This window comes from Streptopelia decaocto (assembly GCF_964273445.1).
Source record: "Streptopelia decaocto genome assembly, chromosome: 2".
NCBI lineage: Eukaryota > Metazoa > Chordata > Aves > Columbiformes > Columbidae > Streptopelia > Streptopelia decaocto.
The window spans coordinates 9,505,341-9,792,262 of record NC_138655.1 but is presented as its reverse complement, the minus strand read 5'-3'; the positions used below and the strand labels follow the sequence as shown (position 1 = coordinate 9,792,262).

Genomic DNA, 286,922 nt, shown 5'->3' with positions numbered 1-286,922 from the left:
GGAGGAGAAGGAAGTGGGCAGGAGGTGCTGCAGGCCTGGAGCAGGGATCCCCTGCAGCCCACCACAGCACTGAGGGAAGCCAGGGAAGGGACAGTCCTGCTCTGTCCTTAGATGCAGCTGGGATGTGGCCAGGACATTAATCTGGGCTGAAGAGACCAGAAATCTGAGTTGTCTCCACCCTTTTAAAATCCATCAGTAGGAGAGAGAATGGTTCAAACTGTTGGAAAATAGCAAACAGCCCTTTTCACATTCACTTTGAGAAGTTTCCTCATGAATACCCTTCATACAGGCACTCTTTCATCAGAGCATATTCCTCCAAATTCCCTCCATTCCCGTGGCTAGCAGGGTGTTTCATTTTTCTATGCCAGATCTTAATCCAGAAGATAACAAATAAATGTTGAAAAAAGCTGGGTCTAGAACACTGTGGAGTTCCTCCTGCCCACAGCTTCTGGTGGGATTTCAGAGCACTGGGTGATCTTACTCCATGTTTTCAAGGCTCAGACCACCAGAGGTTTCTGTCCCATGTTTTGGAATTAAACGGGAAATTGTCTGAAGGCCAGAAGACATGGAGGCATTTCTAAGCTAAGAAACGATCCGATAAACTTCACTGGTGCTTTTGGAAATTACTCCATCAGGACCTTTCAACCTTACGTCACATGTTTTATTAATGGATGTGCATTTCAGAAGCTGCTGTTTCTCCTCAGTATATTCCTAATGCGCTTTCCACTGCACTTCCTCTAGTTCTCAAACTCATTTTGCTTTTTGGGCATCATGGGCAGAAGAATATTCCATTAAGGGCTGGCAACTTGGAGCACTCCCAGGGTGGCATCGCTCTTGCCCACGCCTGGCATGTTGCTTAGCAACACCGAGGAACATTTATTGCACATCCTGCTATTTATGTTTCATGCTTCACATGTTGACTTTCTCTCCTGCCTCCAAGTTTCTCTGACGGAATTGCTGTACGTTAGATGCCACAATAGTGATGGACAAACACAAGCCTCAGTTCTGCCCCTGCAGACTAATCAGGCAAATGATTTCACCTGCTGTGACAAGCCTGTCAGCACTTCCTGCTTATTGTTATGGGAAGTAGCAGCACCTGATTAACATCAAAGATATGCTCATTGTTAAAGAAATGTTATATTCACAGATACAGGAATTACAATAAAGATGCGCCCAACCTTTGAAGCTGATAATGATTCACCCAGAGTGTTTTTTAACACAGTAAGGCATTTTGTACAAGGTCCTGCTTTCATTGTCTTGTTGACATACTCTAAAAGATCTCCTTGCCTTTCTGTGTCCCTCCGTTTCACTGGTATGGCTATAACTCCATACTGGTATTCCCCCCATGCATTTCTTTCAAAGAGCACAGCTGACTGGGGAAAACTGGGAATGACTGGGCAGCAGGAGACACAAGTGGCTAAAGGTGACCAAGAACACCAACTTCTGACCAGGGGTTTCTAATATTCTTTGCTCTGCTTGCTTTTCTATGTCTAGAGTGTCCACCAACAGAAAGCCCAGACTAGGACTGTAGTGTGCTATGCTACAGTGCAGCAGGTGCAGTACACATTAAAACAATAAGGATTTTCTGTCTGAGGAGCTTCACATGTTAAATATGTGACTCTGTTTACAATTGTTTAGAGAGGAGATCAATATAGGTCCAGCACAGAAACTTACCGTGCTGCCACCAAATGAACATTTTTCAGAGAGGAAGGAGAAAGAAAATTCTCATTTATATCCATCTGAATTTCTTCACAGTGAATTAAAATGTCTAGCAAAGAGCAAAAAGATACTTATATTGAATATAAATAAGATATGGAAACTTAGTGAAAAATATCAATGATTGTTGTGTGAAATGCAGTGAGCTAGATTCACAGAGGTGCATGAAAACCTCTTTATGGTCTCATTTCATTGAGCATCTCTCAGATTTCACTTCCAGATTTGGGGCTTCAGGCTGATTTTAAAGAACTATTTCTGGAAGCAGGCAAGCTACATTCTGGGAACCAATCCTCGTAATTGAACATGAAAAATAAACGATGACCGTATACCTGATTAACTATTTCCATTTTCTTTATACAGTTGACTGGAAAGATGAGAAAGAGCATCTTATGAAAAATTTCACATGAATTTAAGATAGCTATCTGTAGAATAAATATACAATATTGGACACTGTGACTTTAACACAACAAATCAATTTGAACCTTGATGTAAGTAGAAATTATTTCTGTGTGTAGTCAAATATCACATTTTGGGGGAAGAATAGAATATGTTGTAGAAGAAGAAATAAACATATTAGTTTAGAAGAGGGATATTAAGTACAGTTTGAAATATAGAAAATTTCAGATTAAGATCATATAAATTACACTTCTATAAAAATAGGTCAGTTTCTGCCATTACAAAATAAATGAAAGCACAACAATGGCAGAAAATCTATCATGAGATTCAGGCAGCTCAATTTCTCACAGTGTTAAGTGCTGTGCATCAGAGTATATGCACACAAATTACTTCAGATTTTCCACAGAAATTGCAGTGAAATCTGACATTTTGTCAATGCTTCTTTCTCAGTTTTCAAGGCACATCTAACTGAAATAACTTCAGGGTGCAGAGAGACTTTTTAGTTGTTTGGGTGATGTCTTGAAAGAATCAACACAGATTTCATAGAACTGTTTGGGTCAGAAGAGACTTTAAAGATTCCAAACCCCCTGCAATGTGCAGGGACACCTTCCACTAGACCAGGTCGCTCAAAGCCCCATCCAGCCTGGCCTTGAACACTCCAAGGGATGGGGCATCCACAGCTTCTCTGGGCAGCCTGTTCCAGTGACTCACCTTTGTGGTGAAGAATTTCTTCTTTATATCTGATCTAAATCTCCCCTCTTTCACTTTAAAGCCGTCCGCCCTTGTCCTATTACTAAAGGCCCTTGTAAAAAGTCCTTCTCCAGCTTTCTTGTAGGTCACCTTTTGGTACTAGAAGACTGTTATGAAGTTTCCTCAGAGCTTTCTCATCTCCAGGCTGAACAACCCCAACTCTCTCAGCCTGTCCTCACAGCAGAGCTGTTCCACCCCTCTGATCATTTTTGTGGCCTCCTCTGGACTCACTCCAACAGGTCCATGTCCTTCATAAATGCACCACTCCAGGTAGGGTCTTACCAGAGCAGAGTAGAGGGGTGGAATCACCTCCCTCGACCTGCTGGTCATGCTTCTTTTGATCCAGCTCAGGATACGGTTGGCTTTATGGGCTGCAAGTGCACATTGCCAGCTCATGTTGAGCTTCTCATCAAACAACACACCCAGGTCGTTCTCCTTATGGCTGCTCTCAGTCCATTCTCTGCCCATATTTGAAAGCTAACAATGGATCACCAAGAAAAAAATAAGTGCAAGGGAGAAATTGCCATGTGTATCTAACTGTTCATTACTGAATACTGTGAGCCATACAGCAAGCCTCCTCAACAAAAATCTAAGCTAACAGTAACATCCTACTCAAGATACAAAATAAATGTGGGGAAAACAATGTGGGTGTATGTATCAGTTAACATCAGTGTTTTTCCTTCTGCCAGCGTGTGCAGGTAGGAATGAGTGGGCCACGGAGGACAATTGTGTTCAAAACCCATTTGTTTGGGGAAAATGGCAGCTCTCTCACTCTCTTGCAAAGTGAAGAGGTGAGGATCAACACCAAGTGGTGCAACACTGGCTTGTGAGAAAGGCAAAACTCCCTTTTGATAGCAGCAGCCCCATGAGTGATGGTGGCTCTCACCCTCCTGCTCTGTTTTGTCAGTGTAGTACTTACTGGTGGGATGGGGAGACCCAAGTGGCTGTTTGAGCCAGACCATCTCCTGAGTCAGAGAATGTGTCCAGCAGCTCCCCACTGAGACACAGTTGGCTTTGTGCAAGACTCATGGCAAAGCCTTACTGGAACCTCAGGATGAGCAATCCATGTGCTAAAATGTACTGTCAAGCAGGTTGCATAGTTCCCTGCCCAGTTACAAGAGGGGCTACCTGACTAGTCAAACTTTTTCAGACTACTACCTCATTTGGAAATTAAAGTCTTTGCTCTCAGTTGCCTTGAGTATTAGTCTTGAAATCACAGTCATCATTCATACCACACAGGGAACAGGGATATATTCCAGCCTTTTTACTTTAACAACTGAGCCAGAAGGTTCATAAATGATCATGAAGTAACAGCCATGCACCAGCTGTTAGCAGGAGCATCTCTTATCAAGAAAAGATGGTAAGAACAGAAGGACTTATTCCCAATTCCTGGTAGGAGCTAGTGAGCATGAAAAGCTCAGCCCCTGATCTGTCTGCCCAAAGCCACCACATCATCTTTCGGGACAGAAGCCTTCCAAGGCCAAAGGCATTCAAAGACAGATAATCCATAGGATTCAAACTTCAAATACATCTTAGGCTGCTGGAGCCTATCATTGATGGCAAAAATCATGTGCAAGTTGGTGCAAGGATTTTAAGTCAAGTGGTGACCACTGGTAATCAGAAAATGTGGGTCAAGGTGGTACAAGCCTTCAGGAAATATGTTCCTTCAGGTCTCCCAGCCAAATATTTTAAAGAAGCTGAGAAACACCTGAGAATGCAGAAACATTCTTTCATTCAGAAGACTGCAGAAAGTGGAGATTGTTTTTAAGATAGACTCACTGCATCTTTTTTTTTGTTGTTTTGTTTTGCAGGAGAATTCCAAATATCTGCTGACACCCTCAGGCAGAAAGGCAAATGTTCTTTTAGTTTAAAAAGAGTGTGCTTCTCTCTCTCTAAAAACAAACCCCAAACCTCATCCAAAGGTTGTTTTCTCATTTTACCCAACTCAGTTGCAAAAGCATCCAAAAGTAGCTCATGTGTAATGTCCTATGCTCAGGGCTGTGGATAATAGGCCACAGTTCCTGTTCCAAGCAGCCTCTAACAGAAGTCTGAAGTATGATTTATTTGCTTCTTTATACTTGGTTATCCAGAGTGTTATATCTCCCTACAACTTCTCTCACTAGACACTAAATACTCTCAAGGTGGTAAGAGCTCAGGAGGCTTGGAACATGCTTTGGGAATTACTGAAAGCCAGAGTCCCATCCTCAGCTTCCTGCTACTCAAATCATTCTTCCTTAAGTGCCAGTTCTCTGTGATTAGGTGACAATTTAAGCACAAGTTTCTTCATTTGCAAAATAAAAAGAAAAAAAAAAAGGAAAGAGAAGCTATTTTTTCCAGTCTCATTATCTTAAATTAGTTTCCTCCTTCTTGGGTGAGAAATTTTGCACTTCTGAGGCTTGTTTGAACCTTCAGCATCCTCATTTCCATGTTCTTCACTGCTAAAGGGAAACAACGGGGACACTGGTCAGTTCTGATACAGGTTTCCTGTGCCATGACATATTATGGAGGAGGTGATTTTCCAGATAAGGAAACTACCTGTTACCACACATCAAAAAGCTTTCAGTTTTGCTGTGATCCTGTGTGCAACAGGCATTCATCCAGCAATCCAGATGTACTGGAACTAGGGTCATACCCTTTCAGGTTACCACCACTGAAAACAATTTGAAAAGGTCTTTTTAATTAAAATGTAACACAGAGTCACCATTTTTTTCTCTTCCCATTTAAAATACGTCCCTTAACACTCACTCTGGCCTGGAATTTTACTGCAAGGGTAGCACCTTTCTCAGAGCAGTAAGTGCCAGGTTGCCATGTGCAAATATCTACCATTGCCTTGCGAATGACATAATGCCATACAGAAAATGCAGATTTCAATGGCAAAGGGCACGCAGGAGGTGATAAGAATGTTGTTACAAGACAGCAGGAACAAAACCATTTTTTTTTCTTCTGGAAGAGATAGGATTACGTAGGAGGCAAGAAAAAGTGAGCTCAGGAGGATCAAGGCAGGGCTTCTGCAGTGGCGCTAAGCCAGTGTAGGCGAGATAGGACCAGCCAGAGGGGAATTACAGTGCAGCAATGAAGAATGGAGTATGAACGCGTTCCTCCAGATTGAAAACTTGCAATCAGTCGATACTGCTTGGTCTCCACATCTCCTCCTTCAGGTTTCCATAGGTTCTTCGTGGGTTTTTGTTGTTTGTTTGTTTTCAAAGTAACAATTAGATTTTAACAGACGCCCTTTCATGACCAATCTCCTCCCTTCTTGCCCACACAAACCCTCCTCTTCTCCATCTGTAACAAACAACCCAGAGAGAAGTCACAACAGGCATCCATGTCCAGTCTTGGCACCTTGGCCTGGTACATCAGGGGACACAGGAAAACAATACAAAGCAGAAGGAGAAACCTCAGATGTTTGGGGCAATTTTTCACAGGTGATTTGCTTGATGGAGTTACTCACCTGGGGTTAGTCCATGGCACTTTCTCATGGCACACTGCCTGTTAGGGGAGAGGTACTTCGAACTAACTCAGTTACCAGAACTAGTGTAGCTGCTTCATGTGTTACCTGTTATCTCTGAGACAGATTTATCCTAAATGCGTGAGCCAGGACCTCTCCACTGAGCTGAGATTTGCATCAAGTCCTTTGTCAGGAGAGCAGCTACAACGAAGATGATTGAGACTTCATCTGAACATAAGAAATTAGAAGCACTTTGCAAGGAAGAAAATCTGAATACGTGAATGGGCAGAGGGGTACAACTATGAGGACCAGGATGATGGGCATCATTAAATATCTGCATGAAGTCCAAATGCAATCTCAGTCGATTTTCCCCATTGCCAGTGAAGCATTCAAACAAGATATCAAGGACATTACGTCTCTGCAGCTATGACTGATGTGAGCCATTCGGCTTGATGGTAAGCATTTTCTTGAACTGAACAGATAGAACTGATGGCAACTATTGGAGGAGGAAACAAGACTGAAAGATTAAGTCCAAGCTACAATTAGAGGCACCTTTTGGTATTGGTCTGAAGAAACCTGCAGTGGTACAAAAATCAGGGTATTCTTCTGCAGTCTGTAGTCAAATATGGGATCAGTGGGAAAAGAAAAATATGGGGACATTGTCAGGAGAAGCCCTAAGGGAAGGTGCAAGAGTGCAAAGAATTGCTTGACAACATCCAAGAAATAAAAGAACTAAAAAAGACTAGTATGTTCACTTGGAGGGCTCATTTGCACAGTGAATTTCTTTTTAAAACTTGTGCTCCTTTGCTCCTTTTAGCCAAGTGTGTCTCTGACTCTCTTTAGTTCAGGGGGGAGGCTGGGGGGAGGAATCTAGCAGAGAAAGAGAAAAGAAAAACCAAAGCTGAAAAGTCGAACCAAACTCCAAAATTCAAGTTGAAAGGTTAATGAATGCAAATAGCTCGACTGGGGTGCTGCATATTGAAAACTAGCAATCATGTTGAACAAGGGAATAATCAAGAAAGGACAAAAGAGAAACACACTGGGCCATGCTAGAGGCACAATTAAACTCGCTGATGTAATTCCAATGCTTTTTCATGGAGATACATCCAGGACAAATGTGGTCCATATTTGGAAAATATGATTTGCTACCTTTTTCTAATGAAAACATTTCTGCTGTTCTCATTTTTGTATAAACAGCTGTTTATACAAATATTGCTGGTTTTATATAGCCAGTTTTAATCCATTAGCTTCCCTCCAAGTACTCCTAAAGCCAAAGGTGAAAACAGCAATGCTCTACAAAGTACCACCCCTAATTACTGCATATTTCAAGGGCTAAGGGTGTGAATGGAAACAGGGCAAACCAGCAGCATTCAAGGGCTGATTCATGAATGGACACCAGTAGAAGTGAGCGCCTATGAACCAACATTATAAATGAGTACAGGAAAAAACACTGAGAAGCTCAGTGTATTTGAACAGCTTGGTCAGCAGGTCTGTGTACAACCGTTCTGCATCACAAAGGGAGAACTTTCCAGCAGAAGTTTTGAATTTATGCTAAGCATGGCAACCAGCTACGCTGTACCTGACTGTAAGTACCTGGCAGTGGCTTCCTGTGAGGCACACAGGCTGCAATCAGTTTCTAAGTTTCATTTGTTCTAACCTGTGAAATCATAAATTGAATGGGCTGACAGAGGTGTGTGTGGAAGTTGTAGCCTTCCCCATTAACATCACCTGGGGCACATGTGCTGCACCACATTATGGAAAAGACACACGCTGTGGAGCTAAGCCCTTCTGCTTTCCACCTCCTCCTTAAAATTCTTTGGATGCTTCCAGCCTGATAAATTGCCTCTGTACTTCTCTTAGACATGGGCACTATGACATTAAGGAATGTGAAGGTAAATAGTACAACTCCATCACTGAATGGTTTGATTAAAGAAGGGTAAATTTCTCATGAACAGTTATATGGCATCCCAGAAATCTTTCTTTTCGCTGCTTCTTTCATTCAATTTCTCCACCGGTGTCAAAAAGCCCCTAAAAACTAAAAAAAAAAAAAAAAAACCCACACTGACCTTCTGATATAACTGGAGATGCCTGATCCTAAATACAGTAAGATCTTTTTTTTTCTTTGCCCCATAAAGTCTGGTTGCTCCTTATCTGTGGATTATGTTCTGTCATGGGAGAAGCAGCTTTAAACAGTTTTCGAACAGAAGGAAGATTCTAAGGTGAATATTTTTCATCTGAAACAACCTGGAGCCCAGTAGAGTTGTTTGGTCTGAAGGAGATGAGATAGGATGTGTTCTGGTGCAAGAGACAATTGGAGATCTTATTAAAGCTTCTGAGAGACAAAGACTGCCAGGGCTCATGTGTCTTGTAAGAAGTCTGGGTTTCATCAGACTATGTGCTGTGGACCTGCCATAATCCAGAAAATGAGACTTTGGTTTCTCTTTGTTTTCTAATTGAAGTGTCTCTAGGAAAATCTGCCCCCTAAAAAGAAGCCACCTGGTAAAGAAGAAAGCAGTATCTAACCAAAAGGTCAATGTAAAATTTCTTATTTCAGGCAATAGAAAATACCAGATAAAAAAATGCATCTTACTCCTTCAGAGCTCAATACTAGTGAGGTTTTTTTTTTAATCTACCCTGTAATGACAGTTCTGACCTTGGGCACTGGCTTAGGTCTCAGTACCATAAGATTTACAATACATGAGGATACCAAATAGTGATACAAGAGAAAGAAAAGTGAAGAAACATGTAACTTGTTGGTTTTGTTTGTTTGTTTTTACTGGAAAAAAAAAAAAAAAAAGAGGCAGGACAGGTATCTGATGGGTCTGCATGAGTTAAAAAACTGCAAGTAAAAGGGAAGACAAAGAACACCTTCAGAGCTCAGGATGTGCTTTGCAGCAAGGGTTCGCCCTGGGATTTTCTTTCTAAGAGAGAGACAAATAAAACAAAGAGAAACAAGCTCTAATCTGAGGCTGGTAAACAGACCCATAAATGTCCACATTGCTTCTGAAGCAACGTGGCTGAGGCAAAAAATATAGAGATCATTGAAAACAGATTAGAGGTTGCCCTAAGGGAAGCGGAGTGCAAAGGCTGGACAAACCTTGATGGGATGAGGGACCTTTACTCATTCCCAGGACTATACAGTTTCCTTCTAATAAGCCATTAAGTTACACTGGTGAAATTATGTGGTTTCAAGGTCTGAAAGGGGCTATTAGTCTTTTCTCAGTAAACCCAGTAGTAAGTAGATAGAATTGCACCTGCCTGAAACAAAGTGTTACTTAACACATTACACAGAGCAACTTTAAAGAGTTTACTCTTTAAAATGGGGAGAATATGGTAGAATCACGGTCCATAGGAGCAAGGAAAAGAGCACAATGTGCAAAGTCTCCAAGAGTAAACAGCAAAACAAGCATTTTTAAATTTTTTTTTTAGTTTATTCTTATATAACTGCCACACCAGGAAAACAAACCTGAAAATGAATCAGCAGTATTATATCCCAGCATCAGCAATCTACCTTCTTAGCAAGGGAGTGCTGCAGGAAGAAGGTTCTCCTTTCTCCCATCTAGTTAAGAAGTGTGTCTGTTTTCCTTTCTTTTATACAGCACATACTGCTCTCTGTCCTCAGCAGGAGGAAAATAAAAAAGCCTCCAATGAAGTCAGAATTTAATTCTCTGATAAGAAATTGAAATAACAGAGACTTAAGAGGCTGGGGATGCCTGTGTGGAGAAAAGGTCTGTTAAATGCTAACCTAACAATTTAAAAGAGTCTTTTTAATGTAAGTTCTGGCAAGAAGCTTTGTTAGATGATTTTCTCTTACTTTAGACACAGCACTTACCTAAGCAGAATCTGGTCAGAAGCTGCAGCCTGCATCTAAATACACAGCCTTGTGTCAAACCAGACGTGCAGGAAGAAGAGATGAGCAGACACAGAGACTCAGTTCCATCTCGGCATTTTGAGATGATTTATTTTGTTCAAAATGGGCTTTCAGCAGCAGATGCAGTTAGTGTGAACATTGCACTGGGTCTACGTGCATGAGCAGGACATGGCTCAGGCTGCAGCACTGGTGGCAGCAACGTGAAGAATTGTGTGAGTGGGAACAGCAGGTGGGGAGCTGTGCACAGCTGACAATTTGCTGTGGATCTGCCTCCTTTTGTCCAGTGCTATCTCTAGTGCTGCAATTACCACCCTGCTTTCCTACTCTGAGTCTGCCAATTCTTCTCACATCTTCCTTCCCTAAAGCAAATCTCAGTTTATACTCCTGATCTCCAAAGGTCTCCAGTTACTTCTGCCCTACCTGTCCTTATCATTTAGCAACTAGGTTGACTCCTTCCTTTGTTTTTTAGGTGGCTGTATTGTTGATTTTAATCCTCCTCCCTACCCCAAGTTCCTTTCTACCACCTGTTTCATGTGAGATAAACATAATTTTAAAAATTTTTAAGCCTGTCAACTTCTCTGCACCTCATCCTTTCCTCAAAACCCACTTTGGCTTAAAGCAGCAGCTGCCATGAGAAACCAGCTGAACTGCTGGTGCATTGGCACCCAACCTGTTAGCTGGGAATCAAGAGTAAAACAAATTCATATTAATGCTTGCCATTACTCTTGTTACCCCAGACCTTCCCACTACTGGTTATTCATTTTCTTCTCCTGTTGTAATTTCCCTGAAAACTGAGGCAAGTTCTTGGTGCCTGGAGCTAAAGTCCACTGTGCAGTGGGATGACACCTGGACACTACTCACTCTACATGGCAGGCAAGGAAGAGAAGGGATTTTTAGAGAATCATACAATAATTTTGGTTGGAAAAGACCTTTAAGATCATCAAGTCCAACTGTTAAACCTAAGTTACATTTAGGGCTGTTAATGGAAAGTTGTGGACTGTGGCACTGACAAACAGTTCCTACCTGTCATATCCCATCAGTCTACAGGCGAGAGGATGGCAGCCTTTATCCCACCAGGTATCACAGAATTTTTAAGAGATGGTTATATCAACATATTAGCGTATTTGTAGCCCAGCCATGTGGAGGTGGTGTTTGTTGTTCGCCTCACAGCCTGATCCTCCACAGCCTCTCTCTTGAAAACAAAAGGCAGCTTATTCAGTTTTCCCATATAAGAAGCCCTTCTTTGAAGACATGAAAAGAGGCTTTCACAGCTGTTAAAAAAGGCAATGCTGGGACATTTAATATACCTTCCTTCTAAATTATCTCTGAGTTGCAGATGGGCTAGAGTATTTGTAAAAGATTATGATGTGTTGCATCTGCCTGGGAAACCATGATTTTGTAGGTTCTTTGTAAACTGTACTTTAAAATATCAAAGACCTCACATTTGCTGCTCTTACTGCTCCCACAACCTCAGCTTGCTAGTTCTTAATCTTCCCCGTAGCTACCACCCACCTCCCTGCCTGCTGGTCTCAAACCAGTCTTTATTAATAACGGCAGAGGATAAGCAGAGCCTGTGGAGGCAGAGGCTGAATGAGATCATTCCTGTGGCACTTTAGCGGTGTGTCTGTCTCAGATTGAGGGGAAGAAATAGCTCTGTGGATGGTCTGCAATAACCCACTCCTGCCAAGCTCACCCTTTGGTACCTGATACACGTGGGCTGTGGGTCTGCAGGGCACAGACCAAGCCCTACGTGCCAGTCTGAGGCAGGGGAACGTGTGACAGTGTGTCTCTGAAATGCAGCCAGCAAGAGCAATTGCTGCCTTTCTCAGGGGCATAAATGACCACACTGAGAGTTTCTCCTCACCAGTGCTGTTTGGTTGCCCACCCTGGCTATAAGCACCATGTGGGTCTATCAGAAATGATCACATCATTTACCAAGAGGAGATATCCGATATGGTGTCCCTCACACGGTTCCCATCACTCCTCTGCCTCTTCTCTGCTCATTTCAAGCAGTGATGGAGAGGAGGAACCAGGAGACATGAGATGAAGGAGAGCTGTGGAAATGGCCATTCCCTGGAGATAAGGGAAGCAGAGGGTTTGGGGAAACTGGGACGTTTGTGCTTCTGTAAGGCTGAGGTCAGGAGATGGCCTCACAAAGGTGACCAAGGGAAGAGTTAGGGTCGGAAATGGGTGATATTTAGAAATTTTGTACTGTGGTGCTGTTTGATTGAGGAATAATTCCCAACTTTGTTGATGAACACACAGATCCTTCTCATTTCTGTCCAGAGTGCCCACCCAAGCTGGAGTGCACGGTCCTGTCTATCGGAGCAGACGCCTCTTTGGGCGGTTGTCAGATAGGAAGGGGAGAAGCCACATTTCTGCCAGGCAATGAGACAGTAGCAGTGTAAAGATCTCCAAGCTCCATACAACAGCCTGAATGTCTTGTAATTTTTGGTTTTAAGGGGTTTTTTTGGGTTTTTGTTTGGGTTTTTTCCCCCTGTTTTTTGTTTGTTGGTTTGGTTTGGGCTTTTTGTGTGTTTGTGTTTGTTTTGTTTTTGGTTTTGTGTGTGGTGTTTTTTTTTTTAGGTTTGGGGTTTTTTTTTGAGATTTCCAATGTAATCTTTATATGTCTCAATTTTCCATATTTAAGCAGGAATAATAATTTCTTCTTTCCTTCCTTCCTTATGAAGATCAACTTGTTAAAGTCTGAGTTGCTGGGGTCTAAAGTACTACAGCCATATAGATATTAAAGACCAGATAGACACAGATCAATCATATGTGTTTGGGCTAAAACAGATTTTACTTTGCCTTTCAGCTGTCAGTGATGCCATTGACTACAGGTGCATTAAGAATCTTTAGAAAAATCTTACTTGTCTCTGCACTACCAAATTTTGTCCCATGATTTTTCCACCATCTCAGAAGCTGAGTGGTGGTAAAAGAAAGGAAGATAGCAAAGAGCTGGGTTTCACTGGAGATACAAGTTTGGAGCCTCAGGGAAGTTTTAGAAGCAGGATAGCATCTGTAATACTGTTGTTAGAAAGGTCCATCTTTACTGCCCAACACTAACTACTAACCTCTATATCAATGCCAGCATCTGCCTCAGCAACAGCCACCCAGTCTATGTTTTCAGGCTCTAGAACAGGCAGTAGGCAGTAACAGGTTTCCTGTCTTTCCTGCCAGTGCTAGTGTTTCAAATATTTGTGCTGTTCTTCATGCAGATTTAATATCACACATTGTGGTAGTATTTTTGCTAATGGAATAAAAAGCTGCATGAGTCAGAAACCTCCTCTGCAAGGACCTTGAATAACTGCAATAAGATGCAACTCTTGCATGTGAGAGAATTTTCCTTTCTAACAAAGGGTGCAAACTGCATCATCTTGTTAATGCAAGTAATGACTCACGAGAGCAATCTCACTAATGTGGAGAGCTCATGGAAGTGTATTTGTTCATATTTTACTTGTTCTGTTCCACACTGTTTGGGAGTTGTTATCGTCTAGCTCTTCAGAATTACATGTCTCAAACTGAAGCTCTAACACAGCTTTTACCTGTGCAAGTCTCAGATCAATCTGTTTTTGTTATAATTTTACTGGGGACTTTCTAGAAGTCCAGCTGGTAGGAGATTCAAAGACAACCCATAGGCCACTGCTCACCAAACCCATTGGCAAGGGTGTGCTCTGACTCCCCTTCTTTGCCCCAACACCTACCTCTTACAATAAAAAAAGTTCATTTTGTGGCAGCTGATAAATTTCACTGTGGATATTCTGTGATTGCTGCCCAGAGGAAACTGTCATGCCATAATTTCAGCATCTGCAGAACTGGTCATTAGATGTTTAATTTACAAATAATGTTGTTGGCTATCAAGGTCTAGATAACCTTTAAAGGAAGAGTGTCCACAACAGAATAACTGGAATTTGAAAACTGGATAGCATGTTTATTTTTTTTTTTAGATGTATTTGAAAATACAGCTTAGCATGTGCTAAATTAATGATCACAGGCATGAATCAGATGGTTGGTACAGGAAAAAGAATCCACGCGCCATGTGCCTGTTTCTGCTTTGATGTGTTGGTAATTAGTTTAAATATATCTGTTACATCTGTTGATTTTTGGTTCTACTTTTGAGTAATAAGCCAATCTGTATCATTATTTAAAAAATAATTTAGCTCCATACTGCACCAAAATGTATTATAATACTGTAAATAAACCAAAATGAAGATAGGCCAGGTCCCAGGGACTGTAATGACATAAATGAATAGGGACAGATAACTCATTTTAACACATACACGAAATATTATTTAAGCTGGCAACCTGCTGGTTTTCTTCATTATATTATAAGCAACCTTTCAGATTATGTAACAGCTGTAAATATAGCATTGAAACAACTCATGGTTAAGAGGGGATTGACGGAAGCACTGTCTTTCTTAATTATTCAGCTATGAAACTTAGAGAGGCTTTGTTGATCCAGCAGCAGCAGACTTCTGCCCTCCAGTGTAATTTTCACTTGTGCTGAGCACCCAGTAAAAATGAAGGATGGTTTGAGAAAAGGTGAATTTATCTCCTCCTCCATGATAAACATCATTTGTTATTCTTTGTCATATCTGATTGCTTTTTTGTTCATAAACACTGAGCTAAGCTTTGCGTCAGAACCTGGTTGCCCATAGAGACCTTAGATCTGCAGCATTGTCCCTATTTAGGGCAATGCTCAAGCACCTGCTATTGTGTAATCACACACACAGGTGTTTTCCTGAGCTGGAAATAGCTAAATATGTCCATACCCAGGTGACCTTTTTTATTTTCCTGCCAAATCAGCTTTGAAAATATTCCCTTCCATTCTATTCTAGCAGAGAACTGTGTTTCTACCGTACTAAAACACTCCATGGGCTCAGGCAAATTTCAGATTGGTTTTAGCTAAATCCTTCAGGTTCTAACACAGGATAAAGTTTTCCACTCACTCTGTGCATCTCACCTATTAGTAGAGCTGCACCAGAAACTGAAAGCATGGTAAAGAGTCTAACCAGGACCATACCAAGCCATTGTTCTGTGATGCGACTGTCAGGGATTTACAAGCTGAGTGTTGGACTTGCTGTTTAAACCCTCATTGTATCAAAACCCACTACCTAAGAGGATTGTCTTCCCCTGCATGTCCTCCTGCCAGAGGTGAGATCCTCAGGAGCACGGATACTGGCTCCTATGGAAGGAGTCAAAGAGGACATAGCCCTCCTTTGGGGACGGATGGGCATCGGAAACCAGGTGTGTCTCCGACAGTTCAGATATTTTGCCTTTTAACAGCAAATTATGCTTCTTCATTGTTTTTCTCAGGGAGTCAAAATTGGTGGAGTGTTCATGACAAGGATCATTTAAGTGGAGCACAAGCTCAACACCTTAGGGTTGCACCACAAATTATATGTCTGCCCTTAGGTTACTGAACTGTAGGATGTATTTTAAAAGTATAGCAAAATGATGGCTGACCTCAGTAGTCTGTAATCTGTAAAATCAAAATGGATTCAAAAAGTTTCATTTTAGATATTGAAGAACTGTATCAATTCATGTGAAAATAAAGCCAAGCTTTTTCCAAGGAATGGAGAAGGGGAGAAGCTAGAGAAATGTAATCAGAACATAGAGCAGTAGTGAGAATCGGATATGTTTAAGAATAATCTTTAGGTTGTCATATCACTGAGGATTGCTGCAGAACTGATCTCATGTAACTGAGTGGAAATGCCAGCTTTCCTGAAATAGTCTTTAAAAAATGTTTGTTTTGAAAAATCCATTTTCTGACAGGAAGGGAAGGAAGTGGAACAGAAGTGAAGTTTCACCTTAAACCTTTGAACACAGCTATACTTTACGAATCGAGTCTAAATATAACAAATCCGCAGACCATATGAGCATGGGTGAATAAAATATATCTTTTTTACCTTCACAATAATAGACTAGACTTTTTGGTAAGTATGCTCATAAGTGTTGTTTCTAGAAGTATTGAAAATTTCATGAGAGTTTGATACTAGAGGGATTCATATATCTATTAACATTTCAGGGGCCAAAACTATTTATTTTACCAATAGATATTTGATATTCTTGTCTTGTCTGGCTTAAATGAAATATTTTCCTCCAGTGTTTAAGAATGTCAATGGGGGGAAGAACTGTTTGGTTTGGGGTTTTCTTTTTTTTTTGTGGAAGGAAGCTTTTTCTAACTTTTATAAATGTAGGACAAAACCAGCAAGCAATCCAATTTACTGCAATCTCAGCTGCATACTCTCATATCATCAGATTCACAGAAAAATAAATGAAATTCTGGCTGCTGGATTTATCTTTCCTACAGATTTGAATAATTTAACAAAGATTCTCAGGATGCAGTTATGTTGTATGGATTTCATGTAATTTTCAAAAGTTCACAGTGTGGAAGTACCTTATTTGATGGGGAGATGGATCATTAGCTCATTAGTCAAGAATGGGTCTAGAATACTTTGACCCTTGGTAAAATTGCCTTGTCACTGCTGGGTGTCTTCAAGATGGATCTCACTGTGTTATTCTCTCAGCTATGGCATCACTGCCTCTCACCGCTTCATGAAAGCAGAAACAATCTACCTAAAATATTCTCCTCTGACAAAGTTTTAATTTTGCTGCTATGTAAATAATGCATGTACGCAGGCACTAGTGCTGCTGCCATTAACTGCAAATAAACCTGGAGCTTTTGGCTCTGAAAGTAGAAATCCACACAATTAGAGTAAAAACAGCAATTTTGTCACGTACTTTTAAATAACAGGCTGCTATAGTTCCTGTTTCTCGCCATAGGGAGGGCAAATCTGCATGTATTAAACACTGTTTATGAAGCTGAATATGGAGGTGCTAGCAGACAATGCAGAGTCCTGATTTGATCAGTTTTTTAAGGGTAAGAATCAAGCGTGGCATGAAGACAGGCTGGACGTAGCTTTGCTTGCAAGCACATCTACCTCACTGCTGATTACTCTGGCTGTGCTACAGTCATTAACTACCAGAGCTTTGTTATTCAAAACAAAACAGACTAGAAGTAGCAATTGCAAATGAAATAATTAAAGTCATCTCTGTTCTGCTGCATGTTAAGAGGTTAATTGCTCTACTTACACTTACCAAAAGCCTGTATCTTTTGTGTGTGTGAAGTAGTGAAAGCTTGCTTAAATACTGCAAATGTGCCTCAAATGATTCAGCCAGAGAGGCTTTACATGCTGCAGAGGGGAAAGCAAAAAAAAGATGCTTTTTTCTCAAGTCTCAAAGTGTTGAAAACTCGATTTCAGGGAAAGGCTGTCTTGAAATGCCTGAGAAACAACCCATTGCATTGATATTCTGTCAGAGCCTTCGGCTGCTGAAGATACAGAGGTAAAACAAATAAATCCCTTCGCTAAGAGCAAGCCAACGTCAATACTGTACAGTGTCTGCAAGGTTAACTCCATGCTCTCTACGGACAGGTCTGTTTATAGCTGCTGTGTTCAAACCCAAAGCCCGCTGCCAGTTCCCAGGTGCTGCCCGCAGTTACTACCACTCTGCAAACAACATAACAAATTGCACCAAGCATTCATCAAAGGAAGACCTGTATTCTTCAGGGTTAACTCCAGAGAGGAGGAAAGCGATGTCAGCATGGAGGCAAACATTAGAACAGACACTGGAGGAGCTTAGAAGATTACCTGGGCTCTGGGAGGGGAAGAGTTCAGAAGTCACGCTGCTTTTCCTATCACTCTTCTCTTTCCAAACAATCCCTATTTCTCGAGTCGACGTTCATGTTTTCTGTACCTTTCATTGTATTCTTCTGTGCTTAAACAAGAAGAATCCCTTATGGTAACTTTTTAGGATCTTAGAAGGGTGTGTTATGACAGGACAAGGGGTGATGGTTTTAAACTAGAAGAGGGGAGATTCAGGTTCGACATGAGGAAGAAATTTTTTACAATGAGGGTGGTGAAACACTGGCCCAGGTTGCCCAGAGAGGTGGTGGATGCCCCATCCCTGGAGACATCCCAGGCCAGGCTGGATGGGGCTCTGAGCAACCTGATCTGGGTGAAGATGTCCCTGCTCATTGTGGGGGGTTGGACTGGATGAGCTTTGAAGGTCCCTTCCAACCCAAACTGTTCTATGATCCTATGATCTTTCTACCCGCTTCTTTCCCTTTCAAGGGGCAAAACTGAAGTGAGTGCTGCTCAAGGATGAGTGAATCCCCTATCATGTTCTGGATAACTTTATCTACGCATAGATATGTTCACTTAGTGAACATACAGATTAAAATGTCTTCAGCTCTTTAGCTGACCAAACACTCACTCATTACATTCCCCATCACCCTGGAGGAGGCTGAGTGATGTTCTCATCCTTCCAAGAGAAGGGAACAGTACAATAGGGTTTAGGGTTTAGGCATCTGATCCTCCAACTAGGACATCAATAAGAAGGTTATGGCAATCAGCCTTAATCCCTGAACCCTCCTGAGCACATTTCAAATCAAGGAGAGAATAAATGATTCAGGCAGAGAGCAGATGTTTAGGCTGTGGCTGCTTAGTTTGAAAGAGAGAAAGATGTTTTCCTCTGTTGATGTTGATAAGGTTGTTTCGTTCTTTTATTTGAGAGAAAATAAAATCTGTTTTGAAATGCTGTCCCATCTTACGGTGGAACTCAGTGGTCTGCTCAAGAGTAGTCACAACCAGACAAGGGCAACACGCTAACTGGGTAGCACAAAATGGGCAAAAGTACCAGCCTCTGATGTATGGAAAAACTCACTGTACACCTTGCCAGTCTTCTCATCTCATTAAATTAAGCTAAATTAAATCAAATCACCTCTGAGGTCTAGATGGCAGAAAAGTGTCTATGCTTTAAATTCTCCATGAAGTGTGGATGAATCTGCCTTTGCAGCTCAGTTTCATTGATGTGTGAGCTAGTATTCATGTCAGGTTTTCTTTTAAGGATACTTGAATGACTCTATTTTTAGACTCTACTGTGATCTTACTTCATCAGATATTGCATGCATAATGCATCATCTGCAACAAAAATTTTAATCATAGCGCAAATGAGCCAAAAGCTGCTACAAGAAATCGAAGTCCAAATTGCTTTGTTTGGGGACCTGAGTAAATGGATTCTGCTTTTTAATTACTAAATTCGGAGAGGATCTATGAGGGATGCTCCCCAGATATGTAGCTGATTGGGGAATGTGTGTTGTAAGGCCCCTCAGGTTCAGTCCCAACCATAAAACATTATATTTCAAACTGAAAGCATCTTTTACATTTATAGCTTTTGTTTAAGAGAAATCCAGACCAGAGCTTAGGTCTGTCATTTAAATAATTAAGATAAAGTACAGCTCCTGGCTGATGTCAGAAAACCACTTGCTGATCATTCATAAATTCCAAACCAAGGAAGAAAAACCTGCGAAGTAATTTCAGTGCAGTCCCTCATGACCAGCAAGCAAACCCTTCACAAGCACAGGAGGCTCAAATTCTTCCAGTTTCATTTCCAGTGGCAAGAGTAATTACCTGGGGCTGTGTCCTGTTATTAATGCGTTAAGGAAATAGAATCAAAATCAGACACCTTATGGAACAGCAAAGAGCACTGAAAATGAATTAACAGACCTGTTTCTTAGCTGGGAAGCCTTTTTACTCATTGTTGCTGGTTTTGTTACAGACATTTCATTTAATCTAGCTTTAAAAAGCAGGTCAAATATGTTATTTGTGGGGGTGGATTGCGGGGGTGAGGGGGGCAGGGAGCATATTCCTTTTCCTTGTGGGTTACATGGGTATAGCAGCACCAGCCGTGGCAGCCAGAAGATGTCTGCTCCTTTTGTCACCCTCTCCGGGCAGCAGACGTGGGAGCAGCTCCTGACGTGCCCTGTGCAGGGACACTCCTGGGTTTGAAAGGAAGCCCCCAAGGGACTGGGTGTCTCTTGCTGCCTAAATAGCTGCTCTAGGTTGGACGAGCCAGATCAGCAGCTGGACCTCTCCATTTTAATGGGGCAAATGTCAAGTAAAAGTATCATTTCATCTGAGGGCCGTAACTATGACAGCAGGAATATCTTTTCCTGACCTCAGAGACTCTTCTTCACAAAGTGTTTTATCTTTCACAAGGAGAAGCTTCCCCTTCCACAACCTCTGCAATCTGGAAGACTTTTGTGTTCCTCTTGTTCACAGATCCATCACATTTTATCTTCGAGTTATCTCTTTCTTTTGATGAGGCCTTTTATTTCTCTTTCCCCGGGGTTATCCATCTCTGCTTCCACAGTATTTAATTGAGCTGCTGAATATTCATTATTAGTCCCTAGAGTCACATAAAGATCTCCAGAGCATGATAAAACTCTCTTTGGGTGTGTTTTCCTTAGATTAGAACCAAAGAACTAAATGGAACTGGGAGATGCAATACCTCCCATTAGTTTAAAAATAATTAGAGAGGCTTATCCTTTCATAGGGGAAGGAAGAGGAGAGGAGAGGAGAGGAGAGAGGAGGAGAGGAGAGGAGAGGAGAGGAGAGGAGAGGAGAGGAGAGGAGAGGAGAGGAGAGGAGAGGAGAGGAGAGGAGAGGAGAGGAGAGGAGAGGAGAGGAGAGGAGAGGAGAGGAGAGGAGAGGAGAGGAGAGGAGAAGGAAGAGGAAGAAAGGAGTCAGGCAGTTAGTGAGAAAGGGAAAGCAGACTGCTTCAGTCATCATGATGTGAAATCCCTTCTGTCCTGACACCATGGTGTTTCCTAAGGATATTGCATCACTGCTTGGTAATGATGTCATAACACACAGATTTTCAGGGCAGAAGCGGTGAAAGCAACTAACTTCTTAGTCAGCCAAGTACACCTGTTGGAAACAAGCCCTGCTCTGCAAGTAGAGGAGTATTTGCCCAGGCCCTTCCCCTCATTACAGGCCATCTATTACAGGATAATCCCATCAAGGATCTGTGCAGTCAGCCGGTGTGTTACATGTGCTTCAGTTCTGTTAAATGCACCAGGAGGGTTTGCAAACAGTTTCCTACATTTGGATACACCAAGTCCCATGGTGAACCTTCGCACTTACAAGCGCAGCCATGCAGCATTTCCATGCTGAGAGGCACTGACGGGATGTATCCCCATGATCATCCCTCTCTGTACGTACCCAAAGTGATTCCCAGCACTGGACACACTGCCAGTAAAAATAAAATAATATAAAATAAAATGAAACAAATTGAGTGGTGTTATAAAAGTCATACTAATTGCAAAGCAGTGCTTTACAGATGATGACCTGTCTGTATGACATTTCATCTGCTGCCTTGGGGAGTTTTCAGAAACAATATATTTTAATGAGTCACTGTAATGACTTAAAATCAAGTCAGAAAAAGATACTTTCTGTAACAGGATACTTTTAACTGGGAATGTGAGATGTTATTCAGAAAATATCAAATCTCTGTTGTTCATGTAGTGATTTTTTACAAACCAAGTGCAAAAGTTTTCCTTGGTAACTGCTGTGTTAATGGAAAATGCAAACCCTGACCCCCAAAAATCATTGTTATTCTTATATTTTGAATTACAAAGGGAAATGATTTTCACTCAGATTCTTTACCACATATGTTTAGAAACCTTCTTTTGAAACAAACAAAATTTAAATTACCAAATGTCGAGATCAAGTGTCCTGAAAAGTGACAGTGCCCATGGGCTGGTGCTGCTTCATTTCTTCATCATCAGTTATGCTGTGCCTGCTCTCAATATGAATCTCATGGCAGAATGAATGTCATGAATTTAATGAGGTTATTACAAAATGATTTTTTTCAAGTTCTACAATTTCTACAAGCTAAGCATATGTACTGCTGAGCTTTAGAAAGACTGTAAGAGGAAAAAACAGGCTGGCAGGAAAAGATGTACAAAAGAGCAATGTAATGGACCACTAGAAGGACTGAGGAGAAGGAAACGAAATTATATAACCACTGACCTTACTGTGAGACATCCCAGTAATCAATTACTGACACTAGGGAATGTGTTTTTTTACAATAGGAACCTTCTCCAGGCTGAGGTAGGAGAGGTAGTTATTAAGCAGGAGTGGGCTTTCCTAAATAAAAAGTCAGATAAAAAATTCATGTATAATAGTTTACATGTTCTGAGGCACCTTTTGGATGCGACCCCAAGGAAAGAAGCCTCTTGGCTTAAGAAAACAAAAACAAAATGCATAAAACTGTATGATACAAAAATCCATTATGACTATCCTACTATTTGTTCACCCTTTCACCTCTAATTTTGCTGGCTAAAGCTGGAGGTGCACAGACCCAGACATTTAGCCAGTCCGTAAGGAAACAAAGCACAGAATTTCCCAAAATGGCCATAATTTTCTCTTTCTGTATTAAAGCAGGTATCACTATTTGGTGACATTAAAGCCAACTTGGAAAACATCCCGTTTTTTTGCTTTTTAAAAAATTTTCATTATAAACATTTTGCACAGAGAAGACGACACATGTTACAGAAGGAAGCAAGGAAAGCACTTGAGTTAGTTGTGCACAAAGTGGCTGGGAAGGGGAACAGGAGGCAGGATTCCTTCCAAACCCATTGGGAAACCACTGTGCACTCTGAAGCATTTACCAGTATTTCCGCATTGATGTCAGTGAACTTATTTTAATGAAAAACTGGATCAGCCTGGTCTTTATTTCCAAATAATCCATGTTAAATTTAAGCTAGTAGACCAAAAGACTATTGATTCAAAAGAAAAAAAAATTGAAACGTGCAGGGAAAATTAAACATTTTATGAAGTATCTCTCTGATTCTTTTTAAGAAGTAATTTAACAGCAGAATGTTTTTTGAACCTATGCATTCATAGTCACAAAAGACCATTATGAAAAGTATACAAGGTGTTACAGAAGCAAACAATAAAAGCACAAAACACACAAGCCCTGAGACTTATGAACTGGAATTGCTCACAGCCATCTAGTCGCTGAATGAGTTATAATTAACTTCATTTTTCACCCACGTGAAAATAAATCAAGGATATGCTGAACTATTATAAATAACTAGTTAGGTCCCTTCCAATCCCTAACATTCTGTGATTCTGTGAACATATTCTGGAAATGTACAGTAAGTGTTTAACTACTGCTATGAACACGTAAATAAAAAAGGAATCAGGAAAGACACAGATCCTCACAAGCACTTTGGTCAGAGAAAGGTGGTTCTGTCATTTTGTCTGGTCTTGCTGGACCTGGTGAATATTTATTTGATAATGACAAATACCCGAATGTGCAGCACTCAGTGCTGGTGGTTCAGAAGGTGGCACTGTGGAGCTGAATCAGACCTTCCCTGGAGGGCTGAGGAAAAAGAGCCATCTGCAATAGTGATAACAAGTTTTACGGATTTTCTGAACCATAAAATACAGTGCATCATGTCTGCTGTGAAGAAGGTATGGAAAATTTTGGAAAAGGCATAGACACTCAAGCTCTAGTGAGTTCCCATCACTAAAAGCCATGCAATTGCTCATCTCTAAGCTAAGTGTAGAAGTGTAAGTCCCAGCATCCCAGGCATGTTCCAGTTTGGATAATTAAATTCTGAGTAGCTAAAACCCCTCTCCTGGTTGAGTGGACATCACCCGCCTGCCATGCGTTTCTTGGCCTCTTTTAGCACACTTGCTTTCCAGGTTTCGTGTTGTTTGCATCTCTTTGTTTTGAATTTCTTTCCCCACGCATGTGTTAGATTGAGTCTTTTTCCATGCTGAGTTTCATTTTGTTATTTTCGGCTCAGCTTTGAATGAGTTAGATTATGCTCACGCTGCAGAGCATTGCCAATCTTGTCATACCATCTGTTTCAAAAATTAGAAAAGAAGTCGAGTCCCTTAATGGGATGAAATAACTGTACTTTGCTCTGGGAGTTTTCTTCATGGGTTATGTTTTTTGTTCACTTGTTCAGAGTTCCATCCTTTATGGCCCAGTAATTTCAATACCATGATATTCTCTGCCATTATGCCTCCCTGAAAGCTTCATTTTGCCTGAGACTGCTGACACTATACAATTTATTTTGCACTTCTAAACACAAAAGTCTTTACAGGTTTTCTAAATACTCAAACGCTAATGAAGAACAGCATTTTTTATGAGATGATAACTAGGTGGCTCTTCTGCTGAAATTTAAGGCCACTTAGATTTCTATGTATTCTCCTAAAACAATGAAGGGAAATAATTTTAGTATTCCCCTTCAAAAACGCTTGTGATTTTTACATAAACTGAATTTTGTTCAGGTTATTTTGTGTATCCAATTGCTTCTACATTCAGCAAACTAGATCTGGAGGATATCCGAAGAGTCAGTGAGCCTGTGCTCATCTACCCCCATGGCAAACAGACTAAAAGCATTTGACACTGTCCAACACAACATCCTTGTCTCTAAATTGGAGAGACATGGATTTGACTCATGGACCACTTGGTGAACAAGGGATTGGCTGATCAGTGCCTTGATGTCCAAATGCAGACCAGTGGTGAGTGAAGCTCCTCAGGGGTCAGTATTTGGACCAGTGTTCTTCAGCATCTTTGCTGGCAACATGGACAGTGGGATCTCATGTACCCTCAGCAAGTTTGCAAGTTTGCTGATGCCACCAAGCTGTGTTGTGCGGTCAACGCAGTGGAGGGAAGGGATGCCATCCAGAAGGACCTTAATGAGCTTGAAAGGTGGGCCTGCATGAACCTTGTGAAGTTCAACAAGGCCAAGTGCAAGGTCCTGCACATGGATCAGGGCAATCCCAAGCACAAATAGAGGCTGGGTGGAGAATGGATTGAGAGCAGCCTTGAGGAGAAGGATTTGGGGGCACTGGTTGATAAGAAGCTCAGCGTGAGGTGGTAACGTGTGCTTGCAGCCCAGAAAGCCAACCATGTCCTTGGCTGCATCAGAAGAAGTGTGGCCAGCAGGCCTCTGCTTTTGTGAGATCCCCAGCTATATTACTGTGTACAGCCCTGGGGCTGCCAACAAAAGAATGATGTGAACCTTTTGGAGAAAGTCCAGAGGAGGCCACAAAGATGATGAGAAGGCTGGAGCATCTCTCCTATGAGGACAGGCTGAGAGAGTTGGGGTTGTTCAGCCTGGAGACAAGAAGGTTCTGGGGAGACCTTACAGCAGCCTTCCAGTACCTAAAGGTGACCTACAAGAAAGCTGGAGAGGGATTTTTTACAAGGGCATGTAGTGATAGGACACAGGGTGATGGTTTAAAGTGGAAGAGGCGAGATTTTGATTACTTATAAGGAAGAAATTTTTTACCATGAGGCACTGGAACAGGCAGCCCAGAGAAACTGTGGATGTCCGATCGCTGGGAGTGTTCAAGACCAGGTTGGATGTGGCTTTGAGCAACCTGGTCTAGTGGAAGGTGCCCCTGCCCATGGCAGGATGTTGGAACTATTTGATCTTTAAAGATGATTGTTAAAGTCTCTTCCAAGCCGAACCGTTCAATGATCTTCGGCACTCTAAGCCTTTTTCCTTCAACTGACTTTTGTCTTCTGCTGGGAAAATTGAAAGATGGCTGCAATTTAAGTGTAGAAACGCATACTAGAGCAGAAATGGAGAATACCTAGAACTGGGTGAGCAGTAGGGGTCTGTTCTGTCTCTCAAGAGCACATCAGCTCTTGGTCTTCAGCTGCCCCCCAACACCCAGAGTGCACATTGCCTGAGCACATCACCTTTGCACAGCCCTGTGGTTCTCTGTTCTCTGGAGCTGGAAAGCAGAGGAAAAGTCATTCAGACCATTCTTACTTCCATCCCACACCTTTGCTTTATGCAAACAAAATGAACATTATAGTTGAAGTTATGGTTAAAGTGTGGATCCATTTTAAATCAATCAAGTGAACTTACAGAAGTGAAAATAGCACGTTCTTTTGGTATCATCTTCCTTTGCAAATCACTGTTCTTGTATTTGTTCCAATGGATAAGATGGGGAAAAAAACAAGATCAGAAAATAATCATGTCTATTAGGAAGGATTAGATTACTGTTTCAATTCAACAAACAGTTTTTCAGATTAGATCATTTTTAATAAAATGCTCGTTCTTCCTTCAGCTAATCTCATCTCCTAAGCCCTGCAGTCCTCTCTTCTTTCATAGAGAAATTTCATGTTTCTGTGGGAGTTTTGATTGCATAAGGGCTGCACATGTTCGCAAGATTCTAGTTACTTCTATTTTTTTTTTTTTTGCATTCCTCTTTGAGATTAATTATTTATGTGCACTTTTTAGAAACTTTCAAGTTTGGCGTTACTTATTTAACGCATCTGTTCTTCTCCGGATCCCTTTGATACTGCGTTGTTATGCAGCTCAATTCAGTGCATAATGAAGCTACATTTTTCCATTCTAATTAGCTGTCAGAGTTTTTAATAGCCTACAAAATAAAAATGACAAAGTGATTCATTTTTTTGAGACAGTGACCAAAAGTTTGGTACATATACTCTAAACTACTGTTTATCTCTAAAGCATAAATCAGCCTGTGGCACTTTATGATGTTATCTGCACAAGATGGTAATGTGATGGACAACATGCTAAGAATTTTGAATTGCTGCAGTGTCATATGTTTCGTTAACAGAATAAAATTATGATTATACCATAGATTTCATGCTGACTGAAAGCATGTATTTACCTTTTCCCCATGGCAGGCTCTGTACTGACAGTAAATATCCTTTTATTCCGTTCCTGAAATGAAAGTCAGCATAGAATTCAGTACTCCAAAATATCTGTTGCCACTAGGACTTTCTGGGCAAAATAACGTTGTTATGAGGATCTAGTCAGATAACATGTTGAATTAGCTCAAGCATTGAGTTCTCAAATCTCTGAGCTCATGTTTCTTTGTGAAACAAATGACCCATACACTAATCAGTTTTCTTCTTAATCTGCACATTTTGGATTATTTATAGATACTGCCTCATATTGTGTTTTCCTTTTTTTTTTCCAAGACAGCTAAGCAATTTGAAAGTGTATGAGACCAGCAAATTGCCTCAAAATACCTACTTATGCCAGCCAGTCTGTGATATACTTGTTAACCTTTGCTGCTTAAAGAGAACTAGTCCTTGACAAAATTACATAAAAATATACAAGAGCTAGAAAATATTCTCACATAATCTCTGTAAATTTCTGAATGTTTTCAGGCCTTTTAGGTTATTTACATTTGTAGGTGCCTGGATTACTATGGATCCATGCTGACTTCTTCGTTTTTACTTTTTAGATACTAACAGACTTTAATGGTTCTCTAACAAAGGCTCCTACTTACTGAAAAGTGGTTTTGCTCCTTTAATATCTATTGAGGAACAGTCCAGTCCAAACCAAGGACTTATATACCAAAGTAGTGAAATTCAACAAAAAAAAATCATATAAAAATAAAGTGGGCTAAGATCAAATTACTTTATCAGGGTAACTGAATTATATAAAAAACACAGTTCCACACAAGGCTGCTACCCATATTACTTTTTTGTTGGTAGCAGATCAAATTTAAGAGATTCCTATCCCTGCTACATCCCCCTCCTTGTTTAAGTGGGTTCCCACCTCTCAATAGAGGAACTGACTCAGTTGCTCAATCCCAGCTTCATTTAAAATGCTGTGCAGGTTTTGGCTGGGATAGGACTACAGCTCCTATGATGCTTGTTTTGGATTTGTGGCCACAACCGTGTTGATAACCCAGGGACATTTTAGTTTCTGCTGAGCAGCGCTTGCACAGCGTCAAGGACTTTTCTGCTTCCCACCCACCCCACCAGTGGCTCTGGGGTGCACAAGAAGCTGGGAGGGGACACGGCTGGGACAGCGGACCCCAGCTGTCCAAAGAGACATCCCAGAACATATGGTCTCGTGCTCAGAAATAAAAGCTGTGGGGAAAAGGGAGGGATGTTCAGAGTGATGGCATTTGTCTTCCCAGGTAACCACTACGCATGAACGGAGCCTGGCTGTCGAGGAGATGGCTGAACACCCACCTGCTGATGAGAATTAATGAATGAATTCCTCGTTTTGCTTCGCTTGTGTGTGTGGCTTTTGCTTTACCTATTAAACTGTCTTTACCTCAACTCATGAGCTTTCTCACTTTTACTCTTCTGATTCTCTCCCCCATCCCACTGGTGGGGAGAGAGCGAGCGGTTGTGTGGGGCTTAGTTGCTGGCCAGAGTTAAACCACCACAGGTGTCCTGGCATATCTGGAGAACCCCTGGGAGGTTGACGTGCAGAGGTCTCCAGCTGGCATTTTGCACGAAGTGGACATGTCTAACCTGAGGGTTTTAAATGCAAACACTTTACAGGACTTGTGCGGGCAGACTGACTCTGCAGTCTTCAGGGACAACAGAATAACTGGACTTTTACAGATCCAACATGCTGTGTTACTTGTTCCCATTTACCAGGGGGCAGGGAGGAGGAAGGAGAGGAAGCCTAAAACAATCACATTGCAGAAAGCAATCCCATCAAGAGGTGGTGCTGTATGTTCATTTTACAGTTAATTCTCCCTGATGCTCAGTGATGGTTAGGAAAGGGGTGGGAAGCAAGTGCTCTCCACCTACAACACAGTTGTTACAGCCAAACCATTGACTTCTCTCCAAGAGCATTACAATACTGTTTGCTCCGCTGTTGTCAGAACAATTCATATCCACTCTCACAAGGAGATTTGTGCAGTAAAAAGCGTGCATCAGCTGATTTTCAATTGTACTTCACATCAGTTGTGGTTATAAATTCAAGGTGACCTCTGAAAGCTTGAGGAATTACCAGGTGTGGAACTTGCCAAGAAGAAACTAAGGAAGAAGATTCTTCTTTCACCCCAGTTTTTCTCAATCAGATACAAAGAAACAAGATAAACTTGCCAACAGTGTATGAAATTAAACTGAATGGACTGCAGATCCCCTACAGAAAGAAGCTGATTTAACTTGTAGCTGATTCAGTTTCACATGAACTGTTTTCAGATCAGATTAATCATCAAAGGACATGAATATAACATTTTTTGTCTGTGCCTACTTTAAGATTAGTGTCTACTCAGGACATTTACAGATGTGATTCTGATTTCATTAGTATACTATTTCATAAAGTACTTTAATTGGTTTATTAAAGTATTCCATTGAGGGTGAAGTGAAGCAACGTGCATTACAGGGTGTAATTTGTGCTACAAACTATGTTTCCTGCAGTTTGTAATTTAGTTTCACAACACATGCTGTTTCTGGAAAAGTGGGTTGTTTCGTTTTATTAAGCTTGTCTGCACTGCTGTAATTAATATGTGAAGTCTTCTAGATATCAAGATTAAAGTTCAGGACCAAATTCCAAGATGCAAAATCTCTTCAGTCGTGTGCTGGGCTGCCAGACGCCCGCCCAGCCGCTCTCTCACTCCCCATCCTCTTGAGGGGAACTGAATTCAGGTTGCAAAGGGAACATACCAATTCAGAAAATGAGAATTCAACCGAAATGAGGAGGAGAGGACCTTCAAGAACTACAATTTTACATTAAATACAAAACTAGAAATAATGTAAGGTAAAATTAGAGTGTGGTGAAAAGCAGGCTGTGCACCAAGTACTGTGACTTTGGGCAACACGTGGTATTTTATTTGTGTGGCAAAGACCTGACTACTAGATTTTAGAAATAAAGTTGCACATAAGACGCTAAGTCTCTGATTGCCACACAAAAAAGCTTCAAATGAGACACAAACGTAACCTTACATCTCAAACATCTGAAGGAAATAACAACAATCACCGAATCACGGAATGTCAGGGATTGGAAGGGACCTCGAAAGATCATCCATGCAATCCCCCTGCTGGAGCAGGAACACCCAGATGAGGTTACACAGGAAGGTGTCCAGGCAGGTTTTGAATGTCTCCAGAGAAGGAGACTCCACAACCTCCCTGGGCAGCCTGTTCCAGTGTCTGTCACCCTCACTGAGAAGAAGTTTATTCTCAAATTTAAGTGGAACCTCCTGTGTTCCAGTTTCAACCCATTACCCCTTGTCTTACCATTGTTTGTCACCGAGAAGAGCCTGGCTCCATCCTCCTGACACTCACCCTTTATATATTTGTAAACATATGAGATCACCCCTCAGTCTCCTCTTCTCCAAACTAAAGAGATCCAGCTCCCTCAGTCTTTCCTCATAAGGGAGATACTTCACTCCCTTAATCATCTTGGTTGCCCTGCGCTGGACTCTCTCCAGCAGTTCCCTGTCCTTCTGGAACTGAGGAGCCCAGAACTGGACACAATATTTCAGATGTGAAAAAATCCAATTCTTCTTACTGCTGCTTAATTCTTATGATGGTTAAGCCAGCACCATGGTTTGGGAGAAGCAGGAGGAGAAGCAGAACAGATTAAAACATGTTTAGTGCTTGGATTACTGATACTATGTGTGCTGCAACAGGCCAAGGCAGCAAGCGGGAGGATGGCCAGTTTGCAATATTATCAGAACATCTGTTCCAGTACAAGTGCTTTGCACCAGTGGAAGTGAATGTTCTTCATAGAGGATGGAACCATTATTGATCCCATTTCAAATATGGGGACCAGGAGAACAGATGAAGTGTCTTGTAGGGCAAGGGTAGAGTCCAAGTCCTGAGTCCCTGCTCATGAAGAATGCATTTATTTATGACAAGAGTAGTTCACACAAACTGTATTTTTCAGCCAGCCAACACATTTGACAGGAAAGGTAAATCTGCAACAAAATGTTCAGATATGAACTTTATTCCCTGCAGATACATTTATTAATCAGAACTGGAGAATGTATAAAAATGTTTCTGCAATTTGACTGCTTAAGATACATCATGTATCACAGGAGCTAGGCACCAATGTCTCAGCGTATCCCTAGAGATCCTGAAATTAATAGCTATATTTATAACTGAATTATATTCTGAATCTAAGCAATGGCAAGGGACGTTGTGTGTGAACTGAACCACATTGTTATTCTAGTGAGATACTGTCTCGCCAAAGGAAGAACAGAAGTGGGTCAGCCCTGGCAAAAGCAGAATCTATGGCAGGGAGGGAGCTCGTGTTATCCCGTAATTGTTTTTGAAATTTCAGGTTTTTTTCCTTGTGGACAAAAACCACCAGTGATTCATGCTGTGAAATTGAAGTATTCAAAGACCAGCAACTCTTTCTTGCTTTTTGTCTCCCAGTTCTACATCCACCTCAAAACTTGTAGGCACCGTCTCCTGTCTGTCCCTTCCTGCACTTCCCTACTCCACCAAATAGTTGTCCCTGGAGGGTGTAAGAAGAACCGTGGAGAATGGCCTTACTGACTCCCCAGTGCCTGAAACCTGCTGATGGAGATGAAGAAAGGCTTTTGCAGGATCAGTAGGAGTGGATGATAAAAGAATGGTGCTAATGTCCTCTTCATCATTTATGCTCCTCTCACCCCAGCTCCATCTTACTTGGGCTCTCTCCAGAGACAGAAGTTGTCAGTGTAAGGGAATCTTCTTTAATGCTAGAACATCTCACATAATATTGAACTTAGAGTTTAGGGTACTGTACATAAGGAATCATGTACCACTTACCATCTATATTAAAAAGCCCTCTTCATCTCAGCAGATGTGACAATGAGTCTAAACCAATTTATTTTATAAACACACAGCTGGTTTGCACATCCTTCACCATGCTGAATCAGCTTGAACCTTAAGGGGACTTCACATGTTAGGGGAAAAGCTGTGTAATAGGTGGCCTTTTTGAGCTGTTCATCATTTTGAATTTGAAGGGACAATATAGCAGCTTGGGTGACATCAGTAACTGCCCTCAATTCTTTCCTCACTAGTTGACAGCCACTGAGGAATTCAACCACCACATCATCTAAATAGTGTGACTGTTCAGCTGAGATCCTCATCTCCTGATCTGTCAGCTGTTCTTCGTCAGCAAGGCATGGGCTGGGAATGTGAGTAGGTGACTTTCCAGACAGCCATCACAAGTGGGGACATAGCTGGGAGGAGATGCTGCGGCTGAGATAACAACGAGAAAGCAGCACTGAGAAATTACTCCTAGTCCTGAAGTTCTCCACCAACCTTTACCTTGTCTCCTGGCCCCTACCTTGTCTCTGCCTTAACTTCACCCAGTTTAGTTACTGATGTCAAGGTAATCTATTCTCAGAATTATAGAAAAGACTTTTTCAAGCTATTCTGATCTGAAATTTTATCTGTTAAGCATTTCAAAGATGAGGAGAGTTTTGGGCAAATATTCTTCAAGCTCAAGTCAGATATGCGGTCACATATATCCATTGCTAATGAGTGCTATGGGAGAATAGAAGCAACCTCAGATGAAGAAACCACAAAAACCCCACCACATCACTTCCACTTGCTTTGGAGAGCCATTTTGAAACTCCCCAACACAAGCCCGAGAGGCTGAAGGCGAGAGGCTGATGGACTCTGTTAAGGAAGTTTCAGACCCCTTCAGTTTCTCAGTCTCCTTTGCGAAGTAAAATTAAGGATGAAGCCAAGATAATTGCCAAACAACAGTTTTTGTTTTGTTTTTCTTAATTTCAACTTGCTTCAAATACAGGTTACTATCTCACATTATTTTGACTTCTAAGCAAAGTTGCTTCTTGTTCCTATACAGAGTTCCTGGGAAAAACTGTTCCTTCATTTATGTTTATTAGTCCTTTCACTTTAAGAAGTTTGCAGGAGAGTAAAAAGATGATCTGTTGCAAGCCAAGTGGAAAGGTGTAATTTTACGGACCACTTCTCTCTGGAGTGGGACTGATGAGGTTGGAAGTAGCAAGTCTCTTGTTCAGGTACAGCACCAGAGCTGAGAGTGAAGAGGGGTTTACACAAGCCTCTGACTCTAGAAAGGTCAAATAAGGAGACAAAGTCCTTCAGGATGGTTTTGATTATGCGACAGCAATGCTTTCTACCTACGCTTTGAAAGAGTGCACAAGAATATGCGGAATGCTGAAGTATCTTTGAAGCCAACAGGTAGATGCAACATGAAAGCGACTGAGTAATCACATCAGAACTTTGTGATCAATGACAAACATCTGTCTAAAGATAGTAGGAGATGATGCAGGACAGGTTAGTGTTCTGCTTTCTATACAATGCAAAAAAAATGTATAGTTTGTCTTTGATCTTGCCATTAAGCATTTTATTGTTAATATAATAAAAACGTGTTTCACACAGTTGCCTTTCACTTAACAATCAGGTACGCAAGCAGGAGTTATAAACTAAGGATTTTTCTCCCTGCATTTTTTATAAATAGGGAGCAATGCCAAGAGAGAAATGCCGAAGCCATGGAAGGATGATGCCCAAGCCCAGAACCTGCCTGTGTGGGGTCGGACTGTACTTAGATTCCCTGACAGAAGTCAGATCAGACATCCAAAGCTATGAATTCTTTGAACACTATCCAAAATGAGCTCCTGCATTTGCAGGCAACAGCACTGCCAGTGTAAATCATACTGAAAATGGCTTAAACTGTAAATGAGATATTAATAGATCTGGTGGGTTATGCAGAACAACTATGAGCAGGAACGACCAACAGCTTGATCCTATGCCTGCGAAGGCTAAACCTGGACTGATTTATTTGCAAGTGTATCTATAGTTGGAAGACTTCTGAAGACAGAAAATTATCAAAACAGGTCAGAAATACATCATGGCACAGTATGTTTTGGTTGTAGCCATGAGTTTCTCTCCAGTACAGATATTTATAGTTGGGGTTTGTTTAAAATGACTGATTTTTTATAAAACGTCCATAATTTTAATATTAGGCATAAGTGAGAAACGTTTTGTTTCACCTATTTTCTCCTTTTACACTAGAATATGGAACACAAGATCCATTGACCATAACATGAAAGGCCAGCTGAGTGCAAGACAGAACTTCCATTCTGTCAAGTCTTACCCCTGTCAGATCAGCTTTTCAGTTTTCAAAAACCATCAGGAGATAGCACTCTCATCCACAATTAGTCATGTTGAAGTGACATATCATGGAATTATTTTCCAGTTGCGAAGTGAATGTCATCACCGTTTCTGGAGAAGATATCCTGACACACAGAAAATGGAAGGAAGGAAGGAATAAGGGAGGGAAAGAGGTGAACCTGACAGATCTGTCTATGGAACTGATTTGAAGTTCTGAAGATTTGATTAATATTTGTAAAAAGAAAACAAATGAAAAATCAGAGGCATCTCACTTTGGCTTTATCATGTACAATCACCCCTTGAGTGATTATGTGATAGAGTCCCACTCCCGTACCTTGATGCCACAGAAACATTTTAAACAGGCCTTTCCATAACATTATGAAAGATTTTAATAAGGTCCTGAGAAGGAACCTTTAGCTCTGGATGACCTGCATTTTTCTTCACAGACTTCTGCCACATCATATGTTTGGTATTAATTAAAGTCTATTTTGTCTTGGAACCAGACATTTTACCAATGCATACAAAACATTGCGTATCTATAGTAAAAAAATAGCACACAGTAATAAATTTCCCAGTTAGACACCACTTTCATCAGCCAATTCTATCCAGTTATCAGAATAATAAAACCATTTTAGTGGAAGGAAATAGAACACTGCCATTAGAGTAAGCCAGTTATCCTTCCATAAATTGAAGGTAAGAAGACTACACAAGATATACTACTTCTAGGAGTCCTTTGAGATACAAGCAGAGACTTTCACTTATTCAGTTCCTTTCTTCTAAACATATAAAGTCTATACTGCATTCAAAACCCATTCATGTGACAAACAAGGAATGGTGCTTCCAGTTGCTACACCTATTTGCTTTCTCTTCATTTATCAGCAGGCTGTAAACAATACTTCATAAATAAAGCAATGAGATGTTTGTCTTTTTCTGTTCTTCACGCAAAAACACTACAAAAGACTCAGATCTACTGCCTTTTACTCACTGACCAATTTACAATTTAAGTAACTTTATAACCATGTGCGAGGCACCCCAGGAATGACTGGAAGGCAAGTAAATAGGAAGAGATTCTTGCAGAGTCTATATTTGTAAAATCTGTCCAGCTGCTCTGGATAAAAGGCGTTAAATGTGCTACTCACAATTTATGCACGAGTACGACCAATATTGTGTAGTATTTTTGCACCTTTTTTTGTGGTTTGTGAATGAACGGCCATGAATAAAATGCATCATTTCCTCTTGGAAAACTCAACAAGAAACAGAAATTGGCAAACCTAAGGCCTGTGCTTAGTCCTGTTCACATTTGCATGATAGCAATTTGTGAATGAAATCATTGTTCTGCTAAAGTCAAAGGAATATCTTTCAGCAGGATCATTATTTCTTCTTATATAGAGTCTTAGATTGTGGAAAGAGCATCTCCAACACTACAATTTAAAAAATTAGCTGCTGTTATTGCTGCAGGAGTTGGGAACGGGGTTTGAGGATCAGGCACAGCAATTCCTTTCATCAATGACTTTTTGCTGGGAAAAAGGACTCACATTATTATTTTAACTCCACTAGAATTTGTGTTTGTTTGTTCTATTGTATTCAATACTACAAGGATTTTAATTCAGAAGATTAAGAAGACACACAAGATCTCTTGCTTCAGAAACTTTGAAGTGGAAACCAGTTCAAGTATTGAAAAACAAAGCTTTCAGTCCTCAGAAACAGCAACTTGTTATTCCTGAAATAAAAGTGATTTCTTCTTCAGGCTATTAAAAAAAAAAAAATCTCTTTCATGCTTTCTTTAGAAGGACATTCATAAAGCCAGCAGAAAATAGAAGCAATTGGAATACATAAGCAATTTAGAGATGCTTGTTTAATCTCAGTAATTACCTATTCAGTAGAGACAAGATTGAGTAGAAAGGGCTATAGATATTTTTCTATTTAAAACTTTAACGAGTTTCCTCAAATGTGCTAAACACAGTATAAATGTCATATTTGCTCTTCTCTCAAAATCGTACCAAGATAATTCCAACCAAAACGTTTCTATGATTCCATAAAGGATGGAATATGGTCAAGCAACATAATATTTTCTGCATAGCAATCATGGTAGATGAACAACTCTGAGCTAAATTTTGTTCATTCACATGTATACAATCTTGCTTACTTCAGTGAACTCCCATACGGCCCAGTGACATCAGAAATCAACCCTGTCAGTGATTTTCTGAATAGCATTTCTTGAAGTGGTTTTAGAAGTCAGCAATGACAAAAAGCTGCATTTTAACACTGTATTCTCTTAAGATTTTCTCTGTGTTTCAGGTTTTTTTAGTCAGATGACATACTACTTAAATACATACTCAGTCTTTCACTCTGTCATTGGGCATTCTGATTACCTTGGAACAGTCAGATGAATTTAAGAATCCCACTTGATCCCAGAGAACAGCGATGAGTTTTAGGGGATTAAGAAGTGACAGGACACTTGAACTTGGTTGCACAAGTTCTAGATCATTTTGGGCAAGATCAATAAATTCCAGAGCCTAAAGAAAAAGAGTACAAATGACAGCATCAAACTACCTCACTGACAGCAGTAACCTACATTTGGAAATGCTGGCCTTACTGGCTGCCACCTTTTGATCAGATTTGGTCCTAAGGAATTTTTTTTGCAGTGTGATACCTCATGTGAATCCTTAACGAAGGACATAAAGCTTAAAGAATCGGAAAGGAAAGGAAAGGAAAGGAAAGGAAAGGAAAGGAAAGGAAAGGAAAGGAAAGGAAAGGAAAGGAAAGGAAAGGAAAGGAAAGGAAAGGAAAGGAAAGGAAAGGAAAGGAAAGGAAAGGAAAGGAAAGGAAAGGAAAGGAAAGGAAAGGAAAGGAAAGGAAAGGAAAGGAAAGGAAAGGGGTTTAGGAGCTGGCTGTGAGGCAAGCAGATGAATTTGGGTGGGCTTTTGGTGAGGGATACTGAGCGATGCCAGCACAGCTCTGGAGAATATTGAGATAGAGAAGGGCACAGGGTCTTTGCCTCCACTTACCCTACCCCTCTCCCACCATCACCCACACTCAGTCTCCCTCCTCTTGCTTTAGTTCCCCCAGACTATGGGACTCCCCACTTCTCCCATAACCCACAAACTCAATCTTACCCTTAGCAACTACTTTTTTTAGTATTTTTCCAGGAAAGAAGCAACAACATCCACTTCTCTCCACCCATGTTGCTGTGCAGGGATTAAGAAAGGAAAAGATGGACTTTAGACCTAGAAGTCAGGATTGGAATGGCAAACCACTGGAGATACTGGGAGTGGGGGGGTATGAGCAGTGACCGCTTCTGTAGGGGCTGCTTTGTGTAGCAATAGCAATTCCCTTCTAAACAAACACTCCAGGAAAACAAAACCAACCAATCAACCAAACAAAACCCAACAACCAAACAAAACCCAACAAACAGGTTTTCTGCATTGCAAACTCTATATCTCAATCCTTAATCTCTCTGTGCCTCAGTTCAAATGAGGTAAAGTGTCTTACCTACTCATCCCAAAAAGGTGCTCTTTAAAGCAAATTAACATGTTACATTTTTTGAGAAACTCAGATAAGTATCGAGGAGCACTAAGGCAAAAGTCCACAAGGAAATTAAGTTTCAAAAGTAAAATCTGAAGAGGTAACAAATGCTCCGCCGGGACACACATTGAAAGGTGATGAGCAAACAAATTAGAGAATAGTTCCTAATTTGGTAAACACTAATTGGTATGTACCTAAACGTGGCAGAAGTCCAAGTGGAAGCAAATGCAGATGATCAGGGATCTGCAGTGCAAAACTGTGCTTGAATCTGACGGAGCAAATTAAGTAGGCACACGCCATCTTCTGGCATTTCTTAAACAGAGCTCGCTGATCTATTTATGTATTTCCCACATTGAATATTTTCAGAAAAAATGCAAATCTGATATACATTACAAATAATTATGACTGGAAAAAATACATTTTAAAAAAAAGTCGGAACTATATTATTACATTCACAATGAAATCTACCAGGGGTTTTGCTCCATACAGCATTATTTCAGAATCGACCTAAAAAGGCAGAAAGGGTTAAAACCTTATAAACTAGCTGAACAAAAGGTTCTGGACTTCCCTGTAGTCGGGGCAGATTTTTTGTTTTTTAAGAAATGAAAGTATGTGAGTTGAACCAAGTCATTTGTTAGCTTCCTCTAACGCCAGTATTTCCAGTTAACCAGCATTTCTCACAGAGATCGGCAACAGCAGAGGGGCGGTGGGATTCCTGTGCCTTGCAGTCTGCTCCCAGAACAGGAGAGAGATGCTGCGGTGAGCACAGATGATCCTCTGTGTTTCAGCCAAGAGTGATTCCCAGGCTCCCATCTCCTAATGCGGCTCCACGTTTCACCAAGTCAACTCCTCCTCACAGTCCGGTCTCCTCCTTGCATCCCACTCTTCAGGGTTTTATCCCAGTCTGGGTCTTCTTCCCAAACCTGCACCATTTCCCGTAACAGGGTAAAGAAAACTGAGAAATGTTTTGGGATAGAAAGTGATGAATCTCCTAATTAGTTTTCCTCTTAGATTTAAAACAGTTAATATTTTACCTCCCTACCATTTCCTATTACAATGTAACAGCTTCTCATATTGTAATTTTATGCCCATTTTCCCTAAACATATTCCTGCTTAAGTTTTTGTTTATTTTCTGTATTTGCTTGGAAGTATTTTTAACATCCTGGAACAGTAGGCCAATTGGCATTAAGTCAGCACAACAATTCATTTCAGATTAATCCTGCCAGTTCATACAAGCTGAGAATCTGGCCCACTGTGATAGGAAATTAAGCCCTTTTTTTTTGCTCAGCAGAGGCTCTCACCCACAGGTCCTTTAGAAACTTATTTGGTTATTTTAATAGATGTGATATGTCTTTCTACAGAAGTTATTAAAGGGAAAAACATAAATAATTGTTTTTGCTGTTATCAGTGGAACTAGTGAAGCCTGATTTCCCATGGCTTTGCATCCCATGTACCTGTACCTCCAGTGTAGTAATCCTAACTCCTCTCTTATTTTCATCATGACACTTTTAGGAGCCCCTCCACATTCTCTCACTGCCACCTGGGAGGAAAGAAGAACACGCCAGGCCTGGCTCAGTGTTGGATCTGTGCTGACTTGTTGGCCATATCTGTAGCTTGTGTGCACAACACGCCTGAGCGGCATAAAAAACTGTTGAGTTCATGTGATGCTTTTTTCTCTCCATGAGGTCACTAATTCAGTTTACTTTTGCCTCATCTTCTACAGATTTTCACCAGAACCATTTTACCTGTGAGACTTGTATTTGTGCTCATCTGTGGCTGAAATTGGCTGTTGGCTCCCAAGTTATTATGGACTGACCAGTCTGATTGCAAGAGTCTTAGAAACCAAGGAAGAAGAAACAAAAATAAATTGCAGGGAACATAACACACATTATTTGTTATCAGTATTTTAAATGATACAGAATAAATATCCTTTGCAGGAAAACAGGAGCACAAGCTTTCTTTTATACATGGTTTTAATTGATTCTCAAAACAAACAAACAAAAAAAGCCCCAAGCAGCTAGCTGAGATTGAAAATGGAAGAGAATTTAGATGCTATTTTTGGATGTTATGGTAATCAACAATTTTGACATTATTTTCCTATTACACAGCAGAGGGAAGAGAATGCTTCAAATGAAGAGATAGAGAATACGCTGAGGTCCATCAGCAGCTCAGTGGAATGGGTTGGGAACTTGACTAATTCATAATGCCCCTGATTTGGAGGATGAAAACCTGTGGTATGATCAGTCAGGACCCATATATGTAGCCATCTCCCTTTTCAGGTAACACTTTGGGAAATCTGAGTTTCACAGATGGTATTTGAGACATCACACTGCCACCCACTCTGTATTGGTGGAAGTTCTGCACTTCCTTCCCCTTCTGACCCCAGCAGGACAAGTAAGCTAAATTTTAATAACACAGATCTCATTTAATGTGGTATTAGGAACACATTTACTTCATAGAAACACTACCAACTCTACAGATAAAATCTATCAAAATTGCTCCAGCCTGCCGGAAAAATTAAAACCGTAGACACTCCTGGTACCAGAGGAAAGGATGAAAAGTATGTAATCCAATGAAATAAGAAGGTCTCCTTCTCTGTTTGAATAAACTTCTTGTAAAGTCTCTTTAACTTTAGAACAATTAATGACTTAAAAATAAACCATCTGTGAAACATGAACTATTATTTGTCTTCAAATACACACATCTGTGCATATATATATCATACAAAAACGTTTTTTAACACGAGGATTCTGTAATATTAACATAGAATTATATTAACACAGAATAATACAATTGTTTTGTTGGAAAAGACCTTTAAGATCATCGTGTCCAACCATTAACCTAATACTGCCAACTCCATCACTAAAACATGTCCCTAAGAACCTCATCTATGTGCCTTTTCAACACCTCCAGTGATGGTGATTCAACCAGTTCCCTGGGCAGCCTGTTCCAACACCTGACAATCCTTTCTGAGAAGAAATTTTTCATAATATCCAATCTCAACCTCCCCGGTGCAACTTGAGGCCGTTTCCTCTCATCCTATCACTTGCTACTTGGAGGAAGAGACCAACCCCCTCCGTGCTACAACCTCCTTTCAGGTAGTTGTAGACAGTGATAAGGTCTCCCCTCAGCCTCCTTTTCTCCAGGCTAAATAGCCCCAGCTCCCTCAGCTGCTCCTCATCAGACTTGTGCTCCAGACCCCTCACCAGCTTCCCTGCCATTCTCTGAACTCTCTCCAGCACCTCAATGTCTTTCCTGTAGTGAGGGGCCCAAAAATAAACACAGGATTCAAGGTGGGGTCTCACCAGTGCCAAGTACAGGGGGACAATCACTGCCCTGTTCCTGCTGGCCACACTATTCCTGATGCAAACCAGGATGCTGTTGGCCTTTTTGGCCACCTGGGCACACTGCTGGCTCATGTTCAGCTGCTGTCAATCAACACCCCCAGGTCCTTTTCCCCCAGGCACTTTCCAGCCACTCTTCCCCAAACCTGTAGCACTGCCTGGGGTTGTTGTGGCCCAAGTGTAGTACCCGGCACTTGGCCTTGTTAAACCTCATACAATTGGACTCAGCCCAATGATCCAGCTGGTCCAGATCCCTCTGAATGGCCATCCTACCCTTCAGCAGATCAACACTCCCACCCAACTTCGTGTCATCTGCAAACATACCGAGGGTGCACTCAATCCCCTCATCCAGACCATTGATAAAGAGATTAAAGAGAACTGGCACCAATACTGAGCCCTGGGGACACCACTCGTGACCAGCCGCCAACTGGATTTTGCTCCGTTCACTACAACTCTTTGGGCCCAGCCATCCCACCAGGTTTTTACCCAGTGAAGATCATGCCTGTCCAAGCCATGAGCTGCCAGTTTCTCCAGCAGAATGCTTTAATTTTGATGTGGAATTTATTTTCCAAGTATATATGGCCATATTTTAGAAAAGTATTTGGGGATTTTGGATGCAATTTTATGATTCTTGCTCTGAGACATCTGCAAGACATGAACTTTTCTGACAGTGTCTGCTCAGCACTTTCTGAGAATTTCTAAAAACAAATGTAATCATTCAAATCTATTTTTGCTGTCCCCTGACAGCTGTCTTCCTAGTGAGTACAGCTGTCACTGACAACTCTCATTTGAGAAGAGATTGGGGGGAAAAAATCTAACAGGAACCAATAGTTTGAGGGGCTGAACTGGCGTGAGCTCTCTGCTCGGCTTTCAGACCATCACTTTGCATCCATGGTGCCTCCTGCCAAAATGAGCGATGATGGGGTAAACACCTGAACGCAGGACCATAAGGCTCTTTGCAGTCTAACTATGCTTGGTAGAAACATCTTCCATCACTACCTACATTGGGATGTTCATAAAATATTGCAATTAGCACCCATTTAGATAATCAAGCACATACACCTGAGGTTGGAAAAACATACCACCAAATAAGGATTGACAAAACTATGATTTTATTGGCAACTGATAAAGATAAAAGTTACACAATGAAATGCCCATGAATGGTTTTCTTTACTGCTGGCTGAGCAAGCCACGGAGTTACTGTTATCAAAAGTGCTGTTTTCTCACTATTCAAACCCAAAAACTCCCTGCAGAGAGCTCATACCCTTAGGTTAACTATTCCTGTTACCATTTCCAGCCTCTAATAGCATTTCAAACTAAAGTACTTTCTGTCACTTGCTGCGGACACTGAACATTTAATTGTACTTTTATGTGTATTAGTAACCTAATTAGAAAACATAGAATTGCTACTGCCAAATTACTAATGTAACTCACATTTTATTACTGGCCAAAACCCAGGACTTTTCTATCATACACTTTACATATTTCTAGAGTAAAAGCTCTAAAAGCTGTGCTTTTGCATGATTTTCAGTTAAAAAAACCAAACCAAAACAAAAAAGCAAACAAAAACAAAGAAGCACACCCTCCCCCCCAAAAAAAGACACTTTGGCTGCAAATTAGCCATGCAGCAATTTCATATGTGTGTAATTAAACTTTTTCTTAATCTTACTGGGTAGTTTGATTGCCACCCTAGATGTGGCTAAAGGATCAGGTCCATCTTTCCTTGACAGTAAATGAAAAATTGGTGTTGGACAGAAAGGTGGCTGGATACTCTACTGATGTCCTCACTAAATGGAAAATCTTTGTGTTCTACAATTAAATTTGCTACCCATTACATAATATACAAAGAATCGCAGAGATCAACACATACATATTCATAGAGTACAGCTGTCTGCTCTGTTTGGAAATTGAATTAGGAAAACAGTTGTTTTAAACAACAGCACTACAATTATGCTAAGGGCTTTACTGACTTTTATCGAATATTAGATACCACATGGTTTATGTAACAATGTCATAAAAGGGCCTGCTTTAAAATGTATCAGCTCTCTTCAAACAAACCTCAATCCCAACACTATTTATTTTATGATTTGAGCTTTGTAAGTCTACTTCATATTCATAAATGTTTGTAATGCAATAAAAATGGAGGAAAACATTTTAAAAACCCACAGAGAATAAAATATATTTATCACAGACACAGGAGCTGTAACATGGGACAACAGAAACTTCAATTTTAAATTGTTTTAGTGTTTCTTAAACCTGAATAAATATAGAGTAATCAGGACACATTACTCAGACTATTGTGTTTCAGTATTTGAGCAGTGCCTGAAAGAACACCAGCCTGGCTTGCTGCTTGTCTCATTCACACGACTAGTAGGAACCCGTGACTGCACTATTTGCTCACATTTTCCTGAAACCATACGGCACGACAAGCACGTTGGAGCTTGCACTCCTTTACACACAGCTAATAGAAAAATGAGACAAATAGCTTGAATGCATCACTTCAATAAAGGGAGCAGGCTGCCTAGGGCTGATCAACAGAAGAATGATCTGAACTTGAAGCTGCATCTGACATGATGTGTTGACACCCTAATATATTTGTATTTTTGGATTACGAAAAATTTATTAAAACTTTCTCCTACATTTCCAAGTACTAAAAGGGCTATTATCACCAGCTATAATTGAAAGACAAAGGGCAAACGTAGCTACATGGAATATCTCAGTACTGACCGTTGTTGGCTTAAACAATAATAAACTGCAGTCTATTCCTAACAGGTTACACTTTACAGGCAGTGATTCAATACCTATTTCTATGGAATGATAACAAAAATTTGGCAAAAAGACCCCTTAACACTGTTTTGAAAGTGTTAAAAAGCAGGCACTTGTATTGCAGTGTGCCGGACACTCAGAGGACTGTTACTCTAATTGAGCATGCACGTGATTTACATGTCTTGGTATTTATTACATTTACCTATTGCATATTCATTTGTTTCTACCATTTAGTTAACAAATTATTTACATAATCCCTGCTGTAAGTCCATCTTTGGTATTCCAGAGTCTTCATTAAGGGTCTCCAGTGGTCCACAGTGTCTTCCCAGCCTGGTGCCCCTCTGGTGTCAGATCCTTGATCTAATTTTTTGAGTATGCACATTGTCATTTTGTGCTACTACTCAGCAAAAGTCGTATAGCTCATTCTTCATTTAGTGTAACATTCCATTTTCCCAGCTTGCAAGCCAAGAGGACATCCCACTTTGCCTTATGTCCAGTGTCTATACAGCTATTGTATCACAGTTAGAGCCACTGAATCCAGTTCTGGGTTCCCCAGTTCGAAGAGGATAAGGAATTACTGGAGGGAGTCCAGCGGCGGGCTACGAAGATGATGAGGGCCCTAGAGCACCTTTCTTATGAAGAGACACTGAGAGAGCTGGGTCTGTTCAGCATGGAAAAAAAGAAGCTGAGAGGGGATCTCATCAGTGTTTATAAATATCTCCAGGGTGGGTGTCAAGAGGATGGGACCATACCCTTTTCAGTGGTGCCCAATGACAGGATGAGGGGCAACAGGCACAGACTGAAGCACAGGAGGTTCCACCAGAATATGAGGAGAAAATTCTTTACTTTGAGGTGCCAGAGCCCTGGAGCAGGCTGCCCAGAGAGGTTGTGGAGTCTCCTTCTCTGGAGACATTCAAACCCACCTGGACACCTTCCTGTGTGATCTGCTCTGGTGAACCTGCTTTAGCAGGTGGGTTGGACTGGATGATCTCCAGAGGTCCCTTCCAACCCCAACCATTTTGCAGTTCTGTGATTGTTTCTCTATTAGGTTTCTGTTACATTATGCCTAGTCCTCCTACATTATGCCCAGGGAATTCTAAAATATTTTTGTTCCTCTTATCAAGAGGGTAGACTGTTGACTTTTTATTATTATTTTCATTATTTTTGGCCCAAAGAGTTCATAAGATGTATTTTGGAAATCATATAAACAAATAAGAAGGACTTCAGTTTATTCTTTTAGCTCCCCCAGTTGCACCCACATGTGATAGTCTTGCCAGTTTTCCCAAATGAACATGTTTTCAATACTGCTGAAAACTGCAAGACATCTCACCTCCCCAGTTTCACAGTTTCAGGGATTATTTTCAAGGAACACAAGTCAAGAACACTGATCCTGCTTCTACTGTTGGTGAAAGAAAGGAAGAGATTCAAAAAGCATAAGGAAATTAAATGCTACTTTTTCACCATACATTTCACCATTTCACCACTGACCTGAAGTCAGTGAAATATATAGACTCAAACATGGAGAATATTTTTGACTCATCCACCTGAGAGCTGAACTGGCATGTGTTCCTTCAGAAGGAACTATCTACAACAGAGAACAAACTTTTCAGATTTCCCGTTTCCTGTCTAGAAAATCAGGCTTCACATACATCAGCTTTTGAAGCTGCTAATATTATTTTGAGGAGAACAGATTAAGAGATTACGCTGCCTTGGATCAGCAGCTGTTTCACGTGATTTCCATTTGGTTTTTTGTAATGTCTGTACACTGTTGAATGCTGGTCTGTCAAGCCACGGAGCACCGTGTGTCCAGCCTGGCCCTTCCTTCAGTCCCTGAGTAACCGCAGCACAACCACAGCTCCTCCCCTGCTGTCCAGTTCTGACTAATAATGGCTTAAACGGAAACGGGCCAAAAATCTCCTGCCATCACTCTGGTTTAGGGTACAACTTTGACTTAGTGTTGTTTAAACAAGGAAACGTCCTCTCCCTCTCAGCCATGCTTCAGAGGGCACCGCCTCTCCACACACACCTCACCCACCAGGAACATGAAAGGTGTAGCGGCAACATGGCCAAATCTCCCTGAGAAGGAGGGTGGTCAGTAGGTCACAGAGGTTCTCTTTTCCCTCTACTCTGCCCTGGTGAGACCACACCTGGAATATTGTGTCCAGTTCTGGGCCCCTCAGTTCCAGAAGGACAGGGAGAGATTCCAGCGCAGGGCAACAAAGATGCTGAAGGGAGTGGAGCATCTCCCGTGTGAGGAAAGGCTGAGGGAGCTGGGGCTCTTTAGCTTGGAGGAGACTGAGGGGTGGCCTCATTAATGCTTATAAATTTATAAAGGGTGAGTGTCATGAGGGTGAAGCCAGGCTCTTCTTGGTGACAACCAATGATAAGACAAGCAGCAATGGATATAAACTGGAACACAGGAGGTTTCATTTAGTATTTGAGAAAAAGCTTCTTCATAATGAGGGTGATGAAGCAATGGACCAAACTGCCCAGGGAGGTTGTGGAGTCTCCTTCTCTGGAGACATTCAAAACCCGCCTGGACGCCTTCCTGTGTAACCTCATCTGGGTGTTCATGCTCTGGTGGGGGGATTGGAGTAGATGATCTTTCGAGGTCCCTTCTAATTCATAACATTCTGTGATTCTGTGAAAGAGACTCCCCTTCAGAGCTTCAGCTCATCCGGGCAAGGCCAGTGTGCCCGGGACTCTCCACCACAAGCTCCCCGGCCCTGTCATGGCCTCCACGCCCCGAAGCAGAAAGGCGCTGGGCATGTGATGAGATGGCGGGGGCGGGGCCTGTGAAATGGGGCGGGGCCTGTGAAATGGGGCGGGGCCTGTGAAATGGGGCGGGGCCTGTAGAATGGGGCGGGGCCGCGCCGGCCTTGGCCCCCTGCCTGCGGGCGCCGGCGAGCCTGCGCCGCAAAGGATGCCGGGAGTTGTGTCCGCCCGCGGAGCTGCCCCGCCCCGCTCCGCGCTGCCTGGGCCGCCCTTTGCCCCAGGGCCGAGTCGTGCCCGGGGTGCTAGTTCTGCCGCCGTGAGCCCTTGTCGCTGCTTGTGTGTGGGAAGGGATGGGCGGAGAGCGGACGCGGCGCAGCTCCTCACAGAACTACAGCTCCCGGCGTGCATTGCGCCCGCCAAAAAATTAATGGGGGGGTAGGGGGAAAATGGCGGCTGCTAAAGCGAGTCGGAGCGGTGGCTGAGGTGAGTGTGGGGCAGCCAGGCAGCGCTCTCTTGGCTTTCGCAGCCGTCCCCTTTTCCCGTTCTCCCGCCCCCTTCCCCGCTCTCGGCGGTCGGGAGCGCTGCGGGAGCGGCGGGAGGCGCGGGCCGGCCCGCGGCAGCGGGAGCGCTCCGGGGGGCGGGAGAAGGAGCCGCGGGACGCGGGCTCAGCCCGGCGCCCTGTACCCTGTCAGCACGGTTCCCGCACAAAAGCTCTCCCGGGGCGCTGCAGTAGCGAGCGGGACCCCCCTGCCTTTCCCAGGAGAGGGTGGGTGGTGCAGAGGCCTTTCTTGAGGCGATAAGTCAGAGCCCGGTTGTCCGTGTGTCGTCAGACATCCGTGTGGCAGCAGTGTGGGAGCAGCGAAGCACGGGGGACTGTGGCTTTGGGGTTGCCCTGAGCTGTTTTTCTTCCAATAGACCATAACACAGCGAAGTATTGCAAATTAAAAAAAAAAAAAAAAAAAAAGTTCTTCACGGTGAGGGTGACAGAACACTGGAACAGGCTGCCCAGGGGCTTGTGGAGTCTCCTCTGCAGACATTCAAACCCGCCTGGACACCTTCCTGTGTAACCTCATCTGGGTGTTCCTGCTCCGGCTGGGAGATTGGACTGAATGATCTTTCGAGGTCCCTCCCAATCCCTGACATTCTGTGATTCTATGAAAATATTAACCAAACAACATTCAAACTTACAACAAAAGGCTGCTCTGTGAGCTTCATCTTTTACTTGGAAGTTAATTGTGCGGCGCAGAGCCATACTTTAGATAATTGAGGTGTAGGTTCACAAATGCTATTACTGAGAACTAATTATAATAAAACTTCTCCTTCATTAAGCTTAATATGTCCAGGGAGGTGTCCCATGGTACTTTGAGATACTGGGAGGAAAAGATCCTGGTGTGGACTGAGAGATCTCTGTGCTCTGTTGGAGAACTTGTAGAAGAGCCTGTAACTTAGAACCAGAGTTTCAATTCCTACATCAAAATCAGTTTTGCTAGCCTCGATTTTGTACTTTGTAAAGCTACGTCAGATGTTTGCTGAGCAGTTTGAGTAGGTAAGCTAAAACAAGGGTAACAGCCAAGGCTTTGGAAAGATACAGGTGATATTCTACTTCCTGAAGCCTTTGTAGTGCATTCAAAATAATTAGAAATCTTTCTAATCCACCTCAGTGCGTGGATGCTTTTAAACATGTGGTAAAATTTCCTTGAGAAATTTATGGTTTGGAGTTGATTCTTGATTGTAGTGCTTTGATATATGTGAAGTCTTATGCACGAGTTTTGTTTAAGCCTTTTGATAACACTTTTAATATTTGTCTAAAAATGCATCTAGAATGGGATTAATTTCTGATTAAGGACAAAACTCAAAAAAATAGGAATCAGAATATAGTTTGTAATTAAACAACTGTTTTAAAATTAGAGATTCGAGTTTGGCATCCTGTTAATGAAAATATTTGCTGTTAATGATGAACAGTAACTTCTCTACTTCTGCAGGGGAAAAGAATAAACAAACTTTATATAACATGCAAGTGGAAGGAGATATTAGAATACTAATCAGACTTGGAAATTCAAGTGTAAAGAAAAGGGATTGCACTTCTAATTATGAAATCTAAATTGTAAAATGTGCAGGTTATGAACAGCTTTGTTTGGTATCAGTGACATTTAACTGCCAAGCCAGACTCTGTAATGAAGTAATTCTTGTAAAATTACTCTGTTATTTTAAACCAACTTTAAATATATTTGATTTTGAAGATATTAGATTTCTTTTTTTAAGTAAAAACAAATATTTTTTTTCTATAGGGAATAGAACAAAAACTATTTGATGAATTTTAACCCACCACTGGAAACTTGTGTACCTATACATAGGAACATTGCTTTTAATTTTACCAGTGAAATGGACACTGACTTGAACTAGCCTTTGAGGTGGTTGGAAGGGTTGCTAAGGAATACTTATCTAATGTGCAAGGTTTTCTTGTCCTAAGACCATCTGCTCAAGGCTGAATTCTTTGAGGTGAGGCAGGACAAATGTCCTTTGAGATGTGCCTGTTGAGCTGAGCTCTCCTGGATGACAGAACCGGTTATCCTCTCTAATATAGCCAGGCTCATTCAAACTACAATCAGATACTTTCACAGAATTGCACCGTGCTTTGTAAATCCATCTTGTATTACATGTTTTTAGATTCTGGGAATTGTAGCTGGAGCCTGTCTATATTTAGGAATGACCATATGACTTATTAATCTTGCATTGCACTGCCCATTTGCCTGCTTTCAGATCTAAAGACATTGATGAATTTTTCAAATAAGAAATATGAGTGGGGGAATCAGGTGAAGTACAAACTTCATGTGCAGTGTATTTTTAATTTTTCAGCTCATGCCAACCCAGCCTGGGTTGCCTGATTGTCAGGGATGCTTAAACCTGAACTATTTGTTGGCTTAATTTGGAGGAATGGATAGACGCCCAGCTGGCAATTTCATTTTGAATACTCAAAATCAAATTCACAATTTATAGTGTTACATAAAAGGATGACATAATGATGGATTTATTAAAAGAAAATACAAAACCTTAGGTATGCTAACATCTGTTTATGTTTAGCATTAGGATATATACCTGTATTTCCATTTTGTATCTTTTTTAGAGTTCTGTTTTAAGACAGGAAGGAAAAAGATGTCTGGTGTTCTGTTTGGCTTTCAGCGCCATTTATGGAATCTTGTGATAATAAAAAGTAGTTTCTGCTTGTAAACTAGCCTTTAGTTCCAGATCCTAGGTTATTTAAAGTAATGACAAAAACATATGTAAGCATGTAACTGGAAAGAACGTGATCGGAACCAGTAAGTAGAACAAAGTGTATATTTATTCCTGTGTTAGCGCTGCTTGAATTTGATAGAACAATAAATTGACCTTGGATTTCCTTATCCTAAACAAATTATGTGTAATCTCCTTAAAACTAAACTGAAAGCTTTTCTTAAGAAAAATGACCCTTATGGGTCATACAAGTGTTGATCTGCCTTTTAAGGTACATCCACTAGCATCATACTTTGATGATAATTGTGTTTAGAATTACTATTATATCCTTAGGAAAACAAAGTAACTTTTAGTCCCCCCGCAGAAGAGTAGACATGATTCTGATTTCCCTCTTTAAAATCCAGGAGTCAGTTGCTTTGGTGTAGGAGACGTTGTATAGGTACATAGTATCCATAACTTGCTTTTGGTGATCTGTCAAATATCACAAAATGACGTCCAGTATGTTAAACAGTAAGTGTTAGACCATTTAGAGAAACTAAATGATATCTCATGGTTTGCCATATCCCTTTTTCTAATTGTAGCCGAGTTCTACTTCATCAAATTTGGGATTTTTTTTTTTGTCCCCTCTCTTGATACGTAAAATTTAATTCAGTGACAAACAACAGCAGGCTCATGGTGGGAAGCTTCTTATTTTATTTTAGTTCTGTTCTACTGGAACAGTTATCAGCATCTGTGCACTGAACTTTGCCCTAGGCCCAATGAGGCTGTGATTGAACACTTTATAGGGAGGAAATTGTGTGGTCTGTTCTGCATGTAGAAGCCAGGCTACCTTAATATTAAATTTTTAGTCTTGTTACAGATCATAACATGATTAGAAAGCCAGTGAACTACTTAAAAAATCTTCAGTTTGAACACTTGTCTTAGTTGCTTATACCACTCTTCTAGTAATTTCTGCATTGATATCTTTTAAAGTTAGTTTACTTTACTAGCAGAAACAGTGATAATGTTCTAGAAAAATCTCTTGTGTTCCTGATAGCTAGTGGTGGTCAGTAAAATGCTCTGAGTCTCTGGCACTTCCTTGAACATCTTATCAGGCTCTTTGCACTTTTATGTTCTAATATGTGATTAGTAGATTGAGAGAGGTTCTCCTTCCCCTCTACTCCGCCCTGGTGAGACCACATCTGGCGTATTGTGTCCAGTTCTGGGCCCCTCAGTTCTAGAAGGACAGGGAACTGCTGGAGAGGGTCCAGCGTAGGGCAACCAAGATGCTGAAGGGAGTGGGGCATCTCCCTTATGAAGAAAGGCTGGGGGAGCTGGGTCTCTTTAGTTTGGAGAAGAGGAGACTGAGGGGTGACCTTATTAATGTCTATAAGTATATAAAGGTTGAATGTCATGATGATGGAGCCAGGCTCTTCTTGGTGACAACCAATGATAGGACAAGGGGTAATGGGATCAAGCTGGAACACAAGAGGTTCCACTTAAATTTGAGAAGAAACTTCTTCTCAGTGAGGGTGACAGACACTGGAACAGGCTGCCCAGGGAGGTTGTGGAGTCTCCTTCTCTGGAGACATTCAAAACCCACCTGGACACGTTCCTGTGTGACCTCATCTAGGCGTTCCTGCTCCAGCAGGGGGATTGGACTGGATGATCTTCACAGTATCACAGTATGTTTGGGATTGGAAGGGACCTCAAAAGATCATCTGAGGTCCCTTCCAATCCCAAACATACTGTGTAATATGTGAGTAAATCTGTCTTCTGTAATCTCTCAGGTAAATTCTTAACTTCACTCTAATTTAGAGATTTCACTTTTCCATGAACATCACAATCCACAGCACATTTTTCCTTTTATGAAATTATGCTACTTCTAACTCTGTCCTTGGAGAGGGACATACAGCCTTCTAATAGGATATGATATTTTAAATAAATTAATTTGAAGCACTATTTTTAATCAGGGTTGCTATCAGCAAATTTGTACCTTTGATTGAAATACATGTGCAATGAGAATAAAGTTTATTTTTAGCAACTCTGAGCATTGCTTTAGTGTATGATCATTAAAACATATTTTGTGAACAAATAAAAGATTTATTCTCACTTTATCAGTGTCTGGGATTATAGTTGTTAGTGTTGATATATAAACAGCTATTAGCTGGATTTTTTAAAATTAATTTTTAAAATTTTGTCTATGAAAACAGTAACAGTCTCTTACCTGAGGGGTTTTTTTATTATTTCTGAAAAGGTACATTTGCAGGGACGTTGCATTTGGCAGTTAATAAAACCCAGATGCCATGGTTTAATATAGAAAAATCTTCAAATGATTTGCATTTTAATACTAATTAATTTAACAGTAGATTGGGCTATTTTATCCCCAAAATAGATTGTTGTAACATCAGTTAATTGTATGAAAATACATAAATGCATCAAAAATCCTTTGAGTATCTATTGTTTGTTGTAGTTTGCTCTCTGATCTAAAACTATATTTTTTGATTCTTGGAGAAAAACGTCCTAGAAAGTACCCCACACAGATTTTTCAGCATCATTTTTCTTTGGATAGAATAGAAACCTTTCACAGGCATTTTAATAGAGATCTGCTGTGATTTGCATTAGAAGTGGAAGTATCACGTACGGCTGTACAACATTCAAAACCTCATCCCAGTAAATATAAAGCGAAATGTTTATTCAGGCATCAAATACAAGAACAGAATGACTAAATTTCAAGAACTGGCAAAACCTACATGTAGTCTGGTCAGATAAAATATCTGTGTTTCTGTGGTAACAGCCTCTTACGATGTTGGAGCTGAAGAAAGTGACTTTGGCTCTTTCTGCGTTAATTTCTATGTATATTTGGACATAAGTTATCTAAAGCTTTTGTTTTGACTTGATTTTTTTCTTTTCTTTATAGCTTATTTTGTTTTTGCAAAATTGAAGACTGATCCCTGATTAAAAATGCCTGGCAGTAAGTATTGTTACTTTAAGTACGTTAAGATGGTATTTAGGGGTGTTTACTACTACAATATTGTCTTTGGGGGTTAAAAATTCTACCAAAATTTAAATGGAAAAAAAAAAAAGCATGATACTTACTGTCATTTTTAAGATATTTAAGATCTCAATATTATCCAGCCTCTGCCTTTGTAAACTTCTGTATATTTCTCAAAGAAATGTAGCTTGGGCTCTGCCTTTTCCTTTTCAATAAGAAGTTCGCAGTTTGACATTGATGAATTTTGTGATCTTAGGTATGCACTGAAACAGCTGTATTCAGAAAATAAAAAGATATTCTGATATAGCTATAATCCCATCTTTGGAAAATTACAAATATTGTTTATAGACGATAGTATTACTGTTTAAGATATAAACTGATAAGACCTAAAATTTTAACATTCTAAGGTAAATGAGATTTTTGAGGCAGTTGTTTCTAAGAAATTATTATTTACCTTGAAGAGTAGCAGATTTCTCTAACACAAAGACTCAAGTTATGAAATTTATTATAATAGTGTTAATTCCAACTATTTTTTTTTTACATTGGTATATTTAGAAAAATTCTGGATGGTCTCTAATAAAATTACTAGCAACAGTCTTTGGCTAAAGCAGACTTCATAAAGTTACAGTACCAATCATATTGAGTGCTCTTTCGTTATAGGTTTGTAATGAGTTCCACAAATGTTTAATTTTGTGAGGAAACGTTTGAGCATTTCTTGTAAGCTTTGACTACTGGGTACTTAAAAAGGTCTTACAGTAATTCTAGGTTTTGTGTTACATGATCACACTTCTACAAATGGCTGTTCTGTAACTGTGAAAATACAGAACTACGCAGCCATTTATTTCCTTTCTGTGTATATATTAGATGACTTTTTAAAGTGTATGATGGGAAGGTAACCTAACAGATGTGTGTATATTGCAATTGTAACAAAATAACAGTACTTTCTTAACATTTTCCTTCCAAAAATTGTGGTGATGAGGAAGTATGGTTAGATTTTAATGCAAGCAAGCATCATTTTGTGTCTAGTTTTACTCTTTATCGATGTGCATAGGGAGAGTGTTCAAGACTTCAGTTTTGTTGCATGTGATGGGGAAAGCATCTGCCTGATAATTTAGGCTTCTTTACAGACTCCACAGGATTCCTTTCAGACCATATTGATGAAACAGGTTGCTACTATTTAGTGTTATTTTGAAAGGTTAAAGTGTTTGTCCTTGAAATCGGAAAAGCTCAGTTGTTTTTAAAGGCTGGGATTTTTTTTCACATGGAGTTCTCTCATCCCACACATCAAGTGCATTAAACATCTTTTGGAATAAAATGTGGAAAAGGCTGTTAGTGTGAAATTTTTTCCAAAAATGTTTTCTGTCATGAATTCTTTGTAAACAAAGTGGAATAATAGTATCCAGTTAAAAGGGAAGTTTGGTGGAGTTCTTGGGTCATATTGACCAGTTTCCTCTTCCCATGTTGTCCTGCTTGCTTTCTTGAGTCTCTGTATTGGTTCCTGGTAATATTTTTCTCTGTACAGTAGTTAGACAATGTCTAGGTCTAAAAGTGGTGGTTTGAAAGGTCGGGAGAGGCCAAGATACTAGTATTTTGGAAAGACTGGGCAAGGAGACTTCGTGAATCTTTCTAGGGACTTCAGCTGTTCCCAGAGACACTTTGGAAGTCTGTCTTGAAGTTATTGTAGGTTGAAATGTTCACAGGACAATATACTCCTTGAATATTAGCTGTCCAAAAAAATAGGCATATGTGGTCAGAACTGGAATGTGTTGTGGAGATGGAGAGAAATGAACACAGACAGTTAACTAAAGGTCATGTTCTTCTAATTTAACCGTATCTCAGTCATGTCTGCTGGTTTCTGCAGTAGTTATTACATATTAGATTATGAAATTTTTTGTTGATGTTACTCTTTAGTGATCCCATTTAAGAATATGGGGATATGGTGCTGCGTTGTTTCCTTAATGAAATCATGTTAAGGATTTAGTCTGAGTACAGTAATAGCGCAAAAATAGAAAAAAATCACTTTGCTCACCAAAGCTTAAGATGTTAAGCACTTAGTTTTTGGCATGGCAAAATATCCAGTCTGTAGCATGGTGTCTTCATCTGGAGTTGAAATGTGAGCTCTGAAATGTTGGGAAAGCAAATGTGTTTTCTCACTGCTATTATTATATGGTAGGACTAGATGGATTTGAGCCACAGCTATTTTATTAACTGATTTAGCTGTACATTATGACAAGGAAGCTGTGGATTAAAAGATTGATTAGTCCTTTTATTTAAAAACAAACCCAAAGAATTTGTAACCAGATAGCCTTTGCAGTACAGGCAGTATATGTTTTTCATTTGTCACAAGTGTGCTGTCAGTTTCCCTATTCAATAATTTGTTATCTGTTACGGAACATGGGTGGTTTTGATAGGTCTTTTGTTGGCTGCATTTGGATTGAAATGTTACAAATGCTTCTGTTAAGGAAAAAAGCATAGCTAAATCTTATATCAAAACATTTGTTTAAGACACTTTTCTCTTTGGACATTATGTTCCAGATATTCACACTTAATCAGATGCTTCAAACATAGTTTTGTAGATAATGAGGTTCTTCAGAAACAGCTAATCTACTTACTGGCTATATTCCCTGACTTCAATTTAATATTTAACTTAGAGGCGTATCTTATACTAAAATGAAATTACTTGGACTAAAAAATTATGTCTGATGCAGGTGAGAATTTGACAAATATAAGTCTCCCACATTTTTCCTTTGAGTTACTTCTGTGAAACTCGGTACCATGAACATCCCCTATGACCTTCTGTCAAATATTTGCCAGTTAGAAAGAGACCATTGATCTAAGAGATGCATATATCAGTTATTTGGAAAATCTTCCATGATTTGGAAGACTTGTGACTGTTTTGGTAACTTCAGGCTGTGTCTCCAAGTGTGCTCAATGCACTGATTGCTTCTCATTAAACTACAGAACATTTTGTTCCCTTAGCTTTCCAGACACTATGTAGGTTTTTGCCAGTTGTCTTTGCAGAGACGAGTCTGCAGTTGGTGTGTACTGGTGGCTTCTCTAGTTTGTGTGAGATGAAAATAAACAGAAGGTAGAACAACTGAATAGGAATTGTCTTTGTTCCTGGATGTTGCTGCTTCCAGTTCAGTTGCTTCATGGTCCTTAAGCAAACAATCCATCCCTCCTCCCCAATCCAAAAAGAAAGAAAAAAAACCCAAACCAACCAAAACCACCCCACACTTTTAAAATTAAAATTTTCTTTTGGAATAGAGCTTCCTTGCCAAGTGTAGGAAGGCAAACAGCATTTGAAATGGAATTTGGAATGAGTGAATTCTTAGCTGGTATTTAATGTTCTTAACACATTTTAAGAAGCAGATAATCTCCTCCTTTTGGGTTTCTTCCCTCACAACAATTTTAGGAAATTCGTTTATTTGTCTTTTGCAATTCAATTTTTTTGTTCTCTATATAATAAGTAATTAATAGCAAGATTGTTAATGAGAAAGGATGATTTATTTCACTCCGAAATACAGTTTGAAAATACCGATGGTGGCTGGAGATGTATTATCAAATCTATCTACGTAAATATTTCATGGGCTACGCTTTCTCATGTTTATGATGAAAATTAAGCCATAGTTCAAATTAATAACTTTCTCCACTCTTTCTATCTAACATACTTTTTTTCCCCCCATGTGGAGTACGTTTCTCATGTACCCTTGATACTTTAAAACCCTAAATGGGGCCTTGCACTTAATGAAGCTTTTTTTCATAATCACTTTAATTTCTTTTATATGCAGTAGAAATCCTATTAGTTTTCCGACAGTATTGTTGACTGCATAGAATAGTTTTAAAATACATGCATTATAATCTATACAATTTTAATATTTTGGCTGTTACAGAAGAGGTACATGAGGGATTATCTCAAATAATTATCTGTTGCTTCATTCTAGTACCTTAGAGGATGAGAGATGCAGGAGCCCTATATCAAATCCATCTCTGAACTACTGACCTAACCAACACAGCAACTTGAAAAACAGCTGCCAGGGGAATTTCATGGTTTGGGTTGCCTTTGGCAGTTTGCCGTTTGCTAGACTTAGACCAATAAAGGAAAATAATTGTATTTCACAATACCTGTAACTATTGTAAAACTGTGGTCACAAAATGTATAATGGATTATTTACATAATAATATACAATAAATGCTTTCAATGTGCAAACACTTAGACACAGTTTTATTTCATATGATTTTCAGGTGATTTTCTTTTCTAAATTGAAAAAGTAGGAACTTGTCTCAGTATATCCTTTTAATAAACAAAGAAAAACAGAAACGTGTAGCTGGAAAGCTGCAGCTCCTTGTACATCTGTTTGTTTCACTGGTGATACCATAAACAACTTTGTGTGCCGGTGGGGTGGTTTCTTCAGTATTCTCCAATGAATCTCCGTGGATTTCTTTAAGACTTGTTAATTTTGAGCCAGTGTTTCGTTGTTTCCTGTTAGCTATTCTCTCTATGCACACATCATTCTAACTGCATTTGAGAAAGTTAATATTTAGGAGCAGTTCCATAGAAAGTGAAAATCACTCATATTAACACATTGCAAATCACGTCTGGTTATATCGTTGACATAATTCCTCCTTACATTCCTTCCACTTCTGTATAGCCAAGAAATGAACAGTCCTGTCAAAACCTGAAGCATTTTTTTAGCTGTTGTCATTTATGTGCACACAAACTGGGCATATAATATAGGAAATCCAGTGCTTTAGAGCGGACTTAATTCTGTCCATATCCAGGCCTTTATGTGCTTTTAAACTACACATGGACAGTTTACTGGATGTTAAAATGTAGCTTAACAGTTTTTTCAGGTTTTATTAAAATATGGCTATCATTGTTATTTACAGAAATCGCTTTGCAACTGGTTTTCCTATCAGTCGATTAACCTTCACGTGCAGCATTGTTTGCTATTGATTTCTCAGTCATGGGACGAAAGGGTAAGAAGGCTCCTGCTGGTTATGCATGCAAGTCTCCTATTTTTTTATGCATGACAACAAAGAAAAATTGATTTTTTTGAAAGGGGGATAAGTTTTTCATTATGTGATTAAAGACGTGTCTCTGTGGAAAGAGCAGGGTAAATGACGTTTGAAAATATGTTGGCCCTGACCTGACATGGTATGTGGACTTTCTTTCCCATCATTGACCACTGGCATCCCCAGTGGCTCTCTGGAGAATCAGGTACCTTGTGAGTTGCTGAAGATGGGAGTTGTGGTAGATGACTCTTGGCTTTCAAAGAGTGCCATTACGTTTATAGAAAGTTACATCATTCAGGATTAATCATCGTGCAGTTGACAGTCCTGAGGCAAGGCGTGCCATCCAGGGGGACCTGGACAGGCTTGAGAAATGGAGCCATGTGAAGCTCATGAGGTTCAACAAGGCCAAGCACAAGGTCCTGCACCTGTTCAGGGCAACCCCCAGTATCCACACAGGCTGGGGGATGAAGGGATTGAGAGCAACCTTGCAGAGAAGGACTTGGGGGTATTGGTGGATGAAAAGCTGGACATGAGCCGGCAATGTGCACTCACAGCCCAGAAGGCAAATCATATCTTAGGCTGCATCAAAAGGAGCGTGGCCAGCAGGTCAAGGGAGGTGATTCTGCCCTTCTGCCCTGCTTTGGTGAGACCCTACCTGGAGTCCTGCGTTCAGCTCTGGGGTCCTAAGCACAGGAAAGACATGGACCTGTTGGAGAGGGGCCAGACAAGGCCACAGAAATGATCAGAGGACTGGAACAGCTCTGCTGAGAGAGTTGGGGTTGTTCAACCTGGAGAAGAGAAGGCTCTGTGGAGACCTTATGTCCAGCTCTTCAGTACTTAAAAGGGGGACAGACTTTTTAGCAAGGTCTGTTGCGATAGGTCAAGGGGAGATGAGGCTAGACATGACAAATTTTTTACAGTGAGGGCGGTGAAACACTGGCCCAGGTTGCCCAGAGAGGTGGTAGATACCCCATCCCTGGAGACATTCAAGGCCAGGCTGGATGGGGCTCTGAGCAACCTGATCTGGGTGAAGATGTCCCTGCTCATGGCAAGTGGTTGGACTACATGATGTCTGAAGGTCCCTTCCAACCTAATCTATTCTAAATCTATTCAATTATTCTCATTCATGCAGGAATTAGGTGGGAATGAGTAGAAAGCTGGGGTAAGTACATGAATGAGGCTCTTCCTTATGTACGAACTTGTAGATTTCCGCTAATGATCATGTCCAAAGGTGAAGAGTTCCGGATTTTGCTGTTTTGAAAGTGCTTAGCTGAACAGTCCAAGTTCTGCTTGATTCTGTGTTCTAGAATTCATGTCTATGAAGTATCCTAGCAAATTCTGTTTGTAGCTGATGCAGTCAAGGGAATGACTCTTACTGGTCACCCAGCTGGTTCAAAGAATACAAGCCTTTTGGTACCTGTGTAGTCAGTGTTTTCTGATGTAAGGGACATGTCCTAATTGTTTACATTTAGTAAAGTTAAAGTAATTATAGAATCCTTGTCTTGCACAGGTGTATTTAAGAACCCTAATACTAGCAAGTGATTTGTAAATTAGGAAAATTCTTAATTTGCCTAAGTACAAAATATAAAAAACAAATTAATTGAATCTATTTATGGTGTACTTGGAGTTTTTTTCAACATAAGTTTAAATCAATAAATGTATTTGTGAAGTGTGAATATTGCAGTAAATGTGTTTGTGTAGAATGAATATTGCAGTAGTCTGACTTGCATGCTGTTAATTCAGAGCAAGGAGGTTTCATTGTAGTTAAAGAACTGTCTAGCTTTGAATAATTTACATGTGCAAATAACCAAACTCACAGAATGGACACTACTGAAATACTGATACTTTGTGTTTAAGAACTTTAGCTTCTTTCAAATATTGAATTGTTTTTCTAACTAGAAACATGGCAGTAGGAATTAATCTTTTGTAAAGATATGCAAAATCCCCAACAATTGTGTGAAGAAAGGTAAATATTTGATTTCAATTTCAACATTTTTTAGTTGCTTTTAAATTCAGTAGCTCTTAAAAAATTATATATATATTTATACTGTGTAAAGTCTGGGTAGAATTTTAGACCCCAAGATTTTTAAAAACAGTTGCCGCCTGCATAACTCAGGCTTCCTTTTCTTGTCCAACTTGGGATCTGTTAAAGGTGTCAGTCCTTTCCATTTTCAAGAAGAGCACAATTGGGATTTTAAATTGTACTTGGGCATGTTACAGTATTTTATCAATTAAGGTCTGTACTTTGACTCCAAATGGGCACCCAGAATCTTTTAATTGTGACTTGAGAATGGTTACTCATTCCTTAGTAAGAGGAGTAAGGAATTGCAGCCGAACACTTGGCTATATCACTATATTAAATCAGTGCAGCTTCCTGATGCTTTTGTAAAACTGTATGTATGGAAACATGTGAAGAGAAATCCTCACAGATACTTTATTGTCGCCTTCTGTGGTTCTAACAAGTGCAGAATGATTTATGTGATTAAAACAGATTTTATTAAACTAGAACATAACTTCTTAATGATTAGAAAAGGAATCTAAGATGCTGACACCCTACTGTTGAACATCTTAGGTAATAACATATAAGTAGTTATTATAATTGATCTGTGTCTGCTATGATTCAGCCAGCAGAGTTCTCTTGAAGTAAATGCAGTGCAAGCTGGATCTAAGATTTTTTTTCTATATACGTGTGGGGTTTTTTTGAGTTTGTGATCTGTTGGCAATAGTTTAGACAGGAGCTTGGGGTTCTTCAGAACTGCCAGAACATTACTTTTGCAAATTAAATCTGATGTTGGACTTGCAGCATGGTGAGCAGAGCTAGTTGTGGGGAAGAATGCTTTGATTGCTGTAGAAATGAATATATCTGTGCCCACGGATGTCCTGTCTGGTTTCTACAGAAAGCTGAGACACCTTAGCCTTGCTGATTAACAACATGTGTATATATAACTGCTTCTTTGTGTGTTAATATAAAGCTGTCTCCTAGACTGACCATCTTGTGGACTGAACAGGTTAGTTGGGTGGGAAACAGGCTGGTGGTAGCAAAGGGATTTGGCTGTAGGTACTGGAGATGCACAGAAGAGCAGTTGGCTGCATATGTGGTCCTGGTGTACTCTGTGGCTCATTGGAAATCACAGGAGGGGGGAAACTACTTTTCAATTAGCTGGGATATGTGGTTCTAGATAGACATATGTTCTACCCTCAAATCTCAGTGTTTCAGAGAGGAGAATTCAAAACCTTGTAATGATTCAGAGCCTTGTAACAGCTGCTTTTCATTATTCTGGGAAACCTGAATGCAAACTGGACCACTTTTTAGAACTAATGGGAAAGATAACTACAATAATATTTTATAATACAGATTAACCTAGAAGGAGTCTTTTTAACTGTAACTTTGTCTTTGAGAAAAAACTTCTTCTCAGTAAGGGTGACAGACACTGGAACAGGCTGCCCAGGGAGGTTGTGGAGTCTCCTTCTCTGGAGACATTCAAAACCCGCCTGGACATGTTCCTGTGTGACCTCACCTAGGCGTTCCTGCTCCAGCAGGGGGATTGGACTAGATGATCTTTTGAGGTCCCTTCCAATCCCAAACATACTGTGATACTGTGATGTCTATGCTTAAAACTATTAGTATTGAAAAGCTGCATGAACTTCTGTAGTGCAAAGCTGCTGTTCTATGAGGACAGGACAAACCAGGTAAAGCTGTCTGCAGAGAAAAGAAGGTCTTTGAAATGGAGTGTATTGGCAGCTCTGAAGGCCTGTTTTTGGTAATAAGAGATTTTTTGAACATCTTTGATTCCAAATTATTTTTGTGTTCTTCTGTACGTATCTTCTTATGTCCAGATTGCAGTATCCCACAGTACTTTCTGGGAAAATCAAATGGGTCAATATAGACACAAACAAGGTACTTAATTGAACATTGGTGAGACTCGAACAAGAATTTGAGTTCTTAAACTTGTATATCTTCTGTGACTGTTTTTTGAAGTAAAATTACAACATTTTTGTTTAGCATTTTATTTTTCGATAGTGTCGATACAATTCAAACACTTTGTTACTGAACACAAACAGATGTTTTATCATGTTTTGAGCCATGTGTATGTGCCTCAGAAGGATTGCTGCTCTCAGTTTTCTTAATGTAGATACCACAGCATGATCTAGATTCACAGTTTTCAGCCATTCTCTTTCGTAAGTTGCTTTCTGTTTATGGGGGGCAGCAAAGAGGGATCAAATTTATGTAATGTGGTATTGAACTACTTGTATACAGAAAGTTTTGTTTTTAAGTAGGAAATGTTTTTCAGAATTTGTGTATATGTACTGAATTCTATAGCTGAGTGTGTTCAAATGAGGGTAAAACTTGTGTTTGAAGCTCTGACCATGCTTATGTTGGCATTTGGGTGTTTTAATAGAAAAAAAGATACGTAGATCAACGTATCTTACATGTCTATATACAGTTCTGTGGTTTACTCTGAACTAGTTAAAATCTAGTTCCCTGAGCTAAACCTTCCCACTGCATTAGCTTTGAGGCTTCCAGAAAGAAGACCTGTGAACCTCTGCATCTTCAACTTCAGGACTTTTAAACATGATGCACATGCTGTTTTCGCTCACAGGAAGCTTCTCATGCCTTTATGGTGCAGTTCAAGTGACAATGTGGTACCTACTGCCTGATCTACTTCAGCTCTGTGCATTTGGGCAACGTGTGCTGCAAGGCACCATTAGGCAGGCGTGGAGAATTTAATCCTCCCAGCATAGATACTGCCGTCACAGCATACCTATGATAAAGTGACTGAACTGTTCTGAGCATCCTTTCCTCTGATGAAAAGATGGGCAATAGTGTAAGATTCTGGGAGTTCTTACCACTGCAGCTGTGTTCCTCCTGGATTGGATCAAGAAAACAAACTGCATTGTCTTAAGAAAACGGGAGAAGTAGCAGTAATGAGGAAACTTCTTTGTGCTTCTCTACATTCAGATTTTTCAATGCACAAAGTTTCAGGTGTTTATCACCCTGAGAAGACTTGCAGCCTTGGGCACTTACTGACCAGTTCTCATTGGTTTGAAGTGAGCTTGTCTTCTATAGGGCAGGTGATGGTCAAAGTTTAGCAGTGCCATCCTTAAGCTCTCTTCAAATAGTGCAAATGTGTAATATTGACTAAGTCTTCTTGACCTTCCAAAAGTAGGGAGTGTTTGATGCTGTTCTATCTGTTGCTTGGTGTAGGGAAGCCACAACTTCAAAACCAGAAGAGGCCGCTATGTAATACAGATTTCAGTTGACCAGCAAGGTCTGTTTCTAGACATTTTGGCAACTTTCCCATGTATCAGGAGTGTTTCCAGTTTCTTGACTCTGACCTTGGAATCAAGATATCTGCTGAAAGGCTGAACTGTTCATAATGCTTGAGTGACCATTTGTGTTTCAAAGAAATGATGAGTAATCCATATGTGCTACTGCCATAAGCCTGAGACTTTAAATGTGCCATTAATTTTAACATTACCACATTTACAGTGGGAACTTGTGTAATTTGCAATATCACTGTGAGATGGTTGGCTTTGCTTTAGCAAAATATCAATATACCATGTCCTAATGCTCTGCCTAGAGTTGTATCCAGACTCATTGTCCCAGGTTCCTGTTGATTCTCTCTTCCTCCTCTCCCCTCTCATCCTTCAAAATAAGCACATATACAAGGGGTGTTGCTTTAAAGGCAATGGCTTAATCCACTTGAGAGCCTGTAGTGAAACAGAAGTGAGTGACAAGTGTTAATACAGCAAAATAACTTCCTTCCTTGCTGGGCAAGAGGGCCGTGTCCAGTCATCTGTGAGGAAATGCAGTGGGAAGTGGAGCATGGAAAATCTAGTTTAGAACTTTTAAAACTGGAACTGGATGTGAGGGGAGTGGAGCTAGGACTGGGAAGAAAAGGTATGACCAGCTTGAATATCCAGGAGGGATTCTGTAGCCTGAGCTGGAGTAAGCTTAGAATCACAGAATTATTGTGGTTGGTGTAGACCTTTAAGTTTGAGTCCAACTGTTAACCTAGCACTGGCACTAAACCATGTCCCTAAGAACCTCATGTATGCGTCTTTTAAACACCTCCAGGGAGGATGACTCCGCCACTTCTCTGAGCAGCCTGTTCCAATGCCTGACAGCCCTTTCTGTAAAGAAATTTTTCCTGATATCCAATCTGAACCTCCCCTGGTGCAACTTGAGCAACTTGAACCAAGGATATTGCTGCTCAGGATGGGGAAAAGCTCCCGCTGCTGTGACAGCTGAACCCACACACTTTCCAATGTAAAACAGAGGGACTGTCCCCATTTTTCAGTGGGGAAGCTGAGGCATGGGGTCACCCTCAGCTCAATCAAGAAGTTTGTCCTTAAACCCATAGCTAAGCCCTACAAGCCCTTGGTCCTTCACCTCCTGGACTGAGCCCCATCCCCAGTGACTTCCCACTTGATGGCAATAACCTTATTGAGCTATTTAGCCAAGTATATATATATTTTTACCTGTATCTGACCCACCTGCTGATCAGAAGTATGGTTTGAAGACTCCAGAGGGAGACAGTGACCCTTTTGGAATAATTTTGCCCCGGCACCCCTCAAGAACTGCTTGTTACCGACCTCTGGCCACACTGGAGATCGATCAAGTGTTGCTGCTTGTCCTGTTACCTTCTACAGTGTGTGTCTTCTCCTTCAAGCACAGTGTCCATCTCAATCCTGAGGTGCTGCAGCATCTTCTGTGGGATGGTCGTCCATGTTATATGCTGCTCCCTGCAGCTGTGAAGTGTTCAAGGATGCAGTATTCTGAAAATTGCTCATTTGGCTTAGAGGATAGGTTAGGGTCAAGGGAAAGCCAGATTTTGAACAGGATTGTCTGGTACTGGGAGCTTATTTCTGTGCCAGGATCATCATCCCTGTGCTGGGGAGACTCCCTTCACTTGGACCTGCCAGGCGTTTGGACCACGAGAGACGGATCAAAGTATTTGTGTTGGGTAGTGAGACTAGAAGGGTGCTGCTGTGATAATGTCAATCCTCCTCTTTTTTTTTATTCTGAATTAAATAGTCAGTAGGAGATATCCTTCCGGCTTAGTGTCTTATTGGATGAGGCCTTTAAGTGTGGTGGGTATTTTGTCCGTCATGAATCTGCTGTACGTTCTGCTACTTGTCTGGGTGGAGGAATAATGCCAGTTCATGTGCTCCAGAGGTTACATGAAACACCATGAGCCTCTTTTTCTCTTAATTTCTCCTTCAGTCCAGTGAGTTGCTTATGTCCCCATTTTTCACTGATTTGCACAACACCCTTATATTTGTTTAGAAATAGGAGTATCATGACACAAACCCTCTTTTAATTTTCTCTACTGGCTTTATCACCTAGAACTTGTTTCCTGGCTGTGAACACAACATTGAGATCAGGAACGAAAGTTGGACTTTACCGAATTTTTTTACCGTGAGCAGGTCATCAGTGCCTGCTGTGATAGAGAGGGGTCAAGGAGATCTATGCTGATGTGTCTTTTCAGGTGTCTTCTGAAGTTGGAGTGACAACATTCTGGTTTTGTATTGCTTTAGTGATGAGAAGTAAATGACCTTGTTACAGCCACCTTAATAGAGAAAAGACAAGTAAGGGCAAGAACTAAGAAACAAAATTCATAATAAGCCGTAGAGCTTCTTTCACTGGAACCAGATTAATTTTAGAAATTCTTAATGCGGTATTAAAAATAGAGAGTGCTGGTACCATCTCAGAGTCGGAAAGGAGGAGGTGGTGTTGAAAGGAACAGAAATGAGCAAGTAAAACAAAGTTACTGTGTGAGAACAACAAAGGTGGGAGAAAGAAGAGACAGTATGGAAACAGTGCAGGGGTGGGACTGGTGAAAAAGGATGCAACCGGAGACTGCATGTAATAGAAAACTTCCTTTTAATGGATTAGGAGTCTTTAAACGGCACCATCCCAACGATATTATCTTCCCTGGGGATTTGTTTTAATTGCTAATGCTTCTGAAAAGAATACTTCATTGAAGAAGCTTAGTGGTAAGCCTTATTTGACTAGGTTGTGTGTGTTTTATTTTGTTTTGTTTTTTTCTACTTCTTACTAGTAGCTTGACATGCATTGTCATTTCTAGTTTTCACAAAAAGCTTATATTCAAATTATTTTTGCATGCCTTTTGCTGTAGCGTGCTCTGCATCTCTCTATGTTGATTCCAGTGTAGAACACACCTTGAAGTTGTATTGTGTCACAACTACTTTATAATTAGCTTTACAGCTTTACTATAAGAATGAATTCTATGAAGAAAGTTGTTCATTTTTTATTTGTTTCGAGTTAACTGAGCAACAAAATATTAAAAAAAAATAAATGTAAAACTACCAAACCTGTGTAGTGGATGGAATTTTCCACGTTGGCTGTTACTGGGATTTTGCTCTCGTGGTTGACATCAAGATGAAGACAGTGTTCTCAAGACAGAAATTTCATCTCTGTGTTGGATATTTTCTTTGCTGCCAGAAACCAGCTGCATAGGAGTCAAAAATAGCCCTGGGGTGAGAGGTGGAGGAGAAGGGGGGTGTCTGGGGGATGGGGCTTCATCCCGTGGAAGTGATGAGTCCTCTGCTCCCTCGGGGAGTGTGTTACAGGGACATTGCAGTGGCTGATGAGAGTGTCCCTACAGCACTTGTTCTTTTTATAGCAGGTTGAAGAATATTTTTAATTAACTCCCTGGCCAGAATAATTGTCTTGTTCCAAAATATTTGATTTTTTTTTTTTCTTTTAATAGTGCAAAGGGAATGTCCTTGAAAATAGTTGTAGTTCTGAATTAAAGGCATCATCTTGATATTAACAGTTCAAAACTAACCAGGTATAGTTAATGTAGTGGTTGAATTGTTATTTTTTGCACTTTTCTCTGGATATTTGAAACAAATTTACTTCTGTTTATATTTCTTAGCTATAGGAAAAAAAGTAAAATGAAAGTTTAATATATAGAAGTGAAGTACTTAATTTTTACATAGTTATATTTAAGTACATTGAATAACCAAATGTAATTTTAATATTCCTCCATTTCTTGATAGCAAAGCACTCATTAGTCATCTGTAAATTCAAACTTACGTTAATTATACTATTTTTTCACAGAACAAGGGTTTTTTTAATGCATCTTGGAAGATACACAATAAAGATGTGGATGTCTATATCCAAGCTTGGGACATTATGAAAACATTCTGATTTTTTGCTTCCAGTCATAGAAATAATAACCTGCATGTTCTGAGGAGGTTGAAGGAATGAAACGGGCTCCGTGCAGTTTCATTCGATGAGCTGCGAATGACACACTGACGATGTATCTTTTAATTCTTTTTTTCTCGTGCCTGGCCTTGTTAACAGAATTTGATCCTGAAGTTTTTCACGTGTCTGGTGGCTTTCTGTAGATGTCACAGAGCTAATCAGATAAGCTGACAGTATCGCAGAGCCCTCCCGGGGAGGAACTGCTGCTGTGCTAGTTTGAGAGAGGGAATATCTGGAAAAGGAGAGAGGACCAGGGCGTGAAATCACAACCAGGATGAGGCAGTATGTCCAGGTTCCAACTGTTGAGCAAGAAAAAGCCTATGATTATAATTCTCCTTTTGAGCCAAGACCGTGTATGTGTTTGGGTAGGTGAAATTACCGTTTGCTGATAACGTGGACTGTTCCTTCTTCCTGCTATTGTGTAGAATGAATGTGCATAAAAAGAAGTTCCAGCTGGGAGATACGTGCAGATTTAACATGTAAAATGCAGGTTACGGGATTCCTTTGGCAGAAGAGAACCTCCATGTTTAAACTTGGAAAATCCCACTATTGTTTAAGTAAATAATAAGTATTGTTTAAACCTTTTATGTTGACTATCATGTAACAGTGTGAACTTCTCTGTAGCTACCACTTTAACCTTCATATTTACTTGTATAAAGTGACATAAAGACGCCTTCAAGGGGGAGACCATTAAACTGCAAATTTTGCCTGACATTAAAAGGAAATTGTCACAGGATTTTTTGGCGATAAACCTGCAGAAAGTAGAACAGGTTCTTTTTACCTGGCTTAGTGACTGCATTCTGTAGACCTACAAAACAGCTTAGTTGTGTGAAAAGAATCTGTTTATTTGGTTCAGCTTCTCTCTGGGTTAAATTTGTATCCAAGAAGTAGAGAATCCATTTTCAATTGCTCAGCTTCTCTCCATCTTTTAAAACATTCATTTTTTTTCTGGTCTATGTAGTGAAATGTTCCTAGATTTAATTTTATTTTTTAAGTTAAATATTTTTAATGTATGTTAAGGCTTGATTTATTTTGTATTCATACGTTTTATTTTAAACTCTGTTCCTATGTTTTTATTAATCTTTCCTGGCTATATCAAAACACCAAGCAATGATAAATAATATTCCTACAGAGTGTGTCTTATGACTGTTAATTGTTTTGCTTTTTGCTTTTGGTTTTCTTTTTTTCCCTGTGTTCTTTATCACTTATTTTTTTCCTGATAGTGTTATGCTTGAATTTCTTTACTCAAAATATCTTTGGAGGCTTAATAGATTAGCTTTCTAATACTTGCATGTTCTTTTTAATTTAGAAAATTCTTTTAATGACATTAAAATAAATGCTGCTTTTAGGTTTGTATTTTGATGATAGGAAACTGTTTGAAAAAATATTCTTTTTTTTTTTTTTTTTTAATTGAAACCATGCTATAATTAAATATATAACAATGTAAATATTCAACTGAAAATCAAGATGGGAAGAATAGAAAAATCTTCAAATCTTATGTAATACCCTTATTATTAGGCTGTTTTTGTAATGCAAAAATTCAGTGTGCCATAAATTTGAAGAGGAGCATTTGAGCACTATTGAGTTTCCATTTACTGGAAGCGTCTGGTGAGGCTGTCAGAATGAGCTGCTGCAGTTATCTGATATTTCATCCTTCTCAAAGGAGTGACTGTATCCAGGCTTTATGTTCAATTTATGTAATTACCACAATTCTGAAACACTGTTTGAAAACTGAAATTGGAGTTCTTTGCAAGGATTTTCTCTCCTCTCACTTAAAGAGGGAGAAGTAACTCTGGAAGTGGTTTTAGTTGCCTCTGTCTTGCCCACAGTATTCTACAGTATTTTCTACAGATAACTCTAGTGAAATATTTACTATAGTTATTGTAAGAATATTTTGTTGTCAGTAATCAAACATACAGTTTACTCTTGACCGATGTTACTGGTCTAAAAGGTAGAAAATCAAGTAAGAAAACACAAGTACCAAGAGTGTTGAGCCGGATGCGGAGCTGCACACTTAACTCAAGGGACTTTAACAATATTAGATCTTGTCACTTGAATTTCTGAATACTGAATTATATACTGGGCTCTAATGAGGTACTTCTTCCTTATTAAGATTTTACTGACATTTAAAATGTCACACAACATTGCTGTCAATAGATTATATTTGTGCAACTATCTGAATTGCATCTGGTTTAATTCTAGTAGGATTTAACCGCTTCTGAAACCTGCATTTTCCAGTGGCATATAAAATAACTTTGATTTTAGCTACTTAGGACCTGCAGCTTTCATTGGTTAGACTTCTGTGAGTAGGAGATGTCAACAGAAGGAGTCAAATAAAGAACTTAAAAGTAGTAACAAATATTCTCAATATGTCAGTTGTTTATTCCTTGCATGTTTTTTGCTTTTGTATTTATGTATTGAAGTTGTAACTGTTCGTCTTAGTGGCGATATATGACTCTATGATCGATGAATTGAGTCAGAAGATTACTGAGGAGAACTTAGAGTTAAAATGTGCTTTTAAAATCATAGATAAATCTGTATTAATTGTTTAAATAAATTGCAAGAGTTAAATTGTCAGACTATGAGCACAATTCATTTTATTTGTCCAAAAGACAAGTAGTATCTGAAAACAGGTGGAATAGAGGGACAGTGTCCAATCAGGAAAAGTCTTGTAATAAAAACAAGGGGAAAACAGCAGGGGAAGTCATTGTGAATCTCCCAGATGTTCTGTTAAATATGGGTAAAAACAACTAAGCTTACTTGATACCTTAATAAATACAAATCCTGATGTGTTTGTCTAATACTTCTTCACATCTTGAAGCAATTGCAGATAAATTGCAATCATCAAAATTACTAGATATCCTTTATTCTTTTCCCTGTTATGGCTCGCAGTAAAAGTTTTTGCAGCTTTTACTATTTTTAGCAAAGTGATTTATGATTTCTTTGGAGTACATATATGGACACCTTTCATAAGGTATTTTTAAGATATTTAGCTGCTCTGAATGCTGTAGGTACTGAGATTTGAAAGACCAGACAGCCACTGAACTGCATGCGTACTGGCTGGGTTATTATTCAGTATATTATTTCCAGCTTAGTGACATCAGAGCTGCTTTAATGTTTATGGGAGGCCTGACCAGTGACGTAGTTTGATAATACATTGACTAAAACATTTAAAACCTTATGTGTCAAAACATTTAAATGCCTTGGGAATAAATCTGCACTGATAAAACAATTGGACAGATCATTGGAAACATTTTTTAACTTTTTTTTTTTCCTGAGATTTTATTTCAAGTAAACTGGAATGATTCCAAAGTTCTAGTAGTTCTGAATACTAGAAAAACAGCAACATGAACCAACAAACCACACACATACACAAAAGAACCCCAAACAAGACAAACACGACTATACTTTGCAGTTGTCTGTCTTCTTAGAGAAGGCAGTATGATATTTGAAATCAATATAATTACAGGTTACATGTATTGATCTGATTATCTTCATATGAATACAGTATTACTAATAGAGTGGAAATGAGATCAAAAAAATACCTTTCTTCACTTTGTGACTGTCTTTTGTCCAATGCCCAGTAAAATGGTGGGATAATGCAGGAAGAGCTTGTTTTGTTTATTGTTCTTTATATTGCTTTACATGGGTGCCTGAAAACAGAAGATTTCATAGTTGACTTTTTGTAGAAGAGCGAATGTAATGTGTGTTTAGATATGTTTTGAAATGATCATTCAGAATGAAGATAAAACAGCAAATGAAGTAGCCTTTGGTTTAATATTATTAAATTTTGAAATTTCTTGATATTTTCTGCACGTTTTAAATATGACCGCATGACAGGGGCGTTTCTAGTACCCAAGACGTTTGCATATTTTCTAATGTATTACCTTATAATAGTAGTTTTCCTTATTTGACTTCTCAGTCATTTTCTGTTACCTTAATTTTGCTTTATTGCTGATAGTAAGAAGCATCTGAATTCACCGTATCTTTTTCCTCTTTGCTTGTCAGCCAGTCACTTCAAATGAAAATACTGTAGTTCCTAAAACTGAATTCCAATTCTGTCGGGTGAATCTCTCCGCAGGAGTTTGCTGTTGCTGTGCTGCTTTGCGACCTCGCTACAAGCGTCTGGTAGACAACATATTTCCTGAAGATCCAAAAGTAAGTGATGACTTTAAAATTTTAAGGGATTGGCATTTGAAAATATTTGGTTAAATAACTAATGCTATAGGCATTAAAAAAAAATCTTTTCTATTTTCACACTTTACAGTAAATTCTGCTTAACATTTCATGGCTTTCATAGAGATTAGCAGAATATTTTAGCTGGAAAGGGACTTCTACAGATCATCTAGTCTAATTAGCTTTTCAAAGCAGGGCTGTGCATACTGAAGAGTAAAATTAATATGTTCAGAGAAATAGAGATTTAATTAAACAGGGTATTCTGCAGCAGAGGTAGCACTTCATAACTACTTAGAATGACAAAAACTTGTTTCGTTATGGTTGCAGGTGTGAACATTTTCTCTTTTTCTACAAGATTTTAATTTTCTAACTCTTGATGTATTGACTGTGTAAGTTTTTATAGTTCTGGTAGACTGTTGTGATTCAAAAGGAATTTTTGTTGTTATTTTTTAATTTCTCTGGTTATTCATATAGATTTTCTTTTCACTGGAACAGCCTTGGCTCTTACTCTCTGTGAAAAGAAATAACTTCTGTGTTACCTTTCAGTAACACCTACATCTCTGCATAATGATGTGACGGTTCAGACTGATCAAGAGCTTGTGTTTCTGCTGCTGTATTTTTTTAAATGCTTTAACAAATTTTATTGCCTTGTATCACAGTAGAAGTAAGCAGAACAGTCTGTATTTGTATAATGTTTGGCTTATATCTTACAAAGTACGTGGGCTTTTCTTTAAAATGTGTTGTTATTGAGTGCTGGTTACTATATAATTGTATGTTACTGGCTTGAAAGGAAATGTTTTCTGTGTATCTAGTGTGCTGAAAGCATGGGACAATATGGTTTTATAGATTTATTTGTTTTAATTTAATTTAATTTAATTTGTTTGAATCAGGCAGAATTGCTACAGTTGTAGTTTTAAGCTTTGATCTCAGTAGCTTTGAGCTGACCGCTCCTTAGGCTCTGCTTTTGTTATTATTCATTGGCTCAGTGTGGGACACAAGCCAGTCCATGGCGTTTCACTTTTTTAAAGTAGGAGAGGACTTGCTTGATAAAATGCATTCATTATTAATGAGTGTGTTAAAAGCTTCAAAGTCATTTATTTGAAAAAGATAATGTTTTTGTGAACATCTAGAAAAAAAAAAAAAACAACCAACACAAAAATCAAAATCAACAACAACAGAAAGCCAAACCAGCAAACAAAAGACAAAAAGCTTTATCCTTCTTACCTGATAGTTATAACTATAACCTCATCTGAGGAGATCCACATCACAGTTCACATTGGAACTAATATGTTGATCTTTGATCTTATTTCTAACAATTAGCCTATGTGTACCCTGTATGTCAGTCTTGTCCGAGGTGTGCCACCGAAGAAATAAGATATTCAAACTGCACTTAAAAATATTGAAAGTGCAATCTTGTTTGTATATAGTGTCAAAATTATGCATCATATATATTTTTTTGGAGGAAAGGGAAAAAAAATACATTGTATTAGCAGGGGAAGAAGTGTGGTTTAGAATTGGTGACATATCTCACTAAATACCTTCTTTTGGAATACCTTTTTTCCCCCCACCCCACGCCCCACCCCCAAGAAAAGAAACAGATGGGAAGATAGTTGCTTCATTTCTTTAAAAAATATTTTACTTAATTTTTTGTTGCTGATTTTTGCAGCTGAGCTAATGACAGTTTTGCTCAAAAGTGTTTGTTGTATTTTTTTTTTCACTAGTTTATTCCCATCTGTATGGCTCCCGTCTTCAAATGTTGAATAGACAAAAGGAGAAAAGCTTCAAAAGCATTATACTTCCTGTGAACTTTTTATTTTGTGTGTCTGTTTTTAGGATGGGCTTGTTAAAGCTGATATGGAGAAGCTGACTTTCTATGCGGTTTCTGCACCAGAAAAGCTGGATCGAATTGGTGCTTACCTGGCAGAGAGACTGAGCAGAGATGTTGTCAGACATCGTTATGGGTAAGGAAATAAGTCACAGCATTAAAAATAGATGCCAACATGTAGTGGCGTTTTGTCTTGTTTGTTCTGATCAAGTTTAGGAGGCAAGACAGACCCAGTCCCTCTGTGGCAAGTTAACTTTGGCTGCAGGTGCCCACCCAAGCTGCTCTCTCGCTCATTAAAAGCTCAAGGGTGAAGATAAGGAGAGGGAGATCACTCAGCAGTTACCATCATGGGCAAAAAAGACTCATGTTGGGGAAGATTAATTTATTGCCGATTAATGGCAGAGTAAGATAGGGAGAAATAAAAACAAAGCTAAAATCACCATCCCTCCAGCCGCTCTTCTTCCTAGGTTCAACTTCACTTCTGACTCCTCAACCTCCCACGGTGAGCAGTAGATGGGGAATGGTGGATATGGTCAGCTCGTAACATCTTCTACCTGTTGTAGCATGGAGGGTGTTAGTCTCTTCTCCCAAGTAGCAAGTGATAGGACAAGAGGAAATGGCCTCAAGTTGTACCAGGGGAGGTTTAGGTTGGATATTAGGAAAATATTCTTCATGGAAAGGGTTGTCAGGCATTGGAACAGGCTGCCCAGGGAAGTGGTTGAATCACCATCCCTGGAGGTGTTTAAAAGAAGTTTAGACGAGGTTCTTAGAGACATGGTTTAGTGATAGGTTAGGTTATGGTTGGACTCGATGATCCTGAGGGTCTCTTCCAACTGAAATGATTCTGTGATTCCATGATCTTGTCTCTGCTGCTCCTTCCTCCACACACTCTTCCCCTGCTCCAGCATTGGGTGCCTCCCACGGGAGACAGCCCTTCGAGAATTGCTTCGGCATGGGTGCTTTCCACAGGGTGCAGTCCTTCGGGAACACACTGCTGCAGCATGGGTTCCGCCCAGATCACAGGTCCCACCAGCAGTTCTGCTCCTGTGTGGGCTCCTCTCCACATGACCACAGCTCTTGCCAGGAACCTGCTATAGCAGGGCCTTTCCACGGGCTGTAGGTTCCTTCAGGGCACATCCACCTGCTCCAGCATTAGGTCCTGCGTGGGCTGCAGTGTGGGTTTCTGCTCCCCTGAGGTCCTTCATGGGCGCTACCAGTGTCAGTGAGAGGCTCAGCTTTGGGAAGTGGTGGGTCCATCTTGGAGCTGGCTGGGGATGGCTCTATCTGACATGGGGGCAGCTCCTGGGGTCTTCTCACTGCAGCCACCTCGGCAGCCCCCTTGCTACCAAAACCTTGCCATGTAAACCCAATATACCTTTCAGTGTCATTCAGGGTGTTGGGAAGAGGGGATATCTTTCTTTTTAGCCCTTTTGACTAAATTGTATTTGAATGGGAACTTTAAAACTCTGTCACACTCTGAGTGCTGTTTGAGCTAGAAATTTTAAAGAAAGTCAAATTAAAGAACGAAAAGATTTTAAAGAATAGGGAAATGGAATAGGAAAATATTGAGTCTAAGAAATGGCAGAAGTTGGAAAAGAAAGGCAGCATCCATCACAGGCCATCATTTTTGGCCTTCATGGCGTCAAAAGCTATTTTTATAACTTTATAGAATGAGTAAATGGCCATTTTTGAGGGTAATTAATTTTGGTCACTGCTTTCTTTACTCTTTTCATTTACTTAGCATGTTATCAGACTGTGCAGGAGCATGAGTAAGTTGCTGTCTTTCTGTACTGGGATTTAGGTAGACAGAGGATCAGTAGACTAGAAAGCTGGGATTTATAATTGAAAATAAAATGTGCTAGGAAAGAAAATTGAACTGTATTCACTCTTACCAAGTATTAGGACATCCTTTCTAAAAACGCTCAATTCCATGTACTGCCCCTCCCCCCAAAAAGAAAAAATATGAATGTAGGAAATAGCAATAACTTCCATTTTTAGGCAATGGGGAATATGTGCCTTCCGTTCCTTCTTTTCTAATTTTTGTAGTAATAAGAACTTAAATGGAACTAGTTGAGGTAATGATAAGTGTAGTACATGTTTATGTGAGTCTCTGTAATTAATTTACAGGTATGTTTTGATTGCCATGGAGGCATTGGACCAGCTTCTAATGGCTTGCCATTCTCAAAGCATAAAACCGTTTGTGGAAAGTTTCCTTCACATGGTGGCCAAGCTTCTGGAATCAGGCGAACCAAAGCTGCAAGTTCTTGGAACTAATTCTGTGAGTAAGCTCAGATGCTAAATCGAATCAGAATAAGTCTTTGCTTATTTGCAGTGGGAAAGTAGTTTCAGAAGTCACAAAGTATCTTCTGCTTCACATGAATTGAGAAGATCCTGGATGTGGCAGGGCACATAGCATTTGGGCCCAACCACAGAACAGATACCAGCTGGAGGCAGAAAAACTGTTTCCTTTCAGTCTCTGAAATTCTTTTGATGGCTGGGCTCATTGCCTGCAGAAATAACTTTCTCCGGAAGGAACAGGAAAGCTGTTCTTGGGTTCATATTTGGAATCTTTAAACAGACCTCTGGGAGCCATGGTATAGGTAAAACACTGGTTTCTTTCTCTCCAGCAATGAGAGCGGTGGTGTGAGGAGGAGGAAATAACATCCTGCTCCACAGCACCGACACTACACTGAAAGATTCCTGTGAGCTGAAAAGCAGCCAGGAGACAACAGCTTGAAGTATGACAACATCACCATCTTATTAACTTCAGTGTTTCAGGATTCAGATCCAGACTTGAAGGATATAACTAAAAGTGTCAAAATGGAAATTTAGAGATCTCCAAAAATGTTGGAGATCTAGTTTTCCAAGTAGAGTGATGGCTGCAAACAGTATTATAGCTTTGTCATACTTACCTTCTAACCATTGTTTTTCCCAGCTGGTACAATAGGAATGTCATAAATTCCAGGTTTGAGATATGGACTGTTTTCACTTAGAGCGGTTGCTTTTACGTGTAATTTTAAGAGTAATGCTTGTGTACATTGCCGTTGCTAGCAGGGTGGGGGATGTTTGTGGATTCTGTCAAACTGCTGCTTTCCTTCGGGCATGATTCCCAGTTGATGGAATTAAATGGAGTTGCAGTTCAGGGAGATGAGAGGGTGAAGCAGTGTGATGCTACTGTGGAGTAGAATTTCTTATTATGGTGGAATGTAGAATTCTTCCTCTCATGTAGGGAAGGAGTGTCCCCTTGTGCCCCAAACTAACAGGGCAGCTTTACTGAGGACAATGAGAGGCAAATATATCAATATATCTATTTATTTATTTTAATATCTTTGAGCCAGAACACCCTGCTTCTTTTGATTAGTTTTTATAATAATGCCAGGGTGAGACCTCTTAGGGAAATAGTTTTCCAGTTATTTAGAATCCTTCGTGCCCAACAGTTAGTGCCAGCTTCTACTTTCATGTACATCACTTCCAAATGAATGTTATTGAACAGAACTCATTTGATGTCCCTGTCAGTTCCTAATGAAGTCTTTCATGAGCAAAGCAGATTAATGGACTTCCTAAATTAAGAGATAATTTGTGTTTGTCTGTTGTAAAACTCAGTAACCAAAATGATAATTTTTTGTAAATAACATGTCAGATTCTGTGAGGAGAGTGAATCTATATGGCTGTTCAACAGTATTCCAAAGGCTAATTTTAGCCTAATTATGCTGATTTCCCTCGCTGCCTCCTATAGTCAGTGAAGACAAAATAAAGGTCTTTTTGTGTTAACTCAAGACGAACAAAGTGTATTGGCACTGACAGCTTGGCTGTAGGACACTGACCTACTGTGTTCTTCAATATATCTTGTTAGATGGAGAGAGTTTACTATCATGTTTAAGCCTCTCTTAGTATTTCTTCTCCTTCTGAAGGAAATAATAAACAAACAAAGAACCCAAAAAGAGTTAAGATGGTAGAGTGACTGAATAATGTTTCATGTGCTGTAATTATTCTGATGGTACCACTTTGGAGCAGGAACTAGTATTGTCTGTAAAAGAAGCATAAATTGTATATGAAGTGAATGTCTTTAAACTGGCAAAAATCAGGCAGCTTTTGGAAACGTTTCCATTGTATTTTTAGGTTAAACTCAATTTCAGGCCAATACAAATGTACAGTCTGCTTGCGCTTAAATGGAGTCTGGCTGTGGCTATAAGTAGATCTTGATTATTTTGCATCCAGAGCTGACTTTCAAAGCTTCGCTGGGATACAAAGGCAGCGATGTCTTTCTTGTAAGATTCAACTGTCTCACTTGAGTTGTAGGATTTTTTTCAGCCTCACAAGCAAATTTTGCTTCATCTGTGGGGACTCTTTTTCTCGGAAGTCAGGGTTTCAAATGAAACAAATCTGTGTACTGAATGACTCAGACTACTTTAAAGTCTTGGAAGGATCTGGAAGCTCCCACCGTCATCCAGGGCTTGTTTTTTTTCCCCCTGACTTCCAAATATCTGGTTTTGGATGCAGAACTTATTCAACTTGGTGTTCTATATCTTAAAAAAACCTAAAAGTTTCATTCAGTTGTTTGTCTTAAATTCTTTTTCTGAAGTTAAATTTCACTTTTTTAAGTAGATTTACTGCTAGAAAGCAAATGTTAAATATTGTTGTTTCAGTTAAATCATTGTTTTTCGTTTATATACGGTTATGTCTGATATTCAGGTTACATATAGTTAATTCTTAGGACTTTTTATATGTTCTATTTGTAAGTTATGTTAGCTTACTTCCTACAGCAGCAATGTTGTTTTTTGTGGGTTTTTCTAATAACAATTGTAAGTCTACTTATATAGATGGATACTTGGAAACAGGTGAAATTCAATACTGGGTAGGTTTAATAGGTTTATATATATGTATATATATATAAAACAGATTTCAAATTGGCAATGTCTATGAAGTTCAAAGTGTTTTTTTGTATCATGGAAGGTATTTTTATTAACCACGTGCTAGGGTAGCATATGCTGGTGAGGAAACTGAAAAAATGTGGTGGGAAAAAGTGAGATTTCCTTGGCTCAAGTGTTACAGAATCTGAAGGTTGATTGTAATAAGCTTTTACTTAGAAACTTATGGCAATACTAATTTCTCTCTCTAACCATTTTGCAGAATTTCAGTAACTGAGTAACATATAAAACATCTCTACCTGTCATGTAGAAATAATTACATGTGTAGCTTAGATCCATAGTTGTTATATTACTGGGATAGAATGAATTAATTATCCTTGTTCTTCCTGTTTAGATATGAAAAGCTTTAAAATATTTGAACTTTTGGTCAAATATTTTTTGGTACAAGAGATAATTAAAAAAAAAATATTTTTAATTTTCTGACTATTTCTTTTTGGAGAGAGTCCGGAAAATTTCTTTAGTGAGCAGCTGGTCAAAAACAATAGGGTCTGTAATTTAGTACAAATTTCATCTTAAACTATGTTAACAAAACTCAGTTGAATACAAAGCATTTTAAGCTAATTTGGAATGCTGATGGGGCGAATTCTTCTTTGTATTTTGATAGTAAAATATTAGTTTTTCATCTGAAAAATAGCAGATATTTGTAGAACCCAGTATAACCACATTTTAAATTCTTTGCCACAAATGCGTCCTTTAGTTGATAGGACGCTTCATTTTAGAAGGGCAGTTTCTTCTTGGGACCAGTGAAATAATGATACTAGCAGTGACAGCCATATGTTATTTAAAAGAAGACAAGCAGTATCACAGGTGGAAAAGTGGCCAGTCACTGCCTGATGTAAGAACAAGGTTTTTATATGTGTTGGCTTATAAAAGCAGTTGGGTTTGGCACAATTGAAGTGCATGTATATGTAAAAATAGTACAAAATGTCAAGAGTGTGAAATTAAGGAATGTCAGAATTAATATTCCCAGCAGAGTGCTTGTTTATCTTGCTTGTCTGCAGCATGCTAATCTGGAAGTATCTGATGGAAGCTTATCTTTATTACAAGATGCTTTTTTCGTTCTATTACCAATACAGAATTATATGCTAATAGTGATTTTATGTACATTTAATCTCTAGGATACCTGCTCCATCTTTTTTTTCAGAGGAGTTGAAGGTATAGAGAGACAGAATTACAAAAAACCACTCTTTCTCATCTTGTCGGTTTTTAAATTATCTTCTAAATTCTATGTCTGCATCTATTAGAATTTGAGTGATGCTGAATAAATGACTTTAGGCAGTTACACAACTGCACGCATGGCGTTCAGGATGATATTTATTCAAGTAGCATGATGCAAAATAGAACATGAAACTATCCATCCCATTCCGACAAAACTCAAAATGAGAAGTTTCAGGTGACTAAATCTCCAGTTCCTACTGCTGGAACCAATCTTGTGGTTATTTACTGAGATCATTTAAATACTGTGTTTGTAAAGTTAATGTACGAAACCAGCGTTTGAAACTTTTCTATTTAGAAAAGTTGAAGTGTTTGTCCTTTTTGCATTTGGTTGGTGATATGCTTACATACATTCACACTCTTGTCATTAATGCTGTATTAGAGCAACAAGACTGGTGAAGGGACTTGAAAATTAATGGAAATACGACATTACCAGTGTAAGTTCTTTCTTGTGCCTTCTGTTTTGTACAAATATAGAAGGCGCATGTACTGGTAAAGCTTCCATAAATTACTAATTGGTAATCGCAAGCATTTACTATATCTGAATGACATGTTTACTTTAAAAAAAACTTTGTAAGTATATCCCAAGCAAGTGCTTGGGCTTTCATAAGAGTTTTGTCTTTTTTTAGGTTGAATAATTTTTATATTTGAATTATGCTTGAAAATATCTTAGATGCTGAGGAGTCTTGATTTAACAACAATAACAGCTTAAGAGCACCACTGCTAAATGAGGAGAATGCATAGGCTAAGGTGTACTGTAAAAACTTTAAATTGCTGTAATGAAATGGAATTTTATACTTTATTGAAGGACAGTGCAACTGTTACAACAGCTTTCTTGTGGCCTCAATGTTCAGTCATGTGAATGCTAATCCTGGAATATGCTTCAGAAATGCTTGATGTTCAGTGAGTGAAATTGTTGCGTTATACACATGAGGAAATAAAAATAAATTGCCCTTTCTGGACATTTTACAGCGAGTGCCATTGGGAGAAGTGTAACTCCTGGGTACTTACTTCCCTGCTACAAATCTACAAATCATGATGAAGGAGAAATGTCCAGAATAAGAGTCCCTGGCACTTTCTTGGCCTCAATTTGTCATTTATTCTTGCAAAGCCATTTCTTGGGACAATAAATCTTTCTTCTAGCAAAACAGTTATTAGGGTTATATTAAGTTTTCATGTTGGAAGATCCTGTCAATCAAATAATTTAGTAATTTAGATAATATGCTAATATGAAATGCTAGATGAGTTAATATTCTCACAGCCACTTCTATAGTGTTCAGTGTTCTTGGAACTTTTTGCTTCCATTCTTTTACATTCTTTTATGGAAGTTTGCGGAGTAAATCAGTTGTAGACTTCAACATTTGAATGTCTGGCTTTATTTTCGTTATAACCCCGGACTTTATGCTTTATTAAATTGTAAGAATAATTAGGTTCATGCCTTCCAAAAACTGTAGAAAATCTATTTCTGTTTTGTAATGAACATTTCCATGAAACAAATCAATGAGACATAAGACATGTAAAGCATTTTCCAGGGTCTCTTGGGACAGAAATTGATCATTTTTATAACTTACTATATTGGAAAAAAAAGAAAAAAGGTTTCTGATTGTGGATGGTCTTTCAAACTGTGGCAGTAGACAATAATTTTATTTAGTTTTTTTTACTGTATGTCACTTTTTTGTCACCAACTATGCAGGATACAGAAGGGCATATAAAATGGATGTCTACTACACAATTTTGTTCCATTTTCAGTAATGTCTGAGAACTTAGTTTTACAAGCTGTATCATTTTCAGATGCGCCTGTAGTGTTCAGTGGGTGAAGTGATAGTGCAGTTGAAAGGGATAAGTGTTCTCGATAAAACAGAAAAAATACTAAAAAAAAATAGAAAAAGTGGTGTTTTTTCTGAAATATGCAGTTTTCACTTTCAGCAATAAAACTACCTCAAAACATCCACAAATCAGTATGCTGTAGGTTACACTAAAGTGCTTTGGGCTTGTCTAGGTGTGAGTAATGTGCTGACAAAAGCAGATTCTGCATCTCGGAAAGTCGACAAAAAATGCCTCAGCCTGTGCTTAGCAGTTGGTGAGAAGAATTAAGAATACAGGGGTGGGAAATCACAGAATCATAGAATGTCAGGGATTGGAAGGGACCTCGAAAGATCATCGTGTCCAATCCCCCTGCTGGAGCAGGAACACCCAGATGAGGTTACACAGGAAGGCGTCCAGGCAGGTTTTGAATGTCTCCAGAGTAGGAGACTCCACAACCCCCCTGGGCAGCCTGTTCCAGTGTCTGTCACCCTCACTGAGAAGAAGTTTCTTCTCAAATTCAAGCGGAACCTCTTGTGTTCCAGTTTGAATCCATTACCCCTTGTCCTATCATTGTTTGTCACCAAGAAGAGCCTGGCTCCATCCTCGTGACGCTCACCCTTTATGTATTTATCAACATTAATAAGGTCACCCCTCAGTCTTCTCTTCTCCAAACTAAAGAGCCCCAGCTCCCTCAGCCTTTCCTCATAAGGGAGATGCTCCCCTCCCTTCATCATCTTTGTTGCCCTGTGCTGGACTCTCTCCAGCAGTTCCCTGTCCTTCTGGAACTGAGGGGCCCAGAACTGGACACAATATTCCAGGTGTGGTCTCACCAGGGCAGAGTAGAGGGGAAGGAGAACTGCTCTGGACCTACTGACCACCCCCCTTCTAATCCACCCCAGGTACCATTGCCCTTCCTGGCCACAAGGGCCCAGTGCTGGCTCATGGTCATCCTGCTGTCCACCAGGACCCCCAGGTCCCTTTCCCTTATGCTGCTTTCTAATAGGTCATTCCCCAACTTATACTGGAACCCGGGGTTGTTCCTGCCCAGATGCAAGACTCTACACTTCCCTTTGTTATATTTCATTAAATTTTTCCCCGCCCAACTCTCCAGCCTGTCCAGGTCTCTGGATGGCAGCCTCTGGCATGTCAGCCACTCCTCCCAGTTTGGTGTCATCAGCAAACTTGCTGACAGTGCACTCTAGTCCCTCATCCAAGTCATCGATGAATATATTGAATAGTACTGTTTCCCGTTCCGACCCTTGAGCGACGCCAATAGATACTAGGGATCTTAATGGGACATCGCTGCTTCTGGGCAGAACTGGCATCATGTTACACCTCTCCTGACAACCTTTTCTAATTCTTTTTTTCATCCCTACGTGGACTGTCAGTGATGGAGAATCCAAAAGTTCGTTATGCAGTATGTCAGCATTTCGGGTTTTTTTTTAATATTTAACATGAGTAGCCTTTGCTTCAGTGTAAGCCCATGATTGCTTTTCCTGTTACTATTGGACAAAGAAAACAATTTATTCTTTGCTTTTTATAGCTGTCTTCTGTACGTTGCAGAGCTATGTCTTTTAGGCAGCTCTAGACTAGATAATGTAATGTCTTTTAGTCCTTTGTAACAGGTGTTTATCTAAAGCTTTGTTCATCCATTGAATAATTGAAGGTCTGTATCAGTTAATCACCATCTTCAGCTGCGATGCTTCAACTGGATGCAGTACTTAATTGAAGGGCTTATTAGTGCCAATTAGATGGCAGAAATTTCTCCATAGGTGTCATGGGTAATTCAGATGTATCACAACATATTGTTTTCTTTTTTTCTGAGTTTATGACATCATTGTTGAATGTGCAGTTTATTATAACTCTGAGTTTCTTTTCTGCATTTTCCTGTATCTGGCTTGTATTTGTACAGCTGTATTAAAATGGTATTTTTCATTTGTTATTCCTAAATGGCTACTTTGATTTTTCAGGTCCTATTTCCAGGCATGAAGTGTGCCTAAAGCTCTGGACAGTGTTGGCACATTTGACAAGCCCACTCTGTCATCCAAGTCTGTAGTGAAACTCAAATACTACTGTATTCCAGACAGACCTCTTCAGAAGTTCACTCAGTACATTATTGTATTTTGATGTTTTACATGTTTTTCTACATTTTTTTTCTAAACCCTTTTGCATCTATCTTATAGGGAGTATTCTTTTAACAGTGGGGATTTTTTTTAGCTTCCCTTTGAGAATTTGGTGTATTTTTTTGTCAACACTATCACTGAAGTTAAGATATGACAGGTGCTGCTTCATCTGGATTCATAAAATCTATTTCCTTGTCATAGGAATAATTTAGGCTGGGTTGATGTGATTTCTTCTTGAGAAATCCGTATTGACTGTTACTTACCCTTTCGTTACTTTGTACATGTTTGCAAATTGGATTTTTTTTTTCCAGAATGTGTTTCTGTGAGCGAAGTCAACTGGGTTATAATTCCCTGACTCCTTTTTCCTTTTCTTAAAGATACAACTGGCAGAATGACTCCGAGTTTATTTCCCCTGAATTTTGATAAGTCAGAATACTACTAGTTAACCTGCTAGTGACAGTGAACTGTGTGATTGCTTGGGTTGCACTCTACAACTACCTGAAAGGAGGTTGCAGCGAGGTGCGTGTTGGTCTCTTCTCCAAAGTAATAAGTGATAGGATGAGAAGAAATGGCCTCGAGTTTCACCAGAGGTGGTTTAGATTGGGTATTAGGAAAAATTTCTTCACCAAAATGGTTGTCAGGCATTGGGACACCATCCCTGTAAGTGTTTAAAAGACGTGTAGATGAGGTTCTTAGGGATATGGTTAGTGGTGGACCGGGCAGTGTTAGGTTAATGGTTAGACTCGATGATCTTGAGGGTCTTTTCCAACCTACATGATTCTGTGATTCTGTTAAGTGTATCAGCAAGTTTGCTGATGATACAAAACTGGAAGGAGTGGCTGACACACCAGAAGGCTGCGCTGCCATCCAGTGAGATCTGGACAGGCTGGAGAGTTGGGTGGAGAGGAACCTAATGAAGTTCAACAAAGGCAAGTGTAGGGTCCTGCACCTGTGGAGGAGCAACCCCATGTACCAGTACAGGTTGGGGGTTGACCTGCTGGAAAGCAGCACGGCAGAGAAGGACCTGGGAGTCCTGGTGGACAACAGATTGACCATGAGTCAGCAATGTGCCCTGTGGCCCAGAAGGCAAATGACATCCCGGGGTGCATTAAGAAGAGGGTGACCAGCAGAGGTTATCCACCCCCTCTACTCTGCCCTGGTGAGGCCACAGCTGGAGTACTGCGTCCAGTTCTGGGCTCCCCAGTCCAAGAGAAAAAAGAAACTACTGGAGGGACTCCAGCAGAGGGCTACAAAGATCATTAGGGGACTGGAGCATCTTTGTAAGAGAGTAGAAGAGAAGGCTGAGAGGTGATCTTATGTATGCTTGTAAATATCTCAAGGGTGGGTGTCAAGCAGGTGGGACCGGTGCTGTCCAACAACAGGAAGAGAAACTTCTTTACTTTGAGGTGCCAGAGCCCTGGAACAGGCTGCCCAGAGAGGTTGTGGAGTCTCCTCTGGAGACATTCAAGCCCACTTGGACACATTCCTGTGTGATCTGCTCTGGTGAACCTGCTTTAGCAGGTGGGTTGGATTTGAATGATCTCCAGAGGTCCCGTCCAACCCCAACCATTCTGTGGTTCTGTGAATTGATGACACTCACTGTTGAAGTGTTAGATGTTTCTGTAATTCATAGGATCTTGTATTTCACACAGTTGTGCCCTTTCATAATTGAAATGAAGTTCTAGTGGAAAGGCTTTAAAAAGAAAACTCTCTAATTTAACTCTTTCATCTCTAAATATTTAAGTATTGTCAAATCTGCATTCTTTCCTAATGCAGTGTTTTATGTTACCTCATAAATGAAGCTTAGTATTTGTTATTCTGTTTTGGGAAGTTGTTATCAAAAGGGTTTTTAATGTATTTCATTTTCCAGTTTGTCAAATTTGCCAACATTGAGGAAGACACACCTTCATATCACAGACGCTATGACTTCTTTGTGTCTCGATTCAGTGCCATGTGTCATTCATGTGACCACGATCCAGAAATACAAAACGAGTAAGTGCTGTTCTGTATGTATTATAGAAGATTATCTTAACACATTAATATAGTCTGTAACGCAGCTTTTATTATGATATTTAATGGAATAGTTCATTCCATAGGAAGAAAATGATCGTCTGATGTTTTATATAGCACTGAATATTGCAAATCTTAGGTGGCTAGAACTCCTAGAATATTTAAGTGAAATTTTACCTGAATAATACCTGCTGCATTGCATTGATTCGCTCCAGAAAGGCACTACTTATTACTGTAAATGTGTGCAAGTTGCATTTGAGAAATTAATGGGGCTACTTATACAAATAAAAAGAGCAGATTTTGAATCGGCTATTTGAGAATTACTCATTAAAACTGAGTTTTCTTAGACGTCTGCAGTATGGTACTGTGTGCGAAACTGAAATGCCTTCATGAATTAGTACTTCAAATCTTTACAGTTATGTAAGCACCACAATTTTTTTTACTTCAGCTCCCCCTAGTGATATGTTCTTTATATGGATTGTCAATCACAATTTAACTCCTGAGCATTTTAGAAAACTCAAGGCTTTTCAGATAATATGGTTCACGTCTCTATTGTACTCACCCCTTCTATTTCTGTGCACTAAATTGTTCAGCCAACTATGAAAAATCCATGTGCTGAACATTTATTCAACCCTTTGGGTGTACTGCTGTTACGTTAGCTGCAATGCATACAGATTTTTCTTAAAATTTGCAGCTTTAAAAATCTGCGAACTGTATTTTCAAAAAGAATGAATACTGCATAAAGCACTTAGGAAAATAAAACGAAGAATTCCTTCCTCCTTTAGTGTCCTGGTTGCCTCCTCCTTGGCTTTTGTAATTTGCTGCCATCTTACTTGTTGCCCTGTTGCTATATGTAGGGTTCTGCAGTAAACGTTGTCCCTAAAAGGTTAGGATTAAATCCAACTCATTCCTTTGTACTTTCCCCCCTGTCCTATGCCCTTTCCCTTTAGGAAGATTATTCCCATGAATGGTTTTACAGGATGACGCCGTGAATTGTTTGGGGAGGAAATGAAGGGATGGTAAATTGTATTGAGGGAGCAAAGGGGATGGAAACTCTTTAAGCAGGTGTCACGAGTGAAGCCCGTGTGTGCACCTACCTCGGAACTTGGGCTTCTCTCAGGTGCCATATATTTACCTGGAGCTGATGGTCGCAAATTGTATTCATAAATGTTTTAATGAGCTTTTTCAGATTTTTGCCTTTTTAGGCTTGGTGAAACTAAACCAGAAATGTTAAACCGTTCACTTACTGTAAAACATTTCGTAAGGGAACAGGATATGAAGCTCAGCCCATGACTTTTAGTACTGCTTTCACTTTTATTGCCCCTTGCAAATGAGAGGTTATATTGGTCATGAGCTAGAACATGGAATGAATTAAGAGACTAGCACATCCCTGATTCATTTATCTAGTATGATCTACCACACATAAAGATACCTCAAGGTAAAATACCTCAAAGCAGTGATTGCTGTGGGAGTAAGAGAACTCTGCTAATCTTTTGCTCTTTGAATTGTCAGCCAGTGTCACCTGTGTTTCAGTTTGCAATGTTGATGTACCCTTAGGGAGGAATTCTATCCTAGTGACATAAGACTATACATGACCTTGATTTGAATGTAATCTCCGCTTTAGTATCCACCTGAGCCTTCTTCAGAGGAGTGAAACCTTTCTTGTATGTGTTGAAATTTGATGCTGCACCTTTATCAGTACTTTGACCCTCATTTTTCAATCTATCGTGCAATGGTAAGAACATGAAATTAGTGCTAGTGGCACACCAGTACATAAAAATGTAGTCTCTTTCCTCCATGTGAACCAATATTTTTACTCAGATAACCAAATGTATAGGAATGCTGTCTTTTTCCATATCATCCTGGACAGTTTGAATGTATCTCTTTAGAAAGAGACCTTTATGAACAGCAATCATTCTTGGAGCTGGCTTACCAGGTTTGCTGTAGGTACCGAGGTAATTCAACGAAACAGATGAGCTGCAGATTACAATTCTAAATGCAGATATCACAAGCAGTTGGTACCATTGATGGGGATAGGGAGTACTTCAGCTGATCCAAAGCTGGACATCCTCTGGTGAGGCCGCATCTGGAGTACTGCATCGAGTTCTGGCTTCCCAGTTTAAGGAGAATAAGGAATTACTAGAGGGAGTCCAGCGGTGGGCTACGAAGATGATCAGGGCCCTAGAGCACCTTTCTTATGAGGAGAGACTGAGAGAGCTGGGTCTGTTCAGCCTGGAGAAGAGAAGCTGAGAGGGGATCTCATCAATGTTTATAAATATCTCAAGAGGATGGCCCAGACTCCTTTCAGTGGTGCCCAACAGTAGGATGAGGGGCAATGGGTACAGGCTGAAGCATAGGAGGTTTCTTCTGAATATGAGGGTAAACTTCTTTCCCTTGAGGGTGCCAGAGCACTAGAACAGGCTTCCCAAAGAGGTCATGGAGTCTCCTCTGGAGACAGTCAAACCAACCTGGACACCTTCCTGTGTGATCTGCTCTGGTGAACCTGCTTTAGCAGGTGGGTTGGACTAGAAGATCTCCAGAGGTCCCTTCCAACCTCAACCACTCAGTGTGTTTCTGTGTGATCTGGATTTGCTGTTCACTGGCGTAGCTTGAGGTTCCACAGAACTGACTGGCTTGATTGGGAGCTTGAGCATCACCTGCACATGAAGTCAGATAATGGAGAGTTCCAGGTCTGAAACTAAATCTCACCTGGTGAGATTTCCCTTGCAGCAGGGGAGGCTGGTGCTGTTATTTAATGTATCTAGAGCCACAGTGTCAGCAAAACTTGATGACCTTAAGGGCTAATAATTAAAAAGATAACAAAAATGTTTCAGTGATGGAATTTTGGAAGCTCTGTGTCTTAAATGTTAATCTTAAATCCTTAATATTGAAAACTTAATATTGGATACTGCACTGTAGTTGCAGTACAGCAAAAGCAAGGGCTTTTCTAGCTGTTTGTGCATCCATTTTCATCCCTGTTTTGTATGTAACCCTATTAAAACTGTCTTAGAAGGTCTAGAATGGTATTGGATTCATATTGAATGCACATAGCTTTGTTCAGAAATAGCTGGAAAACAACAAGGCTACAGATTTATGTATTTACAAATGCAAATCTAAACAAATTTTAGAGTTAGTTTAGCAAGTTATGTGTTGTCCATACAAAAATTAGGATTTAAAAAATGAGGAATGTATTTTAAGAGAAATAATTCCAAATATTAGTAAAGCTTGTGCTTATTTCACTTGGTGGCTGTACCACTCTTCTACTTGTTTTCAATAGGTAAAATTCTATTGCTACCATTTATTATAATGGCTGATTTACTATTACCATGTCAAAAAATAATATTTTGCCATTCATTTCGTTGCAGAGATTCTCCTGCAAACTATTTTTCTTCACTGTGAGGGTAGCGAGGCCCTGGAACAGGTTGCCCAGACAAGCTGTGGATGCCCCATCCCTGGAAGTGTCCAAGACCAGGCTGGATGGGGCTTTGAGCAACCTGGTCTAGTGGAAGGTGTCCCTGCCCATGACAGGGGGTTGGAAGTGGATGATCTTCAACGTCTTCTTTCCAACCCAAACCATTCTATGATTTGTGATTTTTGTTTAACAAAATAATGAAAGTATCTAACAGTGAGACTGTCTTTTTTTAAAAATGATTTTTTTTTTCTTATTTTATTGCTATTGCTCAGTACATTTTGTTCTAACAGTTTTAGGATAAGAGTGGTGGTTCCTTTTGTTTCTTTTGTGCATCAGGCTTAAGTTGATAGAAATATCCTTTACTTTCCATCTTGTGAATCTTGCACAAACAAACAGCCAGACTGGGAGGAGCCGTGTTTCTCCTTTTCAGTAACTCCTTTTTTTCCTTCCTTAGGATCCGAATTGCTGGAATCAGGGGCATCCAGGGAGTGGTTCGAAAAACAGTTAATGATGAGCTTCGAGCAACCATATGGGAACCTCAGCACATGGACAAGATAGTACCATCATTGCTGTTTAACATGCACAAAATAGAAGATATTGACAGGTATTCTCATTCCTGGTCACTGGCATGTTTTTTAAGCAATCCTTGGGCTTAGGTTTTATGAGAGATACCTTTTTCTTTGCTTTTTATTGGAAATAACTACTGATGTTTACTAGCTGAGTCTTTTCAAAACTGATTGCACTGACTGCTCTTAGTATTGCTTTTATTTAAGTGTTTTGAACTCCCTACATTTCACTTATTCTAGATTCTATTGGTGTAAAAATTGCTCCAGAAATTGTATATCCAGATTTAGACTTTTTAAAAATTGCAAACTCAGTTTTGTAATGTTAGGTAGAGAGATCAACAAGTACAGCTTTGTAGGTTACTCCAGTGGTTTTGCTAGTTACATTTCTTAAAAATTGAGATTTTAATTCCTTATTTAGCTATTAGTAACAACGGTCTGTCCAGTTTGCAGCATTACTTAAGGTGAGGATTTAAAACTTCTTTGTATGTATACACTTTTCTCTTCTTTGGTTTCCAGTGGCTCCTGGGCATCCTGCCTGCCAGGTGCGCCTTCAAAGGAGATCTCTGTGATAATTGATATTGGGAAAATGCCAGTCACCTTACAGAATCACAGAATTGACTGGGTTGGAAAAGACCTCAGAGATCATCAAATCCAACCCTTGGTCCAACTCCAGTCCATTGACTAGATCATGGCACTAAGTGCCATGTCCAGTCTCAGTTTAAAAACCTCCAGGGACGGTGAGTCCAGCACCTCCCTGGGCAGCCATTCCAATGCCTGACCACTCTCTCTGGAAAGAATTTCTTTCTAATATCCAGCCTAAATTTCCCCTGGCAGAGTTTAAGCCCATGCCCGCTTTTACAGTTGAAAAGTCACTTTTTTTTTTTTTTGGACTAATTCTGTATTTGTGGCTAAACACTATGTAGGTTTAAAAAGTGTTTATTGCTAGCACTGGGAAAGTTCCGCAAAATCAACTTCAGTCACGCAAACAAGCTTAGGTGATAGTTTCAGCTCCAGCCCTTGTTGCTTCAAAACTTGCTTGGTCAGTATTCTCAGCAGCCTTCCTGTAACAACACACTTTTTGTGCTGTCACATGACACTCAGCTGACTAAATCTGTCAGGTTTCTCTTTCTTGATTTGTTGGTTTGTTGTTTTTTTCTCTCATTCCTCAGCCTTGTTTTTCTTATTTCAAACTGTCAGTACTTGTCTGTTCTCTAAAGTAAGTTTTCAGACTAAATGACTAAAATCAATAATCTACTCTTTGTATATTTACTGCATATAACCAAAGGCCCATACAGTATGTACAGAAACATCTAGATGGATTTTACATCTGAAGAGTTATCGGAATAAGAGACAAAGGTTTCTGAAAGTGCTGTTTGAACAAGGAGAGCCTTGTTAGCCTTTGCTCACTCTTAGAGGGCTTCAACGTGCAGGTGGGCCCTTTCTTTTGTTACTCTCTATCATGCCCTCAAGCATATACTTTATACAGTGAAATTAAACTAACTACTGATGGAAAAACTGACTGAAATAGGATTTGGATCAACCACTTGCAGCAGATCAGTTTATATGTACTGCACAACTCATTTTTATCATTTGTTGAGCAATGCAGTAGTGGTGGTAGCAAAACCAATCTGTTAAAAAACAACTGTTAATTAAATAGCTGAACTGGCTGCTTGACACTTTTTCTGTAGTTCACATTCAACAGAAGAAAAGACTAATGATTTTCCAAGTGGCCAGTAGGGGCCTTGTGTGATGCACATATGACAGAAAAGCTGAAAACAATACTTTTAAATTGTTGATCTGCTGGCCCTAAATAATGTTACAAAGAATTTCTCATCTTCTTTTATATGTGACTTTATATTTGTGGAGCACAAACAGAGGCATCTTGAAGAGTAGGAGTAAGAAGCATATTGTTCTGGCAGATGGAATCAAAGCATTATTTGAGAAATTCCAGAAAATAGGCCCAACTTAAGTCCGTAGAAAATAATCATTTTTGGTTAGAACTGAAGTACACATAGGTAAAGCTTACCTTAAAGAGCAGTATAACGTTTACTTCTGGAACCTTAATAGAGTAATTCAAGATTCTTCTGAGTATGTGTCAGATGAGACACTTTTTGGAGTTAAGAATTTAATATTTAAACATTTTTAAAAGATTACTGTATTTGTGGATGTTGTCACTTGTCTTTATATCTGAATGCACGTTCTAGGTATGTGACTATCAGACAAATTCGCAACTGTAACATTTGAAAATCAGATTGTATTTTTTTCTTAGTTGTACTTCACTACGGTTCTATATTACAAAATAATTGCCATACATACTTCGGAATAGAGTAAGGCATTGACTGAAAGACTCTCCCTCCCTGCTTTGAGGTTTCTAGAAAGAAATTCAGAAGTCAGTCATGTATGTCAATATATGTGCACCTCTAAAATGGGGAAGGGATGAATGCAATTGGACCTTAAAACAGTGTTTTCTTTTAGTGTGTAACATTTTTTCATGATAAGGTACCAGCCTTATTTAAGGCAGAAGGACAGTCTAACACTTGTAGACTTGACTTCAAATCCTTCAAATATATCTGTAATGTTATATACATTCTGGTTAGAATACATTAGGTTAGAATGTATTTCTTTCTCAGGGTGAGTGAATCATAGTCAAACATTCCTGTAGCTGTTCTGCTCACAAGCAGTGGTGAGTCTTAGTTCACATGTCCCATCGTGTTGGCCAGTCCTGGTTTTGTGGTGTTAAAGGAGTCTCATGCATGACATGTTGAGTTGCTCTGAGCCAGTTTAAGCCTATGATTAAATGTTTGCTGTGGAAACTGCTGTACTTCCAAATGTCCCTCCTTCCAGATCCTCGTTGCCACCTTTTCCAATAGAGATGACCCATAGGAAAGTTGGTGGAGCAGTTACAGGGACTAGTTCTTGCCCATTTCATTGCAAAACGCATTTCGTGTTTGACTTCTCTGGACTTGTGATAGGCAGTAGAGAAAGTCTGGATGCAGAGGAATAGTAGTAACCTTTTTTGGTAAGTGTTGCAGTTGGATTTGTCAGAGGTTTTCTGATTTTTGTCTAAAAACCAAGTCAACGAAACCAAATGAGTATGAGTTGTTCGTTTCTATTTAGGAACTTGAGAGGCTGCACAAAGCTTTCCTTTAAAAATAAAAAGTTAAGAGTAGTTTTATATTCATTGTCTTTCATCTGGTAATGCTGAGGAACCTAGTGAGAAACACTTAGAGGTAGGTGATGTTAGAGTTCAAAACAAAAACGTTATTGCTGCAGACAACAGGAGATAATTTTAAACATTCTGATGCAGTCTAACATTTTAGACTAGGAAGACTGGGTTGCAACTCATTCCTTTATTCTAAAATAAGACTCCAAGCAAAGCTAACAAGTTGCCTTCTGTTGGATTGCCTGTACAAACGCTTAAAAGATAACTTATTTTTACTGCATTTTAACTAGAATTCTTCCAGCCAGACTAAGTCAGTGTGCGTGTTCTGCAGCCTGATTTTTCCCACCCACCCACCTTTGTCATGCTGCTGCGTTCTGGGGAATTTGTGTCAAAACAGTGATGAGAATGACAGTCTGTGCTATGGTTCGTACCTGCTCTGTGCTGAGAGGGACGTCTGTCTGTCTGGATCAGAGTCTGGTGGTAGAGAAAAGAAAAACAGGGAAGTTGAGGGGCACAGCGCTTGGATAACGCGGCAATTTCGTGGTACTTATGGTGGATTATATACAAATTGTCATGCCTTTTAAATTTCTAATCATTGGGCATTTGTAAAACTGGTTTTCCTTACTTATATAACAGGGTGCCTGGGGCTTTTTTATTATTAAAATCTGACAGTCTAGCAGTGTTATGGTAACTCCTGAAAAACTGTTGTTACCAGAGGCAACGGGATTTTGATATTGCAACTTTTAGATTACAGTAGTCTTGAAACACTAGAAGATCTTCTGCTATCAGATATTACAACTATGATGTTATGTGTTCATTTGACTAGTGACATTTCAGCATTTGACTTTTTATAATGCTCTAAAGCTATGGTTTAATGATGCTGAAGAGCAAACATTAACTAAAGGTGATGCTCTTAGTGGATGCTTTTAAGCAGATTTCATACACAAGCTTCCATTGCAGAACTGAAAGTATGATTAATGTTTTAGTGTAGTGATTTCTGCAAACTAAAATAAATCTCCTAATGCATTTTTGCATCATGTTAATGCAGATGCATGAATCCACACTTTCTATAACATGTTTTGTGCAACAAAATACTTGCCACCTATAGGTGCAGTATTTCTTGATGGGTAATATTGCACCTTTGGGGAACTATTTTCCTTCTTTCTTCCTTCCTCAGTCTCCCCCCTCTCTGCTGCTCAATTTAAATGAAATGTTAGTAACAGCCTAATGGTGTGATGTAGAAAGCACTTCAATTCAGAAATACATTTCAAATGCCTTTAATTTGCTCTATTAATTCGGGTTACTGTGTGCTGAAAAGGAGGTGACTTTGGCCAAAGGCAAAAAAACCCCAAAGCAAACCAAACCCACAAAAACAGCCCAAAAATGAACCAAAAAAACATTACCAAGGTCTGCATCAAACATGAGGATTGGGAAAACAGTGATTTCTGGCAAGGTTCCACCTTTCACTTTTTACTGTGCAGGTGCTGATTTAGATATTTAGTTATTCCAAGGTATTTTTTTCTGTCCCTCCCATTGTGTTATCAATTTTTTTGTTGTTGTTCTTTACTATCAGTAGTACATTTCTGTGATTGAAATAACTGTAATCTTCTTGTTAAAGGATAAATTTCTCTGCAACATTTCCACGGTTTAACGCTTTTCATGGTGTACTTATCTGATTCAAAGTTTGACAGTCTGTACTTTTTCATTGTTACTGTTTTCTGAGACTGAAGAAATCAGTTGCCCTCTTTCTTTTTTGGAGTAATGCTTTTAGGGAAAGAAGATTCCTCCTTCAGCAAGGGCCACCTTTATAAATACAGTATGGGGAGATTAACATCAATACCTACATATAAAAATATATTTCCAAATCTGAAAGGTGGTGTTGTTTTTATTGTCATTGTAATTTGGTTTTGACTTTGTTGGTTTTGGGGGGGTTTGTTTGTTTGATTTTTGTGGGTTTGTTTTGTTTTGGGGGGTGTTTTGTTTTGTTTTTGCTCTCCTAGTTATTAGTAGTATACTATATGATAATTATGGGAGTCCGGTTGCCCAGTGATACAGAGGTGAAGAATACTACAAAGTGTTACATTTTAATAAGGTTATAAATTAGAGGTTTGTATGTACCAATGCAGACATTATGATCTTTTCAGCCCTTGTGGTGGATTAGCCTTGGTAAAAGCCAAATGTCCACCCAGCTGCTCTTTCACTCTTCTCTCCTTCAACAGAAGGGGGGAGAAAATCAGATGAAGCAGCTCATCAGTGGAGATGAAGCCAGGGAGATCACCCACCGGTTACTGTCACAGGAAAACAGACTCAACTTAAGGAAAATTCATTTAATTTCTTGACAATTGTCTCTCCTCACAGAGGCTCCTGCAGCCCCTGTTGCCAACACCCTGTACAATCCTCTCCATAGTGATGTTGGGAGACAGTCAGTTAGGTGACTAACTTGTACACCTCAAGTCAGAGGTACCTATGTGGATGATAACGTTCTAATTAGTTCAATCAGAATCTTTTTCAACTCACAAGCCATCTGTTTCTTGCAGAAGTATTAGAGTTTTATTTAACGCTCGCCCACACAGTAGTGGGCAGGTGAATGAGATCATTAGTCTGAACAAAGTGACTAAGATTCTGCCTAACTTTTTGCATGGCTTCACAGTATGTGTGTCAAAATGTAGGGTTTGTCAAAATGTAGGGGTCAACAAGTCAAATCAGTATTATGAGGCATACTGTTTGCCACATCCGTATTTACTAATACAGTGGTCAGTACTGAGTGAACAGATGAAGCTATATAGTGCTTCTGTACGAGAATAAAACGTTTTACTCTGAATTCTAGTTTGATGCATTTTTGAGATATGATTCTTGCCTAGATAAGAGTGTGACTCATGAACGTTGTAAATTAAGGAATCTGAATATTAATCAGTAGTAAAATCCATATATTTTTGTCTTATTTCAGCAGAATAGGCCCTCCGTCCTCTCCTACAGGAGGAGAGAAAGAGGAGAATCCTGCTCTGCTGGCTGAGACTTGTTTCAGAGAACTACTAGGACGAGCAACCTACGGAAATATGAACAATGCAGTCAGACCAGTTTTTGCGTAAGTTGAAAATTCATTGAAGGTCTTAAGACATTGTTTTTAAATTTCATCTTATGTTTATGTTACATTAAATTCCTCCTTTTCAGCCCAAAGGATTCTATTAACAGTTATTCATCTTTCTTCAAAAAATTGCCCGTCTTTTATTCTCACCTCTTTGCTGCCAGTCTGTTGAGTTGAAGATAGTTATGGAGAAATGTGTCTCACATTTTACTGATTTTAGAAGTACAATATAATGATTTGGTTGGGTTATCGCCCCAGCTGGCCTTCTGAATGTGAGACTGTTTACTCAAGATATTCACATCCCATAGATGACTCCTAGATGCAGTCAGTGAAGAGACAAGCCAAGAAAAATACAAGTAGCACAAAGGAATATTGTGCAATGATGAATGCATAAAATTAAGATTTCTATTTTCTTGCAGTTTTCTTCCAAGACCTGTTTTGATATTCTGTGAGGAATATCTTTAACAGCTCATTTAGTAGTGAATAGCAGATGTGCACACAGCATGCACGTTATGCACAAATTGCACACAGTACAAATTACAGCTGATGTATTAACTGTGAAGTCCAGCATTTGCAGTTCTCTGCATTGTGTCCCAGTTGCTTCCTTAAAAAAGAAGATGTGAAAAAAGCTACAGGCACTGAGACAATAACTTACATCTGCTTCTCTCACCTCTGCTGGTGTCTACAAAGTAGGTGTGTTATCAGGAGGAATCTTTGCAGGAAGCTCTGGACTCTGATACTGCTTTGAAACTGTGGCTTTTCCTGGTGACGAGGAGGAGCTGCTTGTTCCTTGTAGATTTTCAAGATGCCTGTTAGGGGAGTATCTTCTCTTGGACGACCTGGTTCTTCCCACAAAAGCTAAACATTCCATTCATACACTGGAAGGCTTTCAAGCTACTGAAAGCCATTTTTAAGTTACTACTGCTAAGTAAGAACAGAAATGCAAAAAGAAGTTAAGGTAGATATTCAAAACAGAAAACTTTCATAGCCCCTTGTTTTTCACCCCAAAGCATTACATGCAAAGAACTGTGCTGTTATTTTACTTCCGTGTGCACCTGTCGTATCAATCTGATAAGAGTTTAACGGTTGCAAAGTTCTGTGTTTTGTTAAAAAACTTTGATCCTTGACTACTTTTAAAATTTGTATTTCTCCAAAATACCGAAATAAAAGGAATGTTTTGGTGTTGCACAGTCTAGATGGACTGTTTGGAACTGTATTGTAGCTGCTTTCTTACCATTTCTAAGTTCCTTTTAGAGGCTTATTCGAAAACTTTTATCAGTGTGTGCCATTACTTCAGTCTTCTAAATAATTTTTGGTATCAGGAAAGTTTGCTACAAATAATTCCTAGTTCCCTAGAATAGATCTAGTGCTTGGTTTGGGAGTTGAAAAGGTGTCATACTTGCATTTCCCGTGACAGATTCAAAGCTTTATGTATTCAAAATATAATTTCCAGCTTAATTTATTTTCTTATTCAGTATGATACTGAAAAACTGCTGGAGTCTTTGTGCACCTCTGTGTGCTACATGCTGCATTTGTATGCTGAAATCAGTAGATAACGACCAGTTATTCAGAATATATTCTCTCTCCTATGAATAGAGAGTCTTTGTGGTCATCATTTCTGTGTTCCATTTTGAGGAAAAATGGCCAAATAAATTTACTTTTTTATAAATAACTGCTGTATTTTTTTATAAATAACTGCTGCTTAGTATTTTTGAAGAACAAGAAATGTGGAAAAAGCAATTTCTCATCTGCTTTTCCTAAACAAAAAGGGAGTGCTCTATCTAATCACCTTCACCGTGAATGAGCAGAACTGGTACAATGAAGGCTTGAGATAGTGGGTCCATTGCACTTGATTTGATTGAAAAACCTGACTTGATTAGAACACAGTTTTTCCTAACAGTTTTCAACAATTCCACAGCCTTAAAGAGAGCTCTGGAAATAAAAGATGAGGCCACTTTACTACAGCGCTGACACTGAAGATGCAGGTTCAGTGCGCCACTTGAAGGCTTGTGCCGTTGGAATATCAGTTAACACACTATCGCTTCCTTGCAAAATGGAGAAAATAGTGCTGCTTGCATCCTGTATCAGAGTACATTGAAAGATGGACAGATTAAAATCTGATAGTTGAAATCTGGCTCGTCTCCTGGTATGGGTTTGAATTGACCTTAATTGTCCTTGCCTTTGGCAGAAAATCTCCATGCTTATAAGTGTCTCTACATTTAGTAGTGAGAAACTCTCAGATTCTCATTTTTAATTACATCTGACAGATCAATCTGGCAAACTGCTTAATGAAAGTCGAAAATTTTATATTAATATGGTATGAAATAAAAATGCGTATTTTGCGTCAACAGTCACAAGCTATTCAGACTTAGCATGAATTTGCAATGGTGAATACATTAGGCAGATCCAGAAAGATACAGAAATCTAGTGAATATAAACAACTTCCCAAGTATAGCAAGTTACACCCTATTAATCTCACCGCATCTCCATTCTTGTGAGTTATCACGTCATCTGTGCAATGGTTTTCAATATCAAAAGACTGGTGTTTAAGATTCTTTCAGCAAACACAATGCATGATGAGATTGTTTTATATCATCCCATACATGCCTCAGTTCTGCTTTCTAATCATTAGTATCAATTTATCATTTTGTACTGTAAGAATTGCTGACCTGTGTGACAATGTGAGTGAATTCAGAGACTCTTGGGGGCTCTTACTCCATAAAGTAGTGATTTTCACCAGTGCTGCTGCTTTTAATTTGAGAAAACTAACTGTGCACGTTTATTCCATATATGCAGCAATTCTTAATGGAAGGCAGAGTTTGGCATTTGTTAATCCAGCAATAAAATGTTTTGCAATCTTATTTAGGTTTTCTTTATTAAAAGATATACAAATGGAAAATAAAATAGGCAAGATGTGACTTGATTTTAACTGAACTAAGTGCGCCAAGCTGAAAATTCCATTTACCACCTTTTACAAAAACATAACTACATTAAATCGACTACCTGCATTATGACAAATAAAATATGTCACCTACAGCAATCTATATTGTTTTCCTTAGGAGGAAGATTCCCATATATAAAATATGCCACTCCTTGAGCTATTACAGAAGACATTAACCTAAGCTGTCCTCTTCCCCCTGCTGTCTTCCCATCAGTTCAGCTACCTGAAGATTTGTATGTCTTGTTTTGAAAGGAAAGTGTAAAAACAAAAACAAAACAACTTGATCTAAGATGTAGTTGACCATAATCTGCCAGAATGAATCTTTGGGGCAGGTAAAGAGGAGCTGTCAAGGATAACAGAGAGCACATGCTACCCTGGAAGATTAAAGGATCAGTTCCAATCAGGAGAAGATAGTAGAGAGTATGATTTTGTATTCGATGAGACAAAAAGAAAATAGGTTAGCTAAAATGAGCTATCATGTACAAGAAATGATGTACTGTACTGGAATGATATTAGGGAGAAAGGAGACATGAATAAATGTATTATGAGCTGCTAAGCCTTGAAGGATTTAAAGAAGTAATTTTCTGTCTTTCTGCCCCAAGGCAGGATTAAATATACCTGGGTGTTTGGAATGTGCACAAGAAAGGCAGCTGTCCCCAACAGTTTAATATTTAGTCATGCAAATATGCTGTTATCTTGCCAAACACTTTCAAAATTCCTGAAATTCTTTCCTGTAGGGATTTCTATGAAAGGTGAGTAATGTGTCAAAATGGCAGTATGTTGGTTTAGCTCAGCAAAATGGCCTGCAAGATAATTTAGGGCGCAGGAGAGGGCAGCTTTATGCCAACTGGTTTAATCAACCTTGAAGGAGACCTTTGCACTCAGTGGGCTGGGAGCAGCTGCCCGTGAGTTAATGGAGACCTCCAGACTCCAGGCAAAGATGAAGCATCCAGTCGTCCTCTTGTGTTCAGGGTACTGACTGCTTCACCAGTATGCTTGCAAATGTGTTATTTGAAGCATATTTATATGTTTGCTACCTTGTTTGGGAAAGGGCAGACAAGTAGTGATTCTGTAGCTGAGTCCCCTATGTAGAAACACTGCCTAAATTCAGTTTATGTAAGGAAGTTGTTGTGTTGGTTGGTTGTTGGTTGGTTGGGTTTAGTTTTTTGGGATTTGGTTTTGTTTTGTTTTGGGGTTTTTTCGGTTTGTGTGTGTGGTGCGATGTTTTTCTCTTACATAAATCACTCCAATAAAAAGGCATCCCAATTAGTTGTATCAATATTTTAGATTTAAAAAGTCATTTATTTTTGTCATGTTTTTCCAGGTACCCAGGTCTTCTTTTTGGAAAATCTGATATGTGCTGTGTTCATAGCTTTCAGCATAGTGCTTTAGCACAGTTTCTAGTTTTTGCTTTAAACTTGCAAAAGTGTTTCATCAGTGGTTCCTATCCCTTTTAAATAGAAACTGATTGATTTATTTTTCTGTTTTAGTATTTCTTACAGAAAATGTTGGTCTGCTTCAGAGTGATAACGTAGTATATACACAAAGAGTAGCTCACTTTCATTTTCCATATACATTATTCATGAAACCACTGTGAAAATGAAAATGGTTCTTAGAGTCTCTATTCCGGATGTAACATTCAGTCATAATTATTTAGTAGCTCCTGATTCAAAACAAATTCTTTATCTTATTTAGAGTAGAACTTTGACAAGGTATTACACTATAACCATCCTATTTAGTGTGTCTCATTCATGTAAACGAGGATATAATGTCACAGTGGTTTTTATCCATGCACTTTGTATGGAAACAGTATATTCTTAACTGTATATCTTTGTTATAGCTGTTCCTTAAATTCCTGAAGCTAGAGGATCAGGAGTTTGTTACAGCCAAAAGAATTGTGATCACATCCTAAACTTTGAAAACAGATGCTTTTCTGAAGTTCTAGTTTTCTCACCTAGTTAATAAGTGATTGTTTAGAAGCTTTGTGTAAGGAAATAACCCCTTTGAGGTGAATCATGAAAAAAACTGTCAAGTGCCATTTATTGTATCTGTGGAATGTAATTATTTCAGATCTCTTAATTTTTGGTTACAGGCATTTAGACCATCATAGACTATGGGATCCCAATGAATTTGCTGTTTCCTGCTTCAAAATCATCATGTATTCTATACAGGTAGGATTTTCTCCAGGTTTTTTTTTTTTTCTCATGTGCATGTTTCGAGCATATGAGACAGGTTTAAATTCTCACCTCATCACAACAGCAATAGACAGTAGATGAAGTCAAAGAATCCAAAAGATCCCTTTCTATAACTTGTTAGCCTTATTCTTTAAACTTTTCAAATAATAACCTAATTGTGGTTTGTGATCAGAAGTTATCTGATTTACTTTCAATTACTGTACATTTCTAGAAGAAAAAATATATTAAGGAAATCTCAATGGAAAGCCCTTCAGGAAGCTCCAGAACAAGACAAGGATAGGCATACTGATCTAACGTTGTGCTTGATAAATAAATCTCTCTTAATTTCATCATTTCTCTGTGCCAATACATCTGTTCTGTTTCTACAACCCAAGAAAACAACTTAACATAGAGCCGTATTGTGTTAATTGATTTTTTTACTAGTGGACAACCTCTGTTGTCTGTTGTAAACACAATCTAAGTCTGATTCTTGGTTTGCGTCAAGCACAGACACCTATGTGATAAAGTCATAAAATTCCAGGTTTGTGAAAGAAAGTTGAGTTTCCTCAGCATTTATATCAGTGGCACTTTTTTGTAAGGTTTGCTGAATGAGGTACCACTTCTCACTTCCTCTGTTCTTGTTGGTGTTCCTGGATATTTTAATACTGTCAGCTTTTGTATACTGAGCTGGATGGACCTATGTGGCTTCATCTGTCATGGTAGTTTTTTTAAATCTGTATTTAATCATTAATTGATTGAACTTTAGGTGAATTTATGAATCAGATTATTTTAGAGTAGGAACATGGTCATGACTGCATATGAATGGTGCATGAGTTTATTCTTATGAAAGTCACAGATGAAGCCTTTCGTTCTGTTTGGTTTTTAATAGGCACAGTATTCCCATCATGTAATACAAGAAATTCTTGGACACCTTGATGTTCGCAAAAGGGACTCACCACGAGTTCGTGCTGGGATTATTCAGGTTCTTTTGGAAGCAGTTGCAATAGCAGCTAAAGGATCAATAGGTAAGTCTTCTTAAATTAAAGGCATCAGATCAAAGGATAGAATTGAAGGGTGGTGCTCATTTTTGCTCTGTTTTCAGGCTCAATGAAAGAATATGTTTTGAGAAAGTTTTGTATTTATTAATATTGTATCCTTTGTGCTGATAAAATGCTTGAAATATTCCTTGGTTTACTGTTACTCAAATGTAGTTACTTGGTAGTTTGACTGTTTTATAATTCTTTGCATTGAAAAAATGAGTAGATGTATTTTTAGAGCCTTGTGAAAAGGCAGAAATTTCTGTTTGCTGAGAAGTCACAAAGTCCAAGAAAACTGTGTGTGACTAAAAAGCATCAAGAGCACTGTCAGTTTGTGATACAGCTGCTGTGAGATGAATGGTAACATGGGACTCAAGAATAGAATGGCCTTTGAAAATTTTTCCCTTAGTAACTGTAAAGCAGCTGAAATAAGTTGGATTATGTCACTTAAGGTAGCGTAGTTCCTTGAAATAAGAGTAGTTACAAAGGTGCATACACACATGTGCTCTGCTGTTGTTTTAATTTGGTCTCCTGATGAAACATTATTGCTTTGCTTCATTAACTTCAGTCTGAGCCTGTCTTTTATACAAGACCCACTTACTCGCACAGATTGGTGAAGTCTTACTGTGTTACAACAAGAGTTCACTATTTGATTTAGTATATAGAACTGGATTTTAGTAGCAGATTTTGAAATAACTGAAATTCAGGTGCAAGACTTGCAGTCTAACCCATTATTGATGCTTAATTTCAGCAACCACTTATATTTTCTATGCAAAACCTGCGTGGTGGGTTGACTCCAACTGACAGCCATTTGTTCACTTCCCTTTCCCACAGGATAGGGAGAAGGTAGAAGGTGAGAAGTCTCACGGTTCAGGATAAAGACAAGTTTAATGAGTGAAACGAAAGCTGTTTGCACAAGGAAAGCAAAGGAATTTATTCAGTACCTCCTTTGACAAGCAGGTGTTTAGCCACTTCTTGGAAAGCAGGACCTCAACATGCGTAATGGTTACTTGGGAAGACAAATGCCATATGAACAAATGCCGCCCTTCCTCCTCCTTTCCTTTTATTGCTGAGCATGACATGATATGGCATGGAATATCTCTTTGGTCACTGGGTCAGCTGTCCCAGTCGGTGTTTCCCCCCAGTTTCTTGCACACTCCAGCCTGCTCTCTGTAAGGACAGAGGAGGAAAAAGGAAAAGCCTTGACGCTTGCTAGCGCTTCAGTGACAGCTGAAACACTGACGTGTTGTCAACACTATTTTAATCAGAAATCTGAAAGACAGCACCACCCGGGCTGCTAAGAAGCAAGTTAGCTCCATCCCAGCCATACCCCGTGCAAATTGATAGTAATGGATTACACATTTTTATCTGACTGCATTTCCTGATTCCAAAATAATTTCTAAAATATCAGAGAGCAGGCACATTTCAAAAGTTTGTCCTGAGGCTGCATCCTTCAGTGTATTTCACTTGTTCTTGTCAGCTTAATCTGATTTCTTCTGAAAAGGGACTGAAACGGCTTTCTTAAGGCATCTTTCCCTTGGCAGGTGCGATAATTGTTATGTGTTGTTTCCAGGCCCAACAGTTCTGGAGGTTTTTAATACCTTGTTGAAGCACTTGCGCATCAGTGTTGACTTTGAGCTGGGTGACAGACGCAGTTCAGCAGGAAGTGCCACTTTCAGCACAAGCTCCAAGGAGAGTGATGAGAGGATTGTCCAGAATGCTATTATTCAAACAATTGGTGAGTAATGATAGTAACAGAGGCTCACTTAAAATTCCTCCCCTTCTCCCCCTTCCTCAATGAGATGGTATTAAAACAGCTTGAATCAAAAAGGAATAATGGCAAGTGTAGTATATCTGATTGTACTTGTTACATGTCAGGCTTATTTTACAGATTTGACTTCTGAAAAACTGTTAATTGTTAACTGAGCAGATAGCCAAGAACCTAAATGAAAATTAAAAATGCTGGTGGAGTTATAATAGATTTGTTGGTTGTATTATTATAGGGCCTTTGAAATACAGACTTCATTCTGTACCTTTGGTACAGAACTAATATTAGTCCTTTTATGAAAATCATATTGCAAGCAATCGTATACAGTAATATGTTTTAGTCAGTACTACTTGGAAATGTGGAGAAGCCAATATTAAAAACATAGCAGCAACAATGACACCTAATGGCCAGTTGTGCTACCATGACTTAACTGAAGTACTTTTAAAACACAATTCTGAAATGTCTGTAAATGATTTAATTACAATAGCCTCTCCCCTTTTTTCAGATTTTCTCTTTATGGTAGCTATATATATTCCTGTGCATTTACAATGTGTATTCCTTTACTTAAGAATAAGGGGGAATGTAACTTAAATATCATTCACTAATCTGTACCTTTACTTGTGCCTTGAAGATTTCTGGAGCAATAGCAAATATGAAATAGATTATTTTTCCCTGTTGCAGTAAAACTCCAAATTAAGATGTTAATTCCCACCCCCAAAAAATACTCTAAAGAGCCCACAACTCAACCTTTTAAAGTAAAGCTTCATTTTATCGAAGTTACATTTATAATAGTGCACAGGAATAGAGTAGAGTGGAGTAGACCCATGGAATAGAATAGACCCATAGAATAGACTACATTAGACTAGACTAGACCCACAGGATCATCACATCTGGCTCCTGGCAGGACTGCCTAAAACTAAGCCATAGGACTTAAGACTGTCATCTAGACCTCCTTGAACTCCGATAGGCTTCGTGCTGTGAACACTTCCCTGGGGAGTCTCTTCTGGTGACCGACCACCCTCTCAGTGAAGAACCTTTTCCTATGTCCAATCTGAACTTCCCCTGATGCAGCTTCATTCCATTTCTTTGTGTCCTGTCTCTGGTCACCAGAGAGAGGAGATCAGCACCTCCCCATCTGCTTCCCCCCATGAGGAAGCTGTAGACTGTCACCCCTCAGCCATCTCTTCTTCAAGCTGAACAAGCTGAGTGACCTCACATATTCATCCTAAGTCTTGCCTTTGGGGTCTTTCACCATCTCTGTCACCTTCCTCTGTTTCATGGCTTCTTATGTTGAGGCGCCCAAAACTGCACAGGATACTTGAGGTGGGGCTGCACCAGTGTGGTGTAGAGTGGAACAATCACCTTCCAGTCAGCTGGGACCTCTTCAGACTCCCAAGACCATTGAAAAATAATTAAAGAGATCCTGTGATGACATTGGCCAGCTATTGCAGTAGCCTGGGATGAATCCCATCAGATCCCATAGAGACTTATGTGCATCCAGCTGGAGCAGCAAGTCTTGATCAAGTTCAGAGTCAGCTGGGACTTGATCACCCCCCCAGTCACATCTTCCAGCACAGGACTCTGGGGATCTCAGGGCCGATCATTGGTGTTGAAGACAGAGGTGAACAAAGCATCATATGTGTTTACTTTGTCTATCCCTACTTGTGAGGTAAATGTTCTAATCAAGCAAAGGACCAGTGTTATCACTGATCCTCCTTTTGCTGTTAACGTATATTAAAAAACCCTTTTTCTCGTCCTTCACAGTGCTGGCCATTTTGAATTCTAATTGAGGTTTGGCCACACAAATTTTCTCCCTACAGTGGCAAACAGCATCTCTGTAGTCCTTAGTTGCCTGCCTTTCCTTCCAGTGTCCATACACTTTTATTTTCTGCCTAAGTTCTAGAAGCAGGTCCCTGCTCAGCCAAGCCAGCCTTCTGCCTTGCTAGTTTGACTTCTGACGCTTTAGAAATAGCCTGCTCTAGCACTCGTAATAAATGACTCTGAAAACGTGGCCTGCATTCATGGATCCCAGTACCTTCAAAAGCAGATTCCCAGGTGACCTTACTAACTCACTCCTTCAGCAGCTGCAATGTGCTTTCCCCATTTCCAGGGCTGAAATTTAGCTGGCAGTTTTTCTTCTATTTCCAGCGATTTGAAACTCAACTCCTTTGTGGTCACTGTGACTAAGGTAGCCACCAATCACCACTTGACCCATGAGTTCTCTGTTTACAGACAACAAATGTAGGAGGGCACCTTTCCTAGCTGGCCCCTTTAGTACCTACACCAAGAAGTTATCTTCAACGTGCTTCAGAAACTTCCTGGACCTGTTTGTGTCTGCTGTATGATATTCCCAGTTCTGGGCCCCTCAGTTCAAGAAGTACAGGGAACTGCTGGAGAGAGTCCAGCGAAGGGCAATGAAGGTGATGAAGGGAGTGGAACATCTCCTTTATAAGGAAAGGCTGAGGGAGCTGGGGCTCTTCAGCTTGGAGGAGACTAAGGGGTGACCTTATTAATGTTTACAAATGTATAAAGGGTGAATGTCACGAGGATGGAGCCAGGCTCTTCTCGGTGGCAACCAATGATAAGACAAGGGGTAATGGGTGCAAACAGGAACACAAGAGGTTCCACTTAAATTTGAGAAGAAACTTCTTCACGGTGAGGGTGACAGACGCTGGAACAGGCTGCCCAGGGGTGTTGTGGAGTCTCCTTCTCTGCAGACATTCAAAACCCACCTGGACACCTTCCTGTGTAACCTCATCTAGGTGTTCCTGCTCTGGCAGGGGGATTGGACTGGATGATCTTTTGAGGTCCCTTCCAATCCCTAACATTCTGTGATTCTGTGATGTCTGGAAAGTTAGAATCAGCTGTGAAGACAAGGGCCATAGATTCCTTGAAGAACAATTCGTCGGTGTTGTCATCCTGGCTGCATGATAAGTAGTAGACTCCCACAACAGCATCCACTTTTGTTTTGCTTTTTCTGAACTGTGCCGTTGCCAGCTCCAAGCACCGTACAATCCAACCCCAGTCACAGGGCTCTTCCCACCCCTCGTGCCAGCACCGGAGCTGCTCGTCCCAGCAGCTTCTAAGTAATAGTCGCATCATGCTTCTGTAGCTCTGAGATTTCTGTTTGCAGACCAGTAATATTTAGTGGTGACTTAAGAACAGACAAAAGTAACAACACTGTGTTCGGTGAAAAACACTTCCCATTCCTCACTAGTTACAAATTAACAGATGCCACATATTTAACATTTAAAGGAGGATAAAATTAGGAAGTTTTAGGATACGAAGAAGAAAGTGGGTGTCATGAAAAGACTCTGTAAAGCCATTCAGCAGAGATGAACATGAGAGTATTATGCCCTAAAGCAAATCATAGTTCTATTCTTGGAGGTGTTTAAAAGGCATTTAGACAAGGTTCTTAGGGACGTGGCTTAGTGCTAGAGTTCAGTTATGGTTGGAATCAATGATCCTGAGGGTCCCTTCCAACTGAAATGATTCTGATTCTTCATCTGTTTTGACCTTGTAAATGTGTTCCTTGTATTTATAAGGCTCTTCTTATAATGAGAAGGAACCTTTATCTCTTTCCTTCTGTGGTTTCATTCCATTTTATTTAGGATTTTTTGGAAGCAATCTGCCAGATTACCAGAGGTCAGAGATTATGATGTTCATTATGGGAAAAGTACCTGTTTTCGGGACTTCACAGTCACTGGATACCAGTCACCTTGGGTTTGTATATACTACTTTTTAAATTTCCAATTAAAAATTTAGGTTTTAGAATCCTGATACATTAAAAAGTTTTGAAAATAAATAAGAAAGGTGAAATGCAAATTCTCTGTCATTAGGAGCTATATTAAATACCATGCAGAATCAAGGCAGTTACAGTGTCAGCAATATGAAATAAATCTCCTAAGACATTACTGATTAGAAAATCTGATTTTATTTTCTCCACATCTGTACAAATGTTTCTGAAATTATCTACTTAATAGTAGTTGATTCTGTAACTTCTTGTATGTGCTTTTGTGAATGAGGGAAGTTGAATTATGACTACATTTTTTCAAATAACTGCATAATTTATATATGTTTTTTTGTTTTTTCTTCATTCTGTACAAGCTAACTTCAGGTTAAGAAATAAACTGCAGAAACTCCAGTGAATTTCTTTTGGTTTAGATTTTGCTTATTTGTTTAGAAATAGGAAACAGCTATAGGTGGGCACACTCCTGTAATAAACCCATAATTAAAAGCTGCCATCCTCTGAAGTAATAACTTTTCCCTGTAACGTGAATAATTATGTTTAAAGGCTGATTTTCCTCAATATGGGGAAGGTCACTGAAAAGGTTGCAGCTATTTCCAGGTGTGTATGTCTGATCTCCCCTGCTAGTTTAAGTAGGAAGTCACTGTCATTCTCTTGACTTAATAATTGTTCATGTAGTATTGTGTCCCTTCAATATGGGCAGCAGTGTTCCATGGACAATAGAAATCCATCTGTGCAGGCAGTTATTGCCCATTAAGAAGGAAACATGGATCCATTTGGAGTTCTGTACTTGAAATACCAGTTGTGGGTTGGCATTTGGTTTTTATCTATACAATTTTCCTTTATGGGATTCTTCGTAAACATGGGACTGAGTAGTATGTTAGTATGATGTGCATATGTCATTCTGAATAAAGCAGACCTTCTGCCTGCTGATACAGTCTTGTGTTACTTAATTTACTCTGTGCTACACAAGACATTTGGATGACACTGCCACCTGGATGTAGCCAGAATTACAGCCTGTGAAGCTGGAAGTTTCCATGGTTATGTAGGGGCCATCTTGTGTGAAGAGGTTTTCTCTTTCCTTACACTATATGGTGAACAAAAGGGTTTGTACCTTTATTATTTTCTTGAAAGAGTCTCTTTGAATGGAGCAATTTATTCCAAGTGCACTTTTATCTTGCTAGAACAGCGCATATGTGACTATGTACCAATGGGTATTTCAGTTCTTTTAGTACCAGCAAGTGCGAAATGAGAGAGATGAAGAACAGGCTAAGTGGTGTTCCGTGTGCCTTCCTGTGATCTGAGAACTGAGGGTTCTGTCAGTTTTCTTGCTGATGTTGCAGATAACTTTTTTTTCAGTCTCAAATATTAGGGGAAGTGTCCTGGTTTCTTAAACAACTCAATCACATTTTAATTCAGAAGAAATTCTGAGTGATGCTTGTGAAAATTAAGTCAAGCATCTAGTGGTTGAGCATCTCAGATACAAAAAGAATTTTGAAAGAAACGTGAAGATTTATATCTGCTTCATGTATATATAATTCACTGTTATTTCAGTTTTATGTGCTTTGCTTTTTAAGCATTTCTATAAATGTCACTTTCAAAACCATTTTCTTATTATACCTCTGTTGGAGATATTTGCCTCTTCTTTGTGGTTCTCCAGCAACCCTTCCAAGACTGCTGTATTTGCTTGTCAAAAACACCTGTTGTTACAATGATGTTTGGAGTAGAATAATATTTTGAAGACATGCAGAGAAACTGACTTTCAACTTTTTTCCAATTGTAGAGATTTGGGAACTAGGAGGATTCAAATCATGTTACTGCGATCTTTACTTATGGTAAGCCTTCTGTGTTCAGTATATAACCATACAATGTATCACTTTATTTATAATTTTCTATGTATAAGTGTAGTATTACTACTGCGTATTATGAAATGAAACCTACCATCATATTACATAGTTCACCTATGTAATACCAGTTCAACTGGGTAAAATTGTGACAGTGTTTTCCCAATGTACACTACAAGCAGCTCAAGAAATCTTCCTCCATCTCGTAGAGCACTTCAGTGAATATCAGTTGTCACTGGATCTGCAGCTCCAAAAGGACATCAAAGAGTATGTTGAGTTGACTAGTTCTGCCGGCAATGCTGGCATCATCAAAGTGAAATCACTTTTGTCTCTTAGACCAGAAAAACTGTAATTAGTAGAACAGCTAATGTTTTTGAAACCATAGGAATGGAGGCCTACTGCCCAGCCCTTAGAGCCTCAGGCACCATCGTTCTTGCCTTTCTCGTTATTCCCAAGTTTCTGGTAAGGTATAAATAAATATTTTATCACAAATACATTTGTCAACTGTAAACATTCCAAGGTTTTTTTCTGGAAGTACATCCTCATGGTAAGAATCAGAGGTAGATAGTAAAGGAGGCTGTTGCCTGTAGAATCCTGGCCTGTTTTGTTGCAGAAGCTGAAAACTGTTCAGTGACTGAAGCATGGGAAATAGCATAAAGAATGATTTCATGACTAAAGCAGTAGAATGCCTTCCTGGAAAATGAGTTTCTATCCTGCTTTGATATGAAATTTGTATGTGGTGTCAGGCAAATCAGTTAAACCGTTCCTTGCTAGTCAGAATGTGAAATCCTAGTTTCTGGCTTGCAGAAGAGCTGAGCATTCACAGTTGCGATTTAAGGACAGCAAACATGTTAGAAAGGACCTCAGGAGGTCATTTTGCACATTGTCTTTGTTAAATATAGACTCAGCTATGCCTGAACTGTTCCTGACAGTATTCATTTTTCCATCTCAAAACTTTTTCATTGAAGTCGGTAAGAAGTGTAATTATTTGGGGCACTGCATAACCTATAAGTATGCTTTAAGGGATTTAAATTGTGCATGTGGAAGGAATTTAACATTCTTGACACTTATTTTTGTTTTGGATCCTCTTTTAGAATAGAAGTAAAATCCCATCATGGCACAAAGATGTGAAAGTGAATGTTTTGATGCTTAATGAATTCCTCAGACATTGATAAATATTGTGGAAGAAATGTGGGAAGGAATTTGTGTTCAGAGCAGAGCTTTTGCTGTGGTGTATAGAGTGTGGTCTGCACACATAATAATGAACTAGAAACTGCTGAACCCTGCCTGTTCTGTGTACTGAACTGAGCACTGCACATCATGTGTTCTTCACAAAAAATAATAGTACAAAAGAACAATTTCTGAAAATAAAAAGTCTCTTTTGGAATCATTGCCATCTTCATTTTATGCCCTGCAACTTTTCATGGCCATTTTTCCAGAAAACTTGAATTTGAATCCACTTTTCGGATGCCAAAGCGTGCCCATTAAAAATCGAGCGACATCTGCAAGTCATTCTTACAATGCAATAATGACACATTAATTTTACTTCCAATGATGCACAGGTGACTTCGGGATACAAAGCAACAACGATCACGAATGCGCTTCCTCCCCCGTTTCTGGACCCGCTGTTGTCTCCTTCCCTCATGGAAGACTCGGAGCTCAGGCAGCTGGTGTTGGAAATCCTGCATAATCTGATTGATCGGCACGACAACAGAGCAAAGCTCCGAGGGATACGGTAATTCTCTTTGTTTGCTTTGGCCTACTTTAAATTCTAGCTTAGTACCTGAATGATGAGTACTGTTGATTTTTAAATATTTTCCTAATACGGAATGTTGATGTGCTTTTCTAATAAAGGCACAGTGCTCAGTGTGATTTTTCGATGGCAAGAGTTTTACAGGTAAACCTCAGTGCATGATACCTTAACTAACCATGCCGAATATCTGCTAGTTTAACTGTGGAAGACACATTATGGTATTTTATATAGAGAAAAAAATATGTAGCGCTCATAATTCTGCTTATGGTTCTTCCTCTTCGACTGAAATTTGAATATCATTGTTAAACATGGATATAATTAAAATGGAAATTGCTTCAGGATTTGCTTGAATAGTTCATATATTTCACATCCTCTTCCTTTTAAACTTCTTTTTGCTGAAATGACGTTTTTGTTTGATTTGTAGAATAATACCAGATGTTTCCGATCTAAAGATAAAACGAGACAAAATTTCAAGGCAAGACGTAAGCTTCATGAAAAAGGTAATAGATTGAAAAAGCTAACTTTCTATTTAGAGAGAAAATAAAGTAACTGAACCAGTTGCTTTGTTTCTCTTCTACAACTGTGTTTTTGCAACAAGTTGCAAAGATCACCATCAAATGACTTGATTTCAGGTAACATTGACTTCAGTGCTCTTGATATTCAAGAGGTGGCTCCATGGGATAAAATTTTCATTTGTATCTTCAGGGAAAGCCCCCATGATTCTGAAAAGACCTACCAGTAGTTAGATGCCTATGCAGCATTTCATTTATGCTCAGTAGTAGTTTTGCATTTGTGTGGCTTTTCTGTTGTTATAATTTCAGGTAATCTTTTATTTTAAAAGTCTTGGTACAGGAAATTGTGTCTTATGTGTTAAGCGAAGATGCCAGGGAAAGTTAACTTTGAAGAAAAAATGAACCTTCTTAAAAGGTTGGTTTTACAGGACATTGTGTTCTTTGGCTTCTGAGTATGTTTGGTTCTAAAGAAAATGAGGTATTTTTTTTAGATAATGCTTAACACAGAATCACAGAATGTCAGGGATTGGAAGGGACCTCAAAAGATCGTCCAGTCCAATCACCCTGCCAGAGCAGGAACACTTATGTGGAGTGAAATTAATTCTTTATAATAAAGACCTTATTTTCTATGTGGAAAAAATGCACCTAGTTATTAGTGTGTTCTGTTATTTCTGAGTATAGTTAAACTGTGTACATATGTTTGTAAAAAAAAAAAAATGAGTGAGGTCAGCTCAAGCAGGCTTTAGCACATTTATCACTGTTATCTGCCTGAAAAAATACATTCCTTTCTCACAGCTATTCCATGCTGGTTTTTTTTTAGCTGTGAAATAAAAAATGTGTGTCTTCAGAGTGTTGACTTCAGTTAATAGTCTAATTATAAAAATCAGAAGAATTGCAGTTTAACTTGTCCAGAGGCAAAAATACTACATATATTATACTATGCAAAATAGAGTTGTGCAAGTTTCAAGTAACATTGCAAGATAGATGTCCTTACTAAGTTGGTACAGTTTCTATTCCTTGCCATACCTGTTTTGGTTAATACTGGAATAACACAAACGTAAAGAATACTCTAACTTTGGCAATTATTAGTAGTGTATCTTTGTAAAAACTGAACTAAATTTTAATTAATCAATTTAATATCCAAACTACTTTAAATCTTAGGTGAGGTGTATTTACTGATTTTGCTAGATTAACATTTTTATTGTCAAACTAAATATTTGAATTGTTAATACCGTCCTCTGAAAAAGAGAGCAGGAGAGGAAAAGAGACTCTTCTCAGGTCCAGAAGAGATCACAGACTCTTCTAAAAAAGTGTATTAACTCTGTGTAATGAAGTCATTCAGTAATTATCTATGTGATACTGTTTCAGGTGCATATCATAAACCTAATGTTACTCACCTAGAGCAGATGTGTATGTTGGCAGCCTGGTCCTCATGGATTCCTCCTGTTGTCAAAGGAGAGGGGGGAAGCACCTCCACAAGTCCATTAAGATCTGAATGACCATCTCTGCTTGGTTGACGTTAGATGGGGATCCTAAGGCAATTGTGTATCATACTTACGAATTTCAGTACCTAAAATTAGATTAAATTAAAGCATGGACACAAGACTCTCTTCATCTTAGTCCACCTTCTCAAACCCAGGAGGTTTATTTCTGTCAATTCTTTACAAGGAAATGAACTTGTGTTTCGCAGTCTTCTAGAAAGATACATGTCAAGAAGATCCAGCTAATAATTTATTTTCATATCTAGGTGCAATTCTTTATCAGTGGGATGAATAATTTCATTACTTTTATTTTCCAAATATACAGTTTCTTTAAACAACTAACCTTTACTGTGCTTCTTCCATAGAAACTTCCATGCTTTGCTAATAGCTCTGTACCTATCTTTTCTAAATATATATTTGAACAACTATGATTTTAGAAGTAATAAGAAGACTTTATAAGGTCTAATAAGGAGCAGCACCTTCATTATTTCTTAAGTGAATACATCCTGCTTGAAAAACAGATGTTAAAAATGAGTTTTCTTTCTCCTTTTAAAGCTGAACTAATATTTCCAGAGATAGAGCATCAGCCCTTTATATCTTGAAAATTAACTGTGTCAACTGATACAGACTTGTATCCTCTGCAGATTAAGGATGCTGGGGTGCACTGAGTCATGTGTTTCACACAAAACCTGCTTCTTAGTGTGCCTTTCTATGTGTTCATTTTTTTGTGTTGAAATAACAGATTTTTTTTCTCAATTTGCTTTTTAAGAAGACTTGCTTAATAAACACATTTGATGTCATCTTAAGCAGAACCCTTGACACTCCTCAGTTACTTACTTAAACAATCTTGAGAATGTTTCAGGATCTACTTTTTACTCTCTCCTTTTCATAAATGGACAATTTTCTTTTTGACTGTTTCAATAGCAAATAGATGCCAGCGTCTGACACACGGTGCAGTTCTCTGTATCATCTTCCTCCCCGTCTGTGCCTTTCTACATAAAATGGAACAGTACTATATTTATACAGAAGTTGCTATTAAAGTAGTTCACTAGTGGTCTTCTTGATTAACCGTGGACTTGTTTGTGTATGTATGTGTATACATATATATAATTTTTTTTTTTTTATTTCTCTGTCTGAAATGATCTAACATCAAAGTTGACTCTGTCTGGAGTAGGGAGTTAGACTAGAGAACCTTTAAATATCCTTTCTAACCTAAATTATTCTGTGGTTCTGATACTTGTTTTACCTCTTTTGTCTTTTATAGCATGGTCAGCAGTTGTACAGACACATCTACTTGGGCTGTAAAGAAGAAGACAATGTCCAAAAAAACTTTGAACTGCTGTTTACATCTCTGGCTCTGATCACAATTGAATTAGCCAATGAAGAAGTGGTTATTGACCTCATTCGATTAGCTATTGCTTTGCAGGTATGAGTCTGAATCGGTGTTGAGTTCATTGACTGACAATTTATATTTGTTGCTGGAGATGAGGGTGACTTTTTTTGTTTCCATATCGATTTTAAAATGGGAAATTGCACCATTCAGTCCTAATTTGATTGGTCCATTAAGGAGTGCACTTTATACATAACATTTATTAATAAGGAAGCTTCAGCTAATCAAATTTGTTACAAACTTCTACAGCATGTTCACTTCAGGAAACAGGCAGATGTGGAAATTTGTTGAAACACTCCCTAGAATCACTGATACATTCATTATCAGATTGACAAGGTAATTTTATAACCTGTAATCTTGCTTTAGTGTTCCATATAAAATATATGGACTGTCCTCACCTTGAGAGAAAGCCTTTGGTTAATTGATTGGTTCGAAATATTTTTTGAAGTGAGCTAATTAATCTTATCTTAGCGTAAAATTCTATCAGTGTGTTGCCAAGCTTTATTCCTTAACATTTCTTTTACAGGATCGAAGATCATTCATACTTATATACAGTCCTCAGTGAAACTGTGTAACTTAGTAGGTTTATCTGTGTTGAAATTTAATCATTCAAAAAGCCAGTGCTCGCATGGGCCATGGAAATTTGATGAAATTGCATCCTGTATTCCCAGTTCATTCTCTGTCATTAGCCTGATAGGGAATAACCCTAACGTGAAACCTTTGAAATGCACAATCTTAATTTGAAAATATGTCACTGAACCAAATCCTTACTTGATAAAAATGTCATGATTCTTTTTATTAGAACAAAAAATAATACAATCTAAATAAACATAGAAATGCGAATAAGCATTAAATAATTCCCTTTATGGTACTGTATCTGTGATTCACAAGAGTGATTTTTATTATTAAAATACTTTCTTCGTAAAATAAAGTTGTGATGAGCAGGTGGTAAGGAGAAGAGACTGCCAGTCATTAACCTGTACTCTTTCTGAGAAACACAAGTTTGAGTTCGGTGGATTTATTTATCTTTGTACGGGTTGAATCCTCCAAGCTCTCTAACTTCAGATCAATATATACCTGATTCAGGGGTGAGCTAAAAGACTGAGATTTTAAAATGAGAGGTATTAAATGCTAAGTAATACCAGATACTTGTCATGTGTCAGCTAGTGTTACTAATAATAATTTTGACTTCCATATATTTGGAACAGCCTCTTAACTTTTGAGATTATAATGCTGTCCTTTGTATTTCAGGACCTTGCCATCATCAACGAGGATAATCTGCCCATGTTTAATCGTTGTGGTGTCATGGCATTGGTTGCAGCATATCTGAACTTTCTGAGTCAGATGATTGCAGTTCCTGCCTTTTGTCAGCATGTCAGCAAGGTAACATGTGATTAAGTTGTTTAAGTCCTTTAGAACAACACACATTCGACTGTAAAATGGGTAAATAACTCCTATCAAATAATAACTTGTGGTGATGATCTCCTGTCTTTGTGTCCACCCACATTGCTCTTTGTCTTCAATCTCTGATGGCATTACTTGCTGACTCCTAAAATTATATACAGAATGTTCATCTCTCAAGTCATAGCATTTTTATTTTGTTTATAGTAACATGTATAATGGGCTAAATCCCCATCTGGTAGAAGACTTTACAACCTCACCGGCCTTAGTGAAACAGTACTGACATGCACGAGCCCATGAGAACCAGATTTTTAGTCTAAAGGGTGAGTGCCACAATCTCTTTCTGTGGTTAAAAGAAATTCTAAGGGCATCATTTGTGCTGAGGTAGCAGTTAGTGAAGGACTGGTAATCTGGTACAGTAGGACCTCTTTAAGCAACTTGGTCACTGGAGAAAATAACTATGGAACTACTCCATTTGTCTTGATTGTTTTTCAGGTGATTGAAACTCGAAGTCTGGAAGCATCTTATTTTCTGCCAGAAACAATTTTCAAAGACAAATGCAAGTAAGTAGGTGTAGAATGTGACTTAATGAACAGTGAAGTACTTATTTTACTATTAAAAATCACATTGAAATATGTTGCATATGGGAAAAATCATTCAGCCTTTAATAGTGTACTGGATAGGCAGAATACCACAAAGCTTTGTGTATATGCAAAAAGTCTGCTTTTCAGCCTTTTTTTATTGTAATCCAAGGGACTTACATCTGCACAATACGATGCTTGATATAAGTGCTACCACAGCAAAATGCATTTGCACTGAATCACAGAGTGGATGAGGCTGGAAGGAACCTCTGGAGTCCACCTGGTACAACCACCCTGCTCAAGCTGGGTCACGTAGAGCAAGGCTGTCTAGGACCATGTCCAGATGACTTTGGAATATCTCCAGGGATGGAGACTCCAGAACCAACCTGGGCAGCCTGTGTCAGTGCTCGGTCACCCTCACAGTACAAAAGTGTTTCCTGATGTTCAGACAGAACCTCCTGTGTTTCAATTTGCACCCATTGCTTCTGGTTCTGTCACTGGGCACCACTGACAAGGGACTGGGTCTGTTGTCTTTCTGCCCTCCCTCCCTTAAGGTAGTTGTACACATTGATAATATCTCCCTTCTTTTCTCCGTTTTGAAGCATCCCAGCTCTCTCAGTCTTTCTTCGTTCAAGAGATGTTCCAGTCCCTTAATCCACCCTAGTGGCGCTTTGTTGCACTCTTGACCATAAGTCTGTTTCTCTCCTATACTGGGTAGCCCAGCACTTGACTTAATACTCCAGGTGTGGTCCTACTAGTGCTGAGTAGAGGGTAAGGATCTCCTCCCTCCACCTGCTGGTCAGGATGCCAGTAGCCTTCCTGCCATGAGGGCACACTGCTGGCAAATGGCAAATACTGTCACTTTGCAGTTTCTTCTATTTAACAGAGACCATATCTCTCAAGATGTAGCAAAACAGGTGACAAACATATTTCAGATAACCAAGAAGTGTTAATGTCATTTAAAATATTACAGAGGTACTCAATGAACTCATTTTGGGGTGTTTATCCATTCCTGAAAAAAACTAAGCAAGTTTTATTTAATCGAATCATTACCATTGACCTTTTTTGGTTGCTTGCAGACATTGGGAAAATATTTTACTTAATGAGCAAATTTCTACTGGTAGATAGTAACTTCAAATATGTATTTTGACAGTCTTCCAAAATCCTTAGAGAAGCATGAAAAAAATTTGTTTTTCCTGACAAACAAGATTGCAGAATCATTAGGAGGCAGTGGATACAGTGTGGAAAGATTGTCAGTTCCATATGTACCCCAGGTAACAGGTAAGTGATGATTAGTTGCAAAACTACTAAGAACTAGTTATTAAGAAAGCTTTTTTTAATGTGTTGTGTACCAATGAAATGCAGTGTTAGTACTTGGCAACAAAATTTAATCGTAATATAATTTTGTTTGGTTTTGTTTTCATATTAGCTGCAGTATTACTGCTAAGAAGTTTCAACTTTGTGTCCTTTCCAGATTTATTTTTTCACTTAAATTAGGGAGGTGAGGCAGAAAAATCTCGAACCCACTTTGACTCTTTTTCATTAAGTCTTTGCTTTCAAAAAAAATACCTAAGAAGGTAGTAGTGATTATTAGTGGTTTTTCTCTATGAATTTGAGTTAGCACGTGAGGAAGGATTCTACAAGTCAGCGTACTTTATCCTTTTTAGATATTCACTGGATGAAATATATCCCATCCTGTTGCCCCATGGTCTTGTGCTGAGTTGTGTTATTTGCCTTAGTCAAATTCTCCATGAGCAGATGTTAATTTAATCAAGAATGTTATGTTTTCAGTTATTAGCTACCTATGCTAGCTCAGTGTCAAGTAACACAATGAACATATTCTTGAGGAAGATTTGTGGGAGTTTCTGCTACCCAGGATGCATGAATAGTGTGTGAATGTCTAGCTTAGTATGTGACATGCTGTGTTTTCTGCTTTTAATATATTTTCAACAGCCAATCAAGCAACTTACTGAAAAAAAATTGTTTTGAAGCATTTGTTTTACTAACCATCCGTGTTTTGTGGCTGTACGTTACCGGTTGTTATTATAACAGACTATAGGACAGCCCAGTCTGAAGCATGACTTTTATTTCTCAAAAAAGTCCCTAACAGGAAAATCTGATTCCTATGTTTTTTAGCTCACACATAGAATGACACATAATATATATGGCTAGTAAATGCCAGATCTGTCACACTTGCAGAGAAATCACACAATTCAGAGAAATCACTGCCTGCTCTCAAGTCTGGGAGGGAACGGGTTCTCCGGAACAGAGATGTGGTTTTGTCCCATGTGCTCGCAGGCAAGATAGTGAGATATTCAGAGACACAGCAGCGATGTCTGGGTTTTCTGCTGCTGGTTGTCATCTTCTAAAAAGGAAAATGTTGATATACTTGACAGATTATTTCTTCTGGCATCCAAAAAACCGGTTAGCATTATATTTTAGCATTGTCAGAAGAGGTAGGTAGCAAGCAAGGAAGTGTTATGTTTTCAGTTTTCACTGTCTTTGAGTGAATGAATGAGATGGAATGAAAAAGTTGGAAATGTATGTTAGAACATGAGATGTATTTGTACCCAGATGACCTTGCTGGGGTTTTCTTGGGTACTGTCATAAAAACGCATTCCTACACAGGTAGATGTGTAAGTTCCAACAAGTTGAAGTGGGTTTAACTGCCTCTTCAGATGATGAGAAATGGCCGAATTTGATGTTAAACCTCAGAGTATATGAGTCAGATGGGTAAGGGGTTTTTGTGTTGTAGTCTTTTGCAAAGAGCAGTAACCAAAACTGATTTCATGTCTCTTATCATGTCTGATTAGGATCTTTAATCTCTGATCTGTGAGATGTTGGGCTTCCAAAGTTTTTATTTAAAGTGAATATTTTGGAATTCTAAAACTTTTTTGTTTGACTTAAACGTTTATTTCCTTCTATTATTGAATTTCTATCATATTATAATGCTATAGTTTTTCAAAATAGAACAATAATTTTAGTAAAAGTTGGATCTGGATTTTTTTATATTGCCGTGGAAGTTATGGTTAAACCCAAAAAGCCAGTAAAGATTTTATCCTACTTATTTCTAGTATTCCTGAATATTAATGATATAATGCTTAACAATGACTCAGACATAAAATCATCATACTGTCTCTGTTTTGGTTTTTGGTACTTCCTATCAGTCTGAAAGTCATTCATATTTGCAACTTTTTGTATCCTGTTCTCTTCCTTATTTGGGGTACGAGGGAGGCTGATAATTTAAATGTATATTTGTTCATTTTTTTGTCTATACACATATATATGGTTTTGATGTAACTCTATTTTCATCAGGCAAAAAACCTCATAAATACAGACACAAGTCAAAAGGTAAAAATGAGTTGTAGATGAGCCTGCTCCCCTGCTAGCTGTGGTGTGTGTATGGGATGTGTGCAGTCCAAAAACAATTCACTTTTAGAAGGCCTTTAGACCTCTAGGCCAGAAACTGTGTTGTACTTAGTGTTTCCTTCCGCTTGTTTTTATTTAGCTCCTTGATATACCTGTAGCAATGTTAGCTGCTGCAAGGTTTGCCTGTGTGCTTACTCTTGATTTGGAGCTCTACAATACGGTAGCTTCCTGGTTTAATATCCAGAGCAGGTAGTAGGGCTATGGGTATAGTTTTTGTCATGGTACTAACTTGCTGTTGTGGTTTAACCCGAGCTAGCAATACAACCACGATAGCCACTCACTCACCCCTTCCCCCAGCCCCCCCAATAGGGGAGAGAATCAAAAGGGGAGAAACTTGGATTGAGATAAACACAGTTTAATAAAATAACAAAATACTAATACACTACTAGTAAACATATATGTAAAATAGAAATAAAAGATACTCAAGGCAATTCCTCACAACCACGCTGAGCAGCCAGTCCTAGGAAACAGCATCTGGTCCCACAGCTGATCCCAGAGAGAGAGAAAAGGGAGGAAAAAAAGGCAGAAAGGCTCAGAGGCCTCTGCAAAATGTCAAAAAGCCAAACTAAACGTCCTGCACCAAAAGCTCCCCTGGCTGCGCCCCAAAGAGAAAGCGAGGAGAAGAGCCAGAGAGATTGGAAGAGCCAAACTGGAATGTCGCAAATCCCAGCTCTCCTTAAATGATGCTAATGGGATGGAATACTCTTATTGATCAGTCTGGGTGTCTGATGCTAATGGGATGGAATACTCTTATTGATCAGTCTGGGTGTCAGACAAGCTCTGCCCCATCCATGCCCCGCTTCCTCGATGCCTCACACCTGTGGGCAGGGCAATCAGAGCGTCCTTGGTGCTCAGACCGGAGCAATTAAAAACATTAACTCTGTTCTGGGGTGTTATCTGCTTGTTCTCAAACTAGGTCCAAATAATGAGCATGCTAACTATGGAAAAGAAAGGTTTCTAACTGCACAAACAAAATTAAACTATCTTCAGTCAAACCAGCACACTTGCTCTTTGAGTGAAATTACAAGAACTTGGTAGAAAGTTGGAAGAAGCTCATGGCTGTTCACAGAACGATGATTGAGTCTCACTCATTGGCTGTTCAGGATAAAGCTGCATTAGTGGGACATATATACGTGCATACGTTCTGTGTGCATCCCACCACCTGGCTCTGGTTCCCAGTCACCCCAGTCACTGGTACCTGGGCATATGAGTCCCCAAGGCCCACAGCCCCAGTCCAGGTGCTGGTAAATGGGTCTCAGTCAATCCCCCAGGCCCCAGAGTCTTTCTCACAGTTGGTCTGGTCCTCCTGCTCTGATGCCTTTAGCCCTTTATCCCTTGCTCCTCCCCAAACCATCTCAGTCCTCTTTTTCCCCACCCTAAACACCCCATAGTAAGCCTTGTGCAATTCCAAGATGTTCTTCCCCTTCATCCCACCAGCGAGGTGACCCAGAGAACTTCTCCCATTGCTCCATGGGGTGGGTGCCACTCCCAGACCATGGGGCCAAGACTTTTGGGACACCCCTGATGTAGGGCCTGGGGCAGTGGGTATTGGGGCTTCACCACTGCCCTGGTGCCTCTGGGCTCCTTTGTGAGTGTGGAGACAGTCTTAGTATTATATAACAGAAAAAAAATTGCAATTTTCACAATTTTTTACCCGCTCAATATGTTGAAATTAGAGAAGAATGGGCATTTTTATTAGGCAAGTATAATGAGGCATCCATTATAAAAATGAATTCTATCCAAAGTAGTCCCAAAAATTTATCTCCTGGTGTTTGCACGTCAATTATAGAGAGAGCAGCAAGATGGCAGCAAAGATGTAGTTTTGTCTTGTGTTTACCCTTGAGGACTGAGATGCTTTCCTCAGACTCTGTATGCATTGCACCGTGTACCAACGAGCCATCAGGGATTAAAAATTAAGTAAATCCTTCAAAATGCCTCATCAAATGCTCAGGGACTCTGAGAACCTGGCAAATTCAGGTGTTTTTCACTAATCTTGTTCTTTCACTGCCTCTTGATCTTAAAATGACGTTTCATTTGTATGATTGCTGAAAGTTATTTCTTGGTTTTTAAAAGCTGAATATGTTCAACTCTGCTGGAATGAATTCTGTTTGTTCCTGCTCAATATTTGCACTGCAAAAGTGCTTTGCTGGAAGTGGTTTAAACAAAGGCTGCAGAAGAACCAGCATAAATTAGCTCATGGTAAAGGACTTTTACAGTCCTTATCTTAGTATCAAGTGCCTGTAGGTACTTCTAACTATGCAGTGCAAGTCAGCGAATAGTAATGGCTTGATCTTGGCTAAAGTCTAAAATGTGACATCGCAATTCATGGGTTTATAAATGAGATAATGAGAAAGTCACTCAAGTCTCCATTTGTCCAAGAATCCTCATGACACACCTGTAGAAGTATTTTTGCAGTTTTGTTTTGATCTTATGTTAATCTACTAAATGTCAAAAAAGAGAAAGGATTATTGGTGTATTGTCTCAGGGCTGCAGTCACAAAGGAAGATCCATCAACTGATGGATCATTTGATCATAATCTGCTTATGCATTAATTAAATTGCTCTGTGCCTTTTAGCATCAGCACAGCTAGTCTTGTTAAGACAACTTCTTAGACTTGCTAAAATGTTTGTAGGAAGTTAGAAATTGAGAGAATTTTCTCCTCCAAATAGATTTTTAGACTCGCTGAATATGGTACTTTCAGCAACAAGGATAAAGGAGGATTGTTGTTCATTTCCATTCAGAAATGTTTTTTTCTTCTGTCAGTCTTCCAAGAAGCCCTTTTCTGCTTCAGAGTACTTTCAGATTAAGTCCTTAATCTTTGAATTTCACAACCAAAAAAAATAAGTTTAGGGTTTTTTTAATTCCTCTGCAGCGATGTATCATAATGCGCTGTTATTTAATATGTGTTTGTGTAAGATCTCATCTCATCCTTTTCCATTCTGGGCATTCAAGGGAAAATTGGCAAGATCTGGGATGAGAGGGGGAAGGGACAATAAAAAGGTTGTTTTCCTTCATATTTAATAATTTAGAGCAGTAACTGATCATTTTTCACAAGAATCCAAATGATAAAGTAGATTATCTTGAGCTAAATAGACATATAGAAACAAATGTGCATCTGATGTCCATAAATGTGATTGATCATGTTTCAAGTGTTATAGAAAAGGTTGTTTTTCTTGTAGACGAGGACAGACTCTCCAGGAGGAAGAGCATTGTGGACACAGTATCTATTCAGGTGGATATTCTGCCTGGCAACAACACAGAGGATAAGGTATGAAAATCACAGGATATTTTAAAGCAGCATCTTCAGAGAGGGGAATGCAAAGAAGTTTTCCCAGGCAGTCTAATACCTAATTGATCTAGCAATGTTAAGTTCTTTGGGGTTTTGATTTTTTTTAACTCCTATATTTGTAGAAATAGGTTGTCAAAGACACTGGTACTGATCATGCTGTATAAAAATGTAAACTATTTTGTCAGTGTTTTACAGATAGTACTGCAGAATAGGGGGAAGCAATACATTTATATGCCAAACAAGTAATATTTAATGCATAAATATTCTAGAATATTTTCTTTGTTTTTTGAGAGATCAAATAAATGCTTCCATCTGTATCTCTGCATCATTTGAAGTATCTGAGAGTCTTGTTCATCAGTATGGGGCTGAGAGATAAGAGTCTGGAGGGAGACTGGAAGGCCAATGGCATCCTGGGGTGTGTTAGAAGGGGGGTGGTCAGTAGGTCGAGAGAGGTTCTCCTTCCCCTCTACATCTCCCTTATGAGGAAAGGCTGAGGAAGCTGGGGCTCTTTAGCTTGGAGAAGAGGAGACTGAGGGGTGACCTCATTAATGTTTACAGATATAGAAAGGGTGAGTGTCACGAGGATGGAGCCAGGCTCTTCTCGGTGACAACCAATGGTAGAATAAGGGGTAATGGGTTCAAACTGAAACACAAGAATTTCCACTTAAATTTGAGAAGAAACTTCTTCTCAGTGAGGGTGACAGACACTGGAACAGGCTGCCCAGGGGGGTTGTGGAGTCTCCTACTCTGGAGACATTCAAACCTGCCTGGACACCTTCCTGTGTAACATCATCTGGGTGTTCCTGCTCCAGCAGGGGGATTGGACTGGATGAGCTTTTGAGGTCCCTTCCAATCCCTGACATTCTGTGATTCTGTGAGACCTGCTGTCTTTGAGAGGGGCAGGTAAAGACTAGACAGGCCACTTACGCCAAGAGTTTAACACACAGTGCTTTAAAGAGCCAGGAAGGGTAAGGTAACAACAAAAAGTTCATGTGTGGGGCACAGGATCTGAGGCTAATTATCCCTCAGTAAGACTGCACTGTAATTAAAATTATCCCACATCTTTTGACACTTCATTTGAGATATTTCTTAAGCTCAGTTTCCGTTTCTACTGAACCTTTTTCATGGTTCTGCTGAAATTTCTGAGTTGGATTTCTGCAGGCTGTGCTGGGGATTAGCTGTTGAAACTGAGGTGTTTGTTCCTGCAAGTAAATCCTACGTTGAACAGCTTAAAGCACAAGCCAGCTGGAGACATGGAACAGAATGTGTGGACAAAGTCAAGCTGCATTTTAGTTAAAATTGCAATATTAAACTATTGCAAAGGGGCAAGCCTCAATTAAAAATTCACTGACCGAAGTGATTTTTGTTTTGCATCATTATTATTGTTATTATTCCATTCTGCTTTATGCTGATGATACTACAGACGATATTCTGTGTTCACTTCTTGGTATTGTGCTTTAGCAAGAATGCAGATAAACTAGATAAAGTTTGAGGAGAAAGAATAAAAAAGTGTTTGAAAAATAAACCAGATTATCACAATCCTTAACTTTCTGAAGAAAGTAAATGCTTCTAATAGGAATGTGGGTGTTTACCATTAGTATCCTTTAATTTAATGTATTGTATGTGATATGTGATTGAACATCTCTCTTGAAAGTAGAGTTGAGAGAAGTTCCCATTTCAGATTTCAAATGATTCTGCTGATGTTATGTTAAGCACAGATGTTTAGACATTTTTTGAGCAGGATATAGCAGTTGTAGATAGATCAAAATCTTCATATGGGTTCTCAGTTTAATGTGGTGCACTGTATTGGTTAATGAATTCCTATTTGTCTCTCTTAAAAACAATAATTTCACTAATGAGAAACACATGAAGCAAAGTATTCCTCTTTTATGTGCTTTACAATGTATGTTTGCAATGCAAAGAGGAAACCAATGTGATGCACCTTGATACATAAATCATGATCATCTGAAAAACTTTCATAGGATCATTTTGGTTAGAAAATACCCTTAAGGTCATCAAGTCCAACCATTAACCCAACACTGCCAAGTCCATCTCTAAACCATGTCCTTAAGCACCACATCTACATGTTTCTTCAACACCTCCAGGGATGGTGACTCCACTACCTCCCTGGCAGCCTGTTCCTTCAGTAATGGTGCTCTGTTAATTTTGCTAATTTTTCTTCCCTCATAATGTGTGGTTTTGGCCACTTGCAACATAACATGATGCACTGAATGTAGTTGAAAAGAAGGAAAAGAAGAAAAACAGTCCACAACGATGTTAAGTCTGATTCTCTTGCTACGTAGATTAGTAAGTAAAACATAATCCACAACTTCAGCACAATTCAACTGCAAGAAAAAAGAGCATAAGGCTTTATGATTGAGAGGACAAACAATTAATGGAAGCTTTAGGATTAATGAAGTATGGTATCATTTCTACACTGCCTGAAGTAGAAGAGTGTTTATCCATAAAATATCTATTATTGTATATAATAGCAATGCAATTCTTTTGTTGGCACAATCAAAGTTGTTTGTTGTGGCAAACCAGTTGGTGAATCCTGTTCAGGAAGGTGGTTTATTCCATAGTTATCTGCATTTATAAGATGAAAGCACTTGTAAAAGCAGCCAGTGCTTCTGTGATATGAATAACCAAATATAATGCTGTCTAATAGCAGCAACTGCTATGGTTGTTAATTAGAAGTCTGAAAGGCTCTCATAAACAAGTAATATTTACCCAGTACAAATGCTATAAAAGGTGTTATTTCAAAACCTGAATACTCTTTATCTCTAGGCCTATCTGCAAATATTTGACATAAAGAGAGTCTTGCTGTTCGTATTCAGAGGTAGAGAATACGATGCTAATTTAGTAAAATCTGTCAGAAAAGTATCATTTACAGCTCCGTCTCCTGAAATAACACCGTCCGAAATAACACTGTTGTAGAAAGGAAACGGCTGCTTCCTCTGGCCTTTCCATTTACAGCAGGTCAAGTCAATGCATTAAAAAACTTAAATAATTCAAAGTCTTATGAATTGAGTGAAATAACTTCTTGCTACCTTATAGATCTTTCATCTTAAGTCATATCAGACCGTTCTAAACAATTAGTGTTTATAAGGAAAAATAAGAGTACTGCCTGTTGAATTTTAGTTAGTTTTGAAGGGTTAAAGTAAGGCAGAAACTATGTTATATCTAGCTGAACACTGTTCTGCCATCTAAGCACTCTACCCTAATATTACCACTCCAGTTTCACATTAAATGTATTTATTGATATAGAAACTCTATGTCTATAAAGAATTGAAACACAAAGATCCATGAGCTGGAGCTCTTCAGAGAAATATTCCTGCATCTTCAGTGATTTTGCAGCCTCAAGCAATTCTTAATGAAGTACATCTGCAGCAGCACATGGATATTCATAGTGCTAAATGAACACATTTTCTCAGTGCATCAGACATAGCTTGTTATGAAGAGCCCTTTAGCTCCCATGTTTATAACATAAGCACCAGATTATTTGGAGCTCATACTGGTATGAAGTCAGCTTAAAGCCAGAACCATTTCACATTCTCCACAACCATCTTGTATTTTAGTATCACTTTGCTGGTAGCTCAACTAGTCTCAGGAAGCAGTTGTTATTATTCACAACAGCTGTCTATGAACCAGTACTAAGGCTTAACAGTGTAGAAACACCGCAGCATATTCCTGACCCAAAGGAGTGTTCTGCCAAACTTCAAGTCCTTTTCCAAAGCGCTGGTGCCGTAGAGCAGCTTGACCAGCATTTGGAAAGTTTTCCTTGATTTCATTTGATAAGAATTTCCTCACTAATTGGCAGTGGCTAAAAACATGAATTAGTGATCTGTTGGATGTTACAGAAACACCAGATGAAGCTATTAGAAACTGATAAGACAGAAAAAACTCTGCAGCCATTTCAGCCTTCCATATTTATCATATTCCTTATTTTTTTTAGGAGCTTGCTATATGCGAGGTTTAAGGGGTTTTGTTTCTTTTTATTTAGGTTGATAATACTGAAGAAATCACCTTTGAAGCTTTGAAGAAAGCAATTGGTAAGATTTATTACAATTGTGTTTATGCTGCATAGTTCTGGATTACTGTGGAATTGTTACAGAAAAAGGGGTTGCCAGAAGAACAATTAAAATATAACAATTGTTTCTATTCAGCTAGTAAATTTATTTAAAACTTCAGTTATTTCTAGATTTCTGAAATGGTATCTTGATAGTTTTAGGCTGTTCATTTTCTGAAGCTAATGTGACTGAATGAAAAGCATCTGGAAGTGCCTGTCATCTATTAAATTTGCCCTTACAGGCCAAGCTATAAATAATGTAGAATTTCAAATTCCATTGAGTGTTTATTTATAAAGCAACTTAAATATTTTTTATTTATTAAGATTTTTCACATCTTCAGTGCATTCAGAAAATAGATCATTGTGGGTTTAAAAAAGACTCAGTTTTTTAGTTACTGTATAGATACACATATATCTGATTTGTTTAAAAGAATGTTTTTTATGACAATTGACCCACATACAACAACTCAGAGTTATCCAGTTTCCTTATTTCATAGCATTTTAAGTAATTGCTAATTAACGCTGTTCAGTCCACCAAAATCCTGTCAAAAGCGTGGATTAGACTTTAACATTTTAAACAACAGACACTGACATTTTAAATTATAATCCAATCTGACAGTTTTACAAACCTGCCTAATAATTGAGGTACTTGAATTCATTTGATGCTGGAGAGTTCCAGCTGGTTGTAGGTTCACTCAGCTTATGGAGCTTGAATTCACTTTTCCCAAATTCTAATAGAAAATACACTGTGGTCCTCAAACCAGCTCCCTGAAATTGTATCTACATTTTGCTTTAGAAGCAATGACAGATCACGCTTTATTATGGTTGCATCACTTCAAATACAGTGCTTGTTTGCTTCTGCAATGCACATTTAAAGTTTGGTATCACTTATACTTTGTAGACAAAGACTACATTTGTCTTTTTTTTTTTTTTTTTTTTTAAGATAACAATGGACTTGAAGAACAGGAAAAAGAAAAAAGACGCCTTGTGATTGAAAAGTTCCAAAAAGCTCCATTTGAAGAAATCGCAGCACAATGTGAAACCAAAGTGAGTTTCTGGAAAATGTTACACAGCCTTGAAAATACCAGTAAAAGCATTAATGGGGATGTGGTGGCTAAAGGTGGTTTAGGTTATCATGTTGTTGCTTCTGTTACTTCTAAATAAATTCAGTTGTCTTCAGCGATTGTCTCTACTGTTATCAGTGTTGGGAAGTTTCAGTTATTTGACGTGTGCTTTTGATTGATCCTGGATGATTTGAAAAGGAGCGGAAATCCCATACGTTCTTCATCTTAATGGTTTCCTTACTGTAAAATCCAGATTCATGTTCTGTTCCTATTTCATCCTGGGATAACTGGAGCAGTATTTACCCCATTATATTTTGAATTTGAGGTGTATTTCAATTTTGTTAAACTCCTATTTCCAACAGCCAGATTTGCTATATAATTCCTTGTAGTCCAAGGCAGGCTGACTCAATCTCACACGTCTTCACGGCTCAAAATCCTTGCAGTAGGGAGAAAAGAAATCGAGATAGGAAATGCTGCCCAAATTTGCCATGTGGTGGTGTGGAAAACAGTCACTGCATGTGGCCTGGCCCAATCATTTTAGCATGGTTTGATATATAGACGTTAATAATTCAATTTTACTCTTTTTTTCCTAGGCAAACTTGCTTCATGATAGGCTCGCGCAGATACTGGAGCTCACCATTCGGTAAGGCTTTATACAAGAGAAATACGATGAATGAAAAACGAGCTTTAAAGCAACTGTGACTGCTTTCACATGGTCATGTCAAAGTGTTTGTAAACACATGTAGTAGGCAGAAAATAATTGTCTTAAGTGAAGGTTGTGGTTAAACCCTGGTAGGCATCTAGGCCCCATACAGCCACACTGTTTTGATCACAAATCCAAAACAAGGCACCACACAAGCTACTGTAGAGAAGATTAACTCTATCCCAACCAAAACCAGTACACTGAAAAATAGTAATCTTCACCTAAAACAGTCATGTTGATTTTCTTGTTACTATTTTAAATCTTTTTAGATAGTGGAGAATATTCAGAAACCATGTCACAGCATTCTTACATTATTTCTATGTATAGCAGTAGTATATGAGAATGCAACTGTTTTTCCATTGCTGTATCTGTTTGGGAAAGTAATTAGAAAATTAATAACCAAAATAGTACATGACCTTATTATAGAGTGTTGTGCAGTATGATTAGTATTTGTTGGTAATAAAATTCATTTTTGTAGTTCTGGGACATCAGTGAAGTTGATGATCGACATGATTATGTCGTTAGCATCTCAGAGATAGGGTAAAATACGGGTTATGAGAAGCGGGAGGGAAGTTTACTCTTGTACTCTTGTTTCTCAGCTATTTGTTTATGAAGCTATCAAAAAGAAAGAAGTCTATATAATTATAAATGATCTATATTGATTGTTCTTCTCACACAGTCCTCCGCCTAGCCCCTCAGGAACGATGACCATTACTGCTGGACATGCTCATTACCAATCTGTTCCAGTCTATGAGATGAAGTTTCCAGATCTTTGTGTGTATTAAGTGTCTTCTGAAATCTGCTGGACATTATTTAGAGTAGAGTACAATAGAAAGAACAAGATGAGTTTTCAAATTTTATTGTGTATTTCATCTAACCTAACTTAAAAATAGCAATGGACATGAGCCAAATCCAGATTGGTCTTGCTAAACTCATGAGACTGTCCTGAATTGGTTTTTGTTTTCTGTAGTATATTTGAAGCTATTTTTTTCATATGTTTCTTCATTTTCATATTTGAGTACGTGTAAAAGTCAGATTCAAAACTTGTCTTGCCATACAGATGAATATTTCAGTTACTTTAGGAATTTGTATTTCTCTAAATTCCTTTAATTTGAGACATCGTAACTGAAGAACCTCTTAAAGTGTTTGTTTGTTTGTCTTTTTTTCTCCTGTCCACCTCAATTATATATCTGCATAGAATGCTTTTGCCTTGCTTCATCTTAACAAGTGTAACCAGCGGAGCCTGAGCTCCCTATTTTTCATGCTGTCATAGCTTGTCAGCTTGTTTATTTTGACATATATGGAAAACAAACAATATCTTACATGTGTTCAAGTATGGTAAATGAATTAATGGACACTTGTTAATTATTTTTTTGGTGCGTCACATAACATGCTTTTTAGATGTGTACGCCCCGTATATGTCCTGTGTTTCTTGCTAAAAGTTAACTGCTTTGCATAAGAGAAGAGGAATCTCCTCTTGAAGCACTGAATTGTGCAATATTTTTTATGTCTTAAGACGTATGGTTTACAGACTGTACTTTTGAAAATGCAGTAGTATTTTACTGTCTGCTTTAGTATAAATACACAAGAGATATATTTAGTATAGCAGAAAATGAGGGCATTTTAAATCATAAATACAGAAATTACAAATATATTCTATGAGGTATATCTCGGTAGTTTATTACAGCTTTTTAATGATATTTTAGAAATTGAAAGAAAACTGGATGAAACCATGTAACGACCAAGAATTTATTACATAAGTTTTCAAGCAAAAGCATTTTTAGAGATGCATCTGTGTTTGTTTTTGTTTCATTTCTCAAACCTTTCTAGAAATAAGGAAAGTGTGGTATCTTTCATAGGTTTATGTATCTGAGTATGTAAATAAAGTAAAATTGACATAGTAAATCATTGAGCTTTTGATGATAGTTGTCAAGACCGTCTTTATGACTCACTAAATTCTACAGGCAAAAAGAAAAAGCAGCTTTCATTGATGAATAGTAAGAAGTTCCTTAATCTGGATCTGATGGACGCAGCACGAACATGAATGGATGTTCTCAAATATCTACAATAAATGTAAGACATTGAAGTGAGGCAGCAGTTCAGATAAACACTGATCAAGCCATGAACAACGTGCTCTCACTTCAGCCGGCCCCACTTTGAGTGGGAGCTCGGGTTAAATGACCTTCAGAAGTCCCAACCTAAATTAATCTTTGCATAATTCTGAGATCAGAATGGTTATCGGATCAGCTCATTTTGTCTTGAGCATTTGCAAACCCACTGTAAACCAGATTTTAATATCTGAGCTGTAATACAGTATTCCACTGAACGACTTTTAGAAGCTTGATGCGACATAACATCATGGAAAAACCAGCTACTTAAACCTATGAGATAACGTGCTGAGACTTTCAGAAAGCATTCGCAAAACTCAAAAGGTAATTGAGACCTTCTTTTCAGTTTAACAGTGCAATCACAGCTGTTAGTGGATGACGAAACAGCCCCTTATCTACAGCATTCCGTTGTGATTTTTACTGCTGCAGCGTATCAGCCTGATCAGACCACAGCCTACACATAAAATAGGACTCTAGCTTTTAGTTTTCACTTTTTGGGTTTTGTTTTTTTAAGGTAAGACATAATAGTTTTGTGGCCTATCTAAAGAGTGTAATTTTTTAAACAGTAAATCTAACCTAGGGATACAATGTGAAACACTTATCCACTCTGTCATTTTTTTAAGAATATCACTGTGCACTTTTGTACGAAAAGAAAATAAGTATGTAAGAAAAATAAGAATGTATTTTCGCTTGCACTCTTGCAGTATGGAGACCGTGCTGTAAATACAGGATTATTTCTGTTTAGAATCTGTTGCATGAATGCTGCATGAGAAAATAACTAGATTCAGCATTTCATTTTCTCTTCTGTTTATGAAGTATTTTTCTTTTATGCTAATGGTAGGTTTCCATGTTTTCACTGTTCAAATGAGCTTTGTTTGGGAAATGCAGGTGTTGTGCAGGTGTTGTGCAGGGAATGAAGAGCTTGAAACACTCCGTGTGTTCACATGGTATTTCATTTCTTCCTTTCTGGAAATTCAGGGACTCTGTAAGTTGATGATGGGTTCACTCCGGCCTTTCTTGACAGCTGGGAGATGGGAGTGAGTGTAAAATGGATTGTTTTGGTAGCTGTTATAATATGTAGCTGATGAATGAAACCAAATGAGTTAAGAATGCTGTTGTACAGTATAAAGCTGCTTCATTTCACTTACCTCTTCATGTTCTTGAGACAAGTTGCAGAACTTAAAAGCTCTATATGCATACTGGCCTTGTGTTATCTGCAACACACTGAGCACTGTCACAATGGTTAAAAATTGATATCCAGCTCTTTAAGTGTGTTCTAGCTTTTGCTTTGGGTTTTCTTTCCCATTATGTCATTTTGAAAAATTACGGCTTTTGGTAGTGGGTCACTTCGAAGTCAATTAAATCCTTGTTAATTTTGAAAGGTAGAAACAGCCTGTTTTCCAAAATCAGTGGGGCCGATTTGTCTGTTGTTCTGATGGTCATATATTCTGTACTGTACGTAATGAACCAGTTTCAATAAATGTAAGAATACACTGTGCAATCTATATTTAAGCAATAAAATAAATCAAAATTTAAAGTATTTTCTAAGGTGTCAGTTAATTTTTTGCAAATGTTACAGCACTGGAGCATTATTAAACTACTACTAGCTCGTATGAGATATATCGTAATATAAAGAGGATTATATTGTCTTTTTTTCGCTTGTTCCTCTGATCCTAATTTTAGTAGACATTACTTAAAACTTCATATATATATTTAGGAGATTTTAGAGAACAAGTGCCTTCTTTATATAATCTGTGGCTTATCACAGAATGGTTGGGGTTGGAAGGGACCTCTGGAGATCATCCAGTCCAACCCACCTGCTAAAGCAGGTTCACCAGAGCAGATCACACAGGAGTGTGTCCAGGCAGGTTTGGATGTCTCCAGAGGAGACTCCACAGCCTCTCTGGGCAGCCTGTTCCAGGGCTCTGACACCTCAAAGTAAAGAAGTTTCTCCTCATGTTCAGATGGAACCTCCTGTGCTTCAGTCTGTGCCCGTTGCCCCTCATCCCGTCGTTGGTCAACACTGAAAGGAGACTGGTCCATCCTCTTGACACCCACCCTTGAGATATTTATAAGCACTGCTAAGATCCCCTCCCAGCTTCTCTCTTCCCCATCATGAATCTCAGAACCTCCTATTACGATGTGTGGTCGTCAATCCTTTTTTTGTTGCTTGGGTTGGTTTGAGCAGGATGTCGGATACTTTGAAATAAACAGGGGAGAAAATAGTAGCTATAATTGGGAGGTTATTTTAAATCCTATCTAAAAAGAAGGTGTCACGGAGGCACCCCTAGGTTAGTTTAAGGGACAACAGGGTCCAAAACAACTTTTATTAAACCGGTGAGAAACAGGGTTTTAGCACTCCAAAAGTGACTGAAATACAGGTTCGGATATCAGTTGAGGAAAATTATTAAGGGGCAGCAACTAATACAACAGGCGGTCCACAGAGTGCATGCACGTGGCTTCACCCAAAACAATGGCAGAGCCGTCCCTGAGTCCCGGAGAAGTACACACTTGCCTGAACACGGTGTGGGATTATTTTTAAAGAGATACACGTACTCGTAGTGAGTACGGAAAGTGTACACTCGCGATTGTGCGAGGGTAAATTTATAATACACTCGCAATCCCGCGAGGGTTGATTTACTTACACATGCAAATGTGCACGGAATATTACACGTGCTTATGTGGAAGCACGGGAGGAAAATACACTCGCGATTGTGCGAGGAAATAATTTATACACGTGCTCGTATTGAGCACGGAAAGTTACACGTGCAAATGTGCATGGAAAGTTACATGTGCAAATGTGCACGGAAAGTATAAATATACTCGCAATCCTGCGAGAAGTTTTACTCACACCCGTGGTGGCACGGCAAGCGGAGTCTCCATCCCGGGGGGGCTCTTGGCGGCAGCATCTTGCTCGTGCTCCGAGAGACCCGAGACAATGGGCGGAGTCTCGACGAGAGTCCCGTTTTTATACTGGCTGATCAGATCTGACTGTGGGCATTCCAGAAGCTTCTCTGCACCCCCACACTGGCTGTGGGTGCCCCTGAAGCCTCCAAACATCCCCCACACTGGCTGTGGGTGCCCAGCGGCTCAGTGGCGCCTCGGCACTCCCTTCTCCTAATGGCCCTGGCCAGGGTGCTCTGGGCCAAACAAAAGAAGCTGTCAGCCTCAAACAGCAGAGAGAGAGGGAGATGTGCCTACTCCTTCCATACTGAAGGAGGGAGGGGGAGAGAGAGGGGTTTGCATCCTGCCACAGAAGGTATCGAGGTCACTAAGAGATTCTGTCACCTGAGCTACCAGATGGAACCAGAGAAGGAGGGACAGAAGTGGCAGCCACCACGCTTGTGAGACAAGACAAAGGTGACGCGTTAAGAGCCGCTTTCTGGGCACTGAGAGAGTTTCTGTCTGAAAGGTTTTGCTTTCTTCACAGTGTTGCCTTTATTTGAATGACTTAAGTCATTCATTGCTCACAGTTTTAATGATCAAGACAACCAGTACACCTGAGCAGGGCTGGTGTGCAGAGTTCTTGTCTTCCTAAATTACGTCAAGTCATTTATGAAGTCATGTTTCCACATCTTTAATACTTTATCAACTCACAAGCAGAGAATAATTGCTTAAAAAGTCAAAATCAATCAGTATCTAATGAAGTAGGAATTCTTTTCAGATTAGTGATGAGTAGCTTAGTTGTTCGATTTGGGGCAGCAACTAAGTTTTGGCCAGATGTGCCTCAAATCTTTGAAAAATATAGTGTTAAATACCTGTGATAATGAGAGAATAAAAAGGTTGTGCTAAATGTCTCATCTTGTTCTGCTTATTTTTTATTATTTAGCAGCGATCTCTCAGAATGAATAAATATGGCTAATCATAGCTAGATTAAGACTTGTCTTTATCAACACCATTCATATGATAGTAATTATTCTACAGAACAGCTTAGGCGTTAAATTCTTCCTGAAATACAAGATACTGAAAAAAGAAACAAAGTAAGTAATGACAGCATTGCCTGAATAACAGCACATTTATATTATAATTCCTGTGCTACTTGATCAATCGAAATGTTCCATCTCTATCTCTGCGGTCAGAAAATTCAGTGTATCTCAGAGTGAATATATGCGTGTGGTATTTGCGTAAACATGAATGCAACACTGGTTTCAAATAATTAACAGAAAGGGGCGGGGTTTTTCTTAAATGTATATTTTAAATGCAGGTTTCAGTGGAGCAGCACTGCTGTTGTCAATCAGAAAAATGAGCTTGTGTTAGTATTAAACAGCAATGCACGTAATTCACAGTTTTTCCCATTCCTTCTAATTACTATCTGGCTTTTTAATTACCATTTTTAATTATGAATGCTGTGAAATATAAAATAGTTTTTCATCACTGTGCTAAAAGGCTGATGAACGTGGCAATTCTGAAACGAGTCATGCAGATCTCATCCTCAGCACTGGACAAAAATGGGCATTTTGCAGAGTTGTAGCATTTTGCTTAAATACCGAAATGCCTTCTTTCTGAACAGCATAATGTGTGGGAGGAAATAAAAAAGTTAATTACAGTCTTGTCTACAGATAGAATTTCTCACTTATTTTTTATTTTGTTTTGTTTCTATTTTGTTCTTTGTTTTCTGCACTGTTCTACTCCTTTGCAGTTTAATGGAGCAAAAATACTGAAGGGGCAGCCAGAGGTTTATAGAGTATGAGCTGCTCATCCAAGAGCATTCACTGGTATTTTCACCTGCTGTTCTCACACCGTTCGCTTTTCACAAGCAGATCAAATAATGTGGTTTAGTTACCTGCCTCATGATTTGGAAGAATGTGGGAAGTGTTTCTGTGTCCAGCATTAGGATAAAGCATAGGAATACTTTTGTGACAGAGTTCAAGCCTGTAGAACAGGGAATAGAGAAGAAAAGCAGACCTTTCAGAGCAGTTGGACTACTAGAGAGTTTATAGCAACAGGTTTTGTTCTGTGAAATGTTAGTGAATCATAAAGTCATAGAACAGTTTGGGTTGTAAGGGACCTTCAAAGCTCATCCAGTCCAACCCCCTGCCATGAGCAGGGACATCTTCACCAGATCAGGTTGCTCAGAGCCCCATCCAGCCTGGCCTGGGATGTCTCCAGGGATGGGGCATCCACCACCTCTCTGGGCAACCTGGGCCAGTGTTTCACCACCCTCAGTGTAAAAAATTTCTTCCTTATATATAGTTGAAATCTCTCTTCTTTCAGTTTAAAACCATTACCTGTTGCCCTGGCACTGCTGGCCCTATCAAAAAGTTTGTCCTTATCTTTCTTAAGGCTTTTTACAAGGGCATGCATGGGGGTTTTGTGAGCCAGGGAAACACCAGGGCAGTGGAGACACCCCCTGGGAGCCACAGCTCTTGTAAGAGATGCTGATTATACCCTGGTGTTACCAGAGAAACTGTGGCTGCCCCCACACCTGTGAAAACCAACAGTGATTGATGGTTACAAGCTGTTCAGAAGTGACAGGTAAGGAAGGTGGAGGGCTTGTCCTTTGCATCAAGAAATGGACAGACTGTGAAGAGTTGCCTCTGAAGAATAGCCACGAGTAGGTTGAAAGCCTATGGGTAAGAATCAAAGACTGTTTTCAGTCTTTGAGATAAAGTCTTTGCAATAAAAGTGTCTCTTCCTTGAGGCCTCCCTATTCAAAGGCCTCATTATCTCTCCCTTGAGCCCCCATTAATTGTGCTGGGACACAGGGAGGGTCATTCGGTGATCACTGACCGCCTGGGTGAAATAACGAATCACCAGCTACCCCCAGAGGACCAACCAACTCACTTCTGGGACCACCGACCCATTTCTAGAACAATCTCATTAATTAGCATGAGGAGCGATCACATTCTATCTCACATTCAAATGAACTAAGGTATAAAAAACTTCTCACTAGGGACACTAGTGTGAAGTTTCACCTCACCCACCACCAAAAGAGCTACAGAGATCATCACTAGATCAATGGACCCTTGGAGTGGTGAAATCTGATTTTTCTTCTGGTATCTTTATCTCTTGTTTCTCTCTCTCTAACTTTATTCTGTGCACGTAACTTAATTGTGAGTTTTGTTGTTGAAGTCTTGTTAAATTTTGTGATAAAGTTACAAACTTTTGCCAAGCCACTATTCGCTGTAGTTCTGCTGAGTTTAAGTGAATTCATGACTTAATTGAACCTCTTGAGTAGTTGGCATGACTCCCGGTTACCATGCAGAGTATTTAAAAGTTAACTCTGCCCTCATCCCACTGAGCGGTACAGGACACGTTACATGGTGTTCAAATCTTTTCTTCCAAGAGAGGGCTAAAAATGGGGGAAATTTGGAGTCTTTTTAATAAAAACATTTTGTTAAATCATTATTTTACTTTTTCATATCTTTTTTCCAGTTGATAGTAACTATTACAAGTATGCCTTTGTTAAGCACACTGAAGCATTGTGAGAATTCATAGAGACCTTTCTAATTCCCAGAAAAAGTGAGACAGGTATGACTTGGTCCTCAAATCAATTAATAATTTGTTTCTGGATGTTGAGGGTCACACAAACAAATCTGACTCCTCAACATGACACTTGAACTTATCACGAACAACATGCAAAGCAGATAAACTTTGACACCAATGTCATTTTTTTTTCACCCTACTGTAGGTTTGCAGGCTCAGAATTGTACAACTCAGAATCCAAGTCTCTCAGGTAAGGCAGTACCCGAGCTTCTGCATTCTGCCATGCTTAACAACTGAAGACACCTTAAGCGGAAAGTAAAACAACCTTGTTTTGATTTCTGGTTCTAGTTTCTGAGATGCCTGGGAAGTTCTGCTGCGATGTAGTGCGGAACTGAACCTGAACTCTGAACTCAAAGGCGTTTGGGGTGGCAGGTTGTTGGTCTTTGTTTCGCTCACAAAGTCAGTCATGGCAGGTCAGCACAAAGGGGCCAATCAAGTTAAAATGATATAATTGCTTTTGATCAGTAAGTCAAACCTTCACTCTTACAATTAGATGTGTTTACAGAAGAAATACCTGATTAGTGTGGTTTTGATTTTGCAAATACATGCTCGGTGGAAGTGTGGAAGTACCAGTAATCCTGTTTAATAATATGTCATATACCATGTGGGCAGGTCGCCTTCTGGGTTTAAGCCGTGTATTTGCACTGTTGTGTGCTATACAACTAAAACATAATGAAAAAGACATATAAAGATTATACCTTTGTGTGCATCTTTTGTATCAGAGTAAGAAGGTTGCTAATGATTTTGATCCTAGCTGGGTTTTTTTGTTGGTGGTGGTTGGTTTTGTTATTAGTAGTGATGCTTTAGTAATTTTATTTCTTATGGCAATGTTTTATGATCAAAACGTAGTCTAAATTAGCACCTTATCAAGTAAAAGGATGTACACATCCTTTTATACTGCTGTTGTCTGATAAGTGGTGAACCTCATGAGTGATGAACTTAAAAAGCAAAGAAACTTGGGTTCAGTAGAAAGCAAAAAGCATTATTCCAGCTTTACATTGCATAGTTCAGAACACATTAGTTTTAGCTGATTCCAGGAAGCAGAACTTTTAAATTTATTCCCTTTTGCGTCCTGAAGTCTCTCAAAACTGGAGATAACCATGCATAGTACACAGCTTTGGGGCAAGGAATGTGTCTTTTGCTGTCGTGATCTGATTGACCAGCAGAAACTCTGCAGGTTGAAAACTGCAATTAAATAAGAAGGGAAGAAGGAACTAATTTTTGTGTGATTACCTTAGCTTTTCTTTTGGGTGTTTCTTGCTAAGCTCAGTAAAGGAAGAATGTCCACAAAAGGACTTGGAGTAGTTGCAGAATGGTTTAATTAAAAACCTGAAATACTTTGCCACCATCAGAAAGATCCAGTCGGAACCAACTACCCAGTTAAAAAGTCAGTCTTTGATTAGAACAGCTTTTACATAGAAATCGAATGAAATTATACAGAACACTGTCGAATAATTATTTAAGGTAATATCTGACCTAAACAGATGATCCACGGTGCTGACTTCACTACGGTAAGGGGTTATACAGCCTAACATTTAATACCTAGTCTATGATTACGTCATTTATGTGTTGAAAGTCTAAGGCAGCATGTAGAGCGATAAGGAGGAGTAAGGTACGCAGTGGCTGGCTGTGATTGACTCCATGCCATTTCTCACGTGCCAGGTGGTGTTTGCTTATCTCCCCTCACGTTGCCCGGTTCTGGAGTTTCCAACGGGACGGTGCATCTCTCTCTTCCCTCTTCTCAGTACGCTCCACAGTGGACCTTCCTCCTCACTGCTCTCCTCGGAGCTGGAAATCCCCGCAGCTATTTCTGTGCCAACCGCAGGCCTTTCAGAAGGGTCACTTTGGCATAAGATTTTCTCCTCTTGGCACTTTTGCCCGTGTGGAAACTTCAGGCTGTCGTTGTAGAATGCAGAAGCCATGCACTCGGCTGCGGTCCTGTCGCAAGCACACAGTAGTTTCTCACACATGCTCCAGCCAATACCTTAAAAATAACTTGCAAAATTAGTACTTGAAAGCAGTTACAATCAGTCAATGTGTAATTTGCCATGGGTAAGTAAGCTTTTGAAAATTAGAGTTTTCAAATCTGCATTGAATTGTAGTCTCCCAATTCACCTTTAATCCTGTAAATATAAGCCCGACACCAAGGTGCTGGGCTGCTGAGGGTCCAGCCGGCTTTGGTTGAATGTGTGAATGTAAAAGCACCACCAACTGACTTCTGTCTCTTTAGTTTGGAGAAGAGGAGACTGAGGGGTGACCTTATTAATGTTTACAAATATATAAAGGGTGAGTGTCAGGAGGATGGAGCCAGGCTCTTCTCGGTGACAACCAATGGTAGGACAAGGGGTAATGGGTTCAAACTGGAACACAAGAGGTTCCACTTAAATTTGAGAAGAAACTTCTTCTCAGTGAGGGTGACAGACACTGGAACAGGCTGCCCAGGGAGGTTGTGGAGTCTCCTACTCTGGAGACATTCAAAACCCACCTGGACACCTTCCTGTGTAACCTCATCTGGGTGTTCCTGCTCTGGCAGGGGGATTGGACTGGATGATCTTTTGAGGTCCCTTCTGATCCCTGACATTCTGTGATTCTGTGATTTCTCAGCCTGCCCTGGTCACATCCTACACGGGGGTGTAATAACCTTTATCTCAAAAAAGCTCGGTTTTATAGTAAACTAAGATTTTGCACGCCAATTTTTTCTGTCTCCATACTCAGCTCTAGCAGCTCACAGACATGGGGGCATTCAGTCTATAGTACTTTGACACACTCTCATCAGGGCATGAGAAGTTTCCTCAAACCTAAACTTACATTTTGGCTTGTGATCAAAACATACAACTTCAGATCTTGAACTTCTTTCTGTGTGACATCCAAGTTTCTTAACTTGTTCCATACAACAGTGGTGAGAGAAGCAGCACCTAATATAAAGAGTAGATGTAAATAAAAAATACTTATTCTTCCTGCATCTCAGAGTTCTTGCTCATTGTTTTTAATGCCCGTTAAAACTGAGACATTTTTGTTTTCATATAATGCAAAAATCTTTTCCGTAAAAACACTCCAAGCTGTTCATATTCTCCTCCTATACATGTTCTTACATTCACTACCTTCTTCCCAATTTCTTTGGTATTATATGTTTAACAACACTGCAGTTTTTCAGGGTTCTTTGTTTTAATTTAAAGACGTATAATTGCAACTGTGACCTAATCCTCTGTGAGAAGTGCCTTTAAGTGTCCGAATATTGTTGGCTGAAAATCTGAAAACTGCATCACAATAGCCAGACACTTGACTAACTTATATCTAGTGCACTTGATCATGCTTAGACAGTCCTATTTGTGTGCGAGTGTAGGAAGATTGTGAGCGCTGTATTCAAAGTGCTGTACTTAGACCTGTTGTGGCCCCAACTATTATGAACCTCCACACAGGGAGAGATTTTTTTAGTTGCAAATGCAAGAGTCTCAGAGGAGATTTCTTTACTTTAGTTGAATTCTCTGCATTACTCCAGAATTCCTCCTCTGTCAGCCGTGCTGTGACAGCACAGACTCGGCTATGACAGGTCTCTTGGCTGCAGCTCAGGCGATACTTCACTCGAGGTCTCCTCTCTTCTGAAGGACAGTGCGGCACAGGTAGATGTTAAGTCTTCATAAATCACTTTCCAAACCACCCCTAGCCAAGTTTATGGCAACCCTTGTCCTCATCTATTTCCACATACTCTTCCTTTTCTCTATTTACGTATCATTGTTCTCCTTTCATATTTTAATTAAGTTATAAAGTCCTCTCCAAAACATTAATGCAATAATCATTTAGGTTGGAAAAGGCTCTTGAGATCATTGAGTCCAACCATGTGTCTCAGTGACATTAGAGTAATTAAATTAATGTTTACAAATATATAAAGGGTCAGTGTCAGGAGAATGGAGCCAGGCTCTTCTCGGTGACAACCAATGATAGGACAAGGTGTAATGGGTTCGAACTGGAACACAAGATGTTCCACTTAAATTTGAGAAGAAACTTCTTCACGGTGAGGGTGACAGACACTGGAACAGGCTGCCCAGGGGGGTTGTGGAGTCTCCTTCTCTGCAGACATTCAAACCCACCTGGACACCTTCCTGTGTAACCTCATCTGGGTGTTCCTGCTCCGGCAGGGGGATTGGACTGGATATTTCGAGGTCCCTTCCAATCCCTGACATTCTGTGATTCTGTGATTTCATGCTTTATGTATTATGTGTATATATATTTTTTTTTTCCAAAGCATGGCCTAAATACAGATACATAGCTATACAAGACCAAACAAAAGACATATTGGTCTTTGCTCATCCATAGGCACCCCAATAACACCCACAGCTGGTGGCAGATTCTAGAAGGGCCCACACCTGTCCAGTGCATCAGTAGGATAACCTCTTCCTTCTTGGCCACAGTAGCAACCATAAGACTCAAATTCCTCTGGACATCGCTCGGTTAAGCAGAAGAGCATTTCTCCCAGCTGGGGCAGCTCCCTTTTCACTCTTCCGTTTCCTCTGTCTTGCAGAAAGGTTAATCGCTCACATACTGTAAAGCAAAAAAAATATTATTTGACACATCATGTTTTCACTGGTTGGGGGCTCTCTTGCAATTTTAGAAGTATTTTCAGAGCTATCAGAAGCTTTTAAAGACAGCATTTTAATATTTCCAAATTATTGCTGCAGTCCATGGACTGTGTTTCTTAGAATACTACGGAGCATGACAGCAGATTTTACAATCAGATTTTCCAGTTTGACAGAAGGCCAAGTTGATTGTTCATGTCTGTGCTGTTCCTGCTCTGGGACTGCTGCTCTTCATTGGGGAGCCTAAAAAGATGGGACAGTCCGTGAGCGTGGATTTTACAGCAGGGGCAGGTCTGAAATGTCTTGGGATCTCTGTGAACTCTGGGCCAGAGCTGGAACAGAATCAGGAATGGTGAGAAGAGGTTGACTCCGGCAAGACCTTGGCAAAAGGTCAGAGTGAGGAGCAGGGGAAGTTCCTTTTATTGCTTCTGCTGCTTGTAATACAAAGTAACTCAAAACACAAGAGGAGACATTAACTGACTTCATTTTAGATCTTATACTGTAGGAAAAGTGTACTTATAACCTAATAAATAATTTTTGTAAGTGTTAATGATAGCACATTAGTGGAAGGGGTTAAACTGTTGCAAGCTTTTGCAGATGATGGCATCTCCTGTTCTTATAAACACCAACACATATGTGCTTGTCTAGCTGGTTTAGAATAAATATAGTCTCTACACGTAGTATACATTTACCTCTTAATATAGAGGTACCTGAGTATTTCATTAGATATAACTGAAAACAAAACAAAACAACTTCATTTACCTTTTACTGCAGGTTCATTGGGTTCCGTGTCAGGCGGTACCAGCTCCAGGATGGTTCCAGAAGAAGTTGTGCTCTGGCCACCACTTGCAGGACTTGTCTCTGGAGATGACATATGGATAGGTTAGATTTGCAAAGGTAGAACAACCTTTTCTTTCAGTATTGTGTCCAAAAGTACGTATTCTGAACCACAATCAGTTGGCAGTTTTCTAATATTCGTTTGATTCATAGCTGGAAGATTGTTCATTAATGGTTAGTTAAGCTTTCCTGGCCAGTGTTTGATAGTGAACTGTCTTTTCCAGTGCACTCAGTGTTGTGCACCCTGTATTCTATGTAATCTATCCAGATGCCCCCCAGTTCCAGAAGGGCAGGGAACTGCTGGAGAGAGTCCAGCGCAGGGGAACAAAGATGATGAAGGGAGTGGAGCATCTCCCGTGTGAGGAAAGGCTGAGGGAGCTGGGGCTCTTTAGCTTGCAGAAGAGGAGAATGAGGGGTGACCTCATTAATGTTTATAAATATGTGAAGGTTGACCTCATTAATATTTATAAATATGTGAAGGTTGAGTGTCACGAGGATGGAGCCAGGCTCTTCTCAGTGACAACCAATGATAAGACAAGGGGCAATGGGTATAAACTGGAACACAGGAGGTTCCACTTAAAGATGAGAAGAAACTTCTTCTCAGTGAAGGTGATGAAGCCTGGAACAGGCTGCCCAGGGAGGTTGTGGAGTCTCCTATGCTGCAGACATTCAAACCCGCCTGGACACCTTCCTGTGTAACCTCATCTGGGTGTTCCTGCTCCGGCAGGGGGATTGGACTGGATGAGCTTTCGAGGTCCCTTCCAATCTCTAACATTCTGTGATTCTGTGATTTAGGGTGAAGATGATGTTATTCTACATATCTATGAGAAATGCTGAATACTCAGATAGCTGTGCACAGGAGTAGGGGAGTCCTGTAAGTTAGAATAGGTGTAATTCCATTTTTACTTGCCTTTTCCCTTTGTCCTTGCAGATGTGCTGGCAGAAGTCTTCTCAGTGGGGACAGTTTTGACTTGCATTGAGTTGGTATCTCCCAGGAAGGAAGCTGGGGAGGTGGTTATCTCTTCCACTGGGACCATGACTTCCATAAATCCATTCCCTTCTGAATAAGCAGAAAGAGGATAGCGGAAGAAGACATGGAGCAACCAACAGCAAAATTTTCATTTTAGATAACAGGTCAGAGAAATATCCTCAGGCAGAACTCGTGTGCACTGATGTTCATAGAGAGGAAAGAAATCAAAATGAAGACTGGAAAAGCAAAGAGTACCCACACTGATCATTTCTTCACACTTCTTGCCCTTCAAAATAAAAGATTCTGATTAAAAAGAACCGGTATAACTACTGATTACTTTCTTGTATATATATATATATATATATGACATGCTGAGATAAACAGCTGTGCCTGTTGCGGAAAATCATATGGGTTACTGATTAGTCAGCTGTCCTGAGAGATAAGTGCAAGTGAGATGACATTTGAGAGTAAACTGATAAAAAATAAAGTGTCCATTCACATGAGGTACCAAAACTGACAGCAACAAGGAAGGTAGAAAATTATTTAACTGATGCAGAGTTTGGCAACTGAAAGATTTGCTTCATTGTAACCAAGTAAATATTAAAGGGAAAATACATTGGGGATGAATAGAAAAATAATTTTAAGGAGATTCTTTATCCTAAAAATTAAATTGGTATTTAGTTTTAGATTATCTGAAGCTTTATTCTTGAGCAGGAATGTTTTGTTTAATTTGAGGATTGATTAACTTTTTTATTTCATTTTTTAATCCTTTTTAATATAAAATAACCTGTAAATGAAAACACTGTTATTAAATGGAAATCAAATAGTTTCCTTTTTTTTTTTTCAAAATGTCAATATGAGGAATGTGGCATTTAACAAACAGAAGATTTTGAAAATACAAGTCAACATGTGTTTCCACATTTTAAAGCCTTTCATTTTAAATTCCTTGGCTGAACTTATTAATTGGATTAAACTCAAATCTATTAAATATGTCCCTCTGAAGTTCTGGTTTTATTATGTATTGAAAATAACCTGTCATAGGATAAAAGAATAGATAAAAAAGAATGAAAGGACTGCTAAGAACACGAGGAAGCCCATTAAAGGCTGCAGAATGGGATCAATAGCAACACATTAGTTTTAACAGCTCAGCAAGGTGCACATTTTATGCCGCTTTGACAGTGACGTGTTGAAATGAAAGCGATTCCTGTTAGATGTAGGAAATAAGACTGGAGTTTAGGAAATTCTGCACTTGGCTAAGCACAGATATTACAAATAATCTTCCAGGAGCAATGCAGACCAACACAGAGATTTTCTGATACATTCAGGTTAACAGAGGAAAACATTTAGTGATTTTTGATCACTGTTTACTGCAGCAATGCCGGATTTTTGTGTTGGGGTAGGAGACATGGGTCCCGTCCAGACAGTGTCATCAGGGTTTAAAAGTGACTCATATTCGGTGTTCTTTGACATTTTTCTGGTGCATTTCAGTCTGCCTGGACAATCCTTTCTGAAAAAAAGGGGCCACTGAAAACTTGCAGTTCTACCAAGGTGCTCCACTTCTCTCTGTGGCCACCGGTGGGGCTGCGCTCAAAGCAATAACAACTGCAAAAGCTGATGTAAATGTTAGACTGGGAAAGAATTCTGTTAAATTCTATATAATAGAGGAGAGGCAAAATCAAAATGAAGCCTTCTGGCAGCAGATGTTATGAATGTAATTTAAAGGACCAACCATTATATTGGAAAACCTTATGTGAAGAGGCTTTCAGAAAACCTTGCATGGGGAGGACAAATGAGTAGCTGGAGGCAACGAACAGCTAATATTTCTCAGTCTGGTTTTATTGTTTGTGTTTCTGCTATCTGACCCTGATCTAAATTTGATTCTCCAGCGTCCCTGTCACCATGCATGGGGTTTTAACTGTGACGCTTTTAGATGCAGCGCTGCTGTGTCAGTCAAAGGAAAAGGAAAGTCAGAGTCACTGACCTTTTATTGAGGGGACGTGGGGAGCAGGAGCTGTACCTCTGTGGTCACTTGTGGTACCTGTATGAAAGACAGTGGCTTTGTGGCAGTGATCTACCTGCTGTATGTCTGCAATCTATTTCTGGAGTGACTTATACTGAAAACATCATAAAGCTTAACCAAACATCACTATTAGCCCTGTTTTATAATGAAGGTAATTAGGAGAAACAGGGGGGGTTTGCTGATATGCAAGTCAGCAGAAGGACTAGAGATATTTTCCAGAAATGCTGAGCTGTGTTTTTTTGCCTGTGACACCACTGAGCTTCACAAACCAAAATGTCATTTCACTTGGAGCCAGAAGTGCCTGATTCATCAACAAAAGAATAATGAGACTCTTACCTCTGGCTTTGGAAGTGCCCAGGACCACATCACTGGGCTCAAAAGAAATCACTGTTGAAGACAGAAAATGTAGGCTCAGAAAACAAGTTGTCAGCACAGACTCTTATGAAAAGTCGAGCTGCTAAAGAGAGATTTTTCAGCAAAGCAGGAAGACTCAGGCATTTCAGTTATAGAGATTGGCCTTTTTCTCAGCAGTGCAGTGATTGTTGTAGACAAAGGGACACTGATCAAATAATCTTACTGCTGTGTTCAAGTAATGTGCTTTACACTAACAAAGGGGCAGCATAAATATGGTAAATTCAATAATAAATCCATTTGAGAGGCAAATACCTTAAAGGCAAGTCTAGAATCTCACTGTTGTGCACAAAATGATGCCACATTTCTTGTGAACACCTTATATTTGCCTATGTTGAAAGTCAAGTGTGGACAGGCAGCTACAAGCCTAAATACTTCCCTAACCTCTTATTTATTTATTTACCTGATAAACTTATTTTCATTTATCACCAGCTACATTTTGATAAATTATAAGCATACATTATATACAAAAAGTCATCTCTGCATCTTTTGGTCTATTGTTAGGACGTTGTGATGTGAGGAGGAACGTCTTCACCTTCAAATGAGTTTCTGAGTAGAACTGGGCTTTGACTTAATACAGTTCCCACAGCTGTCAATGGTGAAGCTCCTCTGGGTTTAAGTGGGGAGACAGAGAGTTAAATGGTAAATGGTTCTCCAAATAGTTCCTTCAAAATCTGACTGAATATGTTATGTGATACATTTTCAGCTTTCTACAGTTGCTAATACAGGTTTTTATTGGTTGGCAATATTTCGAGCCTTATGATGATGCTCTTTGGAGACCATGAGTAATCATAATCATTTTTCAAGAAGTAAAGGATTGTCACATATGTACAAACACAGGTGCACTCACTCCTTTAGGAGTTCTCAGTTTTGTATTACCGAGCCTCCCAGAAGCAGCTGCAAAAACATGAACCAATACTGGAGCTGTTGTTACATGTAAACAAGAAATATCTGGTAAAAACACCCCACCACCCTGATACACTCAGCATACTTTTCAGATAGACACCTCCATGCCTGTGGCACTTAAAAAATATCTTCTTATTATTATTAATAATAATAATCTGTTTAAATCTGAAGCATTGTTTCTTAAAACAAGACACAACAAAACAAAATGCAAAAAAATAAGAAGGGGGAAAAAAAAAGAAAAATATTTCCACGTGGTTTTGCATTATTTGAGATTCACACTTAAGGCAATGACTTGCTTTGAGAAACACAGAGGAGCACACTACTGCTTGAAACCAGGTTCTCAAAGTCTCAAAAAGTGCAAGTTTCCACCTCTCCCCACCCCTACAAAATAACTCCTGAGTTTCTCTGAGCTGAGCAGTGGTTTAGTCACACCCATCCCCTGATACAGTGCACATTCATAGAATTATAGAATAGTTTGGGTTGGAAGGGACCTTCAAAGCTCATCCAGTCCAACCCCTGCAATGACCAGGGACATCTTCACCCAAATCAGGTTGCTCAGAGCCCCATCCAGCCTGGCCTGGGATGTCTCCAGGGATGGGGCATCTACCACCTCTCTGGGCAACCTGGGCCGGTGTTTCACCACCCCCATTGTAAAAAATTTCTTCCTCATGTCCAGTCTGAATCTCCCCTCCTTTAGTTTAAAACCATCACCCCTTGTCCTGTCATAACAAACTCTGATAAAATGTCTTGTGTCCTTGGCAGATAGGAGGTCTCTCTACGTGGCAGTGTGGCTTCGCTTGTCATGGGTCCACATTATAATAGTGCATCAGCTAAACTGGACAGTGGATGGTCAAAGACTGGTCTCCTTCCCCATTTCATTACTGTATGACTTGGCCCTCACTTACTAGGTGTGTCCTTCTGAGCCATCCAGGGCTTTGGATGACTTCTCTCCATGACCTCTTGTGTGGTTGTGCACACATGCAGGTAGGAAGAGAAAAGTTTTCTGGTGCTGCAGCAATGAGGTTTTGCAAGCATGCATTCCTAAATAAGATGGCCATTGATTGTAGCAGAAAAAGCGATTGTCAGAAGAACCACTTGTCCTTGTGATTTAGGAGCTCACCTAGAAGGCACCAAAGTGAGAACTCCAACCTGGATCTCTGCACTGCAAGTAAATCACCAAACTACTGGCTTATGTGCAGCAAACTAAGCTCAAATTTTCCTCATGCTACCACTTGATCTTGTGTAATTAAATGTTTCTCTAAAGACAGTAAATAATGCAATTGACTGTGGGTCCAGCAGTTGGCACCCACACAGCACGTCTCTGCCAAATGGCTCACCTCTGTTCCTGTGGGAAAAAAACAAATTAAAAAAGGTCTATTTTGATTAAAATAGGTTTTGTTACAGTGCTCATTCTTAACCCTTGGAATACTTACTGTAAACACTGGCTGAGTGAGCTCATTGCACAAAATTGCACCTTCTCATTCAGTCTTTAATTCAATCACCAAAAGACTACATCTACTTTTACACCAGTCTTTTTAGAAGAACAGGAAGAAAGCAAACAGCTGAGATTTGTATTTTATTCTTTCAGCTTTTGGGAGCTGGAAACAATGCTGTTTGCACTATAAGTTGCAAACCTTCTTCCATGGATGCAGTTGCAGCCAGTGTTTTGACCGTCCCATGATGAAGGAATTCTGCAAAAATAAAAGGATTCTTACCACAGAGAGTCTTACCCAGCTTAGAATGCTCATTAGACAGAATCTTGGCATAACATGATCAAAGTCATCAGACTGGAACTTATTTCTAAATATTACTACTATTATCCTTTTTGTAGGGTTATTATATGAGACAAATATAGTAAATAGAATGCTAAATATCAATAATTATGGTAACAGTATTAAAATCCTGCCTTAGTATTTATTCACTGCTGATACTAAATTCTACTCAGCAATGTACAGTATACAAAAAAAGAGCCCTCAATCTCTATCACAGAGTTTCAACCTAAATGAGAGAAACTGGCTAGCAATCAGCATTATTTAAATTCTGTTTCAACAGGTACTTAAATACGTGGCTTATATTGAAGATATGAGGACAAGAATTAAACACTCAAACATAAAACCTAAATCCAGATACTTAGCTAGGAATCTTGCTGAAGAAGGGCCTTAAATGTGCATGCAAAATAGAAAGGGATCCATTTCAAAATACATTAAAAATGCTTTTATTGTGTTTCTTCTTATTTCTAAGTGGGATCCAGGTGTCTCTTCTGAATTTTTTCTCACAACAAAGATTCATTTGGCTGAAATTTTCCTATGCACCTGTGTAAAAGCTTATCACAAAAAATGGTGCTTTAGCTTATTAGGCTTTTTTTCCTCTTCCTCTCATATTTTGACATCTTGGTAAAACTTGTATTTGCTTCTCAGAAAGGAATTCATAGCTTCCAAAATGCTCGTGTTATTTTTCTGAGTACAAATTTATTTTAATGTATTCCAGTCAAAGAATTACAGCGATAAGGACATACCCTCCATGTGAAGTGTCGTCGTCTCCCTCTGGCTGGTTGTTTCTGAAAAGGAGAAAGCTCTCTGATAGATTAAGGTGTGAGAAGGGTGTTTGGCACTGTTTAGTCTAAATAGTACAACAACAAATTAGGAGTTAATTTACGTTATTCCTATTAAAGTGGAGGTTTAGGTAAATGTATCCCTATTTGATTCAGGTTTTTCTCTGTGATAAAGAATCTACCAAAATCCTTTTCCTAGAAAACTGTCAGATAGTATTATTATTATTATTATTAATTTTTTTCAAAGCTTGAACTGCACAGAGCAGCTACATGGAAAGATAATAATATGAGTGAAAACCAAATGAAAATATTTCATTCAAAGGATTTTTTTTTTCCTATTAAGTAATATAATCAGGAGCCTAAAATTAGTGGAGCTATTCAATGAGCTAAAATTGAATCTATCTTTGTCAGCAGTGGTAAAACCAGCATGATTTTCTTGTTAACACTTAAAAATCTCCCCTTTATTTGTAATGTGTTGGAACTGCAACACTTTATATGAGAGCCATCTGATCCCAGTGAAATATTACTGGCTTACATGAGACAATTTTCTGGCTTTGTTGCTAACTTTCCTGTGGCATTATATAGACGTGTATATCTGTACTTAGCACTGGGGTGTGTGATTATGATCCAAGGGATTAGAAAAGCTAGCATTGTTTTTCAGGTTTGTCTGAGCTGAGCAGTTCAAAGGTTCTCCCCCCGTTCTGTGCTCTGACTGCAATTCATATGAATTAAGTTTTTAATCCAACCCTGTTGCTGTAGGACAGGTGGTCAGTCTTACAAGGCTGTAATTTCAGCTACAGAGCAGAAATCGGTGTATGACAATGGAGATAAATAACCCCTTCATCTTTAGAGAGCATATTGGCTTCCAAGATGGAAACCAAGTAACAGAGCAGAGTATGTCTATTTTTGCTTTTACATGTAGATTTTCCATGATTTAAGGGAAGATTTGAACTAGCAATGTTATGGCATTTTGGCTTTCCTGCTAGTGACTTCATCCCAAGTATCACCCAATCACTCAGGCTGGCAAGAGCCTCACAAGGTTGGCAGGAGCCTCCTGAAAGAAAGTTTCTTCATGTCTAGATGGAATTTTTGTCTCTGGCCTCCTGTCCTGATCTTGCGTAGCTCCAGGAAGTGTCTGGCTCCGTCTTCTCTACATGCTCCACTGGGCACTGAGGACAGCAGAAAGATCTCCCCTGGGCCTCCTCCTCTTTCATCATGTGCTCCAGACACCTCACCAGCTCAATAACCTCTCCTGGACTTACTCCAGTAGAGCAATTAGTCCACCTTCTTCTCTCTTGGTGTTCACTTGAGTAAATGGAAAGGACGCATCAAATGGAGAATAGGACAGACTGCCAGAATTAGTTCAGGTGAGCACCCAGGTACTGATTCATTCTCCTTGGGTTAAATTTGATGCCAGCAGACCACCTGGCAGGAGGAGGCAGTTGATTAGATCTTTATTATTACCTGTAACAGGAGATGGGCAGAAGGAAACGTCCAGCCCATTCAAGGAAGAGTTAATATGTGCGTTCACAAAGCATTCAATGGCATCTTTGTCGCAGTTGCAGAGGAATTGTTCACAGGGATCCTCAGACTCTGGAAATAAAACAAAAATCCAGACAAGGTACTATTGAAATATGTTTTCCACCTCCTGCTTTTTCTTCCCTGTAACATTTGTGTCTACATTCATTAGTGCAAGCTCATTTGTGTTGTGCTTCTTTACGTTAAATGCATTCAAGTTTCATAGTTCCACACAGTTTGTTTTTGAAAAGCCATCCAATGTAGCCTGGCACAGATGGCTACAGACTTCTTGCCTGTGCTGGGGCTTTGCTGTGTCTAACTTTTCCAGGGAAAACTTAACCCAGTTGATAGCAAGTCTGACAGTTGACAGACTTCATTACAATATTCCTCCTAACCTCCAGAAGTCATAGTCCACAAGCCAAGACCTTCAGGTAAGATGTGTTTTGCTCCTTATAAAGGATATTAAACTTTTTCACAGGAAATACTAATTTCCCACTTCAAAACCTTCTGCCTTTCAGGGTTTTGAAAAACATTGACTTTTCAGACCTGTCACACTTACATTTCACATTTTTGACAGGGACTATTCTTTTTTTCTTTTTCTTTTTTCTTTTTTTTTTTTTTCTTTTTATAGTTTGAACAAAATGTTTTCCAATTACTAAGTATGGAAAGAGCTAGAAAAACACCGCTCATGTTTAAATACCCTTGGATCTTTATATACTGACCTAAAATGCAAAACTGGTTTCAATTTGAAACAAGGAAGGAAATTGGATGGTTGTTGCTTAAACAAGCTGCCAGAGTATTGATTTGGGGATTTTGCTCCCCTTTGCTGGTATCCTCAAATCATTGTCTAGCATGTGGTCTTCTCTGAGAGCCAACACTTGCTGAAAAATTATATATAAATCGATGAGGCATTAAAGAGCCGCATTCCATGCTTGCCAGGACTGTATGGAAAAGCTCCATAACAGTACAATCTTTGCCCTCATTGGTGATACTGTTGTGTCTGAGAAGTGTATATGACCATGTGAACAAAGAATTTGATTCTTCAAATTATATAAAAAATCAGGCTTAGAAGTTTCAGAAGGGAATTGTTTTTCAGGTCTTTCCCTGCCATCCACTGCATTTTTGATGTCTGGAAACACCTCAAGCAATGCTCAGTGGTCCTGCAAAGTCAGGAGAACCTCAGCAAGAGGCTCCCTGGTGGAGGAGCCTTAGCAAGTTTCTAGTTATTTGACTTCAGTTTTCCTGCCTAGTTGGGCCTTGTTGCCTCCGTGGATCTACATTTCCATTCACCCCTGAGCAGAACACTTAATCCCTTAAAAATCCACATGTGGAGGTGGTTTCTGCTTAATTAATGTTTGACTTTTTATAGATAGACCAGGACAAACTTCTTGGTTATGGTGAGGCTGCAGTGTTACGCTCTTGCAATAGGTTAATCTTACCACAGGACAGGTTTTCGGTAGAACAGCTGATGTCTGTAGAAATCTTTGATGGGTCCCATGCACACTCCATCTCAATTGCTTCCTCGTAGCATTTACGGTGCTGGAAACAGCAGCTTAAGAAAAGGAATAAAACAAAGTTTACAATATTTAGTTTCAGTTCAAGATCAGACTGCAATGCTTTTGTGTCACTCTTACACAAGAAAAGATGCCAAAAGAGAAAAAGGGATCCTCTATGTGGTCCCTAGACACAAGAAAGGCTGAGTACTGCTTTTCCCTGAGCCAGTCTAGTGGGATAAGTACAACTGGATGCAAAACTTGGTGGTGGTAGCAGGTCTGTATGCTGTGGGAGACCACACTTACATATCTCTCCTGCCGTGGCACCCAAGTCCTTACACGGACTCTACAGGCAGTTTGAATGAGAAAACCACTGTCAGTGCCCAAATATCCACCCACAGCCATGTTATCCCACTGCCAAACTGCCCCACAGCCCCAGCCCTGCCACAGCGTTTCTCATTGCAGATTTGGAGAACTATACAGGACCCAGAACACGTGGAGGGTTGATGTCTCTGCAACGCCTCATGAATCCCTGCGTCTCATCAGGACTGTATAAATACGTGTGGTGTTATGCTCTGTTTCTTGTACTTTCTCTTCTATGCAACATTCAGGATCAAAATGCACCACTTAGCCAAGGGAAGTGGCCATGAAACACATTTCTCACACCAGAATAACACAGCTTTCTCCTACCACCACACAACAAAGGCAGTTAGAAACCTTGTGTTTCCCTTCACCCCTGCTGTCATGCAAACCCCGAATGCCTGCATGGCCATGTTGCCTATGAATAGCAATGAAAAGTCAAATAAAACAACAAGCTCTTCAGCAATCCTCTCTTCTCTTCATTTGTTTTTGAACAGGCAAGACAGCTACTTCTATATTACGGCAACATCTGTGTGCACTGACATCAGCTGTAAATGAAAACAGTAAAACACTAGTAAAACAGTCATCACTTACTCCATATAAAATTATTACATAAATTAACCAGGGGTTTGCTGTTAGAATTAGATAGAAATAACCTAATTTCAAAGAAATGGGCTCAGGACATAGGTCTGTTATTGAATTGCTATTGGTCTTGACTGTGCCAAATGAAAAGATGGGGGCACTCAAAAAAAGCACCTGCTGCCAGGAAGGTTTAACTTGTGATACACAGTGTAAGGAATTGATTTTAATGAAGCTCATGTGGGTTTTTCATTAAAGAAACAGTGAATGTGTTATTACACATCACCCACAGCCCTGCTCGTGCACTGAACCCACCAGCAGACAGGAGCAATCCTGCACTGATTAGATCAGGAGAAAACACCTGCCCTTTGTGGGCTCCCTTCTCGGATACTCATTCACTTTCTCCCTTCCTATGTTTAAGAAGCATTTAATATTTAATCACTTATTATGCGAATACTTAAAATATTTAATTTGTCCTCACAACCAGGGAAGCGGTCCAAATCCTAACTGCAATCAGACTTTTCACTTGGTGAAGGACATCAGCGATGAGATTTGCTCAGGTTTGCCAGATCAGAGCTCACAAACAACATCGTCCAAGCAGGCTGTGGGCAGGTTGGAAGCAGGGAGTGATTAACTGCATGAAGATACTACATGAAGTGTGCAGCTGATGGCTGAATTTATTGCTGTTCAGCTGTAGAGGAGGTGAGTTTTCGTTTGTTTCCCAGGAAATGTTGAAAAACACCAAAGGGTTCCTTTCCCCACTTGTTCTGATGAAACTTTAAAGCCCAATTTCTTGCACTCCAGTGTATCTGCTGCCTGTTAGTGGTTCTGTTCCCTGTTGTAACCTGGACTAGGAAGCCACAGGAATGTATTGAACAAAGGTGGGGGCAAATAACATCCAACAGAAAGGCCCTGATGGTCGCTCCACACCACTAACAGTACTGTGCCTTGTGTCAGAGTTGAGGCTGAAGTTCGTAAGCTCCATCAGGAGCAGGGTTTTAAACACACAGATCATGAAATGTCTCAAGACCCACTCTTGTCTCTGCCTGAGGTCTAGTGAGGTGCTCACACCTGAAAGCTTCTCTAGCTGCGTAATTAGTCTAATACAAACATCCTGCAGTTCTTGCTTGTTTAGAGCACCACAATTACATTAGTACTTAATGCAACAGTTAACCACAAAATGTACTTACCTTCCCTTTGCAAGCAGAACAGTATAAGACATAGATTGTCCTCTGGACATGCTTCTCTTTTCCCATGGACTATGGAGATAGACTAGGCTCCTAATTTAGATGTGACAATTGGCTACTCTGGGAAAAGGGAAAAGGTTGAGCTTATGGGCACAAAAATTTTCCAATGCCTTAAAAAACTACAGTGAGCTAGATGCTCAACCCTTTTTCATGGAACGGAAATGGCAGCGACAAAATCCAAGGTTTGCAAAACTAGTTTCTAAGAAATAAAATCAGTGGAAAAATTGCAAAACTGTGGGAACCACGTCTGGGAAAGACACATAGAAGCCACCTGTTTGGAGGTTTTCTGAAATCAGTGTCAGCGGCAAAATAATAATTTGTCTCCATTTAATGCAAACCAGAGTGGGGTTGCCATGCTGCTAAGGAAACCTCACCGCAGAACTGCCTACCAATTTGTACACACAAAGTGACTCTGTGGCCTTTTCTCAGGACAAAACAGCTGATAGATTGTTCTGTTGTTTTCTGTATTTGTGCTGCTCCGCATTAAAATGAAGCTGAGTGAAACAAAAGCCCAGGTGTTCAGCTCTTCAGGTGTCAATCCATTGAACTGACTTGATCTCTCATTTCAGCATCTCATCACGATTGTTCAGAAAACCTTTCACCATAAGTCCCATGGCTTTTTTTCCAGTAACAGGGTTAGATCTTGATTTTCCCAGCCATTTCATGATAGAAAGTGGATGGATTAATTTCCACCTAGCTACAGGCATTAGCCCTTTCTGAACCATTGCTCTCTTCACTCAGGTAATTATTACACTACATTATTGGAAAATACTTCTTTTCTATTTAGAAATGAATGGATCTTGATTCTCTTTGAATTTTTTTTCCCACCTCCTGAACAGCCACTTGATTGTCCTGAGATTACACTTTTTCTCACAAGCCCAATCAGGATCTGGGGCAGTTTCCCTCCACAGCACAGACTAGAGTTTGGATGGGTTCGTTCCTGGTGTGTGGTACTGGGAAGAGCCATCAAGCTGCATTGTTCTCTGTGCCTGGTGCTCTGCTGGCATATGACCTCAGCATGCACACAGGTATTTGGGGCAAGCCTTAGTTAACATCCTATCTGCTGTTATTTAGTTAATATCCTATGACTTGAAGTCATTCTGAGCTCTAACCTGATCCTCTTGATGCTTATATGCCTCCAGATGCCAACATTTCCATTAAAGTCCACTATTTACTTACATTACTGGTGTATTACACAGTTCCCAATGCCAACAATTTAGTAAGCTGGGACTCTGCTTTTATCTCTAGGATGGGAGTGTTCCTCTACATCGTAGCACTGGGAAATAGACACTCTTTAGCTATGAGGAAAAAGAAGCAAGTAGATGACCACATTTTGTAGATTTTGACTACCTCAACTTCATCTCTTTCCAAGCCATGCTGTGAGGCAACTGGTACGGGGTGTTGGCCCAACAAACAGATAGTGCAGGTAGGAATAACACGGGACAAGGGTGATAATCCAGAGCTATCTTTTATAGGTCACAGCAGATATTTAGGTCGCAAGTGATGACTAGATTGAAGAGAGCCCGGTGTGTGGGAATTACTTTCTGAATAAATCTTCTATTTTTTTTTTTTTAATATTTTTTTTTACAACTGTTCTTTAATCATTTGGGCAAGCTTTATGCTTTGGTTCATCAGAGCATGAGGGCACTGACAGCCAGTCAGGGCAGAAGACGACATCTCATGGATAAGACTTACTCATCAGCTTCATCCACGGGGAGTCCTTCCATCTCAAACCGGCAAGAGCAACCATAGTCTTCAAAATCCCTGGGACAAAAACCAGTACGGCACTTCATTTTGTTCACAAAGTTGAGCAGTGCAGGGAAGTTAGTGAAGATGGACTGTAACCAGGTGAAGTGAGAACCCAGGCAGTCTGGAAAGACAACAGCCATAAAATACATGGTAAACAGAGGTGAACCATGTGTGTGTCATACGTGGGTGATGTTCATGCGAATGCGGAGCCTAAACAAGGCATTAACATGGGGTCATTGAGCAATTCTTGACACTCATCAGTATTTAGTATTGTGGTAGTCATTGGAGAAATTTACAGCTTAAAAAATGCCCATTCCTTTTCAGTATATAAAAACAAACTCCATGGGATTTCTATTCAGTGCTCAAGTACAACTGGAAAACATACTTACCAAAGAATAAGGTGACACTTTCCACATTTTGAAAAACTCCATTGAAGAATGTGGCATTGTCTAAATTAAAAAAAAAAAAGCCCAACACACTTCTTTTAAAAATAGAATGTGACAAGAACTGTTCCCAGACTGCCCCCAATCTTTCTTCATTTGTTAAATCAGTCTGAGGTCAGAGTTATTTAGCTATTTGCTAAAAACACACTTCCCTGGAGTACAGCTGATTCCCCACTGCCATGCAATATAATAGAAAGTAAAGCTTAAACCATTCTTACTCAAGATTCTTTCAGGTGTGTCAAGAAGCTCTGGCAGAAATGCTGGTGGCTTCAATTCTTGGCCACCTACCTCAGCAAACAAATTTGAAAAGAAAAATATTGAAAAAAAAATGACAACAACATATACTTCATTATGACACACACACTGCAGGCCTTTTGAATACTTTCCTACACTAACGAACTGATATATCAAAGCTGTGAAACACTTGCTTAACTCCATCTGCACCCAGGAAAACATCAGAAATGTGATGGTAAGTTAAATAGACTTCTGCTTAAAAATCAGTCCTCTGTTAACTTGAGGAATTGCTAGTGAGGATATGGTAACTCTGGTGTTCTTTTTGCTCTTCTGAACAGTAACACTCACTGAAATAATTCAGTAGAATTGTATAAAATTGGTTTAGTTGCCCAGCTAGTTGCATTGTCCCAAATGTTTCTACTCTGTAACCATGTGCCCTCAGATCTTGGTGAGGAGTTCTGAGTCTATATTGCCTGAAGCCTTATTACCTCTCCTATCAATCACTATTATTTCGAAAGTTTTTTATGTTTGTTTTTGTTTGTTTGTTTGTTTGTTTTCTTTTGAAGATGCTGTGGTATATTTTTCACACCTTTATTTTTTCCATTTTCCATGTCCTGAATTGGGGCAAAATCTGATACTTGTTCTCTCCCTTCCCATTTTTTCCTTGTTCTTACATTCTGCACAAATTTAGGAGAGAATGTGTTTCTTTGGATTTATTTAAACTTGTTTGTTTTTTTTTTTTTTTTTAATGATAATAAGTCAAGGATATATATTGGCTCAAAGATCTAAAAATTGAAGAAAAAGGTACTGTTAAATTAATGGCATAGCTTATGTCTCAGAACAACTGACATTAGGAAAGCTGTCCATTTTCTCTGAGAAAGAGCTGACAATTCTCTTGCTAATCTGTTGCATTTTCCTGTGATAAATAGAGGTGTAAGAGTAAAGCCAAGCAGTGGGTTTTTTAAATATAAGACTTTATGTTTAGCAAAGGATTAAGAAAAAACTCAGACTTTGTTTTAGATTATTAGCCTTCTCAGAATGCCTACAACTTTTGTAGAGTGAACAAGATGTTCATGGTATCAGTCATACACCTCCAGCAACTCATTTGTTACGTTTAGTGGCAGAATATGGGTATGGGATTGAGTGAGGTAGGAAGAGGTGCTTCCTCTCATGTTATTCTTTTCCTGAAAGTCTTGGTCACAATGAAATCTTTCAGATGAACTGCAATCCATCAGAAGTGTCCTTCACTGCAGCAGGTCTGAGGGGAACAAACTGCTTTCTAAACAGCAGAAAAGGTTTCCCAACAAAGGCCGGTCTTTTCACAGAACTGGAACAAGTCTGTTGAAAGCTTGATAGCTATGAGGAATTCAAATTCAAGCGAAATAATGATGTGCCTTGCAAAATAAATTGCATTGACTGCTATATATTCATACACATGCTTACTAAAGAAAACCTGCCATTTGTTTTCTAGCTTAAAGCCTTGTATTTCCTCTGCAGTCACAAGCATCCTTCCCCCAAGTAATATTCTATCAAGTGCATCTAGAGCCAGGTTTTGACATATTGCATAACACCATGGCTCAGTCTTGGTGTCTGTTGATGAATAGCCCTTTCAGCAAAATTTTGGAAAACATGAAAATCCCTTTGGATTGAAATAAGGCAGAGGAGAGAATTGATAAAGCCACATCACAGAATCACTGGAAGTTGTGATTGTTTCAGCATCCTTCACTTGCACCTAGTTCTTCTCAGCAAATTTAATTTGTACACACCCAATTAACACATAAATGTTTGAAGTTCCCCTGGGGAAAAAATCTCTACCACAGGGTCAGCAGCTTGGTAAACCTTTGGCTCTTCTAATCCTTTCATTGTGAAGAATGATATTTCTAGTTGTCACTAAGATCAGTGAACCAATGTTTGCTAACAAGAGTACTTAATTCTGTTCAAATTGTGGGGGGGGAGACAAAGAGAAAATGCTTTCTGGATTAATTATTCTCTTTTCTTATTTTGCAGTTATGTTTTTTGGGACTATCAGTCCTATATCATTCCCTGTATAACCAGTGGAAGATTGCAGTGCAAAAATCAGTCCTTCAAGCCTCAGAAGACCCTCGGGAGGTCAACTTCTCTTGCCTTTCTCTAAAACCTCCAAGTGACTTGGCATGTGTCCTGAGGAGACTTGTATGATACAGCAGTTCTTGGGCTTTCCGATGTATTCCTTAGCCGCAGAATTTGTTCAGAGGCATGTAAAAATATTTCTGGACTGTGTCTGTGATGTTGCTACCCTGACAACAGTTTTCTGAAATGTTATCTGAAAAAAGCCCGTCAAAAGCATCAGTGCACCTCCAGTTGTTTTTTTGCAATCGTGGCTAATTAAAATGTCATAATCTAGGGCATGGATGCAGCCACTATAATTCTCAGGGAGCAGAAACCTAAATCATGCCAGGAAAATTCAGGGTGCAGCAAATCCAACCTACTTGATTTATTCAAGGTAAATCACACTAGCTCCACACAAAAGTGCTAGTTCATACACAGATATTTGCTTCAGTTTCAAAGCAGAGATCAGCAGAATAGATCCCACATAAATATAAATCAATAATCCTTTCTAAACCTAAAAATGGTAACATTTTAAATCTTTGTGCTCAGATTGTGCTTAGCTGGGGGAAGACAATCTCAAACTGTGGGAAGGCCTTTTGAGGTTTGTGGGAAATCTCTTTCAAACATTATGTCAGAAAAAATTATGAGTATCCAAGTATTTCTGAGTGCACTAAATATTATTGACATCTATAGTGCTCTTTACATCTGGGGACTGAATAGCTCTTTATTTTTTATGAGTAAATAGCGTAGGTATTTTGACATTCTCTCTCTATCACTCCAGCGGGAAATGATGATGTTCTTACTGATTTCTATTCACATAGAAGGAGTCCTATGGTTCAACATCAATATGTTTTAGCCTACGAGTTTTGTGATAGACCTGTTTCTTCAATGACTTATAACACATGCAGCCCCTTAGAAGAGAGGCAAGTGGGGAAGTTAAAGTAGGTCAGTGCAGAGTTTTGTCTATGCCAAAGTACTGAGATTTCTTTTCCCATTAGAAATAACCCCATGGAGTCACGAGAAATGGTGTTAAACCTTCTAAGAGCTCTTGTCATCACCTACCCACTGCTACTTTTAATGGCATTCCTACACAGTGCACAGGCTGCAGAAATTTGAAATGTTTGCCCATCCCTGTCACTGGGAAGCTCATTCACCCATGACAATAAAATCCAACGAGTCATATGAAGACAAGAAGCCTATTCAAAGCAAAATTTGAAAGAGGAGCTTTAGCTGAACATGAGTTATATTTCAGGATGCACTGAATGGTTTGGAGAATTTAGACAATACACATGTATTTAATGAGTAGAATCTCTTAAATGTAATTTGTGACTTTTTTAGTTTAAATGACTTAAGTAATGACCAGCTGCTAGCAGAAAGGAAGATTTCTCTGTTATATTTTTAACCCCACTAAATATTTTTATCCTTCACTACAAGTCCTGAGAATAACATGTTTTTTAACTACTCTGTAGTTTGGGTGTTGAACAATTAGGTTGGAGGGGACAGAAGGTCTGCTTCTAAATGATTGTTTCCAAATACACGTAGCTAAAACAGTATTTAGGAATAAATGTCAAATAATAGTAAAAATACTTAGCCACTTACCGCTACACAAGATCATTGACATAGACACCAGCAGAATTACAATCATTTTTGATTTAATCCAAAGAAAATAAAAAGTCACACAGCGGACTGGTATGCCTGGTGAGTTAAGTAAAACATTAGGCAGAGTGTTATCTCTTGAATCTGAGAGTGAGAAGACATCAGCTTAGAAAACAATTTTTTTGTAGCCCAGCCATATTTCTGCTTGATGCAATGCAATTTTTACCCTTATCATAGTAAACACACATATTACAGTAAATATGAGCCTTATACATGCTCCAGATTTTATCAATGCCCTCTTTACACTTGACTAAAAATATTTATTTTGACATTGCTTGAGATGAGTCAACAGGCTCCACCAAAGTGTCATAGACAGGGAAAGTCCATCTACCAATAAAATGGTGTACTTCAAGTTTCCTTTGTCTTTCAACCAATTTTCACAGCTTGCTTGATCTAACAGGATGTTTAAATAATTCTTCACATTATGTTTAAATGCAGATATTGTGAAACACTGTGTAAATGAAGAGACATTCTGGGATTACTTCTATTGAAGCCAGTTAATCTGCAATCCATTATAGCAGATTGCTTCACATCACAAAAATCACTCCTATTTTGTAGCCAAAATTTTCTCTAATGAGTGTTGAGGCTGATCTGACATATCAAAGATTTTCCTAACCATAAACACTATGTTGTTTGGAGAGCTTCAGGTTCTAGATGTTGTCCTTACAGAAATGTGTATAAAGATTTATTCTGAAGGTAAAAGCCTTGCACTACTATTCATTAAATGACAGAAAATACATTTGTTTGAACTACAGTTACAGTTTACCCTAAATTTAGAATTATTTTCAAAGTCAGTCAGGCATGTAATTTTTTACAGACAAATAAATGAACATTTATTTATCAGTTTTCAAATATTTATCTACTGTTCATTATCTCCTTCCCTAGATAAAAGGTCAAACATTACATTCATTTATATTAAAAAATCCTGCAATATTTCTTCAGGAAGTGAGGTTATAAGTCTAACAGCTCTAACTATCTGTAGTCTACTACCCAAATCTCTTACCTGCATGTTAGTCTACAACTCCACAGTCCCAAATAGCTCATTCTACATTGATTTCTTCCTGATTCCCATATTATAAAGTACATCTAGAAAAGCTTACCTTGAGGGATATTATTCAAAAACAGTTGGATGGAGGACAAATGGATTTCACCAAAGTCAGTGATAAGTTATTTATACTCACTTTGATATATAACTCGCCCATGTGATCACTTCCTTTATCAAACATACTTCAACATTAATTAATTAATCCTTCCATGAGATTCCTTAGAGTCATTATATCCACAGTGTATCTTAGTAACATAGCTCCAGCCATGTAAAGGGTCTATACTGAGAAGTCTATTCTGCAGGTGAATTCACCGTATAGTAACTTTCCCTAATACTCTTGGCTGTAATTAAATAACAATCATCTCATTGTTGTTAATCGCTCACTAAATCTCTGGGGCACATGAATGTGGCTTTAATAGTTTAGCAAAAGGTAGTGTTCAATGCTGAAAGATGAGTGAAAATGTATACAGCTTTTAACACTGGCATTCCTCAGGGCTGAGATGTCTGCTCTCGTCTGTCCATGGTGGCTTTGATCCAAAGCTGAGTGAAATCCAGGGGAAGGTTGAGTCAATGAGCTTTGGGAAGGCTTCTTCTCATCAGGAAGGTGAACTTTCTGCCAGGGTCAGACATAACTACTCTTCAAAGATGCCATCAACAAAGGAAAACTCTCCACTGAGTTTTAGCATGGAGGAGTGAGAAATCTGACAAATTTGGAATTGTAAAAATACTTACGTGGTCAAAAGGCTTGGCTCCTCCAAGGTTGTGTGAACTACATCGGCTTCAGAAAGGCCTTTGACACTGTCCCCCTTAAAATACTCCTAGGGAAGCTGACGATATATGGGCTGGATGGGCCCAGTGAAGTGGAGGTTATAAGTCTGGCTGAGTGGCCCAAAGCCTCATGATCAGTGGTGCAAAGTGGAGTTGTAGACCAGTGACTAGTGGTGTCCACCAGTGGTTAATACTGGGTTCAGTCTTGCTTAACATCTTAATTAAAGATCTTGGTGCTGGGGCAGAGTGCACCCTCAACAAGTCTGTACCTGAAGCACCATGTCTGGTTTTGGGGTCCTCAGTATGAGGCAGACATGGACAAATTAGAGACAGTCCAAAGAAGGGCCACAAAGATAACTAAGGAACTAGAGCATCTCTCATATGAGGCGGTGCTGAGAGAGCTTGGTGCTACAACCCAGAGCTGATTAAATTCATTTAAATAATAAAATGATCTTTTAAAAATAAAGCTTTTTCCAAAATTATCTTTCTTTTGATGTTGTCTTTTAATTCAAATCTAAAAAAACTCCAGAAAGCCAAACAGACTTTAATAATTTTTTTCTTCCCTTATGTTCTTGTTTTCATGTCTTTCTTCCTGAGTTCTCAGAAAACTTGGTGATAAAACTGTAAGAAACAATATAGATTTATTTTCTTCAAATCATGCCTTCAGGCTTTAAGATGTTTTTGTGAGATTTAAAACAACAGTTGCATATTGATGTAATTCACCCAGATTTCACAGCAGAACTGATCCTGCCTTGGGTGAGGAGAGGTGCTACAGTGTGAGTTCTCCAGAGTGTTAAAGTACCATGGCTATATTTAATAATCTAAATTTATACATTCACTATATCAACATTCCTATTTCTTTCACTGGCCTAACTCACAATATCCATTGTAATTGATGCTATTCCAATCTATCTTGCTCAACTCTCCCACTTTTATCTTTGGCTTTTTATTATTTTGAACACATATTTTTTCAGTGGAACATCAATGTGCACCAACTCTGGTGCAAATACTCTTTCTTTTTGTTTTAAATATTAATGACTTGACAATGTACTTTGGGTTGATAGTAGCATCTTATTGCTGCAGTTTACAATATAAAGGTTCATGCAATTTTTTTGGCTACTCATGGAATCATAGAATCATTTCACTTGGAAAAGACCTCTAAGATCATTAAGTCTACCTAACACTGCCAAGTGCCACTAAACCATGTCCCTGAGAGCCTCATATACATGTCTTTTAAATACCTCCAGGGATGACAATTCAACCACTTCCCTGGGCAGCCTGTTCCAATGCTTGACAACCCTTTCTGTGAAGAAATTTTTCATAAAGTCCAATCTAAACCATCCCTGTTGCAACCTGAGGCCATTTCCTCTTGTTCTATCACTTGTTATGTAGGAGAAAGAGACCAACACCCTCCATGCTATGACCTCCTTTCAGGTAGCTGTAAACAGCGATAAGGTCTCCCCTCAGCCTCCTTTTCTCCAGGCTAAACAGCCCCAGTTCCCTCAGCTGCTCCTCATCACACTTGTGCTCCAGACCCTTGATCAGCTCTGTTGCCCTTCTCTGCTCTATCTCCAGCACCTCAACATCTTTCTTGTAGTGAGAGGCTCAAAACTGAACACAGGATTATTTCCTTTTTTTAGAACTGGTTTTTAATTCACCACAGGTGCATATAAGGAGAGGCATGAATCTCGATGAGCTCACTACAAATATATCACAGAGTGAGAGTACAAGAGGTGTGAACATTTCCTTGGTTGAGCTCTGCACTAGATGAATTGCCGAAGTAATGAGAGACTCTTAATTGGAATAATGGATAATCCCCGCTGTGTCTAAGACCAGCTAAAAAAACCCTCTTGTTTGCATTATTTCAGGTTAGTTTTAAATTATTTTGTGTTTGTTCATTTCAATTATTTAATTGTAAATCAAACTAGAAAACGATATTTGCATTCACTAGCCAATCATATAAATATCCTTTATATAATACAATTTTAAAGCCTTTCAATACTTTTATTGCAGTTTCACCACTTGTATAAAATGCATCTGTTTTTACACATTTTTACAATGCCATGGAGGAAGACACATTTCTAGGTTAACATCTGGTTAATAGCTTGTCTTGTTACAAATATTTGCAAAGAACACATTGTATCCTCATCTTTACACTGAAAAATGAGTCAACTAAAACTGCCACCAGTCTTCCAAGTTACAGTAAAATTCTTCAGTGATCTAGATGGCTGTACAGATGTTTTTAAGGCATTTTTGTTTTAATGCTGCAAGAACACAAGAAAACTTCAGTTAGAAAAGGTTTTATGAGACAAATATAAATGAAGGTTAAGTAAGTTTTTTTTAAATCCCTTAAAAAAATCCATGTCAGATGAAATAGCTATCTGATAAAAGGCAACACATACTCTGTGGAGAAGTAAAATCTCTTCTTATAGTTTTATAATAAGGTGTGTAGAAATAGAGAAAATATACTTACTGTGGGAGTAAGCAACTCTTTTGACTCTTTCACAGACATAACTTGCATTTTTCAAGAACCAGGAATAGTATTCAACACAGTACCTAAATATGTAGTTAAAGTTAGGAGAGTAGTAGCTTGTTATCTTTCATTAGCATATCTATGTGCACATCATACAGCTAATATTGAACACAGAAATAAAAAGCTAGGTTATGATCTCACTTATGTCATTAGATATTTGGAAAAATTAATTTGAGTTTGAATACTGGAAGCTAGGTCAGGTGTTGATCTTTGCCTTGGGGACCCATTTGGGTCTGTCATTAGTCACAGACTCAAAAATAAGTGCTGGTGATTGAAAATTGTCATTTGAAAAAGCCCTATGGAGTATTTTAAGCAGAGAGAGAGAAAAAAAAAACTTGTGCCGGATTTTACCTCATGGCTTCCTTTCTGGAATATCTTCTTTGACCAACACAGAGGCACAGCTGGAAAAACCTGCACAGCTCCATCACACAAGGATTGATCTTTTGCATCATAAGGGTGACAGGAGGTGAGGTCACACGGGACTCTTTGAGGATCACCTGTGGACACCCTAGGAAAAAATACAACTCTGAACTAGTTCAAAAACTTGCCCCATTAAATTTCTTACAATGCCTTATCTGAGCTATGAGAAACATGCAGATTAATAAGCTCGTGTAGGTATCATAAATGAAATTTGGATGAAGTAGAAAATTGAAAAGAAAACAACACACAGCCCGGCAGTTGGTTCAGTGAAAGGGCAAATATTCTGTTAAATTTATTATTTATCATCACTGGTTAGTTACTTAAACCCATATTGCTTTTATTTATCACAAATGTAAGGAACGACTCTAAAAATGTAATTTATCTATTGTTACCTCTACAGGTGGAAGATTAGTTACCACTCAAGCATTGGTTTTCCACAGTGCAAAGCAGCAAGACGAAGGACAGTGCTGTACCTTTATTGTATTTGATCTTTTCTTTATGCATATGCTACTTTAATGCAAAAGTCACTTCCAGTTCTGCATGCTTCCCTACACCCACCATCTGCATCTGCATCCTAGATTATATATGACTGAGCTAAAAACCAGACTCCCACTGCTCTCTCTTTTTTTAGCCTTATTAACAAAACGAAGACGATATATGAACAGGTTATGGCTTTCTCTCTGTCCATCTCTCTGTCATTTTTCCCCTTCTTCCTTCTAGTGACTTGAAAAATCATTTAATTTCAGCTGAGTTTTTAGAGATGAATAAAGATCACCTGGATAAATACATTCCTACAGGTTTCATGAAAACTGACAAGTAACTGAAAGAGAAAAGGTCAATTTTTGCCTGCACTGAGAGGAAGGTAGGAATAATTTCTCCATTTTACTATTTGTTTGCCAGGAGCCAGCTGCCTAATCAGTGCTTTTTCCTTCAAGTGATCACCATTATATTATTTTAACTTAAGAAAAATGCAGGAAAATTGTGCGCCTGGGTATAGACTCACACTCTTGAGCTAACTAAAAGGAAAATATCTAGTTTATTCTATTCATTGAATCTTCTGCAGTCAGTAGCGAGAGACAAACATTTGCACACCAAACATTTCATCCTTCCTGGGAACGCAGCTGTGCCAGGCTGCAGAAAAAGCAATACTTCAGAATAGGTGATGGCAGCTTATAACAAAATCCTGAATTACTATATGGTTTTTCAGTGTCGAATACAATTTCCAGACTCCTTTTCTGTTATAGAAAAGGGAAAATATGAACATGGGGGAAACTGAGAAAAGGTAAAGCAGAACTGAAGCTGTTTCAGTTTTTCAGGGCTTTTCTTCATTATGAAAACCTAACATTTGCTATAGTCTTGTCTTCCCCAAACCATTACCTGTCACACGGCATCCTGCCCCCTAGCTAACAGTTGTGTTGCAATCGATCAGAATCAAAGGACTTGCTAGAAGAAAAAAATGCAATATTTAAAGTATGTTTAAAGGTTACCTAAAATAGGTGTGTAACCACCTCTTCTTTGCATATTTAATAATCATGCTCTGAAGAGGAGATGCTCTGTGTGAGGGCACAATTTGGGTCACTGCAGTGCAGCTACTTCCACTGCAAGGCATCACATCTGACCCTGGACAGCTGCATGCACACCCATCCTGTTGTCCCCTGCACACAAAAATCCCTCCCCTACGCCACCACTCCAAAAAACAACGGACATGCCTGCGAACGTGTCATTAGGGCTCTGAAAAGATAACCAAGGGCCTCAATGTGAGAGGGCACATTTTGCATGATGCAGGTGGTCCCTTCACAGGCACCTGTTGGAGTGGAAGGGCCCAAACGTGAAGAGCAAAAGCGGCTGCAGTGTGACTGTCACCTGGCTTTTCCATTTGTGTAACTGGTAACAGGCTTCGGCCATGTGGAAATAAACTGCCTTCCCTGCTGAGTATAATCGCCTTAAACAGTGTAATTGAATTTCCAGGTTCATACATCTCACGTGTTTCATAGTTTTGGGCCAGCTTATGTTATGCGATAGGAGAGGTTGCAGAGGTTAAATTTGAACTAATTAAGTCCTGCTGAAATAAGCTGGAGTCCGCCTAGTGCTGACAAGAAGTTTAATATAAAATGGCATTCGTGGGCAGGAGGAAAATAAAAACACTGACAACCTGAGACAGATCGCTATGAAACTATTTCTCTTCTGACAGCACTTGCCCAAGGTAGCAGGAGTCATGGAGGAGGAACGGGCAGACACTCGCAGCTCTCAGACTCACAGACCCCTCTTAAAACCAGTTGTGTCAAAAGCCCTACATAAGTACGAGGCATAACTAGTCAGGGATGGGCAAGAGGGAGACCCATTTCTCTTAATCTTAGCAGCTTTGCATAAATGTCAGTAGGCTCGGTCCACTTAACAGCTTTTCATAGAATCATAGAATCATTCTGGTTGCAAAAGACCCGCAGGATCATTGAGTCCAACCATAACCGAACTCTGGCACTAAACTATGTCCCTAAGAACCTCATCTAAACTCCTTTTAAACACCTCCAGGGATACTGACTCCACCACTACCCTGGGCAGCCTGTTCCAATGCCTGACAACCCTTTCCGTGAAGAATTTTTTCCTGTTATCCAATCTAAATCTCCCCTGGTGCAACTTGAGGCCCTTTATCCTCATCCTGTCACTTGCCTTTAACACACCTTGATTTTTTTTTTCCACTTGTTGGCAATTAAAAATGAATGATTTCTTGCTTTAATAAACAGTCTTCATGTTAATAACCAGACATCAAAATATATGACAATGAAGTTTTAATAAAAGTTGTCCATGAAAAGGGATGCTGGATTTACTGTGAATAACTAAAACTTGCTAAAGTCCACCCTCCAATGAATCTCAGTCTCCACTAAAGTGGGTCCTCGTTATCCTGCCTAACAGGTGTTAAATGCTTTCCTCAAGCTGTGTGTTTTGCCAGCAGAAATTCAGCTTTATCTAAATGTAAATGGAATTACTGCATTTTAAATTTGGATTCCTCTATGTGGGAAAGAGAAGTCAAGTTAAAAAGCTGAAGGTTAAACAAATTATTTTGGTTTTCATTTTTGACAATCAATTTTAAATTAATGCTGCATTTACATACTACTGCATTTATTTAATGCTAAAATTCTCTTTCGATTAATGTTCTATTTAATTTTACTTTGTATCTTTCCTGTAATAAATTTCTACTGTGAAGTGTGAGGGTTTTTTTCATTCAGTTCATAAGTTCCTACAGATTTAGACTGACATTCAAAAAACAATTAAAAGCGAAATTTATTTCAGAACTATCTTGTCCGAGAATTTTTTTTTCCTAAGAAACAGTCAGTCAAAACAGGCCAGAAAAGGCAGGAATCACAGCTCCCTGTGCAGAGCTTTGCTCTTGTCTGTTTGAAATTACCACATTACTGTCACGGGTAGATAAGGGACCAGTTCGTGCTGCCGTAAACAACCCTTTCCATTATTAACTCAATATCACATCTCTCTGACACTGAGCTTAAATTTTGCTGCCAGTGAAAAGCAATGTTACAGCTACTGTGAATAATTCAGAGTTACAATATCCCTTCCTGCAGGCTCTAATATGCATACTTGTATATTTTATCAGTTGGCATCCACTTTTGTGATTCTTGGAATAATGTCTCTGTCTTCAAAGATTTGTGGGTGTCCTTCATTGCTTTGTGAGCCCACTATTTCTTTTATTTCTTCTATTTATTTCCCCAAACACATGCTTGATATATGCAGGTGGACAGCTTCATGGTTTCTGATACAGAGGCTTTTAGTGACTTTCCATTCCCTGATATCATTGAAATCCATGTTTCTCATCCTTTTCAAAACAGGCTGGTTCCCAGTCCTAGGTTCTCCAGGCTCTATAGTGTTGCTCATCGGACAGCAATTGGCACATGAACAAACTCTGGCCTGTGCACACCACACGTCCAGTCACACACTCCAGCAACTTACCATTTACTGGCTGTTATTTAATCCTCAAGTCAAACTCACCCAAAGCAAACAAGACATGCAGAGGACTTCAGGTTTGTGCAGAATTTTTGATGAATGAGAATTACCATAGCATGTTCCTTTGCTCCCAATCAAGATAAGAAGACCTAGTTCATCTTGAATTCTTATCTTTGCATCACCAAGATTGTCAAGTAGTCAAACTATATTCATGTGATATGGTATTGGTTCATTTTCATCACGCAACCAGTGTTTGTGATGGGGGGTAAGATGAGGACTCTGGTATTTTGGGCTCTTTAAACAGAAGTAAAATGAGAGAAAGATCAAAGAAGGATATTTGACTTCCTACCTCCATGGTTTGAAAAGCCTCCTATATCAAGAACTGCTCCTTGACTCGACACCAGCAGATCTTCTCCTTGCAACCATGTCTCCATAGAGACATGGCATTCTCTGGCCTCACAGGCAGTATCTTCCTCCACCTCTTCCCTGACACTGCTTTTCTGCAGGACTTGTGTTCGTATGATCACTTGATGCTGTTGTCAAACTTTGCTTTTCATGGTCAGTATTTCTAACTCTGATGATGACATTATTTACTTCTGAAAATGGATGCCCCACTGAACTGTATGCTCTCAAATGTTTTATTTTCTAATAGTATGGGAGAAAAAGAAAAGGAAAAAGGAAAAAGGAAAAAGGAAAAAGGAAAAAGGAAAAAGGAAAAAGGAAAAAGGAAAAAGGAAAAAGGGAAAGGGAAGGGGAAGGGAAGGGAAGGGAAGGGAAGGGAAGGGAAGGGAAGGGAAGGGAAGGGAAGGGAAGGGAAGGGAAGGGAAGGGAAGGGAAGGGAAGGGAAGGGAAGGGAAGGAAAGGAAAGGAAAGGAAAGGAAAGGAAAGGAAAGGAAAGGAAAGGAAAGGAAAGGAAAGGAAAGGAAAGGAAAGGAAAGGAAAGGAAAGGAAAGGAAAGGAAAGGAAAGGAAAGGAAAGGAAAGGAAAGGAAAGGAAAGGAAAGGAAAGGAAAGGAAAGGAAAGGAATAAGCAACCCAGCACATGCTGATAAACTCAGTCAACCAGGACAGGACTGGGAACTATGAAATACCTGATCAGAATAATCAAAAGCTACAAAAAGTAACAACACAGGATCCTTCTTGGTCTTGGTTTGCTGCAAGAGGCAACAACAGCAAAACTAAAGGAAAAAGCAAATTACACCAAAGATGTAAGATACTAGTGCTCATCTACTATGTGATTATTCCTCGTGACACAAACATTGGAAATTTGTGAAAGAAACTTTCTCTCTGACTCAAATATGTTTACCCTCCCTTCCCAGAAAAACCTTTACAGACAAATAAATCTGTGTTGGAATTCAGCAATGAACCAAGAGAAGTCGGTACTCAAAATATCATTAGAAATTGAGAAATTAGCAGGGAATCCAGGCCAGAATTTTTATTTTAAGCCTCCAAGTAGTCCCCAAATGAAGACGTGAGGGTTGCTTGTGTGGACTCAGGGAGCTCTGGATCAGCTCCACAAGCAGAGAAGGATCACAAAGTCACAGTGTCCCTTCCTGCAAAGACCTGCTGGTGATGCTCAGTTTTTCAATTTCCTTCTCCTGTTTTGAGCAGTGGTTTTATCTTAGTCAAATTTATTAGGAATCCCTCTCAAAGACCCACCATTTTTTTTTTTTGACAATACCGGAATGGTGCAGTTTATTTTTCTATGTTTCCTACTAATCTGTTACAAATCATATAGTCAGCATTTCTCTTTGTTCTTCTTGCCTATCATCTTTCAGAATTTGTAGTCCTTTATTTGCTCATATTATCTTTTAAAATTATTTTTTAATTATTATTAATTCCTAGATGTCCAAACAGACCTTTGAAAAAGTATTATTTGACTGGTATTTTAGTTCTTTGGGCTCATCTGGTTTTACCTATAATAACAGATCCAAAATATACTGAAGACCCCTGAAATTTAGTCTGATGTATTATTTTTGCACTACCCAACCTCTATGCTTCTCTTAGACAGTCACTACACAAGCAGTTGAGGGACAGGTTTCCAAAATTTCCTCTGGCACTCCTCACCACCCAGTAAGACTTCTGTTCCCACTCATTTGTTGTAGCAGCAGACAGTTTCAAAGGAGGGACCAAGAACAACCTCTTCCCAGAGTGTCCCATAAGCTCATAGTTCCTTACAACTCTAAGTAGTCAAACTGTCAGAGATAGTCCTAATGGCAGAAAACCTTGGAATTGAGCCACCTGTTTGTTCTGGAAAAGTGAGGACCATTTTTTTCCTTTCTAGTCTTGAGCTGAGAATGTGCATTTCCAAAGCTTCATGCACTATATGAGTTTTCATGCTGACCTCAGTGGTAGCTACCAGATTTCTCTTCCTAAAAAGATTACACTACACCAAAGAGCAGATAATCACAATCCTGGTCTGGAATACAGTCACATAGGTTTTATCTGGATCTCAGTTCAGACTCCTCTCCTGGTATCGAATTGGGTCCAGTTTTTCAAAGCATGTAATCCCTTACTAAACAATTATACGTAAATAGAATTTTATTGCCAACATGAGCATATGATACTTTTAAGTGAAGTGGCACATAATCTTATATTAACTCTTAATTTCTACCTCTTTATCTGGGTGCTTAAAAGGAAGAAATGAGCTTTCCTGAAAATCTAGTTGATAATGATTCTTCTTTAGCTGAGGATGAAGTTTGCAGTGTTGTAAATTCTGGGCAGTTCTGGAGGTTTCATGTGGTATGGACTAACTTAAAAATTTAATTTGTACCAACAGGGAGATTTAAAGCACGATGTTTTCTTTTGGTATAAATAAATTTTAAGGTTCTCCAATAACAAATCCACATATTAATTTCATCACCCCAGTATAATTTATATTTTGAATGTGTGATTGTGAATGATTCGCAAACAACTATGATCACAGTCCATTCTACATTTTGGCATTTCACATACAGAAGATATCATGTAAATTAAAGATACTTTTTGTGTCTGTATGGTAATATCTGCATGTTGATATACTTTCAAACATACTACTATTTTTGCTGCATGAGGTGCGACTACTTACTGGTAGCTGAATAAACTTTCAGTGTCACACCAGGCCTGTAAGGTGGCGTAGACTGTACTGAAGGCAAATCTGAAGGAGGGAAAAGAATAAAACTTTCCTTGACATCTTATTAAAAAAAAAAAAAGGTTGATTGAAAGAATAACAAATAAAAAAAAAAGGCTAGAGTCACAGACTACTAATAAACACGTAAACATTGATGAATAAATATATTCACAGTCACCTATTTATATATATATATATGATTTTCTATTTCATAAATGTTCCAACTGACATGGTTGTTATCCCAGATCATTCTCACCTGGTTCTGTTTGCATCAGTTTGATGGTTTCTGGAGGAGACAGTGTCTGCATCCAAAATTCATACACATCAGCTAGAGGGACAGAAAGGCGTATGCTTTGTGTCATTCAGGATATTTGTTATTTATCTGCCCACTGAGAACTGCCATATGTGAGACAGCTCAACAGCCAGAGTCCCTCACCCTGTACTTCCAGTGGCATATAAAAATGTCAAGATGAAAAGGCAAGTACAAAATCTGTGCTTTGCTAGATCTTGAAAAGTTTAAGGGCTTGGGAAAAGAAGGATTGAAAGAAGGTATATATAAGCTCTCTATTGCTTTCCCACAGGTCTGCTTACCAAATTTGGAGAAAAATGTGAGGGAAGACCTGAGTGGCAGAGGTGTCTATTAGAAGCAAGTTTTTCCCCAAAGAGTAAGAAACTGTGGGTACACCCCTGGAAGTGTTTAAAAGATGTATAGATGAGGCTCTTAGGGACATGTCTTAGTGCTAGAGTTAGGTTATGGTTGGACATGGTGATCTTAAGGGTCTCTTCCAACCAAAATGATTCTATAATTCTAAACTACAGATGGACACTATAACCAATTTTATCACGTCTGCAACAAACCACTTGCGACCCAGAGTAGGTCTCCTTGAAGGGCCTCCTAGCCTCAACATCAGAGATGTGTTTTCAACTCTTGGCCAAACCTCACCACTAGTGAGGTAAAACAGGGGTCACTCCTCCCCACTGTACTCACTGGGGCTGGGCTGTGGGGCTGGTGATGGGATTGAGATGCCCTCAGCTGTCGCAGGGGGTCCAGCTGTCCCTCGTGGTCTGGGAGCATCCACATGCGGTGGTGGCAACCCCGATCCTTTTGCTCCAACTGTCTTTGGCCATGGTGGGAACCTCGTGATGGGGTTTTCCTTCCCTTTCTGTGCAAGAGGGATCCTGGTAGCTGGAGAAGCAGAAGAGACAGAGAGAGGGCACCAGCAACACACTGTGGATACCAGTGCTCCATGGCAGTAGCAAGCGTAACACACTGGGGGACAACAATAATCTAAATATCTATATAATATGTATGTAGGTGAGTGGCCACCTTTCCATTTCATTTTAAAAATTATGTTTGTGTGGTTTTTTTTTATTCTTTCCAGAAAAACATGGGGAGCGCCAATAAAGTGTGAAATTTTAATTGAGAACATTTCAACGCGCAAGTTTTCATAAAGAGAAAAAGAAACTGTCAAATGTTCCTTCAAAGTGTTGGGTTTTTTCCTTTTTTATTTTCCTTCACATAAATTAATTCTAAAGTGCTTCATTACAGAGAAAAGAGATGAAACTCTTGTCTGTCTGAAGGGGAGGAGGCAGGTACTGGAGGGCAGATACTGGAATTTGAGAACTGATGACATTTTGTGTCAGGAATGACACTTGGGGCTGGACGAGGTAACAAAGGTTGGTATGCAGTTGAGCAAAATATAAGAGCTTAATAAAAGACAGCAGACTGACTAGGGAAAATATTGAAGTTTTGTTGCAGACAGATGCAGCTGTAGTGATGAGAATGTACAAGGTAAAATTCTGTATTTCTCTTTGCTCCAACTATAATACATGGAAGCAAGTGTGAAGATGGTTTTTCTGTTTTCAAAAATGAGGCACACTAGCACATTTCTATTTTGTAGCCTTGTGGCAAAGCTAAATGCACTGAAACTAATGGAATGTTAAGGTACTTGCAACTAAACATCATCTGAAGTCAGAGAAAAGAAAACAAAAAATTTACAATAAGAAAGGGGAGGAAACAATCTGAACAATCTTTTTCTTGGTTTAAAAAAAACAAGCTCTTTTTTTTTTTTTGTTTGGTTTTATTTTTTTTTTTACTCTCTACCTCCTTAGTAAACTTGTTTTTTTCTTATAAAATGTTAAAAAAAGAGGTCTTTTTACAATAATTTTCCTATCCTCCAGCTATTCAGTGCATTACTTAACTGATCTTCTGCTGTTTAGGACAAACATTTATCTTACTCTCTAACCGTAGTTCAACATTACAGTGCAGTGCAATAAACATACATAAACGTTTGTGAAGATATTAATCAAGGAGAATATAAATTTATGTCTGACAATACTTGCTCACTTTTCAATGTCCACACATGTTCTGCTGATGAATCCACTGTTTTATTGGGGTCCTCTTGTAATTTTGTGAAACTTGAAATAATCGAGTCTAGATCTTTGAAGTATGAGAAGATGAGGTTAGTGTGCTGAGTATCCATTGCATATTGTGTGATAAAAAGGAAATAAATCAGGTTCTGGTATAATTGAAACAGATGTTGTCTTTTTTAACTAGAGTCATTTCTGGCAGATTCTTTAAATGTTAGTGTTTTGGTTTCTTTTTAAACAAGGGAAAAGCATCCTACAGCTTTCAGCACAGGTAAACTTGCCACTGATTTCACTGTCTTCTTGTTTTAATCAAACATTGGAAATGAGAAATAGTCATGGAAAACAATAAGAATTGAGCATCTGAATTGCAACTCACAGAATCACACAATCACAGAATGTCAGGGATTGGAAGGGACCTCAAAAGCCCATCCAGTCCAATCCCCCTGCTGGAGCAGGAACACCCAGATGAGGTTACACAGGAAGGTGTCCAGGCAGGTTTTGAATGTCTCCAGAGAAGGAGACTCCACAACCTCCCTGGGCAGCCTGTTCCAGTGTCTGTCACCCTCACTGAGAAGAAGTTTCTTCTCAAATTTAAGTGGTACATCTTGTGTTCCAGTTTGAACCCATTACCCCTTGTCCTACCATTGGTTGTCACCAAGAAGAGCCTGGCTCCATCCTCGTGACACTCACCCTTTATACATCTGTAAACATTAATGAGGTCACCCCTCAGTCTCAACCTGGAAAACTAATTCTGGGTGCAGTAGCCACTCAACACACTGGCTGAATTTATTCAACTCCTTTCTAAAGGTGACTAATGTAAAGGTAGGAGATAATTTGTGCTGAGATTTAAGGGAGGTACCTGTTTACATTAAAACCATCAGGGAGCCTCCTCGGTCCAGTGCTGAATTCTGTAAAAGCTCTCATCCAAGGAGGTTTTGTTCATTCCTCCACTACAAGACCTTGTAGCTAACAACTTAAAAGTTTGTCAATTTTACTTATATTTATAATATAAATATTCTATTACACTTATAACTATGTAACATTGTTATATTTTAATGGTAATAAAATATATAATAATATACAAATATATAAGCAATAATAAAAATAAAAAATAACATTTTAAAATATTTTTATGTTATTAAGATGGAGTTTTCATTGCAAGTGCTACCTGGAGGTGGTTTTCATTGTTGTTGCTGTTTCCTTTTATTCTCCTGGATGTACTTACCCAGGTCAGATGTGTTACTAGAAAATGTGTAATTAATAACAGGAGACTTCTCCATCATTTCCCAAAAGTCAGACAGATTTCGCCCTGCAAATAGAAATGCTTACAAATATCAATAAAGGCTTTTTCTATTATAAATCATCATGAGAATAAATAGGGCAGTATTTTGGGACAGAATGGTTTCAACATTTACCTGTCTGTCCTGTCATCACACAGATGTAGATACAATCTGAATCATTGTTCTGACGCACTGAAAAGCAAAAAAAATGTAAACCAGATCATTGTAACCAGTTTTCATTCTATTCTATTCTATTCTATTCTATTCTATTCTATTCTATTCTATTCTATTCTATTCTATTCTATTCTATTCTATTCTATTCTATTCTATTCTATTCTATTCTATTCTATTCTATTCTATTCTATTCTATTCTATTCTATTCTATTCTATTAAATAGTTGAAAATACAAACACAAAATGCTATGTGGCTGCTACAGCTGGCCAAGTATTTTCCTTCTGATCTCGTTTTTGACAAAAATCTTGAACCGGCACCAAATACAAATGCTAATGTTTCCAGGGGAAAGGCTTCTACTTAATTAAAATTCTAAATTACAAACATTTTTACATGGCAAAAAATATTCAGACAATACAGTACATATTCTTTGGGGATCATATTTCCCCAAAATACCAGTATTTAGTAATGATTCACCAGACTTTCAAAGAAAACATAACTGCTCATAGAAACATGTATGTCTCTCTATTACATATATACACATTGTGTAAGTATCTTGTTTCTCTAAAGAGACTTTGTTTACAACTGCAGTCCATCCTTTGCAAGAAAAATGCTGCTGAGTAAGAGCAATAGGCTTTTATACTCATTTCTATGCTTGTTTCCATGCCAGGAGTAAATCAGACAAATAAAACTATGAAAAATTTTAAGGGGAAATGCAAACCTGAGAGAATAGAAGTGGATTTGAAAATTTCGGTGAGATAACTTGTGGAGTTTCCAATAATATCGACAAGTAAAGCTGTAAAATCTAGACAACAAAATAGACAAATTTTATGACTGAAAACACATATTCCACCATCTGAGTCAAAAAATCATTTTATATGTCATCATATTTTGGATATAAGCTTTTATGTGACAATGCTTAAAATATATAGAAGTTTAAAAGTTTTCCTGAGTGGGCGTGGATATAAGAAGCCACTGAAATACTCTGCAGAAGTATATGTCAAAGGTGATATCCAAAGCAACAACGATGCACCTGAAAGTAAACTTAAATGGAATTTATCTGTTCAAGAGAACAATTTAAAGTAACATACTACTTAGTGCAGGCAAAGCCTGCAAGCTTTGGTTCTCTTTCTGTGCTTAAGCAGACTATCTATCTGCCATATAGGACCTTCCAGGAGGTATCTGACTGTCTCCTCTGAGCTCTGCTTCAGATATACTAATATGTTGTTGTCAGCTAAAAAATGGTTAGTGGTGGTAGTGTTAAGACTTTTTCATAACAGGTTCTAGCAGTATCAGGCCACCGTTCTCACTTAGGAACAACAGATAAGCTCCTTGTGTTGGGCCTTCAATTTCAGCTACTTGTGAGGATGGTCTAATCACCAAGATCTTCTGGACTTGAGACAGAAGAATTAAAGTTGCTCCATTATCCTCCAAGGCATACTGGGTCATCATGCAATAAAGCTTGTGAGGTGTGTGGGTCCAGAAAAAAAACATGAAAGCCATTGTGGTTCATGTGTGTGGTCATCACCACAGATTAGAAGGTATGGGTTCTGATTCTGAAGCTGCTGAGCCACTCTTGATATCTTACGTTAAACAGCCATAGAACCTGAGTGTTCAGGTCCTTGAATATTAAATACTGTGAGATCAAGGATGTGAATAAGGATTAGAGAATCACAGAATGACTGAGGTTGGAAGGGACCTCTGGAGATCATCTAGTCCAACTCATTATAGGTGAAGGATTTGCCCAACAGCATTTTACAGCTCTGCAAAGATGTTAATCCTTCTTTTCACTCATGTTGGGCTCGTTGAAGTTACGGGAGTCTAGTGGCGCAGACAAACCATTGTTCATCTCCCATGTGTTATCATAGGAGAGTGAAAGTGTCCAAAGTAATGTACCATTGCTAGGTTGTCTCTCCCACACTGCTCTTTGTACTCTGAGGAGGAAAGGAAGGTCTTTTCTCTGGGCAAACCACGCTGTTCACTTGACTGATGGTTCCATCCCCTACTGGCCACCCCGGTGCAGCTGCCTAAGACTGAGTTCTTCAAGTCTCCCCCAAGGTTCAGAGCAGCCACTCGTGGTGAGCAATGGCTGTTGACCTCCATGTGGCAATGCTGCTCTGAAGAATGGACTCCGCAGAATCCAGGCTACGGCTTGCAGCTCCAGGGGAAATAATTCATCTTAAGCACATGCAATTGACCAACCTCTTTTGTGTACCCACCTGTCAAATCATTTGTCACGTTGTTCAAACAGTAGCAGTGCATAGGGAACTTGCCAGGGTCAACATTTTTCACATTAGAAACTGCAAGGAGAGATGGAGAAAAATCAGTATCTTGATGCACAGGCTGTGTGAAAGAAAATGCTCCTGCCTGGAGCAAAGTACCGAGATACTCACTGTTATAAATGGTGACTGACACTTTGTGGAAAGCAAATGAGCTGTAAGATGTGACGCTCAGCAAAGAGAAGAATTTTTTGGTACCTGCAGAAACATGTGCCCATGCTATTAGTGGTTGGAACAAATTATGAGAACAGCATGTTTTGACTCTGCTCATTTAATTTCTAAAAGAGTCCTGAAATGCTGATACTATACAGCTGCCCAAGCCTCAATTCTTTCTCGTTTCCTCTGAGGGAAGGATCATTTGTATTTATTTTTTTTTTTTATTCAAACCTACACTGGATTATAAAGTGCTATCTAAAGGCATCTCATAAGCCATTAAGTTGTGTCTATATATAAACACACACTAATTTCTAAATTCTTTGGGGCAGACAACTATCTGTATTATAAAGGCACAAGGGTATCTTGCTCCTAGAATAAATTCTGGAGGCAGACAGCAGACATCATGCATTTATGGCTTTTCCTGCTAACATTGTTAGTCTTTCATATCACTGACCACTGGGCTGACAGCCTGTGTGACCTGCCGGGCCTTGTTACATTACCTCTGAGCGCAGTGTTCAGCATACTGTTCACCAGCTCTGTCAGGTTGATAGCAGACAGATCCACAGACTTTGCAGGCAGTTCTGAAAAAGAGAGGGGCTCTGAGCAGCTGGCTGCAAGGAAATGGCCATAAATCCCCTGCTTATACACGGCAAAAAGCTTCCAGAAGGGGGAAAACAAAATGAACAGATTACGTATTGGGGTGCACTGATAAACCTGTGGTGAGAAAATAAATATTCCAAGGGTGTAGAGAGGAGTCTGGAGAATAACAAGATAAAGTGAGCAATGCAATGGTAGCCCAAAATTTAGATTGGGCTCTATGTCATCCTTTCCCTTGAGCATGCCTTTGAGCAAGGCTGCCAGGGAGCTGCAGCCAGCCCTGACGTTTTGGTGCCCTCTCGTGCTACGCAATGTGCATTTACTGACAAAATTGCAGCAAATCTCACTTTGCAGATCACAGAGGAGAAAGTACTTGTGTAATGTTCCCCCTTCCTCAATAATACATAGAATTGGGATGAAAACAGAGGATTTTTTTTTCAGCTACATTTATGGCTATACTGCTATGACAGAGTAAACTCACTGCAGCTCAATCGCACTTTTTATTTTAATGTATTTTCTTTCTGATGACATTGCTTATTTGTTTTTTGCCAAGTCAAAATTTCCAAATATTTTGTATTGCTTCCCTCCCACAAAGTCATGCGGAAGCAGAGCAGTGTGGTATCTCTGTGTGTGTCAGGAGAAAGGTCTGTATGTGTATGACAGAGAGAGAAAAAACAGAGCAGGACAAAAAAAGAAGCACAGAAAGCCAAGACAAGAATGAAATTGAATTTGGGGAGAAATACAGTTTTCCAGTGACATCAGAATGATTTTTAACCAATTCAAAACCAAGCTATACCCCAGGGCTGGAAGCAGGGCTTGACCACAGCATACGAAAGGGAAGAAAAAAGGGAATGAAGATTTGTGAAGTAGAGAACTGAAAAAGAGAAAACCAGATTTTAGCTTCCTGAAAGGATGGAGGTTAAACTGCCCACCCAGGGACCTGGGTAAGCCCTGTGCTGAGCGAGGAACCCTTGCAGCAGGTGGTGGGTTGGGGCTCAAAGGGTCTGCAGGAGAAGGTCCTGTCTGCCACCACCTCTGTGTCCAGCACAACACCTCCCACTTCCATTGACAGCCCCACACAGGGTCTCCTGACATGTTCCTTGTTACCTGCCGTAGCCAGCACTGCCACTTGCTTCTCTTTCTTATTTTCTCTTCTTATGCATGAAGCTGCGAAGTGAAGAAAGAGACTGAGAAACAGTTTTCACTGCTGAGCTACCAAACAGCTCTCTGTTGAGCTCGCCACCCGGGTTTCTTTGCTGCTGTCATTCTTTTTAGCTCAGAAACCAATGGACATCAGCACTGCTAAGCAGACCACTAAGTATTCATGACAGCAGCTGATCAAGCACCTAAGGATAAGGATGTCCTAAAGGACTTGCCAGGTCTTTAGCTGGCAGCTAAGGAAAAAAACAGATTAAATATCAGAGCTTACCCATTAACTCAAGAATCAAAAGAAAATAAAATACTAGCAAACTGTTGTAGAGGCCTGCAATAGGCTTGCACGCAAGACTGACTGCAAAGTACATGGTATAATAAGGACATATCTACACAAATCTTCATAGGCTGTGTGCATGTTTGTTATCCAGAGCAGTCATTCACTTGAGTTCTCTTCTCAAGGGCTGTGCCATGAGAGGAATGAGTTGGAGCTGGGCTCAGGAGATGGGACTTCATTCCTGGGTTTTCCTTGGTGACTGATAAGGACAAGGTGCAGAGTAATGATTTAGACACCACAGGAGAAGTCCAGAAGTTTGGTTCTTGGGCTCCCTATCTCATCAGTGGAGAGCTGAGTGTCTCCAAAGAGCAATCCGTAAGACTCCCCAGATGAGCCAGTGGTAGCAAATGCTAAACTCTCCTATCCCTCTGAATCTTCAGCTTGATCCATCCAAGTTTCCCAGAGAGGAGTCATCTCTTTGGAGCTGGGGTGAGGAGACTTTGTCCCCATGGTGCTAATGTTCTACTCTGTGTTATAACCTAATGGGCAGAGCTCTCACCAGGGAGTGGGAAACCTGCATTCGGTTTCCTCTTCAGCAAGAGGAAATCTGTAGGACTGGAAGAAGCAGATGGAAGAGGAGATGTGACTGATGGTCTGGTTGTTTGTACCTAAACTGATGTTTGTCCTTATTCGTACCAAAATCTATGCCTTGTATAAATGGAAATCCGTGGATTCATTTCTCTTTATTATGAGAATTTATACATTCTCTCTTTACATATATATATATAAAAGAAAAATTCCCTATAGAGAAAACATGGTAAAAGGCCTGTAAATAACGACTCTTCATGCAGTGCTAGTCAGCTGTATTAACAAGACTCACATAGTATGAGCTAAATTCAGACTGACAATCTAGGTGGCAGGAGTTCTAACCCTTCTCTCTCCTTCTATATAAACCCTTCTGACTCCACATACATGGCATGGGAGCCAAGAGCAGAGCTTTACCACTATTTGGTCTGCCCTGTTACATGTCACCAGCCCTGGAGCTCCAGCCCATCAGCTTTGCCTATGCAGGGAAAAGGAAACAAGCCTGAAACAGATGTGGGAATGGGGCTATGGGAGCAAGTGGGAAAGAGACACTTGGGTTATTCCCTGGGGAGCACCAAACCATTGTCCTCACCTGTGTTGCAAATGAGAAAGAGACACAGAAATCCCAGGCTCATCTTCACTGGCATGTGCCAGCAGAACCACTGCATTGTGGACTCCAACTTCCAGCAGTTTAAGCTGCTCTAGGAGAAAGAAATACTGTTTTGATGGTGTTAAAGTTTGTGGTATTGTGCAGTTTTGTCCAACCCTTGTCCCAGAATGATGTGATCATGAGAAAAATATTAGCTTTCTGGGATGCTGAGAAAATACTGGTGGCGTAAATGACAAAGAATCAGAAATTACACAATTGGTATTTTCTATGTATGTGTGTGTGTGTCATGAGTTTAGTATGTAACTCTTGATTCTTCAGTTCTATGTAACTGTGTCTTCGGTGGGACTTGGTATGGTCATCAACACAATCCTCTTCTCTATCAGGACGACTTGTACCCAAAGGACACTGGCACATCAGATGCCTGAAACCTTTCTGTTGAAACAAGATAAAATTTGCTTATGTTCAGTTTCAGACCAGATATCAAGAGAGCTCCTTTTTCTGCAGGTGTTGCTTGCCCAGTCATCCCTAGCTAGTCTTGTATTTCTATAGGTAATTATTGTCCTGGAGCTGTTTCCTGTGCTGTCTTGCCTGGCTGCTTGGAAGGGATTAATGGTGTTCTGCCTTCGAGACAATGACCTGTTTTCCAGGTTTCCAAGATTTAATTAGACATTGCCAGAAAAAAGAAGGCAAATCCTTGCTCCTTTACATGATTGCCCCTGTTTTTGTAAAATCAGAACATACCAAATAGCTGTGTAATTGTCAGAAAATGAAGGAATGTATGAAAAATAGCAAAAAAAAGTTCAAAAATGTTTTCTCATATCCTCTTGGAGTAGCTAATCCTGTGAGTACACAGCAAACCATTATTTTGAAGATAATACTGTTTGATTATCAAACCATTATCGTGTTTAAAATCTTTCTCATATTTAAATCACTAGAGAATTAACACATTCTGATAGCAGCTAATTTGTACTTAACAATTCTAAAGAGATTCTTCCTTGGGATCATGAAATGATACCAAGCATTTCTGTGTTTGAAATGTCTAAATTTGCTCATCTGTCGAGTCAAGAGCATTAAAGTATCAGCTCTGCTGATTCAAACAAAGCCCTGAGAAGTTTTTTAGTCCATCTGCCTAGTCTTTTTTACTTGACCTCAAGCCCATATTCATCTGTGGTTTCTGCGTAGCATGTGCAGAAGAGCAAGGCTGAGGCAGAGAGAAAGCCACGCCCAAATCTCACCCCCTAGACTTCAACCTCCATCACCTTTCTGGGAGCTGGACTAATTATGGATGGACAGAGTCCACAGGCCTATAGACCAGCCTAGCACCAAACATCCTTGCTCTCCTTGCAGCAATATTTGGGGTCTGACCAACAGTTAGACTCCAGACCCTGAATGTAATTGCATGAGAATCAGAGGGCCTGACACCTAGGCAAGGCTACGCCTGCTTTCACTGTCTGGTATTATGAAGCTTACTGGGAGCTTTTTCTATGGATCTGTGGAGTCTGTAGTTAGTGGAGACTGTAGCATGGTAGCCCAAGACAGTTTACATTCTGATGCTCTGGAAGCAGTGGTGATGTAATCTGCACTGAAGTAAGTATAAAAGTAATCCATGACTCTGGATTCTACTCAATTTTCCCTTTTTTTTTGTTGTTAGTTTTTTCCTCTTTGGTTTGACTGAATGTAATAGAGAAGAATCAGCGAAAGGTTCTCCTCAGTGGTGTTGAATATGAAGAACTGGTGCTTTGCAAAGGCACAGGGAGGTGGCTGTTGGGGAGAGCAGGCTTTGGGACCAGTTGAGGTTGTGGAATGGGGTGATCATGTCAAGGGGAAGTTTGTAATTACACGTGTTTTGGAGCAGGAAGGCTATAGTGGCTGGTAGACCCAGTTCATTAATTAAGTGTCTTGTCAGGGGGAAACTGTTGGGTTGTGTTTGACTGAGGCGGGGTGCTTTGCTGATTTTTAATAGAATGTCATTAATTTTTATTCATGTACTATGAGAAGTGACTGCCCCCTTAGTTCTGGAACATCTATTTTAGAATGAACTGTGTTTCATGAGGACAGTTCAGCATTTTATGGGCCACAGACCTCCCCCTGAGCATGTTCTTTATGACCTGTTCCTAGCACACAGGGTGTCATCAGGCTGCACAGACAGCTCTGTCTCTGTGTGCACCCGCACAAGAGACACCAACATGAAACATGGCCAACAGCAGTGTTGCCACCAGACTGTCCCTGTGGCACAAGGCTGGTCAGATGGAGAGACTCTACAGCCCAGACTGGCAAAAGGGCCCAAATTTCTGGCCCTCATGAGGGTTTTGGTTGCATGGCAAGTCAAAGACCTAGACCTATGAGGTGGGAGAAGAGGGCACCCCCTACCTCATTTTCAGTGTGCCCCTACAGATCACTGGTCATTGCTTGTGCCAGAGCAGGGAGACTTGGTTTCCAGGACCTATTGCTTTGAGGAATGTGGACTCTCCTGGGTCACCAGTGAATAACACTTGGACTAATACCAAATATTCGGTGTAAGAGTATTTCACAGATTGATGTGCAAGCACAGTTGTTCTACAAAGGTTCACAAGTAGAAGTGTTGATAGCCTGTAGATAATTTCCTGTCAGGGATCTAACTTTGTTACTGATTTATTTAAACTGGCCTAGAGGTGTTCATTATGCAGGATAGGGGAAATAACCTGACAGAGGACTTTGTCCAGCATGCTGGGACAGGGGCTAGGGAGATAGCACATTCCCAACAGAGAGAGAAGGTGCAATAAGATTGACAAAATGAAGGAGCTGTTTTACCAAAGCACCTCAGGGGAGAGAGAGAGAAGGAAGAAAAGAGCTGTAAAAGCAGGAACAAAACAGAAAGAGAATGAGATACAAAGCATCCCAGGCACATTGAGAGATGCTTTCTCACTGACCTGAATTTGCAGCTCCCTGCTGTCCTCCCCGCTGGGCTGCTCCTCCAGACTAACCAACACATACAATTTTCTCCGCATACGATGCTGATTTGCAGCAGGGATTCAGAGCAGGCATTAGCATGGCCATAACACCCCTCATTTAATTGAGGTGTGATTACAGGCTACAGACTCAATCAAGCCAATGATTGGGATAACATGCAAATGTTTGGGATAATGATTGGGATAACATGCAAATAGAACCTGGAAAGATGGATCATAATAAGCCATATCTTGTTCTACTTCTAACAAAGAAATATTAAATAATATTGGCATAAAATAATGGAAAATCTTCCATTCATGGGAGGGCTTGTTTTCCGTGAATGTCAGATCTAGCACTGTGGTGTCCTCTGGCCAGTACAAGCTGCTTGAAAAGAAACCTCAATACTAAGAACATCGACCCTAGGCAGGACTGCCCATACTCATCAGTAAGCAGAAACTGATTTAAATTAAAAGCATTAGATTTTAGCTGTTTTCCAAAATTTTTCCCAGCATTACGTCTCTAAACATTAATGCTGTCCTATTAAATTTCAAAACCATCTGTGACAAATACTCCTAAAACTGCTGCCTGAAATATCCTATCTCTCAACAATGTAGATATTAGTAATAATAACTCTTATGATACACGCCACATTTCTGTTACTCTGGTTAACTGACATCTAATTTTTATCTATCAATCAGAGACTAGTCATTATTACTTTGTAACTGTATCTCTTTTGTTAGCCAGCATAAGTGACGCTACTGTGATAACTAAAATATGTGTCCAGATTGCAAATATGAAATGCTCATTGTACTTGAGCTCAACATCACTAAAAATTTCCATTTCAAAGCACAGCACAATACACAGGCACTAAGGGAAAAGGTGCCACACAACCACCCCATAAAGTGACTCTCATTAATATTTTCCTACCAAACGTTTGTCTGATACAGGCTTCAGGGCAAGCCTTTAGTTACAAATTCTTCTTCACCTCTACTGGATAAGATGATCCTCCTCTTGTGTTTATTTTAAGCTTCACGATGTTAGTAGAATTCATTTTACATCAATCTGTTGATTCAGAGTTCTCTGAACTGCTGAACTGGAGGTTTTAATCCAGTTCACATTACCTTTATACCCTCATGAATACTTCTTATTAAATACCTCTTTGTGTTTCTGAATTAACAGGAATCTTAAACCAACATGTTTAGTAGTTATGATTCATTTGAACTAATTTTAATGTGGCAGGTAATCAGGAAGTCTGAATTCTTTTTGTTTTTCCTGTACAGAGCACAATCTGATATTGAATAGTTTTCCCGTGTCTTCATGCTAAACAGAGCAAAACAGAAGTTAAGAAACAAAAGAAATAATTAAAGAAAGTAAAGTCCTTGAGTATTAATTTGCTTACCTTCATTCAGTTCCAGCATTTAAAGGTCATCTCTCATTTTAAGCACACCGTGATACACCAGGTCTAAAGAAATATTCCATGTTAATATGAAAATATGTCTGTGTTACAATTATATGCCTGACTACACTGCTACAACTACATTTTAAATTCAGGTGTATTGTATGTGAATTTGAGCAAAAATCAATTTGCTACATTCCCACAGAACATTAAGAGTACAGTTGAAAAGCTTCCTTCCAAGTACACATGAAACCGCTGAGAAATGGAATAGTTAATACCATCTTACCTGGTTTCTCTTTAAGAAGATTATTATCTTCAGAGCCTATATAAAACTGGAGGTTATCAGCAGGTCTTAATAATCACTTCGTGAAAGACTTTGAGTAGATAGGCTTGATAATCTTGCTTTAAAATCCTGTGAAATTGTTATCCTAATCTCACAAGGACTAACTAGAGGTAACACAATCATAAGCACATAAAGTGGAAAGGCTCTGTGGCAGGTCGGGTGAGGATTGGAAGTCTCTTTTTGGCAGTAATGACGGAACTGAGGAGCAGAAAGGATTTTTTCCCTTTTAAAGGGACAGCTCATCTTACTGCAATGAGGCCAATATCACCTTTGATGGCAAGAGGTAGGGCAGGTGGAGCCCCTTTGGTAAAGTTTTAGCTCATCCTTGGAGAAGAGACTTAAACAAAGGGCATTGTGGAGACAACAGAGAAAAAAAACCGGAAGTGTGTCTTAAATGTAGAAAATCAAAAGGAAGAAAACGACAGTTAAAACAGAAAATTGCGGGGCATTCTGGTTAAGAAGGGAGATCTGTTCACAACAATGTTCTAGGGCAGTTTTGGCGATGATGAGTGAGGTCCAGTATTACCCAAGACATGATTGCTATTGGAAGCAGTGGGTGAAATTCTGCTCCCATTTATTCTCATGGACTGCAAGAGATTCCTCTAAAATCAGTGAATTTAGATGCAACACTGTTAAAACCAGATAATCATCCATTTAGTAGTTTCAGCATGAGCCACCAAACACCTCAGCATGTGAATTAATTCAAAACCTTGTAGCAATTAGAGACACAAAACCCAACAGGATTCTTAATCACTCCATGGAATAAAAGGTATAAACAGCTGGTAAATATGATGCTTACACGTGTGTGCACACACATACACGATCTTTGTTTTGTTTCACTCTGCCTTTCATGAAAAAAACATTATCCAGTGGGATGTCATTGCATCTAAAATCATCTAATTCTATGTGGAAGTCACTAGTGTGATAAAAGGAAAACTTTAATGACTTGTGACTAAATGCTGCAGCTCGAAGAGTATGGAAACACCTCTTCTTTGACAAGGCTTACTTTTACAGGTTTAATTACCAGTTGCTCAATATCTCATCAGGAAGGCTGGGATGAAAGTCCTCTCTGTAACAGCTGACAAAACCAGGTATAGCCAGGGAAATGTGTGCACTGGGCTCAGTTCCAACCGTTTGATGTTTGGCTATGAGGATAATTTGACTTTCAGCAGGTTTTACCTCATGCTGTGCGCTACCCTGGGACTCTGTAATTTTAACTTTCCTCAGGTGCAGAATGATGCTCACGTGACCGGGGAGGGGGATATTGTTCAGCCCCAACTTTGACTCTTGGGGACAATGGCGTGTTCTCACTCAGAGCATCACTCTGAGCAAGCAGCTTTCTCAGGAGTATAGTCTTTACGCGCCTCCTTTTTCCAGCAACTCTTTATGTGACAGCACTGTGTTGATAACTGGCATCACAAAATCCAGAACAAGAAAAGAAGTCATTTTTAACATCTTCTTAGTAACACAGTATAGGCACATAATTCTTATAAATTACTGAGTAAATGCATTCATTTGCTGATGGCTACACAGGGTAAGACCCTGCTACTGAAATTCAAATAAACACATATTCAAGCCAAGTGCCTGTGATTTATCTGTAAGAACGAGGACAGCGTGTCATGAAGTTCTGGGAAAGAGGGAGGAAATGAAGTCTGAATGTTGATGCTTGATCTCTCTGTGGGCTGAAAACACAGTGTGGAAGCACTACGCTGCTTCTTGTGGCTTTCTTCTTAAGCCTTTTAAACACAAGTAGCAGTTGCAATGTGCGTGAGCGACTACAAGGGCTCTGGCTGTATGTTCTGGTGACCTGAGCCAGAGCCAGCAGCCAGCATCTCCTCCCACCTGCTCTGTCCCAGCGTCCTCAGGTACGGCCCACAGCCAGCCCTGGCTGAGCTATAAACCACCTCTGCCCTAAAAGATGGACTACAGCACATGGAATTCTTCAGTGCCCACAGCATCTTGTAAACCTGCCTGTCTTATATGCCCAGGAAGAAACCACAGTCCAGCTGTACCTCTCTCTCATCAGATGCTAATGTGCAATAAAGAACAAAGCACGTTTTTTAAAAAGAGAACAAACAAGAAGACTTAATCCAAGCTTGCTCCAGAGGACTGAAGTTTCCTCTTGTCATACACTTTCTTATACTACAACATACGCTTCCACGAAAGCATCTTTGAGTAACTGTTTCATAAATTTTGTTTAGAAAATATCAACTGTGTAAATTACACTTTTTTTTTGAAGAAGCAGCCTGATTATAACTCAACACTTCTCCTTGAATCCTCTGCCATTAAAATTTTAAAAGATATTTAGTGTATCTTATTGAGAAATATTCTAGTTCTATACAGTTTCTTGTCATCTGAATTTCATTTCAAATGTTAGCAATATTCTTCTATTTTATTTATTTTTGCAGAAATTGAATTAAGGACAATTCTCTCCATGTAATAATGTTTGGGGTTTTTTTACTTTTCTTTTACAAGGTTCTATACTTCTGTATATAATTTATGAATATATAATTCATCACAGCTGATGTGGAAAAGGACTATGAGATGCTTTTGCCATATTCCTTGTCAGAAACTTACCTCAGGTGGAAAATTAGAAAGACGATGCTTCTCAGAAACACTTTATTTTCTGTCACCAGAATTTTGTTTCACTTGTTTAAATGGGCCAAGTTTTCTGCATCAGGGACACCCAGAATTTTGTCAGCTGAAGATTGCCATTGTTTGCCCCGTGGAAGTTGCATTAAGTGTGTGAGAACTGTGTAGCTGGGTGCTACATTACTCAACAATGTTGTTGGTGTGTCGCGATGTGAAAAATTAAAGCAGAGGCAGATGAGCTGCCTGGGTTATTAGAGCAGAACATTTACTGAGGTACACTCATTGGACAGTCCTGAAGAGAACAAAGGCATTGAAACATCTCTTTGCAGAGTTCCGACACCAAACATTCACCATAAGTTATTAATAAATGTTTCTCCAGAAAAGCAGTGAGCACAATTGCTGTCACAGTCATTGCATAGCTCTGTTTTCCTCTCTATAAAGCAAAATGGGATCTACAGGGAATATACTGAATCTCAAAACCAGTTCATCTCTGGTGCACTCCCGATTGTTGTGTTTCCTTCTCTGCATGTTACATACATTCATTGAGATTTTTACAGACCTGTGCAATACCTTTGAGGCTTCCAAAGACAATACTGAGTGATCAAGCACTCTGCATTTGTAAATCTAGAGTCTCAAAAAGCTTTGATTAAATACAGAGAAGCTGCAGCAGTCCAGAACTTACTTAGAAAATAGTTAATGATTTATCCAGTGTTGTTATTTCTAATATTTCTCAGACATACAACTGGTCCCATCAAACTTGCCAAGACATTCGCAGCACACTTTTTCTCTCCTTTTTTCATGATCATTGGTCTATATTCTGCTGACCATCTGCATCTCACAGAGGGAAGCAGGAGAGAAGCTGTGGTGCTGTCCCAAGCCTACTGGGCTACAAGCCATCACTAACATATGCCTGAAAAAATTGTCTTAGAGGGCAATTTCTTTAAAGACAGTCTAGCTCCCCTGCTGCTCTACGCCAAGGGACTCGGCTTTCCTGATTTCTTCCCTTCTTTGTAACCCAAGAGGATGCTCCATGTTAATCAAGAGACCATTTTATCTGGTCTAGTTTACAAGACACTGGAAAAGCTTGAAAATCAAAACATCCTGAGAAGAAAGAGAAGGGTGCACTGACAAACTACCACTCTTGACACTGTTGTTTGTGCAGTACTGGATGCATCAATATTTATCCTTTCTAAGCTGTTAAATCTTAATCTCACTCTGCTCAGGAAGGGAAAGATTAAATACAACCTCATCAGTCCTGTATATACATAAGTGGAGCCTGCAGGAGAGGAAAGATCTCTGGATATAAGCAGGTCTTTGCCTGAGGATAGGTATCACACCTTTTTCCCATTTTAGAATCCATTTCTTAAAAGATCAGACTCAACCTTTTGCGGAAATTCGGTGATTTGGCATGCTTATGTATTTGGGAGACAGCCAAGGGGAAATTTTAATGCAATATATTTCAGTTCAGGTGAACAAAAGCTGAATGGTTCACCTATTGTGTCTGTGAAATACTCATTTAAATCTCACTGCTGTGGCTATCTGCCTTGCTTTGCAAAAGAATTCTGTTGCACAGCTCCTGTTCAGTTTGAACTGGGACATCCACTGTTAAGTAAGTAACGATAATGTGTGGTAATATTGTTGGTAAAAGGATGTGAATACATTTGAAGTACCTTTGTGTTTGCCTAGAAAGAAATGTATGGAATAAAGAAAATGTTAATGTTATATATATAATCTTCAGAGCTGTGTGGAAAACTGAACCCAAGGGATTCAGAATTCCACACGCTGGTGCATTAGTTTAAAAAACATACTCTCCATCTTTGGAAAAAAATACAGAACTCGGCTGTAAGAGCTTGGCATTGATCCTATTTAAACTGATCTATTAAAAATAAAAAAAGGCAAAAAACTGAAATCACCACAACTGGATGTTGTAGTACTACAGGATTTTTTTTATTATTATTATTTTTTCCTGATTTACAAGGATGTAGAAGTGGGATAAGATACTGGAATAGCTGCTGAATAATTTTTTACCTACCACACAACTTTAAGAAACCTTTGTTTATGTTGCATTTCAAGCGCTGAGCAGAGCTGGTTCCTTGGTGACAATCATGATGCTGAAGCCACAAGGAATGCCTTAAAAATACCTCACTGGGTCCCAGCGATATTTTGGGGAAGAGGTGATGGTTCACATGCTCCCTTCCTTTCAGTCTCCCTCCCTTACCTTTCAGTCTTCCTCCAAACTGATAGGATGGGATTCACCTCATCTTCTTTAACAATCTGAAAGATGTGGTTTTCTCCAAGCTGATCATGTTCAACTATATAGTTAAGCAAGATGGCAGTTAGAGACAGGCATCCTCTGAGAGAAGCAGTTTGCGTCATTTGACAAAGTAATCGCTGGATCATGATATGGAAAGTCTCGAATTTCCTCCATTCATTGCAAAGAGGGTCTAATAAGAACAAACACTGGTATCTTCAACTTGATATTGAACCGTGGCATGACTGTAGTCACGGAGAGAAATCAAAACAGTGCAGCTGAACAGGCTGTACCATGTCCCTCTGCTTCCACACACCCCAGTCCTCCTGCAATACCCTGAGCCGAGCAAAGTTTGTTGTGCATGTGTGTGTGCACACTCCGTGCCTTTTCCAAGGAAACATGGCAGTTTCCAAACGAGCAGCTAGGAGAAAAAAACTACGTACCATATACATGCTTTTATATATGCATAATTATATCATTAATACGTTATCTCCAGCCAAAACTGCAAACCAAACCATTTGCAGAAAAGATGTCTGAGGTTAATTTTTGTCAGTAACACTCTCCTATTTGCTTCAGAGGGCAAGACATTTTACACAGTTCATACTGTCCCCCAATGTTGCTGGGAGGCACGCGAGCAACCTTCTGGCAGTTCTACACATCAAGAAGATGGACAGATGGACAGACAGCTGAAGATGTGAGGCCAGGACCACACAGAAATGCAGCAACAGAACCAGGGACAGAACTCAGGAAACTGAACTCCCAATCTAACCCTGTAGCCAGCTTTACGCCATTACTATGTTCCCCATACACTTTGAATGAAAGCTCATACTGTAGCACATCGATGTCTCTATTTTAAATGTATTTTTCCCTAGTTTTCTTTTTTCACATACATATGATCAAAGTCATATAAGTTACATGGCCACAAAATTAAAAGAAATCATAAATAACAGGATCAATTTTGTACTATATTACAGAAAGATTGGCTGTGGAAGCTGGATAAAGCCCACTATGAGTTCAGTCCTGCATGGTGAAGTCAATGTCTTTGCTGGGGGCACATTTGACACTGTGGTCCTTGAATGTGTGTGCGTATATAATGATTTAAATGAAAACAAATTCCTCCACATAATAATTGAAATTTCTATTTATTAATAAGTGGTGCAGTTTTTAAAGACAGAACATAAAAAATCAGTTAAGAAGTATTGTTTGCATAATATATTGAAATAAACATATTAAAGTTGTTCAAATATTGGACAGTGCCAGAATATAAATTACACATACAGTTTAAAAATTACAATAAATAATATTATAAAGAGCACTAAAGGCCACTTGTATAAAAGTTGTGTTCCCTTGTCAGCCAGAATCTGAAAAGCATCTTTGTAGCATGGAGAAAATTTCAGTGAGCAAGGCACAAATACCAGTAATAATAAGATGCCATAACTAGAAAACAAAATGCAGTTGGCTATGTAACCTTCAGTCTCAGCGTATTCTATAGGATGGAAATAGGATCCCACTTCCAGTATTTTGCTTCACTTAACTATAGAAGGAAGCTACTAAAAGCTGAATTGGGAAGGATCAAATCTTACAGCCTAAATAATCAGAAGCATTAGTGATACCCAGGACCTTAATTCCCACAGTGCCCAGAGAAAATCACTTGAAAACAGCCCCTTTTCCCCTGCATCTCTGAAACTGGTCTTCAAAAGTGAACACCCACATTCATCTGGGTTCCTGAAAAAATGATATCACTCCAAATTTGTGAGGTGCTATTGAAAATTGAGGCACCTGAAGCTTACTGGTGGGGGCTGTGGGGTGCAAGGACCCAAGATCCAGCTCTTTCTCATGGGCTCTGCACTAACGAGGGCAAAGTCAGTTCTTACACAAGCTGATGTGACACCCCTGAGACAACTGGGCTCCCAGCAGAGCTGAATTTACTCATTAATCTGCATCTCCTCATTGCTTTAAGCTGTGATCTTGTGAACTGAATGGACCACGGCGCTTGGCTGAAGGCCACAAATCAGCAGCCCTGCTACGTATGTGTTCAGGTGGGAATTAGTTTGCCATGCTGCTGGGCCACAGTTTGAAGCAGAAAAATTTAAAACTATTTCCACTCTGAACCATACCAATGCAGCAAAGTTCCAGATAAGAACAGAGCAAATATAGCCAAAGTCACTTTAGGGACTTTTCAATCAATCTCTCCATGTGCTGAATTCCCTTTTGTTTTGATAGGAGCCAGATGGATTAATTCAGTGCAGGGAAAAGCCAAGTCAAGGACAACAGCCATTACCTGACTAGATTTTCTTTTAAAGAACCAACTCCTTAAATGGACCATAAACTGCATTTTCTATACCTGCATACTTTAGCTAAACATTCATTTCTGTCTTAATGAAATATTCCCAGTTTGAATCTAAAGTGAGAAAGCTTGATTGATAACAATGCTGCAAAGAGAGATATATAATGTAAATACAGATTCACCTTTTCAAAAACTTCCAGATATATGTCATTTGGTAGTGTCTGAAAAATCAGTGTAAAAAGGTAGCTAAGAAAAATGTCTCCAGGTCAGTTCTGTCTTTCACAAGGAAATTCATAAATAAAGGCAGATTAGAACCCATTCTTGCTCCCAGTGCATCAGTTTGAGAAGGTTTCTTACTGACTTCAAGGTAAACAGACATAAGCCTCAAACTTTCTGATTATGAAAAACATCTCAAGGCTTGAAATGAATCCTTGGTCACTCATAGGAGTTAAGAGTCAGTGAAGAGGGGGTTCCAATGGTTAATTCTCTTTAATATTAACTATATGTAAACAAAGTGTCAGATTAGATGCTGACCCAAACAAATTCATAGCTGTTAAACTGTAATGTCGCATGCAAGTGGAAGAAGGGATAAATCTAATTCATTCCTAGGATGAAGAGTAGTATTGACCCAGATGTCTCTCTCAAATGAAATTGTGAATAATGGATTCTTTGTATGCAGTGAACCTGCTCTGCAAAACAGGTCCTAACCTCTTAAATGTTGCTGGAGTCAATAGTCACAGATACTTGGTTTTGTCTGGTATGTATGGCAGGAACGTAAAATGCAGTTCCAAGTTTGATTCACTTCCTGAACTCAACTTGAAGTCTGATGTTGTGTGCACATCCCAGATCAGGGATGGTCTCCAGATCTCACCTGGCTGGTGACACCTTGGCATGTGCCTATTGTCACCACAGAGAGCAGAACCGCTGCACACCCTTTTTTTAATCCAGATGATGTAAGAGCCAGAGAACTGCTAAGCACATCGCCCTTCTGAACAGAACAATGACCGGCTTCAGTACAAAGAAGTGTGTTAGAAAATAATAAATATTAAAATAAGCCAATCAAGCTTCCTTGATCTTCTTCTTCTTCTTTGGTCTCTTCCAGAGAATCCAGAGATGTCCACAGCAGAGGGTCTTGCCGAGTTTACCATCAGTGCCTTTCAAGAGGCAGATCTTATCTGGCTAATTAGCACATCATTAGATACTTCATGATGCGGCTACAGATACTTGATCTGGGGTTTTTAAACTGCACATTGTAAATTGGTGCCTACAACCCATTGATGACACAAACTCAAAGACAGTTCAGCTGTTCGGTGTTCCCAACGCGGGGCACCCCAAATCCCGCTTTCTCTGGGGCTGCACTCTGTGTGCAGGTGAAGACTCATCCAAGTCTCAGCCCTTGCTTGGGTTTTTCCCTTGGAATGCACATACCTTTATAACGAGATGATTTATGGATTTTTCAGCCAGGTTTAATACTGAGAAAAGATTACCTTTTATATAAACTGGCATGGGAGAGATTAGAAACCTGAACTAAGGATTTTGAGGGTGAATTAGGCAAGGAACTGCCTGGCATAGCCACTGTCAAAGACATTCACAAAGAAATTTCTCAGATTACACTTGGGTTTTGGCTGCCTCAATTGCTCAGATGCAGAAAGCATTTTAAAAAGGACTGAACTTAAATGAAATCAGTAGGAATGCCAGCCACTTGACATACAAGAAAAGTGAAGCAGGCGTGTCTTAGCATATACTTGCAACAATTTCAGAAGTCATCTAGAAATGTTAAAATACTTTTTCATTCTTTTTCATTCATCATGTGAGGGTTAAATCTTAGGAACTGCCACAGACAAGTATCAGAAAGCCTGAGGCAGGTGCAATACAGGTACTTCCAAGAATTCAGATTATCTTTCAGGTCAATGGCTGTTTTGTCAATTAAGTAATTACTAAAATTGTACCTCATGTCATCATAGTAATGGCCTCAGAACAGCTCTATGTACTCAGCTCAGTCTTCAGAGATTGTAACTGGTCTGCACTATTTACTCGAGTAACTATAGCAATTTGTTCTCCCTGAAGATCCATCTCAGAAGGATGTGCCATGTTATAGCTGAAGAAGCAGATGAAGTAAGTATCATAGAATCATGGAATAGTTTGAGTTGGAAGGGAGCTTCAGAGCTCATCTAGTCCAACCCATCTGCAATGAGCAGGGACATCTTCACCCAGATCAGGTTGCTCAGAGCCCCATCCAGCCTGTCCTTGAATGTCTCCAGGGATGGGGCATCTACCACCTCTCTGGGCAGCCTGGGCCAGTGTTTCACCACCCTCATTGTAAAAAATTTCTTCCTCATGTCTGGCCTGAATCTTCCCTCCTTTAGTTTAAAATCATCACCCCTTGTCCTATTGCAACAGGCCCTGCTAAAATGTCTGTCCCCATCTTCCTTATCAGTCCCTTTTAAGTACTGAAAGGCTGCAATAAGGTCTCGCCAGAGCCTTCTCGTCAAAGATCATAAGCCTTTTGATGTCTCTTTAACTAGAGAATAAACAATAAGATGATGACACAGCCTACATCTGGAAGAGAATAGAAGCTCCCTGAGTGGAATGACTTGTTATGAGATGTCAATGATACTGAGGAATCAAATATGAAGTTTACTACAGTGGACAAAAGCCAGCAAGATATCTTCCATTGAAGAGCACCCTTCCAGGCCTGTGCAATGCCCACTTACACAGGGGCATCCCAGTCAAGTGTTTAATTTCCTCATGCTCTGACTGGATGTGCCAACAATGCTCAGTTGTGCAGCTTTAGTATAACACAAGCAATCACTGCAGAAAGTTCACTTTCTAACATCTTGCATGGGCCAAATCCTTGTGTCTTTGTTGGTCAGTGCTCCAGCCATGGTGAAGCAGTCATTGTGTGGAGTGACAGAGATAACTCTCAACAGGAGGTGGATGTGAGCCGTGGTAGAGAGGCTTGGATCAGTGGGGTAGGCGTGAGAACCTTCCCACTGACTGTGGGTGTCTCTGATCATTTGACAAGTCACTCTCTACTCCCTTTGAAATTAGTAGAAGTTTAGTTCTTGTCAATAACTGAGTTAAAGATGAGATGAATCTCATCCTCAAGCTGTTGTGTGCTTTGGTCCTTGCACCCTGTGCTCACCGACTGTACCGATTGGTTTTCCACCAGCTGTAAAGAGTGCATAGCCATCAAACTTGATATAAAATGGACACCTGGATACCTGGATTGACATCAGATGACTTGGTTTCACTAGTTGTACAGATAGTACATTCTCACTGTGGTGGTGAGATCTTTGATTTAGTTTCTGCCCTGTTCCCACTGGGTTGTTCTCTCTCTTCCTCAACATGATTTCCAATTCCCATGAAAAAATATTTGGCTGATGCCCAGGGAGCATACTTATCCCTCTGCTGCTCAGGGACAGGTGACAAGAATGGGAGTTATTTATTTGTACGTTGATCTCAAATGTAGCACACGTTTATGGATTTGGAGCAGTCTATTTCCAAGAGAAACAATAAAGAGAGGAACAGATCTGGGCAGCATCCACATTGTGGAACTCCCAGGTGACACGTGTGAGGAACTCAAAGGACTTGGCAAACAGTGAATGCAGCCTTACAACCTGTATATTTGTATAGAAGTATAACTCCAAATTAACAGATTGAGAAACTGAGGCAAAGTTACATTATGCAGTTTACTTAGCAGAACATAAATCAGTAAAAGAGTGGAGTGTAGAAACCTGGAGTTCCCTGCACTGAACAACCTCAGTTTTGCAGTAGAAAGAAAATTTGGCCCCATAAGTAACAAATGGATTGAGCAAAAGATTTTCTATTAAATAGCTTTGAAGTAATGCTTTGAGCAATTTTGTAAACACTAATGGAGATTTTCAAACTGGTTTGAGAGTTTTATATTTACATTTTACAATAAATAAAAACCCATCACTAGTCCCAGGAGGTGGCTTTGATAATTTTTAAATTCTACCCCTAATTTCATTTCGAAATTGTATTTCATGGTTAGTTGTATAATAGATCGCATGAGAAACATTTAGTTCACAAAACCATTTCAGTAAGGTTTTTTACTTTGACTCAGCTTTTTCCCCGCTTTGAAGATTAGGTGTTCTTGGCTAGGTTGGTTAGAGACTGATTTACTTATATTGGAAAATGGATTCAGACATTATGCTTCTACAAAGGGATATTGCTCCTGAAAATATTTTTACTTTGCTGCTCCGTTTACAAAATGTAGCAAGGACCACCATATCTCACCTGTTACCAATTCACCATTGTTGTATTGAAGAGTATCAGATAGATATGTATCATAGAAGAAATCAGCTGTACCATTTATATAGGGTAAAGTCATGCAAACCATGCTCAAAACTAAGCTCCTTAGTTTTGGTAGCATGAAAAAAACTGCATTAGTAAATTGTATGAAATGGTGCAGAATGACTAGCACTAATATCACATGCATCTTATGCAGCAATTGGTGTTTTGAACTAGTAAGCTTTGGGTGTAGAGTAAGTGAGATATACAAAGTATGCTTACATTACACGGAGAAGTCAACCAGTGACTGCCCCCACACGCACTTTTAAACTGGCTTATTTGAAGGGGTCCATATTGAATCTGAAATCCCATCTCCTGTAGAAGACAAAGGCATGGAGCCACTCGGTGTAAAAGGGTCGGTGTCTGTGTCCGTTTCCCCCTCTGCTAGGTAGCGTTTCTCTCTCATCCACGCTGATCCCCCGTTGGGGCCAAACGGGAAGTCATCTCTGTCTTGGGAGATACTAAAGCCACTTGGGGAGCGCTCAAGTTCCTCATGGTTGACGGAGAGAAGGGATAATGGAGTATCACTGTCTCTTGTTAAGCTCCTTCTCTGCCTTGGAGACACCTTATCTGAGTAAGGGCTTTGTAGGTCTCCTTGAGAGTGGTAGCTGATCTGGGAGTCCATTAAAGTGAATATAGGCAAAACTGTTGGCCTTTCTGCATATGAAGTTGAGGAAGGTGTGGCTTGCACTTTGCCAGAGTTTTGCCCACCTATTGATAAAGGTTGTGAATGAGTCATATGACCATGTGCTGAGAAACCATATGGACTGACTTTGTTGACTGGAACTTGCTGGAAATTGTAAGGAGTTTCATGGCATTGCCCAGTGTATTTATATATTATTGTTTTTAATTCAGAATATTTGTTTTCTTCTCTCTTCTCCTTTGCAGGAGAAGCAGTTTCTTTCAATGGACTTATCTCAGTGACTTGTATTTGGAGCTGTTCCATATGATGCATATGCATATCAACAAGAAAATCCAGTTTCTTCCCCATGTCATTAACCTGAAAAATACCAATGTTGTGAGATTGTTTCAAGGCAGTTGTTCAACACAAAAGTCAGTGTTTCCATAGGTGCACTAACCCCAGCAATGGTGTGCTGTCATCGTTACTGGTCATGAAGGCAATTATAGGATAAACATGACTTTCCAGTGGAAGCTGGACTGCAGTAGATGTCAGTTTATCCTCTAATTGCCTTGGATTAAGAAGATCAGTCCCTATGAACTGTGTGAAATAAAATCTAGGCATTGCTGGATATTTGGCAGTCCAGCACCCAACAGCAGTCTACAATGTTATGACCAAAGTCTTGATACCATATGACAAATTGTTATCACCAAAATACAACAGATGGAATTATCTTTGTATACAGACTTATTGTCTAACTTGTTAATAGTCCTACAGGGTTAGATATCAGGACTAATTCTCTTTCTCTTTTGATTGTACTTTGTGCCTGAACATTTGCATTCCATGAAAATAATTGCTGTGAATCAATGCCACAAGCCTCGATGTTACTTAGTTACATATTTAAAAACAAGAGTGTCTTGACTTGCTAAGCAACAGGTTTGGATGAACAAAGAGGGCACCAAATAGCTGTGGAAGCAATACCTTTCAGTGCCAGGATCTGCAAAAGAAGGTGGTGCTCACAACAACATACCAGATGTGATGAGTATGGAATTTAAGGGAGTAAAAAAGTCCCATCTAAACATCATGGTTTGGGTCTTGCTGCCATATATAATGATTTTCATTCAACAGGTTTCAAAATGCACTCTTCACAATTAATTAAATTCTTTAATGAAAAACTTACAGCATAGTTTTGTGATCATTAGTACAAATTCTGTGTTAGTCTTGCTCATCAACAGTACAAATCTGCTTAGGTCAGACAAATATTCATAAAGAATTTATGTCAGCTTCATCATTTCTGTACAAACACCTCAGTCTGCATCAATGCCATGAAATTACATACCTGCCGTTCAACTTTAACGAATTTGCCCATCATACTTTGGTCTTCAGTGTCTGCTGTAGATGCTTTGGCTACATATGGATCATTTCTATAAAGAATTAACAACTCTATTAGTGTTCATTTTTTCTTTGTATCACAGTAAGTAATTTATACCAGAAAACAAAAGTACCATCTTGGTGGTATTTTCATATAGCTCCTCAGAATAAGATTTAAGAAAAAGCTGAATGTAGTTATTTATAATAAAAAGTGGATCGAAAGTCTATTCAATGTGATTCCAATGCATTTCTAAAAAATATATTCCTGATTTTTAATTTAAAATTATTTTGTTTAAAAACCTAAGATAAAGGTGCAGGAAAAACAAAAATGAAAAAAAATTTCAGAACGAAAGTGAAAATAATCTCAGAATTGGTGGAATAATTTCAGGTTTGTCAAAAATGTTGAGATAGTCCAGATAGTGCAGGGGTGTCAGACTCATTTTCACCAGGGGCCACATCATCTTCACAGTTGCCTTCAAAGGGCCAAATGTAATTTTAGGACTATTTATACAGTCGTAAAATTATATTTATACAACTATGTTTTTCTATACTTTTCCATAGACTATGTCAAAGTCTAGAAAAACAATTTCTAAACACTTGTTCTTTAACATGACTCAGAACAAATATACCCTAAAACTTTTGTTTTAACAGGTCCTGTTCTTCTCTTTCTACCAAAATTAAAGTTATAGCTGTGAATGTCTCTTACTAAAGCAGAAATTATAAAACATGTCAGATTATATACATGGGGTTACTGATAATAAGGGCTCATTCAGGTTTTGCAATCTGCTTTTTTTCCCAAATGAGCATTGCCTCTTCCATACATACAGGTCTCTGTCTCCACATTCACATGCTTTTAGACTTTCACTGGGTGGATAAACCACGTAGAGCTAAGGTAATTTAATTTCTATAGGATTATTTTTCTTTTAAGCAACCATAACAGCTTTTGGGACAGATTGTTGATAGTCTTGTGTGGTATTTATTGACAGATTGATAGTTGTAAATACCAGAAGAAATGTAATTTGTTATTCAATTCTTGCTATCAGGAATGCAGCGATACAATAACGTGCTGTAATTTTCACACCCAGAAACCTGGTATTGCAATTTACTTTCAATAATTCTCACCAATCATTGATTTAAAAGTAACATTATTAAAATTAAAATTCTGTGCTTGCCATTTGGGGGCAAGGGGGTGTTAAAATTAAAATTTTTTAACTTCAGGAAAATAACTGGTTTACCTCCAAATTATTTTTATTGAGTTTTTAGCTCAGTCTACTAGTTGAATGTTAGAAATTCAGCACATTGGCAATCAAATGTATGTATTTCACATAAACCCACATTTTGAAACCATGGAGAAGCTGAGCTAGATGATTAGAAGCCATTAAGCTTGGATTTCCATCATACACTGTTCTTAGGGAACCCAGTATCTTTCTAGCTCAACATTTACACATGTATGTGTTGTAGCAAAATATCGTCTCAGTATCATCACTATAACAGTGCACTGGCTGGATGAAGGACATACTTATTGGCATGAATGAACTTTTTATTTCTGTTTTTGATCTGTGAAAAATACTAAGCATAAAATATTCACCTGGGAGACTGCTGTGAAGGGTAAGAAAAAGCTCCTCCCTTTTGGGATTTCTTATGCTTGGGAGTAGATGGAGGTCCAGGTGTAAAAATCATATCTACTCTGAAAAAAAAGAAAAGTGCAACTGCATAAATCCATCTCTAAATGCTAAAACATGATAGAAAATACTATGCGACTCTGCAGCAAACTACAGCAAAGATTCAAAAGGGAAGCATGTTTTGGTTTCATAATATTGAGGATCATGACATGTTTGTTCTGTTCTGGGTCCACAATCAATACATTGAACTGTAATTACCTGGTAATTTCATGGTAATAAAGTAATTATCTAGCTGTTTCCAAACTCTGACATTTGAAACACATGACTTCATTTCCTTCAACGGAACTAATTAATGTGATTGCCAAAAAAGCTCAAATAACAGCTGCTCCTAAAAATGTCAGGAGAAACCCATCAGGTTTTGTGCTGGACATTGAAAATCTGAATTTGGCAAAAGGTGGCAATTCCTGATACCCTTACTAAACCAATGACTTTTTAGCACTTCTTGTGCCTAAATATCAGTAATTTTTTAAATCTTTACTAATTATTCATCTGGTTTGAATATAGAACTATAAATGAGGTTTTATAAGGAATCCTACTTGACATTTTATTTGGAACAAAATCAAAAGGATTGTTTGGAAGGCTCCAGCCTATCTAATTGTACTCTTTTACTATGTCAATATATTCTTTCATTTGGCATATCCAACTGCTCAGGTGCAAACAAGCCTCTGATCATTCAGCCCACACACCAAACTGACCAGATATCAGGCAGCTTAAGTTCACAGAGCAGTTATTTGTATTATGAGACAATCCATGCAGGTGCGTTGCATGGCTTCATGGAGCCTGTGGCAGGATGCAAACCCCCCTCTCTCCCCCTCCCTCCTTCAGTATGGAAGGAGTAGGCACATCTCCCTCTCTCTCTGCTGTTTGAGGCTGACAGCTTCTTTTGTTTGGCCCAGAGCACCCTGGCCAGGGCCATTAGGAGAAGGGAGTGCCGAGGCCCACTGAGCTGCTGGGCACCTGCAGCCAGTGTGGGGGATGTTTGGAGGCTTCAGGGGCACCCACAGCCAGTGTGGGGGTGCAGAGAAGCTTCTGGAAAGCCTACAGTCAGATCTGATCAGCCAATATAAATAACAGGACTCTTGTCGAGACGCCACCCATTGTCGCGGGTCTCTCGGAGCACGAGCAAGATCCTGCCGCCGAGAGCCCCCCCGGGATGGAGACTCCGCTTGCCTTGCCGCCACGGGTGTGAGTAAAACTTCTCGCAGGATTGCGAGTATATTTATACTTTCCATGCACATATGCACGTGTAAATTTCTGTGTTCAATATGATCACGTGTAAAATTAATCCTCGCATAATTGTGGGTGTATTTTCCTCCTGTGTTTCCACATAAGCACGTGTAACTTTCTGTGCACATTTGCACATGTACTTTCCGTGCTTAATACAAGCACGTGTACTTTCCGTGCACATTTGCATGCGTAACTTTCCGTGCTCAATACGAGCATGTGTATAAATTATTTCCTCTCACAATCGCGAGTGTATTTTCCTCCCGTGCTTCCACATAAACACGTGTAATATTCCGTGCACATTTGCACATGTAAGTAAATTAACCCTCGCAGGATTGCGAGTGTATTATAAATTTACCCTTGTACAATCGCGATTGTACTAACTTTCTGTACTCACTACGAGTACATGTATCTCTTTAAAAATAATCCCACACTGTGTTCAGGCAAGTGTGTATTCCTCCCGGACTCAGGGACGGCTCCGGCATTGTTTTGGGTGAAGCCATGTGCACTGTGGACCGCCTGTTGTATTAGTTGCTGCTCCTTAATAATTTTCCTCAACTGATATCTGAACCTGTATTTAAGTCACTTTTGGAGTGCTAAAACCCTGTTTCTCACCGTTTTAATAAAAGTTGTTTTGGACCCTGTTGTTCCTTAAACTAACCTCGGGGTGCCTCTGTGACAGAGCCCCACAGAGTTTTGAAAGTGGAACTTAAAAAACTCAAGGCAAACCTCATAAAGCTAGCTAGATGTTTGCTGGGCACCCAAGCATTGCTGGGCCATCAATCAATGCCTCATCAAACTCCTATGGCATCTTGCTATTCATAGACACAACGAGTAGGTCTCACCTGCCTGGTTTTGTCTGACTAGAATCAGTGGAGATCTAGTCACACAGTGAAGAAAATTTGGGGGAGAGTAAGGGAGATTCAACTGATTAAATGAAGGTATTTGTTTCAAGCAGGGGATGAATTGTGCCATCAAGGCCATTAATTATGTTGACTAGCTCTCTGTTAACTACAACAGGAACCTCACATGGTTTGCCAGAATTATGTGTTTTCTCCAAAGACCTCTAAAAGTTCTTCCCTGTATATGGGCAAAATGGTTGTTGAAATTTTGTGATTTTTATGCTACTGGTGATTCTTTATACTGGGACAGGGCATTGCTGAGCTGAACATGGCAGTGCTGAATCTGTTCTGTGATTCTTGCCCTGACTCACCTAAGATGTGTCTTCCTCACACAAAGTTCTGCCATAACCATTGTGTGAGATGGGCCTAATCACATCAGACACCTTTACTGCTGCTAGGAGCCCAGCGGGTATCTGAGAGGTGCTCTGTTGTCCAAAATCACCAAACACTTCAGTCTGAGGTAAAGGAAGGATGTCCAGTATAAGGTGTGTGTAGACCCCACCATAGATGCAGAGCCTTCCTCAACTTTCTGAGTTCAAAAAGATATTTCTGCATTGAAACTTAAGCTCATGTAATGCAGAGCTCATTTTATAGAGTACCAGTGGTGGTTTGTGGTATATCATCAAAGAGAGCAGCTTTTCTAGAGAAATAATACTGAGGTAGGAACAAGACATGTTATATACATGAAAATGAGATAGCCCAGTACATGGAAAAGCACTTTGAAATAAGAGATTATGAAGTTTAGCAGAAGAACCAGAGAAGCCTTGAGAAGTCAAGGCAAGTCTAGATAAGGTCCAAATGTGCAGCAAGAGTTGCACTTGCTCAGCCCATTCTTGAGACAAATCAAGGGTATCTCTACATGACATTTTGTTCAGTGACCGGGGTGGGGCTCATGAAATGTGAACAGCGCTGTGCTGAGACTGAACTATTATAATATGCTTACATGCATATCAACACGTGCAGTCAACCCCAGACAAGGTTACTAGCTCAAGCTGTGACCTGCACCCGTGACTCAAGATGCAAGCAGCACAAATTTTTGTAGGCATGCCTCAAAAGCATATCGGGATGAACCACTCCTGTGAGAAAACAACTGTGGGTTCAGATTCCACCTGAACAGTCATAAAGGTCTGAAATTCCTATTTTTTTTTTTTTTTTTTTCATATAGGTCAATTTACAGCTAAGCGAAGAAGATATAAAAGGTTTTTTGCTGATGTGTTTTTGGTCTTCGATGACATGTTTCACCAGGCATAGGTCAGCAGAGAATATAGCCCAAATAAATGCTCTATGTTGAACAACTATTGCTTTTATTTATCACCCACAAAAAAGGGAGAAAGAAAGAAACAGCCCTAATCAAATAAGGCAATGGTCAAGAAAATTCACAGAACTTTTTACTCCAATGTACGTGTTCTAAATACGAGCCAGTGGTGTCTTCTGCTGCTAGCTGCTCACTTGCCTTTATTCTTTGGGGAAAAGGCTTTCTTCTTGACCAGCTACACTATGCAAAGACAAAGCTTCTGGATGGTCTTGTAAGCAAATATAAGATGTCAATTATGCTTTTATTTTGCCAGCTATACAATTTCCACCTTTACCAAAGGATTCTTACCTTGCCTGAAGATATTTTATTCTGGAAAGCATATCAAGATGCCCTGCTGAGTATTGCTCTATCACATCCTTTACATCATAAGGCCTCAAAGTCTCCTTGAATTTTTTTTTATAGAGACGAAACTGTAGTATTCTGCATAATAAACAGAAAAATTACTAACGTCTTATATAAATTCCATAATGATAACTTGCAGTTTTACAGAATAATTGATAAATGCGCTGGAGGTTTGGAAATCGAGCATGTTATTTCAAAACAAGGCAATAAAACATAATCAGAGAATCTCTATTATCATTCCACATCTGTATTTAGTAGTGTATATAATTTGCATATAATAGGCTAAAATGAATTATGCGCACAAAATGACTTTTTCAGTGCTATCACCATAACTAGAAATGGTTCAAAGCTACAATATCATATGTGGAATTTGATTTTGAGCAAGTCACAGGAGATTTTGAAGCTGTGAAGCTGAAGCTTCTTTTTTCTGCTTCAGCCGTTATAAAGCTCATTTAAACTATATAGAATGCTGAATCATTTTCAGCTTGGTTTTCATTTTGCACCTGGAAAACTTTTGGATAGGAAATGTTAATTAGCTACTAATGTAGAAGTTAAGAAGTCAGAAGCAGTTCAAGTTGTGGAGAAAAGAAAAAGCGTTAGAACTGTCTGAATTTTCTTGAAAAAACAGCAGAATAACATTATTGTTGTTTTTGTAACAACAACAATAATAATAATAACAACAATAGCAATAATAATAAAATTGTCATTATGATTACTATTATTATAAAATGCCCTAGTAATTAATAACAGAATTCTTATAACAAAGACCAGTGCTGGCCAGATCTGAGGGTTTGCTTTCTCAGTAGAGTCTCCATGTTCTTATTGGTCTGACTTTGGGAATTGCTGACATCTGTTAAGATTCTGATCTGGTTTTTATTCAAAGTTGGTGTTTTTTTAAAATGTTTTAAAAATCTGTATAAGCATTCACTTAGTAATGGTAACTCTATTATGACTTTTTATGGGCTTTTGACTTTTTAACTCTGTTGCTTATAAATCTTTCAAGATTTCAAAATTATACCTATGCCTATTATAGCCAAGTGATATATGATAACACAGAAACTATACTTTAAAAAAAGCATAGATGAAAAATAGGAATTACGCTGTTAGCAATTTCAATTTAAAATCTCCTTGATCATGACCCTGAAAACCCATTAAGTGGTTTTGTCTGAAAGAATTACTACCCATTAACATTCAGGTTTGGGGTAAACTATACAAGAGGAAAAAAAAAAACCAAACCTGATTGAGTTTAAAGGGAAATTGCATGAATTCATTAGACTGGGACACGATATAGGGAAGGAATTTTTATAAAGGTAAAATAGCATGTCCCATGGAGGTGGGGCTGGAAAACAGCACAGATGTATCATCTGTGTTTAGAAGCCAGCAGGTATCAGGGAAAGAAAAAGGAAAACTGTGGAGGACAAACTTCCTGTATTAGGGAAGCAGACATGGGTAATATGAGCAAAGCCTGTGGAACGTGGCTTCCAGCAGGCTTGAGAAAACTTGGAGCTTTTTCTGACTGGTTATCCTGCAATCAATTGGAAAAGAACTAGAAGAATATATAATATGGTTCTATACATGTAAGTATATACTATATACTTATAATCGTCTTCTGTGAAGCTTTTCTGAGAAGATAATTTTAGGGCACTCTAGACTTGCAGTTTTTCACTTGGAAAGTAGTAATACCCTGGCCCAGAACTTAGCAACTTCTGGAATAAAAAGCAATTTCAACGAAAGCAGAGTGTTTTCCTATGGGGACATTTTTTTTGGGAGAAGAGAGTAAAAAATACTGAGTGGAGGAGCAACAACGTCAGTGGATGAATTCTACGTGCTTGATGTGCTAAACACATCATCAAGCCTTACTAGGAGTTTTCTAACCCTAGGGAATATCTCTTGTCATACGAAAATAGAGATGACACCTGTCACAAGCTGAAGACTGCTGAAATGGAGACTCAGCATCTGTTAAGATATGACAGCTGGAAAGTATATTGCACACTCATAGAATTCTGAATAAAAAAGAGTTGAGTCAGATCAGAGTTTGTTATGAAGTGAAAATTCCAGTTTTACATAATATTACAGTCACTAAATTGAGCAAGATACTATACAGCATATTTTAATGAGGAACTGTATACAATCTTATTTTATAATAAACATATTTATGGAGTATCTTGCAAAAATTACATGGTTAATGTTACTGAAAAAATTTCCTTTCTGCATATTTTCAGAGTACTTTAAACAGGGTCTGTCTCATGCTTTTCAGCACATCTAGAATTATCTCATCTATTATATTTTTTAAAAGCAGTAACAGTAACAATGAATCAACATGTAGCAAGATAGTAATGTGATTTCCTGAAGCATAAGCATTCAGAGCCAAAGGAAAGCATTGAGGAGCATCAGAGACATTTACCTGACAGCTCGGATGGCTGTCTTGAATGTGGGGATCATATCTTCCATAAGGAAGTCGCTACTGTCGCCTCTTTCTTCTGCTACGGGTTCTCCTGTTCCTGCATCTACAAATCAGGTCAAAAAAGAGCCTGTATGAACATCTGACCACACAATATATAGAGAAAGGTCTGGCTGACTAAGGCACTACATAATGTAAGCGTAGTTTAATAAAGAACCTCTCTTGCAGTTTCTTCTTTCTCTGGTCAGGTCATGAAAAGGATTTTATAATTCTGCTGGGACAACTCTAAGATTAATTATTTGAGGGATCTCCTCTCAGATTCCAGAATTTCTGAAACTTGGGAGCTTTTCTTCCTTTCCAATGGATTTAGAAGTTCCCACTTTTAGGAGCTTTTATAATTACAAATCTTCACCAAGATTATTTTGTGTAAGGCTAAAGCAGGTGCAGAAGACACAGGCCAAGTTGCCATCCCACTTGCACTACTTGGATCTCACGTACCTTTGTGGAAGAGGATAAACAGTTTCCTGGTGTGAACACTCAAACTACACCCGTGGTAGTCCGCCCAGCATGCACTGATGCCAGCTGGCACAATAAAGGCGAAATTGTTCTTTAGAAACCCTTGAGACACTATAGACAATAAAAGGAAAATGTATGCCTAGGGAAGCTGAGAGGAAAAACACCCTCTTGTGTTGCGTGAACACCCAATGGACATCTGCTGAGGGGCAGCAGGCTCAGGGGGAGTGGGAAGGAAGCAGCTGTTGACTTAATAAAACAAGGTTTTAAGAGACTGCAGTGAGGAGGTATTTCTGGTACCTGGACACAGGCTAGTGCAGGACTGGATGCAGTCTAGCAAGGAGCTACCTTAACATAGCATGTGCTTTTTTTGGGGATATATTATAGATTCACTTTCCAGCGTGCCTTGTTGTTCCAGCTCAAATACATTGATTCCATCACTGGCTATATCCCACATCATTTGCTGGGTTTTGGAGAGCCAGTATCTTATTTCAAGCATTGTGTTGTCTGGACTCCAGCATTCATTTCCTGGAGCTTCCACAAATGTGACATGTAAAACAAGGGATGGGCCATGCATGGCCTAGAAAAGTCACAAACCTTCAACAGAAGACACAGAGGAAAAAAGGAAAATGGGGAAAATGGGGGATGGATAGAAATAAATCAACACAGATGGACTACCTTCTGAGCTTTGCCAAAAAGCGTACGCTTTCATTCGGAATGCAGTGCGAAAACGCTCCTTATTATTCAAGACAACATTCTTAGGCTCTTTTGAAGGACTTTCTTCAATGGCATCTACATTCAGAGGGGTAAATAGCTTTCCTTTAGTATTGGTACCACGAACCCGATCCAAGAGACCCAGCTTTTGGCTACAAAATAAGCAAAAGTAATCATTTTCCTCCTTTGTACAATTTTCACTTGTTTTCATGATGCTTTAAGTATATAATGGGCTAAAGAAATGTTTTGTACACAAGGACACTGCTGGGGCTACCGTAATACATCAATGTCGTTATAAGCAACAGCTAAGCTCCATAGATAATTAACTGCTTTTTATGAACATTTTTTGTATCAATGTTGAAAATGTTACCAGAGGGTCTTGCTGTCCTCTCTACATAGTGTATCACAGTGCTTCAGCTCCAGTGGCATGCCTGAAGCATTAGATTTATTGTTAAGAAGAGAAACACCACTATTTAGGCAGTTATACTGTCTAATGACCAGGGTGCTTGGCCTTCCCTGTTCAGTGCTTTCTTTAACTTTGACAGACTATTAAATGAGTAACTCATGTGCATAGCCAGCGGTAAAAGAAAGTCAGATGTGCTGTGAATCAAATAAATTATCAGGAAAACACTACAAAGGTATTGCCAAGCAATTAGCAGGTACATGGTAGGGCAAAGTATCCAGTTCTCCTCACCATTCACTTTCAGTCATCTCCCACTATTCTAGAAATTGAGGTGACCTATGAAATTTTGATAAAATGACAGATTTAATTCTTCCGATGATTCCTTGCACTGTCCTCTTCTAGATTTACTGACCAGAGACATTTTTCCTTCAGTGAGAACACCTAGCTAGAATTGCATCTACCTGCCATCTCACCAGTATCGGTAACCCTTCTGACAGCCTGATGACTGTAACGATCTTAAAGGCAATTACTTATACACTGAAAAGTGCAACACAAAAGGATTTTGCCGATGAGTGTATTGGATTAAATATGCTCTGAACACTTCATGGGTGATTGATGGCATAAATATTTTATTTGCTTGTTCACTTTGCTGCTTAAATATTTGTTGATTGCACATTTGTTTAAAAAATGTGGGGCTAGGCCATGGGAAGAGCACCTGCCTTTTCACCCGTTCCTGGTCAGTGAAGTGTGGGACGCATCTGGGGAGACGTGAATTGTGTACACATGGTCAAGAAGCACTTCTGTGCAGAACACTGGGGTAGGCAGATTGAATGAGGGAAGAGAAGAAGGCACCGAAGTTATCTGGTTCCAGAGAGCCTCAGATGGGAGCAGGATTGAAGGATGAACATCGCTGGGGACCAGAAGACAGAGATTTCATAGGTATGTGGAGGTATCTGTACAGTGTGCTCAGCTGAACTAAATTTGCTGGCAAGAGAGGCAAGTGTGAGGATGCTCCACTGTGCAAGGACATAGTGGACAAAGATGGACTTTGCATGCAGACCTTTCAAGTAAAGGGTCTCATTCACAGAACTATTTATTCTCTATTTAAGGAGTAGTCTTCTTCAGATGGATTATTCTTGTGTTCTAGGATCTCTGGTGTCACTGGTGCACCTCTTTGAAAGAAGGATCTATTTCTGTCTCAGAGCTCTGTCTGTGGTAGTATCCCACCACAATGCAAGTTCTTAGGACATTCCTCTTAAGATGATAAAGGTGAGATGAATAAACACACATGTGATGATGTTGTAGCTTTCATAAGAGTATTGACTCTAGTAGGAATATTGCAATTTGCAGCATAAAAAGTTCCTGAGGCATTGAAGATCACAACTATTGTTGTTTTGATTTTTTTTAATATGAACTACAGAGGCACTCATCTCTACTATCTGTTTCTGATTGATATATCTTTGACCTATAAGGTAATGAAATATGGGCTTCCCTCTCACAGAAGATGGAAGTACTACATCTTTGTGTAGGATTTTTTTCAGGCCTTCTGAATTTTATTCTTGACAACATGACCGTACTTGTGAATGCAATTTCTGCAGCCTAATACATTCAAACACGTATTCAGTCATTGCAAGTATAAAGTGCATGTGTGTGTAAGTATGGAAGTAGCAACTAAGAAGGACTTGTGTGAATATGGAGACACACAGCAAGTTCTGAAACAGAAGCATTGCCAGGCCTGAAATCAATGATGTGAGGTGAGAAAAGCATGAATTTGAGTGAAGAATTAAAACAGTCTAAATAAATGTTATTAATCTTACTCAGACTTTGCTGTAATGTAATTTCTTGATGAATTCATGGCGGGGGAGGAAATATACAAAGTGCAGACACGTATGGAGAAAAAAACACGGTAGAAAAATATGAGATGTTGCTTATTGATATCTGTGGCAAATTAGTCACCACAGAATACGTAGGGCAATTAAGCTGGTGAAGGCTCTAGAAAACAAGTCCTGTGAGGAGCAGTTGAGGGAACTGGGGCTGTTCAGCCTGGAGAAAGGGAGGCTGAGGGAAGACCTTATCACTGTCTACAACTACCTGAAAGGAGGTTGTAGCATGGAGGGAGTTGGTCTCTTTTGCCAAGTAACAACAGATAGGACAAGAGGAAATGGCCTCAGGTTGTACCAGCAGAGGTTTAGATTGGATATTAGGAAAGATTTCTTCCCGGAAAGGGTTGTCAGGCATTGGAACAGGCTGCCCGGGGCAGTGGTGGAGTCACCATCCCTGGAGGTGTTTAAAAGATGTGTAGATGAGGTATTTAGGGACATGACTTAGGGGAGGGTTAGCTTTATGGTTGTACTCAAGGATCTTAAAGATCTTTTCCAACCAAAATGATTTTGTGATTCTATGTTCAGTCTCAAGCACTTGTTCAAAAAATATTTTCCGTAGTACTAGCTTTTGGGTTGAAACTTTGATCCACCAAGCTGCTCTAAAGGCTGAAGTGATAGTGAGTGCAGGATCCCAACAAGTGGGTTTTGTTCTAAGAAAGACAGGGAGAATCCTGTGAGATTTTTCTGCATCACTATCACTTTTCTATTCTTTCAGAGGCCATGTCTGACAGCAGTAGTTCTTTACAAGATAGATGTCTCAACTCCATGGTATTTATTTCTGTGAAATCTGGATTCTTCAAGCACTTATCTAGCGTATACAGTAAAAATATATACAGAAGAAGACAACAGCTAGTGAGCATGTTTGGAAATAAAATAAAAAATAAAGGTGAGGAATTAAAAGTCAACTGAATGTGTTGTCTGTGTTTTTTTGGGGGGTAAAGTAGGGAAAAGAAGTTCTCATGTCTCAATAGTAATAAAACCAAAGCTTGAAGGAGGAATTAGTTTTGAGAAGGATGGTGGAGTCTGGAATCTTGGCACATCACTGAAGAAGTTTTTAATGCAAAGAAATGCACCAAAAATCTAGCTGAGTGTTAAAAGATGTTAGAGAGGGTGAGCTTCTAAGGTCTTCAGTGTGAAGAAAAAAAAGACAGAGCAATAAAGCATGCTTGGTATGATAATGATCTTTGTAGACTGAAGGAGACTGTGAAATAAGCTATAAGAAGGAAGAAACTGAAGTAGTTTTAGGATTAGTAGATCTATTCAGTGATAATAAAATGAAGATGTATTTCCCTAGGTCTGAAAAAAAATTATGTACAACTAGAGATCAGCTTTTTCTGGTGGGGGATTAGCAGGTCACCAATGATAGATGAATCCTAAATGAAAGGGAGACTGTAGTCCACCTATTTTTCAGGATTTCAAGACTGAACGACTTCCTTCAAGAGCTCCCGGAAGGACTTTCCAGGATAAGAAAGAAGTTCCTAGAAGGATGAAATCTAGCAGTGAAACTGCTGGATTTCCAATGATGAGGTGATTTCCTCAAAGGCAAGAAGTAATCACATACTACATATTGGCTTCTAGCAACATATTAAATGTCACAAGATTTGGTTTAGTAACACTATAGAGAAGCTCTCAAGAGAAGAATTTGTTTAAGGCAGAGAACCTGAATGACAAAGCATAAAAATAGGTGTGAGAGAGGATTCCTGGTTTTTATAAAAGGAGTTTAATACTATATTAGAAGAAAAGAGTTGTCATTACATGTAGCCTCTCACTTTCTCTCCAGAAACTTCCATAGTCCTTCAAAAAACACATCCAGCTCTCTCGAAATTTGTCTCCCAAAACTCCTGTAATAACTGCCTTCCTTACCAAAAGAAAAAGAGGCATAAAGTGCATTGCAAGGATCTGTAGGAATCAGACCTGCAGGAAAGGGTCAGTATCAGTTTAGGAATAAACTGTTGTCCCAAGACTGTTCCTTGAGCATCTTAGGTTCAGGAGCTAAAACTCATCTGATCTGTCTTAAGTTGTTCAAAAAGTTAAATGTGTTGTCTAAGGTTAATCTTCAGACTCCTATCTATAGTCAGTGGGAAGTTAGCAGCCTACAGAGTAAAGTTCAGCTTCTTTTCACTCCAGGATGAGTTTAAAGCTGGGGGAACTTGTCTCTTGTTATTGACTACAGCAAGGTCCTGATGAGAAAACATTTAAAAAGCATGTCTCTAGTCTAAGCTAAAGTTACCTAAGCTGAGGCCTTCCACATCAATTGAATCCTGATGATTAACCCTTAAAGTAACATTCAGATTCATAACAGTACATTTATGCAATAAATATAGACAATTGTGTTCATATCCAGGCAGCCAGAGCAGTAGACTCATCAGAAAATAATTCATCAGCTTCACATAATAAAATACAACAGTATGTTGTATACAAAACAAAATAAAACAAAACCCAAGCTTCTTTCCAGATAATGACTAGCTGTCATCAGAGAAAAAATGGACTTTATTCTCATTTCCAAGCCATGAAATCTGGGTCTGCTGGGGTTTTTGTTTTCATTGCGCTTTTTAAAAAGACTTAGGAAGCGTTTGTTCTCATGACACAATCTCCTTCCATAAACCAGCATGCGCATGGCTCACTCTCCGAGTATGAAGCATGCGCAGATCACATCATCCTTCATGAGAATGGTTAGGACAGTGGTTCCCACCCACAGGTTCATGTACTGCTGCTTGCCTTTCACACTCCTTCTACTGATGCTGGTTGCTCTTCCTCCCCTTGGGACAGCTGTCCCACTTCATTTGGCTTCCTCACATTCAATAAAGTGTGATTCCTGACTTCCAGCACAATTCCAGAAAATGGGAGGATTCAAATGCATCCCAAACATGCTGATAAAAGTGCTGAGTATTTTCTTGGACTAGCTTGGATACAGTCATTACTTGTCTTGCATGCTATTGCATCCTCTCCCTTGTGGTGGAATAAAAATTTTCCTAACACCTTTGTCTTTGAAGCAGAGGCCCAGCACTAGAACACCTTAATTCTGAGGTAGATACGGATCACCATAAAAAGAGGAAGGCAGAAGCAGTGCAGACAGTTTGGCTGGAAAGCTTCCTGGCTAAAGAACAATTCAGCTCTCAGATTCTTTCTCCCCAACAGCACTGGGAATTATTTTCAAACATCTGAGAGATGAATATGGTGGCTGGATATATCAGAGATGGGTGACTTCTGCAGCAGATGTTTTTTTACCTTTGCTCAGAGTAAAGAGTGGGAACCACTGAACTAGAAATACTTTTTCCAGAAAGAGTCATGCAAGGAAATAATGTAGTTACATCCCATCATGCAAACCAGGTACTCTCCTCTCTGTGCTTTGCCTAGTATTGGCATTTCATAAACAAATGGAACATGTATGAGAAGAAAAATAATGAATTAATGCTAACATTGAAACAAACACAGCCCTTTTCCATGCATTTATCACTTTCACCTAACAAGGAGTAAAAATAATCAGGTATTTTTTCCATATTTTTCCAGTTTAGCTAATCATTAAATTCAGTTGTTCTCAAGTAACTGGTAGTAAAAGGCAGTCATGTTTGCTCCAATATTTTACTGCATTATCAGCTGTACTTATATGGATGAACTTAGCTTTGGCCAAGAAAACATTCTAAATGAGATTTCCAGAAGTATTATCTCTTGAACTAGTCCCAGTAGAAATTAGCATGAAACTAATATTGTGAGGACAGCCATAAATCCTTCACTGAATACCTTCAGCTGATCTTGGAAAGCTGATGTGTTTTCTTAATATAAAACAAAGTGCATTCTGCACTTCCAAGGTACTTCTGAACTTTGGCCAATCAACTTGCCCTTTTAAGGACATCAGGTGACATTCTTTTCTATAAAGAGGAACTAACAAAAATGTTCAGTCTCAAAATAATTGACTAACTTCTGGACAACTAATGTCTTAATTTAAAAAGCCACTTTGCACCCTGAATCTTGAGGTCTAAATTTGCAGGTTTCTGATGTCTGAGGTGGAAACACCCTCTTTAGCCAAACAATTTCCACACGCTTTGGTGCTGTATGTCCTCATTGGTATTTAGTTTTAGTCATCACTCTAAATCAAAACTCACCTGCCATCCAGATTATTTGCCCAGAAATATGTACACAGGTCCTAAACTGAGCTCAGCTTTTATGCCCTTCAGAAAGAGAAAGAGCGCTTATGCACACCAAAGGCCTTTGCTTGGCCCATCTTCTCATCCACACTTTCTAAAGTGATTGGAAATGGGTAAAAATAAGCAATGGCAAGCAAATCCATGGGGAGAATAATCCAAGTTCAGTTATTTATGAAAACAGGATGGATATCTTTCACCAATGGATACAGCCAGTAACATAGGTAGAAACCATATGGATGTCGACACAGTCTTTACTTTGCGGTGAATGTATCTCCATGTATCACCCACTAGAAAACAAACCAAACTAAAAAATCCATGTTTCTTGACTATTTTGCATGGGCTAATCATCCATTGAAAAAATGGAGTGTTTCACTAGCAGCTCTCCAGAAGCTGAAGAGCTCGCGCTAGGAAAGCTGAGTTGTGTGTTGATGATTTCACCTTTGTGGAATGAAGTGGGAATGAGAACAAAGAGCTAAAGTTGAATGACAGTGAGATGTTTGTGTGGAATAGAAGAACATGCTTGACAATTTAGTCAAAATATTAGTATTTCTGATGATGTGTCTTTCAAATTCCTGAAATGCTACAAATTATTTCCGTGTTTCTTTGCAGGAAGATAAAGTTCTTGCTCTACATCTTAGGTCACAGTTCAGCAAGGTATTTAAGCATGTCACTAGCTTTATTCAGGTGATCAAGAGCATCCACTTGCTTTCCATTTGCTGAACCAAAACCTGCAAATACACATGTGGAGATATTGTCCCACTGAACTGAAATGCAAAGTGACTTGCATGATTTTGTATTGGCAAGGTCGGGGCTGCATAAGGAATGGCATTTAGCTCTTATGGTATATTTTTCTTGCAGTAAATTTCTAAATGATTTGCAGAGTAAGTATCATTCCCATTCTATGAAAACAGAGAAAAACATTTGTTTCTAAGCAGATCATTGGCAGAGTCAGGATTAGATCCCATGTTTTCTGAACAGCAGAACAATGAACTATCTGAAAGGACATGCAACTTTTTTATGCTTAAATAACTTTTCAGTCTCATCTCCCCTTACTTTTTACAGTGGTTAGATGAATTACTGTAGTAAAAACAGAAAGTGCAGGCAGAGAATGGCATGCAAGAAATATGAAAAGAGTAAGGCTCAATTGTTACTTGAATGTATATACCTAAGTTTTCTGGTGAGGCTTGATCCAAGGAATGACTCCCTACTAAAAATGACATTACTGTAAAGTGAAGAAAAGTTATTAAGATGAGACGTTAATGATTACTCATGAAAAGCTCTATGAAAAAGAATGGGAATAGCCTTTCATTTGTAGTTAATGTAGTGTGCAGATCAGAGTGGCTTTTTCCCTCTTCTTGTTTTGGGCAGATGCATTAAGAAGAAATGCTGACAGTGAATTTTTCCACCTTGCAAAATATTATTTCATTTTCATTATACTCTTACTGCTTGCAATACAAAAATGCACCATGTTATATGCATTCTTTCATACTCTTATAATAGGAAGGACTAGTACTGATGCTGCAATTAAAAAAATCTAACCAAATTTCTAATGGCAGGGAAATATTATTCGTCTTGTAGAGATAAGGAAACAGGGATAAATAACTTTTCCACTATCACATAATAATAGATCTAGGAATTAACATGCTCTCCTGATGTCTAGTTCTACAGGTGGACCAAGATGATTAGGAGAAAGACCCTAGAAGAAAGTTCAAAATCCTTTGCTAAAGTGACTGTACATACAAACGATTCAAAATTCTTCAACAGGTGGAAATCGGTGGAACATTTGCTAACAACAGTGCTGAAAAAGCAGTTCCACTATTCCTTCCTCAAACACAGACATAAAAAGTTGGTCCAAAATAAACAATATGTTCATCAAACAAAGGTCCATCCAAAAGGCTGGGACATATAAGTCAAGCACCTCTGAGTGATTTGCTGCATTCCAGTAGAAATAAGCATTAACATTTTTCTCATAGATCTTCCCTCTTGGGAGCTAAACAGATGAAAAGTCTTTGCAATACATACAGAAGAGCAATTGCTATCTGAGATTTCACATGCTGGCAGTTTAAGGCATAGATTAAGGAAGAAAAAGCCAGTGGCATCTCTGGTATGAAGTCAGTCAACTCCCCACCAGTGAGCAATGAACAGCACAGTCTCAGTTCCTCCTGCTTTTTGGGGACTATAAAGGGCATTTAAGGGAAATGCTCTTAACAGCATCATATGTACCACTTCACTGCTTTCATGACCCAGCTTACTGTCTAGCTCAAGGGGATCCAACATGCTCTTCATCATATCTCACATCTTCACAGTGTAGTTTAAAGGGAGCTTTCCATAAAAGTGTGATGAGCCTTGGGCTGCTGCCACACTTTTATTTGCTTTCTAGTACACCAAGTCCTTCCCTGAATCCGTGCCTTGAGATCCAACTTCTGAAACAGCCTCTTCCATTCTGTTGTCTCTCCTGTGTTTTTCCCAAGGGGTCTAAGAACGAGGGGCTGTATCTGGCTGTGACCTTGTAGTGATGACAGCTCCTGCTTCCAAGCAGGGAACCTAGGAGAATCTGTCGCAGAGCTCCACTCTGCCACTGTGGAGTTCCTAAACAGCTTTTGCACCACAGAACAGAAACCTTGCTGCTTAAAGCGCTATCCATCCTTGAATTTTCAGACAGTCAGGCCTCATTTTTAGTTTATTAACCAGTTAAATTTTCTGACTCTTGTGGGAAAGCTTTGGACCAATTATTCTCTCTCCTTTTTCAACCACTGTTCAGACAATGCGGTTTATTACTACATCTTTCCCATTAAGTACTTAACTGATGCAAGAACCTAGAGACTGAGTGCACTTATGGGCTGCTCTCTCCACTAGGACCATATTCCCTTATTGCTCATTTATTTAAATACAGCCTTAAACGTGGACTGCAGTGGAGTGTGAGTAATACTTTCTGTGCTAAATCACTGCAGGAGAAAGATAATTTTTTTTCTTTTTTTTTTTTTTTTTTTTTAATTATCTGGTCTGTAAATAACGAGTTTTATGAGAGAAGGGAGGTGAAACTGTCAAAACAACCAGATTTTATGGCTCAGTCCCATGTCTACTGAAGTCAATGGATGCTCCCACAAGTACCATCATTTGCCTGTTTACCTGGAGGGTTTCCAAACCCTCTTATTGAATCCTTATTTCCATAAACACATTCTTACTAACAGAAAGACTCCAATACAGGTTTACTGATGATTTTGCTGGAGGGTTTTACATATGTAACAACATAAAAGCGAGATATATCCAGCCAGAATGAGGGGCCTTGGGACTACAAATTTAAAGATTTGGAGCTGTGAGTCATACTTTACAGTTTTTAATCTAGCACGTCAAGATTACATGATTCCTTCTACTGGTCTGAAAGATAAAGCAACTCAGAAGCTGTTCCACAAACTGTTTTGACACTGCAGGTGCAGGAGCTTCTCTCGGGGGGCTGTGACAAACAGCAAACTGCAGCAATCATTCACTTGCCTAATTTTAATCTGCTGCTGTATCTAAGTCAGAACATGTTTTGGCTCAAGGTATAAAGTTACATACGCAAAAGGATTTAATCTCCTAAGCTTCCTCCTACATATTAAAGGCCAAAATTAGGTGTCTGTCAACCCTGGAGATGGCTAAAATCTCTAGACATCTACAAGAATGGAACTGAGCTTGCTCATCACTGCTTAGCCCAAGCAGTGTCATGGATGTATAGCAGTTCAGGTTCATGAGAGTTCACAAAATAGGTAACTCTCATCCAGACAGTCTTTGAAGAGGAGCAGGTTAGCTCATGAGGATGGTGGCAGGAGGTGGAAATAATCTTTTCCTAATAATTCAACACTACAATACTTGTCTGTACTGTAAGAAAAATTGGGATACGTCTTTATTTTCTGTTTAGAGGAGGTTTGAACCTCAAATTCATAGGAGAACAAGTGTGAATCTGTTTTTTTTCAGCTTCCTATATCGAAGCTGTCATGTGTTATATGAAATGTTTAAAGAGCAAAAAGAAAAATAGAACTCTTAGTCAGGCCAGGTGCTGGAACTGAGGCCTGTCCTCTGAGTAACAGTTTTCAAATTTTGCTACTGTTCTTGCCCTTTTTCTCTGTGCTGTACATAGGGATGCAAATAGAAATAGCTTCAGTGTGAGTCTGTGGAACTATTTATCCTTTAATTAGCATTGACTTTCATTGTGGGTGATCTGTTGATAGCAGTTTAGCATTAAGTATTTCACATTTCTGACCTAAGGTGTTGAATTATTTTATAGGCTTTTGAATCTTCAGCTTAGCTGGAGGGGGTTATGAATGTATGATTTTCATTTGAGACCTTGCAGGTTGACTGACAAAGACCACTCTGCTGTAGTCTTCAGTGACTGACCAGTATTAGGATTGATGGCTTTTTCATTCTCTTTGCTTGTAAACTCCCCCAAGTAGCTGGGTATTTCCCCATCTGTTTCAGCAGGGGTGGGACCAAGGCCTCACCACCAATGTAGTTTTTTTAGTACTGCCAGACAGATTGACTATCCTGCTGATCCATTTTAGCCTTCCATCTTAGTATTTATCGCCATGAAATCTTTGCACATGGTGAATCGACTTGATTCCTTACCCTGCAACATTAGTCTGTGCAGGACGGTTGAGCAATAACATGAAACAGAACTTTGAATTCACCCCAGAACAATGTGGATGCTAACCTTAGCTCTATGACATGGATCAGAAATCTAGACCATGATTAATAATTACAAACAATAAAGCTGTTTACATACAATCAGCAAGCAACACTGTCTTTGTACAATTAGCATTTCAGCTGTGTTGTTAAATTGGGAAAAAAAGCAAGAAATTAGGAAATGGATTGGTTAATCAGTTTTGATGGCTACCTGTGGTGTTAGTAGCATGTTTTGGTTAACAGCTCATGAATCCACAAAGAACCATTTAACCTGCATCCTCCAATAACTGGATTAAAACAAGGCTATAATAATGGCAGCTACATACCTGGCAGTACCATCCAATTGCTCTTTCCTTTTGTAGAAGAGAGGAAGCATTACAAGAAAGCAAGGAGAGAAAAATTACGTAAATTCAGTAGATTTTTTAAAACAGAATTACTAATCTATTGCTAATGGTTTATATACCTCTTTTGTTCTGTGACTGTAACTGACAGCAGAATAAAAGCCACATTTGCAACCAAAGTGAAGCAAAGAAAGTGATATAGGTTCCTGAAAACAGCCCTTGCTGCTTAGACTGGCAATCCAGTCTTTGGTGAGCAATGAACGCTTGCCCTCTCTGCCAGGTCTTTATTTGCAAAACACCTATTAAATTTCAGTTTGCATTTGAATCACAGAATAACCTACAGACAATAAACAAGCTTGAAATCACAGTAATCAGTCCAGACTCCAGGCAAGCCTGAGAATTATTCTCTGAACAAAACCCGAGGTCAAAAAAACATCTAGAAATCACTCTACAATGGATAATGTGGAAATACAGTGAGAAGGGATAAAGAAAAGGAAAGTTACTGAGCCTTAATTAAATGCTTGTTGTGTTTTTTCTTAGAGATTTCCTTTTTGGCCTATGTGAAATCAATCCTAAAGAAATATATTGTGAATCAAAAAAAAAAAAGGAAAAGTTAATATTTATAATTGATGAAGGCAGGAGCCTGAAATGTTTCTGCAAGTCAGTTTTGAGCAATAGCTGGAGCCGCAGTATTAGCTCATTGTATACGACTTATGTGGAGACTCTGAGTTGAGCAGTAGTTTAAGGGCACTTTTTTCAGACTGAAAGTTTAAAACATAAACTTGGATAAGTAATGCACATTACTGGAAACTGATAGTCTATAGCTGAAAGTCTTAGCTTTCTTAGTGCCAACATTTTAAAAAATTAAGACCTCAAGGTGAGGAAAGTGCCTGTTTGACAGGCAAGGAAAGTGAGGATCAGACAGACTCACACCTGTAAAGATAGGAGTGTCCATGAAGTCTGAATATCTTTATGTATGGAAAGCTTTCCACTGAACTCAAAAGTGGTTATTAAAATAAAACCATGACCCCAGCTGCCTAGCAAAGTTTTCTTGTGAACCTCCAGTTAATATTTTCAGTGAGAGACAGTTTAAAGTGTGCTTTGGCTGTGCTGCACTGAATTATCCCCTAGAGTAATTGGTATTGCCAAAAACCAAGCATTTAACAGGCACTAATTATCTTCACATGCCATGGCCATCCCTGTCAATAACACTGTTCTCAGGCCAGTTGAGTTAAAGAGAGAAGAATAAGAATTTTAAGCGTAGCCTGTCTCTTAAAATTCACAACTGCATCATAGAGGGTGTAAGAAGTACAGGTGCCTGTGAAATCCAGGGCTAAAACTTTATCAGGATCAAAATTACAGACAGAGAAATTGAGATTTCCAGGACAATAAACTCCAGAGCCTTACAAAGGGAACCTGACGGTGAGGCAACCTTCTCTTTTGTTTAATGCCAAAATGAGAGCTCCTGATGGAGTTATCCATGTGCCATTAATATATCCCAGGAGGGGAAAGGAGAAGAAATGGATCCAGAAGCCAAAACCCATGTTTTTCACTCTCACACGGAAAGTTAACAGGCAACTCTCTGCTACCTACAAAAGCCTCATTGATATATATGAAGTCTATGTATCCTGTCCTGACTTATATTTCACATAAAATGATGATGGAGAAGTGGATAATACACTTACCTGAAAAATGGAAATGACACAATTGATTCATAAAACCTCCAGGTAGCAACTAGATCAATCCTGTTGGGGTTAGTAGCATAGTATCTCCAGGCAGCCTGAATTAGAAGGGAGAGGAAATCATTAGTGTGAGGTAAGCAGCCAGGTTGTTTCAAAGAACATAATGCACCTGAATGACTATTTGGAAATTAACTGCTAATCAGCCATATCAAATAAGTGTCATTGTATGGTGAAATTATTTACACTGGATTATGATCTGGGAGGGCTATTAAAGGAGACAGGACATGAGAAAGAACCACTGACATCAACAAGACATCACATTTGGTTAAACTGGTTTTGTTCTCTTGTCTGGTATGTCTATGAGAGCTTTAAGCACTGCTGGACTTGTCCAATATTTCTGGAAGTGCTTAAGCTAGTTTACCCTCTAATGTACCACCAGAGGAAATTTTACTGTGCAAATTTCTAGTTCAGCACTGAGATTCAATCAAAATTCTCTAAGCACATACCTAAAAAATTACTGTAGCTAAATTAGCTACCCACAAAGTGTAGATGCTTCAATTTAAAAGCTGAGTTCAATTCACCACTCATCCCTGCAGCCACTTCTGTTTGCCAAGGAGCATTTTGAAAGAGAACAGCATGATATGCCCCTCAGCCTGTTTCTCCTGAGGGCTGGTTTGGTCCTGAGCACTCCTGAGAAGCAACACTTCCATCTGATATCATAGAAACTTTCTCTGTGCCTCTGTGGAAACGATGCCATTTGCTTCACTGCTGTCACAGCGTGCTCCACACCTACTAAGAGCAACTCCTGTCAAATTTGTCAGCCCCCAGACTAGTAATTTTAATCTTAATTTTCTGAATTTGTAACAAAGGCCATAACTGAAGCCCAAGTGAGCTAAGGAGTCTCTTTCCATTGAATCCTCTGATTGTCCAGTAACATAACAGAAGATTCAGGGTGTGTTTCAGTTTTTACAGACCACACACACTGTTTATGTTGTTTGCCTTGACTGAAGCAGTCACTGCCTATTGTGTTACTTCTATTGCTGTTTTCATAGCAATAACAACATCACTTTGCATATCAAATCACTCTCTCCAGGGAACTGACAAAACCTGGATTTTGGAAAGAATATGTTTTTGGCAGCTTGTTTTCTGTGATTTTGTGGCATCAAACATAGCTTCTCATGTCCTGCAATAGGAAATGAGAATTTGGGCAGAGGGGAAGTGAGGGTCTTTGTTAACATGATGTAGCAGTCTTCATACACAACACTTCTTCAAGGATGGGATAAGTGGTTGCAAACCTGAATGAGTTCGGCTGCTGGCTTTCTTCTTTTCTCAAAATGTTTTTGACGATGTTGTTCCTGGACCTTCAATGCCAGCCCTGAGCCCAAAATGCCCTGAAAGCATAGAGTGATGCAGGATGTTAGACATTTCTTACTCAGAAAAAAATGGATTAGTGATGAGAAGAAACAGGTCTGTAGGTGGAGATGAATACGGCAGTACAGCATGTCTTTTCCATCACACCACTCATGAGACATGAGATTTTAATGGCCACACCAAAGCCTTTTATGGTCCTCAACCAGCTTCTTCAATGTCTACTGCCTTTCCAAGGTGGAGTTGTCTGGGTGGTGCATTACTTTCCACCCAGGGTAGACTGAAACTGCGCTTCTATGATAAAAAAGCTATGATGCCCATACTCTGGATTTGGGTGTGTGGGACTTCCCATCCTCTGTGAAATTCTTTACAAGTCTCAGTCTAAAGGAAATGTATCCTAAACTCTGGACTTGGATGGTTTCTGTTGCTGTTTGGCTCATCTCACTCAGATCTTGCCTCATTCTTACCCGAGGACTTTGCAGACAAGACACATATTTGGCCCATATAACACAAGAGAATAAATACACTTTCAAAAGCAATTTAGAGATCATTTATTAAGCAGTCAGAGAAGGATTAACCTGGCTAGATCAAAAATACCTTTACTGTCACCTGCTAACTAAATTGCCTTTCATTTTAGTAGGAAGAAACAGCACTTCAATGATGGTGTCAAAGATCTCCTCTAGGAAGAAAGGGAAACAAGTGAGATGAAATGTTCTGCAGAGCTGCACTGGTTAAAAAGGACAACCACTGGTCTGTGATGGTCACTCAAATGTAGATCTCTAGCTTGTAAGTGGTTAAAGCGGGGTAATATGGGCCCAACACTAATTGTTAAGCAGTGGCCCCCAAATCCTGTAAAAATACATTTTGTGTGGCTATGTCAACACCAGTAAACTAGCCCAGGCCAGGATATAGGTTCAGGAACTACCCTGTGATTTCCCAGACTGTTCACTTGCTGGATTAATTTTGATGTGTGACGATTAGCGCTGTCTCAGACAATGCCCACATATGATTCAAGGAGCATTGGAGTGACATTATTCCCAATAGTCTGTATGGAAAGTTAGGAAGAAAAGAGTTTGATTTATTCATGTAGAATAGCTCAAGTGTTTGAATTACTACTTAAAAAGGGATTTTGAGTGTACTGAGAATGTTGATCATTCTACCTTCTTTTTACAAGCACAGAGCATTGGGCTGTGACTAACAGAGGAGGGAGAAGGTACTTACTGCAGGAAGAGCAAAGAAAGACACTCCAATGAGAGAAAACGTAGCTGCAATCAGTCGTCCCTCCCATGTTTTGGGGGTCTTGTCACCATATCCAATCGTGGCGAGGGTGATCTGTGGGTAGAATGACCACAAAATCCCATAAGAAAAACAAAGCCAGCAGTTCTGCTTTAAATGTTGCCATGAAACTTGCATAATGCACTTAGCTCTATGGGTGTTCATGCACAGCTTCTTAAAAGAGGATTTTGACAATGGGTTAACTGTTTTTTCCTTTTTAATGGCATGATAGTCCAGAAACATTGCACCAGGGACAGTGGATTTAGTCTTAAAACAGCTGCCTCTCTAGGATGTCTTTGTTGAAAGGGAACTCCATGTGATGTTGCATGCAGAGTGCACCTCCTGCCCATCATTAGTGCACAGTTAGGAATGGGACTTGCTGATTAAAAGCTTACAGGGCTTCAACAACAAATCAGGACTACCTCTTCCTGAAGTCCCAGTCTTCGTTAAGCAAAGGTGACTTTGTGAAAACCTACTCCTTTGCTGCAGAATTGCTTATTTCCAACTGTGTACATTTTCTCACCAGTGAGACTTTACCTGAATGTCCTATTAGACAGGGATATGAAAATATCCGGGTGTTCCATGCAATACTTAGGATCTTTTGATAAATAAAGATAGGAGGGAAAGACGGATCTCACCATTTAGGAGTGAATTGCATTAATAAAAAAATATACTGCTGAATTGTATAATAGTCACAGAATGATATAGGCTGACCTAACTGTTGCTAGTAAAGCAACATGAATTTTGTCTACCAGGTGGCAGGCATATTTTGTGATCACCTGAACAGTGTCACAAACCAGCTACTCATCTCTTCATCAGAAGAGACAAGAACAGATGTATCAAAGGTCCCTGTAGCTCAGTACTACCAATGGCATGTTTCTTGGGGAATGCATGCAAGACATAAGATCCCAGAGACATTTTTTCTTGTTAAATTTAATCCCATTAAACATTGCCTAATGCTCCAATCTATCTAGATCACTCTGCAAGGCCCCTTGTTGCTTAAGAGAGTCAACAGGACCTTCCAGTCTGGCCATCTCTGGTTTAAGCACCTCAGGGTCTTTGTCTGACTGAAAATCAACAGAGATATACATCTGGTAATTGGTTGTAAGGACATCCCTACTTTGGTAATGTTATACCAGTAACATGCTCCTCACACAAATTTAGCAGCACTTATACTGTAATCCCTAACATCAATACTTTATCTCTTCTTGGATACAAAGTTTTTAAGAACGGGATAAGGTATTTTTTGACTCACCAGCCCCCACCACAGTGCATCTGCATAGGTTTCAAACTCTTCCTTCATCTCCACCCCGTTAGCATCCTTTTCAGGAACATCTTTTTCAACCAGATAAACAAGAAACGAGGATAGGATGAGTGTCAGGAACCCGATGTACCAAGCTGTGATAAGTTCCTGCAAAATAAACAGATGGACAATAGAGGGACTGGAAAAAGTCTCAATAGAGTGGTAGACTAAACTCCAGGAGAAGACAGAAGCACTGAGGATAACAGCAGAGCTGTCCGTGACCAGGCCAGCTCAGCACTTGCTGAGAAGTAATGCAGAGATTTACAAGAATTAGGCCTTACATGGCATCTGCCTTGGGAACAGCTTGGAGCAATCTGCAGTTGTAGTGGAATAAATCTGGGTTAAGGGCTTAGCTGTACCCATGGCCCAGGGTGCTGCAGGGCTCTGGCTCTGACCTTGAGTCTTCCCATTCCTGCTGCCCCGAGGCTTGGTCAGTCTTGGCAGGCAAATCATCAGCTCTGTCCTCTCCCTACCTCCAGGGAGCTAAGGCTGCAGGATGCAGTTCCTTCTCTTTAGGCACATGAAAGCAGGTTTCACCAGGAATTATGGTTTCACTATTAATTGGTGTGATAAGAGCAGAGCTTGAAAATCACCTGTGTGAAAACAAAACCTGAGCTCCCTTATTTTAGAGACTGACTAAAGTGGAGTGTGTGGCTACTCTCACTCAGGTGGGAGATCAGCAACCCAAGTTAAAATCCAACCAATGTCTGACACAAAGCAGAAACATTGTTAACAAATGTCTTGAAAAGAGGGTAAAAAAAAAAATCAATAATCCACTTCATTTCATTTTCTGAGAACTGCACTTGAAACGGAAAAAAAAAAAAAAGCTGTAGCTGAGAATTTCATAATTGAGTTAAGTCAGCTTTCTTGGCTAATTTCTGTAGTGCACCCACAGAAGGAAATTTATTGGCTAACCTTGTTATCAAAATTGTTTATTTAGTGAAACAAAGTTCTTCAGTGAAGAAGTTCTTTAGTTCTTCAGTGGAGCAAAGTTCTCACAATCCCTTCTTATCTCCCTCAGTCAGCTGAGGTCCAAAGGAGATAGTGGGGAATCAGACAAGGAGCCTTTGAATGAAATCCTACACAATGAAGCCTTGAAAAATGTATAAATAGTGTCTTTGGCTCATAGACCTCTTCTGTGATCTTAATTTGCTGAGAAACGTTTCTGACATGTTACCTGCCTCACAGTACATTTATATGGGGAAGAAACAGAAGTTGGTGTGAAATGAAGCAGGGTGGGTAACCTCATCAGCCACTACAAGGAAGTGAAGTCAACTTTGCCAACTGGCATTTTAATTTTCAAAACCCCCTAAAATGTCAAGAATGTCATTCATGGATAAGAAAAAGCAGTACACAGCACAGACTATATGCAGTTTTTCTATACCCAGTGCAGATAAGAAATCTCACCTAGAGGATTTTTATGGAGATAGTTTTTGACTTGCAGTAATGTTTGGTGGCAATGCCAGAACACAAAGTATCTGCCTGGTGTGAGACAGGGTGTGTCGGACTATTGCATCAAGTTAGACTGAGTAAAGATGATTTTAGAAATTTTGCTTGTCAGAGTTTACATTGTGTACAGCTTTGCATAGTCTGGCCCATGCTTCCAAAGAGAAGTTGTATCAGTAGCTCCCTCCAAAACCACAGTTCTGCTAACCAGTCTCTTTTTACTCCTCCAGAGTTCTGTTCCACCTGTTGATCAGACAAGCCTGGAAGCCACTAGAAATGTGTCGCAAATACAGAGGCGTTTCTGTCAAATATTTCGACATACTTCACTATTGAAGGGATGCCACTGCTCTCTTCAGTCTAAAGGCAAAATCCCTGTTGTGATGACTGTGTGAATCAACACTCTCATCACTTCCCAGCACCACTATTGGGTAGAGAAAGGTAAAACTAGGGGCAAAAATGGTTCAGAGAATGGAAGAGGGAATAAAGCTGAATGGATGAAACCATTGCTTGAACTACTGGCATAATCCCAAGGCATTGTTGTAGCTGTGCATCCCCTCTCCTGCCCTTCAACATCTCTTCCCCAAGCCCCAGTTAAGCCCTGAAGGTTCTTTACTTACTTTGCTATGTGCACAAATGGCTGATCCCAAAAGTTTCCATGTACCGCCCCGCCTGTCCATTCGGAGCATCCGCAGGATCTGAAGGAAGCGGAGGCTTCTGAGGGATGTGGCCAGAACATTGCCTTGGTTCCCAACAGCAACCACCGGCACTGAAGCAATCAGCACAAAGATATCTGCAAGGCAAAAAGAACAATGCCTGCTAACAAAAGCGGTCCCATCACCTGCTTCTTAATCCCATCTGGTTGTGCTGCGAATTTCCCTGGGCAAATTGTAAAGCTGCCTGAAAATGCCTTCTCTTGCCAATTAAACAGATCTCTGCACCTGCTGCACAGTCGGCATCGTGCACAGAACCCACGAGGGAGACTCATAATCTGTGCACAGATCAATGCTCTGGACTTGAGGCACTGGCTGAGCCAGCTTAGGGATGCACAGAAACAGTGCTGACAGAAAAACAACCCTAAATTAATCTGTCCACAGGAACATCATTTTGAAAGCAGACTTATAGGTCAGCAGATAAGAAATTCAGTTTTGATGGTGCATCTCGTGTTGTTTTTCTTTTGGCTGAGTTTTCCCATTAAAATCTCAAAGTCAGTACTGTTTTCTGTGAGTGCCCGCAGTGCCAATTTGCTGATCAGCCGAGGAAGTCTGAAATGTAAATGACATTGCTTCTTGTTTTCTGTTTGTTTTTCCTTGTTTCCTCCCTACATACAAAAGAAAGAAGTGCTTCCAAAGAGGTGTTTCAACGTTCTCTAGGCATTCACTCTTTAAATGGTGTTCATATTGTATTTCCAGCCAAAAACAGTGGCAATGGGTGGGTTTCAGATTCATTCACTTTCAATCATTCTCAAAACAAATTTGTGCCAGTGACAACCAATAGATTATATTAATAAATCAAATGGGATCTTTTCTGTTCTTTACCTAAATATCCATGAAGATTCATTCTCAGAAATGAGATGACACTTTTAATTAGAAGGTATGAAACAGTCAATCCCACTTGCTTAGCCTTTACAATGCTAGTAGAAATACAAGAAGTCTTTATACAACAGTAGCACCCAAAGGAGAACCACCAAATTGAGGATAGCAGAGACAGACAATGAAAATTTGTTACAATTTGTCTACCATTTAAACCCACAAGATGAACAAAAGGAGGGAGAGGGAAGAAGGTGACAGGTATTCATGTAACTGCAGCACCATGGCTCCCCATAGTGCTATGTGCTGTGCAAACGAAGAACAAAAAGTAGTGCTTGGCCTGGAGACCATAAAAATAAACCAGAGAGTCCTGGATACAGTGAATGTGGATGTGCATGACAGGTGCTCAGGGTGCAGTGAACTCCTAAATGGTGGCTAGTTGGATTGTGGACATAATGGAGAGTTTTAGGATGGGATTCAAACATGAATAATGAGTAGTTTTATGATAGTTGTTGGCAATGCCTTCCAAGCCTGAAAGATAACATAGGTGAAATCACAAAGATACTTGTTTGCAAATGCAAACCAACATTACAAATGTAAAACATAGCATTTGGATATGAAAGTGTGCTGGGAAAGATCCCACAGCAGTGGGATCTGAAGTGGTTTGGAACTGAAGGCAGAAGCAGTGTATTTGGGGATGAGCTTAATAAAAATGCAGTGACCCTCAGGATGAGAAAAATCTCTTTGAAAAGGATCCATTTCTTTTCTCACTGGCCAGCCACCCAACTGTCTCTTGAAAGAATCGTTTTTACCGGCTACTTCAAATACCAACTCCAAGTAGGACACAGCTCCTAGCACGAAGGGCAGATCTGATTCCAGTGTTCTTTGTGCTGCCATTCACTGGTTCTTGGACATCCCCCCAGACTGACTCAGAGGGAAAAGGACTTATGTGGAAAACAGTAGTAAAGAGAATGTGCCTACCCAGCATGCATAAAGGCTTCCTGGCAAATTTGAGTCTCCCCCTCCATCCTTTGTAGCGACAGCAACACCCAGCAGCCCAGATTCTTAAGGCAAACTCTGCTCCAAAGATGAAAATGGCAAAAGTTTCCTGTATCAAAGACATAAATTACATTGTTAGACTTGTAACAAGTTTTGCAATAATTCTGGACACAAGGATATAGCTGAAGGAAAGAGATGAGGTGCAAGGGTTGGTGTATGTGAGAGAAAAAAAGAGAGAGAGAGAGAGAAAGTGAGGAGGACAATATAGGTTGATGAAAGAGGCAAGGCAAAGTGGCACATAGCTTTGTAGCCTACTAAGTCTGCAGAAGGGATGTGCCCCTGCTGTTGGGTAGATGAGAAGTGCTCACCCTGCCTTGATGGAAGGGCAATTACTTCACAAAAGACCCCTTTTTTTCTCACAAAATGAGAAGACACCCGTGAGTGGTGACTGCGAAGTCCTCAGTGCACTATACACCCACATCAGGGGTTACCCACCAGCAGCTTGTTCATGCAGCCATATCTATAGAGACAGTGACAGGATACAGTATATATAAAAGACAAATTTAAAACATCTATTATTCCCTCAAATTTCTGGTGCATGGAAGAATGGAATTTTCCACCTTGCTCAAGAACTCTCGTAAGCATGAGGAGGGAAAGGGGAGGACAGATCTCCTCTGAGGTACTCAGTGGAGATAGACAAGGGCAGCGTGGGGCACACAGTTACTTTTCCTCTCTGTGAATAGCTGACAAAGAGGAAAGTGGGATTTTTCCTGATGCTCATACCCACAGCTGCTAGGCACTTCTGAAAACCACTGAGAGCCACATAAAAGCAAGCTGAGGAGAAGGAAAAATAACCGCAGGCTTTTAGACATGTGAAAAGATGGGTCTAAGAAGGGTAACAGGGACAAAAAGCAAGTTTCATGTTCCCTAGGAGATGAGTCTGTTTTTGTACAGGCACTTTTTGAGAAGGAACATGCAAGGGATATTCACCTTTCATTCCTTTTGGCGCTTAGGTTTTGCTCAGATCTACATGTCTCTAGGGGTACAAGAGGAAATGGAAACTGAGATCCCAGAAATACTCTTTCTGTGTAGTTTCCCTAGGGATGCTTTTCTACAAGGCCAGGCTAAGTGAGAAGTTGTGCTATGGGATCTGGGGAAGCTCTTTATTGGGGTCATTTTCATAAAACGATAAATATGCCACATTTATATGTAGTGAGAGTTTTTTCCCTACTTTTTTTTTCTTCTTCTGTCAAATGGCAGCCTTGAGCATGAACTCCAGCATTTACAAAACAAGCATGCTGGAAATGCAGAGAAAGGAATATATTTGCTATGAGTCTATGGTAACTGCTCCAGGACCAGAAGAAGAAATCTTATTGCCTGCAGAGCTGGGAGTAAGTTTCCATCACTGCTGATGGGGCTGATTTCAATGCAAGGACATTACCAGGGTGACACAGCAGCCACAGTCCACTTACCAGCAAGAGGAGCCAGTCTCCCGAAACAGTTTCATACTCCTTGAAAGTTGTCAGGACAGCTAAGATCAAACACCCTAAGACAATCAGAAACCTGGAATGAAATAAAAAGAAAAAACACAGCATTGTTACCCCTTTCTGCATTTGCATTGGAGATATTGCCTATAAAATCCTGGGTAGAGACCTCCAGGGGATGGCGGCTTCCTATTGGTGAACAGTGAGGTGGGCTCTCATGGAGATCAAGGGTTCTCAACCTGGACAGGGGTCTCGCAGTCAAGAAATCATGGCAAGATCCTAAATAGTCCTGGGAGAAACATCATTAGTTAACTTGTTCGCATTCTTCAGGAAGCAAATGGGTCATACTGCATTTTGGGAAGGGAATGTAAGGTATGGCAGAGGACTATAATGCTCAGGAGATCTATTCCAAGCTGATGTGCTGTGGGCTTCACAAAATGTGACTGAGTTTGCAGTGGAATATATCTACCTGGCACATCCTGAGAAACAGTAAACTCTTCATTACAATGCAGCACCAGGACAAACCCTCCCTTGAAAACTCCACTGCATCTCTATTTTCCTTCTCTTCTGCACTCCCTTCTAAGCAGATGAAAAGATGAAAGGGTTTGAAAGAGAAACAACAGAGTAAAGTTCTGCTCTCCAGGAAAAGCAGAGGGTGATAAATCACTGGCCCTGTGCTAATGTCTGCCTGTGAGGTTCCAGAACACAGAAATCTGACAGTAAATTTAACTCCCACTGCTGGTAAATCCAATTCAGTCCAGTATAAAGTCATGTTGGTCTTCTGTGAAAAACTGTTTCTAGGTTCAAACTATTCAAAATCTTTTACACATAAAGAGGTAAGGAAAATCAAGGGAGTCTCATAAGTGATTATTGTGAAGCAGAGTGAGGAAAGCTCATGTTCTGGTACTTCATGTGCCCAGATCATGGGCATTTTAATGTGCTCCCAAAACCTCATTCACAGAAACAGAGGGGCAGGTGGCCATGGAAATATTTCAGAGCTTAGTGAATAAACTGGAATGTCTCTCTATAAAAGCTCTGGATCCCTTGCTTTCATAGCTGGGGTACATCAAAGAAATCATCCAGGGAAGAAAGCTTGTTGAGAAACAAACTGTGTTTAGTGTGTGCTATGTGATTTGAATTTCAATCTGATACCTAAAGTGTGATTTTATTTCTTGCTGAATAAAACTCCTGCATGTTTCACTGGGTGAAATGAGCAGAGTCCACAGCCTGCAGTGCAGAGGCAGAGAGCAAGGGCCGTGGGGCCAGGGGCTCGGCTCAGAGACATGTGTCCTCTCACCTGTCTTGGGGTTTTGTTCCCTTCATGTCTGGGAAAACTTAGAGCTAAGGGAGGGTGTTCTGAGAATTTGAAATATTTTTGCAGCTGGAATAAGAGAGAGGTGAGCTCCAGATAGGTCCTGCCAACTTTTGGAGGGAATTTCCTCTGAACAGCACCAACTGGCACCCTCCATGCAAGGAACAGGCAACAGTGAAATGTTTCCTAGCAACCCCTAAAGGATAAATTTGCTGTAAGTTTCCTAACATTAGCTGTTGAGACTGAAGTTTCCTATGCCAGGAAGATTTCAGATCAGCCATTTCAAGCGAGGTTAGAACAGAAGCAAATGTGTTTAGAGAATCATAGAATCATTTCAGTTGGAAGAGACTCTCAAGAACATCGAGTCCAACCATAACCTAACCTAACTTTAGCACTAAAACATGTCCCTAAGAACCTTGTCTAAACACCTTTTAAACCCCTCCAGGGATGGTGACTCCACCACTTGCCTGGGCAGCCTGTTTCAATGCTTGATAACCACTTCAGTGAATAAGTTGTTTCAATATCCAATCTGAACCTTCCCTGGTGCAACTTGAGGCCATTTTCTCTTGTCCTATCACTTGCTACTTGGGAGAATAGCCCAAAACCCTCCATGCTACATGTTTGCTTATGCTAAACAATTCTAGATTTCTTTGATGAGTTTCTCCTTCATCCACTCACCAGCCAAGCATTATGTGATTGGTAGGAAGCAGCCTTTGCGTCCAGAATATGGCTTTTGCCATCTCTGTATAGCCACACTCCTGTTGTTCAAGACATTCAACAGTTAACTTTGTAATTCTATGATGTTCCTGCCACATCTTCAAGCTTGCTTTGCCACACCATTCCTTGCTGTCCCCACCTTGCAATTATGGAGCCAGTGGCTCATTGGTTTCCCAAAAACCCCAGTCCAGGAGCCCTGGACTGAGAACAGCTGAGAACTCAACTGAGACAACATGATTCCTTCAATTAGCTGTAAATCACCTATGATCTCCCACATCCCAGCCACTACAGAGGCGCCATCACTAATTCTCCATTTAAAGCCTTGAGCTACTGCTACTTGATGCTTTCCATTACAGCGATTTCTTTATACCATGTGAAAATTCAGTCACTCACGGGTATCATTTAAATTCAGTCACTCACGGGTATCATTTAAATGATTTAATGAAAAGCGAAACACACTGAAAACAGTTCAAGGGAATTACATCATCAGCTACTTAAACTAAAGGAGTGAATTTACAGTATCATTCAACAGAACAGCACTGTCAATTAAAGATGATGTACAAATTTTTATCCAAGAGGAAGACAGAAGTTAAGTCAGTAGTGTAATCATCATCTTTTGCCTAGAAATGCCTGCGGTTTTACCACTAGAGGGTATTGGTGCTCTATAGAGCAAGGGAATGCTGCTCTCCCTCCTGTTTTCCTTCCCCATGAAACAAACTCAACACAGGTGATCTCACCCATGTATTTGATATGCAGGAAAAGGAGTCTCACAGTGGTGAAAAGGCTTTTCCTTGGTCACTAAAATAACCCAAATGTTGGCATTAACAGACAAGGGATGCTGCTAGCTTGAGCATTCTGTGTGTCACAGCCCACACTTCAAAGTGAGCGCCCACCCATGAAAACAACAGATCTTGCAGCACAAAAAAAAAAAAAAAAAAAAGCAAAAATAGGGTGAGAGGATGAGACTGAAGATCACAAGTCACCATGAATAATTTTGAGGGCAAATCCAAGCAGGGAATGTGGTCTGAATCCCCAGGTGCAGGACCTGCATGAATGCAGCCCAGAAGTGCTTCAGAGGTCCAACTCCTGAGCAGGAACCACAGTCCCAAAAAACACACAGCCCACAGAGCCCCTGCTCCTTGCTGCAGAACTCTGGGGTGTGCAGGGATGAGAAGTCTGTGTTGGGACACATAACCACAATCCATCTTGGACAGGTCACCTGTCCTCCTACCTCACTGTTTCCAAAGGATAAACACCCACTGCAAGTTAATCAAATCACATCCCAGCAATCTTCCCTTAGCATCTGAAATGACGACCGCGTTCAAAGCACGTCATGAATTTTAATCTCCACTGATGCTACGCAACCCACTGATTTCCCTGCAGCCTCTTCTGTTTCGGATCTTGGTGTTTACAAAACATGCAAGTTTTCTTGTGTCCTCTTTCTATGGAAGATGCTATACAGGTGTTGTGTTTTTTTCATCAAGCCCCCTTGCTTATCAAAGATGACAAAGATCTTCACCTTGTTATTTATGGCCATATTATGGGTATATGTAGCACCTATGCCCATATTGTGGCCTTTCAAACATAAAGACTCTTATTCGCTTGACAGTTGATGAGTCTATGTTGTCCTATGGAAACAGGACAATAACTGAATCTATATTGTCTAATTTCATCTTTTTGAGGCAACTCCGTGAGTCTGGTGGTTGAGCCTGACTGTAAAATCATAACAGGCAAATCACAGGGAAAGAAACTGCTGAAATCACAGAGGAAGAGCAGAGCGGAGATGGACACTGGCTTGGGGATTCATGGGACAGGGAAAAAGGGAGAAAGTCAGAAATTCACTCACAGTTGTAACAATACTATCTATGGGACACAGAGCACCAAGGGTTAGAAGGAAAAAATAGGGTAAAAGTCAAGGTTTAGTAAGGAAAATTGATTTCTCTTAAGCCTGAGCTTCCAACTGAACACTGTTTCAGTTGGTGGCGGTTCAGACTTCAAGACTGTAAATCAGATTTGAGCATCCAAACCTAGTTCTTCAGTTTTTAATCCTTTCTATCATTTTGCATATTTTTTCACAGCCCATGACATTGTACCAATTTGTAGCATTATGCCTAAAATCCTGATTATTTTATCCATAAGTTCCAGACAAACAAATGGCTGTGCTCTTTTGTCACTGTCAAACTAATATGCAGTTCTAGTAAATAAATGTTCGTGTTATTGGAAATCAAATGTTTAACACTTATATTTTCAAATCATGCTATTTTGGTGCATTCCGAAAACAACACATATTTTTTCCAGGAAAAAAAAAGTAACTATGACTATGCAAGATCATCAATGCAATGTTTCTTAGATGAACACAGACTGTTTTGTCTGGTGAATTTTGATTTCTTTTAATTTTTCACATTCTTTGAATTTTTCTTCTATATCCGCTTTCATTTAAAGCCAATATAATGCAGATCTAGCTGAGAATTTTTATGTTTCTTCCATATATAGGTGCTCCTTATGGATCCTGATCACTATCTCTTGCTTCAAAATTGTAGTAGATCACAGAGTAATTTGCTTATAACCTATTCCAAAATATAGCAGTCCTTTTGAAGCTGTTATTAGGAATAGATACATCATAGCCAGTCCATAAAAGTATTTGCATTTGGCATCATTTTGGCAAATTTTTGTCCTCTGTGACAGAATTTTAAGTCTTGAATTAGGTTTATAGTTAACAGAGATGAACATGCGCTTCAAATGTACAATTCATATTGTTTTAAAGTAAATGGATCAAGTTGATCACAAGCACCAAGAGACACAATTTCTTCTCTCTAACTGTAAGGAAACACTGTAGTGAGCAGCTCCTCTGGAGAAGTTTGTTCTGTAAATTAGGTGAATGCCATCCATTATGTTCAGGCCTGTTTTGTATACAATTACAAACACCGCCTTTTAATAGGATTTGTATATTTTTACTCCTGAAAGGATTAGCCTACCAGCCATACCAGCCCATTTCTTACATGATTGGGTTTCTCTGAAATCCCTTGCTGTAAATTTAGGTATCACATCTATGTGTGGTCGAGGATCCTGCTTTCAAAATAATAATCTAGGCTCTGGGCAGCAAAGTGTTTTGAACAATTACTAGTAAGAATTCCCATCCAGTGTGACAGTGAGTAGACTTATGTTTGCTCTCAGTTCTTCAATATCATTTCTTGCGCACCATTGTAATTTCTTCTGTTTCTAAATGCTCATATGAATCTGAGATTTTTCTTCTTTGCTCCATTTGGTCCTTTCTTGTTTTCTCTTAAAACTTGTGTTCTAATTTAATTCTGTTCTTCCACCTGGTAAATGCTAATGACATTCTCTAAGATTAGGAAAATCTGGTGATGTTTTGCTGAATTTTTAGTTTATGGTTCTCAATGCAATATGCTCCTAAAACCATGGTTCCTACACACTTTCCCAAATTTCACATTGGAACAGCCTTATTTTCTTCAACTACTGGCCTTTGCCCATAAGGATTAAAAATGCATCTTTTCTCACAGTTCTTTCATTTCCTGTATATTCCTACCCACCACCTTTTACTGTGCATCCAAACTTCATTTTTCACAGAACATCTGCAGTATCTTGCACTGATCGTTTCATGGTTGCTAATGAGAGGCTGGATTTGGGATTTTTAACACTAAAAAAAGACATTACCAAATATTTGAGAACAGCTCTTCAGAGAGAGAGGAATGCATGCCTGACTTGCACAGACTTGGGAATATTTACTGTTTAATATTTAGATTCTTATATCTCTCCTATTCCAAGAAATAGGCTAGCTACTCTTACAAAGATCAGTACCAAGAAAAAGGTGATGGGAAAGATCAGAAAACTTTGTGAGGCTACAAATGTGCACCCTGCAGCGGGGACCAGGAAAGTGCACTGAGAAACTCAGCAGAGGTCCTGGAGGAGAAAGGGAAAAAGCAGCAAGTGTTTCAGGTTGGGATGTTCAAAGGTCCCTCCTGTGCATCCGCAGATTCCGCAGAGCTCATGAGCACATCCACAGCTCCACGCAGGAGTCCCCGACCTAATGTCATCATGCAGCAAGGACAGGGTAGAAATGCCACACTTGGTAAGCTGAATTGCACTCTTGCACTGGCAGAGATAGCGCAAGATGCTCTAGAAGGTGCTGGAGGATACTCTAGGAAGGAGAAATCTCCAAAACATCTTTAATATCATTGGCATACCAGCTGGTCTGGCAGGTGATGAAGTGGTAGCCCAGAATAACACTAGTCCATTGGCAGCAGAAGTAAGAACCCTTGTCCCTCTCACAGCGGGAGGCTGAACAAGAAAAGCCTAAATGGTCACTCATGCCAAACCTGTTTGTTATGACCTTGTCTCCTGCATTGGCAGGAATTCCCACAAACTGGCTTACTACTGCTTCCATAAGTTTGGAAAGCTTTTAAAATGCAAGATCTGAGAGTGGAAAACTGTGCTTCACAGCAGGTAATGAAAGGTGCAAAAGAATAGCTTCTAAATCAGGTGGTTCCTTTCTCCTGTTCTCCACCTACAAGCCAAAAGCCTGGTTAAGGTCTCCTCCTCTTGTTGCTTTTCTTTCAGGTCCACTCCTCAAAACTTGCTCCAGTGCCCTGTGTACCACTCTTGCCAGCTTCCTTAGGGCATCTGGTGTGCTGGTACAAAATATTTTGGGTCAGCAATATCAGACAGCATGAACACCATCATCCTGGATTTTCTGCTCTACGGAACATTTTGGAAGAAAGGCCTGACACATTTCCCAGTTTTGCTGGCATAAGATTGCAAAATAAGAAAGCCCAGAGCACCACCTGATTTTTTCTCAGTTTGGGATACAGGACTCACCTACCAAGATCCTGGTTCCATCTTCTGAAACAAGTTTTAAAGATACTCTGAAAGACATATGTATGCATACATATGTTACAAGAAGAGGCCCAGACGTGTTATCACAGGGGTGTTTGGGGGATAAACTGCAGAAATGAAGAGTAGGCAATGACAGCATTAGCTACCAAGCAGTTAGGTGTCTCCTGTCCTGTGGCTTGAATAAGGATGAAAAAACTTCCGACTGTTGCAACTAAATATTCTGAGTTGCTCTGTTATGGTTTTGAATTCTATTTTTGCATTAAGTGAATGACATTGGACTGAACTATTGCTTGGGGTTTTTATCTGCCATGGCTACTATGCCTGTCCACGGCCTTATCTATGGCTGGCAGCATGCTGCTAATTGAGTTGAGACTCATAGACTATGAAACATGGTGGACCTTGTAGCACGGCAAAGCAGGAGCAGCACAGACCCAAACCGCATTACCCAATGGCAAGTAATATAAGTTTCAGAAACGCTTCTAAGAGGACTTTGTCCAAAGGCTGTAAACAAATCTTTGTGAAGCCATTTGCAGATAAACTTTAAGATTCGTATATTGGTTTCTGCTAAATTTCGTGGAAGAAAAGTGTAGGACATTTGAAAGTCAGCCTGTAATTCAACAGTCAAGTGCCTAGCCTTCAACAAACCCTGTAAAGAAGTAAAGTGAATTTAGAGTATATAAAGAGTCTAAGGTAAGAGCATTAATCGTACACGTCAACACTTAAACATCCTGAGTAGGAATTTGCAGGATGCTTTCTAAGCACCATGAACATTGCTGTGTTCAGAGAGATGAAAGATCGAAATGTCCACTTTCAAACATGGCAAAATCTCAGGGATACCCAAGAATTAGGATCTCTCACACAGACATGAACTGATCATCCCAGACATTCTTCCATTTCTTTAGAAAGGAGGAGAGGAATGTGTTATGTCCTCTAAGCAAATTTTTAGGGAGCTCCAAGGAATGCAAATGGATGAAAATTCGGAACCCACCATCATGACTTTTGCCTTGACACAACACACGGTTGGGCTGTTTTCTACCATTCCACTTGAAATCAATGAAGATTAAAAGATTGTAGGAGAAGGAAAACAAAACAAAACAACAAAACCCAGTCAAACAGCCTACCCACCCTTTGTTTCACCTGACCAAATCTCCTTTTCTCGCAGGCTCTCACATCAAATATGTCCTCTGAAAGTGATATATCTGAAAGTAAATGTCTGATATTAGGATGAGAGCACTGTACAGAAATAGCCACTGTAGTCTCTAACACAGGATTTCTGGGTAGGGAAGTGATATTAATTTGGTGACTGGCCAGATTCTTAAAAGGAACTGAAAAGTGAATCTTTACTCTTCACCCAAGACTTTGACCCATGGGGGAGTTTTGTTAGAGATTTTGTTTGTTTTGGCTGTTTGTTTTGTGTGTGTTTTTGTTGTGTTTTGTTGTTGTTTTGTTTTGTTTTTCATATTTTTGACCCTACATTACAAAAGAACATCGTTTTAGAAGCAATACCAATACTCCCAACCTAACCTAGCACTTTCAGACAGCTGAGATTGCCAAGTGAAAAAGCAATGTCCAATTTAGACTCTATCTTCTTTGCCTGTGCCATCTCAAACTTCATCACATGCTCACCTTTATGCGCAAACATGAGAACTTGGTGCCATGGTGCCATACCCAATGAACTTTCTTCCAAAGTCAAAGATTTGCAATAGTGTAAGGAAAAGATGGATGGCTGCACAGAACCTGCACCCCACAAGAGCACTGGTAGTGCACTCCAGGTCCAAGTAAGAGTTTAGTGGGTTTTCCATTATGGGCAATGGAAGCCTGATAATGCAGCTCCTCTGGAATCAGATATATGGCTCAATTCTGGCAGATTGAGTGGAATCTCCGGATTACAGAAGACAAACATTACCACTTTAAAAGCCTCTTCCTGAATTTTCTGGCATTAACTCTACAGAGATCTTCACCATTTTGCACCTGAGATGGTTGCAATGTTGTCTGTGTAACAAGGAACTTGACTCAGGATTTTCCCAGCTGAAAGTGTGAAATATTACGGCTAGATTGGGAGAGAGATCTTTTCCACATGGTGTGAAGAGTGCAGAGTCATCACTGCATCTTATTCTGTGTGACAACACTGCACATCAGTTTTCCTTAAAAAGGTCAGTAGCCTATGACCCATTCGTATATCCAGTGGTGCTGCAAATCTAGTGCACAACAATCAGTCAGGAAAGGATTTTTCACTGCGCAGAATGCAAAGTACTTTATTCACAGGGAGAAAAGAAGAAGAGAAAGGATCTGTGCTAAAAGATGCAAGGGCTAAACTCATGTTACAGCAGCTGTGGATCAAATGAACAGTGGTGGTATGGAAGAATGCTTTTCTTGGGGATACACAAATTAACACAGCCAAATACTATGTTAATAGACAGATCAAACCTCCCTACAGATTAAACCAGATTTTGAGTCCAGTTTGACTTGATGCTGTCCCTATAAACCTTTTCTTACATCAGACTCTTAATTTTTCCTTCATGCTCCACAGATAAGCAGGCTGTACTTTGGCATTGAGGATCAGTCAGACAAAAAGGCTACACAGCTGTGGCCCATTGCCTGTACCCCACAAAATGGCATCAGCAGGAGGCTAAGGGGAAGTCCACTGAGTGCTGAATGAAGAATATTCTTGAATATAGAATCATGGAATCATTTTGGTTGGAAGAGACCCTCAGGATCATTGAGTCCGACCACAACCTAACTCTAGCACTAAATCATGTCCCTGTGTCCAACGTCTGACAACCCTTTCGGTGAAGAATCTTTTCCTAATATCCAATCTAAAACATCCCTGGCACAACTTGAGGCCGTTTCCTCTTGTCCTATACCAACACCCTGTATGCTACAACCTCCTTTCAGGTAGTCATAGAGAGCAATAAGATCTCCCCTCAGTCTCCTTTTCTCAAGGCTAAACAGCCCCAGTTCCCTCATGTCTTTCTACAATGAAAAAATGGGGATGTCTTTACATTAGCTCAGATATCACACAAAAATAACCATTTAAAGAAATATCAGTGTAGGCATCTTATATCAGTCAGAATCCCACCTAAGGAATGGGTTTTGATCAGATAATGGTGGATGTCCTGGTGCAACTTCACTCTCTAGCTGCTTCTCCACAGGGGCACAGATGTCCCAGAGGTTCTGTAACATATTTTCAAGCCCTATATGGGTATGGAAGATCCCCCATGGTGTCTCATGGTGCACTAGGAGCACACGACTAAATTCTCAGTGGTTCCATTATACCAACTGAGAGTCCTAGCGCTGAACACAGTGTCACATGGATGAAAATGCCTTTTGGATCTCAACCTGAGCAGCATTGTCTCCTAATCACACCTTCCTCAGCTGGCCAGATGCTCACTGCTATGCCCTCTCTCGCAGTGTAGAAATGAAACCACTCCTTGTAACTCAGCGGCACATCAGTCAAACCACTGCCACATGTCTTCTGCCCTTTAATACCTGCATTTCAAAACAAAGGGTGTTTCAAAAAGCTGGACCCAATTTCAAATTGTTTGTGATCCGAGGGCTTTTTTGTTATCATAGTTCTATATGAATATTGGGAACATTTGTTTTTAACAATTTGTTGAGAAGAGAGAGGAAGGACAGAGAAGATTTCAGCCCTAAAATATCAGGCAAGATATGTGGTCTGGATAGAAATGTGAGGGGAATAACCAATTGCTTAGAGACAAATCCCTTTACAACAGTGGTTTTTCAATATCTCATCTTCAAATTAATGAGAGCGTGTTAATAACTTTCAAGTGTTTCAGCAAAGGTGCTTACAGAGGCTGTGTTATGTGGAATTTCTATAGAATAGAATAGAATAGAATAGAATAGAATAGAATAGAATAGAATAGAATAGAATAGAATAGAATAGAATAGAATAGAATAGAATAGAATAGAATAGATGAGTACTATTCAATATATTCAATATACTCATCAATGACTTGGATGATGGACTAGAGCACACTGTCAGCAAGTTTGCTGATGACACCAAGCTGGGAGGAGTGGCTGACACGCCAGAGGCTGCCATCCAGAGACCTGGACAGGCTGGAGAGCTGGGCAGGGAAAAATTTAATGAAATATATCAAGGGCAAGTGTAGAGTCTTGCATCTCGGTAGGAAAAACCTCAGGTTCCCGTATAAGTTGGGGAATGACCTATTAGACAGCAGTGTAGGGGAAAGGGACCTGGGGGTCCTGGTGGACAGCAGGATGACCATGAGCCAGCACTGGGCCCTTGTGGCCAGGAAGGCCAAAGGTACCTGGGTTGTATTAGAAAGGGGTGGTTAGTAGGTCGAGAGAGGTTCTCCTGCCCCTCTACTCTGCCCTGGTGAGACCACATCTGGAATATTGTGTCCAATTCTGGGCCTCTCAGTTCCAGAAGGACAGGGAACTGCTGGAGAGAGTCCAGCACAGGGCAACAAAGATGCTGAAGGGAGTGGAGCATCTCCCTTATGAGGAAAGGCTGAGGGAGCTGGGGCTCTGGAGCTTGGAGAAGAAGAGACTGAGGGGTGACTTCATTAGTGTTTACAAACATATAAAGGTTGAATGTCATGAGGATGGAGCCAGGCTCTTCTTGGTCACAACCAATGATAGGACAAGGGGTAATGGATTCAAACTGGAACACAAGAGGTTCCACTTGAATATGAGAAGAAACTTCTTCACGGTGAGGGTGACAGACACTGGAACAGGCTGCCCAGGGGTGTTGTGGAGTCTCCTTCTCTGGAGACATTCAAAACCCACCTGGCCACCTTCCTGTGTAACCTCATCTGGATGTTCCTGCTCCGGCAGGGGGATTGGACTAGATGATCCTTTGAGGTCCCTTCCAATACCTAGCATTTTGGGATTCTGTGATTCTGTGAATAGGATTTGCACCTCAACAGGTAAGAGCATTGAAGGGTGTTCAGCTCCCAGTGGGCTGCAAAACTGCGGTGCTAACACAGCTGCTAAGGCCAACACAGGAACAGACAAAGCACACAGTACAGATAAATTCTCTGTGCTTCTTTGTCACCTCCAGTTCGCATTCATTAGTAAATTATGAGTTGCATTAGCATAGCAAATGAATCACATCCTTCTTGAAGGTGAACTTTGGATAAGCTCTTTAGAGGTCATTGTGTCCTCAGAACTCTGATTTACACAAATAAACAACAGCACATGGTATTTGTACCTATGTAAATTTGACACTGTTTTAAAGTATTTCTGCTGCTTTGCATTACCGAAAGCAACTAATCAGCATTCGAAATTCAGAATGATCATCTCTAAGCATGTGATATGTCATTTGAAGTCTGAAGTTGAAGTTTTTGTAGGAAGTTATCAGCCTTTGCCAGACCTGCCCAATGTAATTAATGAAGTGTTTCACCAGCATCTGCAACAATGCTTCTCAACACAATGTATGATGGTCCTTTTGCTCAAATGACTCATTAATATCTCAGGTTACGTTATCCCTGTTTAACCTGACAGTTTTAAACAAAGACAGTGCTATCAAACCTTCAGGGAAAAAAAGTATTGTGGAAGGGAATATTTTTGGTTGTTTTTCTTTGAAGAAAGAGCTCTTTTTAGTCGAGTAAGTAATTTGAAACAGCACAAAATTCAGCATATGTAAGTACATTTAGAAAAATAAAACCCAATTTGCAGTAATGAGAAGTTCTGCATGCAGAATACAATCTAGCAAAGCAATTAAAGCTGTACTAAGCAGGATACAAACTCTCATGTTTGTATCCTCAAAGAATATAAATCTTTGGTTCTCTCCTAAATGAAGTAACTGTTTTTTTACTGAAGGAAGGTTTTGGGTTTTTTTTGACATAACTTTCCTATTCTCATTCAACATCCATGGAAACAGGAATTCATGTTTCTAATTTGAGTTTTGCCACCTTCTTCTGTTGTGGCATCAATGCAGAAAGGGGCTGGAATCTCAGTGTTGTCATGAATCTGTAAAAGTGGAGAGTTAAATCCATTTTCAGGTAGAGTATGACATCGGATGAACCAGCCAGCCAATAAAGCTCATCCAGTGAGCTGATCTGCCCTCCAGGCTTCAGGTATTGGATGCCTGAATTGAATTTCTTAATCACAAGTTGAACCTCGTCTCATCTAGGTGAAGAAAAGCAGAAAGCCTGGGTCAGAAAGCAACACCACTGATGCTGTGCTCACAGCTTGGAGTACCTCTGCCAGTCCCAAATATTAGGATGATGGGCAAGCTTTGCATCAGACGTGCAGAGATTTTCTGTTTCCCTGTAAATTTCAGTGCTGCAGGGGGATGAGTGTCAGGTTTGGGCTTTTTTATTGACCTTCCAGACTACTGTGATGGTTGACACAGACATGTAAAGTGTGTGGAAGGTCAAATTTTTCTCCCTCCACATCCCATCAGGACATCTCCAGGGACGGCATGGCAAAATTACCAACGTGACTAGAGAAAACATTAGTCAGTGAGCATGAGGCAGAAACCCTTTCCTGGGTGAAAGATGTACTGAATGAATCACACAATCTCTCCGGTATCTCAGTGCTCTGATTATGTATGGATATTAGCCTTGGTTATCTATAGCATTGCCTGTATATTTGTATCTGATATAGTATGGTTTGAAGTTGTTCTCCACATTGATTATTTATTTAGGTCATTGGTTCTAACTGTTCCAATGATGTTTCAATGACTTATGAGTAGTCTTGATCAAGATGCTCACAACCAATTGTATATTGATTTTTCCATTGCTTACCAGCAGCAGAAGCCCTACGAAGGCTCAGAAGTCTGGTGTATACTCAAAGCAGTCCATACTTTTTTAAACAGGAAATTAAGGATCAGGACAAGATTGCTCCTCCAACATCCCTCTCTTCTTAGTTTTTTTCTTACAGGCTAATCCAAAGTGCCTTTAAATCAATGAGAACATTTTCATTGGCTTCAATGAGCACTGGAGCTCAGCCTTATCCTTCTGTCAGTTAAGACTTCTGCCTGCATTTTGATTGAATCAAAATCAGGCCAGATGCATGTGAAAAACAGGCTGGGATTCGCCTCGACTTATTTCAGACATTGCCAGCGCAAGTGTCTGCATCTCAGTGTGCCTGGCTTGCTTTAAAGTGGTGGGGGAAACTGGGGGCCTTGAAAGCACAATTTATCTGCTCTATTTTAGGTATCAACTTTAGGAGGAAGCATGTATTAGAAGTGCCTACTCCTCGAACTGGAAAAAAGAGCCTTAGGTGACTAGGTCAGATGAATCTCACTCACAATATCAGACAACTGGCCACGAATCAAACCTAACATTCCCTCGCACTGTTGGGAATGATAAAAAAGCAAAAAGGAAGAAAGATTTCCATTTGGCCTCAGGGCACAAGTCTTTAAATATAATATTTAACAATACGAAAAAAAGGATTGCATTTTCTTATTCTGTCTTACCAGTGTAACCGCACATGTTTGACACTCAAATATCTGCAAAACCGAATATTGAAAAAAAATAAGATTAAGCCAAAATTAATAACGAGATGTCCTTAGAAATACTTCCCCCCCATCATTTTTACCTTTGAGGGTGCATGTTTTATAGTGTTTTTCCAGAGCCAAGACAACTATTAAAGTAATAGTTTCTAAAGAACTAAAGCTTAGTTACTCCTATTAAGTTAATGTTATAGTTAGAGAAAAGTTGAAGCATTGCAATCCCACCTCACCTAGTAAAAATATCTATTAGTTTTCAAGTTATTTGAATTCTGAGAGTGATGTGGTAAGTCTGATGATAAAGTTAATTACTCACAACAACAAAATTTGAAAGGTTTTCAAGTTGAATACTTTACATTAAAGTATGAGAATTATTTCAGTCACTGTGACATTTTATAGTAAGTGCACATCTACACTCAACTTGCTTGTAAGGTTATAGGATGTATCCCAAGGTGCCCACCTTAAGTGTGCGCTAAACAGCTGTATTGTGGCTGTGGATGTTGGTTATCTGACACAAATGATTCAATACACCCATAATAGAAAGCATGTAATTAAGTTCTGCACACACCATTATTGGAATTATGGGATAGGCTAAGAAATATTTCATGCTTTAGACTCTTGAGGGAACTCACGCTCCTTCCTCCAGCACGGCTCACTGTGTTCTTCCTTCACAGAAGGACAGAAAGATGCAAAAGCATGGGAAATCTTTCACATCTAAATATTTCTGCCAGGAATTTTGTATCATTCCCCTTCTACAAGACATGTGCTCTAAAGCAGGAAGAGTTTTTCCCTTGGACCTGGACAGCAGGAGTTAATAATGCAGCAATCACCTTGTACATTCAGTTGCATCTTTCTACCTTGCTCTATTTATTAAACTCCCAAGGTCAGCTTTATTTTTTCTGTCATTTTTTAATATGTGGAAATTCTTTTTGCTGGAGGATACTGTCACATACACATTTTTTCTCAGTTCCTGAAAGTTGGTTGGATTTTTGCGTGTTTGGTTTTGCTTTTGCTGTTGTGTTTTGCTTTATTTGTTGGTTTGTTTGTGGTTTTTGGTTTGGTTTCATATATTTTATTTTTAATTTATTTACCTCTGGCACTAATTGTTAGTTCCCTATTTTACAGATCAAGGAGTAAATTGAATGTGTCTGCCTATTAATTCTTTATTATACCATTAACCTTTCCATTCTCAGCTCAAAACCAGGGTTTGTATTGCAGACATCAGATCCAGCAATGACTTCATAGGCTGATTTAGTAGCAATTCCTATCAGTCGGTCCCACAGACCCAAACTTCATGACATAGATGATAGAAGAAGAAACAAGAAACAACAGCTAAAATCAGATTGAATTCAGGGGTTATTGGCTCCTCTCCATGTGCTTTCACAGTACAACAAACTGGATATATTAGGCTCATACTAACAATTGCTTCAGTTAATGTTCCTAATTGATAAGATGTCAGTGCATCAGGTCAGACATTTTTTGCATGAGTGAGTTTCCTTTATTCCCCATTTCCAGCTAGGAACAAATGAAGTATAGATATGTTATACAGGATTTGCACATACAAATTCCAGACCAGACTTTGTTTCACAAATGTATCACCTAAAAACATTTGGGAGTGACCAGTTCCTATATCCTAATGACCTTTTAGAATCAATATGCATCAGCATGGTGTCTTGTCCTTCTGCCTGCTGTGTTGGGTTTGTGTGGCAAGGTTTTGGTAGTGGGGTGCCTACAGGGATGGCTTCTGTGAGAAGATGCCAGAAGCTTCCCCCATGTCTGATAGATCCAATGCCAGCTGGCTCCAAGATGGACCTGCCACTGTCCAAAGCTGAGCCCATTAGTGATGATGGTAGCGTTTCTAGGAAAACATTTTTGGGGGAAAAACTGCTGCACAACTGCAGCTGAAAGAGAGAAGTGAGAATATGTGAGAGAAACAGCCCTGCAGACACCAAGGTCAAGGAACAAGGAGGCGAAGGAGGTGTTCCAGAGACCAGATAGTCAGAGGTGATTAATATTAATATTAACTCCAAAAAGATACAAAATGGACTCGCTCCAACAGGTCCATGCCTTTCTTGTACTGAGGACCCCAGAGCTGGACGCAGGACTCCAGGTTGGGTCCCACCAGAGTGGAGCAAAGGGGCAGAATCACCTCTCTCGACCTAGTAGTTACGCTCCTTTTAACGCAGCCAAGGATATTGCTGGTTTTCTGGGCTGCAAGCACATGTTGCTGGCCCTTGTCCAATTTTTTATCCACCTTAATTTTACCCTGCCCTCAGCCCTACAGGCCATGTTTCTGTATGCACAGCCTTACAACCTTAACCTGAAACTGGAGATACAAATCTGGTTAAATTGCAAGCCAAGTGATTTAGTGCTACCTGTTAGTACCTCTAACTTAATTCTAGGATGTTTTACTACAAAAATGATAGTACTAATCAAGCTAGATAGGGTATTAAGGTAAATGCGGCTGGAGTAGAATGGGTTCATTTTCCATGTTAAAACCCAATTAATTAGTGCTATGAATTAATCTGACAGTACAAAATCCTGTGCTGTCACAGTTAATCTGCTTCCATTATTGTCATAGCCAAGTTAAAGCTGGTTCAGGTATCTCTACATCCCACTGAAACCTGTCCCATAGTCATATTTTTTGTTTCTTAAATGCAGTACATATACAAAGGCCACTAGTTAAGGAAAGCCACGACAGCTTGAATAGAAGTGTCATAAAGTCCAGAAAGTCTTCAACGCACAGCATGTCACACTTTGCGTGCCTTACTTCCACAGACTGAGTTAAGCCAAGCGTCAGATTTGGCATCAGGAAGGGCTAGATCTTCACATCACTCTGACATTGAGTATTGGCTTAGGCCTGGATATTTTATTTTCTTTTCCTCAGAACATGAGGCATTGCCCATTTATTTGCCTTTTCTGGGAGTTATTTTGCTATAGCAGTAAGTGATTACAGTCTGACTTGTCCTCGTGTACGTTACAGTTGAGACACTTGACTTTTAGGTATTTTTTTAAAATGCTTCAGGCTCATCATAGAGATGACTTTGTCATTATTTTGGTGAATGCAGGGCAGAAGTAGACAGTGTCTGATATTACCCAAAGAATACCCAATTTTATGTGGTTGCATGTGATTGAAGCTGCTGGTCTTTCTAGTCTATTCTAAATAAAATAGTACCCTATATTTATAGTCAAGAGCCTGATAACTCCAGCAAAGAGGTGCAGGAGGGGTTGCAACTCCAGTACATGAAGCAGATAGGACATTGACATGAAACCAGAAAAATGCACATCTGTCTCCTTATTCCATCATTCTACACTTCCTACACTTCCACTGACCCAGTTCTTCTCCCTGGTTCCCAGAACAGTGACAAGAAGCTGATGTGGGACCACAATGTCAAATTAAAAGTACTAAATAAAGGAAGCAGAAATCAGTAGCTTCATTTTCCCCAAGTCAAGATTAAAATATCTTTTGATGAATACGGAGAACATCTTTTTATGTGAACTAAAAATATTGCAGGAAATTAAATAGAGCTGTGAAGACGTTAAATGTGGAAAGTATATTCAATCATTATAACATCTTTTACAACATTTTTACTTCTGATTTAAGCTCACAACCTCAAAGTAAACTTAACTTTGGAACCCTTACGACATCTCCGAAGTGTATGTTGGCTGCTATATTTATAGACAGTGTTACATGAGTGTTCTTCTCTATATGCAGCATGCCAGTGGGAAGTACTGCAGGATACATCTGCTTTGTATAGCAGCATTCTGGAGTCAGGAAGCTTTAATTTAGCAGCTTTAACTGCAAGAATTGTTCACAGGGCTTAGACATGAGCAAACAGAAGTTATTTATTTATTTATAACATGAATACCTAATTATTTATAGGCAGGTTTGTACATGGGAATGAGCATGTGCATGTGTATCTGAATTTATTTTCTGGCAACTGAACATCCTACAGACATTAGTTTTCTATTTCCAGGAGAGCTGGAAAATCTGAACTAGCTTGATCATCACTCCTATCCTAAAGAGGATTTCCCAAAATGCTTGAAGAAATCTGACAAGTCAAATTATTCACTGCTTTTCTGAAGTGTTTCTAATCTTGAGCCAGAAAAAAAAAAAGACAGAAAGAACATCTGTGCTTTGGGGAATGAAGCCTAGAAAGAAACATTTCAGAAACTTAAGGAAGAGTATGAAAGGCAAGTAAGAGCTTGATCTTATGCTTACAGAAATTACTGGCAAAACTCTCAGTGACTTTAATAGTAAAAGATGAGAGCTCAAAGCATGAGCCCAAGAGAGGAAGAGGAGACGCAGGTCTGTGATGAAAGACAGTGGGCACAGAGAAATGGTGAGAGACAGCAAAGCCCATCGCCGAATACTTTTGTGTCAAAAGCTCCATGCTTCAATGACCTACGCACTTCTGACGTCTGGTGATTTCCCTCTTTGGGGAAGATGGCCCCAAACATACTGTCACTATGCACTGAACTCAAGATGTTCAAAGCTGCTGAATATTTTTCTTTGATGTATTCTCTTTTTTATTTTTTTTTTTCCAGTCTATCTGCTGTCAGCTCAATAATTTTTACCCCATTTTGAGTATCTATGTCTCTGGTGAATGAGAGAAGCATTAAAGAGTAATTTAAAGAGAAAACTTACAACTGTAGAGAAAAGCTTTACATTGTAATAAGTTGGAATACAGATGACAAATTGAGGTGCCCTTTAGCTAATGCTGTATTTTCATGTGTTTTCCAACAGACAGATAGGTACAAAATAGGAGAAACCTGCTAAAGCAATGAAAGGCTTGGAAGCAGACAGGATTTAGCTAAGGTTTTATTAGGAGAAAGAATTAAGTTTGAATTTTACCGTCCCAGTCTTGAAAGCCTGGGGCTTTCATCCTACAAAGACTTTACCATGCAATCTGTGCTTGGTATTACAACACCATACATCATTCCCTGTTCACAACGCAGTTCTTTTCTGATTGAGATTTTAGAAAGCTTTGAAAAAAAAAAAACACATATGATTCACCTCCCATTGATCAGCTGAACTGTACTAGGCTGTAGAGCCTGTTAGGATGTAGTGCTTTGGGGGAGTTAAATTTTAACAGACTGCTGGGGTTATTTTTAGTTTGTCATGTGCAAACTGACTGTAATCTCATTGGTACCCACTGAGAAAGCAGAAAGGATGATGGCTGTGCTACAGCTGGTGGTGAAAGGTTATTCTTAATTTTGATCTGGCAAACAAGTTATCAGCGATCATGAATGACAGGATTCATTCTCCCACTCAGGCTGTGATGAGCAGACTTTCAAGCATACTGTCTTAAGAAGGCATAATTTCAAAGCCATTTCAAACCTCAGATGCTTCCTTGCCCCTTGTTAGGAGAACATGAAATTGCATCCTTCTCTTTCCTCCCCGCCATCATTAACAGTGTCTTTAAAAAATACCCCTGCAGTTGTCATTCTAAGACACAATCAACAGTTAAAGTCTAGGAAGGACATTTTATCTTAAACTGGAGAAATAAAATTTTTAGGAAAATGGGAGGTTTGTGGATATTTTTGGCTAAGTCAAGCTCTGGACTTGACTGGCAATAAAATGGAGGTCTTTACCATGGCTTAAGAATGAATGAGGCCACTGGCTGCTGAAAAAAATCTATTTGTGACTGGAAAAGGCTTTATTTTAATTTAGAAAGCAGTTATTCAATAAACAAGAAACGTGGGGATCATTTCATGGGTTTGTGAGGTGCCACACCACCACAAACTAATGGAGTAAATTTTTCCATCAATATCAGCGCTGATTTGAAACTGTTTTCAAAGCTAAACTAGTCTGAGGGGAAAATAAATAACAAATTAGTTCTGAAGGAAATTCACCCTCAAGGATATTTTGAAGAGAAACATGTAAGAGGATCTTTCAATCTACTTATAAAATGTGAGCAAATCTCTGAATAACAGCTGCAGCACGAAGAGGGCATTAATGTTAACTCTTCAGCATGGGGATCAATGTCTGATGATTATCACTCATTAAAAACACTTTGTTGTATGTGCAAAATCCAGTTGCTAAGGGGACCTGAAAACTCTTTCAAGCGAGAAAGTGGCAGGCACCTTTACACAGGCTCAGTGTTTTGGTGACTCTGTAATCCTGTTAATTTTAATGCAAGCATTTATGGTGAGAGGTGTCACCTAAGTTGAGTCACATCTCTACCATTTTGTATGTAATGATGGAAGAAAGGAAGAACGATACAGAGGAGTGATGTATGTCCAGCATACATGTCTACATTCAGAATGAGCCACTAGTTTCTCACAGTATCACAGAATGTTTGGGATTGGAAGGGACCTCAAAAGATCATCTAGTCCAATCCCCTTGCTGGAGCAGGAACGCCTAGGTGAGGTCGCACAGGAACATGTCCAGGCAGGTTTTGAATGTCTCCAGCGAAGGAGACTCCACAACCCCACTGGGCAGCCTGTTCCAGTGTCTGTCACCCTCACTGAGAAGAAGTTTCTTCTCAAATTTAAGTGGAACCTCTTGTGTTCCAGCTTGATCCCATTACCCCTTGTCCTATCATTGTTTGCCACTGAGAAGAGCCTGGCTCCATCCTCATGGCACTCACCCTTTATATATTTATAAACATTAACAAGGTCACCCTTCAGTCTTCTCTTCTCCAAACTAAAGAGACCCAGCTCCCTCAGCCTTTCTTCATAAGGGAGGTGCTCCACTCCCTTAATCATCTTTGTTGCCCTACACTGGACCCTCTCCAGCAGTTCCCTGTACTTCCTGAACTGAGAGGACCAGAACTGGACACAATATTCCAGATGTGGTGTCACCAGGGTGGAGTAGAGGGGAAGGAGGACCTCTCTCGATCTACTAAACACCCCCCTTCTAATCCACCCCAGGTACCTTTGTCCTTCCTGGCCACAAGGGCCTAGTGCTGGCTCATGGTCATCCTGCTGTCCACCAGGACCCCCAGATCCCTTTCCCCTACACTGCTCTCTAATATGTAATTTCCCAACCTATACTGGAACCTGGGGTTGTTCCTGCCCAGATGCAGGACTCTACACTTTCCCTTGTTACATTTCATTAGGTTATTCCCCGCCCAACTCTCCAGCCTGTCCAGGTCCCGCTGGATGGCAGCACAGCCTTCTGGCATGTCAGCCACTCCTCCCAGCTTGGTGTCATCAGCAAACTTGCTGATAGTACACTCAATTCCCTCGTCCAAATCGTTAATGAATATATTGAATAATACTGGCCCCAGTACTGACCCCTGAGGCACTCCACTAGATACTGGCCTCCAACTAGACTCCGCACCATTGACTACCACTCTCTGGCTTCTCTCCCTAAGCCAGTTTGCAACCCACCTCACTACTCTATTGTCTAGACCACACCTCCTCAACTTAGCTGTGAGGATGCTGTGGGAGACTGTGTCAAAGGCTTTACTGAAGTCAAGGTAGACCACATCCACAGCTCTGGCATCATCCATCCACCTTGTTACATTCTCATAAAAGGCTATGAGGTTGGTCAAGCATGACTTACCCTTGGTAAAGCCATGCTGACTGCCCCTAATAACCCTCTTATCCTTGATATGCCTTGAGATGGCACCGAGGATAAGCTGTTCCATTACTTTCCCAGGGACAGAGGTGAGGCTGACCGGTCTATAATTACCCGCGTCCTTCCTGCTGTCCTTTTTGAAGACTGGAGTGACATTTGCTTTCCTCCAGTCCTCGGGCACCTCTCCCGTTTCCCAAGACTTGGCAAGACCATAGCCTGGTGTCAAAATGAAACAATTGCATTTATTCTACATGTCCATGGTCAAACCGTTTTAAACTCTACCACTGATGAAGACTCTACCAAACCTCTGTATGGTGCCTGTCCTGCTTTTTTCCACAGCTTGACAAAAATCAGACAGAAGGTTACCTACCCTGCCCATTGTTATAAAGTTTGCCTGTTGATGACAAGGGAAAAACCTGAAGGAAGAACTGAAATTGTAGGCAAGTGTCACCCACATGAAAATACGCCAGAAACTCTACAGTTACACTTTCCTCTGTTATGAGATATCGTCAAGATAAGATAATTCAAAGAATCTGATTGACTCTAATCACATTTCTTAAAATTATGGCTTTTTGCTTTCTTGTATCAGTCTCATGTCTGTCTGTAAGCATTCTGAAAGCATTAGGTCTCAGTAATCTATTTTTGCAGACAGGGAGCTGAGATGTAACTTCACATGCAGCCTCACAGTGCTCTTGTGCTTCCCATAATCTTGAAACAGTTCACAGAGGCAGGACCCAAAACAGCAGAAGGGTGCGATGTTTGCGCTTCTGTTAAGGTGAATTTTTCTACCAGGAGGTATCTATTGGAACTGCATTAATAATAACCCAAGCAATGCATTCTGATATCTTCATAATTCTCCTAGGTGATGCCAGACCATATGTAATGCTGCTTTCCCTGAGCTACGCAGTTAACTCCAGCATGCAGCACTAATCTAGAGTTCAGCTGAAAGATAAGACTTCAGAAAATACAAATTTACACAGGCTACAGGTCCAATATCTCCTGGAAACTTCAAGAAGCCAGTCTGCTAACAAAACTTTAATTGAGTGAGGTGTAATAGCTTGTTGAGACAGCACTGAAGTGTGAGGCTGATATTCAAAATTAATTTAAAAAAGGAAAAAAAAAAGTATGTTCAGTGTTATTAACACACAATGTCTTGGTAATTTCCTTTGCAGGACATACTCTTTAATCTGGAGCTACTCTACAGTCTTGGAATATGAATTACCTTGTGCTAATCCTATCAATATCAAACACACACAGGTGTGTTTACAGAGTAACTGGTCTCTTTATACAACCTAAATTGAAACCGACCATTGCTTCCCAGTGCTTATCACCTCAGTGTCCGGTTTCAGCCAAACATGATGGCCAAAAGCAGGAATTGTGCAGGAAATGAATGTTACCTCGTGACAAACAACTCCGGTGGATTTTCTAGCAGTGCTGATAATAACTCATTAATCACAAATGAAATCTTGCAATAAAACAGCCGCTGTTCCACAGCGTAAGGAGCAGGTGTACATATGGGGAGAACAAGGAGCCCTTTCCCTCCCTGCTCCTTTCCCAAATGCCACATGGCCCAAGGGGTGTCTGTCAGCACAGCCCATTTTGATGACCAGAACTCCTGCCAACACATGCGTCCCACTTCCAGAAGTATTTACCTTCCTGAGCAATGGGGTAAAACCCACCTCTGGTACATACAGCGTCACATCAAAGTAGGCAGAGAGCTCTGCCTGGGCAAACATTCATTTCCACAGTGCTGTGAGCTCTCAGGATGTGGTTATGTAAAGGGGGATGCTAGCAAAAATCTCCCAGGTAATGTCATCACAAGGGAAGATGAGTTACTCTTGGTTATCCAGGACCACATCAAAGATAGCCAGCCATCCTTTTTTGAGTCTTACCACTCACTTTTTGTGCTATGAATACAGAAGTAAGACAACTCCACAGTGGCTTCTGTGACCTTAGCGAAGGAATGAGAACAGTTTCTGTCTGTGTGAGAGCTGTGGTTTGCTCACCCTCCTCTTCTCCGTGAGAGCCTGGGGCCTTCTCATGTGGGTCTCCAGGCCCCTGCAAGTCCCAGTCCCTAGCCAGGCTTTTGACACAGCAAGGCAGGATAGACTCCACAAGGTGATAACCCACATTTTTTGTCTTGTCCCCCTGCACTGTTTTTCTCTGCCTTGGCAATTCCTCATCACTTACAGCATGTCTCTGCAGCAGTCTCCCAGCCTACATCTGCTGTCAGCTTCTCTAAATCCCTTTAGCCGTGGCTTTGTCCAGAAGCTGCGGAGCATAAAACATCACACCCCATCACAACCACAACCCAGAAGTGATGACAGCTCCAGAGAGCACCTCAGCCTGTAAACCTATATGGGGTATTTAGGATTCATTTTATGTTATCTTTACACTGCAGACCAAGCAGCAATTTTAATACATGAGCAAACACACAGATTCAACACACCAAAGGAGAAAACATTCTCCTGGGATATACACAAAAGGTAAAATAGTGGTTTTGACTCTAATGTTTGCCAGTGCCAAAAGATTTTGAAATTTATCTTGTAACTCTCCATTGTTTTTTTCATCTTGTTGCTTGCTGCTTTCCACTCTGAGAACACACTGTTCTTTACATTACAAAGAGATACAAAGTTTGTCCTAGAAAACAAAACAACAACGTGTTTTTACCGGGGCAACAAAAAAGCCAAGACAGCTCTCATAGCAACTCCTTTCTCACCTTAGCAAAACTGCGCTGCCACCTTCAAAGCATCAAAATGAATCCTTCCTGGTCTGCTTTAAATATTTATCCATTTACCTTTCATTTTAAAATACAGCCTTCTGGCTCTGAGAAAATAAACACTTAAAAGGATGAAGTCTACCCTCACCGACCAGTTCTCTTGGAATAATTGCCGTTCTGATTCTACTGGGAAAGATAACACTGTCTGCAGTGGTGGGCTAAGATTCAGACCCTATAATGTGCAACTTCTCCCTCTTCAGGTTACTGGTTTTTATCGACTTTCAGTGCCTAGATGAACAGGCTGAATGTCTTTATATCTCATTTCAAGCTAAACCCAAGAATATATAGCGAAGGAAGGTCTAATACATTAATAAATAATAGCCGTGCAGGGGAAGGTAGGAATCCAACACCTTTTGCAAGTGCTTGCAAGGTCAACAGAAGTGCCACCAGGCAGCGCTGTCTGTCAGGCTGGAGGACCAAGGGCACAATGTAGCTGTGAAGAAAGGCCTAGTGTCCCCTGGTGATGGAAACTCATCCTTTGCTAATAAAATTTTATGACTGAAACAGGTGATTTAAAGGCATTTTTGATGCCCTGTGTTTTTCTCAGGGAGGCACCACAAGTGTGTTAATGGTAAGATTGCAGGAGCCAAGTAAATGTCAACGTGAAATCCACCAGAGCTGTCACTTGCAGTGATGGATGGATTACAAGAGGTGATACACCTGGACCTGACTTGGATCTTTCAGACAATGCACGGGGATACGTGACACTTGGCAAAACCATGAGTTTCCAAATCAGACAACCCAAAATACATTTGCAACTGTGCTCAAAATCCATTCCTAAAACTGCAAAGGCCAAGGGATTTTAACCACAGAAATTAATTTCCCAGTCTCACCTCTGTTTTCTGTTTCAGCCATCTCCTGCTCCCTGGCTCGCCTCAGGGAGAGTTCAGCTCTCTGGAGCCGCACCAGCAGCCAACACCTCTGCTCTGGTGTGGGGCACAAGGTCTGGGAGGACTCACTGAGAGGGTCCTAGGTCACAGCAGAGGGATATTTCCTGCAGGAGGAGAAGCCGTGGTGGCCTTGGGTGGGAGCTCAAGTGCTTTTGGTCCATGTTTCCCTCTCAGAATTTGAGGCACCCATCACTGGAGCATCCAGACACCTCAGTGGACAGTTTATACATTCTAGATATTATAATGTTTTCTTTATTACTTAATCCAAATGTGGTGTTGTTTTGTTTTGCTTTGGTTTGGTTTGGGTTTTTTTTTGTTAATATCTTTCTAGAGTTCATATTAATAACCTCTGCCTGTCTGAGTGTCTAGAAGGTACCCGACTCTTGATGAACAATTAGTGTTGTTCACACTCTACCGGACACCATCAGAAATGCTTTTGTGTTCTCCACCTTAAAAAAAAAACGCACATATATATTTCAAAGCTGTAGCTGTAACCCAATTACACCCCATGTCAGAGCAGAACAAAAACAAATGTGATTTTGGCTTCAAGCCTGCCAGCATTGTTCAGTGCCTCAGTGATTTTATTTCCCCTAAGTCAGCAGTATTTAAATTTCTCTGTAAATTATTCCTGGTAGTTTATTCATATCTTAGCAGCTGGATTGTGGCACCGTGCCCTGCACTGTATAAGAGTAGGGTGAGCAACATGAAGCCACTGTGCCACAGAGATCATCTATTGACTTATGGCTGACTGAGACAGAATTTATTTTGGGACAACACAGAGAGTGAGGAACCATTCCCAGTGCCCATTTGGCAGCAGGAGGAAAGCAGCCACTGCCTGGTTTATATATGGCACATGAACAAACTCCATCAACAATGAGAAAAAAAAAATGGTAGATTAAGGATATTTTTACACAGTCAAAATTCAGGCCAGCAGACTAAGCAAGCCCTTAAGCCAAAGCAATCAAAGCATCATTGTATATAAGGTTACTGCCTTTCAGCTGGGCATGGTAACTGGCCATGTGTACACTTGTAACCCTCTACAGCTGTGAAATAAAGCATGTTAACTTAGAGCAGAAACTTCTGAACCGTGGAGTCATCAATGATTTCAGCCATGACTTTGGCTTTGGTAATAGCTTTGGTTAGGCTGGCAATTATGGTAATGATCTTTATTGTGCTGCCTTTTAGGCAGTGACTTTGCTGTTAGTCTCCTGTGTAATGTGTTGGCAGATTCATTTATAATTGCTAATAATCTAGGGAAGCAGCTCAGTGACAAGCATTTTCTGGATGGATCAGTGGAGAGTATTTCAGATTTTTATCATAGTTTAAAAAAACTTCACTGTAGCCAATAAAGGAAGGCTGTCCAATGTCAGTGAAGGGTTTTCTGTTCTTAGTTCTGCTACAGATGCACTTCTTTAGCTTTGGTTTACTCATCTGTGAAATGGAAACCCTATGATTTATCCACACTGAAGACCAAATGAAATGTTTGCAATTTCAGCAACTTAAGATGAAATCAAGAAACATCGTTGCTATTTTTAACAATACAGAGTATCTCCAGAAAACCCTAACAACTCTTCCTATCTGGAAGTACCATGGCAACAGAGAAACTCCCCTAAAGAAGTTACTGGAAATGCAGAAAAAGAGTCCAACAGTGCCTATTCCTCTTTCACACTGAACTCACCCACTGTTTAAAATCATTCTCTGCATTCACCAGCCCAGACAAGCCTTTCTGCAGCACCTGTAGAAGCTCTCTGGGATGTTCCCAGAACCAGAGCATATGGACCGAGATCATGTGCTTCAGCTCTGGAGGACACCATGCATTGAGATAAGGGGCTGTGAGACTCAGCACCAGCTGTAGTAAACATTGTTCAGGCAACTCCCCGGCTGCCTGTTCTTGTGTATATTCAGCAGCAGCAGCAGCAGAATGATAACTCCTGGTACCACATTCCAGCTCCCTTTCTGATTCACTGCCTGACCCCTGACAAGTCAGTTCACCTCCTTTTGCCTGAGTGTTGAAAGGATGCAGCACTTAGTCTCCCCTTCTGAGTATTGTAAAGCTTTGGCAATTTATACTTGTCAACTGCTTTGGGAGCCTTAGATGAGAGGTGCTAAAGGATCACTATTAATATTTATGAGAAAGGAAAAGATATAACTTAATGCACACAAGTTGAATGCAGCCATGTGCCCTTTACTGGGCAGAGTTTTACAGCTCTGGGCCATCAGACTTCTTTCTCTTCACTTTTGAGATGAGCATGATTGCAACTGCCTCCTTGAATGGTTACATGATTTAAAAAGGACTATGCGTAGCACTAGTTGCATGTTTCACGAAAAGAAATACGGATCTGGGTACCCATGGTACCCTAAATGTTGCCCAAATTGATGCATGAAACATCTTGCAGAGGCACCTGGAGACCCTGAACCTCAAGCCCTCCACTGTCAGGTCATATATGCCCACACACATCCAGAAAGCTGATACATCCTGTCACATGATAATGTCCTAATAAGCTACCTGCAATTTGTCTAGCATGGGTAGATGTCCATCGATGTGAGGGAAGTTTTGTCCAGTCCATGACCCCCATGTGAGCATCCTCTGTCACATGAAGAGAACCTAGCAAATATTACTTTAAAGTAACTAGCCTCGATTTCAACACATACTGTTACTCTTCTCACTCGATAGCACATTTGATTGCACTTATGTGACAGGAGATATTGGACATGAGGTTGGCTGATGTCTTAGCTTCCAGTCATATCGTCTGCATGGCTCTTGAGAATGACAATACTACAGAGTGTCTTGCTAGGCTGATTTGTATGGTCTCTGGCTGACTCCTCGAACACAGATCCACAGAAAAGTGTGACAGCAGGTGATGGTCGGATGGTCTGCCTTGATCTGTTTTGCAGGGGATCCCTGCACTATATAATTCCTGAGCTTCTCTCTCATCCCTTACAGCAAGTCTTTCCTTCTTTCATCTAAACCACCGCTAATCTAATTTTTATCATGTTAACCAGAGTTCTGCTTTCACAAGACTTTGTGCAGAATTCAGTCCTGCTTAATGACTGACTGCATGGTCTGGACTGAGTTACCCAGAGGGCTAATTGATGTACATTATGATTCTGGCTTTATAGAGCAAATTTCTGCATGACTGCAAGAGAACTGCATCTCTGCGAGAGCCTGATTTGGTAACTGAAACCAACTGAAACAGAACAGGGATTTATTTCAACAAATGAGCCAATAAAGAGATAAAGCTGTAAGTAAGAGTTGCTTGCCCAAGTCAGAGGGTAAAGTGATGTGCTCCTGTTGGGAGCATCATATACCTTGGAGAATTGTCTCTCTGCCGTCCACCATGGCTTGCAACAATACAGCTGCGAGGTACACAGCCTGTCTACAAAGACCAGGCTTTTGCCTCTGTAGCGCTTCTTTATATCCAGCCAATCTTCCTTAAACAGAGTAGGAACAAAGAAGATGGAAAACATCAAAAACAGGCCTTGTAACTAAGAAAAAAAAGAAACAAACAAAATTGAATCCATTGGTCTGAGAGATGTTTCCATGTGTTTTTTACAGTCTGGTCACGTTCTCTAATTGCTCTGGTGATTTGTACTTAATCATGGCCATTCTCCTTTGCTGCCCATTCCCCTCCCCTGTCTGGCCCTGGAATGAAGTCATAGGCTAAATTTGTGATGATGACAGTCTATGACATAGCTATAGGCAGTGTTTTGGTCTGCCTACAACCATGACAGGTCTGCTTTATTGTGCAGGGTCAAACAGGAGAAACTGAGCTAAGGAAAATCTTTATTATTTTAAGACAATTAACTCCTCTCCATCACGCTAGATGATAAAACGTGGAAACTACCCAAAATTAGAGGGGAACATGAGGCAGAGAGACATTTCTGAGTGCATGGTGTAATGTGCTTTAGGGATTTATAGGAACCCGTCGTCAATTGTCCCACTCCTGCTGGCACTCTCTTTCAATCTAATTAAGCATAAAGAAAATTACATGCAACTTCAGGATGATGTAATGCATCTGCGTAATTGAGCAGTGCATTGTCAAAGAGCATTCAGTCTAATGTTATGTATATTTGATGGAATCATTCCCACTATTAATATTCACTGAGGATTCCTAAAATTAACTGTAATTACTGAGGGAAAGGGCCTAGATATGACTGAGCACAGCTCAAAGAAAACATCTGTTCAGTGCTCTGTGCTGGCCAAAACCAAAAAGATGATGTTAGGCTGCATCAGGAAAGGGCAAGGTAACAAAATATGAAAGGAGACAATTGAAAAAGAGAGATGAAATAATTAATGGCTTCAAATTAAAACCTAGTTATAAATTTTGACACTGACCTTGATAAATGGGAAAGTTGCAAGGTATTCACCCACAGTTCCCTGCCTCTGTGAGTATGAGGCTAGAGAAATAGTAAAGCAAGACAAATCATTATTTTTGTCTCAGAGAAGTTCCCAGAAAAATATGACTTAAGCTAATAAATAAACATATTTTATGAACAAAGCGATCTGTCAGTATATAACTGGACTGCAAATCAGAACCCTAAAACAAACACCCCACACAATGGAGGAGTGTGAGGGACTGCAGTATGGTCCTTCATTTACTACAAGGAGCTGCACAGCACTGCTTTTTGATTCATTAACAGGCCAGGTCCAAATGTAGCACAGAAAAGCTTGTTCCTTCTGATTGATTGTCACTAATAATTAAAAACTGGACAGCTCTGTTTAATTTTTCAAGTGAATGGATGCTAAAAACGCTCTAAAAAGCATGTATTTGCCTAAGTCATATTTTCTGTTATTGTTGCTATTATCTTTTTAGCAGTAAGTTGTTATCTAAAAGTAAGAATAAAAACTTGATGAGAGTAGCTTTTATATTATGATTATGCTATACCTGTGACAGTGAATCCTTGATGTTGTCATCAATACAAAGAGAAGCTTGGAAGGAGGCTGGTGAACTGGCTGCCATCTAGTCTGCGATTTATTCTCTGCCCTGCATCAAGCATATCTCTTCTACTGAGCTGGGAGGCAGGTCTGGTGGACCTGGCTGAGTAACTTCATCTTTGCAGGATTTCTGGAGGTATGAATGTACAACAGGTCTAATGGGCTTAGGAGGTCTCAGCTACACAGCATGTGACATCTGGCAACATCCAAGTCATTCTGGAGTGGCATGGATTAGCTCTGTCTTGCTGTTTCTAATCTGGTTATGAAACAACTTCCCAACAAGGTTTTGGGATGTACATGTTACACTTTGCTGAGGAGCAGGAATCCTCATCAGCTGCGATCAGTCAGCAGCCAGGAAGGGCACGGTTTATAATAGATAACCTGCCCTGGACTTCTGTCCTCCCAAACCACAGTGCAGTCTGGGCACATTTCATTCTCCATGTGCTTGAATCTTGGTACTCACATTAATAGATCAGATTCACATGGATGGATGGTGCCCACATACCCTTTTGTGGAGAACTGAATTCTGACACGTTTCTTTCTCAGCTGATCTCATTCCTTCTATAGGTCTGGCGGTAGAGTGAAGCACAACACATTATGAATAGATTTATTGTGCCATAAAATTTTAAAGACCTATGAAATCCTTTTCGCTGAGCAATGCTTTGTAAGGCTACAGTAACCCGTTATCATAACTACTGGCACCCAACCAACTGCACCGGTTGAACTTTGTTGTCTCTTGGACCTCAGGGAGGTGCAGTGTTTTGTGGAGATATAAAAGTAGCCTTTGAAGTTTTGCATGAAGCTTAGAAGTCAAACACACAGGGAACATTTTTTATCCTATAGTAAGAAAACCTCTGCCTTAACCTTCATGGTACTAGGATTTTTCAATCTGACAGGCTATGGGATTAAAAGACTAGTGTGCAGTGAGGCAAATTACAGAATGTAAAACACCTGAGGGAAATCGATCCCTTGAATCATCACATCCCTGCTTTCATAGGACATCACATAATCCTGTGCAAAAGCATGTCAGACTCCATCTCCATTGCTGTGTTTCCTTCTCCTCTGCTGTTTCTAGTAGGAAAGTGTCTCAGCATCTCACTCCCCAAATAATCATAACCCTTCTTGTTTTCAGCCTAGAATGAGCAATATATTCACATTTGGTTCTGCCAACACTGTCCTGTCTGCTTAATAATTGTTTTTGCCTCCCCGGTGATCACACGCTGATGTATTGACAGGCGGCAGACATTTCTGCAGCCCCCACTTTGCTGAAGTTAAACAAGCTGATTCAGTTTGTCTCTCCTCAGAAGAAAATAATCTCTGTTTGCTTCATTATCCCGTGGCCGCCTCCACACCTGACCTAGTTCGAACTTCTCTGCTCTGCATATGGATGACCAGAATCAGAAATAGACATAGATGGTGGATTTCTCAGACTTTGGCCTTGCAGAAATTTTTGAATGGAGCTGAGGATCCTGTCCAAGTGGCTGAAGACCTCTGGAAAACAAAGCTGATTTTCTGATCTGCCTTTTGTTTAATCCCTACAAGTAATCAGTCAATGGACCTCAAAAAAACCCCAGACTTATGGTATTTTAGATGGTAGTATCTTAGCTTCAATATTTTCCCTTTCCAGCAACAATAACTTCTGATGTATCCTACAGGAGCATTTGCCCTTTCACAGTCACGTTACATTTTCTGTTTACCTCTTGCTTTTAAAAAAGAAACTCTCACAGCCCTGTATGCTGCTGAGGCCAGACCGCCCGCAGGTGTCTGCACAGATCACCTTCTCAGCATCTGACTGCAGGTAACATGCTGACTATTCCCCATGCTCGTGCTGTCACTCAGTTTGGTAGATTTACTAAAAACACTCGCATGACAATCAATATGCCAGTTTTTCAGGATTTTGGGAGAAGAAGTGTGATGTTTTCTCACTGTGAAAGCCTTATTTTTTTGAGATTTGTTTCCATATTGGATGTGATAACTTCCTTTATTACATTTTTTAATATATTTTCCCTTTGTTATATATTTTTTACTTTCTAGTGGTTTAAATTCTTGATAGCCCACTATACACTTGGTAAAAGAAATGTGAAGTTTACACCAGTCAGTCCACTGAGGTTCCCAGTCCCAAAGGCTTTGGTAACAAGATCCCCTCTTTTCTCAAGGAAAATCTGTAGGGACAGATCTATTTTCATTTATTCTAAATTGAGTCATTGCTATTCACTCAATTTGGTATTATAAAACCAACCAACCAACCAACCAAACCAAACCAAACGAACAAACGACAACAAAAAACAAAAACGACCAAACCAACCAACCAACCAACCAAACCAACAACAACAAAAAAACCCAAACAAAACCACAACCTAAAATCAACCAACCAAAAAAAAAAAAAACAAAAAAACAACCCTAGCCTTCAATAATGAACTCACTGCTTGAAAAATAAAGCTAAAGTGGCATTACCTTCTGCTGGTTCAGTAACTATTTGGTAAGGAAATATGTCAGCTACATATACAAGACTAACCTGAACTTCCTATTTTTAACTGCAGCTCTTCTCCAAGTTGCATTGAGGATATTAAAATCTTCTTTACTGATTGACTTTAGGAATTTTCACCTCTTTAACAGTTTCACGGAGCCCTGTGTATGTAATTAAGATCGATCTACCCACGGTGTCTCTTGACACATTCCCAGCACCACCACTGTGGAATCTTAGATGCAGTTATCCCCAGCATAATGTTAGACAAAGGCAATTTGAACAATTATTTCTTTGTGTTCAATGCGGTGAAAAGTACAAAGAGGAGTGTAGGGAACAGAACAGCTCAGGCAAGTGATTCTGTTGAACAGACATATAGATGTATTGGTTGCAGGATTGCATTGAGGATTATATTCTAGAAGTGGACGTGTAACCAAACGTCTTTAATCAAGGAATAGAGATGAATAGAGATGTGTGAGTGGGACCCCATGCCAGAGCAGGGGAAGGGTGTGAGGAAGAAGGAGCAGGAGAGATGATGAACTGACCCCAAACCCCATTCCTCGTCCCCCCATGCTGCTCACAGGGAAGAGGTAGAGAAATTTGGAGAGAAGTTGAGCCTGGGAAGAAGGCAGGAGTCAGGGAAGGTGTTTTAAGAGTTGATTTTATTACTCATAGCCCTCCTCTGATTTGATTGGTAATAAATTAAATAAATAAAAAATAAAGTCCAGTCTGTTTTGACTGTGACAGTAGTTGGTAAGCGTTGTCTCCCTGTCCTTAGTTCATTATGTTTTTCTCCCTCTGTCCAGCTGAGGAGGGGAGGGACAGACCAGCCTGGTGGGCACCTGGGGTCCAGTGAGGGTCAGCCCACCACAGGAAGGATTAGGCTCCCTCACCCCTCTCTTCCCACTGTGGTCACTTAGCTCTTCAGGCTTGGAGAACCCATACTTCTCCCCTTCTTGTACGATCTGTTTAGAACTCGCTTGCTCACATTTCATTTCTACCAAGAGTGCAGGTTTCTATAACACCGTTTTACATACTGCCTATTCCACCAGAGCACTAAGTGGAAACTACTTCAAAGTACTGAGAGTTTCAGATCTACACTTAATTATTATTTTTTTTTAAATTTTTCTAGTTTCTGTGTCTTTCAGAAGTTGTTGTTTGAAAACTTTCCCTCTGTTAATCTGCATTTCCACAGAGCTTTAGTGTGTTTTTCAGCTACTCTATCCTTTCTTTCATAGTTTTCTCTTATTTCATCGCACTCCAGGTGCCACTGCATGTTCAGGATTGACTCAGACCAAACAGGGTTGCTGAGCTCTAAGATATTCAATGGTCAGTTTTTAAAAGATCTGATGGATTTGACTTAACTTCCAGATCCAAATATGGACTGTAACCAAGAGCTTCTAAGTGAGAGGAGCTGTGACCATGGGAAACCTCATGTGTTATGGAACAAGCCAGGACTGATTTTATGTCAGAGCTTCTCCTCCACCTGGGGTTCATAGCTGAGTTGTAAATGAAAGCAGTTTCTCTAGTCCAGTGCTAAACAGCCAGCTCCAAGAGTATGTCAGATTTTAGCCTTTACTTCTCTTTACTTTTTCTTGACTAATTCACATGTTCATCTACTTGCAGTGACAGACCTTACTCCTAAGTATATAACTTTCCTTGCATATCATATAGTGGTCCCAGGGCCTCACCCAGGCTGTGAATTCAGCTGATCTGGTGGGTGTTGGAGTGTATGTTCTAATGTTATGCTTAAGTTTCTGGATTGATCTTGTGCTCACAAATTACTTAAATAAGAAATCAGAGTTACGCACAAAGGGATAAACGCAGAGAAATGGGACTAGAACCTGAGGGTCCCAGCCAGTAATCATCTTTGGAAAGAGAATTTTCTTGTAGCACCTCAAAGCTGGCAGGTTATTTTGAAAGTCGTTAGCAAGCATAATTGTCATTTTGTCTCTGTTCCAAATTGGAACAGATCATCAGTAATAATCCAGTGATGTAGAGAGCCACAGGACTGTGGCCTTTAGAGTGCATTAGAAATTAATTTTAATTTAAGTTTTCCTCAGGGACAATTCTGATTCCCTTGGATTTAATATGGGGTTGAGAGTCAGGACTTGTGGACTCTGTTCCAGTTTCTGACAGTGAACTGAGCATGGTTTTCTGAAAATTTACTGAGGCCAAAGTATCAATTTAGAAGCAAAACAAATTACCTAAAGGGTTTAGATTATTAACTGCATCTTGGTTATAAAGGACAGAAAGCTTTATTTCCTACTTGCTTCTTTTATACTGGGAGTACTATGCTGTATTTTACTTCCCAGAATATTCTAAAAAATAAAATCTGATTTATTTCTAAAAAAGTTGCTCTAAAAAACCAAAATTCACGGAGTTCTTTGATGAATACAGAATGACATTGTGAGCCTTCCTGTCATTATAAGAGCTGGTTATACTAGTTGGTCAGAAGGATCTTTTCTTAAGTTAAAAAAGAAAGAAGGAAATCAAGTATAAAAACGTGGTTTCCGTTTGAAAGGCAAACAGCAAATGGAAAACACTACTCCCTTTTGGCATATTCAGCAGCATTCTGTAAAACCTCCTTAATAATGTACAAAAAGAGGAAAATATACTAAATTTGGGACCCGATTTTTGCACATCTTCCCTAGTACATAAAAGACATCAGCTCTATTCTAGTTTGAGAATGAAATGGCTCTCTGTTTAACCAATGTGCTTTATACTTGCTGACATTTCTTTGAAACGCAGTGTGCAAACCTTTCACAGGTAGAAGCATTTCGTTGGGAGGTTCTCCCATTTTCACATCACAACCTTCTTCCCACCTCTTTCCTTAATGGCAGCAGAGTTTTGTGCAGATTTGAGGATCTGAACCTGCCCAGAGTTTTCCCAATCACAACAGTCTTTATCCAGTTGATGACATCTACTTCTCTTTTGGGAAGGAAAGATGAAAGGTGCTAGATTGCTCAGGATAACTGGAATGTCTTCTCTATTGTGGGTCATTTTGATAGAAACAGGATGGGAATGTTTCATACTTCATCTTTTCTAGCAGACTTGACAGGGTGGTAATTTCCAGGTCAAGGTGGGAGGTGAGAAATCAGCTGAGGTGAGTGAAAAGGCAGTAACCTCTTTCTCTGATGTACCTCCTTACAAGGCACATTGACTACAATTTGGGAAGCAGAAAACTTTCTCCCTTTCCATTTTTCAGGTGAGCTGCGTGGCCTACTTGAATACACAGTAGTCTGGAATAGAGATATCAAAGAATTGTCTTGCTAGCTCAGAACAATGGTCCATGTAGATGTTCTGTTTCCAGAACTAGCAGTAGGATACGCTATGTAGGAGTAATACTAGGAGTGTAACACATTTTCCAGTCTATTCCCTGCACTCATCCAACATCCACAACTGCTGTATTAGAAATTTTGGATCTCTCCATCCTAATATTCATTTAAACTCTGACTCTAATAAGGAATCCTTCCAAAAGGTGAATCCTTCCAAAAGGTTTATCTTACTAGCTCAGTCAAGGATTATTTTATTACATGTAAGTAAAATGCAACCTGAGCATGAAAACTGAAAGGGTAATCAAATTGAGACTGGGAAGACAAAGTCACACATCCAAATGTTTGCTGAGATGAAAGCAAGGTCAAGAGACAGTAAGAAGGATGTAGTAATGTCAAGAGAGACACAGGCTGACCTACGGTGAAGACTCATGGTTTGGGACATGGTCTTGGTGAAGTCTGACTGGAGAAGAAAAAAGGACTTGTGATCCCAACTGCTGCAGGCAGAGCAGGGCTGAAGGGTCTGGACTGCATTAGCTGGAACAGTGATTGCATGGCAAACAGCATATTTTTTGTGGCCTCAAAGTTTCTCCTGAAACTGGAAGGGGATGCAAACAGGAGATGGTGGTGGAGATGGTTCTCTACTTTGGCTCTGGAGACAGGTTAAGCTTTGCACATATTTCAAGTCAGCCTAAATGCCATCAGATAAAGTTGTCAAGCTTTTGGGGGTTGGCAGCCAAGGTCTGGGAGGTTGTCTATGATGTAGTACACTGAGTAAGCAAAATTGAACCATTGCACAATGTTCATGTGTGATCACAGCACACCTCCCCAGTGTCACGACTGCACTACAACAGAAGGGCTGGCAGTGAGGACACATCCATGAAAGTCACTCAACACTATTTACCTGGTCACAGTAGTAACTCAGCTGCAATGAGAGTTTCAGTTATGGAAACGAACACTCGTCCTTTGAAATAATAATCCCAAACACAATAGAAACTTCAGGGCAGGGTTAATTCAGAGACAAACCACAAACGTCTACACCTGTGTGCTCAATTTACAGGTAGGCTGGGTGTCTACATTTCCATTATGATTAGTAGAGATCCAGGCCATGGTTTATTTACACAGATGTGGTTGCTGTTTGAGCTCCCACAGGGGATTTTCTCTGCTTCCTATTTACCATCCCACAACAATACTTTGGGGCATCTTAAATGTTACTAGATGCCTACAAATAGACAACAAACTGAGTCCAAAATGAAAACTTTCCTCCCTCTGCTCCCTAAAAAATGACAGAAAACCAGAACAAAACGAACTCTTGACCAATATATTCCCTCATTCATAGGGTGGAGACTGCATGGTGACATCTTTCACCCACTTCTAATGTCAAGTTTAGGCAAATTCAACCTCCTGAAAGCCGGGAAAACATGAATTTAGCAGTTGCTTACACAGCCTTAACTGAAAAATACCTTCATAAATGCTCTCACTCTGCCTAACATCTGTACAAGCAGGAGCTGTAATCATGCGTATGTGTGTGTGTATGTGATGCTAATGAAGATCTGGAGTTGCAATTCCTCTATTCTTAATTTCTCATCCAGTGGTTGACCTCTAATTTCTGTTTGTAAAGGATGTTCCATACTCTAGTGTCTTTTCAAACAAGTTTAAAAATATCATCTACCCAGAAGTGTCAGTCTTCTTTCTGTAAACAATAATTTAATTACATTATTTCTTGAGCTTGTCATAGCATGCCATTCCACAAACCCCCTCATGTTATTGTCCTGATATAAATACATCCTCAGCTCATTTGCTCAAATCTGACTGTTGGCAATCACAGCAGGAGCTGGAAAATAATGAATTTGATCACACGGTAAGGTAAAGAGTCTAGCCTAGCTTACAGAGAGACTTTCTAAGTATAATGCTTCCATTAACCCCCTAATGACATCCTCAAATTAATGTTTTTAAGTCACAGCATAAATAGAACAGCAGCATGCCTGTGCTTGCTGGAAATAGGAAGTGTTCACAGTATTCAGTTACCTTCCCCTGTGACACAAGTTAGGGTGCTGTTTTCTGTCTGTGGGCTCTCAAGACCTGCAAACAAAGGAGTTAACACTAAAGAGAGGGCTCATCAGAGTTAGTGCTTAATTCGCTGGGAAGTCTAAGCTAGTTAGCTGAGCTTGGCTTTGGAGAGAAACAGGTGCCTCCACAGGAAGAGTCAGCGGATCTTAGATATTCCTCACAGGGTGAAATGAATTGCTGTATTGCAGCAATTTTAATTTGGAATTCTCAAATTAATTCAAACTCACAACAGCCCCCTGGTGTGCAGCTGAGAAGTGGTTCCTTTGAAAATAGAAACAGAGGAAAAAGAGAGTTAAGCTGCTTGTCTTGGGCACCTAGTGAATCAGCAGCAGCTGGCAACTGATTTAACGGGTCCTGGCTCCACAGTGCAGTGATGTGAGCTCTCTTTGGATCCTAAAACCTCCCACTTTGGGAACACAGAGGCTTTGGCAGGTGATTAAATGAGTGTCTGCAGAGTGACAAGGCTCCCCAGTTCGGCACTTGGAGTGGTCACTGGGGTCTGTGTGGGGAGGGTAGGCAAAGTCTTTGGCTGTGCATCTGGAAACAGTGCTGGATGTGCATGAAAGGAGGCTGATTCTCCATTACATGAAGGGCTTTTCAGCTGCTCTGGTAGAATAAAAGATCATTAACACAAAGTGTAAATGATCCTGTGTAATGCCCCCTGAAATGGGCCACCGCAGTGTTGGAGGTGTGACTGCAATACACCCCCCTGCAACTGTTCCCAAATTCCAAATTTAGGCTCTGCCTAACACAGATATTGAGGATATAGAAAGCAGCTAAAGATGTTGATCACTCTGTAGACCTACTGAGAATCTGTTCCAGAAAATGCAACGCTTATTTTATTGCTCACATTTCAATTGCTGCAGAGAACTGAGAATATGCAGCCCCTGGGAGCTGTGAAACCCAGTTCATGGCTGGGGAAATCTGTAAAGAAATGAACTGATTGCTGGGTAGAGCTGAGTGCTCACTGCATGAAGGGGGCAAGGGTAAAAGGAGGAAAATCCTACTTTGAGATTGTCCCAAAATAATAATCACGGAAATATTTGTTTGGATGCTTAGTCTAAGGAGGATTTTTCTGGGTAATCTATAGCTGAACCTCTTTGTAGATCTCAATTGCTTGGAGAAGCAAGTCTTTTGACTAATTGCAGCAATATAATATTCAGCACTTTTCTTAAGCCCCAGCTCCTTGAGTTATATGCTTACACAAGAATTTCTGGTTTTGGCAAAATAAAGGAAAAAAAAATCTGTTTATGTGACAGCTACACAGAAAAGTCTGAGAGTATCAGACATGAAAGCTCCGACTTCAGAATGCTGGTAACTTTCTTTGGTTTTAAATTTCAGAATTTGGGGTTTTTTTATTTATTTTGGGGACCATATGCACCACCTTGTTAACACCACTGGAAGAGTGGACAAATAATGGCAGAAATCTAAGCAGATGATAGTTTTTTACACTGAAGAACTGTCTCCTCTTATGTTATCAGGATTCTACAGGAGAAACATTAAATAACAGGCATTAAGGTGTTCTCTGTTCTGTATCTGTGAAACTGAAGACCAGTCTCTGGGCCATAAATTGTGCTTGACTAAATAAAAGAACAAATCCAAAGGCATCATTACCGCTGTGAGGGAGAGCACTGAGAGCCTGCAAGCCTGGAGCAGCTTCATTCCTTGCATTTTGCTCGTGAGAATGATGCACCCAAAAGCCATAGCTTGTGTCATAGCTAAGGAACTCACAACAACTGTAAAAGACACTTGCCCTGGGATCACTGAGGACTCCAACAAGCTGCAAATTGGGAAAAACTTGAAATAGCTCTCCGCCATACCTGAGTGAACAGAGGAATGCAACTGTACTCATCATGTCTACAGTCACCATTACCACACATCCCCAACACCTCCTCCCTTGCAGAGCAGCCCACTTCTGTGGCTCCTGAGCATGAGGAAAACAGCTCAGCTCGTCTTCATCTTCCTACCTCATCTTCCTACCATCCCTTCCCAATGTTTAACTCCATTTAGAATCACAGAATAATTTAGGTTGGAAGAGACCCTCAAGATCATCGCATCCAGCTCCAACCTAAGTCTGGCACTAAACCATGTCTCTAAGAACCTCATCTACACATCTTTTAAACAACTCCAGGGATGGCGACTCAATCAGTTCCCTGGGCAGCCTGTTCCAAGAACTGACAACCCTTTTCATGAAGCAATTTTTCCTAATATCCAATGTGAACCGTCCCTGGCACAACTAGTGGCTGTTTCCTCTGGTCCTATCACTTGCTACTTGGGAGAAGAGACCAACCCCCCTCCATGCTACAACCTCCTTTCAGGCATTTGTAGACAGTGATAAGGTCTCTCCTCAGCCTCCTTTTCTCATGCTAAACAGCCCCAGTTCCCTCAGCTGCTCCTACACCTCCTAAGAGACCCAGAGGTATAACCACTATAAATTCACCTCTGAGATCAAAAGCTTATTGGAGACTTTTCTAGCCTAACCATAGTTAAAATTATCCATGAGTTTTGTCACAGTGCCCTTCATTTTAAAGAACACAGGTTCATTCATACCGAGAAGTAGCAGGGCTGTTCACTGAGGTGGAAACAAGGTTAACTGACATGAAACCTGTGATGGCTCTAAACGAAAGTGACTGTAGATAGGGCTGTATGAATGCAAAGTAATTCAGTCAATGCAATGACACCAGAGTGATGCCAACTGAGATTTCCTTCTGGTATACCTCTGTAAGAAGTATGCTTTTGATATGCTGCAAATCTAACAGAATTTAGAACCTGGACTGCTAAAGCCAGCCAGCATTTAACTGCTGCTAAGGGAAAGGGCACAAAGGCAGTAAGCAATGATTCCACATCACCTGGTTTAGCCCAAATTTGCAGTGAAACAATCTGGGGTTTTGTTTGAGGGATTTTTTATTGTTGTTGGGAAGAGTGATCCTTTCAACCAATCTGTGCTAAGAGCCTGAGACCTTTTCTCCAGAGCAGTTGCTATTAAACCACAGTGCCCTAGAAAAAGAATTCCAAAATTTGTGGCCTGATTCAAAAAGTGCTGGACAGTTTTACATGCATAAGCATTTAAAGATTCCTCTGACTTAAACCTGTGTGCTTTAATTGTATGATACTTAAGTCTTTACATTATAAATAATTTTATTCTACATCCTTGTACCTTTACCTGATGGAGAATTCTTTGCTTCCAGACCTGGCATAGTCATGCACTGTACTGTGTTTTGTAAACAAATTCTCATTTGGTAAGCTCTTAAAAAACTAAATCTAAAGGTTTTTGCTAAGTTATTTATGGCTGTGGCAGCTACAGCTGTATGAAATGTGGCTTCTGATGCCACCTGTGCCCTGCGAAATGCACGTCTATAAGCCATTCTGAGATCCACTACAATGAAAGATCCTACCTAAGCAAAGATATGGTGTTTCAGAGCCTTAATGTTCAAGTTCAAATTCATTAATGGACTTTTGTCATTTTACTCCAACAAGGAACTTGGACAATTTTTTTTTAGTGGCAATAGAAAATGAGAGAAAAACCTTAAAAAGGTTCCAAAGTTTAATTCGAATAACTGTCTACACCTCATGTACTATGTTATTTCTTTGATCTAAGATCATATTAATACCAAACAGATTTCTTCTGAAGTTTACCTCCCCAATGTATTTGCCCATAATGACCTTCTAAACCTACCGATGTTTTTTCTTGTTATAATTCCTTCTTTCCCAGTAGCTTCCAACCTTTTGTTTTGCAAAAGACTAATTTTATTTTCAGAGACATAGTTATCACGCAGGGATTTAGTACTTCAACTTATTTTTCCTTGTTCCCTTTCATACTTTTCACTTCTTACAAGCAGCCCTTGGGGTCTGCAGACCCCAGGTTGGAAACTACAGTTCTGTATCTAAAAGAAAGCAAATTTGTTTGCTGCCCAGGCTGCTGAGAGACACCAGGGGAGGAAAGGAGAAAGGGAAGGGAGAGAGAAGAGGGTGAGGACTAAGAGGAGAAAGGAAAGGGAAAGGGAAAAGGAAAGGGAAAGGGAAAAAGGAAAGGGAAAGGGAAAATGAAAGAGAAAGGAGAAGGAGAAGGAGAAGGAGAAGGAGAAGGAGAAGGAGAAGGAGAAGGAGAAGGAGAAGGAGAAGGAGAAGGAGAAGGAGAAGGAGAAGGAGAAGGAGAAGGAGAAGGAAAAGGGTGGAAGGAAAGTCATTAAGGCTGAAGAAGCTCCAGCCTAATGTATTTTACAAGGTAGTAGAGCAACATATCTGGCAAATAATGTCCTTTTAATTAGACCTTTAATGATTAAGCCTGAGGAATTTTATAGTAATTAATCTTCATAGTACTTCTGAGGTTCATTTATTTCATTTGAGGTATGCATTGAATTTCATTCGCTGTCTGTCATTGTAGATAAATTCTAATTGTGCCTTCTAACCCCCTACCCCATCTCTATGAGTTTGGGTCTACTTTGAATCAATTAGGAAATATCTTTATTCAAAAAAAGCCCCAAACAAACAAAAAGGAGGAAATCAAAAAGGCAGAACAGGTTTCTGCAAGGTAGACATCCCTCTGTGCATAAAAATCACCCTCATAATTGGGAGGAAAGGCAGGAAAGACATCAGGACATTGAGAGAGCTTTGCTTATGGTGAGCCTCACTACAGTTTGAGGAAAGAAAGCAACAGAGGTAATCACCAGTATGATATATTGCATTAGATTTGCACACAGGTGCCAATGTATGGAGCCTCATCATGTCACCCTTGAGGAGCCACATCCCAATGGACAGTCCCTGACCAGCCATCAGTGTTTCCTCCAGCACAGCCTGCAGAACTCAGAAAATAATCCATCTGCATGGGTCAGAAAGAGAGAGCAGACTGTGAAGTTACTAAGAAGTCTCTAGAACACTTGCTACTATGAAAACCAGAGTTATGAACATTTTTTACTTGTGCCAGGTGATTAGGATCTATTTCAAATGCAAACTCACTCATGCTACACAGATCTCGGGAGCAGTGGAGTGGTGTTGTTTGTTTTCCTGGCAGATTGTCTCATTTCATTAAGCATTATAATAAAATTATCTGAGAAACATCTCTGGCCTTAAAACCCTGTTATTAAAAGAATTCATCTTGGATGACTTGCCTGGGCATCTAATGCTCTAAGTGACAACTAGCACCATGCAGTGACTTAATGCAAATGTTCCCAGGATTAGCTTGTACAATATTAAGATTTTACCCATGCACAGGTCAAAGGACTGGATAGTTTAAAAATCTGTAAGGATTTCCTTTATACAACACATCATGAAGGACAACAACAGCAATGCTACACAGTTATACAAAACAGGATGCAAGAATGACATCTCCAGGCAGAAATGAAGGTTAAGGCTGGAGTGGCAGGGTTTAAGCAAGTATGTTCAGATGTACTTCTGAAAGTAACTATGCGCTTATTTGCTTGTAGGTGTAAAGATGTAGGTATACCAGGAACATAGGGTGGATTAGATCAGCTGGGCCTCTACTCAGACTTTACAATTGCAGGTAACTATGGAGACATTTTGTCTAGAAGTACCCAGGAGACAACTGCTCCACAAGTCATCTTTACACACAGTAACAATGCAAAAGTACAAAGGATCAAAAGTTGCTAGAACTACACAATATAGCAGGAGAGAACAGGAGAGGTTAAGGACTTCACTCCTTCAGTCGCAAAAGCATTCAGTGAAAATACCCTATTCTTCTTGGGTAGTGGATTACACCCCAAACTACACAAGTAACAAATGCAAAACCAACCAAACAAAACCAACCAACCAACCCACCCCCTCCCCCCAAAACAAACAAACAAACAAACAAACCAACAAACCCACAACAGCTTCTGATCATTCAAAATGGAGAAAACTTCCTCCAAACCATACACCTGATAGTCAGTTTAATGCAGGTTGCATGAATGAAACTCTGGAACAAGACATCCAGCACCTATAGGAACACTGGAGTGGTTCTGGGCATCATCACATCTCTTGTCATAATTAATCTCTACTATTTCATGAAAGGTGACAATTACTTTTTTTCTATGAAACCAAGTGATCTGCCAGGATTGGGAGACCAAGGGTGGAGGATATCCTTACTACCTGTCACAGGTAACCAGCCCATGTATAGGTTAGAACAAAACAAATGTCATAAATAAAATAAAAGTTGGTCAAGTTTCAGCTGTCTGAGAACTATTCATAACACTGGGCTGGATCCAGCTACACTGTTTGTATATCTGGATAATGTTGATGGCAGCGCCTGTGCCATTACAAAATCCAGACTGTGTCCCCTGCCTTGAGCAATGTGAACGGCAAAAGAAGAAGGGTGAGTAGGTCTCCCTTGGGAAATCCATCCAAGTTTCCTACAAGTTTTCAGTGAAGAACAAAACTAACAAGAGCACAGGATAACCCAAATTTGTATCCTCGTATCAAATAGCACAGCCCTGTCTTCACTAACAAATGTGCTTAGTGACAATTATTCAGTTTTGACCTTGGTATGAAGGCTGCTCATTACTACAGAACTTGTGTATTCAAGTAGACAAAATAGATTTTTAAAGCCTCTTCAGCTGAAGTGTTTTGCTGTACCAAGAGGCACAGAGCAAGGATACTGCCATCCATCAGAACAACAGAGGATATTGAGCAATTGTCACTATTAACAATTTGTGTTCTCTTCTGTAGAAACTCAGGCACTCAAAGTGGAAAAAAGCCAATGATACTGACCTCCCCACACTTGAAAAGTGAACTCCAAAAGCCTGGGAAACAGAGAGTCAGCCGTTCTCAGAGCGAAACACAAGGCAGTCAAGTTCAACAAAGTTCATTGAAGAGAAACAGATTCCCAAAGATATTTCAAGTTTTTATATTTTAAAACATCCTTTATGACAAAACACTCAGCAATATGCATAAAACAATATCCCAGCATCAGGAAGATGGAGAAAACTCATACTCATGAAACAGAAGGGGGAAGAGGCTGAAGTTTATTTAGGAAAGATAGTTTTGTGATTATAGAGAAAATATGCTCCTGTAGGTTCAGCTTCTGGCTTTACCAGACATAGCATGTGTGTCTTTTGGCAAGTTACATGGCGTGCTATTGAAGCACTTGCTTAGCTTACCTGCTTTCCACCAGGCATACTCATTAGTTTAGGTATGTGTCTGAGTTAACTTCAAGAATATGCTTAGAATTGTACAAGAATTTAAGATCTCTGCTGATTGGGGATAGGCTGAGACATGTAATTAAGTGCTTTGCTGAATCATCCTGAACATCCACCAATCACCTTGCTGGAAAAGAGCTTTAATAAAATTTTCCTCTCTCATGAGGAAAAGGCACATCTGATGGGTAAGGATTTGAGGTATTATACAACAGCACTGGGACATACTAGCAAATTGGCCCTATTTTTTGAGGTTGCCTCCAAAATGACCAGTTTTCCTAGGCTCTTCTAACAGCAAATGAAGAGAGAGAAGCACCTTGGGATGGGTATTCTGCCCATTTATTGAGAAACCTGCCCACTTCTGTCCATTATCTTAAACTCTAGAGGTGCCTATATCTCTTCCCTGACTAATATAAAGAACTTAAAGCAAAATAGTTCATGCCACACACACCTTATATGGTTTAATTTAGACAGAATGAACTCTGGCTGAACAGGCAAGAAGGCAAAGTTATTCACTAGCTCATGTTTTGTCAGATTTGAGCTGCATGTGATAAACAGAGTTCCTCTTGCTTCTTTTGTTGAACTACTCTGGTGTAATCAAGTCAGCTCAAATTCCTTATTTCTCAGTGGCACATGATTGCTCCCTAATTTTGCCCCTCTCCTGCCCCAAAAATCACTCCCTTCCTTCAGTCTTCACATACCTTTATGTATATTTTTATTGTTTTCTCCTTATTAACCCATAATTTCACATCTGAGTACGACAGGAACTCTTTTTTCAGACCAATTTCTGTAATAGCTCTATACTTTCTGAAGCAATCCCAGTGCAAATAGTTTACTCAGAAGACTCAACCCCCCTAAAACAACCCATTGGCAGGGAATGCTTCTGTAGGATGAGCATGGAATCTTGTACAGATACACATGTGAGAGAGAGAGATATGCCTGGGATGGGGAGACAAAACTGGGAATATATGAGGAATATTTGAGAAGGTAGATGGCAGAAGGAACAACTCTCACTTGTAAACCATGAGCAAAGGAACTTATTCCTCTGTTGTTGTATCTAGTGATCCAGGGTCCAACAGAAGCAGCAGTGATACATTAAGTTTACTTGTTATATATCCAACAATACAGTATATCCCAAAGCCATGCCCCTTTGATGTTTCCTTTTTGAGCACTTGATTATAAATTTGTCCTACAATAGCAAGTGTTAAAAAGCTGTTACTGGCTGATGGTCCCCTAATTTAAAGCTGGTGCTGTCCTTACTGAATCTAATAAACATTATTCAGAGTGGTCACAGCATATAAGCGACTGGCCGGGTACCCAGATTTGATTTCTCATTTCTCATGCATAATACTAAAGAGAAATTATTTTGGTGGAGGTATGTGGATATTGTTATGACAGAGAGGGTGACAGCAAACAACAACTGCACATCACCAGGGACGTCCAATACCAGGAATACATGGTGTTTCATAAAGATGGACCCAATATGTTACAATTACCCAAAAATTTACAAATGGTTTAATGAGTTATCAGGGTTTAGTAACCTTTTTATAGGTGCTCTATGTTCCCTCCACCTGCTATACAGACAACATCGAGACAAAAGTTGAGAGTTCGTGGATGTGGAGATATAGTGACTTCAAATTGGGTCCATCTTTTTGAAACACCCTGTATACCAGTAGTGATCTGTTTCACAGTGACCATCTCCATCACTGGAATCATGTAACAACTGGTGAAAAATAATTTCTGCAGTACTAAGCTTTCCTTCAGACAAAAGACTGTCAAGGTAACCTCTCCAGGTCCCTTCTGGGCTGGCCTCATACCTGTTTTGGAGATCGGAAGCTGCAAGCTGGAGCTCTGCCAGCCAGCTCTTTACTACAAGCCTTAAGAAGCTCAGTAAAGGAACTGAAATGAGTTCAGTAGAGGAAACATTTTGAAACTAAAATAGACAATGCCCATATGCAAAAAGCCTACATATGTCTGTCAAAAGCCCCTATACTAACTTTCTAACAACTCATTTCCCTTCCTTTCATATAGGTGCTTGGTCTTACTCTCTTGTACTTTAAGTGAATCAACTTTTATGACAATCACAGAGAAAGGAAAAATTGCAAATTTGTGTCTGGAGGTACAGAAGGAGCATCTCTGCTTTGTTGCATCTTCTTAGCTTTCACCAAAGATTATGATAATTCACTAGGGAATGAAAGCCATTCTGAAAACTTGAAGTGGGGAGAAGTGTTGTAGCACCCAGCAGGACATCAACTATCTTAAGAGGTGGAACAGAGAAAATTCTGTAAGATAAGAATTCCTAGAACAAGGCTATAAAGAACTGACATGATAAAAAATGGTTTGGCCATGTGAAATATTTCTTCCCAGATAAAATTTGATAACTGAATAGTCCTTTATAAAATATTGCTTTGCTCAATAAGAAAAATAATACAGATACCCTCCTGTGTGTATCACAGCTCTCCAAACATCTGAAGAGTTCATGTTCAGTAATGTGTTTTGGCTCCTCTGCTAAGGTAGGTAATGAGGTATTAGCCTTATTTTGCTGAGAAGGAACCAAAATATAAAGTGGATTAAGCAGGCTACCCAAGAGTGCATAGAACTGTTGAATGATAGGCTCATTTGGTAGATATCCAGCCAAAGAACTGGCAACAGCTGAATGGAGAATTAATCCCCGATCTCTTGAATTCGATTTATCAGATTACATTTTATCAAAACTGCTACTGGGACTTCAGAACTATGAGATGTATATGTGTTCTGCACATTTCATTTGTCCCTATATAAGGCAGACACAAGTTCAGGGCTATGCCTTGCAATAGAAAAAGTGAATAAATACTGTCATTAGGGTTGAACATAGATCTGACCGCCCTGGCACTGCTCTAAATTCTTTGCAGAAAAATGCTATTTATCACTAAAGGAATGTTAGCTACCATCTGTGGCACAAAAGACTTAAGGAAAAACTTATTTGGGTATAACTAGAAAAAACAGATGAATCATTAGAGCAACAAAATCAGCCATGACCCCCAAGAAAACTCAGGCAGGACAGTCCCTCCTATTGCATGACACCAGTGTTTGGACTCTGATGCTGACCTGTGATGGCTGCTCTCAGAGGAAGAAATCCCAGTCTTTACACTGAGGAGTTGAATCCCCAAGGAAAAACCCTTCTTGTGCACTGGGAACCTCCTGCTGCCCTCTGGCTCTAATATGAGCTTCCACCTGAGATGTCAGAGCGGTGCAGACCTTTACTGGGGCACAGAGAGGAGGTATCAGTAGGAGCAGGCAGGTCTATCTCCTCAGACTGGGGAGAATAATCCATCCCTAAATTCCACGGTTTAGAGCAGAAAACAGATCATCTAGCTTGGAGCAAAAGCAGCCTTAGCAACTACCTAGCAACACCACCGTGGAGAAAGGCAGGAGCTGCTGGTTATCAGGATGAGAACAGGGATGAGCCAGCACCAGCCAGAGCTCAGCAGCCTCGAATGCACAAACTGAACCTCAGCCTTGTCTCTCTGCCCTAGAAAAGCAATGGGTTTCTGTCAATAAAGCAATGAACATTCAAAATATGTTAAATCTTTCCCTAAAAATCTGGTTTTCCCAATCTTCTGCCTCACCAGGTGGATAAACTTGCCTAGTAGACATATTACCAGTAATTCAAAGGCTAATAGTCACTCCCAAGATTAACACAAGATTAACAGGGTTTTTTATTACCTTTTTTTTTTTTCTTTTTTTTCTTTTTTTTTTTTTTTGTGTGTGATTACAGAAATGACTGATGGGTTGTGGAACTCTAACGGTCACCTTAAATTCCTCCCTGGAACATTGAACAGTTGTAACTTCCACCCTTGCAGTTTATAGCTTCCACAGTTGCTTTATTAACACTGCTGCAAGAGCAAAATATTACTTGGGCAGTATATCTGTGCCCATTAGTGTTGCAGACTGAATATTATGTATCATATTATAATGTCTCTGATACCACAGCCAAAATGGTTACAAGATGAATAAGGCTATTACCTCTAGGGACTGCGAGCAATTTAAATTCAAATACTGCTTCACCTTAAAAACCCATCCTTGCTGTGGGTTTTGAGCTTGCAAACCTAAAGTTAGCACTTTCCAGATGGAAAGATATTTGTACAAAAAGCAGCTGAAAGAAGAAGCAACTGAGAAATGGAAGGCAAGTGTTCACTTTGAATGTCCAGTTGTAGGTCTTTTGGGATAACAGCAATTATTTGTGACAGTTTCGGAAAACTGAATACAAATAAAAATACGTTGGGGAGGTAACGACTAATGAGTCATCTTCTTTTACTTAATATCTTCTTTGGCTGCTTTAGTTTCTGCACTAAATTGGCAAGATGCCAATTTGACAGTGAGGTCATTTAAAATATTTATACAAGATTGTAAGATTTCACCTTAAGATTACTACATATCAAAGTATATTTATGCATAGGATCTCCACTATCTCTTTGTTGTCTATTTCTTTTTCCATTATAAATGTATTTTAAAAGAAAATGCTTTTTATTTAGTTAGCTCAAGCTAATATTTTTTTTAAAGCATGAATCAGTTATCCTTCAACTGGTAAACTCCAGAAACACTAGTTAAGAAATCAGAACAGTAACATGTATCTTAGAAAGCTCTTCATGTGAGCGGCTGGGATTTTACATCATATCAGTGTAAAGGACTCTGTTAGTTACTCTAAGTGCCTTAATTTCCATTTGGATCACTGTTGGTGCAGGGCTTACCTTTTGCAGCTATTATTGTGGATGTTTTCATGTGTTTGTTTGTGTGTTCTTTTCGAGCCTAAATCTCCCCCCCAAAACCCCATAAAATGGGTTATTTAAATTGACACTTTGCTTTAATTGCTCCATGCTGCATACTTAAGCAATGAAAACTACTCTGAACAGATCCTACATCCCTGATACAATCCACTGTAAACGACCAGTATTTTGGATTTCCAATCTTTTTCTCAAGAGACATAGGACTTGAATGTCCACTTGTCTGAATGTGAGGTGTAAGATCCATCCAGGATACTTAGTCCAGTTCCCAGAGCGACATGAGACCATATAACAAAATTGAAATCGAAGCAAGCTGCCCTCCATATCATCCTGAAATATAACTTCCACAGCCTGCAAATGACTGGCTTTTGGATGACAGCATCCAAAACTTATTTCATTTACCATCTTAATACAGATATTTCCAGTTTCGATTGCTTTCTGTATAGAATATTTCTTCCAAAATACAGCACATGCAAAGGAATGAGTACGGCACAAGCGACCTTGCACTGTACATCAAAGTATTGGAACGAACCTGCCAAACTTTTCTAATCTGAATTATGTTACATTTGAACTTAAGCTGTCAACACCTGAAAGTGTTGCAACCTACTTAATACAGTTGAATGCAAAATGGGTTTTTTTGTTGTTTATGCTCCCCAAAACCACACAGATGCTAAATACTCATCATTGCTGATTCCTCTCTGTATTGCTTTGTCTAGGTATCCCTTCTCTGACAGAAAGCAGAAGGCAGTATCCAGCTGCTCAGATATAATTCCTTTACTGAGTGTGCCTCGAATACAGCAAAGCAATGAAAGATTTCTGGGAGCAAAATTTGGGATCTCTCCAATCACCAAGTTTTCCTTACAAAATCCTTCATTTAGAATATGATAAATACAGATATTTGCTATAGGATCAATTCTTGGATTGCTTTTCCTAAATACTAAAATGCCAAGTAGCTTCTACTAGAGTCTTATTTGGAAGAAATTATGAGGATTAGCAAAGCTTACCCAGAATTACAGGTGTGAAAAGGGCTGTGGATCCAGTTATGTGTGAGGAGAAAGATAGCGTCTTTATCTGAAAATCACAAGTGTAAAAGTGCTGCAATTTCAGTTTTTCATTGACTGCTAAACCACATTGTTATTGCAGAATCACAGTTAGTTCTATGATGCTATTTCCCTTTAGCACCTGGAACATAAATTATGATTCTTTGAGTGATTTAAGGACACTGCTATTTGCACTGCTGTCTTTTTCACCACTTCTTATAGGAAGAAGAAGGCGAATTATAGCAAAGTCTAAGACCTCCTGATCTGGATCTTCTGTTAGCCACAGCATAAAATAGGTGTTAAATCAAAGAAATTACTGAAATAGCTGAAAAGAAAAAAACCAAACCTAAGATGATGACCTGCAGCATTCATTGCAGAGAAGCAGGAACAGAACTATAACAGTCCCACATGTTTGTGGGGTTGAATGGGGTTGTACTTGTCATTTCACTTGGGAAATCAATGTCTGGAGTTGTTGGAAAAGCACAAACTGAAAGAGAAGAGGAGGAGGATCAGAGCTTACTGCTAAAAAGCACTTGTTTACTGTCCTACTCTGGTGTGGCAGGGACTCAGTGGGGAAAAGTGTTAAATCTCTATGTGGATCAGACTCCCAGTCCTGCACCTGCCTTGTGCTTTTGAAATCTGGCGTAAATCCAGACAAGATTTTACATGAAGCTGCACCTTATCTGTCTTCTGGTCACCAGTGAAAACAAACAGCATGGAAAGTGAATGAAAAGCCACAGAAAATAATATCTGGGAGATAAAAACACTGAATAGAAGTCAGGAAAACATTCTGAAACAAGGTTTCTCTGGCTGTGAAGCAGACTCGCATTTAACCGGTATATTCAGAACAAGGACAGTTCAGCAAGCTTTTGATTTATGTTACTATAAACTAGTGCAGCTACCAGATGTACTGATTTCAGGTCTTGCTACTTCCAGAACTTCAGAGACAACAAAAGTCATCATAGGCTTTGCTGTGCATCATGGAAATGAAATCTCTTATTTTAAAGATGGTTATTTATACTTTTCTCTAAGAAACTTTCCATTTTGGTAAGTTGTTCTGATTAAAACTAAAACAAATGCCCCCCTGAAAAACAAAACAAAACAAAACAAAACAAAACAAAACAAAACAAAACAAAACAGAACTTCTGTTTCCAGTGCATTTTTTAATATTATTACCTTTTCCAAGGCACAGTAACGTGCTGACATATGACTTTTATGGGTGAAACCAGAAACCTTTCGTCCTTCATTCCAACTCCAGAATACACAGCAAAATATGGTATATGATTATAACTTTGATTCTCCCATGAAGACATCTGTATGCATCTCTTGATAACATGTTCCTTAATTTTAATAAACTGTGATATTTTCAAATATTGTCTTATTTAAAAATGTATTTTGCAAGTTTCGGGGATAAGTTTGGATTCATAATGACATAAGTTACAGAAAAAAAAAATAATCTTTAATAGAAAAGCTGCCAGTTTCTTCAGAAAATAAATACCTGCTCGTTGGCTCTAAAGACCAGACTTGACACATTGTTCTACCAGCAGCCTCACAGAGAAGTATGTTAAATCAATAGACCAAGCATGACTTAGTCAATTTTGTATCTTTGGATCTATAGTGGTGAGGCTATGAAGATGGGAAATAATTAAATCACACAGTTTTAGCTCCCTATGTTTGTATGCACCTAGCTGACTTGTACTAATTATAGATGTTTCCATAACTACTTAATTCCCATCTGCTTCATTTGGAAAGTAGAAGTACCTAGGTCCCCAAAAAATTAAAAAAATAGAATCATAAAATCATTTTGATTGGAAAAGACTTTTAAGATCCTTGAGTTCAACCACAAACCTAACCCTGTCAAGTCCACCACTAAACCATGTCCCTAAGAACCTCATCTACACGTCTTTTAAACAACCCCAGGGATGGTGACTCAATCAGTTCCCTGGGCAGCCTGTTCCAAGAACTGACAACCCTTTTCATGAAGCAGTTTTTCCTAATATCCAATCTGAACCTTCCCTGGAACAACTAGTGGCTGTCTACTCTTGTCCTATCACTTGCTACTTGGGAGAAGAGACCAACCCCCTCCACGCTACAAACTCCTTTCAGGTAGTTGTAGACAGTGATAAGGTCTCCCCTCAGCCTCCTTTTCTCCAGGCTGAACAGTCCCAGTTCCCTCAACTGCTCCTCATCAGACTTGTGCTCCAGACCCCTCACCAGCTTCATTGCCCTTCTCTGAACTCTCTCCAGCACCTCAATGTTTTTCCTGTAGTGAGGGGCCCAACACTGAACACAGGATTCAAGGTGCGGCCTCACCAGTGCCAAGTGCAGTGGAATGATCACTTCTCTAGTCCTGCTGGCCACACTATTCCTGATACAAGCCAGGATGTTATTGGGCTTTTTGGCCACCTGGGCACAATGCTGGCTCATGTTTAGCCGTTGTCAATCAACATCCCCAGATCTCTCTCTGCCAGGCACTTTCCAGCCACTCTTCCCCGAGTTGGTAGCACTGCCTGGGGTTGTTGTGACCCAAGTGCAGGACATTTTACTAAATTCTAGAAGTTAAGTCTAGTACAAAAATAACAACATGGGTCAGTAGCAGCTGAACACTCAACTCTTCTCATCAGTGACAAAGAAGCATCCCTTAAGAAGCAGCATTCCAGTTTTGCAGACACTTTTATCAATGAACCTCTATAAACCTCTGAATGGAGGTTTCAAAAGGCAGTGGGATAAATTAGTTCCAATTGCCTTGATCTAAAACCCATTAAGACAAATAGTAATAGTCCCATTTGTTCCAGGGAGGTTTGCATCTGACCCTATGTCCATTTAAATATTGGCTTTTCTGCAGAACACTTTAAACACCCTGACATTTTGGGCCAGCCACAGGCCCAGGTGGTGGCAAGGCATGTTGCCAACACAAAGTGATTGTCCTGATTTTCTCACTGGAGTGATAAAGTACAGGAAAATATTGTGCCCGCTGGGATTACTAAAAAGGATTTCTGTATGTTCTTCTTGCTGGCTGCGAAGTGCAGGATCCATGGCTTTATGTTTTTATTCTTTTGCCTTCAGTTGTGTCACTCTCATCTAGCTTGTCCCTACTGCAAGACTAAGTCAGAAATGAAGTCATGTCATGGTTTATTTCAGGCTCAGGCCATGTATTGCCATGGATAATGTTCACCTGTTTGGAAATCTGCAGAGATCCATAGAGGTTGGCACTAAATCAAGGATTATATTTTATTCCCAGATCCTCTGCACTCTGTAGCAAACAGCCACTAAGCATCCTGCAGCAGTAAAGCACAATGTCACTAAGCAAAGTAACATTATACCCAGCAGGACAAAGGAGTGAGAAGCATTTTAACTTCACTCATAGTTACAGCCACAGTCTCACAGATCATTTGTCTGGCCCATGCTGTCATTCTGCACTGGCAGACAACACTTTGTCAGCTCTATGCTGCTTGTCTCTGTCATTACTAAATATGACACATATGGGTTTTTTTGAAACCAAATCCATCTTCCAGCTTTACCGTACAATGTACAGTACAGCCTGGCTCTGGCATCAGCCTTCTCAGCTCCTTCCTTGTTAAAAGAACTCCGCACCTTTGCTAGCCCTCTTGCTCCACTTGCTAAGCAAGTCTTTCACACAGCCATGTGTTTCACCTGTAGTGCTCCAAACTCACACAATTTTTCCTCTCTTTTGTGTACCATTTAGTTTAATAAATACTTTCACTCTTCCCTGACTGCTATGGAGGTTTCCTAAAAGCATCAAGTAAGATTGGCTTATTTTTGCATATTTGTTTTGCCTGATCTGCTTTTGGTATTTGTGTTGGTTGCCTTTTAACCACTCCGTCTTACCCAATTTAGTATTATAACACTAAACACCAGTAGTAGTTACTCATTTCTGGTGCTCCTGTTTCCTGTCATTTAAAATAAAACCTTCTAGCCCTTCTATGCTGCAAAGAAATGCCTCCAGATAGAAATGAGCATGGACACAACTACAAATATTGATGCTTAGGGAAACAAGACCCAAAGGCAAACTTACGTAGCTAAGCCCAAGTGCTTGTGTACCATGCAGAGTCACTGGCAGCAGAACTGAAGTTATTCTGAAGCAGAAAGTGTCATAGTTTTGGGGAATTTTCAAAAGGATGTTCTTTCCCACATGGATTTGAAATCAGCAGGTAGAATGGGTATGTAATGCATTGTTCCCCAGAAGAGGAAATAAAATAGAGAGGAATATTGGTACTGTAAAGCTTCTTTCTGCCATCAAGGTGAACAGCTTTTGCAGAGATAACACTGAAGAAAC

General features: G+C 39.7%; 4 protein-coding genes across 8 annotated transcripts in view; 1 reads left to right on the top strand and 3 right to left on the bottom strand.

The window, feature by feature from the left end:
- The first annotated feature begins 46,491 nt into the window (after window positions 1-46,491).
- EFR3A (EFR3 homolog A) lies at window positions 46,492-131,834 on the top strand. 4 transcript variants are annotated; one of them, XM_082044114.1, is made up of 26 exons: window positions 46,492-46,717; window positions 52,365-52,418; window positions 57,330-57,419; window positions 70,775-70,851; window positions 72,703-72,830; window positions 74,822-74,972; window positions 84,637-84,758; window positions 88,643-88,792; window positions 94,865-95,002; window positions 100,036-100,114; window positions 101,007-101,142; window positions 102,728-102,892; window positions 106,534-106,645; window positions 108,454-108,505; window positions 110,077-110,249; window positions 110,692-110,767; window positions 113,525-113,686; window positions 114,902-115,033; window positions 115,547-115,614; window positions 116,786-116,913; window positions 122,241-122,329; window positions 126,354-126,402; window positions 127,363-127,466; window positions 128,077-128,126; window positions 128,866-128,960; window positions 130,641-131,834. In XM_082044114.1, exons 3-26 carry the CDS (start codon window positions 57,407-57,409, stop codon window positions 130,643-130,645), a joined length of 2,454 nt encoding a protein of 817 aa, XP_081900240.1. In that variant the 5' UTR covers window positions 46,492-46,717; window positions 52,365-52,418; window positions 57,330-57,406; the 3' UTR covers window positions 130,646-131,834. The 4 variants fall into 4 exon arrangements, with proteins under 4 accessions (XP_081900240.1, XP_081900239.1, XP_081900237.1 ...); XM_082044113.1 differs by having other exon boundaries at window positions 94,868-95,002; window positions 128,866-131,834; XM_082044111.1 differs by having other exon boundaries at window positions 128,866-131,834.
- A 6,619-nt stretch (window positions 131,835-138,453) lies between these two features.
- Window positions 138,454-161,425, bottom strand: OC90 (otoconin 90; the record flags this gene model as incomplete). Its single annotated transcript, XM_082046268.1, has 12 exons — window positions 138,454-138,764; window positions 139,589-139,695; window positions 141,145-141,319; window positions 142,117-142,215; window positions 143,102-143,251; window positions 145,425-145,568; window positions 150,514-150,642; window positions 152,007-152,119; window positions 155,942-156,116; window positions 156,385-156,444; window positions 156,657-156,726; window positions 161,420-161,425. 12 exons carry the CDS (start codon window positions 161,423-161,425, stop codon window positions 138,454-138,456), a joined length of 1,539 nt encoding a protein of 512 aa, XP_081902394.1.
- Window positions 161,426-164,449: 3,024 nt separating this feature from the next.
- HHLA1 (HHLA1 neighbor of OC90) lies at window positions 164,450-181,779 on the bottom strand (the record flags this gene model as incomplete). The annotated part of the gene is made up of 15 exons (XM_082046267.1): window positions 164,450-164,493; window positions 164,703-164,785; window positions 165,114-165,270; window positions 172,203-172,271; window positions 172,501-172,572; window positions 173,233-173,430; window positions 174,592-174,684; window positions 175,840-175,923; window positions 176,030-176,086; window positions 176,787-176,870; window positions 178,285-178,365; window positions 178,459-178,542; window positions 179,001-179,081; window positions 180,205-180,264; window positions 181,704-181,779. The coding sequence occupies 15 exons, from the start codon at window positions 181,777-181,779 to the stop codon at window positions 164,450-164,452; spliced, it is 1,323 nt and encodes a 440-aa protein (XP_081902393.1).
- A 16,318-nt stretch (window positions 181,780-198,097) lies between these two features.
- KCNQ3 (potassium voltage-gated channel subfamily Q member 3) overlaps window positions 198,098-286,922 on the bottom strand; it is a gene marked incomplete at both ends in the record, with an annotated part of 207,575 nt that continues 118,750 nt past the window's right edge. The window contains 15 exons of one of the 2 annotated variants that reach the window (XM_082045481.1): window positions 198,098-198,832; window positions 199,791-199,875; window positions 201,411-201,509; window positions 205,234-205,365; window positions 207,692-207,794; window positions 208,880-209,067; window positions 216,512-216,568; window positions 220,332-220,358; window positions 222,032-222,126; window positions 223,324-223,419; window positions 224,618-224,728; window positions 225,927-226,082; window positions 228,038-228,210; window positions 229,928-230,054; window positions 231,418-231,508. In XM_082045481.1, coding sequence (XP_081901607.1) covers window positions 198,098-198,832; window positions 199,791-199,875; window positions 201,411-201,509; window positions 205,234-205,365; window positions 207,692-207,794; window positions 208,880-209,067; window positions 216,512-216,568; window positions 220,332-220,358; window positions 222,032-222,126; window positions 223,324-223,419; window positions 224,618-224,728; window positions 225,927-226,082; window positions 228,038-228,210; window positions 229,928-230,054; window positions 231,418-231,508 — 2,275 coding nt within the window. The remainder of the gene's footprint in view (window positions 198,833-199,790; window positions 199,876-201,410; window positions 201,510-205,233; window positions 205,366-207,691; window positions 207,795-208,879; window positions 209,068-216,511; window positions 216,569-220,331; window positions 220,359-222,031; window positions 222,127-223,323; window positions 223,420-224,617; window positions 224,729-225,926; window positions 226,083-228,037; window positions 228,211-229,927; window positions 230,055-231,417; window positions 231,509-286,922) is intronic. The other variant, XM_082045482.1, reaches the window with a different exon arrangement.

Coding starts and splice junctions, on each gene's coding strand:
- EFR3A (XM_082044111.1), top strand. Junction 74,973..84,636: donor AAGTTCTTGGAACTAATTCT/GTGAGTAAGCTC, acceptor TTCATTTTCCAG/TTTGTCAAATTTGCCAACAT. Junction 122,330..126,353: donor GCAACAACACAGAGGATAAG/GTATGAAAATCA, acceptor CTTTTTATTTAG/GTTGATAATACTGAAGAAAT.